Raw genomic sequence first — 246,554 nt, 5'->3', positions numbered from 1 at the left:
GATTTCTGAAGAGCTTTGTATTTGTGCTTTCACAGTTGTCTATAGCTGGATGTCTTGCAACTGGCAGTTTTCTTACAGCAAGATTTTCGAGTGAGTAGTTCAGTGGGATGCAAATTTAATCCTGTCACAAGGTACCAAACCTGCTGGACTTTGACAATTGTATTACTGGCACAATCTAGCAGATTCTCTAGCAAGTGTTTCTTCAACCAGCCTTACTCTAAAAGAGCTATCAGGCCGTGTGGAAAGAAACTGAAACAGTAAAAGAGGTTTAGATTAAAACAGTTTTGGATTTGGCCCAAAAGTAAGAGGACATACATTTTGAGTTGCAGAAATGTGTTAAATATAAACAGACATTACTATATTTTTTTCAAAAATGGACAAAGAAAAATGAAAACTATTACCTAAAGCCTCTATCAAAACAGCTGTGTGTGTGATCTTTCATTTATATACAGTTAAAGCATCTTGGGGACAAAAAGAGAATTGTGAAAGTAAATAAAACAGTATCAAAAAGTAAGAAATAACTTGGTTATTTTAATAGATCGTTGTTTTAAGGAAATACTGTAAACTAAGATTTGCAACAGCCCACAGGCCAAAATCTGATTTACATTACTTCTACATTAATCTCCAGTAACTGCTGACTTCAGTGGAATTAACTCATGTCTGTAATTGGATCTGTGTTGGGGAAAGTACTTGAGGTTTTGCTCCAGTTCTTTGTGCCCTCTCATGCCCTTTTAATGTGATCTTAATATGCTGAATGGTCTTTTCTTAACCGAAAACCACACGCTCTTCTTTGTCAACAGGCCCACTGCTGGAATCTCTTGCAATTTCTTGCAGTCACAGAGGAACAGTCTCCTTTCCTTTTCTCCCTAGGACTAATTTTTACCTCCTTGTGCATGTTAGAGGCACTTATGATGAAACCTCACAAGGTGGCACCACACCACCATAGCAAGTCATAACTTCATTTAACAGTTTAAATGTCCCTGAACTCTGTAGAATCTACGATGCCACAAACAAAACTATGAAACTGTGATTAATTACTGATTTTAAAACTGTACATAATTACAGAGAAAGTTTTGTGTTTCTCAACAGCATATCAATAAAAACATTTTTTAATAAAGTCCCTGAAAATGGAAATGTACGTTAAAAATGAAAAAGGGATTTTCTTGCTGAAACTGTAAAAAACACATATTCTAGACACTTGGATAGGTTAAGATTATATTCTAAAATAACAGAATATAAAGTAGAGTAGAGTTTTTGTTGTGGATGGGAAATATTATGCTTGTGAGCTCAGAATCTCCAGTAAATCAATTTGAGCTGAAAGAACAGCAAGCTTAAGAAGAGTTTATAATGTTATTGCCCAATACACCTTGTCTGGGACAGACAATGGAGTGAGATTTGATGAGAAAGACAGTAAAGATAATAAAATTATAATTGTTTATGTCCTTAGAAAGATGTGTGTCTGAGAACACATGTTCTCCTCTTTTGTCTGTATAATTTTGCAGTTTTGGGTGTCTTGTAGAGATGTTAGTGACACTGAGTGACTATCACATTCTCTTTCATGGGGAAAAAGAGGAGACTGTTCTTGGTAGAATTCAAAGAGCATCAGCATTTCAGATAACAGTGCCTTTATTTAACTCTAAATGCTGTCATCCTTGTCTGTAAGATATTTTCCAATCTGAACTTCAAGAGAAATTCCCCACTGCCCTTTCCCTTTGACTGTCTCGTGTTGGCAAGAGCAGTGAGGAGCCCAGGTGTGCCAGCCCTGGGTGCTGTGCAGTTGCAATGTAGATGAGTCCTTCCCTCTGCTCTTTCCCAGTCAGGAGCTGCTCAGAGCCGGATGTTTTCATGCACAAAGCCCTGACTGCGTTGTGCCATTCTGCAGGTACAGGCTCCGTGGCTGTTGGGTGCGTGCTCACGAGCCTTGCAGCACAAGGCACCGTCTGTACCCAGCTCTCCAGTTCTTGCACAGGCAGCTTGGGGCCAGATGTGCCTGCAAATGCAGGGCAGAGTGGTTTAACTCTGCTGAAGAGGGTTGTGGGCGCCAGGCCAGCCTCCTCCTTTTCTAACTGTAACTTTTCTCCACTGAAATCCGTGGATGTGGCAGCCTGCCAGGAGCAAGGCAACTCGTTGCTGTGGGCTTAATCACAGCTTGGGCAATTCAATAGTGATCAAGCTTGCCCTGTGCTCTGCACACTGACAAGCTCTGGGAATTGGTAGCTGCTGGTTGAAGGGGTGGTAATTGAAGACTTTGGTCTGGTCCCTCATGTGGAGCTCTGAGCAAGCAGGTACAAGGTGGCTCTGTTTACTTGATGGAAATTGTTTATAGTTTAGTCTGGGAAAGTATTCGTCTGTCCAGAAGCCAGATCCAGCTTTTTCATAGGCCTCTCATCCCCTTGGTTCTGGGTGTTATGGTTATGGGCTGTTTCTCACATCACCCTGGAGGCAGCACTTCACAGATAGCAAATTCATGTCGATCATTAGTAACCTTTTATTAGCAATCTAATATTCAGGGTTACTTCAATGGCACTTAGAAATAAATTGATGTTCACCAGATTTCCCCCCATCCAAGCTGAATACTTAGACATCTGTTTATAGACTCAGAGGATCACAGAAGATGCTGAGTTGACCTGTCAGGATAATTGAGTCCAGCTCCTGGCCCTGCACAGGACACCCCAAGAGTCACTCCAGGTGCCTGAGAGTGTGGTCCAAACTCTTCTTCAACTTTGTCTGGTTTGGTGCTGTGACCACTGTCACTGCGGACTAGTAGGCCCTGAGAGGAAAAAAGAATATTGGTATTTTAACCAAAATGGTATTTTAGGTTTTCTGAAAATGATTATGCTTTTTTTTTTTTTTCTTTATACAGATAAAAAGTTCTGCATACAAAAAGCTGTAGATTCAGAGAGAATTCCCTCTAGAAGAAGTTTGAAACTGAAAGACTGTTACTGTTCTGCCTAAACAAATAAGTTAATTGATGTATATGTTCACAGAAATAAATTCAATTCCAGGAAATTCAGTGAGGCCTTTCATATGTTTAAAATTTTTCATCTCTTGTATGGCTATTTTAATGACTATTGTTCTTCTAATGTTAGAACCAAATGTGATAAGGAAGTATATAAAAATTCCCTATTGTAATTTCACGCATCCTCATAATGACAGTAGCATTAGAATTTGCATTCACAAATCCCTCTTACTACACATCTTTAAAATTTGGCTTTCTACAGAATTTACTTGCAAATATTCCTAGTGAAATGACTTAATCCCATGTGACTAACTCTCAAGTATTTTTTTCATTTCCAGTTATCTCCTCTCACTGAAGAAGCAGAGGGAATAATTGATATCCAGAGACGTTAATGTGTTTTGAGGTATTTTCATTCCAAGAAACTCACCAAGTTAAACAGTGGGTTATTAATGCCATGTGCTCTGCCTGATTGGCTTAGAGGAGGTTTTTTTCCTCACTGTGATAATTCTGTAGTAGGCAGATACCCCTGGGGGCCAGATCTCCACAGGACTCCTACTCACTTCAGTAGGCAGGCTTCAGATCAGGTCCTTAAATAATATTTTGCTTTATTCAATCAAGGAATGCATAAACAAAAAATCAAAACCTGCAGATAATAAATTATTCTGTTTCTGAAGAAATACTAATACGCAGGCAGAGATGGAAAACAGATTTACTGCAAGTATTTTTACTGTCTCATTCTCTATGAGACAGTACGTAAAATGGAAGAAAACATTAAAACTTTGTATGACAGATAAACGAAGAGTAATTGTAATTATCTTTAGTATGTCTCTTTGATTTTGAAGAGCTTATTAAAACATTAATAGCTAATCTGAGAGTACTGAAAAATGCAAAAAAACTTGCTTAGCCATTCCATCTGTATCTGACACATTTTGTTTGAAAGTCTAGGCTTTACTACACTAAACAAAAAACATTGGAGTTCTCATAAAGAACACAGGCATTAGAGTTATCACTGTGTTTTTATTTCCTTTAAAACTGTACAGAACTCAGCTAACATTCCCTCTCATTTGCTTGCTTGAAATGAGGACATTGTGTACACAAAGAGGCTGAAGACTTCCTACTAATGCCACTGCCCTTGGCATTATGAGTAAGCATTTAACAGAATGAGTTCTGGTAAAGTCAGAGGAAATACTTTAAAGAGTATCTTCATATTTCTTCCCAAACTCCTTCTGGGAAGTAACCTGAGATTCGTTATATCCTTTTGAAAATATCAGTGTGTCCTTTGAAGACTCCCTCTTATTGGTATCTTCAGCAGAGATGGGGTTTGCAGTGTTTTGCAGTTCCTCTGTTGTAGTCTGGAGAATAACAATGCAGGGAAAATTGAGCCTATTATCTGAGAAGAGCCTAGCAAAAACCTTGATTTAGTAAAACAAAGCTGAGGGGGTCATGAATGCTGATGAAACACAGGAAGCTTGATTCAGTGACCTGAATTTGGAACCCTACAAAACCTTCTACCTTTCCTTATCCTATTTATCTAAGATATAAAGCAGGTGGAATTATTTAATTGATGTCTCATCCAATAATCTACAAATGTGGTTCTTTGTGGCCTTTAATTCTTTTTATATTTCACTAAAAAGGGGGGGGGGGGGGGGGAAATAAGGGTATGCCAAAGGAAAGAGAGTCAAGGGCACTTCCCTGGACATCTAATGATTTATTCTGCCCCCAAGCAGGATTTTCAATCACCTCCACAACTGCTGAGGTAGGCAGTTTCTAAACTTTTTTATCTTAGAAGGCCATTATAAGGGCAGGAGGAAAATAAAATCCTGGCAATAATTTTAAATCAAGATTCATAGGTGATTTCATTTTTGTGAATGGGATTTCCTTTCTATTCAAGACCATCCTTCTTTTATATTTTTCTAATAACAGTGACACTGGAGTAGTGTTGCTGGCTGCCTGTATTAGCTTTTTTTTCTTTTTTGAACTCATTAAACAAATTAAATCTTTTCTTTAATGATTTTTGCTAGCTTGCAATAGAAGTTTGGGGGATTGTTGTCAGCTGTGATTTATAATTGTCTGTGATGAATAGCAGGGATTTATTATTTGTTTGGTTTGCATCTTTTATCTATGAGCATAATGAGCTGCTAAAAATAACTTGTTTAAATAAAACCAAAAAGTATTCAAACACTAGTACCAATGAGAATGGAATTTTGACCTGATGCTTCTTTGAATGGTGAGTGAAAGCAAATTAAGAGAATGGAAATAGCTACATGTACGTCTGGAAGGCTCACACTACTTTGGGATCTGGAGGATAGAAATTCCTCTTCATTGCATTTCTGTCTTTAATCTAGTTGAAATGCAAAAGTGCAGAGTACTAGTAGATTTTTAAAATAGAGTTATTCTGAAGTTCACAAGAAGGTACAAGATATTTTTGTCAAAATTTTAGATTATGGAAGATGAGCCCAAACTGCTGTGTTAACAACTATTTTTTTTTCATGGGTGCATGGTTGCAGATGTTTTTATTCTGAAGGGTTGTATTTTGTCCATCACTGAACTGGGAACAAGATGTATAGTTTGTATCCAGAGTCTGTCAAAAAGCACCGGAGAATGTCTAGACACTATGAGAAAAAGTCTTTTCTTGGTTAAAAAGTTATTCCACTTTAAGTATGATTATTTTGTCCGCTTTAAGATTAGTGTAATAAAGTGTAATTAAGTTTGTCCCAAAAAATGGTTGTTTTGGGGTGTTATTTCTGTTCTTTTTTTTACTAAACCTTGTTTATTCAGCTGTAATCACAAGTGTCTAACAGTACCTTGAGGATGTCTGGACAGAGAAATAACTAATACAAACCATACCTTGGTACAAAATATTAGCAGAAAGCCTTGGTGCTGAGGGTATCCTCAGTCCCAGCAGTACAGCCACAGCTGTACAGCACAACCTGTACAGTACAGGTACAAATTGTGTACCTGTACAATTAGGTACACAAAATTGTACCAGAACTACCAGGCCAGAGCTGGTTCTGCTTCCGTGGCAGGCGGTATTGTTCAGTGGATCCCTTAGTTTTATTCTTAACAGATGTTTCGTGTCTCGTGATCCACTTGGTATTAGAGCTCTCCACAAGAACTGCCCATATCCTACCCTTTTTCCTGAGGTAAATTTATCACTCCTTTAGGAATTGTGTCTCATTTGGGACTGAAGAGTCTGGGTTGACACTCAGTACACTGACAGTAAATAAGCCATCTTAGTTGTCCTCATTACTCCTTACTTTCAGTTCTTCCAACACCCTTCTGTCAGCCCTCTCTGCTTCCTTGGCAGAATCCAGTACTTGAGATGCTCCTTTTCTCACCAAAGGCCCCCCTTCTGTGTGTAGATGTTGCATGCAGGAAATAACTGGGTTATACCAGTACACAGCAGTCTTGTGACTGGGAAGCTGTTCTGGTAAGTGCTTGAGGTTAACTCGGTGAAGGCCTCAGAAGATTCTAAACAAAAGTGATTGCTAGAGCTGTTAATTGCTTTGAATACAGTATCCATTCCCTCACCTTTGTGAAGCCTTCCCCAGTACCCCAAAAGGCCACAGAATACAGTGCTGGTGGTATAAACTGACACTCCTCAGACTGAGCACCCATGGACAGTGTTTTCTGACAAGTACAATTGCAAAATTTGGCATATATGATTCTGGTAATGTCGGGTACAGGAGAGAATTGCCTAGATATGAGGGCATAATTTTCTCCTCACCTTTTCTTAGAAAACACTGCTATTCAGTGTCTGCCTCAGTGGGGCAGGACTTGGGTGAGTTTGGCTCCAGATTTAAATGTTGTGACTTACTCTTGGATCTGTATTTCCTCAGTTGTCCATGTGCTTCCTGTCTTTCTACAAAGCCAAAACCATGAGTTCCAAAACAGAAAACCACAGGAAAAGCTGCTCTGGTAATGTTTGTCTTGAGCGGAAACAAATAGCAATAGAGATTTCCTGCAAAATAATTTTCATGTGACAAATGTAGCCTGGATTCTAGACCAAACAGTCTGGCTAAATCTCTCAATTTTAAGTTCAGATTATATCTGTTATAGCTTTTTCTTTTTTTAAAAATATGTGTCTTTCATTTAACCATCTGCAGGGTTTTTTGATCCCATTCATCTTCGACAAATACAATTACCCTTTACTAGAATATTTGATTTGTTTCATGAAAAGTGATGAATAGACTTGTCATACAGTTAAGAATTCAAGAATTAGAAGGTTTTGAAGAAAGCTTATTTGCAAAGAGCTGGTGTGACTGTTTGATGTAACTTTTAGCTAATACCTCTAAGTATGTTAAGCAGTTCCTGGTCTACACCAAAAGAAAAGTTCCTGTCCAAAGAATTTAGGCTGGAATTCATTCCGTTGAAGTTCAAACACTGCTCTCCATCATTATCTGCTGCTTTCCCAGTGACACTAGATGGAAAATGGAGGGAAGGGATTTCTCACTCACAACATACCTTCCATCCTTGGATTATACTGAACTTGCCACTGCAGTGTTAAGCCTCAGTTAAATATCTAAAGACTGGGGAGAGGAATTAGCTTTCAGTGAGATGGACATTCAAACTGAAGATAATGTGGTAAGAAATAAGAAGAGCATGTTTGGATAAGAATTACAACAGGGGGTGCTGGTGGCATTGGGGGTTGTGTGTAAACTGTAGCTGTAAGTACAGAACCATTCACTGAGGCACACACATTGTCTGGGCTTGTTCCTGCCTGCAATTCCTGGGAAAAACAACTGGAACAAGACAGTGAAAGTTTCTCAATATTCCCATGATTGCAATTATATGACATCAGCATTAAGCTTCAGCTATGAGCGGTTCTGTCTTTGAAGAGGTTTCTATTACAGTGTAAATGGAGGGAGGGAAGTGGTCCATGACTACTGCACATGGAAAGAAGTAAGTTTAGGAGCTACTGAAGAAATGCAGTTTCATGGTTGCAGTTAATACAATGGAAATGTGTAAGCCAGGCTACAGTGTCCCAAGAAATTAGTTAGAAAGTCAGGGAAAAGGCCACGGCGTGATTGATAGGTGAGAAAACTGGCTGGGCCTCTGAAATGTTGTGCTGATAGTAAACACAGCTTAAGATACTAAAGTGCTGTATAACTGCTATGAGCATCACCTAGTATCACCTAGTAAATCTAGGTGATCACAAAATCTTTACTGGACACTTCTATGTATATATTTGGTTCTCCAAAGGAATGAGGTATGACATGGAAGTATATCCATTTATGTGATAATATAAAGAAAACATCTATATAAATGGAAGTAAGTTACACTGTATGCACCTGAAATAACTGTGTTTTATTAATTGTGTCATTATCTTTGGTTATATCTCTTACCCATTAATCATTTAATCTCCACAACAGTACTCAAAATTCTGCTTTTCCTCTTCAGCATACCTGCCAAGCCCTGTAGCAGTTCTCCAGCCAGTGGGGATCCACATGGATGCTGACAGTCCAAGGATTGTGTGTATATGGATTGCTCAGCTTCCTGCCACAGTTAAGTTATTCCTGCTTTTCTATTCATAAAGGGGTCCAGTTCGACTCTCTCTCTTCTACACAACTACCAACTTGCCTGGATATCTTCACAAGTCAGATTACAGATTTCCAGCTAGAAGTCAATGCTGCCATTCACTGAATTGTATATTATTGCTTTTTCATAGTGAAGAGTTCTTGCTAAAATGCACTGCAATAACAGGAAAAAAAAAAGAAAGCTCATGTATTAATGTTGTCATATAGTCAATTGGTGTTAGATGAGACAGTTAACTGAAGTTAAATAAGATCTTTCCTACTGAATCAGAAACTGCAGCTAAGCTTCCCTGCTTATCCACAGCTTGTATCTTTTTCCATTTTGAGAGGGGAACACAAATGGTGAATGTGCAAGAGGAATGGAGCACCATGTAGTGCTTTAAGAATAATGCTGGAGAATGAGACATTGTTAGCAGTTAAAGCAGCCCATGTAATTGTTCACCTGACTTGCCTGCATAGAAGGAAAGAGTATATTCAGGAAATGTAATACTGTGATGTTCTTCATGGACCTTGTGGTGACTGAGAGGCAGGGGGATGTAGAATGACATGTCAGACTGCATCAGAAACAGCCATTTGAAAAAAATATTTTGCCTGTTTGTTGATTAAAGAAAAAGCTTAGGAAAGTTTTTTGCATTCTCCACCTCCAAATAATTTAAATAATAGTAGGCCAAAACCATTCAGCCTTTGAAATAATGTGTGATAGAATATGCAAGTACTGTACATAGGCTATAGCAGGGTGCCAGTACTTACCTTGGCAGTGATAGTCATAGATAACATTTTGCAGGAACCTGCAAAATGTTTGTTAAAATGGAGTAAAAGTCACAGCTTAGCCCACATCTCAGCATGCAGGTTTGGGCTGACACTGTGTGGGCGAGGAATGGAGAGGGAGAGTTGTCTGTGGATGTTTATAGAGCAGGTATTTGTTTATTGCAGTACTGGTGGTGAGGGGGATATCTCCACCTAACTCACCCACCCTTGCCAAATGCTGTGGTATATTTATACAGTAAGTATTTCTTAGTGTTACTGTGTCACTAAAGCATCATCACATACATGTGGGAACTAATTTATATAATATGATCTCATGGTTATTAGATTTTGCACTGTGCTTGCTCCTCCCCAATTTGGGGCTGTCAGGGGTCTTTGGTGAAGGCTTTCAAGGTCTTCTTCCCACCTGAACTTTTCAACTTTGTCTTCGGAGCATGCGTGGTTACAGTGTTCCTTGGTCTGTCTGGTCTTAACTGGCCTAAATTCTTTGTTTTGTGGCTAATTGGCATTACATTTGCCAATTCCTCATTAGTACTATACTTATCTATCTCTAAAGCTATCCACCTGGTAAGGTTTTTTCTACTATTTTTTTCTATTCAGCATTAAGCAAGTAGTTAACTTTATACTAGCCATTGCATTGTATGGAGAGTTATTTATATCAGGTTATACAGGTGTACAATTTATGACTGAGGTTATACAGGTAGAAGAAGCTTTGATTCAGGTTATATAGATATATAAAAAGTCACGATTTAGGTTATATTGGTATTAGGTTATATAAATATATCAGGTTATATTGATATATTATAACTCAAGCTCTATAAGCATCTTGTAACTTTGATCTAAGTTACACAGGCATCATCTGTTTTGTGGAAAGAAGCAGTGTATGCTCTCAGCTACTCTAATTTTGGAGCTATGATCTCACTTTAATCAAAAGCACAATACAGATATGATGCTTTATTTATCCATGTTTCCTGCACTTCTGTAAACATGACAGCATGAGCCTGGCACAGATACAAGCTGTATTCCCTCTGCCTCCATATTGATGATGGACTTCCTTTTTCTTGCATATTTACCTTTTTTCAAGAATAAATGTGGACTTATTGAGGAACCATGAATGCTCATATTCATTATAAGATAAAGTCACTACAATTATTACAAGTCAGACCAGTCTCAACTTTTTGAGAGTAAACACATTTTTATTTTTTATGTGGAGTTATCGGCCTTTTGTAAGCCAAAAGTGCTATAACTAAAATACTAGTTAACTTTTAGGAGAGAAAACCACAGCAGAATAAAAAGGAATTTCAAGTATTTTCATGTTTGACAAGCTTTGTGGTCCTTTTAGGAGTATAACGACTGTCTCACTGTGTGTAACATTGGCTTGTCTGTTGCATTATGCTTAGTAGCTATGTGCACACCAAAAGCTTCATTGGCCCTGGCCTCTGGGCAGGAGGGAAATCTTGTCTTGTGATACACTACTTTTATTTGTTTTCTAGACACTTGTTGGCAACAGAATGTCATCTATGCAACCTGGACATGAAAACATGAAAGGAAAAAGCAGGTAAAAGTATTGTTTTCATTTAATTCACCACAACAGCTTAGAGATAAGTTGCTGTTATTTGCCAGTCCACATCTGGATCTGTTTGCGAAAAAGTGCATACATGAAATAAGGAACTTATTTCCCAACAAGGGGAACTGTATGCTTACATGAATCAGCTGTGCAATTAGGGGGTTCTCTTGCTGTGAGAGTAGTAAGGAAGCTAAACAAAAATTTTTAAAAAGAGAAGCACTGACAGCAAAAGTTTTGAGGATTTGGGATCCTGTGATTCTTTGATTTGCTGCAGGATGTAATCACTGATAGCCAGCAGGAGTCGTGGGTGCTCAGCGCACCGAGAACAAGGCCACACTTCACAATCCTGATGAGATAATGTAACAGATCAGGGATAAGTGCTGGGGCACTTCTACTTGTCTAAATGACTGAGATAAGAAAGCAGCAGCCTCCAAAGGGAATCAGTGTTTCCCCTGTGTAACTCATGCTCTGGCAAATGACACTTGCCAACAAAGAGCATGATGAATACTTTGTATTTGGGGAAGAAGAGACTGAGCAGTACATACGGAAGAAACATTATTGACTTGTTATTAAAGCAGGATCAACCCTTCTTACTGTCCACATTTACTAATAGAATCCTAAAAGAAAAATGTCTAGCCTTAATTTGCAATGTGAAATCTTTCAGTAGATCCCGCTTATGTCATGTGAGTTGACTGGGAAGGGAACTTCCACACCTCATTTTCTGTAACAAATCACTCATGTTTTCCTGCTAGCAGAACACTGGCTACCTCCTCACTTGGCACATTTCTTGTCAGGAGGTGACAGCCACAGGGAAGGACTTGAGGAATGCTGCAGTTCCTTGTGCCAACATCCAAGTAGAACCTGTGGACAGCCATAAAAATACTCAGGTGCTTTATATCCTTTATATGCTTTACCATAGAATGAAAATATTTTCTAATGAGACAGTTACTTATTAATGAGAAATTCATCAAGGCATTTAGAAATGAGGACAGAGTGAGAAGCTCTGGAGAATTTAGGATTTCTGGGTAACTGGAACTTCCAAACCGTCAAAATTCAGCCAGATGCTATTTCATAAATAGCATTGTACTAATAAAAACACCATAGTACATATCAGCTTCAACAACTATTTTGACAGCAAACCTTCCTTGCTGTATTTAAGGATCAGAATGAAAGGCTGTATGTCATTAAACACGGAACAGTCTCCTCCCATTTTTGGATGACTGTGCCACATCAGACTGTTTTCTGTATTAGTACCACAGCATTAACCATGTTTAAAGGAAACATACATATACTGTGCTCCAGACACTCGGATAAATGAAGTTAGTACCTCCCTGTGGTAGCCTGTTGTCCTCGCAGTCAAGCTTCCTATTTATTAACAAGTTCCTTATTATTAACACCAGAAGTTCCCTAGAGCCCAAAAAGTTCTAGGCGTTTCAGTGACGAAAAAAAAAAAAAAAAAAGAGTTCGGTCTGTCGTCATTCACAAGCCTAATCGCTGTAAAACACAGCTTTTTACCCACTGATGTGCCTGTATTTTCCATGTATTTTCGCACTCCTTCGGCTGCTGCGATGCCGGGCAGGGATAGTGTTCAGAATAGGAGACTACACGAGACTACAAGAGAAGGGTTTTAATGTGATCATAGGCCAAGGTATGATCTGGAAAACTGCATTTGATCCGGTCAGAAAAGTGCCGGAGCCCGGCGAGCACGGGACGGTGCGTGCGGAGCCTCGCGGCGCCTGCCCACGTCAGCAGCGGCCGATTTCCTGGGGCAGGGCCGCGCCGGGCCCGAGGCGCGCCGGGCTCGCTGGCGGGCAGCGGCGGCGGGGCCGCGCTCGGGGGCCGCGCTGGGCCGGGGCGGGCGCGGGGCCGGCGCTGCCCGGGCCGGCGGGGCGGGCCCGCACTACAAGTCCCGAGAGGCGGCGGGCGCGGGTCGAGCCGGCCCCGCTCCCCGCGCGGCCGCGGCGGGCGAGGCGATGCCGGCGGCGGGCTCGGAGGCGGAGGAGGGTCTGGCCGGGGAGCAGCCCGGCCCCGGAGCCCAAAAACTCTGCGGGTACCTGCAGAAGCTGTCGGGCAAGGGGCCGCTGCGCGGCTTCCGCAGCCGCTGGTTCGTGTTCGACCCCCGCCGCTGCTACCTCTACTACTTCAAGGGGCCGCAGGAGCCGCTGCCCCTCGGGCACTTGGACATCGCCTCCGCCTGCTTCAGCTACCACCAGCCCGAGGCCGGCGCGGCCGCCGCGGGGGACGAGCCCGCCGCCTTCGAGGTGCACAGCCCCGGCGGGGCCGTCACCGTTCTCAAGGTAGGCCCGGGGCGGGCGGGACCCGTGGCCGCTCCTGCCCCGGCCCTGTGCCCATGCCCGGTGCCGTCCGTGCCCTCCGCCCGCGGTGCCGCCCCGGCCGTGCGGGCTTGTGTGGGAAGGAAGGTGCTGTTTCCAAGCGCCGGGGAGATCGGCGGTACCGGGCTGTCTGTCAGTTGCGTCTTTCTCCTTTACCATTTCGTGTTTACCGTGCTCCTCTGAGGGGGAGGAAATGCTTCTACTGAGCACGGGCTGAGTGGGTTCCCCGGAATCGTCTGGGCAGAAAACATTTCCGACGAAATCTGACGGGTTGGGGTTTTGGAAGTTTAGAGGGAGTGGTCGGGTTTCACTTCTGGAGTGTTTATTTTGAAAAGATGATGCGTGGCAGGAGTCTGCGTCTAGGCTGCTTTGGGAGGAAGGAAGAGGAGGGAGAATTGTTTCTTCATAGTGATAAGCAGAGGCTGCTTATCACATTGTCTGTTCAAGGACTCAGGTTTTCATAGGACGAGAGGTAAATGTTTGGATTATTTAAGATATCTTTCCTCTATTGTCGTGCCTAGGGAAAAAAAAAAAAAAAAAAAAAAAAGAGCCAAACAGGGAAACCATTTTGACTAAGTAAAGAAGAAATAAATTTTTCTGAGCATCCATTATTTTTGAATTCCGTTAAGGCAGATTTGTGTCCTTCAAGGAATGTTCTTGTGCATAGAATGTAACTTTTCATGTGAACTGTGTACTTTCCGAGAAACATTCTTACTATTAGAACATAATCCATTAAGTATTAAGCAGTAGAACTTCCTATTGAATACTGGAAAATACCTCTTACACATTTGAGCAGTCATAATACCTGCTGGGACTGTGGAGCATGATTGTATCAAGCTCTTCAGCATTCTGTCTTGATGAGTATAAATGTTAAAATACAGACTCATTAACATGTTTTACAAGAGAATAAGAAATTTATTTACCTAGGAAACTAATACAATAATAATTTTAACAATATTTACTTAGGTAAAAGCATCGTAGTCAGTTCCATGTAAAAACTACCTTTGTATAGTTGTAAAAGATTTTACTGCTTTCAATGAATCTGCCTTTATAGCCCAAGTGTTTGTGTTATGAACATTAAAACTGCAGACTTGGTTTAAGCTTTGCTTTCAGTAGTTTGAGGATGTCTTGTTTTAATTAGCATCTAGTGATTTGTGATTTCACATAGACAGCTTCAGAAAACAATTGCGTTGAGGGTGCTTTTTGAATAGGAGGGGTTTTATTGAGAAACACAGGATTTGTGATTAAAAAATTGCAGTGTGAAATGCTGTGTGCTGTGTTTGACAGTCAGGCTGTACTTTGGCAGCAGCCTTGGGTGTCTTCTGCAGTCATGAAGATACAAATCATCCTCAACACTGATACACAAATGTAAGGCATGGGGGATGTCTTTTTCATATTTTTTTGGTATCTTTTGGCCTGTGATATTGCTACTCTGCCCATATTTTACGTGTTAATTTTTTTCCGGTGCTCTCTAGGAAAGAACGTGCATAGATTGGAACTTTCTTTATTTTTCCCTTATGGGGATTGAGTAATGGTGCCAGTTAAGAAAGTCAAATTAATTTCTGCAATTAGCAGAAAAAGATCATTTGGTGTTGTGACGTCCTAAAGCGGCCAAGTGATTGTTCATAAAAATGATGTGATATTGTAGGTGTTTAAATAGTAAAGAAGGAGTTAATGAAAATCTTAAGGGATATTGCAGGACCAACGAGTGTTTTGTGGCCACGTCATTCACCAAGGAATAAGGTTTTTGCAGCTGAAATTAATTTTCTTCTGTCCAGCATGATAGTTCTTTAGGGCCTTTAAAAGCATCCTTCAGCTAACTTAGGTAGAATTGCAAATTAATTCAAGATGGTAAATTAAAAAAACTCAAACAACCCAACCCCTCTCCCTCCCCAATCCAGCCCCTGTTAAAAACAAATGTGATTTCCTATCAAGAAAACATTACACGCAAAGCACGAGGAATAAAGTCAAGTCAAATGTATTCTTCAGCCTGTAATTCACATGCTTTGTTTTCCTCAATTTGCTGCTTCTTCAAAATTTCCACATCTTGTGATGTGGCCTTTCCCATTCAGTGTTATAGACTGAGAAGAGCAATAAAAAATAAGCTACTGGAATTCCACATTGAAATGATGATGCTATTGAGGAATGCATTATTTCTTATCATGCCCGAGTTTCTTGTTAGTGTAATGATTCCATCATCTTGAGTGCTCAACCTTTTGCCAGGTAATGGGAGCTGAGAACTCTATGATGATAAGAATTTTGGAAAAAAAATATACTGCAGCTTTTACAGTAAATAAAGCAAAATGTTCATATTCTAGACCTATAGATAACGAGCCTGCCACTTGTGTGGTTGTGGTTTTTCTGTACATTTCCAATAGTTGCAATAGAGCAGAAGAAGCTAAGTGTGTGTAGAAGTCTTTTCCATTTAAATGTATATAACAGATACCATCCCTTTAGGTAAAGGAGCACAGAAAATTGTGTACTTTATGAGTTATGGATAAATTACATTTGAGAATATTTTCATGGAAAGGCATGCAAATACTGATCCTGCAAATATATGCTGTAACATTGAATGGTGCTAATACTATCAAATGAACGTTTGGCCGTGTTTGCATAGCAAGGCCTTGCATTAAGAATATATGTAAATGAACAAAAGGCAGCATTTCTCATTTATTTTTAAAGCAGTGTCTTGTAGTGATACATTTTGCTTGCTTTGGAAACAAAGGAACTCTGGCCAGTGGTGCTGGACTGTGTGTCTGGTCACTTATGTGTGGGTAACTTCTCTGTGAGTAGCAGTGAATAGGGAGGGGAACAGAAATTGCACAGAGTTGTGAAAGAAAAAGGAAAAAATTCTGGGGTATTGGCCAAGTGTAAGAATTCCAGACACTGCAGATTTCAGGGCCCTGATGCTTGAAAGTATTGGACACCAAACTTGCTGAACTGAGAGGGGCTGTAATTTGTGGGTGATCCCAAAGAATGCAGCAGTGATCAGTGATGTTGACCTTGAACAGTTTTGCTGCAGGGCCTGACACAGCAGAGGAGGGAGCTCAGCACTGAGGGTGGTTTGTTGTCTGAGCTGATGGGTTTTGCTCAGAACTTTGCTGGTTAGTGGTTACAGTGCTTTAATTAAAAGTTGGGCTGCTCTCCAAAAGAAGCCATCTGGCTCCAGATTTGCTGTTTGGGCATAGCAGAAATAGTAAATCTTAGGAAATGCAAACTTTCTGGTGGTGTTCCCTTTTTACAAAGTAGCTTGAGGGAGAGTTTGTGTTCAGAAATGCAGCAAGAATTTTCATGAGATTTCTCAAAATGTGAGGTCTGCTTGTTGCATTTCTTTGGACTCTTCCTTTAAAGTATTTAATGTTGGCATATGTGTTCCACCAGCGCGTCCAGATAGAGGATGGCAGTGCATGGACGTTTTCCTCAAATAATTCTTCTGTTTGTGTCATGTCTGCATCAGAAGGGGACAGTTCTACATCATTCTTAGTGGAAGAATTTAGGGGAATATTTTTAATTAAATTATAGAAATTTTCCATTGTTTAAGTTGAGAACTACATGGCACTGTATGGCTCTTCACTTAAGAGTGTCTTTTACTCCTACTCTTGTTGCCTGTAAGTTTGCAGCAGCACACTTACAGTAATTCCTTATTTCACACCAGTTCAGGTGACATTCATGGTAGTTTTTCTTCTCATAGAAATGCATCCGTTAAAATGTGACTGCCTGGCTCTGCAGTAAGAAAGCACCTTAGCAATACCTCAGTAGCTATAAGGATTTTTTGTGAAATTGATTGCTACTCTGCTTAATTAAATGTTTTGGCTTTCATGGTGGGCAGTAGCCAAATACTGGTAAAAGTCATGAGAAATGGACAAGCATGGAAGTGTTCCTTTCTTTGACAGATAAAGTGAATTTAAAAATATGTTTCCAAATTTGTGCTCTTTATGATTAGGGGAAGAGGAAGACTTAAATATTCTATGTGTGGTTCGTGGTTTTATTTTGTTTTGTTTTTTTTTTTTTTTTTTTTTGAAACAAAGTCTATTTCAAACAACAGCTTCAGCGATTACTTTCGTTTAAACAAAACTAATTTTAACAGAGATTTTTAGGATACTCTTTTAGTTGTAAATAACTGAGATGCCTGTAATAAACTCAGCCAAAACTGTTCAAAGGGAGAGGAAGACTCCAGAAGAAGAGGAGGACCATGTATGGGAGGAAAGGAAGGCAAGGTAAGAGGCTGGGAGCAGCAGGAGGGCATGGAGTAATTCTTGGGCAAGTTACTTGAAGCAGGGGCGTGAGAACCTTGTCCTGCTTTGCCCTGCCGCTTTCTGCTGAAGGGTGGGCACTGCTTCACTTGTTACACACTGTGTGTAATAACGTGTGTGTAACAACGTTGCCTGGGAGCTGAGGGTGCGTCCTCAGCTCAGTCGAGAACAAGTGGGGCTGGGAATTGAAAAGCAGCAAGGAGCAACTCCAATAACATTGATTCACTGTTCTCTGAAGGTGATTGGAAGATGGTAGTAGGACAAATTGTAAGAGAGCTTCATGAAGTTCAAGAAGTTGTGGGCAGAAGCTAATTGAAGGTATAGCTTAGATTGTCTGCAAGTGGATTGCCTCCTTAGCTGTGTTGTGGTAGCAAAGAGAGCCACGTAAGCACTGCATCTTGGGTTAGTGGAAGCTCTTTGAATTCTTGGTGGTTTTTTGCTAGAGCACAGTAAAACATTGCTTTACATGGCCTGTGAGCAAGTGTCTCTAAAGGAAGTATAATTTACCAGAAGTGAAGGCTTGCCACTGGCTAAAGCTCCAAAGGAAGTACTTCAGTGATGCAAATAGAAGGGGAGATGTTTACTGCTGGCAAGAAGTGACTGTAGTCTGTAGACTTAAAAACCTGCTCCTGTGGTGTTCCTTCCCAAATTGCCAGAGGTGGCTGTGGGGATTGGCATTTCCCAGAGTCCAATTCCTTGACTTTCTGAATTATTCTTTACCCTATGTAATTTTTTTTTTATGAGGGAAATAGTTTTCTCTGGTTTCCTGTGAGTAAGCAAGAAAGAATATATGAAGCTGATTTCCATTTCAGATTAGAAGTATCTTGGTTACATATCTTTCTTACCAACTGACTCTGCAGTGTCCTCATGTGTCACTTGTTTGTTTCACGTCTTGATTTATGAATGTTTGTTTGATTTATATATCTTGTATCCTGCCATGTGCATAATGTACTGAAAGGAGCTGGAGCAGCAGCTCCAGGAATAACTGAGGTTTTCTGCTTAATCTCCCTGAATGGTGCTTTGGAGCCATTCGCTGTAGGCTGTCATGGATGTTAAAGCTTGTAGGGGTACAAAGAGCCAAAAGGTAAAATAAAAATCCATCTCTCTCATGGTTAAACTGAGACTGCAAATTGCTGAACCACAGAGAGCACCCTGGGGAAGCATCAGTTTTTGTTTGCTGTGCTGTTTGTGCTTTGTCTTGTCATTAGCTGCCATTGGGGCCAAAATATAATGGCCAATGAATCTTCAATTTTACTAGACCAGAAGTGTTCTTATGTGAAAAATGTAGACAATTCTGTGCCATTGCTGTGCTTTGTGCAGCACTTACTGTATGCCTTTGTAAGGAAACGTGTGTTGTTTGTTGCTCTCCATTCTTTTGCAGCTGCACCTTTCACAGGTGCCCTCTTAAATTTTGAGGAAGAGAACAAAAAACTCTTTGAAATTAGGTTGTCTTTAAAGAATAAAACTAGTCATCTTTTCCACTGATAATGCCATCATGCACTCTGGGAGAAGGTAGGAGAAAGGCTGGCTAAAAGATAAGCACTCCGTGTCCTAACAAGCCAAAGGCGTTAGGGGAGTGTCTTCTCATCAGTGGTAATTTTTTTGTTCCTGAACAGTCCATGTTACCAGGTCAGGTATTTGTCCTAGTCTGGCAGCTGGGGATGTATGTTGAAATAACAGTAACTTTTCCATGAGAGCACCTGCAGTGTCGGATACCTTCACTTGTCTCTTCTTGGTATTTGTATATTGTCATTTGATGTGCTTTGAAATGACTCAGAGCTCTGATTCAAGGTATGTTAGAATTCTTCCTCACTCACTGCCCACATTTTTGACTGTAGTCTTGTAGGTTAGGCATTAATGTTGAATTTTGGGATTTTTTTTTGTTTTAAATATGATTTTTCTGTAGACGCTAGTTAGCTCATGGGATCATGAGGCAATACAGTATGTAGATTTAGTCATAAAAGTAAGAGGCAATGCAATGGATTATTCATTTGTTGGTTTCTGCTGGTAAGAAAACAAGTTAAAAGAAAATGGGAATCTTCCTGAATGTGTATGGGATTTTTTTCCAGTAATATAGATTTGTAGCTATATGTTCAAACAGTGCATTATGTGTAAAATATAAGATGCTGCTGCATTTTCTAAAGTTTGAGTGTAAAACTGAAGAAAAGGAATGCAATGAAAACTGCATTAAATGAAAAATGCAACTTCTAATGAAAAATTCTGGCATGAAAATCATGGATGTGCATGTGGCCACAAGGTGCATCTGGGTGCATTGTGGTTATTTCTTTAAAGTCATACTGATTTTGAGTGGTGGTTACCTTGGTGATCTGCCGATTATCTGTGCTGGATTTATTCTTGCACTTGGAATTACTGTGTTCGTGCACCAAGGGCCTGCAGAGATCTCACCAGCGCTCTGGTCCCGTGTCCTGCAGGCTGCGACTCGGCAGGACATGACCTACTGGCTTCAGGAGCTGCAGCAGAAGAGGTGGGAATACTGCAACAACCTCGACGCGGCGAAACGGGACAGCCGGACTTCCCCCACACCCAGTGACTTTTCCAAAGGTCTTGTTGCCAAAGACAACCCTGGTACGTTGGGAACTTGAGTGAGAACAGAAGGCACGGCTCTCTTCAGTGTCAGCTCTTCCATACAAGGTGTTGCACTGGGGTAGAGAACAGTCTTAAGAGAGCTTTTTCACATCTTTTTATCAAGTAACTCTATGCAAACTTTGCATATGCTACAATATTTAACATAAATGTGATTTTATATGTGATTTCGTATCCCTTACAAAATCTGTTGATTTCTTGAAAAACAGATTTTTCGAAAGGAAGTGAAATTGAGTAGTCTCACGACTAGGTTTCATTAAGCCCAGGTAAATTGTCTTTTAGTGGTTGCAAGATCTTAAAAAGTTAGTATGGTAAGTATCCTGAGATGTAAACTCCAGTTTTTACTGGGAACTGGTATATCTTGCAATCTGAATGACCATGCTTTGTTCCTGAAAAGGTGTGGTGTGGTGGATCTATCTGACTGTCATAAAAATGCGGTGCCTTCAAAACTGAAAGACAGTCTGCACTGATAATACATAAGTGAAATTCAGTCTCTGAAATACCTTTAGGCAAGGAAAATGTAACTCTACACTAGTGTCAGAGTTAGAAAAATGTCTGTGCATTATATAGAGTTATTCTGCATTTTTTACTACATTGTGCAGGCACTTGTGAATTGTTTTATTCCTCAGTCCCTACAGAAATGGATTCCTTGCTGATTTCTGTTATCCACAAATAAGACTGAGTAAAACCCAGTTCTGTGCCAGGTTAGGCATTAGTAAGACTCTCCTGGGTTTAAGCAGTCTTGAGGTCAGACATGTTTCACCAACAGATGTCACGTTTGGTTGATGTCACTTTGCTCCCGCTTTAACCCAGCAGTGTTGAGCTGTTGTTGTCACACCTTGTCCCGTCCGGAGGTTCAGGTTCTGTGTCGGTGTTGTCCTCTAACCCATTGTCTCCTTTGAGAGAATGTGCTGCTTGTGGCTGCGTGCTTAGCACAGCTGAGCTCACGTGTGCTTGCTGGGGGCTCAGCTGGGCCTGTCAGCCACTGCAGGCAGCTCCTGCTCAGAGCAGAGCCCAGCCCTTGAGCTGGGGCAGGGCTGGCCCTGCCAAGTGCTACTGCAGGGGCTGATCAGTTTTTTGGCCAGTGTAGTTTCCAGAAGTGGTTTACTGTAGGGACAGGGCAGGGTTAGCTCAAGAGAATTGCTGGGAATGCCAAGTGGGATGGTTTGAGACCCCTTTTTTTGGCAGCAGCCAGTCTGGGTAGCAGCTTGTCAAACCATGTGCTCCAGAGCACATGTATTGGTGGGCAAAAATCTAAGGGCTGCAAAAGGGAACAGGCTTTGGCTCTTTCAGCCCTTTGTCTTTCTGCCTTCAGCCTCTTGTTCTCTGCTGCACAGGCTCCCTTTTTTTGTTGTGTTTAACTGACCCTGTGCTGACTAGGTTGAGTTCATATGTTAGCCAGAAAGGAGCACTTTTTAAAAATTTCTGCTAGACTGATGAGTGGAATATGTTCAATGTGCAATCAGGTGATTGCACAGCTGGTGGACAGGAGGGAACAAGGCACAGTGACCAAATACTGGAAGGCAGCATAAAGCAGCAGACAGGCTTGTCCTCTTGGCAGCAGAGTGTTGGATCACATCAACTGTAATATGTAACTTGGCCACAGATTTTGTTCTTGTTTGTGCTACTTCTCTCAGAGCTTGGGTACAATGTGAAATGAGCCTCTGTCACTGCAGTGTGTGCAGGTGCTGTTCCCTTACACCTGTTTTGTATCACATCCAGTCATTTAATCACTGATCTGGTATTTTTCTGTAAGTCATTGGGGGCTTTCTGGATGAGCCAGCTGAACCTCTTCATGTGATTAAAAAAAAAAAAAAAAAAATTAGATTACTGTTGTTGTCATATCCAGGACAAGGAATGTCAACATAACATGCATGGGCTGAGTAGGCCCATCCCTTTCAGGGGTAGCCTGCAGTTATACTGCATTATGTATTATTTGGAGCTGCATGTAGAGTATCTCATTTTCTAGGACAAATCACAGTGATAACTCTTATCATCAACTGAATTATTTAAGTAGGGATTCCTTTTGGAGAAAAGCCTGAATGATTGATGCTTGATCCTTCTTTTTAATCAAGTACTCCAGGAGTTTCTTGTAGAGTTACGGGATTTTGTAAGGCTCTGGTTTCATGTTGATGACTAAGATATGTGTCTTGTGGCTTTTTTTTCTTTTTCTTGAAGAACTGAATGTGCTTGCAGTGTTGTGCTTTATACCGGAGTATAGAAATTGGTTTATTTTGCTAGTGCTCGAGTACAGATGCTGTCACTAATGTTTTAAATGGGGAAGTAGTCTGTAGTAGTCTGTCTTCAGGCCAAACCCAGAACTGCTTACTGCAACCTTGCCTGTCTGTCCTCCCCTGTCCTCTCCACTCCCAGTTCAGAAATCTGGACTAACTGGGGCATACATGGAGCTAGATGCTGCTTTGTGGATCAGCTGTGAAAGGTTTTTAAGAACATTCAATGTAGTGAAAAATACTTCAAAGTATTTTTCAGAGTGGGATGTGGGAAATTGAATATGAACAATAATTACACTGTAGGATTTGTTGTGGAGGTGCCTTACTACCATGGAAGTAAAATAAATTATTTATTCTTTATACTATGTGGGATTATTATTTTTTCTTGAAATTGATTGAATGTTAACGTAATTTCTATAATTTCAGTTCTTAATTTGCATTAATAAAACATGCAATGCCATGCATTTATAAAATTGTTGTGTTTTGAAATAAGTTCCAAAACAAAATTCTTTTTTTTCACTTGGAGGTTGCATGAGCAGCCACTATAATTAGTTGTGCTTTGTGTGCTGTGCAGTCCGTGCCTCTAAGAAAGCTTCTGGCTGGTGTGGGCAGGGGATGATGTCCAGTGAGCAGCCTCAGGGTGCCACACTCAGACAACTGGCAAATCTGGGAGGGGAAATGCATTTGTTGGGAATTAAGCTCTTCAGCAATGCCTTTACCTGTCCTCTAAAAGGACTTTGCAGAATCAAACAGGTAGAAGATAAAACAAGCTGTAAGTATAAAGGCAGAATGTTAGTCTTCCACCCTGGCTTTGAGTACCCATAAGTTTTTGGTCTGTGTGTTGTGGATTGGTTTTTTTTTTTCCCTTTGGGATGTTTGGGGTTTTTTTGGGGTTTTTTTTTGTTTTTTTTTTTTTTGGGGGGGGGGGTGGTTGCAGTTTGGTTTTGTGTTTAATTATTATTTTGTAGTTAAAACCTACTTATTATCTTTCCTCTTCATTAGAAAGTAAATATAATCCTATGTTTTGTTTTATCGAAGCTATTTTAGCTGAACTGTGCTCAGTTCAAGCAGCCACAGTGCAAAAGAACTTGGAATTCCTTTTGGCTGATAAGGCTCTGAAGTATCTGTTCATAAAAATCAAGGCAGTGTAACTTGTACCTCTATTTGAAACATGACATGATACATTTCTGTGTCAGATACCATTTTTCAAGGGTTTGAGAGATTCCTAGTGTCAGAGATCTTTAATATTTCATATTCTTTATCACAGAATGCTCTTCCTACTTCTAATCTTTGATACTTGATAAAAGTAACCCTCTGCTGAGTAATTGGAGGATATGGTTTGCTTAAAGATGGTTTCGCTGTGGGTGCCAAGCAACTGTCAGAACAAAGGCTGAAAGACTCAGCAGTGATAAAAGAGGGCATCATAATTTCCTAGGGTTTAAGTCAGGGCCCATCCAATATGTTACTTTCTAATATAAATGTTGAATCAAGTCTGAGAGTGTTGTCAAAAAATCTTTAATCCACTTCAGTATTTTATTAATTATATCAAGAAGAATCTGAAAATTACATTTGGGTTTGTTGAACTTGCCTTTTCAGAGGGTTTGTAGAAGGCTGTAAACTGCTTTATGCTTCTCTCTAATGCTTTTTGCTATTCACAGTATATTCTGTATTCTGGATTTTTTACTTCCTCTGCCTGCTGGAGGGAGAAAGCAGCTCTCCAGACTAATAGAAACACTGAGGTAGCACAGCCAGTGCAGGTTGTGCAGTCTTTGTTTGCCAGGGTGGTGTGTTAGAGCCCTGGTGTACCAGCTGGGTCAGCCTGGCTCCTCTGGCTGTTGTGAGCTGTGGCTCAGGGCTGGGCCAGTTCCTGGAGCTGTTGGGAGGCTGTGGGGTTTGCTGGGGTGTGCAGGACTGTGCTGCAGCTCTGCATGGCCTGACCATGGGGCCCCCATTGCTCCAGTGCACAGGAGACTTGGCTGGGGTGGCTTGAGGAGGAGCTGCATTCAGGAATCCCCACTGGTGCAGGAAGTGTCTGATGTCCTGCAGAGCTGTGCCAGCGTTCTTGGCTCTGGCAAGAACTGCCTCAGGTCTGTGAAGGTCCCTGACTTGCAGCAGCAGCGTCACTTTTAGGATTAATAACTTACAGGATGAAGCACACCCTGAAAGCTGGGTCAGTGTTTTTTGTGACACTGTTCTGGACTTAGTTCTGACTGGCTGTTTTGTTGATCACTCATGAAATAATGCTTTGAAAGCATCACACAGGTCCTGTCTGTTATCAGAAGTATGTGGCTGCAGTGAGATCTCACTGAGAACTTTGCTATTTATAAGGTTCATTTGAACTGAATGCTTTATAAAGTCATGTTGCAATTTAAAGTAAATCCTGAACAATGTCACTAGCAGACTTAGCAGTCTGTGACTTTACATAGCCAATATTCTTTTACTTATTGAAGGTTATGTTTATTTATTTTTTCTTTCTCCTCTTTTTTTTTTTTTTTTTTTTTTTTTAATATAGATTTGAGCATCCTAAGTCAAAATGCTTCAGCAGAGAAAGCTAGAAATATTCTAGCTGTGGAGACTTCTCCTACAGACCTGGTGGGGGAACAAGCAGCTTCCCAGCCTGCACCAGTCCAAGCAAGTGCCATCAATTTCTCACTTAAACAATGGAGTACTGAGATCAAGTAAGTTGTGAACCTGGGAGAAAGAGTTATGGTGAGATTGGTAGTTCCTGACCAAGACTATTTCCTACATCAGTCTGTGGTCAGTGGAGCTTCTTAGAATGATGGGAGGTGATGGGGTGGATTTGTTTGTTGTATTGTACCTCTCCAAGTAAACAGTTTCTTTACTCTCTCTACTGTTTGGTGGTTTAAGAGAACATTATTGTGTCGCATCACTGATATCTGACAGGGAGACTCAGTCTTGTACAAGTCTTGTACAGCACTTCCAGTGATGGCTTTGCTCTCTGAACCCCGGTGGTTGTTGAGGATGAGTTGTATTCTCAGCCACTGCTGCTTTTTCATGGAGCTGTTAATTCCCAGCATTGTAGTAGTCATAGTACTCAGTGCATAGGAACTATTTTTAGTGATGAAAATCAAACCAGTATAAATTCTTACTTTTTGTTTTATTCTTAAAAGAAATGAAAACACAGGGCACAGATTTGAAGTGGATGTAGTTCAAATTCCTGAGCAAAAATGTGGCAGACCCCTTCTGAACAACATCAAAACCCCTCACTCACAATGAATGTACTCTTTAGTATTAATTGCCTTAAGGAAAGCAGTCCCATTGGTTTTCTGCTCTCCTGTTGGGCTTCTTTCTGAAGAATTTTGTGGTTTGCTTTGCCAACATAGATGGATTTTCTACTTCTGCTTAGAGCATGTTACATCTGCTTTGCTAATGTAAAGCAGCTCACAAAGCAGAGCTGTAGCTTTGGTTAACCAGACCATGTCCTTCTTGAGCTGGGAGGAAAACGTTCATTTTCATCAGCAGTGCAAAGTTAAACAGATCCCTTTTAAAGCTTTCTGGTTTAGTGCAGAGATCTGAGAGGTTACCAGATGGTGTTGATTTTTACTCTTTTTCTGGCTGTGGGTTTGGGTTTTTTTTTCCTAGTGTTGTGGTTGGTTGTTTTCCTCCCTTCTCCAGCAGTTGTGTGCCATTTGGGACAGGGGGAAGATCTGACAGCCTTTGGAATATGTGTGCCCTATCCAGTGTCTTACTGGATTGTGATTAGTTACAGCCCCAGTGTTAGAGGATGGATCAAAATGTATCTGAAACTGCAGTTTCCTCTCGTGCTGGGAGCACATTGTTGTTTTATACCTATTAATTTGTATTAAGGTGTGTAGATGTCTCGGTAAAAGCCTTTGTCCTTCCTCCTGAACACATTTACACACATTTAGTGTGTCTGACAGAGAAGATATTGCTATAATAGCTGTATTTGCATCCTAGGTAGCAGTTGTGATGTAATAAAAGGAGAGGGAAAAAGAAAAACATGTCTTGGAGTTAAGCAGTGTATATATTTACAGAATTAAAGTTGAAATGCACTCCTCTACTTTTAAAAATACACTTTCAAATACTATTTGATATATACAGACTTTTTTTTTTTTTTTTTCATTTTCATGCTCTCACCTACTTATTTATGCAGAATATAGATTTGGAAACATACTGAATTACCATAACCTCCAGTTATATAACCATAAAAACAAGACTTAAAGCCCAAACATTAAAAATAGAGACTCATTAGATCATATGATCGGCTCTTGCATAGGTTGTCCGATTGTACTTAGAGAAATAAATGCTGTTTTCAAATGTATCTATTTAATCTTTCACCTTATTTTAATCTAATAGAAAGCAATGAAGGACTGCTGCTTCAGTGCCCTGAATGTACCTGTGCAAAAGCTTTACAAAACTCAGCATCAGCTATGATTTTTCATGGGCCTAACAGCAGTTCTTTAAAGAAGCTTTTCTGGAAGTCACTTGACTTGTTCTTTGTGGTTTTTTCAAGCTTTAGAGAGTGGTGTTCAGGCTTTTAAATGTTGAGGCTGGGTGAGTGCAGAACAGGCACAGAGAACAGAAGAGAGAACGTTGAGTTTGGAGTTGCCTGGTAAGAGATCAGCCACCATTTGGAGAAGAGGTGTAGAGATGCTGGGGGCACTTCCCGAGACACTCACTGATATTGGGTGTCCAATCCATCGTCACCCAATTTGATCTACTTAATTTGTGTGGAATGTCTGAACAAAGAAATTAGGCTTCTTGCCCCCAGCAGGAATTATGATTATTTCTGGAAAAAAATGAAATCTTTGCCAAGCTTGTAAATTTATTGCTGAAACAGTTTTATTAATAAACATTAGGATTATTTTTAAATTGTAAATATTTATCAGTTCATCAGATTATAAAAGTTGTGCACTGCTTAACGTTTGGCTTAGAGTTCGTGTTGATAAGATATTAAATCTCTTGCGAAGCTGAAAGACTGGCTTGGATCATCAAATGATCTTGAAAGTGTAATATGGGGTTTTTTCTGCTTAAGTTTTGAAGAGAGAATGTGGATGATTGAGCGAAAGCTTATCTTAGTTTATCTCATCGTAGTGAGCTTGCACAGATTGTGTGGAAAATGCTGAGACACTAAATATATTTCCAATTTTATGCCTGAAATATTAAACTGGTTCATATAGGTTGATTTAGAATGTCCTTATGTAGTTGAACAAAGGCTTTTCAGTACTGAGTTATGTTAATTCTCACAGATCTAAGAGTGGGCATTTCCTGAGTGCGTGATGGTTGTGAGGGAGCTGGGTCAGGTAATCTCATCCTGCTGGGAAATGTATTCTTCTCCTATAGAATTGTCTGGCTGGAATTCAGAGGCTGCCCCTGAAATATTCTTGCAGATAGTTGGCCATGTTCCACTGTAGAAAAGAAAGAGTGCAAAGGAGTCTTGTAATCAGCGTTTCAGCTGCAGCAGGTCTCTTGGATGCTCCCAAGTTTTCCGTTAATCCCCAGTATGGAGCTACAACGTACAGGTGTTTTGACTGCATGCTGTTCAGTTTAATGCTTGGCAGCTACCCTGAAATTCTAAACTACAGCTGATCAATAAAGAGATGCTGCTTGTAAATCCTAAGTTTGTTTTCTACTTGCCTGCTGCATAAACAAAGCTAAAACAGGGGGTGCAAAAGACCATGGCATTAAAGTAAAATAATTCTTCTGTTCTTGGAATTTGGCTGTTGATTCCAAGTGCTATTTGTTAGCGTATGTTTTATTTTCTTTGGGCTTTTATTTGTTACTGGTTTTGTCTGTGTTTTTAGCTTATTTTTAGTTTGAACTGTGAAAAGCCCCTTATAAAATTAATGCAGAATAGAGAAATATTTGTCACTTTTTCCTGCTGCCTTTTTCACAGAAATTCCATGTCCTCCTTAAGAAAAGGAAGTAACGAAAATCGCAGAAGTATATTTTATACCACTGAGGAGTGGGAACTGCTGGATCCAACCCCAAAAGACTTGGAGGACTCAATGGCTCTGGAAGAAAAAAGGAAACACCTGGCAGAAGGAAGTAAAGGTAGAAGTGGAGGAAGGAAGGGGATCATATGCCTTACCTTGTTTAGCATAGAGTATCCTGTTATGTCTGTCTCTAGGAGATAAGTGGAAGCTTATCTTTTTCTTCACAAACCACATCCAGAACTCTGTAAACTATGTCTTTAAAAAATCAATTTCTTAGGATGTGTTTGAGGTCCTCTGCCATTCAAATACAAGAGAATCAAGACAAAACCTTGTAATCCACTGGTTTTTGTTTCCTGAGCATGCTACTGGTTTGTTTTGTCACAGGAGTTGCAAAGTAACAAGGTGAAGGGAACTGCTGATGTCTGTAATTACTCACTTGAGTGTCACGGGGTCACCCACTGAAGCAGAATTGCCTTTAGTCTCTGTATGTACCTGTTACCTTGACTTGCTTCTGAAATGGGGCAGAAGCAGGGATGGGCATGAGGCAAGCAGCTCATCTGTGTATTGTAACTGGTTCTCAGATTTGACCAGTGTCAGGAATAACTGTGTCAAGATGTTTTTACATCTTTTTAAGAGCACCTTAGGTGACATCCAGGTGATTTAATCTGTTAGAAAATATCCTGTATGTGGAGGTGAAACCTTACATTGAATCCTCTTACAGGAGCAGTAGGCTGTGATATCAGAGATGGTTTTGCTCTGATTATTTGAAGCAAAGTTTACTTTGCCATAGTTACGCATACCTTTTATTTTCTGCGATGAATTGTAAAATTCTCTTCATGTCTTATATGAAAAGTGTTAATTTATGAGCCAAGTCTTTTATCTGGGAGGGGAGAAGATTTTTGAGCTTTTTTTTTTCCCACCAAAGGAAGCAACTTGGAAAATGAGGCATGTTTAACACTATTGTATTGAGTGGTTTGAAAGCTGCTCAAAGTCTAATGTTAATGAGTATATTTTTTAAGGAAATCTGAATGCTTTGAAATGCCTTTTTACTAAGTGAACTGAACTAGAAGAAATTGTTTTATGCAGGACTGACTAGTTCAGCTTTTCCATTTGATTTTGGCCGCATTCCATACAAAGCAAGGCGCCCGTTGAAAGACATGATTGGATCAAGCAAAAACCGCAACAGCAGCGACTCTTCCCCAACAGAGTGGTGTTCTGGCAGTGGGAACAGACTGGTCTCTGAGCTGCAGCTGAAGTATCAAAGCCAGCAGGAAGAGTTGGAGAAGCTAAAGAAAGATCTTTTGAGCCAAAAGGTAATTTTAAACCTTCAGGCAAAGTGCACGGAAGCAAATGGGTCTGGCTGGTGATTGTGAGTTTAACCTTTCTGGCCATCTCACTGCCTTAAGACCTGGTTGGTTGTTACAAAGTGATGGTTCTAAACAAACTTTTGTGTACAAAAAGTCTTAAAACAAGGACCATCTTTTACATCTGTTGAAGATAAGAGTCCTGAATAAAACTTCCATTTGCACACTGTTCATTGAATTGGTTTATCTGTCTTCCTTGTTCTCTGAAGTTAACTTGTTTGGTGTCTGCCAGAATCCTGGCTGATAGTCATAGCTTCTTTTTCCATATGTACATAAAATATCTTGGGAACTTCTCCTTTCAGATTCTCTTTGTTTGTCTTTTGGTACTTTCGGTGCTAATGCAGGGGGTGGGAAATCAACCTGGCTTATTTCTCTCCTCAGGAGAGGTTTTCTAAAATAGGCCTAATCATAATGTGTCTATGTAGTCTGCACTCACATGGTAGTCATGCTTGTGTGCCCTCATAACTCAAATTTATTCAATACCTTGGTTTTATCTAAAAGAACTTATATTCATTTAAAGAAGAAAAATGTTTTCAATCTTGCGTAGACCTGCTACTTCTGCTATTTGCATTTTCCTTTTTGTGAGGTGATCAAACGGAAACCAACAAAGGAGTCTGAGCCCTATATTTATACTCTTTTTAGGCATTATCTTTCCTACGAGCACATTTGAGCTTCTGAGCCTGCTGCTGTGGGAGATCTCATTGGTCTAGTGCAACACTACATTCACAGCTGCTTCTGTATTAATAAGAACAAAACGGTGTCTTAGGTGCTCATTTCTGTGGCAAGATTTTCTAAGCAGCCTTTCATAGACTTCCTTTTTGACAAAGCAGCGTTTGTTTTTTACCTCCTTTTATTTTCTCCACATCCGTTAGAGAAGAGAGCTCTTGGTTACCTTTACTTTTTTCCATTCTGTAACGATTTCCTGTTAACTTTTTGGGCTTAAGCCTCTTCCTGTTCACCCTACAACAGGATGCCTTGCTTGCAAGCAAGGCTTTTTTCGGCTTCCAAGTAACTGCTGGGCCTCAGCTGTCCACTCCTTTTCCTTAACCTGTTGTAGCCATTTCAGGCAGGATCCTTAGCTCAGTGAAGGACACTGAAGCCATCTATGTAGGCCAGTCATTGTAAGGTGTTAGCCTGCTAGAAATCATGTTGTAAAGCGTTTCCGTTTCTCTTTGAAACACCAGCATGAGGTCTTAACCCATTGCAGAAACTTTATTTTGCTTGACGTTACATTTCTAAGCTATAAAATTTAGAAACTTAAAATTTCATCAAGTTTTTTTGCTGTTATTTTTTTAATTTTCAGGAACTTGTTCGACTTCTGCAGCAAACAGTCCGATCTTCCCAATATGATAAATACTTTGCAAGCCACCTTTGTGAGGGGGTTCCCAAAGATACATTAGAGCTGTTGCACCAAAAAGATGACCAGATTTTAGGCCTCAACAATCAACTTGAAAAGTTAAATCTGGAAAAAGATAGTCTCCAGCAGGAAGTCAAGAATCTGAAGTGTAAAGTTGGAGAACTCAATGAACGGCTGGGAATGTTGATGGAAACTATCCAAGCTAAAGATGAAGTCATCATGAAACTCTCTCGCCAGCTCAGCGAATGTGAGGACAGCACATCCCCTCAAAGTGGAGCAATAAATTCCCCCACGCCCACCTGTACTAATAAGGAACTACAGGAACTGGACAGACTAAAAGTAAGAGCACTGTCTCTGTCTTGATGCATAGGGGAATCTCTTCTCTCTGTAAAAGTACTTTTTAGTCTGCTGTACTGTTTGACATCACTACAGCAGTTCCCCAGGACACCCATCAGCAGAGGCTTTCTCAGCTTGGAACCTCCACTTTGAGCTGTTATGTGACAATCTAACCAGAATTTTCTTCCTTTGGGCCATCTCTAGTGCAGGGCTATACTTTAAGGAAATTATTCATTGGTGTGGAGCAGAAGAGATGTAATAAATAATCAAAGGAGCAGGAAGGATTAAGGGTAAGAGGAAAATATAAGCATGGAGAAAATAAACAGAAAGCTTGCTTTGTTTTTTTTTTTTATTTTAAATATCAAAATTGAGGCAACAAAGAGCATGTGGAAAAGCAAAGGGAAGCTCTGAGGAGACAAAAAAAGAGGGAAGAGTATAAGAACCTGTTTTACTAAAACTGCTAACTCCTACTAATGCTTTACTTTTATTCTGTAACATACCTCTCTGAATGTGTCACAAGTTCTTAATGAAATTACTGAAGTTATCCACTTTGCTCTAAACAGGCTTTCTTGCCTTTGGGTAAATGTTGTATTTCAAATTGATTAACATTCCAAAGAATTTGGAATGTAAATAAGTTGCTTAAAATATGTTTAAACATGCACAATTTTCTTTCTTATATGTGAGCCTGGTAAGTTTTAATAAATGAAGTTGAAACTAGAAGTCAGTGGTCTTGGCAGAAAGCAGACAGATGCTGGGGAGTGTGAGAGTCCCGTGGCTGCTGGGAGAGTACCAGCCTCATCCCACAGGCTCAGCTTTCAGAGGCAGTGTTTGTGATCCGAGTGGATCAAGCATGGGAGGTCATTGTTGGCATTGTTAGATTTATCTTTCTGTATGGAGGCAGACATGAAACTTGTACTTTTAATGAGGGCTGGTGAAGGTGGTGAAAACCCAAGGGGCATTCATCCCCCCCTTTTTTGTGTTGCTGTGGCCTCTGGGATGGGCTCAGCCTGCATGTGCCTGTTATCCCTGCCTGTGCCCTGACAGCAGCCAGCTGCCTTCTGCAGGCAGTGGAGCACTGGGAGCGATGCAGGTGAGGCACAGCACCACCCTGCGCTCATATTTGGCATGTGTGCTTCATTTACATGAAGTCCAAAACTAATATTTGATTTGAGCCTGATATTTTTAAAATCCTGTTAGTAGCTGCTGTTCCTATGCTCTAAGGTGATCTTTATCTGACAGGCATAATACACTTCAGTTTTGTTTTTGTTTTTGTTTTTTATCAACAGGACAATCTTCAGGGTTATAAGACCCAGAATAAATTTTTAAATAAGGAGATTTTGGAACTTTCTGCTCTACGAAGAAATGCAGAAGCAAGAGAGAGAGAATGGCAGGCAAAGGTCAGCATGTTCTCACTTGGCAATGTCTAAAGCAGTTTTCCATACTTTAGCTGTAAATCTACCCAGGAAATGGAACCATTTTAAATGTATTAAATATGATAGCTTAAAAAAAAAATGCCCTCTCTCAGTCCTTACAGACCAATCTTTCAGAATGGATTCTTGAAAGAAGTAATTGCTTTTAAAATTGTGTGACCCAGTGGAACATTTTGATAACTTAAGAACAAAGGCATGTACATGTCTGAAAACATTGTTTCCTCAGAATTAAGACTGTAATGATTTTCTTTAAAGGTCAGTGACAGGATGTGTGAGGATTTGATAGGTCACTATCACGCTTTCTCCTGAGCACAAAGGATGACTATGGTATGGTGAATGTAATTTCTTTCAGGATGAATTTGAGTGTAGAGATGTTGCAGGTAAATCATAAAGGTTTCCAGTGCTTGGGGTTAGGGAAAATGCACTCATCTGTAGCTAAGGTTAGATACCTGTAGCTGGCTCTGTAGGCTTTGCTTTTAGTTGTTTGGAAGCCATGCACTCAGTGGCCAGGCTTAAATGCTGTATTTTTGGCACAGAGGCATGTGCTTACAATTCTTACATGCTATTAGCTAACTCATATGCCACTTAAGTTCTTTTTCACACATGCACAGACTAAAGCTGCTACAATGCAGCCATTTTGTTCTTTTAAGGTATTTCATAAAATGCGGTGATAATTAAGGCTTGCTCAGAATTTCCATATGCAAAAATACATGTGGTGGAAAACATCTGGTCTACTATGCTGCCTTATGTTTCCCAGTGTTACAAAAATGGGAAAGTTAAGCTGACTGTTCTTGACTTAGATGTTTCTAAGCAGCATAAACCAAGGGAAATAGGATTGAGCCAGGTTTTAAAAGTGTAGTACAAAGTGTCTGAAGATTTGTATCATGTATTGTTTTCTGCAGTATACCAGCTTAGAAGCCAAACTCTGCCAGATTGAAAGTAAATACCTGATCTTGCTTCAAGAAATGAAAACTCCTGTTTGTTCTGAGGATCAAAGTCCTGCTCGTGAGGTTATCACACAGTTACTGGAAGATGCCTTGAAAGCAGAACCTAGTGAACAACCAGAACAAGCATTTTTCAAACCCCACCTGGTCAGGTAGTTTGGTCCTATTAAATTAAATGTATGTATGTCTTGGCCAGTGGGCTCTATTATAATACTGGAAAACAGACAGTAAGAATGTATTTGCAGGTTTGGGTTATTTATTGTATTTCCCTTCATTAATGAGGCAATGGTCATGAAATCCTTTTAGCTGTATAAAAACCTTGTCTTGGGAAAGACATCTGGTGCAGGTGGAGATGCAGATCGAGCTCTGGGTGGTCTAATCTGGAAGATGAGGGGCCACGAGGCCTGGTGGCACCAGCCAGACGAGAAACACTGGGAGACACAGCGAGAAGTCAGGAGAGGGAGGGCTGTGAAGACTTGGATGGTGAGGGGCTAAAAGCCCCAGGATTCCTTTGTTGAGGGCACTTTGTGGCACAGCCTAGGCCGTGTCTGTGTGCCTTGAATAAAGAGCCTGAGACTCTGCTGAGGGAAGCCTGGGGTGGAAGCTGTGAGGAAACCTGGCCTGGCTGAGAGTGAGAGATGTGCAGGAGCTGAGCAGGGACTGTCGGGGGGCTTTGGCCCCAGCAGTGACAGTCTCTGTTGGCAGTGTGGCTACCAGGGAGTCTTGGAAATGGTCACACAGGGAAGTTTCACTGACACATTTATTCATTAATTGAGATACAATATCAAACTTAGACAAAGGTATTGCCTTGAGCTGCTGAGGAGATGGGTTCATTCCAACTCGACCATGTTGATGAATAAATTGCTTAATTTGAGTAGTAATATATACAGGAACGTGGGTACCAAGTCTTTTTTTATATGGAATTGTACAAGTAATTGTTAAATAAAAAATATACTTCAGAAAAATGTTTAACAAGAACTTGAGTGCTATGGAGAGTGGCTTTCAAGTAACTTTATGGTGGGAATTTGGGAGCTTCAGGGCTACTGAACATATTTTTAAAACCTTTTTTCTTCCTCTCCATTACAGTGAATATGATATATATGGTTTTCAGACTATCCCAGAGGATGATGATGAGGAGAAACTAGTAGCAAAATCACGAGCCTTGGACTTGAGATCACTTTCACTCAGTGAAAATCGAGAGATCTCCACAGGAGTGAAATGGGAAAACTATCTTGCAAGCACAATGAATAGAGAGATGATGCGCTGTGTGGAACTGAAGAACCTTATTCGGTCTGGAATTCCCCATGAACACCGTTCCAAGATGTGGAAATGGTGTGTCAATCTCCATGTTAAAAAGTTCAAGGACAGCGCAGTACCTGGCTACTTCCAAATCTTGCTTCAAAAAGCTCTGGAAAAACCAAATCCCGCATCTAAACAGATTGAGTTGGATCTCTTGAGGACGTTGCCAAACAACAAACATTACTCCTCCCCAACGTCTGAAGGGATCCAGAAGCTGCGAAATGTGCTGCTGGCATTTTCCTGGAGAAATCCTGATATAGGATATTGCCAGGGGCTCAACAGGTAAGATTTTGCTTATCTTGGTTAATAACTATGCAGTGAAACACCTAGTGAGCCTTTCAAATCCCATGTACAGCAACATGGTTTCGAACAACATTTTGCTCTATGGGTTGTATGCTCATAATTTATAATAAACAAATAACTATTACATTTTTTAAACCAATGAAAAAAGCAGTTGACCTGGGTAATAAATTTTGTAAAATCAAGTTGGCATCAAAACTGGAACCAGAATTAACTCTTAAGAAATGAGCTACTTAAATGTAGTTTTACATTGACTTCATGTCAGTTGTAGGGGATTGTGTTGCTTTTTTGTTCAGGAATTTGTTAGTTTTTTTCTTCTTTTAAAGCAAGCAGAAAAAAATGCTTGAAAGCTTTTTTCCTATTGTTAAGGCAACAAATTTCAACATTTTCCACTGATGCCTTCAATCAGAATTGCAGAATTTAAAGGGGATTCTTGTGTTACAATGCTATGAAAAATTCTGATTCGTTGCAGTTGGCTTTTGCCAGAATAGCTGTGCTACTTGGAGATCTGTAGTAAAAGAAGGTGCTACTTGAAGCAGGTGTGTTGGTCTAGCACCCTGTCTCATCCTCATGATGTAATACTATAGATCTCCACTTGTGCACTATTTTATGTACTAGCATAGGCTTTTGAACTTAGAGCAGCTTTGTCTTTTGAAAGAGCACTGAAGAAGTAGTAGAATAGAAGCAATGAATCATGAAGTAGGGGTGGTGGTAGCACTAGCAGTAATGTGAAACCTCCACCTAACACCCTTAGAATAAACATCTCCTTTCTAAACTAGACTCTGTGTTTAGAGAGCTCTTAAAATTGGCAACACCAACACTTCAAGAAATTCTTCGAGCAAATTTTTGCCTTTTTCTGTTTTCTTATTTAGCTGAATACAAATACTTGGTGTGGCTGAGAAGGCATGGCTTTGCCCTATCTTAAACTTCATCAAGTTTTGCTGTTCAGTGCTCTGCTGTTAATACATTTATCTCTGCTGAACAGAAAAAAATATTTTACTGTAATGGTTCTTACTATAGTTTGTATCTCTGATAATCTTCTCCTCTAAATAAACCCTATTTTCAGGTTGGTAGCAATTGCACTTCTGTACTTGGAACAGGAAGATGCTTTTTGGTGTCTAGTAACAATAGTGGAAGTTTTCATGCCTCGTGATTATTATACTAAGACACTGCTGGGATCCCAGGTATGTGCTCTGCTGGGATAAAGCCTGGTCCTGTAAACTGCAGCCGGTCAACTGCTTTCCTCTGCAACTGTCTGATAGGCCTCTTTGGAAAGGGACGGGAGTGGAGTTGACAGGGGTGGGTTACAAGCACCAGGACCCTTGTTTGGACAAGGACTCTGGCAGTGAGATAGTTGTTCAGTGTCCTTAACCCCCCTTCTCACTGATAGCTTCACAGCCCTGAGCTGTGTTGCTGTCCCTTTCCTCACATTCGGGGGAATGGTGGTGTGGGGTTCTGGGGGAGGGCGGGGTGACGATGCATTTGCAGTGCTGTGGGCAGTAGCCACTGTAGCATTCCTGCGTCCAGGTGATGCTCTGGTCCAGGCTGCCTTCTCCAGCCAAGTGTTTGCCCAGCATTCTCTCTGCTCCTGTGCTCCTGCACCGATGCAGCTCTGGTGACCAGTACTAGAAACACCCCACCTGTGTGTGAGGAGCCCTGTGAGACCGGGGCTGGGTTAAGAAGCAGACATGGGCAATCTGCAGTGGGGTAGCTGTGTGTGCTTTGGGTGGATCTAGCTTGGAAGTGTGAGCTAGACAATCCTGGGTTTCTTGCTTACCTCTGGAAAAACTTGCACTCACGGGTTGATAACAGCCTTGCTCTGAACGATGTGCTGGAAAATTGGAACAATAACACTCTATTTGTCATCTCTTTAGGTTGATCAGCGAGTGTTTAAGGATTTATTGAGCGAGAAGCTTCCACGATTACATGCTCATTTTGAACAATATAAAGTCGATTATACTCTCATCACTTTCAACTGGTTTCTTGTGGTTTTTGTGGACAGCGTGGTTAGTGACATCCTTTTCAAAATCTGGGACTCCTTCCTCTATGAGGGACCAAAGGTGAGCTGCATGGGCTGAGTTTGTTTATTTGTTACCTGATAACAAAGTACTGTGGTGTTACTGAGTGTGGGGCTCAAAGAAGGTTGCTTTGCAACACTCCTGTCAGTTAAAATGACTGGTAGGAAAAAAACAAGAGGAACTTTGCATAACCACTCAAAATATTTTCCAGCTTTTGGAAATAGGGGCTGGGGGAGGGAGATCAAGGGAGGTGTGACTAAAGGGCTTCAGTGCAGCCTGTGTTTGAGGAACTCTTGTTGGGGGTTTATAAAGATGGTCATGAGACTCAGTGTATTCTGTACTTACAAAGTACCAAATACTGCATGTATTTTTATCAGGTAATATTCCGATTTGCCCTGGCACTGTTTAAGTACAAAGAAGAGGAAATCTTAAAGCTGCAAGATTCAATGTCTATTTTCAAGTACCTTCGCTATTTCACACGCACCATCCTTGATGCCAGGTGGGTAACTCACACCGGGGTGGCACTGAGGGGCTTGTAGTGGGCCATGGGAGATGTCTGTTTTGTGGCTTTGGTTTTGTTTTCATCTAGATCCTAATTCACATAAAGCAACTAGAGATGCAACCAACTGGTAGGATTTGTCATGAGCACTTCTGTCGAGCAGAGACCAATCAGAAGTGATGTAGGCTTAAATAGTAATTTTTGTTTGTGAAGGAGATTTCCTTGTTTAAGTATCGTGGTAGCAGCATGTCAGAATTTCAACCACAGGTGAAGTTTCCCTCTGCATTGCAAATGTAACTTCTTACTAAGATGTTTTATGATAAATAAAAATACATCCTGGCTCAAGCATTAAAGATGTGAGCCATATCCCCCACAGCTTAAATCTCTTATGCGTGGTTAATGCACGGGCTTCTGCCACATAGTTCCAGCTGGTTTATGATATACTTGGAAGCAGAGATTAAATACAAATTAGATACTTTTCTGGTCTTCGGTCCTTGCATAGGACTTACAGTTTGTAAATTAGGGTCTAGTGTTTTTAGATTTGGTCGAGTGTTTTTTTTCCTGGTTTCAAGACTGTAGAGCAGTAGGTTAATCTTAAAAAGAAAAGTCATATTGGGATTGGTTTAATGTCTGAAAATTCTTTGCACCTCTTTTGAAGCTCACTAATTTTCAATTTAGAGAAAAACTGTATATTGAAATCTGAGATTTTTTTAATGTGATAAATTCCACATAAATTGAGGCTTATACTCTGCAGGACTGCAGGATGGTATGATGCAGTGTGACTCTGGAAGGGAGCTGGATCCTCTGTGGTGCTTCACATTGTGCCCTGACAAGTTTGGCTTGATGCTGGTCCAGAGATCTCTGTGCTCCAGCCAGCAGAACCCCCAGAGCATTCTCACTGTGCTGGAAACTTTGGCTTGTCCATGTTCTGTATTATCCTTGTCCACATCTGTGTTGTCCCTGTCTTTATCTGGTCTCTTGATTGTCAGGTTATCTTGGTTAACTGGAGAGCTGAGTGGTTTGGGATTGAAGGAGCTGCTGTGCGTTCCATGGAGGCAGCTATCCAATCTGTACGGGTAACTGGATGTACCAAGTCTTCAGTGTAGCCAGGAAGCTCTGATGACCCAAGCTTATGTCTTCTGCTCAGCATTTCAAGACTGTGATCTTTATAGCAGAGTTTACAGGTGGCTTGGGGAACTCTTGAGTGTTTGATTACACTTTATCACTTGGAATAACCTTAAGCCTGAATGCTTTATAGAAATTTCTTTAAATATTGATAACATCTGAGACCTATCATGTGTGAAAGAGACCAGAGATATGTGACATATGATAAAAGTCGATATGGATAAAGTTTAAAAGCCCACCAAATATGAATGATTGTCTTCTACCATTGTGTAATCTTGCAGGAAACTGACTGCTATTGCTTTTGGAGACCTGAACCCTTTTCCCTTACGCCAGATCAGGAACCGCAGGGCCTATCACCTGGAGAAAGTGCGCCTGGAGCTGACGGAGCTGGAAGCCATTCGCGAGGACTTCCTGCGTGAGCGAGAGACCTGCGTAGAAAAAAGAGACCTTATTAGTGATGATGAGGAGGATAGCTGAGACTGCTTAATATAAACTGTTCTTTGGGATCATGACCAAAGTGAGTTAACCTCCAAAACACTTTATTAATCCTGTCAAACAGAATGTAAACTTGTTGCTTTTGGAAATATGCAGGACAGATTTCCAAATCCCAGCACTTTCAGAAATACCACTTAGTATGGAGGCCAAACACTTCTGTTTACATTTATGTTCCTGGAATAATTTGTAGAGCACTTAATATCTGTCTCAGTTTAGTCTGTCAGCTGAATTGACAGTTGTTTTCCCACAGTGTACCATTAATGTCTGGACGTGAAACAATAAGAAAAGTCCATGCTCTGTTACATTCAGTGCCATTCTAAGTTTAGGGGTTTTTTTTTATGTAATCATGTTTTTCATAGTGCAGGCTCAATGTGAGAGGACATCCATATTTCTTGGATTCAGGTAGGCTCCATCCAGCCTTTCTTGAGGTCACTAACCAGAAAAGCATGGGATGAAGATTTCTTTATCTTTTCCTGAAGTGTCATGCAATGGGTCACCAAACAGAACACTTGAATATATATATATATATATACTCTAAAGTAAAGGTAAAATAAGTACCTATTTCTGTCACTGACTGTCGAATGTGTATGGAAACAGTGATAGCAAACATCATTTCTACTTTGCAGGGCAGCTGTGTTGATAAAGATTCTCATTCATGGAAAGGGGTTTATAGATCAAACTCTCTTTAATCAATTTTATTTGTATTCACTATTTTGATTGCAATGGTTCAAAAAGGCCACAACCAAACTCCAGATATTTTGAAAGAATGGAGCTTGTCACAGGAGTACCATGCTTTAGGAACTAATTTTTTGCATATCTGTTTGAGGGTTGTTTCGTTATGGTTTTTTGTTTCTGTGAGGGTTTTCTTTGTTGTTTTTTTTTTTTTTCCCTTTTCTTTTAATGCTTCTTCCTCTTTAGGACCTAAGGTGAAGTCTTGCTCTTTAAGAAGAAACAAAGCATTCTTTTGGCATGATTGTAGAACTGTTGTACAATAGTGGTAGTGACTGGGTTCATAAAACAAATATTTACCAATCAATCAAACAAAACCTAAAGGTCACAATGTGCACACGGGAGCTGAAGATCATTTTTCAACAGAAAAATGCAATATTCTCCTAATGACTCAGCTTTACTGTGAGTGTTGGATGCACTTCCTGCAAGACAGCTGTAAGGAGCAACATCTGGGCTGTTGAGCTGTAGTGTTTCTGCTGTGGAAGTGTTACTTTTGTCTCAGTTGGTGACTAGCAGTGCTCATAAATGGCTCTGGGGAGAAGGAGGGATTTCTTTCTTGCTGGCTGTTCTCTGGACTTTTGCAATATTTTTTCTTGAACTGTTGGATTTTCAGAATGTTGTATTGACTATAATGAGTCATGCTAAAACTAGGATTCAAATACTAGGCAGCAAATCACCAAGCTGTGGGGAAGTGGTTAATTGGCAAAAAAGAAAACTAATCATTGTGAAGAGTCAAGTGCATCAAGCTTGTATTTTATGTGTTTCGTTTTGGTTTTCTAGAAGTAGTAGTACTTTATTGGGTATAATCGTGTAACTGTTTTAGTCAACTTAAGTGTGGGCAGAGAGAAATCCTGCTTCTGTTTCACAGCACTTTTAAAAAAAAATTATTTTAGATAATGTAGTTGTAGCCTTCTCCAAGTAAGCATATTATAAGTTAGTTTATATGGAAGGGAACTATTTAATCAGAGGTGAAGTTGTAACTTAGAAGACTACTTTTGATATAATATTTATGCTTCCTGTATGACACATAATTTTTACCTAGCCAGCAAATCCTTGCCAATGAGGAACTGATGGTGTGATCATCATGATTTGTATGTTACTAGTCTTCTGAAATGTCCCCTACGTTGTGTGTGGTAGGCAGTAGCTAGGGATTTTTTTCTAATTCCCTAGTTACTTTTGGTTTTGTACTGGAGGGCAGGGTTTTGATATTATTGCATGTACTGTATTCTTTTTCTACTTACAATCAGTATTTGAATACAAAAATGGGACCAGGTTTTCTAATTTTCTAGTTACACTATCTTGATTTTGAAAGAGCTGGTCTCTAAATCAATATGTAATGCAGGCTTTTTGTTTGTATGTTTTAATGATGTTGTCAAATGTTAAATGAATTCTTTTTTAAGGTGAAGAGCTTCCTTTCAGTGACCACAAGTGAAATAGTAAGGTGAAGAATTTAGATACTCGTACTTACCCTATTCCTAAAATCCATTTTTCTTTGGCTTTGAGTCTTCGCTATGAACTAGTCCTATGACTGATTCCGTTGAAGTGTTTGGGTTGTGAAGATAAAACTAAGGCAACGGTTTGGGAAGTTCTTTAGCTGACAAAACACGACCTGCAATATTAGAGGACCATTTCTGTTAGAGTTGTGCTGATGGTTCAGTTTGTGCACGCATGTGTTGCTGTGTTTCATTCTATTAAGTTGTCTTCAGTTGTACAGTCAAGCTAAGTAGCTCTGTTTCTTCTGCCATGTTGTGACTGTTACCCGTGAATGTTAGGAATCCTGTGGAAGTTGTGTTGTCTCTGGGTATTCTGTCAGCTTGCAGATAAGAAATGAGTCGATGCTGTTATGCTCAAATTCCCAGAAAGCTGTTGGCTTCATTTTGTTAAGCCTTGTTGCTGATTTAGTGATGAGCTAATAGGTCAAAAAATTGCAGAGGCTTCTCACCTCTGGCCACTAGAAGTCTCTGTGGAACAAAAATAAGATGTGTATAGCAGGAAGTAACATCAGGGAAGCTTGCCTTGCCTGCTGTTGCAAATGTCATTATGTGACTTAGTTTTCTAGTGATGCTTAAATCTGGTTACCTTGGAGAGTAGTAACTCATCAGGGGCATGCAGGATACACAGGCAGTATTTAAACCTGATGAAACCAGGCCAAAATACAGTGTGCCTCAGTGGCCTGCCAAAGCTGAACTGCATGGTTCCCAAGGGTTTGTGCTTGTGTGTGAACTTCTGAGGTGGTGCATGAGGTTTTTCATTCATGCCAGCCAGATAGTGGGCAGTTGAACTGTCCGTGCACATAAGAACTGCCAAGATAATATTTTAACTTCAAGGCCTTGCACACAACGTGCAGAGTTCCTCATGGGTGGTTCCCAGAATATGTGATGTAACCCACACCACTAAGCTGCATTGTGCAGAATATTCCTCCATCTCCATTTGTGTGTGCATGGCTTCCTGGTGAAACTCTTAATTAGCTGTTTAAAAGGGTCTATTATCTTCTGTTAAATAGGCAAAAAATTGGTGCACTACACCTCTAGGTATTAGAACTGCACAGTATTTCAGCTTGACCTGTATATGTGTACAGGTACTGTTATCAGCCAGTGTTATCACATTGTTTGGTGGTCTTCTTTTTACCAGCTGTGTAATCAATAAAAAGGATTTTTCTGTTGCCCTTTTGGTGTCTTCTGTGAGAGATTCTCCCCTTCCCTTCAGTGTTCGTAAACATGGTAAGACATTTCAATAGAAAGGGAAAGATTTTTTAAATTCGGTATAAAACATCAGAAATGAGTGAATGGTCTTAAATTTGACAGAGTTGGATGTTCAGACACACAACTGAGAAATGGCAAATTGATTAATTTAATGACATTGTATAGCTGTTTAAGTGACTGTTCCCTTAAGTGCCATGTTAAACATCAGCAATACGCGGTACAAGAAATTTGAATCACTAACATAAGTGATGTTATCTTCATGATGATTGATGTAAAGAAGAAATAAATTGTTTATTACTTTATAAATTGCTCTGGTTCTTGTTCTTTTTTTTCCCCATAACAGGTGGAAATATCTACAGGTGTCATCAGAACAAACCAGTGGTAGAGCTTGCATTTTTGTCTGATAATGAGGTCTGAGAGAATCTCTATAAATTTACATACATGTAAATTTAGCTTTGAAGCGTGAAGATGTGAACCATAGACATGTTGCATGCATGTGATGCTGACTGGGTAGACTTGTCATTGGTGTCCTTCATTTCTTGGGAGAAGAGGGGGAGGAGACAAAATTTGCATGAGTGTTGACAGGAATTTTCTGAGTTCACACACTTTCTGGGAAACATATTTGTATAATATTTCCTGACACCCCAAAAGCTTCTTTAGGAGGCTTGGTACTGATGTTCTGACAGTCTTTTGTAGTCAAATAAATAATTTCAGCTGTTTTGAAAATTTAACCAAGTTCTCAATTAATTTGGAAATCAAGTCTCAATATCTGTCTTTCAGATATGAATTTTGTATTTTGGAATTGCTTGAGTCCCTTAAAGAGGGAATACCTCAGGTACTTCAGATATGTAACTTAATAGCTAAATGTAAGGGAGGAAGGAAGAAGAGTTAGGACATCACCGTAATTGCATATCCAAGCCTGTCTTTGATAGCAGAGGTGAATAGTGCACAGTTCTTGTCCTCTGGCTCTGCTACAGAATGGCAAGCTGTTATAGGAGTAGATATTGGCACAGCTGGAAATCTGTTCAAAGGGGGTGCAAAACAGGATAGAGATCAGCAGTTGAGGCAGAACACAACTATGGCCTAAGGACCTTGTGTCCTGTATACTGAAAATTTTAAGTCAGAGAAATAAACAGAAAATTCTGGGAAGAGAGTGCATGGGGAGCAATGTCCTCACTTGCATACTTGGCATGTTTAGCTTGAGTAGGTTGTATTGCCCTAAGCAGCTGCTGAGGCCTGTAAAGAACAGCTGAGACTCCCATTTGCTCCTTAGAACTAAGTTTGAAGCATCTGCTCTCAGTGGGATTGCAATAAGGATGTGAGTGTGGCTGATGTATGTTAAAAACCTGGTTCCCAAGAAATGCATAACTTAGTATAAACACAGCTGAACCGAGACCAAATACCTGCAGAGTGTCACTGTGCTCTGGCTGCCTCAGGGATGCAGAGAACACTCTGAATCTGCTGGTATTACAAGGTATCAAGTGTTCCTTCTTTGGGATTTTCAGAAGTGCTAAACATAGCTTCCTTATCTGCAGCTCCTTGACCTCAACAGAAAGCAGAATCCATGTAGTGCTGAAGCTTTAAGAATTCTCACACATGAAGTATGTTCCCTCAGATAATGCAAAGGAAGGGTGTGCTCTGCCTTGGAAACTTCCCCCCTGGAAAACAAGGTAAAAGGTTCAATTGGAAGTTAGCAGAGTGGCGTTTTCACTGTGATGATCAGCTGCAAAAGTCACATTTGTCTACAGTTCAAGGATGCCCACATGTAGTGCCAGCTTTTCAAACCTCGAGACTAGAAAGCAAAATGCAGGACTATATACTGAATGTGATTTTAACAAACACAGTTATTAAAAACATCTATCTCCAGTAATTATAACATTCAATATTAGAATATGCCTCGTAAATTAAGATGGCCAACTAAGATTACCCCAGTCTTGAGCAGCTGCGTCCTGCCTTTGTCTCTCAAATGCAACGTCCCTTTGGTGTGTAGAAACCAGCTAGGTTGTGCAGTGAGTTGCCCCTAAGGTGTCAGGTTTGAGCTGATGAATGGAATTAGTGATGTCTTCAGGCACTGTGGTGATTAAACTGTGGAATATTGCTATTTGCCTGTTTTAAAAAATGTAGGTGGTATTCTTCTGGTTTTTGATCCTGGAACTCCCCCTTTGGAACATGTCTGGAACCCATAAGGTATGGGTTTCCTACTTCGTCACTTCTACAGGAGGCTCGCAAATGCATGGCTGCAGTGTTTGCTGGTGCTCCCTACTTGAAACACTGCTCAGGTCTGAGTTTTCTGTTCTTGCTCTGTATGCACATAAAGGCTTTTACCAAAGATGTTACAAAGAAGTCTTGAGATAGTGTTTTAAAGGTGAATAACTACAGAAGCATGAAAGAGCACCACCCTACTTAGGCAGAACCTGTATTTGGGCTTGCAAACCCTATGGACATGGCAGCAGGGGTGGGATTCAATCTACCTTTGCTGCTCTTGGAAACCTTTATTCAAAGTGAGGTTATTCTTAGTCTACGGAGAGCTTGTCCCAGTTTGAAAAGCAGTTGTAGCCTCTCAGGGTGTTTTGTTCCCTTCCTTGCAGCTAGGAACAAACAAAAATGGTGGCCTTCCTCATGTGCCCTTTTGCTCTGAGAATTTTGTAATATGATTGCTGTGACTTCTGCATGATCATATCCCATTGTAGAACTAAAGATGAGAAATTAATTATCTTTATTTCCCTTTCAGAGAATTCTGAATGCTTCCACTGCCCTTTGAAACATTTACTGTTGCTCCTATTTCCTGTTCTCCACCCTGCATAGTATGGAGCTGGAAGAGCCGCATGGAACTCATGGGCTGTGAGCACCACTCCCAGGGCGGGCAATCAGGGGCACAGTTCAGTCCTCTTGACTTGGGACAAGCCAAGTTTATTTTTAACTGTGATAATAAAAACCACTGCCTTTAGGTACTTGCCTAGAATAAATCACTCTTAAATTTAACTATCTTCACACCATACGGCAAAGGAAAACATCCTGCTTATTTATGTATGATAATTTGCCATTGCCATTGTGTTACCTTAATCACATAGAGGATTGGAAGAGAAGGCAACCTGGTACTTGTAATTTATTTTGAAGGTGTGAACAATCCCACATTATTTCTCATTAGCAAATGATGGGTATTAAGTTGCCCAGAAGAAATGTAAGGAGACCTAAGAGTGCTTACTGCGATTACTGTGTGTCAAATAAAGCCGGAGAAAATCTAGTTTTACAGGTTTTGGGGCTGTCGTTATGATAGGAGTGTTAGCAGATGAAGGATGTCATTGTTGGAAGGCAACACTTGGGCTATGGCAGTCTGGGGAAGCAGGATGGCAGAGGTTTGTTACAGTGGTGCATGTGAATGCAGCTTGAGCTGCACGGGGGGGTCTGGGAACCTGCGCTGTTCTTTGTCACAGTGGTCTCTTGAAACAACGGGCCATTTCACCGGGTAATGGTGAGTTTCAGATTCAGCTTGTAGGGAATACGGAAACAAGGCTTATGCAACTTAAGTGCCTCTCCATTGGAATTGCCTCCTCAGCCTTATTTTCTTAGTACTGCTTTCACATATCCTTTATGTACTTAAGCAAGGAAATTGGATTCTACATCCGAGATGTTCCCCAGTCAGCCTGGGTGAGCTGTGTTGGACTGGAAGGCTTGGCTTTGGCCTGGTCCAGCTTGAGGTATCTGCATCCCATCAGGGGGAGTGGAAGCTGGCACCGTCGGGGTGGTGCCGGGTGCTCCGCAGGCTGCATGGGCCCCACAGTGCCATGCAGGCAGCATCGCCGCGGGTAGCATTGTCCCGCCGCCGCTGCAGCCAGCCCGGCCCCGCCCGCGCTCTCCTCCCGGGGCTGCCAGGGCGGAGCGCGGAGCCGGGCCCCTCCCTCCGGGCCCGCGGCTCCTCCGCCCGGCCCGGCCCGGCCCGGCCCGGCCCCGCCGCCCCCTCAGCCCGGCCCGGCCCGGCCCGGCCCCGCCGCCCCCTCAGCCCGGTCCGGCCCCGCCGCCCCCTCAGCCTCCGCCCCGCCCGGCCCGGCCCGGCCCTGCGCGCTCAGGGAGCCCGGCGGACGCGGTAAGTGGGCGCTGCTCCCTTAGTTGGCGGCACCTCCGCAGGTTCCCTTCTCCGTGTTCCTCTGGGTCCGTTCCTTAGGCTGAGCCGCCCTCACGGCCCTTCCACTCCGTGTCCCGCCTGTGAGGTGTCGCGGCCGTGCAGCCCCTCTGGCCGTGCAGCTCCGGGGCCAGCGGCGGGTCCCTCCCGCGGGGCCGGGCGGGGTGCAGACCCTCGGCCTCTTCACGGTGTCTGCGCTGGCTCTGTGTGTGCCCGCAGCCGCCAGCCGGGGGCAAAGGCAGCTCCCCGCAGCATCCCCGCCGCGAGCAGCTGTCCTTTATCCCCGAGCAGGTCCCACCGGGGCCGGGCAATGCAGCGGTCCCACAAGTGCCCCTGTTGGTGTTGCACGCCGCTCTGTGTGGCGCTGCTCCTGTCTGAGGCCATCGGGGGCACTCTGCGAATGCTGTGTAACTTCCATCGTTTATCCGCAAGTTTCTTCCTGCCTTTTCCCTCAAGCAGCTTCACCTGGGTTTCTTTACAGCTGTTCCTCTGGCCAGTGAGCTGGGGGTCCTGGAGCAACACAGCACGGTGGGGGGGACTGGTTTGGCTGGCCTGCACCCTTGTAGAGGACAGTCAAGAAGGAAGATGTGCCTTAGAGGGTGAAAGTGTGTGGCAATTGCTCCTGCTTTGACTGATCAGTCACCAGCTGCAAAAGGACTAAAATCGCAGTGCTCACCTGCTTAATGTGTGAGAGAAAAGCTCATCTCTGGCCCTTTTTTGAAACATCAGCTGTTTTCAGACTTTCCTGTGCCTTTCAATTGCTGGTGCAGGAAACACAGATCGCAGAGGCGAGGTCTCGCTTGACTTTGGGGTCGTGATGCGAGTTATGTTCAGCAGTAATCCTTGAAGGCGCCTCAGGGACGGGAAGCGGGCTCTGCCCGTGCCCTACCGGCGTGCCTGGCATTGCGGGCTTCCCCTGCCCTGAGCGTCCGGGCTCTGCTCCCACCCGCTCGTTACTCAGTCGCGCTGGGCTTTGGGATCCCTGACCTTGGCCGGGAGCTGGGGAGCTGGAATTAGCTGCAGAGCCAATGTGGTTTGTATGTGTGCCTGAAGCGGAGGCTTGCAAATAGTCTCGGGTCATTTGCCACACGTATAATTACTTCGGGGTAAATTTGGGAGGTCGGAAAGGCAGCCCTTGAGAGTTAGTGGCAGGAGCAGTGATTCTGTAATGGAGTTGAATTGCTCAGATGGTCGGTGTGTTTTATGTTTTTTACAGACACGCAGGTCGTAATAGTTGCCTCAATTTCCCGGCAGAAGAATTTTTAGGCTACTTTTTTTTTCTGACAGGAAGATGTTTCAGTGAAAATAAGGGTTTGCTGAAATTGATAGAATTTTTAACTGTGCTACGCTTATTTGAAAGCAGCAGGTAAAACCCACTTGGGTTGTTTGGGTTTTCTTATTGCTGTTTGAATTGCATAGTCTTTTGTGGGATAAAAGAAAAGAGAAAGAAAGAAAGGTGAAAAAGGGATTGAAAGTGAAAGAAAAAAATACTTTAATGCTTATAAAAATCTGTTTAGCATAAAACACCAAAACTAGAAGACAATATAACTTTAATTTGTTTAATGGGTTTGGGGTTTTTTTTTTTGTTGTTGTTGTTTCATTTTGGTGTTTTTTTTTTTCTTTTTTCTTCTTTCTTTTTTCTTTTTTTTTTTTTTTTCTTTTTGGTCATTTTTTCAGTATTATAAAACAGTTCATATGGGAAGTTTTACTTTGGTCTGTTCTAATGGGTTTGAGATTTTGGTTTAGTGTAACTAATGTTTTGTAATATAAAAGCATGCCAGGTTGGAATGCTTCTGAGTTTGGCAAAGGGTTTAATGATTCAGCTCATGTCAGGTGTACTTGAGAAATTCAGATTATTCAGCTGTTACCTCAGTCACTTGAAACTGGTTTACTTAGGACAGAAGAAACGCTAAAGAAAAAAACATGCAAGGCTGTTGGCAAGGGAAGTGCTCCAACAGTTTTCTTCTCACCTCTGATTTCTGTATTCTGCTCTTGTTTACTGGTGGATGGACATTTAAGGTGGATTTGAGGTGTATAAACCAGTCACTGATTGTCACATAATTTGGTAATGACAAGCTAAGAACTTAACCTGTGCAGGGAAAACTTCATTAGAGAAGAGAAATAGAACTTCAGCTCCTCTTGAGAGGGATTCTGTCACTCTCTACAGAAGAGTGGGTTTCTGTAGATTGATGTCCTTTACACACAGTACAAGCTGCACTAAAAAGGCCCTTTTGTCTGCAATAAGAATGTCTTTATCCAGGGATTGTACTGATGTAAAGCATGTGTGTGTAAATATATGCCTTAGATCACAGTGGGAAACTGTGATTTCTAGGGTAGATATCATTCTATTTTATGACAGGGCAGAGTTTAGGAAGAATGTGAAGAGATGAGCCAGGACATGCTCCTAGTGCTTGAAACTGCCATCTCAGAGCCTGTATCCTATTTCTGGGTTAGCTACAGCTTTGTTCCATGTCTATAGTGAAATCATTCACACAGCATAAGCAATATTTTGCTGCCTTGTGGTATTTGGCCTATGTTAAGGAGATTTGGATACAGCAATAAAGGTGAAATATTATGTTTTTATACTAAACATATACTATACTATACTATACTATGGAGTATCATTATGGAAACACAGCAATATAAATGCTGAGTAGAAGCTGCCCTTCATACGAGAATGCTCACTGTGAGGGATCCCAGAGGAAAGACACAAGGAGAGGAGAGGTGGGCCCAATGTGGGATGGTTGGGGAATAGACATGGCATGTGCTGTGAAAGGACACAGAAGCTCATCTCCTCTGCTGAGCTTGCATTGAGCAATTAAGCTCTGGTCTGATTCAAAACTCACTGAAGCAGATACCTTCATCATCCTGGGTTTAATGAATTCTGGTGCTGCTCCTAAGTGATGGGAATGGCCCTGACTCACCGGGTTGTGGTATTGTTTGGGCACATGCCCCTGAAGTGTTAGCATGAGGTGTGTATCAGGAAAAAAAGTTGGCTGTTGCTTTTTCCTCAAATCCTGAACAACTTTTTTTGTCTGAGTCCAAGATGAATGTCTGTCCATCTCTAATTCTGCCTGCCTTCACTGGCCACCATAAGAAAAATCACCACCTGACTAGAAAAAAAAAAAAAAAATAAGGCTCTCATTCCTGCATTGATGTACTTGTGCTCTGTATTTGTAAATGGTGTCCAACAAAAACCTTGTAGTATAAGAAATCTTTGAAAGTGAAATCACCTTGGTTTCCTGAGGTGAGAGAAGGGTAACATGCATGCTTGTGAATGGCACTTCTATTTCAGATGAATTTTAAGTATATGAAGGTTATCTTTCGTTGGCTTACCCACTTGAGCTGTGCCGGTGACAGTTGCTTTGGGTCATCAAGTGTATGATCTATTTTGGGTATTTGCTTAGTGTGACTGTTGGGTGAAAGCGAGGGAGAGATATCTGTGGAAGGCAGGATAGGATAACATGAAGTGATAGACATGGGGAACACCAGCACATCAGAGGTACCACTGGGGGTCTGAACGTTGTGCAACAGTTTTGTTGAATGTTGAACAGCCTTCAACATCACAGTGTTGAACAGCCTTCAAAAGCAAGACTCTGGGCTTGAATGGGTCCTGTGTTGGAGATTTAACTTAGTGCTTTGGCCTCTGTAGAAATGGGTGTAAGTTAAGAGATCAGCAGAAGGGATAAGAATTTCCTGGTTATTTTTGCATGGATTCTACTTACCTGCAGAATCAGCTGTGTTCTGTGGAGGCTACTGGGAAATGAGTGAACTTGTCAATCAAACATTAAGTGATTGTGTTCACAGAGGCACTTTGGGTAGGTTCCCACTAAAAAGCAATCTTTTTAATGTGCTCTTCTGAATGGCAATGAACTCTCTCTTAAAACAATGACTTCTTAGGTGTGTTTGCATTAACGTTGTTTATAACCATGTACCTTGGATTCCGATGAAGGGAGTAGTCAGCTTGAGGGATTTACAATCTTTGGGCAAGTCTTAGCAGCATCTCTTATTACCTGGGCATTTTCCTGTACTTGCATGTGCTCAGAATGTAATTTTGCAATTCAGGGTGAGCAAAAGGTTTGGTTTTTCAGCAAGGCTTGGCTTTGTCCTTTGCTTGCGTTTTTGAAGTCTGTAAAGGCTGAACACAGACAACACTTAAGAAGATTCTGCTTTGAACAATAGCAAACAATATTATATAAATTTAGTAAGGATCAAATAGCTCAGAGATGTCCTCATTCTTGTAAATATGACTGAAGCATTTATGACTGTAGTTTCAAGATATGAGCAATATTGCTCAGTGACCTTTCGGTGAGATTATGAAAGGTTACTTGAAGAATACTTCAAGTATTTTTCACTTTGCATAAATCACTCTGTAATTTGCTTACAAAGTGAAATTTGAGTTGCTCATTTTCATTGAAAAGTAAAATAGGCATTTTCATCCCAAGCATGAACATGGTTTTGGGAAGGAAATTATTGAGCAACAGATTTAACAGAACAGTTCACCTGGCTTCACCTTGAAAAACTATGAAAATATCAACAAAGCCAGGATAGAAAGTGGGAAAATAATAACACACATTGCAGTGCATCATGCTCACCAATGCAAGTGTTGGTTTCTACTATATATTTTATTAGTGTGGTGCTTACCCTGGGCTTCAGTGTCACAACCTGTGTGGTTTCTCTTGTTTGCCTTGGGTAGCCAGAGAGATCATTGCTGAAACACTGTTACACAGGAGGGCAAGGGAGGCACTTTTGTCTCCATTACAGAGCTTTGAAACTGTGGTTTGAGCAGGTGTTTTAATAGAAATGCAGCAGCAGCCTCAGAGCCCTTGAGCCATTCCACGTGCAGTGCAGACTTCCAGCAAGGCTGTTCTCAAGAGCACGTGAGGGATGCCTTGCATCTCCCTCTCCTCTGCCAAGGCACCTGCAAGTGTGTAATGAAATGATCAGTTCTGACATATGGCAGAAATGGGTGTGTTTGGGTCATGTGCCAGGTGCAGGTCAGTCACGTCACACCACAGCATGCCTGTCACCCCAGAGGTGTGCAGATACACACCTTCAGAGAGCACAGGTTGCAGTTCTGATGTATAACTGAAATACTCCTCATCATCTGTGGCTGTAATCATTGATGTAGTAGCCCTTCTGCTTGACATAAAGCAATCAAAGAATTTTTCTCCTAATGTGTAGGTTTTGCTAAGATTAACTAAAAAGTATGTTTATGTAGAAGCACTAGGAGATTTTCTGTTCCTTTGAAGTAATAGAAGGAGAGCATTTGGAAAGGAATTGATACTCAACATGCCACCTATGTATTAGAAGCCAGTGGTTTGTAAAAAGGGCTGGGGCAAACAAAGCAACCAATCTTTTTTCTGACGTGAGTGAATGACGACAGCTTGGGTGTGTATTGAGGAATTGTTAGATTTTTACAATGTATTTTCTCCTCACGATACCCACTTTTGTTGGGGAAAAATCTTCAATTTCTGTGCCTTTCAGTTTGACAGGAATGCTGCAATTGCTCTTTGATATTTAGTCCTGTTTTATAGGTCTGCTGAATCTTCTTGCAACACTGAATTGAACTTATTTCTAAAGGATCAAAATAGAGCTTTGTTTGCTTGTGAAATATACTTCACAATATGCACCAGTCAGATACCAATGACTGCAATTTAAAAATCTGCAGGAGCTGTATAGAGATAAGGAATTTGGAAGTCCCCAGTGCATCTGAAGGAAGCAGCACCTGAGATTCATAAAGCAAAGCACATTACATTGACAAGATATGCTGTGGAGTGTAGAGATGTGTGAGAATAACTATATGTCTCAACGTAGTTAGATTTTATTGTGCTGCTAGAAGCCTTAGAGCTATTTTACATGTTCTGATCTAAATAGTGGATATTTGGAGCATTGGGCATAATGCCAGTGTTCATCTCCACAGGAAACAGCAAATAGTTCATGACCTGACTGGCCAATTATTCTGTTCAAATCTATTCTGTTACCATAAAATACATTGCTGTGGAGGTGTATCCCAAGGAATAATGTGAGTTCTCATCTGCTCCTCATCGTGAAGCAGCCCAGCATAATGCACAGATGCTCCAATGCACCAGTGTGAAGCTTGTATTTTCAGAGCTCACAGAGGTTATCAGTTTAAAACATTGTGTTCAGGAAACAAACTGCATGGTTACACAGAGTAACACCTGTAGCAGATGCTGCTGGTGTTCTTCTCATTTGAAACGTCTCCTGTGCATGATGGAAGATGTGCTGAAAGCTCTGGAGAGGGAATCAGCACTTTTTTTCCAGCAGCAGTTCAAATGTCTGTGTGCTGTCCTGCCTGTGTGCTTCAGGAGCACTGCCTGACGTGAGAAAAAAAAAGCTCTGCCTCCTGGTCTCCCTGGGTGAGGATCTGTCTGAGGGAGTCTGTAACACTAGTTCTTGTGCTCCCTCTCTTTAGTGTAGGCTTTATTGTCCAGAACTTTATCAAATTATTAATTATTTTTCCTTTCATCACGTTTGTGTTTCTTGGTGTGTTCTGTGCTTCCAGTTAGTTGTGTTCTTGGGTAGTTCAGTGGTGGCCAAGAATCTCCTTCACTTAATGGTGCTCATCTCTTTCCAGATTTGAGCTCTCACTATTTGGCTGAGACTGCTGAATTAGTTATTTTGATGGATCAGTGGTGACTTTGGCCATGAATGAGCTGCCATGGATCCAAAGTGCCTGTACCACAAATGTATGTTACTGACACTTAGCCTCTTGCAAGATGTAATGAATGTCATTCTTCATTAATATTCTAGTTGCATCATCCTTGAGTATCAATGAAAGACCAAGTATGGCTTTCTTCAAGCAACAGAAGGTGGAGGACATTTACGAAATTGGGGAAGAGCTGGGAAGGTAAGGTCATAGTGGTGACACCACGTGATTCTAAAAGCTGAGGCATGAAGATATTTGCTACTTCCTTCTGCATGATAGCCTAGATCAGTTATAATATACTACAATAGCAATACACACCTTGACAAAGACTACACTTTGGATAGGATTTTTTTGTAGGTTTTTGGGTTTTTTCTTTAGATTAAATGTGCTAACTGTTTTTTCTATTTCTTTTCTTGCAACAAGGACAACAAAAGGTATGTTTGCGTTGTCTTTTGTAGATAGGTGTCACCTGTGTCCGTGCTTTAGACTTGAGTTCACATGCCCATTCTCGAGCCAGCTGGGAGCCAGGAGCCTGTGGTGCTGTCACCACAGACACGGCACTTTCACTTGTCCTGTTGTTTTGAGCAGCACTCCGCAGCGCTGTTGTTTTCAGCTGGCTCCAAGCACTGACATCACATGTTCATATGTGCCTGCAAAACAAAGGAACATGTATTCCTGAAAGGCTTTACCTCTCAAATTTTCAGCTGGGCTGGTTGATGCTTGTAGATAGCCTTTAATGTATAAAGGTTATCCACAGGTATTAATTACAGGTGTAATTACCAACTGTTACCATGCTTAACCATGAGCATGTGCTTAAACACTGCTGGGCTTGTGAACTGGACACCACAGGGCTCCCCCAGTCGTTCAGCAACATACAGTGCTCTGGGTGGGGATGGCTGGTTTCCATTCAGTGTCCAACCCTCTAATGTTTTTCGTTTTAATATGCAACTAGCTAAATTAGGGCTGTACACAGGCTGCCTTCTTTCCCAGTGTCTGGCAGTTGGTTTTGATACATGACTGTGTATGTGCCATCACCCTTTCTTAAGGGCCAGTAATGAGCTCCATTAAAACACCTCAGTTGATACTGTGTCCGTGCCAATTTTTTTTTTTTCACTCTCAGCTATTTAATCTTTAGAGTTACTGAGAAGACTTCTTCTAAGGGGAGAGGGGTTGAGGTTTGTTTGTTAATTTGTTTTCCATTCCCTTCCCTCTCAGAAAGGCCATAACTATTAAATGTTCTGCAACTGCTTACTTTTAAGTATTGCTTAGTACTGAGAGTATCAGTCTGACAGTGAAAACCTGACAACAGTGAGCAGTAAAAAAATTCAGTGTGTGCATGCAGGGTGTAAGAGGTGTGGTTTTTAACCAAGGAGGTTGTAGGTTAAACAGTCGAACTACTAAAATGAGAAACTGGAGACTGAGTAATTTATTTTCACTTTGGTTTCTGAATTGGTTTTGGGAATCTTTTGAGATGATGAACATCATTCTCCAAGCTGATGGACATTGGGGATTTTGAATGGAGAAGTGTAGCTGAAACAATCTGGCAAAGGCTGGTCATTGCTGCTTGGATCAGCCAGAGAGGCTGGTCAAGGTTTGTGTGGTCACAGCAGCCCTCCTCTTCAGGCTGCATGTATAATGTCACACTGTCTTTGTCAGTGTATTTTCACTTTCAGGTTTTGAGGGCTGGTGACAAATGGTGTCTTGCTTTGCTAGAAGGAAGTGAACATGCTGGACAGATTGCAGCGACTGATCTTTTCCAATGCTGACTGATGCCCTTAGAACCTGCAGATGCCTTTTATTAGTTCAGTTTGCAACAAGCTGTTAATTACTGACAGGTAGAGATAGGTTAAAGGATTCATTTATTATCATTCTGGCAGCAGAAGTCACAAAACAAATGTTTTCAAACAACATCTGTTAAGAGTCCTGTTCTTGTCCTCCTCACTGAGTTTGTCACTTCTTAAGAACAAAACTAGTTGTTAACATAGGCCTAGTGCTTGTTCTAGCTGGGATTCAGCCATGAGATAAAAATAGAGGATCTCACTGACAGAGCCAGCACCTGTTTATCTGAAAGTCTTTGCACAGCACTCAGGAAAGGATGCTTCCACCACAGACTGCAAAGCCTGAACTCTGGTCTGGTGATGAAAGGAGGCACTTCCTGTCACTGTGCAGCATTGAGGGTGACCACAGCTCCCTGCACACGGACAGTGTGGGCAGGCACTGCCCAGCCAGGTCATCCTCAGAGTCCCTGCGGAGCTGGAGGCAGCTCAGAAGGAGCTGTCAATGCAGTTGTCTTGTGTGCCAAGGCAGGGGTGTGAGAGAAGGCATTTTGCAGAGAAGGGAGCACGTTTTCCATGGCTGCAGCTGTGTGCTCTGACCAGCTGTTAGCTCCAACATTCCATCAGTCTTTCAAATATTAATCTTATACCAACCTCTGTTGCTCAAAGTCTTGAAAGGATACACACAGGGAGCAATCTGTCAGACATGTGGCCTTAGAGACAACTTGCTGATGGCCTTGTTCGTTATAGCAGCTCTGTTTGGGAAGCTATGCTGAATGTGTGCAATACTTCAAATATACATATATAATTGTGTTGCTTCCCTCACGAGAGTTTTAGTCATTTTCAAGTCTGTGGGGACTGAGGTTCCCTAGCTATGGCTGAAAGGAAGCTTAAAAAGAGGACTCTCTAAAGTGAATTTAGCAAATTTCAACATTATAAAGAAATAATATGGCTTTAACAATTTGGGCTATTTTGAGAAGGGTCCTGGCCTAACCCATTTGCAGGGACATTAATGGCATGGCAAATCAGTGGAAATACCCCTTGGAAAATGTGAAGAAGTGAAGACTAACTTGTGTTCTTGGGAAAGTGCAGCAGGTCATATAACTGCTGCTTCTTGTGGCAAGGGATGTGACAGCTGGAGACAACCAAGAACGGAAAGTCTTAAATCAAGGGCAGGGTAGGCACGGAGAAAGAAGAACTGTCCTGCTGAGCTAGGGATACAGTTTCCAAGAAAGCAGCATCAATAAAGGTCACTGGAAAGCCTTTAATATAACGTTTCAGTTTTTCTGTTTTGGATGGGTAGTTGTGGCTCACTGAACAAAAAGTGTTGTACAAACGTGCAGGAGCCCTTTCCAGCTGTACTAGCAAACACTGATGGTGCTGGTAGATACTGGAATTTGAGATGTGCAGTGTGATTTATAAAAGGATGTATCATAGAGTCATTAATCTATTGCCTAAATGTGGTGCCAGCCAGGCTGTGAGAGCTGTTGACATTTGTACCTTCTGGGCAGTGTCACTGTTACATGCCAGGTTGGGGCTGAGGGTAGGAAGTGTCATGGAGCTTTTCCCAAAGTATTTTACAACAGTGCCCATTGAGAAAGTGTGTTCCTTCAGGGTTGTGTGGGCCTGGCACTGCTGTCCTGGGCCAGTGTCCTGCTCCTGCAGCTCAGCTCTGCAGCGTGCAAGGACTCACACTTAACAAAGAAAGACAAACCTTGGAGTGATATTTCTGGGCATGGAAGTCTTCCCCTTTCCTTCACTGTTGTCCTTTCACTGTAGGGAAGGGGCTCTGCCTTCTTCCACAGTGTGGGCCAGCCTTACCACCTGCCACTCCAGTTTCTTGCCTGTCTCGGTAACTGGGAGCTATGTTCATTCCTCATCTCCTGGGCCAGTCAATGCCTTCATGTAGAAAATAATCACTGTGATTTCTGTTGATTAGTTTGGCCACAACTGAGCCTCCAGTTTCTCAGCCCCTACTGACCTGGGCTGTGGTTTCACGGTTAAAGCCAAGCTCCATCTTTCATCAGTGGCTTGTTATGCCTTCTGTAGTTCCCCGTCTCCAGCTCCAGCTGCTTCCTCTGTGCCTGTGTGTGGAGGATTAACTCTGCTCTCTGAGAGAGGAGATACCCCATTTTCTGGGTGAAGCTTTAAAGGACAGCAAATGCAGCATTTTACCAGTGATGATAGGACCTTGGAGCCTGGCACAAGTCGCTGTTCTGACAGTGTAACTGAGTATTTATTTATGTAGTGAAAACAAAAAGCAGAGATAACCCAGGTGTTCTTTGCAGGGCAGGAACCTGGAAATCTACAATAAAAAAGTAATGGCCCCCAGCTAGTTGGACTGTTCCTGCTAAACAGAGAGCTGTGGTTGCAGCTGGTAAAGTTACCGTTAACTCACACCACACAGTATCGTCATGCCAGGAATGTTTTTTCTAACTGTAGAAATCTCTCAGTACTCTGCTTTCTCAGATGTGAACTTTAACTTTGTTCTTTCATTAGTTTGCACTTTGAATTAGTTCTTTAAATTTTGAAGAATAGCTGTGGATTTGATTGTAATACTTCTCCGTTTTTACAATTCATGTGCTCCTGGGCCCATTATTCTCAGTCCATATCTGGGTGCATTTGGACCTTTACACACCCCGGTGCAATGTGCTAACCATCCTTATGTACATTACGTCTGTCCTGCTGTTGCTCCACATGGTGAGAGGAACAGCTTATCAGATCAGCTATTCCTGCTGAGTATGAGTCAACTGTGACCTTCCCTGGCTCTCTGCACTCTGCTCATTGCCACTCAGAGCACTGATACTCAATCCAAAAGCTAGGTCTGATAAGCAGGGAAGATTTTTCATCATATGCATTTTATTCTTGAGCTTCAGATTACACAAAAAGCTTGCCAGACTGTCGGAAACTTGTCAGAACTGCTGGGCTTGTGCTCTCTCACTGCTGACTCTGCACTTCCAGTCTCAAGAGGAGCTGATAAGGGCCACACTGATGGCCACTGCAGGATTGGGAAGTTTCCAAAAACATTGATCAGTTCCAGGAGATGCTACTGACGATTCAGTAGGTGACACAATTTGTTGTGACTCACAGCTAAGAACCCCACAAGGTGTTGAAGGTATTCATTGTGTTACTGTCCTGAAAGCTTGCAATAATTCATAGCACTGTGAAAAACACCAATCACTTGTTTTTTTAAATCTTAAAAGTTTATTAGTAATAAAATAGTTATTAAAAATAGTAATAAAATTAGAGTCATAAAAATTTGGACAATGAGGATTAGGACACTCTGAGACAATAAAAAGCAAAGAATTTCAGACGTCCGGATGTTTTTGGGCACTGAGCTGCCAAAACCATGCCTTGTGAACACACAGCACTGTTGGGCACTGGGGCATTCCAGACTGGCACCTGCACTGCTCTTGCTCTCAGGTGCCATTCTGCCCCAGAGCATTACCCTCCAGAACCAGTATTAGAAGGAAACTTTGACAAAGAGCAAGAAGTTGTCCTGTTATTCTGGATTGTCCAGCTTCACTCTTCCCACATCCTTTCCACATCCTCTCCTGAAGTGCACGATGATTAAATGAGCTGAACTTGTGCTCTTCTAAAGCGTGCTTCTGAAAATAGACTCCAAAACCACCCAGTAATATTGTCTCTGTGTTCTTATTCAGTGACAAACCTCCTACCTGATAGTAGCAATACAGATGATAGGTTGTCTTCATTGCTGGGATAAATTCCGTCATAACTAATGGACAGATTTGATGTTGTAACTAATTATATTATAACTGACAGGATGCAGCTGCTATTGTTCATACTCCTGAGCTGTTTCCACAATTGAGGATGCTTAGTGTGTGACAAGGCTGTTGCACAGCTGTCCCAGATTGAAAAAAGCAAGATGTTTTCTATTTGCCTCTATATGGCAGTTGTCTTGTGTTAAGTGGGCAGTTGTTCCTTATCTCTCCCACAATCAATCCTCCCTCCGGGGAGACATCTGCTGATAATGGGCCATTGAGTGTCACTGCATGACTGATAAGAACTGTAACATCCCACTGGGAGATGCTCTGCCCAGAGGGAGGAGCCAAGCATTCCTACCTGCATATATAGGCTTGAAATTTTGGCCATGAGCACAGCTTTTTCTGCCCTGGATTTTCCCAGAGGAACAGCTGCCTTTTCCACTGCCTCTTCAGAGGAAGAAGACTGCACCCTTTTCTACAAGATCACTACTCCAACAGAACCACACCTGACACTCGAGGAGGACTGCAGCCACAATTCCCATTGCACTGCTACCAACACCCTGTCCAAAAGGGTATCAGGTTGTATTCTGGTTCTGTCAGTGTTGTTTTGATTCACTGCATTGTTTATTTTATCTTTTTATTTTCTTCCCTAATAAAGATCTGTTATTCCTGCTCCCATATTTTTGCCTGAGAGCCCCCCGTAATTTCAAATTTATAACAATTCGGAGGGAAGAGGTCTACATTTTTCCATTTCAGGGGAGGCTCCTGCCTTCCTTAGCAGACACCTGTCTTTCCAAACCAAGACAACAGCTGTCCAAAATATTTCTGGAAGGGAACAAATGTAACTTATTGGAAAAAAAACATTTTAGGAATTAGGAATTGTAATGTCATTAAGTTTGGAAAAGATTTCAAAGACCAATGTCAAAGCCATGCACAGCCAGTTTCTCGAGGAGAGTGCTGTGGGGGACAGTGCCAAAGGCTTTACTGAGGTCCAGGTAGGCTCTGTCCGGTAGTGTCAGCCTCTGAACTTGTCCTGCATGTGTTGGAAATACTTCTGTTTGTTATGGGTAATAAATGATAAAGCCAAATAATAGGTTTTTATTTGGCGACCGAGATTCGGTCTCCGATAGCCACAATCAAAGGGACAGCACTGGGTGGACTCTGATCTGAATTCTGTCTCTTCGGATCCCCTCTGTTCATGCATGTTGTCTCTGTCTGGTTAGTTTTATACAGTTTTTTCTGCCTGGGGCAGAGTTTCTCCTATTCTTTTTGTTGCTTTACATATTCACGTGGTCTCCTTTTCTCTGTGCTGGGCTGGACAAAGCTGTTTCTGGGAACCGATGTACGCCCCTGCCTATCTTAATCTATCTTAATCGTAGATATTCCTCGAGTATTCATTGCTTGGATATCTCCTGGATTGTCCCAGGAAAGGGCCCATCTCTGCACGGAGCCACGTTTTTTCGTTTGTAAATTAGGTCTTCCTTTCTGCTGCCATCTGTGGTTTCGCCATCTTTCCCCAGTTGTGGCTTGTGGGTTTTTTTTCCTCTTTTTTTTTTTTAACTTTAAGAATCTTTCATACCAGCACAACTTATTTCATGTATATTTTACATAAGCACTAATTATTCTATAACATGTATTGAAACAGAGATTTTTGAAGTTAAGTTAACAAAATTAATTAAGCATTTATATTTTAGCTTGTAGAGTTATGTATTGAATTTTAACCTTTTACTTAAGAAACCACTGCCTGGTACAAAGGGCATAAGAAAATGCAAAATCCTGAAGCTTCTTGCATAAAGAACAATACCAGAGGAGGCAAAGAACCCAGATAAAGAAGCTCCTCTGTCTCCAAGCCCATCAAGACTGACAGATGTACCCAGACACACCCCAGGGTGTGGAGTCTATTTATTTATTCCACGTATCGCTTCAGTATTACGTGTTCATGATCCAAGTCATCTTTGTTTCAGCACTGTACTAAAACCCATGAATTCTGGCAAGGTCTTTTGGCTGAAATTTGGATATCTGTGCTGTGAAATTTAGTTTCAAGTCCAAGATCAGGTACAAATGCCCCATATGAAATTATCTAAATGGCTTAATTTCTCAGTGCTGTCAACTTAGGTGTCAGGGAGACATACTTTCCTTTCTTCTGCTTTCTTCCTAGCCTAGGTCAAAAGTTTTGGAAGCTGACAGAGTTTGATTCTTATGGTCTGAATGCACATGCATGAGAAGGCACGAAACCACTGTTGGTTTGCTCCTGACCTTACAATCTGTGTAGCTGACAAGAAACCCAAAGTGTCTGACTGTGATTGTAAAATGCCTGTGAGGCATCCTCTTGTTTCATAGCTGAATGGGCCTCCAGGAGCTATTAATTGGTAATTGCATTGTAACTGTCTTAAAAGTCAGAGGATAAGAAAACTGAGCATTTGTGTCCTTCCCTGTCACTTGTAACCTCTTCTCCCCAGTCCCAAACTGTCCTACTGAAGAGTTGTCTGCAAAAGCCTGTTTTTAAGGGAAATGGGAAATGGCATGAAGGCTGGGACAGGAGCAGCAACAGTGTATGTTGGTGACCACGCATACAGGGGAGCAATAGTAGATTACAAGGGAATTGGTACTGTAATAGTTATAGTCTGGGACAATTATTTATGTCAAAGGAGAAGACAGAAATTCCTATCCTGTGTAATTACTACTTTTGTAAACTTTTGCATCAGCAGAAATGTACAAAATCCACAGTATCACTGGAATTTCTAAATGCAAAAGTGACTGTGTTTGTTCCCATAATCAGCACTCATAAAAACATATTTTGTCCTGAACTTTGACAAAATTTGTCCCTAGAGAGGATTCAAGGAAACAAGCACAGCAACATTAATACCATGTTTCTTCAGAAAGTCTGAACCAAGCAAGATGCATGTCTTGCAAAATATGATCAAGCAAACAAGAAAAACATGAAAGTCATGATGTTTTACACAAGCAGTTCTCAGCACTACAAAACAAACTCTTTTAGTAGAATGTTTAAGGCAAGTTTGGGAATTTTGTAGTGGGAATTTCTCTAGGGTTTGCAGGTAATAATAAAAGCAGGAGAAATACGTATTAATTAAAGCATGTGACAAATGGCCACAGTCTCGATTCCATTTGTGAATGATTATTCCTAAAGGGATGAGTACACTTGTCCCATCTGTTCCTGCCTCTGTCCTGGGAAAGGTTTAGGGTATATATGAAAATGAAAGACTAAAAGAAGTATGTCAGGCTGCTTGGCATTTGTTTGAACTCTGAAATGAGAGGCTGCCTCTGCCATAGGGTGGGAGCCTTTGAGAGCAATTGAACACCAAGTGCCAACCTTAATTTTTAGTTTCTACGCCTTTGTATGTTTAAGACAGATTCCAGTCAGATGTCTTTGTTGATGAAGCACTAAGTACAGCATCTGATGAGGTGCTGAATATAATTGCTGTGTATGCTACATGATTTAAATACCAGCTGTACTTGCATTCCTCATTTACCAAGCCAGTGAATGATATAGTAATATTGAAAACAACAACAGCTCAGTGCTTATACAGTGTAGTTATGGGGGGATGCACTTAATGAGTTTGTGATTCTTATAAAGAGATCCTATCTGATAAAATCACAGTAGCTAAAGGTTATGGTTACCTGAAAGATGAGTCTTTTCCTTCCAAGTCTGGCTATAATGTCCTGAATAAGGAAGTATCTGATACTAAATGTGTATTCTGGGACTGGAGATCTGCCAATTCCTAGGAGATAAGGCAGGAATTTTGCAATTGGAGTACGTTAGGAGCCACAGTGAGGAAAGTTTTACTAGCAAATTGCAAGTACATGCCTTTTAACCTTAATGCAGCCACTGTGCTATTTGGTACAGTGGGAAATTCTTTGTCCTTGAGGTGCAGTGAGAAACCTGCACTTACACTAACACTAGTTATATTTACAGCCAAATTATCAAGTGAATGCATAAATATGAATAAATAGGTTTTTTTTAATTTGAAAATTGGTTGCTGGAGGCCAGTTTTGCATTTCCAAGGAGTTACAATTAATTTGAGTTCTTCTCTAGGGGCTATTCTTAAGACAAATATTTTACTCTGTGTGTGTTCTTTCAGAACACCCAGTGGCGTGTTGCAGGCTTGAATGTCTTAAGCATTACCGAGTGAAGTAGTGGTAATTCGAACCTTTTGAGGCAGATCTTACTCATTTAAACATGAACTGTTTTTAGAGGTTTAAACTCCTTTTGTCAATCATTGTTTGGTTTTGCTGAATTTCAGGCACAGTAGGCGGTTACCTTGTTATGCTCTAGTGCCTTTGACTGCAGAGTCCTGACAGTCCTCGCTCTTGTACCAAGAACAAGCTTAATAGTGCTCAGCAGTGCTGCTCAGGGCTTACAGGATCAGGCTTTGTATGGGACTGGCTTATTTGGGAAGCTGTCATGTAAAAGCCTTAAGAGTATTTTTGTTGTCTCCTTGTCCTCGCAGTGGCCAGTTTGCTATAGTGAAGAAGTGTCGAGAGAAAAGCACAGGGGTGGAATACGCAGCCAAGTTCATCAAGAAGCGCCAGAGCCGGGCCAGCCGGCGCGGCGTGAGCCGGGAGGAGATTGAGCGCGAGGTCACCATTCTGCAGCAGATCCTGCACGTCAACATCGTCAAGCTGCACGACATCTATGAGAACAAGACAGATGTGGTCCTCATTTTGGAGCTGTGAGTAAGGGTCCTTCCCTGCAGAGATGGCTGAGGTGAATAGAAACCAGAGAGCACTGCAGAGGCTGCCGGAGCACAGGGGCACTGATAAATGGAGCTGTTGCATTCTCAGGCTTCACAAATCTCGGCAGGAGCACTGAGTGAGGTTGGTGGTAAACAGCTTCCCCAGCTCATCCATGTGCCTGGGGATACAGGTGCACCTGAACATCAGCTGAGGTCATTTGATACTGAGCCAGGGAATCTTGTCAACTTGAAAACAGTTTACTAAGGGAGGGATTACCTCATGTCTGCCTAGGGCTGCCCTGACATGAACCTTGGAGGAAGTGCAAGTAGCCACTGAATGCTCGTTTTTTTTTTTTCTTCCTGATTTAATCTCTTTCAATACATTTGAGGCCATCAAACCTTTTCGAAAATTCGCAGCCATTCTCACTACTTCCATATTTTCTTCATTTAGATCAGCTAGAGGAGAAAAGGGGAGGAGAGGGCAAGGGGGGAAGGTTTTTTAAGCCCTTGGCATTAACTGTTGAGGATGAATAGCAGCAGGATGGGAATGAAGAAAAGCTATTTACTCTTGTGCCACCATATGAGGGGGGCAAACCACTGTCATTTAGGTCCTTCTGACAAATGGACTTCCTCACCCCTACATGCAGAATTATGCAATTTTTCAGTGTGTATGGGGTGGGAAATACAGTCACTGTGCTTGAAGTTAGGTAGACCATATATTCCCTAGGACACCCGCCTGGACCTTGTGTATGGAATTCAGGCAACGAAGCTTTTATCCCTGAGGGAGCTCTCTAGGGGAGCCAGCATTTAGGTCAGGGAGCATTCCTGGAGATTAGTGTGACTGCTGGAAGATGTCATATGAGTGACGATGAGCATCTGTTAACTTTGAAGTATATGTCTATGGCCAGATGTTGGTCTCTGTAGCCAAAGTCTGGAAGACAGGGAAAGAGCTTGCTCTTTCTCACTGGTGACTACCTTGAGCTAAAGCAACCTCCTGTTTCATTACCTTCTGCTTTTTCCTGTCCTCATGTGGCCTGACATATTTTGTGTGTTCTTTTGTAAGGCTGTAACATATTGCAGTTTGTAAAAATCTGCATGCAACAGAAATTTGACCTGATTAAGGCCTCTGCATTCAGCTGCTGTATACAAATTGGAGATGATGATAATTGCTAATAAAGATAATTAAATTATTTCTGTAAACAGATAATCTCTTCCCTCTGACACCCTGCTCTCAGAGTCTCATATTTCCTGTTGTGTATCAAATAAGTGTAACACCATCTGGCCAACCAACCGTATGGTAATCTACAGTGAACTTCAGCTTCAAAAGAATGGCCCCAGTATTGCTGGGTAATTGAAGAAGCTGCCCTGGTATTTAGAAGAGGATTTGCCTAAATGCCTGAAATGCTGGCCCTCTCCCATATTCACAGTGCTGGCAAAACCACCTCCTCTTTTCAGAGAGGTCAGTTCTGCAGGTGCTGGTTCTCCTGTTCAAGAGCAGTGCCAGGTCCATTGCTGTGAAGTGCAGTTTGGCAGGTACATGGCTTCTTTCCTTCTGCACATTGTCCAGGGACTTGCTCCCCACAGCTTTCTGTGGGGTTGTTGTTCCCTGTGTCCTGGGCCCTGCCTGGACCCTGCTTTGACCAAGCAGAAGCAGTCTGCAGGCAGGTTGGATTGATACACCAGTGTCTCCTCTATAGGTGTCAGGGCTGTGTACACAAAACAGCTCTGTCCAAGAAGTAAGGCAGGGTTGTAGTTTGTCTTTTATTGGACTTCAAAGGAAAAGTAAAGGTATCATTTGCTTGCTTCCTTGCCATGGTATTAGGTGACATGGTAAAAGGGAAAGAGATGGAAGGAATTCTGTAACAGTTGAGAAACGATCATTTGCCGCTGATTATTTAGAAAACAAACCTCCCTGGATGTTGAAATGTAACTCCATGCAGTTATGAGTGTTTTACTGCAAAGAAATTAGTGCTTGAAGTGTGGTTTTTTTCCCTGGGGTTCCATTGTGTCTGGATTTTGGGATTGCTAAATCTCTTTTGCTTGAGGGTTTCTTTGAATTCAAGTGTATAACTTGGATAAGAATGATCTTGCAAATAAACCGCTTACCACTCTCTAGGTATAGTTTACTGAAGCCTGGTTTTAAAGCCTGAGTCTTTGTTAATGGGAAATCATCACATCTCTTCTTCTGAATTTTCCTTTAGATTACTCTTTTAAGGTCTCTCCAGCTTAGGCTAATGTGTTAGGCTATATCTCAAGAGATTGGAGTTTAATATAGTGTTTCTCATGTATGCCCATCTCTGATCTTCAGAAAATGAAATGCTCACGTGGTTGTTGTAGAAGGGAATCTTTTGTTGATAAACAAAAGATTCAAAGAGACTTTGAGCTCTCTGAATCTTTTTTTTGTTGTTTCTTTTATTTTTATGTTGTATTTTATGTTGCAGCTTGGAAAGCTCCCTCCCTAGCCTCATTCAAGGTTAGTGTGAACTAAAGAGAAGTGGGAAAATACATCAAGGTGCTCTCAAGTAAAGATCATTGTTCTTGCAGGCTGCAGTTTCTTCAGTCATGCCTTGGGCATAGCTGGTCGCCCAAGATGTTGGTGAGGTTGCCATTGGGGCAAACTCCCTGGTGTGCCCTGAGCAGATGACACTGTTGGAGGCAGCAAGAGAGAATGAGAATTAAGTCGCTCCAGTCTGTGCAGCTGAACTATTTTCTGACGTTGCTTGTCTAGCAAAGGAGGTTGCTCTGAAGGGAGTTGCCAGTCTCCTCCAAGCAGGAAGGTATCCTCGAACACCCTGAGCAGAGCAGAACAGCTCTGCTGAAGTGGCTCAACCTGGGAGCTCTCCTGAAATGGAACCTGCTTCTGCAGGACTGGGGCTGGGCTGTCATCTGGCCTCAGGGAGATTAAAGAGTCCAGCTTAAGAAACAATCACCAAGGTGATTTTTCAGGGTAAAAGAGAAAGAGAGAACAGTGTGCATACATGGTTACATTCCAGAAAAGTACAAGAACATACCCCAGTCCAGCTGGCTTCCTGATGACTGGATGGAGTGTCTGCCAGAGGTGATTGCTTAAGTGCACTCTGAATAGAAATCATTAAATAAATGGGAGTCGCCTGCTTACTGTACACAGATTTCATCAAGAGACCACCACGTTTTTCTTACAGATTTCTGTACTTGTTTGTCACAGTAGTGATAGTTGCACTACTGAACAAAGGCCTCTAAACCTACTATAATATGGAAAGGAGACAGTGTTCTCTGTTGTACAGCGTACAACAAATCTTGTCCAGAAAGGCTGATGGTAGTGCCGATACCCTTGGTAGGTGTCACCTAGAAAAGAAAATCAAGAGATCAAGTAATAGTCTCACAGGTTGAATAACTGAGATTAATAGAAAGGAGAAGGTGGCATCTAAAGACAGCAGTTGCAACATATTTCCGGGTCATATAAGCTTATTTTTATTTGCCAGGCATTTACTTGTAACAATTAAAGCATCAAGTGACTTCTGCCCAGGTGAAGAGTCCTGTCTCGCATTGGTTAGAAAAGTTTCCGGCTATGTGAGAGGTGTGAAAAGATTATCTGGTAATCAATGGGCAAGTCACTATGCCCAGTGCAAGTCTCTGGAACAACAAGGTACCTTGTCACCCACAGGAACAGCGGAGGAAGCTAAGACACAAACCCAGAGTCTTTGTGGCTTTGGACATGCTGTTCTTGCTTGCAGTGGACTTGTCCTTGCAGGATGTGCAGCTGTTGACAGTAGCTTCCTCTGAAAGAGGCAGAGTAGAGGTTCACCATGTTGTCACCACCAGTGTTGTGTGGGAGCCTGGGGTCAGAGGGGTGATTCCCCAAAGACCTCTGGAGCACCCATTGTGATCTGTGACTCGCAGCACCTGAGGAACTTAAAGCATTTTGACCTGCCAGTGCTTTGACAGGCCAAGAGCTTGTTTTCCAAAATGGCTGTAGGGTCTCTCAGGCCCTTTGCTTGCACTCTGAGCACAAGTGGTGGTGCACCAGCACCCAAGAGTAACAACTGTTTTGTGGGTGCCCCCAAAACTGAATCTGAATGAGAATAAAACAATACTATTAATGACAATGTGAACTGGCAACAATAAATGTAAACATAATGATGAATAATAGCTGCAAACAATGCCTAATTCAATATTTAGGTGATCTTGTTTCAGATATACAGAAAAATAGCACTGGAACTGTCCGTAGAAGGCACAGAAATGAAAATAAGACTTATATACTAATAAGGGTGGAATGGATTTCAGTTTTGATGTGAAAACTCAGAGTAACTAAGAGCGCTTCCTTGATTTGGGAAAACTGGTTTTGGTACCTTCCAGCCTGCTGCAATCTGCTTTCTTCTTAAAAAATTCAGCACCAAAGAAATCCTTTCCTGCTAGTTATGTCAGACAAGAATCTGTAGTAGAAAAGGGTAATGGCTGCTCTGGAAAGAAAAGAGATTCTGTTGGCACATTTTACTACCTCAGGTTCTGATGGGAACTGCTAAGAGAAGTAACTCTTCAGCAGTTGTTGACTCTTACAACTTGTTCCTACAAAACGAAAACGTTGAAAAATAGCAGTTGAAGTGGTTAAGTTGACCTTTTGAAATAGATGCATATCTGGGGATTCAGCAAACAATGTAACTCCAGTCCTTTGTGATCCTTGCAGCATCAATGGAAAAGCCAGTCCTTAATTTACAGGGCAGAGAGCTGAAGCCAAAAGAAAGTTTGGGCACACCTGGGACCAGAACACAAAACTCATGGTTGTCTGCATGAGTAGACTTTTCCTAACTGTATTGAGGTTCTTTCCTGCTTTAGTTTTCTTTGCTTTCATGTACGTCATGGATTACAGTGCAGGAGATAACGGGATGTTTTTTGGTGTGTTTTGAAGGGTTTCTGGAGGAGAACTTTTTGACTTCCTGGCACAGAAGGAGTCTTTGAGTGAAGAGGAAGCCACCAGGTTCATCAAGCAGATTTTGGATGGTGTGAATTACCTTCACTCTAAGAAAATTGCTCACTTTGATCTAAAGGTAAAGATGTTGATTTGGGATTTGGCTGATCTGTAGCTGCTAATTTTGATATTTAATACTGGTAAGGTCAAGTGGTCAGTGAAGATGTTGCAAGAATTGCAAGATAGAAATCAGAAAGCATAAGTAAAGAATAATTTAACTGATGGTGACTATCAAATGACCTATTGTATGTTCACTTAATAACTCTCCTGGGTTTTAAAGGACTGGGTGTGGAGTTTAGCAAAGTGTTAAATTAGAGATGTATTTTTAAGCAGTGATCTGATCAGACAGAGGATGGTCCATCATTATCTCATCACTTGACAGGGCTCCATTGCCTGCAGTGGAGCTACAATGGTTTATACCACCTAAGGAATAAAACAGTCCTCCAAGAGGTAGTGACGCTGACTTTTCCTATTTCAGTCTGTTCTGTCTGTTCTAAATAAGCTTACATTATGTGTCTGTGGTGAACATATATGCCCTAGATCAATGGAAGAAAACCAGGCTTGTTACCCTGAGGCTAAAACATGGTTTGTCCAATGACTGTGAGAATAAATTATTCATATGCTCTGTTTCCCAGTGCAGCTCTGACTGAGAGAATGTGTTAGCAGGAGCAACTTCCATGTTAGATTCTGCTGCGGAAAAGCCAGGCAGCTGCCAGCAGGGAATCAGACTCTCTCACTGCTGCCCTTGAAGTTACGATTAAGTTATGACAGATGAATGCATTAAAGCTCATCATAGGAGATCAGTGGAACCCATAGTTTACTCTGAAATCTGTGAATTTGGGCCATGGTAGGGAGTAGCTAAGGCTGAGAAATTTAGTTAAAGAAAGGACTTTATGAAATATGTTGGATCTGGTAAAAAAGTAAAGTCTGTGGTTAAATGTATTAGTTTTGATTTCACCGTTCAAGCTTCAGCTTTTTCTTACAATGCTGTGAGAAAGCCACATGTTCTTTTAATAGTTTGGTATGATCTAGGACCTCTGATCCCAACTGTTTGCATTTTATGGACTGTTCAGCTGATAAATCCTGAATCTTTTCCTGGCTTTGTTGCAGTTGTGAATTTAGTCTCATAGAGAAGTTAGTTTTTCCTTCCCTGAATAGGTTCAGCATTTACCAAAACATCTTCCATTGGCTTACAATACTGTGAAGTGTAAATTCCAAGAACAGATCAGTAAAATTTCTGTCAGCAAAAATATTTTGCTGTGCAGCTGTCACTCAGGGCTGGGCAGTAGTGTTTTGTCTGCAAACACCTGAACTGCTTCAGCTGCCTGCTATCTCCATCAAAAGAACTGTAAATGGCTAAGCACAGGGATGTTTTTTCTTATTCTATGATGATGTATATGCAAAGGAAAATAAAGCACTTGAAAACTCTGTTCCTTTCCAAGATATTAATATTTTAATAACATAGATCTATCTTTTGTCATTTTTAGCCTGAAAACATTATGCTTCTAGACAAGAATATCCCTATTCCGCACATCAAACTCATTGACTTTGGCCTGGCTCACAAAATAGAAGATGGAGTTGAATTTAAAAATATATTTGGAACTCCGGAATTTGTAGGTGAGTGACATGTTCCTTTGTCTTACATTGCAAATTCCAGAGGAAGTCGAGACATCTTGTTGAAGTTAAAAACTGAAGGATAGAAGTAGTTGTAATCTTATTTCTGTCAAGGCCACTTAAATCTAGAGGTTTACATTATTTTTCTGGAATAGGCTAAGGTGCCTTCTGTAAATCAGATGTGCTACTCCTATGAGATTAGGCTGCTGCCAAATAAATATTTAGAGATGTAAATTCAGGATAGAGATTGTGAAGCTCTGCATATACAAATTATAATCTTTTTACTTGTTGCCTGGGGTAAGTAGATCTCTGCATTGTGGTACATGAGTACACAATTACATGGGTATCTGTCATTGCTTTGTAAATAAAACCACCTCACACTGTACACCTGCTAAGTACCCTCATCTCCCCTTACATTTTTCCGTGTGGTTCTCTTTTTGTTCCTCACTGGTCATAATTCTGATCTGTCTTGCTTGGATTTTAGGTTAATCCTGCTCCTTTCTACTAGTTTCTGTTTTGAGGTTTGTTTGGGGGCTGGGTAGAGAATTGTAATTGATATTCCAGTTAAACACAGCTGTCACAGATCATTTTTTTCAACTTATTTCACCCTTGTTCTTTTCTCTTGCATGCAGTCTTATATGGGGATGTTTTCCAATGAGGAAGTGTTTCTTATAAAGATAATAGAGTTAGACATGGATAGCAATATAGTCTGGCAAGTAATTTCAATCTCTTGCTCAAGGGCTCTTTCTGACTGGCATTTACAAACTTGCTATAATGGCACCAGTTAAAAAACAAAAGAAAAGCTCATGCTTAGGGGCAGCAGCATTCTTGGGAGGTGAAACAATTTATTATTTGTTGTAATTTGCAGTATACTTACTATATAATGTCTGTTTTACCCTTATTCTTGAGTTGCATTATGCTCCAAGTTACTTTACATAATCACTTCTGAACAGTTGTGAACTTGAACTCCTATTTGGGCTGTAAAATTATAAACAATGTATTCTGTAACTAACTTTTCCCTCTCCCCACTTTCTCCCTCTTGGTAATTCTTGGCCTGCTACTCCAGCCTGGTAAAAATTTGTTACCTCAGTTGCTGCTGTTTGATTAAATGTTTCTTACAGCTCCAGAAATTGTAAACTATGAACCACTTGGATTAGCTGCAGATATGTGGTAAGTTGTATAATGTGTTTGCGCTTTCTTTTCCTGGTTACTGTACAATTACTTTTTCCTGTTTTTCTCTTAATAGAACCCATTGCACCACAACAAATTAAAAAAAAAAAAAAAAACAACCAAAAAACCTTAAATATAGTCAATTGTTCTGTCATTCTATTTTTATACATTCTTTTAAATTAAAAGATAAACATTTAATTTCTGCAAAATTACATTGAAAAACTGGAGTGATGGCAGTTCCAGAGTTAACTGTTTGCCACTGTCCATGCAGAGGAGCACTCTGAGAAGGAAACATGTTCCTGCAGAGCTTGTGACAGTTTTATTTATAAGAGCCCTTCATGCATAGGAGACCTGCGTACTAATGTAATGGGAAGGCAGGCAAAAGAGGTCACCCCAAAATCAAACATCCTGCTTCTGCTCCTCTGTGTTTCATGTGTGCACTGTAGTAAGTACCCACTGAGTAGAAACACACAGAGACTTCCAATATCCAAATTACTTGATGTTATATGTAAAATTATTTTTTTCCTGGAAACCCCGTTCTGTAAGAGATGTTAGCAGTTATCTAAAGTCACAATGGCTCTCCCGCCTCTCTTGCAGCTACTATTGACTGTTGTGTATTCTGCACATTAGGAAGAATACTGGTCATGTAGAACCCCTGCAATTAATGTCCTTTGTTTTTTAGGAGCATAGGAGTCATCACCTACATACTGTGAGTACAACAGATTCACTCCTGTAGAAATGTTCCTAAAGGTCTGTTGCACTAGGACAGAACAGTTCTTCCCTTCAATTGTTTAGGGACCTGCACATGTGTGGTGGGCAGGGGTTTGTCTAAAGGACAGGGGTTATCCTGCGGCCTTTTCAATTTAAAATAAGTAAAAGATGAGGGGCATTCTGAGCAGAAGAAAAACAAATGTCCCCGGCATCATTGGGCATTTCTGCATTTTATGGAATCTCATCAGTTCCAAATGGTAGAGGATGGAAAAGCCAAGAGGATTAATAGCTCCTGGAATGACTGTGAGCTGCCAGTGTGAGAGCATAGAAACAGAAAGTGTAACAGTCCTGTTTACAAGTTGGGATATTTCAGGTGGAAACAGTGAAGTTTTTATTTGCTTGTAAAGGCAGCAGTCTAGATTATTATGCATAAGTAAGGTCACCCATTTCAAAAAGGTGAATTTAAGCTGAAAGAGGAGCAGAGGAGTGGACCCTGGGAACTGAGAATTCAATTTACAGGAGAAAAATAAGAATTTGTTAAAACTAGTAAAGGAAAGGTTGGTTGGGGAGATCATTATAGTCAGTAAAGCATAAAGGAAAAATAGATCACAGAATACTTTTTAGATACAGATTCTCTTTAGAAGAAAAGTGTGTCAACTGGTGGTGAATAAATAAAAGGAGGGAATTATGACATACTCAGGCTCTCAAAGAAATGAGTTTCTGTGGGCATCTGAGGACAAGCAATTGAGACTTTTAAGATGGGGCTTGACAATTTGGGAAACTGCTTGTGTGACAATGGATGCATGCAACAGAGGAACAGCACTCCTTGCTTTTCCTTTCATTTGACATGAGAATTGCAGGAGCGGTCAGTGATCTTGATCCTAACTACTTCCGTCGAAATCCTGTGGCTCCTGGGGAGCAGGAAGTGGACACTGCTTGCTGGGAATGTTGCACCCGTGGCTTTGGCTGTTCCTTGTGATACTCAGAGGAATAACTTGCTGCCAGACTTGAAGAAGGTGGACTCTTGTATTAGATGGATTTGTACTACACAGTTCAGGCATCAGGACAAATACAGAGGCTTGAAGGGGAAGGATTGTCTTTTCAGTGTGGAAAACAAATCTTGGCCTATGCACAAGGGTTAGACCCCAAAAGCTGTAAAAGAGAAGTGGGGGTCTGAGGAATCAGATTCAGTGCAACAAATTCCTTTCTTTCTGGAGTGCAAAGAAAAGTTTGAGATACTGGTTGAGCCCAAGCTCAGGTAAAGGAATTTGAAATACTTTCCAGACCCTTGTTTTTTATTAGCACTCTGATCTACACTGACACACCTGTACTTGTCAGGACATTAAACTTTGTGAATTTGTAAAATGGGTGTTCCTATTCGATGAGAAGAAAACTTAGGAGTTGAGGTCAAGCAGCAGGTGGGAATACTTAGCATGTGATTAGTGATGCACGGATCTGGCTGCTCCTCAGATCTTCCTGTTGTACTGAGGGGTCTGTGCTGGGGCAGAGTAAGGGAGCAGTTCCTGGACTGCATCTAGCACAGGAGATCTGTTTTATCTGCCTGGCTACTAATGATTGTTGTGGTCATTAAGGTAGGAAAATGTCTCCATACAAATGATCAGAAAAAAAGACGCTTTTTAGAGTGGAAGGGATCAGCTTGCATGATAGGCTATGGACTAGAAATTTGCATGCCTTCAACTTTTATTGTCTCCTAATTTTAAAGCCCTTTACTCAGTTCTGAATAAGTGGGGTGAAAACATTTAATTTATGAAACCACCTACTTTAGCAAATGTGGCAGCAATCAAATGGGTGTCATCATCAGGTGTTGAGTTCAAAATGCATCCAAGTCCTCAATTCAGTAGCTCTGCAGTGATTCAGTGGGTTATAAGGGCAAAACCTTTATTACTGAGGTCTGCTGGTACATGTTTACAGGCACTGAGTCAGGATATGACAAAAGCCATTTGCATTGGATATTAGGATTTGAGAATCCTACCATTTCACAGATTTCACGACTGAATCCCAAGGAGAAAAAAAGAAAAAATCAGAGAATAGAGCACTGTTAATTTTGGCTTCCAACAAAGGGTCAGAAGATGGAATTACAGCTGCTTCATGGCATAATTTGGGGAAAGGGAAAAGAAGCCAAGGCCCTAGGGCAGGTTTCCAAACTTCAGTTCTGGAGCAAAGCTCACGGTCTGTGGAGAGGTGCCTACTCGTAGCCAGCAGAAATGGAACCAAGGCTTAAGAGGAAGTATGTAAAACCCCTTAAGAATTGAGACTGACTGTGGTTTATGGGATTAAATTTACTGCATCAAAGACAACTGGAGGACTTCACTCATGCTCTCTTGCCTGTGTCAGATGCTTTGGTGGTGTTGTGTGATTGTAGAGGGGGGAGGAAACAGTTTATGTACTTGAGTGTTTATTCTGTGGATAAAAGCACATATGGTAGCTGGGGATTGTGCTGAAAGGCTTGGATGGTCCCATCTAACTTTCTGTTTATCCCCCAATATTCCCAGTCAATCTGGTGGTGGCAATACAGACAAGGTAAAAAGTCTGTTGAGAGTGGGATCATGTAAGATTTAGTATTCAAAATCTCAGTTTAGTTCCCTGGAGTTTGCTGCAGTCCTGTTTTGAGCCTGCTGCATCCTGAAACTGTTATCAAAGCTGGACATAATAGATAAGCACAAAAATAGCCCAGCAGGTTATTAAAAAAGGGGTGAGATCAATCTCCTTGGTATAAATAACATTTCCTGTAAACCAGACTTTTTCAAGTGAGCATCCCTTTGTGCTGGGGGAGAAGGAGCTGGAGGGAAGGCAGGGCAGGAGGGGTCTGGGATGACTCTGTTCTGACACAAATTTTATGGAGCAGAGGTGCAGAGCCATCAAAGATGAAGGTTGACAGTCACAGCTGAGAGATGGGCAGAGCAGAAGCAAACCTTTTTCTTAAGTCAAGATTGCTAAATGGCATTTTATTATGATGCTGTCTCCATTACATCCTTGCAGTTGGAGCAGGGTGCCAAGAAAAAGAAATTGTGTGTTGTTCAGAAACACTTGGATTTTATTACAGCCAAAGCCCTTCTGCTTGTGGATTCCTTTTACTGAGCAGCATGGCCCTGCCTCTCCAGTGGAGCTGGCTCCTAGGCAAGGCCATGTGCCTGGCTTCTGATCATATGTTGTATTTTGCTTCCAGCTGATAAAGGTCTCTTGGTTGAACCCACTGTGCAAGGAACTCATCAGCAGCTTTGCAGAGAGAAAAGAAGTAGGGGCAGAAGTTTTCCTTCCTGAAGAAAAACTATAGAAACACTACGTTATTGGCTTGAAGGTTATAGAAGCTGCAGCCTGGTAGTCTTTGTGGGTTCACAGGGATAGAGACTCTCCTGAGCTGAAACTTTTTCTAGTTTGATTAGCAATGACTTAAATGAGACACTCAGGTGAGGAGAATCTGTGCATTTCTCCCTGTGTGCATGCATTAGTGCTCCACTAGAGACTTTCAGTGCAAGTCTGGCTCAGCTAAGTAAGCCAGAGCTGTAGTGAGCCAAAGCTGGCCATGTTTTTTCCTACATGGCAGAAATGCTTCAACACAAGAGCCACAAATGTCCTAAGAGTATATTCCACAGTCACTGTAATTTCATTAGGGAACTTCTGCTGTTTATTTTACCAACTGATTCCTCTTTCTGGCTTATCTAGGCTTAGTGGTGCATCACCTTTCCTTGGAGAAACTAAACAAGAAACACTTGCCAACATCACAGCTGTGAATTATGATTTTGATGAAGAATTTTTCAGCAATACTAGTGACCTGGCAAAAGACTTTATTCAGAAACTACTGGTGAAAGATACACGGTAAGCAAATATTCAGAAAGACCCATTTATTTCTAAAATAAACCTAGTGAAATGTGGCTTGACAAGTGAAAAAGCTTTTCTTGCAGTGTGTATTGCCAGTCAAGAGCAAGACAGGAGGATGCTGCTGTGACCCTAGTTAATAACTGCATCCAGAAACCCTGAGGAGAGGAACCAAATCTCCTCAGCTAAATGCCATGTTCATGACTGAATTCTCACCTGAGTCAAGCTGGCACAATAGGGTGTAGCTGAGGGGCTGAAAATGATGTGTACAATCTTGAGTTCAGGGTAACAACCATTCCATTATTACAGTTTCTAATGAACTACTTCCAAGGAGGTGATACCATCCCAGAATATGCCCCCAGTGATGCAATGTCAGAAAAATCAGTACATGTGCTGATATGGAGTTGTTCCAAGTCTCTGTATCTGTGGCAGTCACTTAGGGTTTGTGTGACAGCTATGCAGATCTTTGTTCCCAAGTTACAGCCCAAGTTACAGGAACCACAGTTGTTTTTTTTTTTTTTTTAAAGTTTTTCTTGCTTTTAATAAAGTGCACAGAGAAGTAGCATATCCTTCCCTGTAACCTTCTTTGTCCTGGAGGAAAGTCAGACCATTGTGATTCTTTCTAATGGCTTCATTAGGGGAGAAAATAGCTACAAGAGAGAAGGAGCTGTTCAGTGAAGATTTCTGCAAATCATAAGGCCTCAGTGTGGGGTAGAGTAGGTGTTTGATGAGAGTTTTGCACAGGTCTAGCAGCTCCAAGGAGAAGTTAGTGCTGTTGGTATTTGTCCCTTGTGCAGACGTAGTGCCTGTGCAATGCTGTGTTTCTGTCTTTGATTCTCAGTGCTCTTAACATGCTGTTCACCAAACTGCTACAATGCGGAAGGAAGTTAGTTTGATCCACTTTGATTAGGTTTGCAGTATTCCTCTCAGAAATGTTGCTTTTAGGAAACAGCAGCTCCTGCAGTGCTGTAATGCCATGTTCCAAAGGACAGCTTTGGTATAATTACTGTTGATTACCTCTGGTATAATTACTGGTGATTCAGACAGAGATGTATCAAAGGTGTATAGCAAGAATGTATTTTCTAAGCATGTCAGATGAACAAAACAAAGGCATGTTGTATAATTTTTCATGGAAGGGTGCACAAAACTACAGGTAGATTTTGATGAAACAAGAATTAAAGTTGTGTGGAGTAAGGACAGTTACCTACTGAAGTTTAGAACAGTAACTAAACTGCACACAAGCAGTGTGCCTCAGGGAGAAACGTAACCCTGAAATTTGAGGGTTTGTCCTGGAATTATTCTGATAGATGCTTCATAGGAAGCCCAGAAAGAGTGTGGGTCAATGGACTTCTGTACCAAGTATTTATCATTCAAGTCTTTGGGGTTTTTTTGTGTTGTTGTTTTTTAGGAAGCGGCTTACAATTCAGGAAGCTCTGTCTCATCCATGGATAATGGTAAGACTGAATGAAGAAAAAGATCTTGGTTTTTCTCATGAGCAAAGCAGAGATCATATTCTCACTCTTACTGGTGTGTTAAATGGAAAACTGCCCCCTAAGTACTTTGATGCTGGATGACTCAAAGAGAATGTACAGGGAGGAAATTGCTTGGGTCTGACCAAATCCTTGGATTTCTGCAAATGACTTCCTTTATTATGGTAGCTTTCAAAAAGAGAGTAACAAAGCTCTGATGTTTATAGCATATTTCAGTATCCCATATTGGACTGGGCTTTGCATTTTTCCATTCCTCTGTGTTTGCATGGTCATCTACTGTGTGTTGGCTTTCATGCTTTCTTGAATTGAGAGTTGACTGCAATCAATATAGAAAACACAATTTCTCTGGAGAGAGAACTGCTGTGTACCCCGTGTTCTGGTTTGCTTACATTTGTGTGTCTGTATGTATATTTTCATCATAAATATTGCTTGCTTATGTGGATAAGTCTCTTACTGAAAATACATTTAGCTAGTCTCAGCATGACTAATGAGGATTTTTGAAATTCAGTTTTGCTTTGCATTGCACAAAACATTAGTTGGAGTGGTATTAGGGTTTGTTGGTTTTCCTCGTACAAATACTGATCGCTTTGATGCTGTTAATTGCTAAAAATTAGCATGAAAATAAGTTGCAGCCATGTTGTTTGCACTTATCACATTGGAATGAATGCACATCACTTGTCACATTCAGTTCTGGGCTTATGTGTTTGGTGTTTGTTTCTTTTAATCAAATGCATGAAGGAAAATCTTTGTGAGCAAAGCATCTCCCAGCATTGTGGAAGCCCAAGCTGCATCCTTTGTGTAGAGTTTTTGCATTGCTGCAGTCTTGTAAATGTTCAGTAATACTGGTTCCTCTGTCTGATGACTCACCAGCTGAAAGATGAAACCAAAGTCCAGGAAAACAAGAAGGTGGAGAACACACAGCTGAAGACAAAACGCCTGAGGGAGTACACCATAAAGTGCCACTCGAGCATGCCCCCCAACAACACCTACATCAACTTTGAGCGCTTTGCCCGCGTTGTAGAGGACATTTCCCGTGTGGAGCAGGGTTTCATCACGTTGGCTGCATTCCACGATTCCTTGCAGGAGGACATAGATGTTCTGCTTTCCATTTATAATGAGAAAGAAGCTTGGTATAAGGAAGAGAGTGAAAGTGTGAGGCACACACTGTCCCAGCTGAAGTATGAATACCGTAAAGTGGAGTCCCTGAAAAGGCATCTGTATGATGATAGTGAGGCTGTCAGTGCTAGTCTTGCAGGTGTGTGTGGGAAATATGCTGAACTGCAGAGCCAGTATGAATCCCTCAGACAGGAACTTTCTGAGGAAATCAAGTGGATACAGGATTTAATGAGCAGTTTCCAACTGGAAAATGAAGCCTGTGTGAATGGAAACTTTGACTCTGTTTTCAACAAAAATATTAATGAATCACTAATGGAGCTGTTAAATAGATCTTGCTGTGAAAAATTCCTTGCAGGGTTGAGTCTTGATGGGACAGAATCCCATCAGTAACACTGAGATCAGGCTAAGTGCAGAGTTTGTTGCTTGTTTCAATGTACATCAGTTTAAAAAGGTTCCAGTGCATAGATTCTACATAAAAACATGACCTAGAATTAAAGTAGAAGTTTTGTGTATTGCACAAGCTGCTGACCCAGGCCATAATCTCCCAGTGGTTTATAGTGTTGAAGTTGTTTTGTTTTTTTCCTGTGTTCAGTCTGAACTTGCAGGAACAAGATTATCACAGTGGTATGGACACATCTAACGCAAAAACCTTTGGTATTGCCTATATTTTACTCTTCATCATGTATTACAGTTCCTAAAGATTACTAGGTAATTAAAGTGGAATAAAGACTAAGTCAGTCTGTACTTACTAGAAACTGGGTGCCTGGAAACTAATAAAAATTCCCCTTACAGCATCTTTGGTTGGCTGAAGGAAACAGTTGGATAGCCCTGCTGCAGGCAGTTCTATACACCTTATGATACAAATATTTGCAAAGGTAAAATGTGCAAATTAAAGCAAATGGTGTAGTAATTTAGCTTGTACTGTGGAAATTCACTGTGAAATGGCTGCCAATGAAGAATGTTAGGATTAGTGTTTAGGCCAATTGTGCAGGGTGAACTCTTTTACCTGCAAAAGTAAGGTGAATTTTAAACTAAAGGATTAATCGACAGCTGAGTTTCCTTTCCTGTACCAAAGAAATCCTATTCAAAAGACACCATTGGAAACTTGTAATGATCAACTGACTCTGTAATTTCGCAGTGCAAATGTCAATTTTTGACTAAGTGATAATATAGTCCTCTGGTTTGTTTTCTACAGTGAAGAAGATTACAAAGATACAAGTAACTTAATCTGTGGTGTGGCATTTGAGACTAGTGTTCTTGCTATAAAGATTTTCTTTTCCTTAGGTTTTAAAAGTAAAAGAAAACCCAACCTTGAATCATGTCCTGCTGTCTTGTATTTCAAAGAAGTCGTTTGGTTATACTGTATTAATATGCACAGATGAACTAATCTCATTTTTGAACACAATAAATAGTCATTTATGCAGGATGCAGTCGTTCCCTGATGGTTAGTGACTGAAAAAGATGCCACATTTCTGTGGGCATTTGCTGCAAGGTGACTGTTGTGCAACTACAAGAATCAGTGAAATAATAACTCAAGTCCAGCTGGAGTGAATCTTTACATACATATATTAGAGAATATCTTTCACTGCCCCTCCTCCCTCCTCCTTTTGCAGAGAAGTTAATGACCTAAATAAACTGAATTGTTGTTCTTCCTAACATGATTAAGAATAATGTTTCCTACTTTGAGATAAAAAGGTAAAAGCATACTCTCATCTAATTTTGCAGAGTACAGTGGACCCATTTACCGCCATGTCCTCACAAAGATGTGCAGAGACTGATGCAAATTCAGAATTGTGAAAACAGTTATTCACTTGGGATATTGTTGTTTCCATCATTGTACTTGAAGGAGGATGGAAACTGGATGTGCTCTCTGTGGCATTGTTCTTGGCACAATATGTGAAATTTTCAAAAGTTTCTATAGTGTAGATAGCCAGGATGTGACCCTGGCAAGCTGGTGCTGATGGCTGGGGAGAATTGGGCTCTACTGTCACAAATAGTATTGAGCATTTTGCATGTGTCCATTTTTTATTGTTTCAGAATGCTTCTGCAGGTTCCTTTGAGCTGGAAGACCCATTAAAAACTGTCCAGGAGAACTGGAACACAGGATTTTATTGTCAGGGGGAGAGAGCCTTAATTCCTAAAACGGAACTTAAAAGCCTAGTGGGAGTTAGAATTTGCAGAAAACACTCTCAAGAAAGAGAGTCTGCCTCCCCTCAGCCATGATCTCATATTCTTTGTTCATACTGATTTTCTTTATGAACAAAATGCACTGTCACGATGAGAAGGAGCATTAAATGAGGCCACATTGTTCCTGAGCATGTTTTGGTGAGGGTAATGTTGTTGTGACTCTGTCCTTGAGGCTAATCACACACTGCTTTTGAGAAGAGATCCTGATGATTTGAGAGAATGACAAGGTCACTGGGTTGCAGGGTACTTAAAATGAAGAGGTGGTTATTAGCAGTCTACAGTAAAGTGAGTTATTTAGAGTCGGCGATGGTTCTGCTGCTGAAAGGGCACTGGGAAATTTTTCATGATTGTACAGCTGACATTTAGCCCATGACATTTTTTTCCATTTCAGATTGATTTCTGCTTGCCCGTTGCACCATGCTGGCTATTTGCAGCATGAGGAAATTATATTTAATGCTTAACTGTCCCAGTTCTGTTGAATGCAAATGGTGTATACATCTAAATGAGAAGGGGGTCCAGCTGTTAGCTTGGTTCCTTGAAGTGCTGCTGAGATACCTGCAAAAATGCTAAACCTAGAGAATTTGATGAGAAAAGTGAATTTGTTGTCTCAAACATTTTAAATTATTTTGCTGAAAAAGATGTTTAAATCCTCACTGATGTGTTTTCCATTCTCCTTTGGTACTCTTGCTGTTTCAGGTGCATGACTTGGCTGCATTCCAGTCCAGTTCAGTACAAATATTTCTGTGTTATCCACCTCCTACATATGCAGATCAGAACGGCTGGAATGGTTGTCACTCCATACTCTTTGAAGGGCTGACTACTGGCATTTCTCTTTTCACTCATGTTTGATCTGGTTTTGAACCATTTATTTCTCGCAATCTGTCAGATTTGGTTTTATGGTTTATGCAAATTTTGAGGTACTTTTGGAATTGAAATGTGCTTCATTTTCAGAAGGACTGTGTCAGGATTTGTGGAACAGATGTTCCTTAACACCAGGTTGACATTCAAAGCACTAGGCACATGTCTGAATTCTGATCTTTGTTCTTCTTTGTTCCCATTTTTCCATTGTCGGATATTGCAATTATTTTATTGCCTAGTTGTCAATGCATTGTGCTCTCATACTCTGGCTATGGTTAAAGGACAAAGCTGAAGTTTTTTCAGATAGCATGTATCCTTGTCACTAATACTACATGACAGCTACCTTTGTTCCATTTTATTACAGTGATGTCATTCAGAGAAAAGGGAGATGGAGCAGGTGTGCACGAGAAGCACCTTAGCAACTTTACAAAGTGAAAGTATAGCCTTAGCACCCAGTAGTTTTAGGATCTTATTTGCAGTCAAAAGGGTCCTGTCTAAGCCCAGAGTGGGCTAGGTTTAATTCTTTTTCTTCTGCTTTTATCTGTATGAATCTGTAGCTTCCCCAGCTCTCTTTCAGCCAGCTCCAGTGCACATGAGGTATCTTGCATGTTTTATGCACCAAAGGGAGCCGAAGAATAAAATTGCTCTTTTATCTTCCAGCCCATGGACAAGCAACAGGCTTTGGTTCGGAAAGCATCTGTTGTTAACATGGAAAACTTCAAAAGGCAATATGCTAGAAGGCGATGGAAGGTATGACAATGAGCCTTTAATCCTTCTCACATGTGGCTTCCCAAGCCTGATGGGATCAGAGGGCAAGATAGAGCTTGAATGTAGAATTATAACAGGCAGTAAATGAATGAAGTGTGTTTGGGTATGTCTGCACTGGGTATGTGTGATCAAATTGGTTTCCCTCCCTCTCTGCACAGCTTTCGTACCGCATTGTTTCACTGTGCAACCACTTATCGCGCTCGCTGGTGAAGAAGATCCTGACACAAGATGAGAGTTTGGTAGGTGCATTCCTCACACAGGAAGAAGAGAAGAACCGGTCTTACTTTGCAGTCATTTTTGCTGTCCCTACATGGATGCACAGCCCAACAGGACAGCAGTGGCTTGGAATGGGAAACCAGAGGGGACCATGGCATCGTTTGTGTCTTTAATGCTGCTGTATGTTCTGTTACTGTGACAGGAATCTTGTGCAGGGGGAGCCAGTGGCTTGATAGACCCTCTAAGGGCTAAGCACATTATTGTGTAAAGAGCAGCAAGGAGCCTTCGGATGATGTCTGGATTCCAGGCAGTGACCGTGTGGTGTGACTGAGATCTGAGCAGTTGCAGGGGAGCTCACTGCTCTTGTGCCCAGCTCTGTGATGGAGGGTGGGGGACCCCAGCACTGCCTGTGACCTTCCAAAGTGAAACTTTAAGGGCTTTATTAGCTCTGCTCTTCTCAATAGATGATACTGATAATATTTGAACAGCATGTTTAAGAGCATGGTATCTCATTTACATGAGAGACTTTGTGGCCTTTCTATTTCAGAGAAACTGTGAAAGTGACAGTGAGGAACTTCCACAAAGAAAAGCCCCTCTTCAGAGGAGAAGCAGCATATCATAATGGGATGAGAATTCCATGGGCAGGAGACAGGAAACTTTCATCCTTGCTGAAGCAAGCAGCCCTGGCAGCAGACTTGGACTTCTTGTCTGAGTCCTTGGTATGATGCTTCTCGCTTCTCAAACTACACCAACAACTGGATGATGGTCTTAGATGCCTACTAAGCATTTTAGAAAATTGGGAATCAGGATTCCCAGGGAAATGCTATAGCACAAGCACCAGTTGGAGTGCTTTTATATTTTGAGTGTTTCAGTGAGGCTTCAGTGATACTGATGTCAACTGCACTCAGGGTGTAGGGTTTCTACGGATAATCTTTCACTGCAGAGTAATTCACATTCCGCACAGTGGTTAAGACTGTGTGCATTATTATTTCAGTCAGGAAATTGCTAGCGAGTAATAAGGATTTTCTTTAAATTCAATTTTTATATTTGTTAATAGTATAAATATTTGATGGCAGGTATCTGACAGGTTTTATTAGCTGTGTGCAGTACTCTGTTATTGCTGCCACTGTTACATATCATAACCTTGATTTTGTGAACCTGGCAGTAAATAGTTCTGAAATGCAACAAGAACTGTGCTCTGGCCATGGTCTCTGCCTGAGGATTAGCACAACTCCCATTGTTAGTGTGAGTGCAACTGACTGTAGCACTGAGGTAGGCCGAGGCAAATTTTGGATGAAAAACAGAAAAAAAAATCTGTAGTGATTTACATGCACCCAAATACAACATTTTCACGGAATGATGAGAGGATGCCTTACCAAAAAAAAGGGCATTTAGAAACCTAAAGCATGTGAAGAAATAGTCTTTATTAGACTTTGTTATTGTTGTCAATATTATTTATTTTCAGCAATTTGTAGACTCTTTAACACCTATTTGTGTAGGTGCTGTTTACATGTAACCCACACTGCAGACATCTGTATTCTATTTAGGGAGTTGTATCCCAAAATGAGGAAATAAGCACTTTGATATTGATGTAATATCTTTGCACAGGGAAGTTGCACCATATAAAATATATTAGTTTCTAAGCCAGTATTGTTCAATTGGTACCAAAAAATGTGCATAGACTAGGGTATTTTTTCATTGAATGTATTTGCTGTTAGGAGTTCCTATTTATCTTGCCATTTGATGAATTAAAAATCATAAAGCAAGTCTGTTAGAAACAACTATAGATGGATGAGGAAACTGATTTTGTTTGGCTTTACACTTGTCACCTCTAGGCTGAGGTTTTAGAGCAGAAGGTGTTGAAAACTAGTATCAGGTTAATTTTGATGGCTTCCAGTTTCTAAGAAAGAAATAAAAATATGCTACTTATATTTGTAACTTTGTATCCTTGCTTAGCTGGAGACTAAAATGCAGTTGATAAGAAATTACTTCTCTGAAAGGAAGGAAATGTTTGAGAAGCTTTGGAGGAGAGAGACAGAATGTAGGATTTGATAGAAGAAACATAAAATGGAGGAGGGGGTAGGAGGAAAAAAAGCAGTGGAGAAGAGTGAGTATGAGAGGAGCTTATCCTGTGGAGCTTATCCTGGTCTGGGAAAGTTGGAGGAAAGGAAAGAGAATGTGGATATATGAATTGTGGAAACTGGAGAGTGAATGTTTCTGCAAATACGGCACTGCATTTTTATACTACTTATTTAATTTCTTTTTATTTTATATCTTGTGCTGCCATAGCCTGTGTGCTGGTCAAGGGATGAGGTCAAGGGATGAGGTGCAGGACATGGGCTTCTCTTCATATTCAATTAAAAGGTATATTTCTGACCTTTCTGTGTAATTCTTGAGACAGAATCCTCAAAACGTGTTGCAGTAATGTATGTATTAAGAGGGAGTAGTAACAGGGAAACCTGAGGTTTCAGTGTATCCTAATTTCAGCTGGAATAGAGTTAATCTTCTCCTTAGCAGCTGGTACAGTGCTGTGTTTTAGATTCAGTATGATAATAATGTTGATGATAATATGCTGATGTTTTAGTTGTTGCTAAGTAGTGGTTACCATAAGTCAGGACTTTTCAGTTTCCCATGCTTTGCTGGTGAGGAAGTGCACAAAAAGCTGGGAGGGACCATAGCCAGGGACAGCTGACCCAAAATGGTCAAATGGATATTCCAGCCCATGGAATGTCATGCTCTGTATGTAAACTGGGGTGAGTTGGCTGGGAGCCACAGGTCACTGCTCAGGGATGGGCTGGGCATTGGTCTGTGGGTGGTGAGCAGTTGTGTTGTGCATCACTTGTCTTTCCTGGGGTTTATTACTCTCTTTTCCTTTCCATTATTCATAATTATTATTATAATATTTTGATTTAGTTCAATTACAAAACTGTTCTTATCTCAAAGTAACCCTCGAGGTTTGCTTTCCAATTCTCCTCCCCACCAGGGCCAGGGAAAGGTGGGTGAGCAGCTCTGTGGGCTAGTTGCCAACTGGGGTTAAGCCATGACAGTGTCTGGAGGGAATCTTTCATAAACAGAACACTAATATATATATATTTGGATAAAAAGCTGCTGAACTTACCTATCAAATTTTGCTTCCTGCTTTCCCAAGGATGTGGAAAACCAAACAGACTCCAAGCCAGTGGTATTTTTTCTGAATTTCTGGACTTTAAAAATACTTTTGATTTCCAAATTTGAGATTGTGGGATGTGTAAGTAAATTACACTTCTGAAAATTAAGCCCTGGTTAAAACAGGTGTTAGGTTGTTGGATCAGGATTGTGCTGTCATGGAGATGGGGTTATTCTCATGTAAAATCCTAGCAACTATTGAGAAAGATGGGACACAGCAGAAAGGCCAACAGAGTGCAAGGTTGTGTGAAGCTCTGGCTTATTAATTCTACCTTTATAAAGGTAGTGTTTTAACAAAGACATTACAGACAGCTCACTGTTCAGTCTTCAGTCATCTTTGTGCCCAGGTGGGCTAAGGCCAGGCCTTTCTCTCTGGCACTCAGTCACTGCACATGGCTCCCAAGCAACTTCATGGCACAGAAACCACAGCATGCAGCACTTGTGTCCATACAAACTCTTCCCTGACTGTTCCAGGTAGGAGCACGCTGTGAGTGTAGAATCTCTTGTTCTCAGGACCAATGTTGGTGTTGCATTAGGGAGCTTTACAGTGTTTTCCCAGCTGTGGTGTTCTCCGTGTTCATTGCCCTATCTGTTCCGTGAGGTGAAGCTCAGCCTGCTCAGGGAGGCACAGTGTAATTGTGCTGCCTCCAGCACTGGCAGGACACCTGCTCCGAGCTGGGCTTCGTCTGATGTTCACCACCAGTGGGTTTTGAACAACAACCTACAGGTTCCTTTCAGTAAAGGGCCAAAACAAACAAACAAACAAACAAAAAAAAACCCAACCCCCCCCCCCAAAAAAAAAAACCAACAAAAAAAAGGGAAGGAAAAGGAAACATTAAAAGAATCTGCTTTGCTGGGAGAAAAAAAATCTAAAAATAATCTATTTTCTATGTATTATTCTGTTTTGCATTAGGGAACCTGGAGAGAAATTAAGTGATAGTCTGGGAAAAAAAAAAAGAAAAAGCACAGTAAAAAAACCCACAGAAGCCCACGAGTACTTTTATTAAAGTATGGCTATTTGGCTAGTTTTATTGTTATTTTAGTGGTGATGCTTTTTAATCTGCTTATATTTTTTATTAGGAGAAACACTTTTTTTTTTTTTTTTTTTGGTGTGTGTGCCTGGAAATAGTACAGACTGTTAAAAATAGCAGAGATATTTGTTATTTGCTAATAAAATGCTGGAAAGTTGGACGGGTGTGTGTCTGTGTTTCCCCCAGCCCGAGACCGCGGCCTGAGGCGAGGCCGCTCAGCCGCAGCTCTGGAGCCGCCGAGCGCGGGAAGCGGCGGCGGGGGGAGCGGGCCAGGCCCGGCGGCTCCGGGGCGGGTTTGTGCCGCCCCTGCCCCGCAGCGACGGCCCGCTGGGGGTGAGGGGGGCTCATCGGGCCGCAGGGGGCGGGAGGGCCGCTTTGGGGCTGCGGAGGAGCCGCCGCCGCGGCACCGGCTCGCCTTTTGGTCCGAGAGGGCTTGATGGGCCCCGACAGACCGTGCTTCCCCCTCAGGACCGAGGTCCCCACAGCTCAAACCGGTCTCCCCTACCCTCTGCAGCGAGGTAAGCCCAGGAACTGCCGACCCCAGCAGCTCTGCTGTTGCTGCCCTCACCTCTGGTCTGTGCTGTCTTACTCCACTTACTTTCGCTTGCTCATTTTTTCTTTTAGTAAGAGGTATTGCTCTTATCTATATTTGTATGTAAATCAAGGAATTTGTATGTGCAGGATATATATTTAACAACATTCCGTTGAGAATCAAAGAACTTGGAGGCATTTCTTTTCTCTGTCTCATTTCTCTATGATCACTGTAACTGGCTGACATTCTGTATTGCTCACATAAATGTCTACTCTGTCTTCACACGAACTTCAAACTTTAACAGCTTTAGTGCTCAGATGGTAGGTAATACATAATTTTCAGCATGTGTGTTTCAGTGAGAGGAGTTAAAGAGGGTCAGGTGCACCTTATTACTGGGCAGGGCTGCAGGGAACCATCCCCTGTAAGTGATCATGAGCCTGATGAAGTGATATTACAGCAAACTTCATCTAGCTGGGGCACAAAGGGTCGGAGGGGATGGCCGGACCTGTACCCCTGCTGGAGTGACCAGGTATGGTTGCTGAGGCTCAGGGGCAGAAGTTTGGTCCTGAGGCAGAGCTCCTGATGAGTTGAGAACGTGAAGGTTTCAAATGGACAAGAAGTCATGGTCCTTGTCGCGGTGAGTAACTCTGCCGAGGGAAGGGTGGATTGAGGAGAGGCCCTGGGGAGCCCTGATGGAGTGGGGAATGGGCTTTGGCTGCCTGAGAAGATGGGAAGGAATGGCTGGCCTGGCTGTGGGTCTGGGGCTGCTGTGTGCACAGGGATCTGTGACCATGCCCTGTACACAGTGTACCCCGTATCAGAAACATGGGTGATCCAGAAGCCTAAGCACGGACCTGGCTCCTACCTGCAACTCCTTGTGCCAGAGCCTGCTTAAGAGTCTCCTCACAGTGTCATTGCTGGTATAGTTTGCTGTTATTTTTGAGGGGTAGGTGCAGCGACTGTCACTGAGCATTATCTTTTTATAGCAGTTTGCTACAACTTGTGGCCATCCATCTCAGAGGTGTGACATTTTCCTGTTCTACTTGGAACTGTGCTCAGTCACAGCCTTTTTAGGGTGGGATGTATCCACTCAACAGAAAACCTAAGAAAAATGGTATCACATCAGAATTTCCTAAAACGTTTTTCCCAAGGATGAACCTTGTGAGCTACATACAATGCTTTGTTGAATATAATTTTTTGAAGTATCTTGTGTGCATGTGAATTGTCTAAATACAACAATTATTTGGTAAAAAAGAAGCTCTTAGGAAATTCTGTTATTTTTTAAATCTTTACTCTATATACATAAAATATGCTGTAATGTATTGCTATGAAATTTAAATTTAATTAGCTTTGCTGTTTTGAAGTGAGGAAAAGCCTTTCTAATTTTTAGCTTAGAGCCTCTCATTCAGTTAGCAAAGGACAGGAAATGCTAAATTTGGTTTAGTCCTGGTCATGCAATTCAAGAGAAAACAACATAAGGATGGAGTTTTGGACTTGGTGCTCAGCCTTTAGTCTTGTCTTACTTCATGCTGGGCCTTTAAAAGCTGCGGCATATAAAGTTAAGTCCTCAGAAATCTGCAACAAGCGAAGTCTGATTTTGAAATGTGAATAACTCAAAGCTCGTGATTGTGAGAAGTTGGGAGTATGTAATGCTACTCTGTCATCCGGAATGCTCTGTTTCCCTGCATTGCACTTGGATCAAAGCAGGAAGAGCGGCTTTTCTGAGTCTGGCACAGGAGCACTCTGCAAGCCAGTGGTAGTGCAAGTCAGTACTTAAATGTGCAGTGTCCCCTGCACAGTGTGTGTCTGTGCCTGGATTTGTACTCCTTTGAGCAAATCAACAAATTAAAGATTCCAGATCCTTTCCTGAAGTTCGGTTATTCTGCCAGGAAGAAATTCCACAGGAGTCTGTAGGACATCTGGAATGACATAAAGCAGGCAGCTGTGTAGTTGAAGTAGATCCAAAGCCAGTTGGTGGGGGCAGATCAATTACCAAACATGGTGTGTCGTGCTAGGGGTCAGAAGTTGACAGACCTGTGGTTAACTGGTTAACAGACTTGTGACTTGTGGCCCAAGGTTGTGCTGTTATGCAAGTACTGACCTACATTTAAAGTTTTTGGGTTTTTTTTGTAATCCTAAGGACCGAATTCATAGAGCTATTCCATTTGATATGCATAATGTTGGAAAAAGTGTAATGTACAGGAGGATATAGGATCTTGCAAAGTTACTAATGCAGAGTCTATACTGAGACTATAATGCCATTGTCAATGGAACCATGGTAAACGAAATGACTGATCAATTAGCAAAGCAAAGTGTATAAAATTATTTAGATCTCTAGTTGTGGGCTTTCTAGAGCATGTAAGACAACTTACGATTTTCTTGAGGAGTGTATCCTGGTGTTACTGATGGAAGGGTAAAAATAATCATGTATGTGGAGCTGCAAGGACCTCAGTTTTTGCTGTAGTTGCTAAATATAGAATTTTCAAGGAACAGTTAGAGGAACCTGCTGCTTTCAGGAGGGACAACTGTATTTTCTGCACACAGAGATGTCTCAGTTGCACACAGTGAAGATGAACCACTTCTGTCCTTCAGAAGCCTCTGCTCTCTGGAGCAAAAGCCGCTTGTTTCCTTCCTTGTAGTTTCTTTTCATAGTTTGCTGTAGCAGCTCCATTCCAGAAGTGATTTCTTGGGTCTCAATACTCAGAGCCAATGGGTGTCCCCTTGTTTTGCTTTAAAAGCTGAGGCCATTTATTCAGACACAGTGGTGTGTGCTTAAGGCATTTGAGCTAAAATACAGAAATAGTCTTTGTGTTCCTTGTGGCTACCAGAGGTCTCACCCCTTCTCAGCTGAGAGCCATCAACACCAGGGTAGTGACAAATGCTCGCTGCCTGTGCTCTGAGCAACCTCCAAGTGCAGGAGAGGGAGCGAGAGAGAAGCTGCAGCACCTCCAGTAGCTGTGTTGAAGGACTTTGCCGTCCTCACAGGAGGAGCTGGTTGCCTGGTTCCAGGTGACAGTTCAGGGCTGCCTCCAGAGGTAGACACTCTCCCACGATCCAGTACAGCGCTGAAGGAAAGAAGCCGTGAAAGAGGACTTAGGTTTCAGGTTTGCATTTTTTATTCTGTGAGTTTTCTGGGGACCATTAGTAATTATGGAAATGGTTTTCTATTATGTGTAGAACGATTTGCAGGCTCTGATGAGGTGCTGAAAAGCACTTGAAAAGCTTTTTAAATTTTTTTTTAATGGTGGGGAAAAGCAACTGCAGCTTGTTTAGTTTGACCTGGTGTAGTAGGTCCCTGCTGTTCAGTGTCTTTTTTGTAGGGATTGAGTGCGCTTCAGAGGGCAGGCAGTTTGTTGGTTATGCTAATTAATAATTGTAGAGTCACACCTAGGGTTTTGAACATTAGCTCATATCAAAGTTGCTGTTTTTAGTGGAAGAATTCTTAGAGGCTGCCAAATGTGGGTGCAGTGCACCTGAGGTGGCACAGACTGCATACCATAGCACAGACTAAGTGCTTGTGATAGCCTTATCAGTGAGACCCATATGTTCATAAGGAAAGTCTGCCAGCTTTCGCTTTTCATAAAATACTGTGGAAAAAAATGATGTTGTTTTCATGAAATTGAAAAGTTTGCTTTTTGCATCATAAGGACTGAGGAGGCAGAAAATGTAAGTTCAGTGCATATATTCTACCTAGGAAAGTATGGTTTGGGGCAGATGGAATGGGGGAGGTGGGGTTTCAATCACTTTAGAAACAGCAGTGATCTTCTGTAAGAATACCTGGAAAGGAAAGACCTCTGAACAAAATCTCTAGAGAGCAGAATGAAGATAAATGTGCTAGTACACCTCTCTAAATTGTCAAACAAAGGAGTATGTTTGCAAGAGTCTCTGAGTTCCTCTCTTACTGTCTTTTGATACAGATTTCTTGCCTTGTTCTCCTCACCCCAAACTGTACTTCCACTCAGATTTTTCATTTCAAGGAGCACTGACTTTATTTCTTGTAAAAGTCACTGGAAGAATTCCAGATGTTTGTTCTGTTTGTCTTGAAAATCAACAGGCTATGGACTGTTAGAAATGGGACTGAGAACTTTTTTTTCCCCATTGATGATGATGAACATTTATTCTGTTTAATGGCTTTGGCTCCACTGAGTAAAGTAAAACCTAATGGAGGTTTCAGATGGGGTTTCATTTTTGGTAAGTTCAGTTACATGATAAGTAACAGTTATATGGGCCAGAAAGCCCTGTGGGGAAATAGAGGCTTTTTCACCACCGGATGTCATACCAAGTCCATGTGTCTTTAGAGCTATCTGTACAAGTAATTTATGTCTTGTTTTAAAGGTAGACCAAGCAGAGTCTCACACCACTGAAGCTATCTGCTGCTAGAAAACTCTTATTAACAGAAGAGGGCAATAAAAATCTCTTCTGTCAACCTAAACTGAAACAAAAGCACAGCAATACCTGAATGTGACAAAAATGGCAATGCTGCCTGCAAGTCTGGGATGTGGCTTTCAATGCCTTTTGGGACAGGGTCTTCATGACAAAACCTGCACTAGCAGTCTGCATGCCTCAGCTTCAAGCAATTTCTGTAATTGAAATTAATTAAAGTACTTACTACCTGCTGAGATCTGAAGCGTCTGTCTCTCCCTTTGTTGCTGTTGTTACTGCTCATATAAAAGGGGATGGATGCCTGATCTTTAATATACTGCATGATCTGCAGGAACTTTGAAAGATTCTGGCATAACAGTGCTATTTTGGGAAACACAGATCAGCAGCCAAGGAGGTGAATTTTAGCAAGGAGGAGGACTGACCTGTCCCTATTAGTGGTTTTGTGAGCATTAGAGCTTCTTAGAAAACGTGCTGAAAAATCAGAGGGCCGAATTCTGGGGGTTGCTGCTAGCTGTTCAGGAGCTGCTCTGTGTATCTCCGATAAGTGATCCATTGCACGTAGCTGAAGCGGCCTGCTGCTTTTTGTTTGAGTGGTGATTATTAGGGAGAAACCTTTGCCCCCTTAACAGGTACCCAATATACAGTACGGTTAAGGGGAGGCTGCTGACAAGGTACTTCTTATCTGCAAGATGTTATTTATCTGCAAGCAGCAGATAAATACTCTTCTGAGGCTGTGGTGGCTGTAACATTTCCTTCTCCTTCTGTCATCACTTCCACAAAATGTAGCCTGGGAGCAGCACCCTGAGTGATAAAACTCTTATCACTCCAAATGGCACTGACGGAAATGTGGGATTCCCACATTCCCACATTAAGAATAGGGCTGATGGAGGGAATCCTTTGGGCTCCAGAAGGGTGACTAAAGGCCTAAAGGAGACTTTTTGAGCAGTCCCCACATGGTTTGGCCTATGTTCCTGACTCTGCACCTAGAGAACATTGTGAAAAGAATTAGATTCTTTTCCACTCCTTAGTGGAAGAATCAGTGACAATCCCTCTTCTGAGACTGCAGCAAACAAATTTTTCTCCAGAAAAAGTTGTGTTTTGTGGGACCAAAAGGCACCTTTCAAAACAGGTATTCTGTTATCTTTGTTCGTGTCTCCTACATGAGCATCAAATGAGCTCAGTGGGGCTTTCCTGGCAAGCCGATAGAACACATGCCCTTAAATGACTAAATCAGTCTGATTCCATTTCTCTCCACTGCTTGTGAGCAGCACAGATGGTTCTGATTCAAGTAAATGCACCTCACATGGCAATGCTTGCTGTGCTATGCATTACACCTGTGCCAGGACCTGAGAAGTGGGTTCTGAAAGGTGTTTTGAGTATTGGATCTCTGCACCTGAATTTAAGGCTGATAAAGCAGTTGACAAAGTAAAAAAAAAAAAAAAAAAAAAAAAAAAAAAAAAATAATTTGTTAGGGAGTTCAATTAAACCATTGTATAGTAAGTATTATTTAGAGGTAGCTGGAATGTTATTTCTCTTGGCTTTGGTTAGGACCAGTGTCTATCTCAGTCTGCTTTGAAACTAATTAAACCTTCAAGGTGATGTGTAGTAATTAATAAAAATAAGAATAAAATCAAGAAAAATCTGCTTAAAAATCTACAACTATCTCTCAGACTATATTTCTTCTGAGAAGAAATGGAAACTCTATGGAAATTGAGCAAAATGAGCTTCTAACATTGTCATGGGAGTCTAAGAATCAGTTGAAAAGCCAGTTTTCTGTATTGAATCAACACTAGTGTTCATTCGTTACCAAGTTAAGACATTTTATTTGGTAGCAAAGGAAAACTAAGAATGTTTCAATGCTCCTTCACATAGGTTTCCCCTTCTATAGGTTTCACCCCACCCAGCCTCTTACACTTTTTTGTACTTGTAGCAGCTTTGCTGAACAACTCCTAGAGAAACAGGGAACAAAAGATTACACAAGAAGTTTTGTTAAAAAAAAAAGGAAAAAATCTGAAACCACCAAATTAAAAAAAAAAATGGAAAGTTATAAAACCTTATGTACTTTTCAAATCAATTTTTATGCATCTGCTTTTAATCAAGCTTTCATAATGTTTATCTAGAGTAAACTTTTCCTGTACTTAATAGCTATGTACAGCAATAGCCAGCCAAAAGACAGGTCATATTAATGTCCTAGTATCATTCTAATTGCATGAAGTAAAGATTTTCTCTCCTTACCAATTTTTCTTTCTAATGACTACTGTACCTTTCTTATGCTCTGTTGAAAGTGCATGTTATGAAGCTGTTCTCAGGCAGTACATTCATGCCAGACTTGTGGTTTTCACCCAAGCACATGTTAAGTCTTAAGTAATTTGGAAGTGACACACTGTTTACTTTTGAATTTTGCTCAGTAAAAATGTAAATAGGACAGTGATTTTGAGGGCAGTGACTTCAGAAAAAGTTATGTGTAGAGCTATAAAATGTTAGCCAAGATTTCTTCTGATCCAAATGCTAAAGATCAGCAGACCTGAGACATAACGTAATAAAAATGTATGTGGTCTTCAAATGGCTTAGCTAATTAACACATAAGAGAAACTAGCCAGTTTGTTTCAGTATTCTATTTAAAATCTCTTACCACGTTTGTACATGGTGTCTGAGCACCATCTACTCGTGGGCAGCTTTCAGAATGGTGTGAAATATCCTCTAAGGCTTAGCAAGACACTGATTAACTTGACTTGTTTTGTCACGTGGGTTCTTGCTCACAAAAATCAAGCATGTTTATGAAAAGACTAGATTCATGCTTATTTTTAAATACAGGCTTAAAACCTTCTTAACTTCTTACTGAACTGCAACTTAAGGGGAGTTAAGCATCTCATCACTTCATAGTCAAGATACGGAAATCATGACTCACTACTGTGAGAAGTTGCTGGGCATTTGCTAGGTGGTGTGTTTTTGTTCTCTGATCCAGTATCCCAAAATATGAAGTGACATTTTGTGTTTGGAGGTGCCCCATGGCTGGCACCATGTCAAGCTGCAGTGCAGATGCCCTGTAGCTGTTGTGCAGGGATGGCTGCTGGCCGTGGCAGGCTGGCCTGTTTCCCATGGCACTAATTGCTTTTGGCATGCCTGAGCTGTGCCCTGCTGCTCCACTAGGATCCAATGGCTGTCCTTTGTTTCCTGTCCTATATTGGCCCGCAGCCCTTCTCCCATATCACGTTTCTTTGTTAAACTATTGTGCAGCGCAGCCTGATTTCTCATGCTGTAAAAACCATTATTTTCAGATAGAAGAGAACATCTAGATTTGAATTAAGTCTGACCCTGAGCTCTCTGAAGGAGAGGGTTACGCATGTCTGCCAGATGCTTTTCTGAAGGAGCTTTGACCTATGCTGCACTCTCTCTCAATTTAGAGCTAAGCATACCTGTCTTTGCAAAACCTGAAAATCCTCCTCAGTGGCCTGCTTCAAAGGAAGAGCCCATGTCTGTGCTCTTTTCCTTGCTGTAGGCTTTCTATCTGTTCTGCCTCAGTTTGGGCATGGCTGTGGATCCTGGGGCATGTTAGAGCAGCTAGGAATGGAATGAACTTTGGTTTCAAAATTCAAATGTCCCACATCAGTGTGTGGAAAGATGGACAGGCAGATACCTGCCCTCCCTGTTATTTCACTATTGTTTTGCCTAGTTGTCTTCCTGCTCCATGTGCTTGATGGCCTAATCTCTTCTCCAGTGCCCAGCTCTGGTACAGTTTCATCCCCATAATTCCCTGGTAGGGCATGGGATCATAAGATAAACCCTAAGGGCTGGGTGTGTGCAGGGGTCCTGGAAGAGAGGTGCTGGAGAGCATCACTACAGGTCCTCACATTGTTTCTGCCCAAGAGTTTCCAGTAATGGATAACCAGCAAGCAGAGTACTCTGGGTATGATGGGTATTGTGTCAGGGAGCTTCCTTTTTGCCCAGGCCACCAGGACTACACTTCTGCTTTTGGAAAGGCCTGGTGTAAGTGATCACTCTCTCTTTCACTAATCCTACCAGTGTATTTATAAAAGATTTCCACTTAATACTCTGTCCTTTGAATCTGGAGGCAAGACCCAGCAATATTTCTTCAGACTACCTTCTCTTTCAAATCCTGAGCAGGGGTTTCCTTTGAGCATTCTCAATCCATATGTCCCATTACTTTTCTGCAAACTACTGCTGCTGCAAACGGTACTTCTGCATTACCTTCCCATAGTGTTGATTCCTTGTTTTCACAGTAGCATTTCAGCTTTTAATTCAAGGAGGACACCCTTACATGAAGTGTGCAATGTAATAGAAAGTGTTGTCCATGTTGCTTCAACTGCCTTGATGCTTTTGGTTTAGCTGGGTCATGACTGTTGCATCGTTTCTGAACTATGGCCAAAGTAAATGACTGGGATTTTTTTGTTTTGTCTTCTCATGAACTTTAAAAATTGTTCTTCCAACAGCACATGAACAATAATATTAATTTGTATTGTTTTATTCAACTGCTGCATTGAAAGGATGACATCCGTTTTGGTTTTAATTCCTTTGGCGTATGTTTCTTAAGACACCTGTTACATGGAAGAAGAGCTAAGGACATTTCTTGGAATGGCATTTCCAGGTATTAAAATAGTTTGTTCTCTGTTGTGTATGGCTATATATCCAACAGAAAGCTTGTGAATGATGGTGGGTCAGTTAGAATCCCGGCATTGAAAATATTGCAGACAAAATAAAATACCAAACTGTCTCACTCCTGTGCCTCCCCCAGCTTCTCTGTTATACTCAGCCGATGCTGGAGCTTCTCATTTGTCCAAGGAGGTGAATGAGCACTGAAGTGGGACACGTTGCCTTTCCAACCACCAGATCACAGTGTTCCACTAGAGCTCCTCCATGCCAGCCCAAAGGAGACGCGTTCCCCCCGGCAGTGTGAGGCAGTGGCTGCTGCACTGGTCATGTTGTGTGTACTGAGCAGAGGCCAACTAGAATAAAGTGTGTTTGCAGCCTGGCTGGCCTTGCAGTGCAGTGGGCTGGGTCACATGTTCACATGTCAATGAGAGAGATGGAAAATGTTCTTAAAAAGGGGAGAAGGGTAGTGGATGAGGGCAGCAGGGGAATGACACTGAGGAGAAGCTGGGAGAGGTGGGAAAGGATCACTGTGTTGGACAGTGTGGGCAGCAAACATTAGGGGAGGTGTAGGAGATGGCAGTGGTGTGGGCCAATCCACTGTTCTTAGGCATTGTCCATGTACCATGTCCTGGTACCTTCCAGTACAATTGGAGGTTTTATTCTGTGACACCCCACAGCACCAGTAAAGAGATAACTATTTTTGTTCCCATGTCACCAGGCTGAAATTAGCCATTCTGGCACCTGTCTTATCAGTAGGTTTAATTCCATAGCTTAGACTTTGCACCAATATTCAGCACTGAAATACAGATGTGAGAGCAGCACCAAAAAGGATCCCAAAGCCTCTCCTCACTCAAAGGCTGGCACAGCAGGTATCTAATTGTACATTGATATGGCAAACTGTATGTGATAGCAGAGAATAGGAACTTGGTGAGTGCTTCACCTGGAAGCAGGAAACTGACATAAAGAATTTCTAAGATAATTCAAAAAATGATCTATAAAGTTCAGATAGTGATAACTTACATCCCATCCTAAATATGCAAATTACTCAGAGGATGTATTGATGGGCTGTTCCTTAGGACACCAGCTTGGTTAAACAGGATGCTCTTTGCAGTCCTTTTTGTGCAAAGGGCAGAGCTTTCTATTCATCTAGCCAAACATTTCTGTATAATGGAACTGCTTTCCATTTCAAAGCAAAACTCGGGGTTATTTTGTGTTTTTCTGTTAGGAGAATTCCAGACTTTTTTTAAACAAACAAAAAGAGAAAACTACTAAAGTGTGTTGGGTAGTAGTTTGGCTTCACTCTTGGGAAGAGGAGTGAAAGGTTTTAAATGTTATTTTCCATATGATTCTGTAATTAAATTGATTTAACACTATCTATGTAGAGCTTGATATAGTCCATTTGGAGAAAATTAAAAAGTAGGTGTAGGATGGGGTTTTAAATTGTGTAAATTTAAATGGTCTGTTGTGTATTTGACTTGCTCTTTTTAAACTTTTTTTTTTTTTAATTGGTTTTATCCGCTCCTACCTGTTTTCATAATTCTCATTGTGGAATTGACTGAAGTGTTCATTAGTGTTTCATGATATAAACGTTTCTTTTATGATCTCTTTTCTGGGTGATTTAAGGCTGAATTAGCTGTGTCAAAGAGGAAATGTCTGTTAGTTGCTCTGTGATTCTGTCTGTCAAGTCCAGGACTTCATGGCACATACAAAACCAGAATATGTGTGGAAAGAACTCTGGGCTTTTGGGTTAAACCCTGGTACTGGAAAAGTTGCTCCATCCCTCTAGGCTTAGTTTTGACCTCTCTGAAATGAAGATGATGATAGCAGTCCAAGTGAAAGATTTTTTTTCCAGTATTCATTTGGAAAGTGACCTTTACACTTCTGAGTCTCCCTTGTGAGTGGGTGAGTTCCTTGCCCAGCGGTAGCCAGGTGTTGTGGTGGAAGCAGCCCAAGGAGCTGTGTGGGATAGGAAAAAGCAGTTTGGAACTTTACCAGTCCCTTCTACACAGACCACTATGAGCAGGTGTTTCCTTGTAAAAGGAGAATATTAGGTAACATGCTGAACTGAAACACATGCTAGACATATTGGGATGAGAGAACTCTATCCTATTTGTACATTTTCACCCCCTATCTAAGGGAAAGGATTCTTTTTGAAAAATACTGTGAGATCTCAGAGTGAAAGGTGTGGGAGGGTATTATTTGTGTTGTGGTGTTTGCTAGAAGAAAAAATTGAATGCAAGAACAAATGAATGAGAGGAAATATGAAAATAGTGGGAAGAGAAAAACTGCTTTTAGCCTTACAGAGTAGTCATTGATTCATCAAAGCACAAGGATAATTCCTCATTGTACACCTTTCAGACAACAGCTGGAATATTCACTTTGAGTTAAAGACTAGAAAAATGTTAATGAATTGACAGAAGCCAAAGAAAAGTCAGTAAAAAACCCCAGCAGTTAGAGGACTAGACAAATAACTGTTAGGAAAAGGGAGGGAAAAGTAGTGAAATGGTGGAATGGCGCATGAGCAAGGAAGACACAGCTGTCAGAATTGAAAAGGAAGATAAACTCGGAGAAAAATCAATTGCTTTTTTAGCTCAAGTTCAGAAAGAGGAATTCTGGGGTAAAAATAGAGTTGGTAGTTTGGGTTTTTTTTTTCCCTAAAAAGATTTTTTTGAAAATCTGTCTTTTCAAATTTTATCTGGTTTATTCTGAGGAATGATCTATATAATGTGGAAAAAGAAATTCTTTCTAAAAATGCTAAACAATGCATTTGAATATACTGTACAGACAAAAGGTTTTTCAGTATCTTTCAGGCCTTCAGGTTTCATGTGGCGCAACCTGAGTACTGTGTGTAATCATGGTCTTGGAATGTTGCTAATTTTGAGGACAGTTATCTTTTATATGCATTTGTATTCTGCAAAGAAAAACTAAGTCACAGTTATAAAAAAATGCTTTTCCTAGGTGTAGTATTTGTTAATGCCTTTTAGAAGATTATTATATATTCTGACTTTGAAAATTAAATTATTGATGAAAGAAATGATACATAGCATCTTGCATGGAAAAAATGTGGTAAAGGATAATAATATTTTACATTTGTGCAAAAAGGTTAGAGTAATTTGAAATGGGTCTGTGCCAGTACTTAGATGTGTAACTTCAGAGAGGAATAACAAAGGTGACATAGTTAAGGTCAGATGGCCTCAATGAAAAAAACTGAAGCCTTTTGCTTAACTGAAACCCTCTAAATAAAGGCTTTTTTTCTGGTTATGGAAATGGGGACTGGATCAATGCTGTGCTTGTGAATTGCATAAACATTAGTCTTTATTTCCTAAACTTTTCACCTATCTTGGATTCCACTGAAGAAACTAGAACAGTGCTTTCTCAAAACAGCTCAAGCGTTCCTTTGCTACTGAGCCCAGTTTGATATTATGCAACTCTCTGTGAATATTAACAGGTGCAACCCTGCGGGTGCTCCCTTTTGGGAGGGCTCTGAGGCTGCTGGGGATGTACACAGCTCTTGTGCACTGTATTTGGCAGAGCTTGGGTCCATCCCCCTGTGTCCTGCCAAGAGCAACTGGTCTGTTTGCTCCTGTTGCTCCAGGGCCATGGAAGCTGGATAACCTCTCCACTCTAAATGCAAAAGGACGGGGAGTCTGTTGTAGATGTCGAGCTAAAAAAATGTACACTGGAGTCTGCAGTAGTAAGCACAGTGGGGTTGTTAGAGCCCTGTGCTGCCCTTTTTCCTTGTTTCCATTCAAAGGTCTTGCTCACTGAATAGGAAAGGCTACAAGGTGTGGGAGGGGAAAGCAATTGTGACAGGAACTTTTCCTGACTGTATTGCTAAAAGCATGGGAAGTGGAGACACACTACAGGGTTGTGCAACAGGGGTTTTTAGATCAGAGCACCAAAATTCACTCATGAGACCCCAAAGGAATTGTGAACAACCCATAAGAATGCAGCTGGGAATGGCAATCCTATGAATAGTACTTTGACCATTGGCCATTCTCTTGTTGATTAGTACTCTCCATTATCTTTATGCATATAAGTATTATTGTGACACAATATTTAAGCTGCACTGGATGCTACCATATTGAGGTAATGAGAATTACTAATCCTCTTGAAGTCCTAGTAACCTGCTTGCCACATATGCTCAAAATGTTTCATACCCATGCATGGATTAGTTTGGAATTAGTCTTGTGTATGAATTCAGTTGTTACTTAGTTGTTCACATATAATTTTTTTAAATTTCCCCAGTATATTATCATTCATTGTCTTCCAGTGCAAACCCCTCTTGATTCCTGTGCCTTTTCCCCAGTTGTTCACTGGAATGTTTCCTGTCTTGGCTTGGCCAAGGACATTTCTGAGGTGTGGAACCTTGATACAAAGCTAGGCTGAGCGAAACAGTTTGAAAAAGTTACCAGCTAGCTAAAGAAAGGGAGGGATGGCCATGGATTGAACTAGTTCTTAAATTTGAGGTTACTTCAGACTGGTTCCTACCCTGCATTTCACAGTTGAGTCCAACAGTAGAAGTAGTGACACGACTACCTACAATCTTGTGCTCTGAAACTGCTGATTATGTGGCACTGATGATTTGTACTGGGGTAAGAGCCAGCTGGCCGTGTGGCTGTGGCTTTAGATTGCTTTCTAATAACTAACACTTGGTATGGCTCAGCTTGATATGAACAGGAAGTGCCAGGCAGAGGAGCTATCACTCCAGAACATGAGTCAGAAGATGAAATTAAGGACTGACACAGATGCATATATTTCAGTGCCTTCACATTTGGCATCTCTGCCCAGGCAAATGATCTAGTAACAGCTCCCCTCACATACCTTGAATCCACAGGAAAAGAGCCAGTGTTGTCACGATTAACATATAGAAGACATAGGTGAATGGGAATTTTAGCCTAGCTAAAAATAATTTTTCCATGTACTTCATAGATTGGTGTAGGTTGTCTTTAGTCAAGTTTTTTAGTGCTTGCAACTGCTCTGTCCACACCTCCTCAGTGACTGCCACAAGCTCCTTTCCTCATCTTTTAATTGGCAAACTCAACTCCCTTTTGCCTCGTAAATTGTGAGCCATGAAAAGAGCCTTGCCGTTGAATGAGCCCTCACAAAGATGATGGCTTTGAGACTGTTTTTATTGGGATAAGTCCACAATACAAGACTTCCCATATTTCTAAACACTAAGAACTTAGCTTTTTTGGGCAAATCTGGGTTCTGTTATGGTTAAGTAACTGCCCAGGCAGATCACTGTGATTTTAATTACTCTTAGGGGGATAAAGGTATACACAGAGACCTAAATGCAAGAGAGGGTCACCAGTAATAATTTGGTGTCTTCTATCTGATCAAGTTTTGTTCAGTATCATTTGTTCAGATTTGGGATCTTTCTTTTTTTTTTCGTTGACCATTTATTAACTGGTGGCACAGAAACATTCAATGTCCTTTGTTGTAATTGTTGGCCCATTTCTGTATAAATTTTTTTCTGAGTCACATCCCAAACCATACAGACTCCTTTCATTGCCATGACAACAGCAAGGCATGCCAATGTTAGCAAAGTCTGCTGGAAAAAGAGAAGTCAGTAAAATCAAAACACAGTTAATTGAGGTATTTCATATATAAATTCCCATTTTCTGTAATGATCCAAAATTATCCTGCATTGTGGAAAAGTAGTTAAGAATAAGCCCTAGATAAATAGCACAGCCTCATGCTGGATGTTGGGTCTTGTCCTAGGCACTGCATTATAAAGAAAGATCTTACAAAAATAGTGAGGGTGGAATTGCTTATAGCCCTGGTGAAATGTTTGGATCAGAAGATAATGAAGAGTTAAATGTGGTTACTAAAAAAGTAAAGGATAATTACTAACAGTCAGGAAAATGTTTGATATTAAATTGTGCATCGTTCTGTCATTATACCTTTCTCTTCATTGCTTAATATTAAAAGTACATTTGATGGGATTATGTAACAGTACATTTTAAACTAATAAATAATGCAGTAACTCATGCAAAGTAATAGGGAATCATTGATGTAAAATAGGTCTCGTAGAGCTAAATGCTGGAAGAAATCTGCCTTAGTCCAAGTGAAGCTGGGAAGGAGGAAAACTGTAGGTGGGACTTGGGAGGTCTGCATCATGAAGGATTATTTCAGTTTTAAAGAAGAGGTGAGAGCACGGAGATAACAGAGGTACCATCTACAGCCTCCTTTCCCTTGAAACCTTCATAATCAATCACATGGGCTTGCTCTTGGCCTTCCTCTGTGCTTTGAAGGTAAGATGGAAACTATTTTGGAAATAGAAATGGAGGATGAATGTCCTGCAGTCAGGGACATTAGAGGCTGAACTCTTGAGATCTGTAGTTTTGAATACTTCTGGTTATGCTTGCTGTGAAGGAGGGGGAGAAAAAAGCTGTGATTCAAGTATTCCTGGCCTATGTCTAGGGGTGTCCCATAAAACTCTTCTCAATTTTTTTTGTTACGTTCAGCCTGTTAATATATAGCTGCAGGTGGCTGGAGGGCTCATCTTTCCTCTGGTATGTTCTCAGGGTACCCAAATGAGTTTCAGGAGCCTCTGCAATTTCCAAAGGATGCAAGTGCTATGTTTTCATTTAATGATAGTTGACTCTCAGATGAGGTGGCTGAATTGTGGTGACAGCCATTGGTAGTGTCAGAGCAAATGTAGACTTGTTCCCCTTATTTATGTCCTTATTTTCAGACGTACTGGAGCTACTGTAGGCTAGAATGCTGTTTGCTTTGTTTGGGTTCTCAGTAATTCTGACAATACTTGCCTGCTTAGTACAGAGTGATGGAATAGACCTCCTCATCCTGCATCACTTGCCACACTGGGTTTTATTGCAGTTTGGAAGCTCCTGAGTCCAGCTGGCTGTAGATGCAGACAGTAGCTCAGGCACTGGGGGTCTAGCTCTGAAGGAGAAATATAGGCTACCCTGGACCGAGTCCCACGGGCTGACCCTCAGACGGCCGGTCAATGTGTGCCTGGATAGAGTGATTAAAACCCCCACCAGGAAGATGGAAGGACTCTTGAGCTGCTGGAATCCAAGTGGGTTTACTGAGGACTGATCGGAGGAGTAGGGAGGCAGAAATAGGAGCAGGGAGACAACCACACTCAGGGGAGGCAGACTCCGAGAGCCCCGGGGAAGGAGGGGCCAGAGTATATAACTGGGGAGGGAAGGCGTGCCTAGGGTACAAATGATCCAATGGCAAGAGGGTGTAAGGGATGGGGTAACATAAACTGGGCCAGTGAGGGAAAAGGGAAGGAGTGGTTTACAGAGGGGAACCATTAGAAACAAGGAGAACGGGGAACTTTCCACAACTTGGGGAGATGACAGGCATAAACTGACAGGTGATGGGCATGTGCTCATTTGCACTGGGGGGCAGAGGACTCTGGGGAAATGCCTTATGTTAAATGACTGTAGTTTCCCATGGCATTCCCCATGGGCACATCCCACAGAGAAACTGTGGTTGTTTGACTTATCAAAGATTGTAGTTAATATTGTGAAAAATGCATATTTTATGATTGGCTTTACGCAATAGTTACAATGAATATTATATGTGTAATGTTGGAAAGTTATGCTGTATTAATTCTCTCAAGTAGTGTGTTGAATGTATTTTTAGGTTATAACACAATGTTAAAATAGAAACTATACTATGTAAGATACTTTTTAACTATCTCAAGAAAGAGATGAGATAATCAAGGAATTCTTCGCACAAGGATAACAATTACAGAAACCTCTAAATTTTCCAGAGGAGAGGAATTTATGGCTTTCCTTATCAACAGAAACGAACTTCTTCAAGCCTGACTGAGACTCAAAGGTGCCTGGGAATTAAGAGAAACTTTTTGACAAGTTCCAGACGAAGTTCTTGTTTTAAATAAAATATATGCATAATCATGAAGTGTTTTGTATATGCAACAGGCTATTGCTTTTAAGGTTATTCCTTTGTTCACAAGGCATGCTTGTCGTGGCTTAAGTGCCCGAGAGCATCCGGACATCCGTAATTCTTTGCTTTTTATTGTCTTGTAATTGTCCTAACTCTAAATTATTATTACTCTAATTGTATTACTATTTTTATAACCATTTTATTATTATTAAACTTTAAAAATTTTAAAAACCAAGTGATTGGTGTTTTTCACGATATCAAATATTAACAGTTGCTATCTAGTAAACAAGCTTCATGTGAGAATTCACAAAGATGCTATTCATAGCAATAGCTATTCATAGCATTGCAATAGCAGTGGTCCTCCAGTGTAACTTTAATTCTGAGATGAGTGAGCCTCTGGAAACAGCCCCTGCACCTGCATCCAGGCAAATGGCAAGGGGAGAGCCCTTGACTCTCAGTACTGCAGAGTGGTTGATGGGCTGGGTAAAGACTTGACAAACAAAACAGGAAACCTTGCGGTTTTGTGAACTTAATATTTAAGTGTAGGTAACTTAAAAGCAGGAGACATTTGCAAACCTAAGAAATTCCTTGAGAATTATACAATACTTGGCTGCAGGTGGAGCCTGCAAGTCATAAAAGCTGCAGTTAACGATAAGACTTTGTCTTCATGTTGTGACTAATGTGTGTGGGCGTGGGGCATGTGAACTTGAAGAAGAGCACATACTGCTGAGTGTGTCTGTTTATTCTTCTTTCTCTTCTGTGGAATGGCACATCTGCTGGACATGTCTGCACTGAATGTGTTTTCATGTATCTGTTGATTTTTTTTTTAAAGTTTATTTCTTATACAGCATCCTTTAGCTGACATATTTGAAATACTTAAGGAATGCTTTAAAATGTTTTTATTGTTTACTCCAATTTTGATGGTATTTGTTAGCATAGGTGGTCTCATCAACAAAGAAGCTGCTCATTCACAGTGGAGTTTGACTATGATTTTAGATAAAAGATTAGTTGGTGTAGTTAGAGGTACAAAACAACAAAGAATCTTAGAACTTATTGAACAAAAATGGGTTGTCTTGACCATCATCCTCTGGGTTGATATTACATGGGTAAATTGCTAACAGAGACTTTTTTCTTAATCTGTGACTTTTGGCTTGGTTGAGTCAGACTTTTCAAAGCAAGGCAAGTTTTATTCTGATGCAAAACGCTGTGCATCCCTGAGTTGCCTTTTAGGGGGCAGAATGAAAAGCCATCAATACCCAGGATGCGTCTCCAAAGTGGTAAGTGACATTTAGTCCAATTTTGGTTGGAACTTGTGTCATGAAATGCAACATTCCCTCCAGGGAGCTGAGCTCTACTGTTAGGGACCTCCCCTAACAATTCATAACTCAGAATAAAGCAGTAGGGCTAATGAGGAGAGATCCAGGGAACATAGGCAATGGGACAGGAACATAAGGATGGGATCTCTGGTCCACTGGCACCGTGTCTGAGCCAGGCATCAACCCATGCCTTGGGAAGGAGCAAGCACAGAGGAAAGTGTCCCCAGATATTGCAGGGCTTTCTGTGGGCCGGGGCATTTTTCAACCAGAGGAGATAGCTTTGGTAAACTGATGGATTTTTCTTTCCTGTATTTTCCCAGTCTCTTTTTGAGTCCAGGTAGACTTCTACTACATTTGTCCTGCATCAAGGTGTTCTACAGCTTAATTATATATGCATGAATAAATAGCAATTCTTTTCCTTGTTCTGAATGTTTCACTTACTAGTTCCTCTGTTATCTTCTAGCTCTTCCACTGGAAGAGCATAAACAATTATTCCCTGTTCACCTATTTCACATCACCAGTCTTTGTAAGCTTCCATTGTATTCCTGCTGTAGGGTGATGCACTGAAACATATGCAGTCCCTTCTTGCAGAGTTTTCCTCTTGATTCTTGTCAGTTTTCCCATTTACTTAATCGATGAATGTCTACTGATTCAGTCACGACATCCATAATATTGTATGGACTTCACCAATTCACGTGGGTATAACTGAGATTTCTCATTATGTTGTTTCTTGCCGCTGTGGCCTCGCTCGTCTTGGTGTGCTGTTGTTGCTGCCACCATCTAAGCCTGTGACAGTGTTCACTGTATCCTTTATCCTTCTTTAGACTTGGAATTTCATCCCTCAGCGACAGTTTTACTATTTGTTGTTACGTTGTTCATTTTGTTTAAGCAAACGCTTTAATACACTCCTGCTTGTCCACTAATGTGATTCGTTCTGCCTTTTCTGCACTGTTTGTCGCTGCACACGGCATCCATTTCTCTTCTTTTCACTGACTGTCCCGTACACCAATTCCATCAGGCTCCCGGCCTAAATTAGGTGCTTCGTTTCCCCGACTTGTTCCTTTGGTCGTTTTTGTGCAGAAGCCTTTGTGTGCCGTGCCTCACGGTCGCGGAAGGGCAGTGAGCCGCGCTGTCCGGGCGCTGTCCGCGCTCCCGCTCCCGCCTCGGCGGCGAGCCGCGCGTGCCCGCGCGCGGGAGGCCGGGAGCGGCCGGCGCTCTCGCGAGAGCCGCGCGGTAGCCCCGCGAGATCGGCGGCTCCCTGCCCGCGTCATGTTTTCCCTGTGACAATCTGGGTCGGGAGGACGCGGCTCCCGCCGGGATCTCCGCGCTCCGCTCTCCGCGCCTCGCCCGTCCCGCGGGGCTCCCGGGCCGAGCGCCGCCGCCTCCCGCCGCCGCTGCCTGGTGAGCGCGCGGCCGCGTGGCGCTGAGGAGCGCGGGCAGGGGCGGGAGGCCTGGGCGAGCCCAGGGCCGGGGTGGCTCTCCCCGCGCCCTCCCCGCCCGACAACACCGCAGGGCCGCGGCTGCAGCCGCGGGCGTCCCGGAGCGGGGGAAGGTGCGGGCGGCCGTGAGGAAAAAGGGGAGGCAGGTGGGGCCGGTCCGGTGTCACTGCCCTGTTGCTGAGGGTGGGAGAAGGAAGGGCGTCCTCCGGCAGCTCTTTCTTCCTTCGTGGGGGCTTTTTTGTACCTTTTCAAAGCGGTATAAACTGTACGAATTCTGCATTGTGCTTCGGCTGAGGTCCTCGGAGCCTGTGATTTTTCCCCATGAACGTCGTGAATGCGGTTGTAGTGTGGCCGCGCATTTTCCTCTAAATATTAAATGCATCTGTGGCTACGTGCATGTCAGGTGGACCCGGCAGGTGTCACACAATTCAGTCTGAAATTTGTCATGTTTGCCTTCATCAGCTGTGTGCATGACTGTAGGTAGGCGTTCCTTGTATCTCCAGACCTGTCATCTGAATTGCACCGTCTTCCCATGGCATATTTGTTGGCTCCTACTTGCAATACTGAAGCATTATATGTATAATTTTACTTAGAGATTATTTATTTTGTCTTTTAAAGTGAAGTCCTAGCAGGTGTTTTGTTGTTGTCTTTTGTTTTTGGGTTTTTTTTTTAATTGCATATGATTAATTTCATTGAGATGCTGCTGTACACAAGCTGCTTTTCATGTTTTTTAAAGGGCAGAATCCTATTGTTATGCCCTCTCCCTTTCACAGTATATAGGAGAGGTTTAGTGCAGTTGAAACATTTTAATTTCTGTTGCCACATATCTAAGCTGATTGTTTCCCCAGAAGTGGTGTAATTTCCTGTAGCTGGAACCGTGTGCTCTATATACAAGTTTACATGTCCTGTATGTATCTCTATATGTACACGTGTATATTGTCTTATGAGGTTGATCAGATTTGTAATTCAGCAGAGTGCTCTATGCTGGTATTTCATAATAAAACATCAGTTTACGTGTGCCGAATTTAATGCTCCTTGTTAGAGACCCCATATATACCACATCTGCTCCACTGGGATGTGGGACTGTGGAGGACTTTGATCTCAGGGTTAAGTCTCGCATAGTTTTGGAGAAAAACATAATAGGTATTTAATCTGGAAAGGTAGACTGTATACCTGGTCAGTCTACTACTGCTTCCCCGTTCTGAGAGGAATCTGTTTTTTTGCGTGAAAGGTTAAAAGCTGTACAATGTTGTGCTACAGGACAGAATAGCATTGCTAGTCTCCTGTGTCCTTGCACCTGTGAGGAGTTTGTTAGGTGGCTGTATCACAGTGGTTGTGTTTTAAAATGAAACATCTTAAAGCTTTTTGTCTCCGAGTGCAAACCTGTAGTGAGGTCTTCCTCTCTGATCCCGTGTTCTTATTTAAATATGTCATGTATGTTTTGTTCTTTGAACAGTAAGACTAAACTAGTTTTTGGGGTTGGAAGTATGTAAGTTGAAGGGGCAGTGGGAGTCTTGAAATTTTTTTAGGAAACTGTGTAAAGGAGGTGTTTATCTAGTTGCTAATTAAGCATAGGGATGTCAAGTCTTATTTTTGCTGAGAGATTGCTTGGCATAGTAAGAATATAACACAGTATTTTTTTTATTCACTTAATCTGTGCATTGAAAAATAGTTTAACAGTGAAAACTTGTTCTGCTGTTTCAGAACTGAATTAAATGCATAGTAGTTGATTAGGAAACAGCTTGTTTGACTTGACTAAAGATCTTTATTGGGTTTTGTCTTTAGTTTACCAATCTGAGGTAGCCATAAACTTTATTTTTTAAAGGAAACAGTACAGGGGTGCTCTGCGTATTTTAAATTATCAGTAATGACTGGAGTAGGACCATTTTAGAGATGGGGAAAGCTACATGTGAACTTAGCAATATTATTTGTGTTTTAGTAGTAAAATTATGTATGTTTAAGTGCTTTTGCTTAGGCCGTTAAGACACATGTAATATTCCAATTTTTCTTTCTGTTTTTAGTGTTTTATTCTTGTAATACTCATGGGGTAGAGATGCACTTATCCCCATTTTAAAAATAAGTAATGGAGACAGAAATTATGTGTTTTAGGTAGACTTGGTGGAGCAGGCATTTGATTTCTGGTCGTGGGTTGTTAGGAAGTCATTAGCCTTTCAAAGCAGTGGTCTTAGATCCTCTACAGATACTTAATCTTCCTCTGTTCATGTAACTCGAGAGATTTTTTTATCTTGTACTGGTGTGTTTTAGTTAAAAGTAGGATGCAATTCTCTATGGCTGCTTTGACTTCCTGCTGTCAAAGTCGTGGTAGTGAGTGGTGAGTACTGTGCTGGTTGTGTTTGCCGGGATTGGCTCTCAGAAGTACTCAAGCTCTGAAATTGCTGCCAGGGTTTCTTTTTGTCTGTCTCCCTTTTAGTGACTGAGAGTCAAGTGGAACATTCAAATCTAGTAGGTGTTAGTTCTTTAAAAACATCTGAAGTAGCCCTCAGAAATTGAAGCTCTGCTGTCACAGGGCTGTTTGAAATAACTGCCGGTGTGCTGCAGCTGCTTGCTGTGCATTAGAGTCATTCAGAGTAACCCTTGTAAATTCTTAATACGAAAAAAAGGAAACAAAGACAGTCTGGAGCCGAGTGGCTACAGGATTTGCCCATCAACAGCAAATGTAACTGTGACCTTGGAACTGGCCAGGTATATTCCCTGGCGTGTTGTGATTGACCTGATGGCACCGAGCTATTTGGGAGAATGTTCAGGTGGCTCAAGCAATCATCTTTTCTGCTGGAAGCTGGAATTAATTCGCTGCTTAAAGAAGAGCCAGCAGTTTGAGATCTCCTTACTAGTAATAATTTTTTTCATTTGCTTTCAGGATTAGATAATACTGAAATTTCATCCTCAAAACATTTCCTTACAAATGCATGAATTTACACAACAGAGGTTTCTTTTTCAATTAGTTATAATAGGAGTTCTCTGAGTCAAGAAATGCAGATGTTAACACAAAGGGGCATCCACAACTTAGCTGGGCAACCTGCTCCAGTGTCTCACCACCTTGATTGAGACGTTTCTTCTTTATATCCAATGTAAACCTACCCATATTCATATTAAAACCATTTCCTGTTGTCCTGTCCCCACAGGCCCTGATAACAGGTATCTCTTCATTGCTCTTATATGCCCCCTTTATATATATAGATCTATCTATATATCTCTAAAGGTTGCAGTCCACCTTTCTGCTTACATACAGCTAACTTGAAAGTTGAACGTGTTTGAGTTTTGGCTGTCTGTACATATTGCAGTCTCCTGTCCGTTGCTGAGTTTTTAATTTCAAGTCATGATTTCTAGTAAAGACATCTTTAAAACTTCCGTAGTTTTTACAAGAAAATGTCTGTTCCTATGTGTTGTGGTGGTTGAAAATACTGTAACTACACTACACAGTATAGAAGTACACGTGATTGTGTACCTTTTGGGGAGAGTGGTAGTACTAAAACCTCACCATAGTTTTCGTCCCTTTTCCAGTGCAAGATCAGGCACCTTTCTTTGCTCAAATTGTTGGGATGTTTTGATGCATGGGGAATTTCTGCTTCTCAGGTCCTCTTCACTAACTGCTTTTGATGATTGTGTGTATGTGGAGCGCCTTGCATTCTCGGCTTAACCTTTAAGTAACCTTAAAGCATCTGAAGAAGTAATGGATTAAATTGATTTTTCTAAGTTTATCTGCTGAACAATAATGATCATTTTTATTTCTTCTCTGCTTGGGTAGATTTTGTACAGCCCCCAGGGGTTTACATTGAGAAGCCGTGATTAGGGTTTTGTATCACTTTCTTTTTAAACCCTAAGGGCAAAAGGGCAAATAGCTTTAATTTCATATTAACTTAAAAATAACTTTGTCTTCCTTTAACCTGTCTCCAAAAAGATTTTTGGAGTAACCAGTTGTGACCAGCTGAAAGCATAGGGTTATATTGGTTTCAATACTGTACCTGATAATGAATAAATAAATAATCCCACAGGAACATAAAATCGTATAGGAAGACTAAAACTGGAAAAATATCAAGTAGAAACTTACCATGGCTTACTTAACAAATATAAGGTTAGGTGGAATTCAATATTTGGAAAGAAAAGTTGATAGTTGTTTGCATAATTGATCTTATTCTGAATGATGATGTCATTCATTTAGTTTTCATATGCTGAGCAGGAGGCTAATACAAGGAGGAAAGATATTGGCCCTTATGCTCAGTGGAGACAGATATTCACATGAATTAATGCTGGTGTGTATTTCACTGTAATGTTTCAGTAGTGAAGGACAATCTGCTGTAGCTGCTGTTCTTGCTTGCTTTTTCTGGGTTAGTTCCTTTTGTTCCTTGCTTCCTATTCCAGATTTGTAGGAGATAACTCATTTTTTCTGCGCTGTTTTACAGTCCATCTCCTGTTACTAGCACTGCTGTCTTTTTTTTTTTTTTTTTTTGCTGCTTCTAAGGATATTTTTTGCTTTCAATTCTTTGTGAATTTGTAGTAATTTCTCTGCAGTGCAAGCATTTTCTAATTTATCTTTTTCTCTTTTTCTTTCCTGTGACTGTTTTGGATGGATTCCATTCACCTTGTGTCTCTCATAACAGACTACATGGACAGGCCAAAAAGAACATTTGAAGATTCCTGCCTTGTATAGTGACCTACAGTGCTTTTTGGCACTAGTGAAATATTGAACAGATAACTCTTCTAGGCAACATTATGTCCTGTTGCTTTCAACTGTCATAGTGTCCCCTTGCCACAAGCCATATGAAACGTCTTGTGGGTTTTACGTTCCTGTACATTTCATATTTTTGGCATGTGACAAGGCAGGGTTTTAGTTACTTTTATGTATTCTTGGTTTCTAAATGACCTTTCAAGTAAAAGGCTGTAAATATTGTTTGGAGCTCTGATACCTGCTGCTAAGGCCTGTATATACAGTCCCTTATTTATGAAAAAAGGGAAGTAAATCAGTTCAGTTTAGTTGCACTTTCAGATTGTAAAATTCTAATAAGGATTGCAAAAATTGCTGCACTCCACCAGCTGGCAGCATGTGAAGCAAGATTCTTACTGGGACTTCGTGGCTTCTTTGTAAGAAGTATGGAAGACTGGAATGATAAAAACTTAAGGTAATCTGTCATTTTACGGAACGCCAGGAACTGTTAGGAGTGGAACTTGGCAAAACCAGAGAACAGGCCTTCTGTTTTACAAAATAAACGTGCAGCCATATCTTGAATTTCATTCAACTTTGGAGTCTTACAGGTTAGGAATTTGACAGAATATTGAGATAATAATTTAGTAGTCTTGGATACAGACTAAAGACTTTGGTTTACTGGTGAGAATGTTACATGTATTTGAATTAAAAAATAATTTAAAAGAGTTCTAAGAGCTTATGCTAAGAAACTGAAATGTTGCAACTTTGAAGAGATTCCACTTGTATAATGCAGCTGTAATACTGTCATCACAGTGAGGCAGTAAATAGAAACATATTATATTAGGTTTTCTGTCATATTTTAAGCAAATTAGCTTTTCCAGAGCTGTGATTGGCAATGAACTCAGAACTTCTGCTTTATCAAAAATTATCTAAAATAACATCCCAGAATAAGTTCTTCAGTAGTCAGTGTCACTTGCAGTGAATTAATTGAATTATATTCTTAATGAGCTCATAGAATTATCTGATTATTCTGATTGTGAAATCTTTCCTGAGTTTTGCGTGAGCCACAAAATGCTTGATTTTTCTGACCCATCACAGAAGTTAATTTCTCACTGCTGCAAACAAAGCTTTAACTACTTTTAGCAGCATAAAGAGCTGTAGTGTGATCTGGCTGCTGTCTGTTTGAATACTAAATTTTCTACTCCTTTTTAGAAACCACCCAGGTGACATCAGGCTGAAGGGACTTTGAGCACAGGAGGTGCTCTAAGAGTCCCTCAGGTTGAAAATAATAAATGGAACTGTTGCAGACTCCAGGAAGTTCATTGTCAGTGAACGTACAGTGAAGAGCTCTGTTTATGTGTGTGGTACATTGCAGGCAAGCAGTGGACAGAATTCAGTTTCACAACCAGATCATCATATTTAATTTTGGTGCTTCCTGCCTGTGATTTGACTGTACAGACTTCTTGTGTTACAAGATTTTGTAATTAGGTCCCCATAAAATAAATGTAGTCAGCCTCTGACAAATGTTGCTGAAATTGCTGAATGCAGAGAGGGAGGGAGTGAATGCTTGTGAGGTTTATTTTTCCTTTGAGAAAACTTCTGATTTTTACAACATAGAATATTTACAACTTTATAGTTGCAGTTTTTCAAGAGCTTTGCAGAAAACAAAGCTTTCAGCTGCTTTTGTAGAAGTTCTGAGAGCCTGAGCACTTGGCTTCTGTCAGAATAATTGTTTTTGTGTGTACTTGATTTCTGCTGTAGTCAGGCTAAGTTAAAGAAAGACGTGGTAGTATGTAGCTTTGTCAAATTCCGTCCTTGTTATGTCTTCAGTGTGTGTGCTAGTGGCACTGATTTAAGAAAATGGATTTTCTTCATACTAATTGAAGATACTGTATATAATTTTATGTAATTTATATGTTTGAAAATCTCCATGGACTGTGAGTAGTTCTGCCTACCTTAAACAATAGGTTAAAAAACATTCCCCTTGTTTGCTGTGTTCATTTGACAACACTTTATGTGAGATGAATTTTGCTTTTTATCCCTGTATTACAGTGTTTACTTCTTTGGACCTTGTACAGGGGGGAAAGTACAAAGCTGTAAAGTAACAATTAAGCAGGAAGATTCAGGTTTGTACAAGCAATGGGAAATCACTGTGCTTCGAGATTTACCTACATTTCTGAGCTGGCTGTTCATATTTTCCTTTTCACAGCCTGAGCAGCAGTTGCACCTTCTTCCTCCTTGTCAATGGACTTCTATTATTCTTGCTGGAATACCAGTGATTACCTGCATTTGGCAATGAGATAGAGCCAGTCTGTTAGAGATGATGATGTTTTGGGGAAAAAAGGAAAAATGGGCCCTAAAATCAGCTCCTCCCTTCCACATGTTTCGATGGTTTCTGTCTGTTGATAAGTTGTGTGTGTGCGCTAAGGACTGAAAAAGCAAAACATGTTTTGTGGCAAGACTGTGCTCTTACACTCTCTTAATTAAATCAGCAAGATAATAATTCTACTTTTAAAGGATCTTTTCTACAACTTTCTTTAAAACAAAACATAAACTTTTTAGGTTTTTGTCATGACTTTCATACTTACACTTTCATTCCTGCAGGAATTCAGTGTTACCTCTCTGGAATTGCCTTGAGCTGTTCCTCATCTTCCTGATCTCCTCAAAAGGAGCTGCGTTGTGATGTAGCTGCACTGTATAGCTTCTGCCCAGTCGCCACTTTTCTTTACATTGTCCCAGCAATCTTTCTCTCAGATCTACACACAGCAACTTCTGAGGACCTTTTTTAAAATCTAAGCATTTTTTAAAATGTGAACCCTAGAAGGGAGCTTCCTGTTTACTTACATTAGGATAAATTTGTTGGCTGCATGGAGGTGGTTCTTGGGTGACATTCAAGTATCTCCCATAATTTCTGAGCTGACACAGAAAAGGAAGACTATGGAAATTCCTTCGGGGAATTGCGTATGTTCTGTCCAAGACCTGTCTTTCCTGCTGGACTCAGAAACCGGAACTGTATAATTTACAGACTTTAACCTTCTACCCCATGCCGAAGTCCTTTGTAAATTATTCTCATTTCCCCCTGTTCCCTTGGAATATAGGAGTACTTGGGGCAGTTTCCAAAGTCCTCACTCCTTTCACTGTGTTGAAGTTGAGAATTTCCCGTACTAACTTCTTTAGTAATGTTTTTTTCCCCCCTCGTGAGTTCTTATTCTTGCATTTGAAGGTGATCAAAGCTGTCCCACTTACCTCAAAGTGACAAGACCTAAAAACATCTTGGTTTCCTGAAGCTGTAGTAAAAATCTGAAAAAATATTTGTTCTTAGAGGTTTGACAGTCTTCATGTCTGAGTCAACCAAGTAGATTTATGAGACATCTTTTCCCTTTCTAGAAAAATTGCTTTCCATAGCTAATTTAGGAGATGGTGGTAAGTGGCTGGAAAATTTGTTGTTACTTCTCAGTCCCATTTTACCTTATGTATGTCATTTTATATAAACACACACACAAAAAAAAGAATTTTCTAGTCATCAATTTCACAACATCAATTTCACTTTGATGTTAACTGAAATCCTTTGGAAGAATTATTCCCCTTTGAAAGGAAATAATTGTTGCAGAAAGATTACTTGTGTTTCAGACACATATACATGAAACACAGATATTTTTAGTATCTAATATAAATACCAAAATATATATTAAAAATATATATATGCATGTATGTGTATATATACAAAAATACTGAAATATTTGTAGTGGAATACCTATTTTGTTGTATCTCCTGGTCAGTTGTACCTTAAGGTGTTAGCCATCCATGCAGTCAGTGACGTGGTATTGTATATATGAAATAAGCAAGCTGAGATTAATGACAAGATCAAATTCCTCTTTCTGTTTCTGTGATTAAATTGCTGTGGTGGCAGAGGGAAAGAAGGAACAGCATTCATAGTTTATCTCCTCATAATTTATTTCTGTTTCATGGAAATGACTTGTAAATGTAGTTAGATGCATCTCCAGTAGCTTACTTTATTCTTGTTTGAGATAGGGGAATAGTTTTTTTTTCCTAAAAAAAGATGCCATTTTTTCTCAGTGAAAGAATTGGCTGTTTTATTATTGATACAAACTTAATTTTAATATGCCAAATTGTCTGTTGCATTTTATAATGACTTCCAGTAGGCCATTCACACTTTTAATACATGTAATTTATTAGTTATTGTAGGCAAGCTTCCACCACAAAAATTAATATTTTAAGTGGCGTGTAAAAATTAGCTGGTGGTTTCAGGCTGAATTGATTCCTATTTAAGAAAAAACAAACTCTTTAATAACACAACATATTTTAAATTCTTTAAAATTATTGGCTAGGCCACTGGAGACTCTATGCTTTCCCTAAAATATGACAACTTTCCTCTTTTTCCCTATTTTTACTCAAGAGGGAAGCTCTTAAGTGTATCAGTTATTATTGGTGTTTGCTCTGTCTTGCTGACAAACATTTGCCGGCTCTTGGTTTTGTGATTATTTTTTCCTTAAGTGCAGCAAACACATCTATTCCAAAACTTCTTAAAAATCATCATCTGACTAAATAGAGGAAGAGAAATAAATGGATAAAAGGGTAATGAAATTTGTCATCAGCTTGCTTTCTGAGTTCTTGGCTGTGTGGAAATGCATGCCAATCATTGAATTATTATGGTTTCACAATCATTAGGGCTGCTTGTAAGTTGATTTCTTTGCATTTGAAATGCATCCTGTTACCTCCTGTCTATGCTTACTGGTTATTGTAAGATGTGGACACTTGATTCTGAGCTTAGAATTCGAGTGGTAGTTTGGCTATGTGGTGTGGCTTTTTATATGATGGGGAAAACCATGAACAGACCAGAAGTACCACCTGATTTTGACTTTTGAGCTTGAAGAGACAGAATCAGGGGATACACATTCAGTCTGCTGTGGGATTCAGCTTTGGAAGTTACAGGTTCACCTTTGGGTGCATTTAAAGCAATAGACTGATAAAAGGAAAAAGAACCTTTGTCTCTGCTGCAGGTAATTTCCATGTTTCTTATAAAATTAAAAGACAGCTCTCTTAAGAATATTTTCTTCCATAATTTAAATGTTCTGCTCTCTTAGCTCAGGCAAAAGCCTTCCCTGATTATATTCCACATGTTTTCACAGGTTTCATTTTAAAATTCTTTTCCTCACATTCCCTTTCATCTGATGTAAGAGGAGCAAACAGCAATTGGTGTCCAGTGTGGCGATGGGTGACAGCAGCTCTCCCTGTGCTAGCGCACTTACTCCAGTAGAGGATTTGATGAACCTGAGCCTTTCCTTGAGTTCCATTGCAGCACTGCCTGTGGTTTTCAGGGCGAGCAAGTTCTGAAGGCAGGCTTAGTTACCTTCCTTCACATGTCTTCCCCTGCAGCTCAAGTTGCTGCTACTGCTGTTCTGAAAGAAAAATTCTTCATCCTGGATACATAGAACTTGGCTTTTAGGGTTTGATATATGCATTTTTTCCCCACTGTTCCCTGGAATAAGCTTTTGAAATAGGTGTTACATTTGGTAACACTGTTGAAATCCTTGTTCAGCTATGAGTTTCAAGTCCTATTTTTAGTTGATTTACCAATAGGCAGCAGTGAAATAGATGCAAAAATTTACTGCCCCAAAATGGTGACTTCCTCAACAGGAACTGTGGTTCTAAAAGATATGACAAATGAGTTGTGTTGCACATTCTCATGGTTCACTTTTTTTTTTTTCTCCCTTGAGGAGCAGGAGGAGAAAGGGAGGAATAAGGGCAGATGAGCTGGACTTTTTCTTTTGTTTGTTTGTTTAATATAAATCCCAGAAAGTTGTGGGTACTTTAGTTTGAAGTGTTTTAAGTGTTCCAGTGTTGAAATAGTTTTATAGAGCTGTTGCTATACGTTTAGATTGCTATAGGTTTAAGATGATGAAAGAAAAGTACTTTTCTCCACTTGTCACACGTTTCTGGCTTCTCCCTTTGTGCTTGGCCATGTGACCAGCATGCTCAGAAAGTGTGTGGGACTGCACCCTGTGGGACTGGCCCACCCTGCACACTTGGGACCTTCCATATGTTCGCCTGACCCTGCAGTGGTCAAATACAGTGAAACAGCAGTGAGCACTCACTTGAGTTTTCAAGGCAAATGTATTTGCTTTTCGTCTGCCCTAAAAAGAACGGAGATGTCCATGTCTAGGCTCTGGAGCAATTATAAACCTTGTATTTGTGGCAGTGAGCTGTAAGAAATAAACCCTACCTATACCCTATATAACTGTTACCTGGTTTCTGCTTAACTTCAGTGATCTGTAGTTGTTATGTGCAGAGACAGAGATCATTTACATTTGTATTCAGAGAGCATTTCCAGGATTATCAGCAGTGTCTGGTTAAAGCCTTCTGCCTGTCACACGAAGCTGAATGTTATTTTCAAGGTGGACCAATGATTTCTTCTGAAAGCTGCAGAAGGAGAGTAGGGCACTACTAAGAGCTCAGCTTCAAGCTTCAGTCTCTATTTTTAGAGATGCATGCAAGGGCCGGAGGGAAGAAATCTATCAGTTTCCAGGAAAAGCAGCCGTATTTGCGCCTTTGAGGTACATGAGCACATTTTGAAGTTTCTGAAAGAAGAGTAGCTGGTGAAAGCATAAAGCCCATGAATGAGTCTATTTGGGAACTTCTTAATGGAGCTATATCCCCGTGTTTTACCTCTTGATAAGGCACAAACTTCACATAAGACCAGAGTTAGAACATTTTCATTAATTTGCCTTACAGGTTCTCTTAGGATCCAGTGGTAGTTAGCAAATACTTTCTGACAAATGAGACAGTGTTTCCCTTTCTTAGTCAACAGGGTCCTGGGTGTAATAGTACCTGTGTGTGTCACTTCGAGGCTGAGCTGCTGGGAGGTTTTGTGGTGTGCGTAGACAGAAGGTGTGTCTTGCATGAAATGCAAGGAATGCTCCCTGCTCTGAATGGTACTTAACAGCTGTGGTTCCAGTTTCTGTGGGAGAGACCTGGGTAAGGGGCTGCTGTAGTGCAACAGCAGTTACTTGGGTAAGGCTCACTGGGGCTCATGTAAAGCTTTTTTGAAGGTATTAATCTGTTGTAGGGAAAATTTGACTGAAATAAACGCAGGTGCTTAATAGCACACAGTATGCTTTCTTGGCAGATGTATTGCCAGAATAACTGTAGTAGTTTATGGTTTTAATTTATGTTTTCTACGTGTGAAATGTCAAGATAAAATGAGGAACAAATTGCATTGCCTGTTACCTGTTGTCCTACAAGCACAACATGGCAGCAGCACTGACTTTCACTGCATGGCAGAGACTCCCTCCACCCCCAGGAGTTTAGTTTGAAATTAGATCAAATAGGGCTTACACTACCAAAGGACACTCTCCTTCAAGAAATTATAGTACTTTTTGGTGACATTGTAATGCATTAGGACTTACAGGGTCAAAGAACAGAAAGTAATCGTTCTGAACCTGTGTAACCCATGGTTAATGATTATAAAACAGGAGTTAAACACATTTGTTTTGTACAATAGGAGGTAAAGCATTACTTTAAAGAAAATTCTTTTAAAAGGAGCAGTTTGAAAACACTCACTTTGAGGAAGCCTCTTTGCATATTAAGCTATAAACTACCTTGGCAAAACTTAAGAGTTGACCTCAAGAATCCTCTTGAAGAACTGGAGTTCTATATGCTACCAGCATTAAAATTAGTAATTTGAGTGTCTCTTTAGGATTAGAAGGTTCTTTTAATTTATTAATTCTTAAAAAATTTGCTCAGACATAGCCTTAGAAGAACACTGGACTGAACTATTGATGATCAATCTGTGTTCTTGTGTGCGAGAAATTTTTCAAACTCATTATATGTTTTTGGAATTGTGATCCTTTATTCAGATAAAAGAGAAAAATATCGTACCATTACATGGATGATCCTGCAGACATAAATCATCATAGTGCTGAGATACACTTATGAGCCCTGCACCTTTGCTGTTCTTGACATCTAAATCTTAAATTGCCTTATGTGTTAAATGCTGTTCATGTCACTAAGCAGAATTAAATTTGTTTTATGTGCTTTTTTGTGCATTTGGATTTAGTAAATGCAGACTGACTTACACTAAAATTCTTACATCATGTTAAGTAAGTTGCACATGCATATGGGTCAAACAGTAAAACTGGTAATTCTTGGTGGTTAATCTTTTGTTGCTTACCTTCTGAAAGGATTATTTGGGTTTGTCCTGCTCTAAGTAATAAGATCTGTTGATAATTTTGCATACCTATTGACAGTATTTTTCATCTTCAGGACTAATGGCAAAGAAGTAAACCAGCATGGCAGCTATGGTCCCACCTGTGAAGCTGAAGTGGCTTGAACACCTAAACAGCTCATGGATCACAGAAGACAGTGAATCCATTGCGACAAGGGAGGGAGTTTCTGTCTTGTATGCTAAGTTAGTTAGCAATAAAGAAGTAGTGCCATTGCCCCAGCAGGTTCTGTGCCTCAAGGGACCTCAGTTACCAGATTTTGAGCGGGAATCTCTATCTAGTGATGAACAGGACCACTACTTGGATGCCCTTCTTAGCAGCCAGCTGGCACTGGCAAAGATGGTGTGCTCAGACTCTCCGTTTGCTGGAGCTCTTCGAAAGCGTCTCCTTGTGCTGCAGCGTGTCTTCTATGCACTTTCTAATAAATACCATGATAAGGGTAAGGTGAAACAGCAACAGCATTCACCAGAAAGCAGTTCTGGATCCACAGATGTGCACTCTGTCAGTGAACGCCCGAGGTCAAGCACAGACGCACTCATAGAAATGGGAGTTCGGACTGGATTGAGCTTGTTATTTGCACTGCTGAGACAAAGCTGGATGATGCCTGTGGCAGGACCTGGCCTCAGTCTCTGCAATGATGTTATCCATACTGCAATAGAAGTTGTGAGCTCTTTGCCTCCTTTATCTCTAGCAAATGAAAGCAAGATTCCACCCATGGGTTTGGACTGTTTGTCACAAGTAACAACTTTTCTTAAAGGAGTAACTATTCCAAACTCTGGGGCAGATACTCTAGGTCGTAGATTAGCTTCTGAGTTGCTTCTTGGTTTGGCTGCCCAACGAGGTGCTTTGAGATACCTTCTTGAATGGATAGAAATGGCTTTAAGTGCTTCAGCTGTAGTAAACACCATGGAGAAAACCAAGTTACTGCAAAGTCCAGAAGGGATGATCAGCTTTGATTGCTTTATGAATATATTGACCCAGATGCGACGATCTCTGGTAGGTATAACCAGCTTTGGTTTTTCTGCATTGCAATGTAGTTGCATTCTTAACTGAGTAGTTTCTCCACCCCAAATGCCAGTTTGCTGAATATGTTAGAAAGGGGGCTTTTTTTGTGATTTTTCCCCCCCGCTGTATTTTCTTTGTTACCCACCATCTCTTTCTCTCCCTGTCCACCTGTTTGCTCATAGGTAAAAGTGAAACAGCAAAACAGTCTCTGTGTTGTCATTTTGGTGTTATGCTCTAACTTCAGGGAAGGCATCGAGGACGTACTTGATCCACTTGGACTTGTACATTTAAGTTCATAGCAGAAAAAGTTAGAAAATTTAAAGTTCTGCAATACACCTTGTTTCCTGTTAGTTACTTTTATTGCACGTTTCTGCTCCCCCATTCACCTAGACCTCTGCTTATACATCTTCAGGATGTTCAGTAGTTTTGCTGATGCTCAGAAATTAATGTGATAGAAAATGAGCTAAATTGGAAGTGTGGCACACTGCTTTCTATATTGAGTGCTCACTGCTGGTGCTAGATGAATATTGCTTTTCAAGGTATGAAATTTTTGCACAGTACACAGTCGGAAGCTGTGGCAAGCTTCTGCCTCATGGTGCTCAGACTAAAACAGGGGATGACTTTTTCCCTTAAGTGGTCATACTTTTCTTTCAGGCTTGCACTGCTTTTTAATAAACATAAACTTTAAAATCTAAAAAAGATTCTAAAAAAGATCTAAAAAAATATTTTGAAGAATGGGGTCCATGAGAAGAGCATGGCCGTAGCAGAATCTGAATTGGAATAAATGTTGTGATGGGCAGCTTTATTTGCTGTTGGGTTTGGGCTACACATACAGTTAGAGACCAAAATATGAAAGATATGTACACATAAAATTAATTATGAGTAGTAATTTAAAAGTAATTATCACTTTAGACACAAATAATATGCATTTCATTACAAAATAGTATTGGGGGAAATTAACTCCAAACCCAGATACTTTCACAAAATGGAATCAGTAAGAATGTTGGACTAGTGCTTGTGACAGTTTTGTTTTCCTGAAACGTATGCAGGCGTCTCAGCTCAGGAGAGAAGGTAGTGTACTTATGCTTATATAGAAAGACCCATTAGTTTTTGCTTAGCGATAAGAACAAATCCCTAATGTATAAGAACAAGTCCCTGATTGTTCAGGTGGACTATTGCTGTATTGGTGGCATATTTCTCCTAATAACAAAATTTAAACATTGTAGGGATCATCTGCTGATCGAAGTCAATGGAGAGAGCCAACCAGAACATCTGATGGTTTATGTTCTCTGTATGAGGCAGCTCTGTGTTTATTTGAAGAGGTATGTCTTGGAAAAAACTTATAAGTTACTGTAGTTTACTTCCTCCTCACACATGTGATTTGTATGCACATGTGGGTGTAGTTATTCTGGGGTCGAAGAGGTGCAAAAAAGGTTGAAAAACTAAGATGTAGTGAGACAAAGTCATTTGGGCAAGCTGTTGATACGGTCGTGGTGATTTGTGTTTTAGACAGTTACCATGTTGAGAGGCAATTAAAGCTGCATTAAACACTGTGACTGTATAGAAAGAAATATAAAATGCTACTGTGTAATAAGTCTCTGGTTTGAACAGGTTTGTCGAATGGCCTCAGACTATTCAAGGACGTGTGCCAGCCCGGACAGCATTCAAACAGGCGATGCTCCCATCGTGTCAGAGACCTGTGAGGTGTATGTGTGGGGCAGTAACAGCAGTCACCAGCTGGTAGAGGGAACTCAAGAGAAAATACTTCAACCTAAGCTTGCTCCGAGCTTTTCTGATGCACAGACAGTGAGTGACATCTGTTAGTGGTACATTATGTAACATTCAGCAGCTTCATAGTCACAGTATGAAACTGAAAAATAGTACTTTATTTCTGAGTGTCAAGTTGTAATGAAGCAGATTGTAATAAATGATGCTCAGAACTGGTTGCACAGGTTGTATGACTGAGAATATCTCACTACTTTTATTGATACTTGGGAAAAACATTCTGTTTTCCTTTTAGTGAAAATGTGCAGATAAATATCCATGTAACAAGAATGAATTACCTGACTTGCTCTGTGGAGACAAGTGTAGCTGCCTGTAGTTTTTTTTGGTGGGTTTGTTTTGTTATGTTTGTTTTTTGGTCAGTTTTTTGGTTTTGTTTTTTTTTTTTTTTTTTGTTTTGTTTTGTTTTGTTTTGTTTTGTTTTTAATTGTCTGTTAAAAGGTGTCTTAACGACTCCATGTTCTTTTCCATTGGTGGTTTTCACACCCGAGATTGCTGAGTTTAAAGCTCCAAACTGGACTAGCTGCTGACACAGCAACCTTAATTAGCTTTCTGAAAATCAGTCTACATGCTCTTTCTGCTCACAGTCACAGATTCTGCAGTTGCAGCTGAGCATTTCTATTGATGCGTGACCCAGAATATAATAGTTTGCTTTTCTGGTACTGTATTGGCTTTGCAGTGTTGACTTAAGTAAAAGCACTTTCTGGTCACTGGACAATTTAGGTGAATTTTCTGGAATTGTATTCTATGGACGTCACTGATGATTTATTTCAATGGGTTGCAGGGCAGGACATCATAAAGCAAGTTTATGCATTCAGAAAACTTTCAAAACATTTGAAAGACTAATACACAAGAATGGAATGCATGATCTGAATGAAGGGATTACTCTTCTAATAGTACTGTATACAACTATACAACAAATTTATGTGATTTTTCCACCTAGCCTTCCATTTGATTATTGTTGTGGGATTATCTGTATGAAGACATTCATTCCTATTAAATAGGGCTGTGGCCACCTGTTTGGGGCTGGTTTATGATGTGCCTTGATGTGTCAGATGGAACCTGCTCTGCACTTCTGCTGTGTTAAGATTCCTATAGGGAATGACTTCTGTGTTAGTCCATTTGCTGTTGGGTCATTCCTCAGCTGAGCACTGACTTCCCAATAGGGGCAAGTTCTTATTTTCTTAAAAGCTTTTGATCTTATTTCTTTGATATCCACGTGATTAAAGTTTATAGTCTCCAGTGGATTTTTAGCATTTGGTATATTTTTGGGATGTTACTGCTTGGTACTGGTTAAAATTAAGCAAAACCTACAGTGTTATATCAAGCTGCTACTTTGCATTTTTTGCTTTTAAAACACTAAGATTTCCATCCATGAGTTTTGGAGATCTGAATGCAGCACAATTTCTGCAGTCTGTAGAAGAGGTACAAATAAATAAAATAATCACTGTTTATATACGTTAGTCTATTATGAAAATAGATTTAATCGTAACATATTTCCCAAGAATTTTAGTTTTACTGCTTGCTGAAATCCAAATTATTTTAACATTGTGTTATATTTAGTTTTTACATCATTTTATATGAAGAAACTTGAAATTCTATTTAAAAATACAGGCTTCTAGATGTATATATAAATTCTGGATTTATCTAATCTCTGTATTTCTCTATTACATCCTTTTTTCTCTTTGTAGATTGAAGCTGGACAGTATTGTACATTTGTCATTTCTACGGATGGTTCTGTTAGAGCCTGTGGAAAAGGCAGCTATGGGAGACTGGGACTGGGAGACTCCAACAATCAGTCCACATTGAAAAAATTGACTTTTGAGCCTCACAGGTCTATTAAAAAGGTGTCGTCTTCAAAAGGATCTGATGGTCACACTTTAGCATTTACAACAGAAGGGGAAGTCTTCAGCTGGGGTGATGGTGACTATGGAAAACTGGGACATGGAAATAGTTCAACTCAGAAATATCCCAAACTTATTCAGGGTCCCCTGCAAGGGAAGGTATGTTTTGTATAGTGGAGCACGTGTTTTTGTTCTCTTCAGCTGGGATGTTGCATAAAGTTTGAGATAGATAAAATCCTGAAAAAAAATTCTGTGTTCTTTCTAGACTTCTCTTTGAGGCCTGGTCTGCTTTAGACAAAACACTAGAGCTTATGGTTGCCTGTAGGCCTGTGATTTGGGCAGTGGCATTGTCAGGAAAGCCTCTCATAGTCTTGAGTCAAACTTGTTCAGGGGCTTTTGCTGAATTGCAGTTTCAGTTTTGCTAGTTGCAACATCAAGGCTTTCATATGTAGCTTGTTTAGTGTCTTAAACATTCGCTGATGCTGCTTTTTTCTCATCTAAGACTAGGATATCATGATGCTAAAGCTGCTTGATAAATCATTAGTAGTTTTACATATAAACTTTTTATGTACTTATTTCCCCATATCAAATAAACAGAAAAGATTGCAAAGATTGTGTCTACTTGATCCATGTGAATGAACAACTTAGTTTATGTAGACTCCTGAAACTTGACTCTCCTAAGCTTTCAGACTTCCCACTTGATTTGTGTAAAAATGTCATCTTTCTTTATGCATGTAATGTAGGTGGTTGTGTGTGTATCGGCGGGCTACAGACACAGTGCTGCTGTTACAGATGATGGAGAGCTGTATACATGGGGAGAAGGAGACTTCGGAAGATTAGGTAATTTGAAAATTTCATGAGATGCTTTTGGAAGAATTCCTGTGTCTAGTAATGATTTTATAGATCTATTTGCCTTGTTCTGGAATTGTCCACTTTACGTACACATACACATGTGCTCAGGTGTGTGTGTGTACAGCTGACAAGTGCAGAGGCTCTTAAAAGTTTTTAATTCAGTTAATTTTACAAAGATTATTTCTAAAAGATTTTCATTTCAAGGCAAGTTGCTTTTATTAATTCCTGAGGCTATATGGTTGCTAATGTCACTGGAATGTAAACAGTAGATGTTTCAAATAAACTGAAATTCTAGATAAGCCTCATGTAGTCTGATGGTAAAATGATTCTTTGAAGAGTCAGGAATAACTGGCTAATAATATCAAGAGTCTGATTCTAATAATGATACTTGATGTTAAATTTGCCAGAATGGCTTAGTGTTCTTTTACCTTAAGACATCTAAAAAGTTAAATTTAACTGAAACTAGAAACCCTGTGTTACTATTTCCTTCAAGTTTACTTGTCTGTTTCGTCATCTTTGCTGTAGAGCTGCTATGCCTGGTGTAAAACTACCCTTCTTGAGCAAGTTCAGTTGAACCAACAGGTTTTGCATAGAAATTTTTTCAAATTGAGCTTTAGTTCCCTTCTGTTTTCTTTAAATGTCACAATGATCAAGCATAGAGGGGTAAAAGCAAGCAACTAGCAGGGGTTGGAAGATGAGGAAAGTGTTCAACAGTCGCAGCTTTCAAGGGAATCAGTAGAAGTTCTGAGTGTATCCCTGTTGTTAAGAAAAGAACTCTGTGTTAGAGGTTTAACTGGAATTTTGGTGGGAATTGTGGAAACGTTCTCCTTGAGTTTTAGATTATTGTGGAGTTTTGACGTCCTTTGGGGGTCTTGAGTCTACAGTGTTGAGTTCCAGAATGTAGCTAAATGTAACATTTCATTGGGTTATAGCAATTTGTTAATATTTAATCAGTTATGGATACCAGTGATATTAATTTTCATTTGTTCTCAATTTTTCTTCCATACCCACAGACTTTCTGGAGTTTAGTAGAATATAAAACTTTTTATAAAGTAGGTGGTAGCTGTAATGTACTTGGTTTCTGCAGAAAGGACCTGTTGGAAATGTGGCTGCCTAAAGGCAGCTGAGGGGCCTGATCTCCTCAGTCAGTGCAGTATGGGCAGGAGTGACAGAGGGCCCTTACCACAGCTTCCTCATGCTGTGCAGGATATCTGATGCCCAGTATTGGGAAGCCTAGCTACCTAATCAGCTGGTATTGAAGGCAGTTGTACTAGCAATTATTTTTATTTCTTTTCTGCTAGGTAGAAAATAATCATAAGTTTTAGAGGCAGTGTGATATGAACAGGTGTTCTGGAGTATGTCATAAAGATTTAATGTTTAACTTCATGACAGAGATCTTCCAAACCTTACTGTGAGTCTTTCCAAAAAGTTGGCAGAAATCATTTGTGATGACTGCAGTACACGTGGAATTTGCAAAATCTTATGATTGCAAAACAGATATAGGACTTTAATCTTCACCAAAAAAAATACTTCTATCTTTTTTCCTTAGGTCATGGTGACAGCAACAGCCGCAACATTCCAACTTTAGTAAAAGATATTAGCAATGTAGGTGAGGTTTCCTGTGGCAGTTCACACACGATAGCTCTGTCCAAAGATGGGAGAACAGTGTGGTCGTTTGGAGGAGGAGACAATGGTGGGTAAAACAAATGCTTTGGTAGTAATTCTTGTCTTACTCCATCTGCCTCATAGTTTCAGTAGTCCTTGCAGTTTGGTTTTGGTTTTTATTTGTCATTTGGTAGTTGTTCAAAGAAGGGAATTCTTAAAAAATCTAAATACAATACCTGAAGTTCACCTGCAAGATTATAGGGTTAAAAAAAAAGATTTTCAGCAAGGGAGGAGATTGACAGCGCAGAAGGGTCAGTGAATAGATGAACAATTCTGGAAAAAGTGCTGTGCTGATGACTTCCAAATAAGCTCACTCATGATATGACAGTAGCTAATTATGTCCTACGAACTATTACATATAAACTGCCTGGGATTAGTGTTTCAATTTTAAAATAGACTATAATAAATATATATTTCTTCACGTCTGAAATTACTGTAATTGAAAGAGAATAGGTTTCTTAAATTGTAATATGTTCTAATTTTAAAAATACACTCTGATGTTTTTGGAAATCCAAAAAAAAATCTCTTTTGGGGTACTTTTAATTGTTGTGTATTCATTGAAAATACCTTCCAGTTGTGTTTCCTCCCTTTGCAGGCAAACTTGGTCATGGTGATACAAATAGAGTATATAAACCCAAAGTTATAGAAGCCTTGCAAGGAATGTTTATTCGAAAAGTTTGTGCTGGAAGTCAGTCTTCACTTGCCTTGACATCAACAGGGCAGGTAGGCAAAACAAGTTCCACTCAAATTACAGGAGTTGGTGAAGAGGGTCTGGGTTCACATTATTTCAGCATTTATTGTTTTAACTGTTGAGAAAATGTTCAACTAGTACTTAAGTAGAAGTGAAGTTCTTGATCAGATATTGAAGTACCTAATGCACAAGAGTATTTCAAAATGTGCTAAGAGTCATGTAAAGCACACTTTTCAAGATTCTTGCTTAGTCATAGAAAATGTAGTATTTTTAGGTTCATAAATGTAACCGGTGTAAAATCAAATTGGATTCAAGAAACAAACAGCAATGAAATGCTTTGTAATTTTTAGTACAGTAACCAACTCAGGTGATGAAGTGATTTAATAGCTTTTTAAAATGTATGTGTGTATCAGAATATAGGTGTTAACTGCAAGTTTTATTTCCAATCTGAAAAATCTCAGGAGAGCTTGGAGCTAAATGTTGAGGTGGTAAACAAGGGCATGATGGGTGCATGTCATCCAGTAAGCATTTCCGCACGTGTAACCCAGCTGGCCTCCCCACCTTCAACTCTGTGACTCAGAGGCAGTGGGTTTTCTAAGTGGGGGTTAGGAGTGTTGGCATTCACTACAGCAGTTTGTTTTCCTGCAGTAGCCTCCCTGGTGCTCTGTGGCACCTCAGTGGCTGGGGGAAGGAACGCACACTGCATGAGATGTGTGTTCAGTCAGAAAAATCCTGTGCACATTGTGCTGAAAGTACAGTTGCAGTCCTTGTGCAGGTGGTTTGCTGGGGCGTTGTTTGCTGTGCTCAGCAGTAGCACAGGTGTGACCTGCAGCTGTTCTGTGGTTGTTTTGCTCCAGGTTTACGCTTGGGGCTGCGGCGCCTGCCTTGGCTGTGGCTCTTCAGAGGCGACTGCTCTCAGACCCAAGCTCATTGAAGAGCTCGCGGCTACCAGAATAGTTGACATTTCCATTGGTGACAGTCACTGTTTGGCACTTTCTCATGGTAAAGAGAATAAGCTGTAAAAATACGTAATCCTCCTCTAGATCAAAAGCACTTGTATCTCAGCTTTTTTCTACTTTATTTATGTTTATAGATAATGAAGTTTATGCTTGGGGTAACAATTCAATGGGACAGTGTGGACAGGGAAACTCTACTGGCCCCATTACTAAACCAAAGAAAGTAAGTGGTTTAGATGGAGTTGCAATTCAACAGATTTCGGCAGGAACATCCCATAGCCTTGCCTGGACAGCTCTTCCAAGGGACAGGTAACAATGACATTTGGGACAGGTATAATTTTATTCTTTTATGCAAGTTCACTTTGGGGTACATTTAACTATTTCCTGAAAGTGTTCCCATATCATCTGTGCCAAGCATTCTGGTTGTAATGTTTTGGTCTGGAAAGTCTTCTTCCTTTCATCTTTCCTCCCTCCTCTCTGTTAATTGTTGCATGTTACAAGTGAAAATGTATCAGCACCAAAGATTTGGATATTTCTTCTTTATGTATGAATGTTTCTTACATGTAGTTAGACAAAACCTACCTCTGTTCACTAAATATTGACAGGGAGTCAGTGGGAGGTGAAACAATTCAGTACTTTTTATTTTTTGCTTCCAAGGGGATTTTTTTTATGGCTCGGGAAGTTTTGTTTAGTGTAATAGGTAGTACACTAATCAGGAGACTCTGGGAAAGGGGAAGTTCAGACAAATTACTGAGGTGCATTTAAAGATCTTTAAAAAATTCTGTATGGTTACATGTTAAACTGAAAATAGGTACCTAAATAAATTGTTTGGTTATTAATATACAATAACTCAAATAATACTTTCACACCAAAGACGTTAGCAAGTGATTGAAGTGAAACAGTAAACATTTATGTATGGACTAACACAAAGGAACAGAAAAACTTAATATTTGGGAGATAATTCAAGAAGAATTTCAAATGGCCTGTTCTCAAGGGAGCTGTCAAATAAGAAAATAGTGCTCTGTGCATTTTTTCAGTCTCTAACCTGACATTTATCCTAAAACCAGCTTTGTGAGTACTGGTCAACGTTTGCATTAATCAGATTAGATGCATATGGCTTTAGATTTATGGCATTGAGGTGTTTTTGTCCATAAATGTGGAATGTTTGATTGTAAAGAGTTTTACAGAAAAGAGAGAAGAAAATACCTTCATGGGTCAGGAAGTTGGTCTGCCATAGTTGTATTAGTTTGCTCTAAGAAAGAAACTGGTTTAGTTAAGTGTGTATTCAACTTGTTTAAACTATTAATTTATTAAAGCAGTTAAAGATTTCCAAAAGATAACTTTCCTTGATGTTTGATTCCAGGCAAGTTGTGGCATGGCACAGGCCCTATTGTGTTGACCTTGAAGAAAGTACCTTTTCACATCTTCGTTCTTTTCTTGAGCACTACTGTGACAAAATTAACAGTGAAATTCCTCCTCTTCCTTTTCCTTCATCAAGGTATATACAGCATATGCACGTTAACAGATTTTTATATTTATTTTTTCTTTACAGCAGTGGTTCATAGCTCAGTCCTGGTTAGTCTATTCTTTAACAAGCGTAAGGCTGGTTTATTTGCTCACTCAGGTGCCATTTGTGAAGAATTACTCTAGTGCATTTATATATATATTATATATATTATATAACAGAGGAGCTTTACAGTGTCTCAAATGTAGCAGGATCTTTAGTCTGAAATTTGTTTTCATTATGCCTTTAATTAAATGCTTTACTTCAGATTTTTCCTTTAAAGCACATTCTTCTGTGTAGTTGAAATGCATTTACTGTTTCTGTGTTGTCAGTTCTTACTCCTGTAACCAGTGTTTCAATTTTTTTTTAAAAGGACTAGAAATGAATATCCTGACTTCCTGTTTTTAACCTGATTGTTGTACTTCTAAATCTTCTGAGAGAAGTTTACATTTATTGCTTCTTAAAAGTTTTTTTCCCCCTCTGTGTATCATGTTATTGTTTATTTCTGTATTTTGGGGCTGTTTTGCCTCATAATTCATGGGACTACTAATCTAAAGTGAATGCCTCTTGCAACCATTGTCCACAAAAGCATTTCTCTATTCTAGTTTCAGTTTTTGTTCTTTTAAGGAAGTTGGCAGTAAGTTTCTCAGAGGAGTTTCCTTAAACTTGTAATTTACTTGCCTTTCTGGTATGAAAAATCAAAGGAGAGTTAAAAGCTTAGTGCACAAACAAGTGGAAGGGAGTAGGAGAGGTGAATTGATAACATATTTCTTTTACAGGGAACATCACAATTTTCTTAAATTGTGTTTGAAGCTGCTTTCTAATCACCTTGCACTTGCACTGGCTGGAGGTGTAGCCACCAGCATTCTTGGCCGGCAGGCTGGTCCTCTTCGAAATCTCTTGTTCAGACTGATGGACTCTTCTGTCCCTGATGAAATTCAAGAAGTAAGTCATGCCTTGCTCTTTACATGTGAAAATTATACTACTATCTTTTTTTTTTACTGTGTAGTTAGATATTTATCAGACTTTCTGAACGATTCTGACTTGCCAGTTTTACTCATTGAAGGTAAAAAATGTAGTCACCATCACTGTTTTATGATCTGAAGGCAGAGGAGAATGTTTGCATAAGAATTTCAAAAAGCTGCTCTATTTTTTAACTTTTAAATTACTCTTCCCTGTAATAATGAGCCTAAAATGTTATTGTTATGGATTGAGTAACTAACTTGGTTGAGTAATTCTGCTAAGATGCACTCTTACAGGAGATAGCACCTTTTGTTGGTCTTGTTTCACTCAAGTGTACTGCATGTGTTTGCATAAAAGATTAGTGTGCTGTTGTGTGGTAGAATTCTCATATGAAATGAAATTAAGCAAAAATTTGGGATATATCATGTGTGATGTACGGTACTTTTTAAGGCTACAGGTGGGTTGATTATTTCCCTTCTATTAAGAAGTATTTTTGGCTGCTCTAATTTTAGGTTGTAATTGAGACACTGTCAGTTGGAGCAACTATGCTACTTCCTCCGTTACGAGAGAGAATGGAATTGCTACATTCTCTTCTACCCCAAGGTCCTGATAGATGGGAAAGCTTATCAAAAGGACAGGTAAGGTCAAATAAAAATATGCCTGAGAGCAGTTGGGGTATGCTTTGGGTTTTTCTGTGGGAATATTTTGAGCTATGAGGCGAGCCTCATTTGCAGAGTGCGAGCGCACTTCTGGGGAGATGCAGTGCAAGGCCCAGCGTAACAAAATCTGTGGGGCAGCCTGGCTAAACCAGAAGGGGGTGAGGCAGGGAGTTTGTTTTCTCAAGTGAAGGTCAACTACAGAGAGCTGATGAATTGCTGTGGTAGTGTATCCAGACAAGTTTAGAGATGAGATAATTTTGAATACTCGATTGATTGAACAAGCCTTGGTAAGAGAAAATTAACTGTTTTCTGGGATGAATACTTGTGTAATGCTTTCCCTACATGGATTTCACCCTGCTTTGTAAAGATGACTGCAAGGGTCATTTTTGTACCCTTTTTCCTATATACAGTGTAGAGAAATTGTGTGTCTCCCACCCGTCTTCCCAAATAATCAGATAACCAGGAAATACTGGAGACAAGTGTTTGGTTCAGTGTCTTACACTCATTGCCCACCATGTGGACAATCTGGTTTCTGTCTCTCTTAATCTCAGGTTTTTACTAGGTATGGTCAGTGTAATTCATTATATTTATCCATTCTCTAATAGTACAAATCTTCAGGAAAACCTGGAGTATTTTGGTAAAGCCTTACAGCTTATTTCTGTGTCCCATTAGAAGATTTTTATTGGGCAACTATGCCTTTTTTTCTTCTTAGCTCATTATTTTATCTTTATTAATGAAAAGTGATTTTTGTGTCTAAACATTTTTCTTTAGAGAATGCAGTTGGACATCATTCTGACAAGCTTGCAGGATCACACCCATGTAGCTTCCCTGCTTGGCTATAGCTCCCCATCCGATACCACAGAAACTGCCTCAATGTGTATCAGCTATGGAAACCTCTCTGATCAAGCATATGCTGTCCAGAGCAGTCATCCAGATACTCATCTAGCTGAAATCTTAATGAAGACTCTTCTAAGAAACTTGGGATTTTATACAGTATGTACAGGCTTCATATGAATTTTTCTTTTTAAATTATAATGAATTTTTGATACTTTGAAGGGTTACTGTTTTCCCCCTCATCTTAAGGAAATTATGCTCATTTTATCTGAAGTAACACTGCCATATGTATTTGTCCTTAAGTGGACTAAAGTCAGTTAAATAATCTCTAACAATATGGTTCTAATGTTGCTCTAGTGGTATTTATTGTTTAAGGTGACTTATGTAAGCTGATTTCATGTCAGACTATTTTATTGCTCTTGCTCTGGTTTCAGATTTTTTTGGAAGAGAAAACATAACACAAGTAAATAGTTTGTATACAGTGTTTGTCAGTATAATCTCAGCCACCAGGGAACAACAAGCAGATGCCAGGAGCATTAATCTGTTTAATTAACTTCACTATGGTGGTAACTACCTTGTAATAGAGCAGCAAGTACAGTTCTTACTAAACACAGTGTGTCAGCCAGATTGTTGTTCTTAGAAAGTGTAGGGGAATGTGGGAGCAAATCACTGACTCAGCTTCTTATTCAACCAGCCAGTTGAATTCAACAGTGAGAAGAAATCAGAGATTTGGACTTCTCGGCATAGTGTGGAGCTCTTCAGCATGGGGTTGGCAGTGTTTTGTTCTCTCTAGACCTCCTTCAGTCAGCAAGGTGGACCTGTCTGCTTTGAATTGGATGCTGAAACTAACTCATTTTTTCCAATGGATTCCAAGGGAAGTCAAGCAGCCATCTATGTTCTCCTTCTGCTGCCATCCTGGATAGTGCAATCAGGGATTATAATGTGAAATACCTTATGCATCAGGCCCCAACACATCCTAAGGAATTATTCCATATTTTAACACATTGTGCTTTGGGGGCTAGATTAGAAACTGAGTTTTTGAATCTAGTTATCCTTGGTGAGGAATAAAAGCATTGCTGCACATGAAAGTAACATAAGAAATGCTTGCCTCATGGCTACCGCAGTTGCTCGTGTGGCATTATAAACAATTGGAATTTCAAGTTTGGTTATCCCATGATCCACTTGATATTATCCAATTTCTCCAGTAATTACAGGTGCACATAGTAAAGATGAAAATGCTTCTTTTTAGGTGATAATAAAGTACTGTAGTACTTGAAGCAGAGTTAATTGTTATCTTTTCCCTGCTTTTGTCTTAATAGGACCAAGCCTTTGGAGAACTGGAAAAAAACAGTGATAAATTTCTACTAGGTACATCATCTTCAGAAAACAGCCAACCTGCTCATTTGCATGAGCTTTTATGTTCCCTACAGAAACAATTGCTGGCTTATTGCCACATCAACAGTGTTACTGAGGTGTGTATCCTTATTTTTACCATTTAGGAGAGAAAAAAATAATTCAGCATTCATAAGTATCAGAATGTTGTAAGGTTCCTTTTGAAAATCTTCTGAGTATATGAAAGCTGAAGTGTTTTAAATAGTGAACCTCTTATATGTATATACAGCATTATTCTTACATTTGTTTCCTTCTAGAATTCCAGCAGTGTGGCACTGCTTCACAAGCACCTTCAGCTTTTATTGCCTCATGCTACGGATATCTATTCCCGTTCTGTAACGCTGCTTAAGGAAAGCTCTTGGAATGGTAGTGTTGGGGAAAAATTGAGAGGTAACTGTCCATGGAAAAATCATAATGGTGGCTCTGCAACCTTAGGGCACTTTTTTTTTGCTTAGGTTTAAGTTAAAAAATCCCTTATTTTTCCTATATCTGCATAAATTAGGCATCCCAAGTCTCCCCCAAAGGAGGAGATGAGGTGTCTACCCAGGAATGGCTGGTTCATGTTGTTGAGAGGACATTTTGTGTGCAGGAAAAGTACAGGTTGGAGAATGTGAGTTCTCCATTCTGTTCATCTTCACTCCAGAATGTGAATGTGAACAGAATACAGAATGTGCGTTATTGTTTCAGTTTCATTAGTTGTAGATTTCTCTTTTTTAGAAGTACAATTATTGTGATTACTGAGAAGCGTGTAACTAAAATAAGAGATTAATAATTAAACCTATCAATTCGACTTTTATTGTTTCTGAGATAGCTGAGATGCAATTCTTTGACTTTTAAAATTTTGCTTACATTATTCCATAACCGTAATTAATCCAGTTTGGTTTTTTCTCTGCAGATGTGATTTATGTATCAGCTGCTGGCAGCATGCTCTCCCAAATTGTCAACTCACTGTTGCTGCTGCCAGTGTCAGTAGCCCGGCCTTTACTGAGTTACCTGCTGGATCTGCTGCCACCTTTAGATCGTCTCAACAGACTCTTGCCTGCTGCAGCCCTTTTGGAAGATCAGGAATTACAGTGGCCTCTTCATGGTAAGTGTAATAACAAACCTGCTTTTAATCTGAAAAATAAACAATGGCATCTATTGTAGTGGAATTTAGCTCTCCCTTTTTAAGATGTCTATTTTTTAAAAACTATGTGTCCTGCTGCATCTCCTTCTCAATTTCCTTAATGTATTAATATCCCTTGCTGTGCAATACTTTTTTCTGCTCTGAGTGTTGTTTCCAGTTGTATCCGTAATCTATATGTGTTTATCAGAACACAGAGAAATGTGTATTGGACAAAGCAAGTTCTTGGGCAGAGTTTAAAAGAGCCTTTACTTCATGAACAGCTGTGCCATGAATGGTGGTGGCCTCTGCTGTGCTTGTAGTTCCAGTGTTCAGTGATCTGTTTGTCCTAGCTGCTGTTTCTTCAGATGAAAGGTTGCTGATTGAGGGGCAAGTCTACTGTTAACTGGGAAACATGAACAGGATCTGCCATTAGCACTGGGATTTTGGAATTGTTTGTGACACCTGGGCATGAGTGACTAACCTGGCACTGAATACTTGCAGGTGGCCCTGAGTTGATCGACCCTGCGGGTGTGCCCTTGCCACAGCCTGCCCAGTCGTGGGTGTGGCTGGTGGACCTGGAGAGGACAGTGGCCCTGCTCATCGGGCGCTGCCTGGGGGGGATGCTGCAGGGCCCTCCAGTGTCCCCTGAGGAGCAGGACACGGCCTACTGGCTCAAAACCCCGCTGTTCAGTGATGGAGTGGAGATGGATATTCCTCATTTAGGTGAGCTGTTCAGTGCCAGTGCCTAATGGTCAGTGCAAATATGTGTTCAGGTGTGAAATTTCTGATGATGTTTGAATAAGTCTCTGTACTTAAGGTTTGTCTTTCAGCGTTTTTTTCTATTTGTGTAGTAATACAAAAAGTTCCAAAATGGTATTTAATGTTATGATGTAGTTTATGGAGTCTTGGAAATGCATTCAGAAGAAAAAAAAAATCGCAGTTTCTCAGTGGAAGACTACAGACTTCACACAGTTAATTGGCAATGGTTTAGATGCTCAGCATTTAACAGACACTCCAGGAACTCAATTTTTCATAATAATTATTGGAAAAATCTCTTCTATTTTATTCTACTTGCAAAATGATTTTTGATCTACCAGAATTATCAACAACTCAGCAGTGGTGTTCCAGTCATCCCTTCCTATCTGAGTGGGCCACTTGTTTCTTTGTGCCCTGTTCCTCTTAGCTCACATCTCCTCCTCCCTCTGATTCTGAGTAAGCTACTTCAAGACTTACAAGACAGAGTGTTTTGAAATGGGCAATAGTTGCAAGTGCATAGCTGTGCAGTTCAGGTAGAATTAATGATACAGATTTATGCTCTTGAAAAAGAGTTGGATAATGCTTTTAAATCTCCATAGGTTTTATGTAGATTGCCTTTTAAGTCACTTTCCTATGTAAGGTGAATTTGCGGAAGGACAATGACACGTCTTGTTTGTTTTTTTTTTAACTAAGAGGAAGTTGAAAGGTGATTTAAATGCTGTTAGATACATGTGTGTAATCCCCAACATTTGCAGAGTTTAATTTCTTTGGTATTTCCCTTCTGTTAGACAAATGCATGAGCTCCTTGTTAGAAGTGGCCCTGTCTGGAAATGAGGAGCAGAAACCCTTTGATTATAAGCTGAGACCAGAGATCACAGTCTATGTTGATTTGGCCTTGGGTTGTACAAAAGAGCCAGCAAGGAGCCTGTGGATCAGTATGCAGGACTATGCTGTCAGTAAAGGTAAGGTGTTGAAAATACCTGTGTATGTTGAAAGCAAGTTAAATGCTCCAACTACGCTCCCAGCATAATCCTGTATTTTCTTTGGCAATGATTTTTAATTCTACAACATGATAAACTTTATTTATTATTATGTTCCATTATATTTCTTTTGCTTTTTCTGTTACTTACTTTTGACACTGATTTCAGTGCTTGGCGAACATGTAGCTCAATGTTCTTTTCCCTCTGAACTGTTAAGAAGAAACTCTTGTTTGCTTACTCAGTTGTTATTTTTTTCTGTTTTCTGAGTAGAGCAGGGTGAAACTTGCAATTAAAAAGAAAAATTAAAGGGGAGGAGATGGGGGAAGGCAAAATAACTGGCAAAATATGTTAGGAATGGAATGAAGGGGTAAGTCAGCTTTTGTTTTTCAAGTCCTACAGTAGTAATAGTCTTTCATGCTTATTGCCTAAAATCTGGGTTTCCTGCTCAATCTTTCCAGCTTCCTTTTAATGAGATCCACTGAGCATTGTAGTTATACTGTAAGTGCTGTATCCAGAGATAATTTTCTGTAGCTTTGGCCAAGCTGAACCAGATGAAGAAAAGAGAAAATGGTATTGTGTGCCTGTTGAGAACAACACAGGAAATTCTGTTACAGGATTCCACAGAAGTGGGAATTCCAGTAAAAACAGTGTTGGTTATCTGCTTGCAAAATCTGAGTCGAATGGGCTGATCTGTATAACTTAGGTTGTGGAACTGGGTTCCTTAGAAGTTGATATGGATCTGCTCTGTTCAGCTGACTGAAAGTTGTATGCTCACGTTAGCAGACTGTCACAGGCAGTGTCATGGAACTTGCTGAGGAGCAGGTGTTTTAGACTAGACTTAAGTATGACCAGGTACATTCTGTCCTTTTTACAGCCGTTCACAAGGATTTATAGATAACATTTAACACAAAAATATATTATGAACTTACTTGTAAAGAAAGAGGACAGTAATTTTTTATTTCCCTATGGAGAATTATGGTGCTTTGTGAAGGTTTGCCTGGCAGTTCAGTTATTTCATAGTGGAGCAATATTATTTTCATAATGGTTCTTTTTAAAGTGGGGGAAAGTTTTTTGAAATTAAAAAGCCAGTCCTTAAAAAAAAAAATTAAATGGCTGACGATATTGAATGCAATATTGAAAAAAGTATTTTTGTTTTTTGGGAACGGTAGCCATTTTTGATGAATCATTTCTATTTTCAGACTGGGATACCGCAACTTTAAGTAATGAATCCCTCCTAGACACTGTGTCCAGATTCGTCCTTGCAGCTCTTCTGAAACATACGAGTTTACTTAGTCAAGCTTGTGGTGAGAGCAGGCAAGTAACTTAAAGCTGCTTTTGAAAGTTCAACTTGACTTTTTGAAAGGAAGTTCGTGTGATTTTTTTTTTTTTTCCCCTGGCTTGGATGTGGTTTTCTGTAGGTACCAGCCTGGTAAGGCCTTGGCAGAAGTTTACCGCTGTGTATATAAAGTTCGGAGTCGCTTGCTTGCGTGCAAGAACATGGAGCTTATTCAGACCAGGTCATCCTCCAGAGACAGATGGGTAAGGCTGTGCATTTCTTTGCAGTTCTTCTGGCTTTACTGGCTATTTAGAAAATATTACATAATTGCCAGTATTTTTTTCTATCCTGTTGTAAAACCTTTATGAGTTTCCAGATAAAAATGAGCAGGGTATAATTAGGAGTCCTTTAGTCTGGAGTACGTGATATTAAGTCAATTAAAGCAAATGACTGGTTGGCATTGCTCGACCGAAGCCCAGCCTCGAGCCTGGTTTTCCCTCTTCCCATCTCTAGAATGCTGGTCCACAGAAGCTCTACAGTTTAGCTGGAGATAGCTCAGCTGTGTTGGGCAGGCCACAGCTTTGTCTGGCTGCCATTTCTGAATCCAGCTGCATTATCTGGGCCTCTGATCTCTGAACCTCTCTCTTCCCTTTCCTTGCCTACCTGTTCTTCCTTCTACCATGGCCACATTATCTTCTTAGTCCTAGCATTGCTTTAGCACAACTTGTCCTTGTCAGTCCTATGTGAATGTCTGATATGAGAGCACTAGGCCTGAAACTGTCAACTTCTGAAAAACTTTATTAAGCCAGATCAGTATTAATGATGAAAGTGTTCAGTGAATTACAGGATTAGGGCCTGTTTGGCAATACAAAGTGACTACTTAAAGCAAGTTTCTTTGATAGGATTTTTAATTGTGGTTTACAATATACAAGCAAAATATTTTTAATGAACAAAATTCTCATGTAACATCAGGATTAAGAGGCTTTTTAGCTGTATTGTAAAGCAGTAGTGTATCTGCTCTTAAAAATAGTGTAGGCATGTCTCCTACTTTTGGTTAATATTATGGGGATGTGTGTATCTTGCCCACTTCCTTTCTCAGGGTAGGGGTTTAACAGCTGCAAGAGGCCCAGCACTTCTGAAAGCATTGGGTGTGCATGCAGTAAGTTCTGTTACTCCCAGAAATCCTCAAACTTAGAGATGCAGTACAGCAAATCTGATATATGCGGTAGATTTGTTGCTTCAGATTTAATGATGCCATTGGGAAAAAGTACCTGGTTTGCTTTTGCACAGTATACCAGGCTTATGGTTTCTAAAGGCTTTGGTGCTGAAGTGTCAGAAGTTTGACTGTAGAGTGTCAGTAAGCATTACAAGGAGACGTTTTTCTCTAGATAATCTGAGTCACGGTTACAAAAGGAAAATGAAATTTTCCGACTTAACTATTAAAAACCTTGAATGTAAACAACTGTCTTTGTTGTATATTTCACACAATATCAAAAGTACTTTTTGGTGGGAAGAAACCTCTTATTCAATGCCTGTGTCCTTGTACATTCATCTTTCATTTTGGTGAGAATTTCACTTCATGTGTGTAATTTTTTTAAATCAAGATGCTAGATAATCAAGAATCTGCTGATGTTGATACTCAAGAACATTCTTTTACTCGTACAATTGATGAAGAAGCAGAAATGGAGGAGCAGGCAGAACGTGACAGGGAGGAAGGACACCCAGAACAAGAAGATGAAGAGGAGGAAAGAGAACATGAAGTTATGACAGCTGGTAGTAAGTACTGGTTATGTGTGTAAATAATGCCATGTCCTTTGGAAAGACAGTGTCCTCTTAACTCTGAGGTAAAGCTGAACAATTATTTAAAAGATTTTGAAAGATCTGTCTGCATAAACATTTTGAAAGGTTTCTTTTTATACAATGATGTAGTGTTTTTTATGGTTCAGAAAAGTTTTTAGATACAAAGGAATGTGAATACTAAGTGAGCTCACTGCAATTCAGGGCATATGACATATACCAGCACTTCTGTATGCACTGTCTGCAAGACTACTTGGTTTCATCTTCTTTTCTCTGAAGTTCTCGTCATTAGATCTCTGAGTTTTCATTGGTATTTAGATACAGAATTTTGGCTGTGTGTGTATGTGGTGTTGTTTTATGTAGTAAGCTTTGAAGGGTGATGTTATTCTGAAGTTTGGAAACAAAACTGTTGATAATAGTGGGCTGTGTTGGAATTCACTTCTGCCTTTGAATACCTCTGCTCTTTAAAATCTGGAGGTTTCAGTTAGAGTTTGTTATTTTTAACAGTATTTGCCATATTTTCTCCTGGACTTTGTGAACATCTTGTTTAATTCTTCAGAAGGTATCTTGAAAAAGGTGAATTTCACAAACTGTTGTTACACTGATTGGGGCTTGTAATGCAGCTTGATGGGGTAGTTAATCCTTAATTTTTGCAGTTTCAGTAAATCAACAGACAGTCACACAAGGTTGGTTTTTTCTTTGTTGTGAACTGAGTGTTCTTCAAGACAGCATTTGTGTTAGCCTTGGAACATTTCTGTAGAATGCATGTAGCTTAAAAAATGAAGTTGGCTGACTTGAACTATTTTCCATAGTTGCACAATTTTATTTTCCAAATATTGTTCCTCTGGATACTGTTAGAATGTTCATCTTTTTCCTATCTCTGCTGTCATCTCTTATTTTGCTGAGTTTCCCATTAGGACTCCCACTCCCATTTCTCTTTGGGACCTTATTGACCAAAATGTATGTTACACCTTTAGTTTTATAGGATGTGTCAGTCCATGGAGTGCAGTGGAGCTGAAGTGCACATTCATGAGCTGATTTGTGGTTCTAGAAGATTTACATGTCACCCACTCAGTACATGCAGTATGTTTGGCTGCTTGATTTGCAGTTATTCTGGGCAAATGCTCAGAGCTCTCAAATTCCACCTGGACAGAGCTTCTGGGTACAATAAAGGAAATGTATCTAGAAACATTCAGACAGACAAAACATGCACAGATAAGTAGGAAGATGATGACTCTCTCACTTGTGTTCCTAAGGGATGCTGAACCTGACATGTGGAATTCTGTTCATGTCAGTGAAGAAAGTATTTGGTTTTACCTTTGCCTTTCCAAAGGGGACCTGAATCTTTAAAATTAAAGTGATTAAATCAAGAGAACTTTAGTTCTTTGGACATAGATGAGGAGGGCTCTCAGACATACTCTTCAGAAGACTCTGACCCTTTAGACTATAGCAGAATTAAGTAAAGTGTAGGCTAAGAATTTTGATAAGATCTTCATTGTACTGCCCAAAGCTAATAAAAGCCTGAAACAGTGTCAAATTGGAGATATTCTGGTGTCCACAATACAGATTTACAGAAGCATTATTTTATATACATCTGCTAAAAGTCGAACATGAAATAACCTCTTTCTCTTTGATGCTATTCAAACATGAGTTGGGTTGCAGTAAGACACTGAAAGAGTTTTGGTGTTCTGTCAAAGTGCATTGTCCTTCATTTTAAAATTAACATTGTATAAGTGCTTCATTTAACTTGTTTGTATGACTTCTTTTATGGCACTGTATTAGTATTGTATTCTTTTACTGTTAGAAAAATATTAGTTGTTCTTTATAGTGGGGCAGTTTTTGGCCCAAGATGTAGATGAATATTTTATTCTCTGTGGCTTTGTCTAGAAGCTAAGACTTTCTTTTTGTGTTGCACATTACAGAAATATTTCAATGTTTTCTATCAGCCCGTGAAGTAGCTCGCAGTCGGGATCGAGATAGGATGGGGACGGGGACTAGAGTTGATGATCCACCTGCTCAATCCCAGCAAGAACGAAGGATCAGCACTGATCTGACAGAAGGGCAGGATGTGTACACTGCTGCCTGCAACTCTGTGATCCACAGATGTGCCTTGCTGATCTTGGGCGTGAGCCCTGCCATTGAGGAGCTGCAGAAGCGAAGGGAGGATGGGCAGCTCCAGCAGCCTCCCTCTGCTGCTCCGGAGGGCATCGGGCTCATGACCAGGTGGGCTTTGCTGACTCTTACACCATGGTTAACTCTTCTCTGCTCCCTTTAGAATTGATTAAACAGCCCCAGTTTTACTCTGAGGATTAATGCAGTTTTATTGAGAAGAAAATTACTGTTGACAGCAGTGTTATGCTTCTGTTGAAAAGAGTGATTTTTCTCAATTTGTCTTGGCCATGCTAACTAAACCTGAAGAGTTTTATTCTGTGTGGACCCTATTTAAATTTCAAAGTTGGGCTTAGTGGTAAGTAGTTCAGATCACCAGATGTACAGATAGGATGAGGTACTTGGAAAAACTATTTATTTTTCATGCGATTTTTTTTTTTTTTTGTGTTTGGATTTTTCTTTTTTACCACATTTGTGGTTTTTTGAACCATACCAATGTCCTGTTTGGTAGTGTTAAAAAAACCAAATGTGTATGTTTAAAACAAAAGATTCAAAGCCTATTATGACAAAAGTGTTGTTCATGATTGACTTTTGCAGGTATTCCTATCATAGGCATGGGTAAGACTTGTTGTTAGGTGTCCTGTTTTGATATTTTAAATTAAGATATTGATGGGAAAGATATTAAGATATTGAGGAGGGAAATTATGCTTTATAATACTGAATATATACATATATTCAGTACCCTTTTATTCTTTTTGCCTCTTTTTGGAAATCTAGTCCCTAAAACATGGGTGGCTGCCTCTTGTCATTGTGAAAGTGGCTTTCATCTCCAGCATATCAACTTTAGGATGCACTTTTTGGGTGGGTTTTTAATAAGTTCAGTGCTTTTTCACCCACTTACTCTGTCTCTGTTTCTTGTCCTCTCAGCTCAGAGTGTTTCTGTTTACTCTGTGTAATACTTATGAAGTCTCTACAGCAATCACTCATTTGAGGTTGACATTTGTTTAGTTGACCAGTAAGGCTGTTAAGAAGTAACAAAGTTTTTACTAATACCCTTTTTAAATATAATTGAAACCATCAGACCACTCTTTTCCTCTTTAATGTGGTCTTGTGATGTTCTGTGATAGTCTCCTCACAAATAAAACTGGCACCTGCTAGATTTGGCTATCTTACCTTTGTGTTATATCAGCATTTTTTTTTTCCTCTGTGTGTGCGCGCGCACAAATGCGTGTGCATTTGAAGCAGGAGTGAAAGTCTTACAGCAGAAAGTCGCTCAATCCATGCAAACTCAAGCTACAGACTGATGAAGTCAAGAAGTGAATCTGATTTGTCTCAGCCAGAATCAGATGAGGAAGGTTATTCACTGGTAAGTAAACCAGCATGATGTATTTAGGGATTATCAATAGAATGTTTGGATGGGAAGTACATCTGAAACATTTGTTTAACCCTGTGTTTCGGTACCTTAATTCATCATTGTTAAGAGAACGCACTAATGGTAAAAAAAAAATTTGAAATAATTACAGCTCTGTTAACTGTCTCACTTTTATGGTGAGGGATGAAATGTACATACTCTAATATTATGCACCACATATGATCACCTGAGGAAATGAGGCTTTTATTATCTTTTAATTTAGAGCGGAAGACGAAATGTTGATTTGGATTTGGCAGCATCACACAGGAAGAGGGGTAAGTTCTCTTGTTTACCTAGTGAATACTAACCTGATAAATATTAGGAGTTTCTTAAATTAAACTATATTTGCAGTTGCGTACAGTTTACAGTTACATAGCAGGTGTTAAAACTGAGCATTTAAAATAATGGTTACCCACTCCATGTTGTGTGAACTTCTGTTGTTTTGTGGCTTGGTTATAGTATTTCCTTGGTTATAACTCTTCATTCTGGTTTCTACAATTGCAATGCTCTTTTGAAACAAGTGAGGTTTTCTGTTGAGTGAGTCAGAAACATGCATTCTATTTTTGCTCATGTGACTTCAGGAATAAAAAATTGTGAGAGAAGTTTATGTGGAATGTTCCATTCTTGTGCTAACAGCAAGCTTTTACCATAAAATGTGCTTGAACCTGGAGAGTTTGTATTCAGAAGACACTGCTTTACTTTGCATCCTTTGAACACCAGCACATCTACAGAACCAAGCAGCCATGTTTTCTGTTGTTCTTTGTTACTGCTTCATACTGGGGAATCCCAGTGAGCTCCCTGATAGAAGGTAGTGGAGAGACTAAAAAGTCCCACTTCCATCTGGATGATGCAGAATCTGTCTGAGAATCACAACTCAGGTCTGCTGTATCTGTAAAAAGCATGGGACTGTGCAAACAGGAATTAGGTTGAGTTATGATATTCCTCAGTAACAGAAGCCTCGATACTGTTGGGTAAGGTAAGAGTTCCGGTTTAAAAAGCATAGTCATTGACCAGAATACTCAGAGGTTTCATGCCTTTGAAAGTCTTTTGGAATTGCAAAGGGTGCTATCAGTGGCAGCACCCATTAGATTTCAATATTTAAGTAATGTGGAAAGTGATGCCTTGTCCATGTGTAATCAGTTGAGCAAATAAAGACATGCACTAGAGCTGCTTTTACAGTGACAGCAGATATATCATGGCATTCTGAGGGTTAGAAGATCTATCAGAAGGCCTCTGTCAACCCTTGATCTGCAGGACATTCTTTGAAGTTGGCATTTTTAGCTTTGCCATTACTCTCACACAGAACTCTGTACTTGATATCCTCTGTGTCCTAAGAGTAACCTAGGAAATAAACTTGGATTAGGTCCCAGGTACAATATGTCTCATGAATTATGGTTCCTGGACTGTTGCTTAGGCCAATGTTGGTTTGGTCACGAACCTCAGGAATTGAATAATAGTGCAAGAGTAGACTTCATCAAAACTTTGTTTACAGCAAGAAGATTCTCTTCCAGGTCTGAACACTGAGGAGAAACTGGTAAATACAGTGAATCTGTCCAGAACCTAAAAAGATGCTCAAATAGCTCATTTGCAAACTGAATGCTGTCACAGCATGTACAGATGCCACTGTTTTGGTACTGGAAGACTTCCCTGGAAGTTAGCACACAGTAATGCAAACTTGTCTGCTTGTGCTGGGTGATACATATGCCAGTTTTGGTTGATAACCAATGCCAGAGTCAGAGAATGCAGGGTGCACCTATAGGAAAACATTCATCATACATCTGTCAAGGTCAGGAAAAGATCTACAAATATTTGTGTGATAAATGGATGGGCTGTTCAGCTCAGTGCTTTTTATGGTCTTTTGTCTCTTGTGGCATGTCTCTTTTGTGAATCCTAGTTATCTCCTAAAACTGAAGCATGTCCCAGTGTTTGGTGAGGGTGTAACTTGCAGCTTTTTTGGAGTGTCCACCCCTTGTCACGTGGCCAGCACAGTGCAGTGGCAGCTATGGATGTTTTGTGAATCCCCTTCAGTTTTATCCTTATTCTTGTGGTGTGCTGTGACTAATAAAGGAGATAATACTACAAGTTCCTATGGTCTTTTCAATGCGTATGGAAGGAGAAGCATTCTCTTTTAACTTCATTAACATCTTAGCCACTCAGTCCAATCTTTATTCTAATTGCCTTCTTAATTTATTCTGTCTATTCAGAAAGAGAACTGGGCTATTCCTACTTCAGCCTGAGGATCCTTTGAGTATCTTGTTCCCTGCTATTATTCAGTTATTTCTTTAGTAGTAAACTTTTCCTTCCATCCCTACAGAAAAAGTCTTTTTGAGTAATTTTGCAGTAAGGGGTGATGAGCAATACATTGCTGTTTTCCCCTTGTATCTAAGCCCTTTGTTTTTTCTGTTGCTTAGATTAATTTTTTCAGTTTTGCAGATCCAGAGAGTGTGCCTGCAGATGTTGTTACATGTTGTGTACAGTGCCTGTGGGGTGCTGTGTGCCACGTTAGGTACACAGCAGTAAGGAAAGCACAGCCAGCAGGGCAGTCACAAACAGCTACACATCAGTGAGAGTCCTCCACTCTTGGCTTTTCATCATCTACAGCCTAACTCAGTGAATTTCAGTGTACTTGTGTGTACTGCTGTGCCTTACTAACACAGCTGGGCTACTCCAAAAAAAGCAGCAACTTAACTGAAATCCAAATGGAATTGAAATATTTTAGTCTATCTGTAATAATGAATTCTGCCTTTGAAAATTGACAGATTGTGCTTAAGGAAGGGACTTGAACATACAAGCCAACATACATACACATGAATGCATGCAGCTGCGCTACAGGGGATTATTTATTTTTTCCTTAAAGGTGGAGAATTTAGAAAGACTGTTATCTAGGCTGTATTCATGCCAAACAAGAGTAAATATTTTTTCCACATGCCTTGCTGCTTGGTATATTGTATTGATTGAGATGAGAGTGATTATTTAAGTCAGAATAATATGAGGCAGAGATTTTATGAGTATGTTTCCTTCTGTTTCAAATGTCTGCTTTTGTCTTCTGCTTCTTATGTGGTGTAGTGTATTTACTCCTTTTTGGCCAGTTGAGCCCCAGAAAAAAGAAGAGCTTCAAGCAAGTAACTGATGGCATGTTTATTTTTTTGTCTCTATAGCTTCCTTACATAGCTTCCTTTGTTCTATGAAGTGCGCATTGCAGCTGTGCCACATGCATTTAGAAAACTCATTATTACAAGCTGGCTCATAAGGACAAGTAAAGTTCTTGTTTTACTGTAAGCTTCAGGTTTATTCATCTGTGCAGCTCTGTTCATGTGATAGTAGAGGCTTCTGGAAGCGCTGTACTGCAATCAGTTCTATGTGATTGATGTTACACAGAATCAAGCTGAGCTCCAATGGAGTCATATATTTGATTTTTCTGCTGATATGTAGTATGTTCAAGAGGGAAAAAATTACTTTAAGATCTCTGTGCCCTAATGGTTAAACATTTTTAGTTCTGAAGTATTCTCCTTTGATTTCTGACATATTTGTGTTTAAACTCTCTCCTTTCAATTATAACTTCTATTGTTCTACATTTAATCTGTAACTCATAATCATTGCACTTTTCTCCAAATTAGAAATATTTTTACATCGATCTTATATTAAAGCATTCTTGAATTTTGTACTAAAACAATTAGCTAAGATATCATACTTTCTTCAAATATGAAATAATTTTGGGTTTTATTAATACGTGGCTGGGTTTCTTATAAGGTTTGTTGCATATCAAAACTAAATTTTCTTCTGATATTCTGTAAACCCATTAAAGATTTCCTTTAGCTCATGATTTAAGTCACTGGAATTTGGCTTTTGTGTCTTTACAGATGCTTTGATTCTGTGCTGTGGCATAGTGCAGTGTGGGGCAGGTGGAGGGGAGGCAGCTGAAGACACTGTGGGGTGCTTTGAGCTCTCCTGCGGTACAAAGGCTGGAGGGCTTATGGGGCTTTGGAAAGGGCTGTTGCTGTGTAGGCAGTGTTTTTTGGACTAGGAAATGGTTTAGCTGTGCTTCCTGTGGGTAATCTGAGGCTTCATTTATCCTCTCCCCTGGGCTCTGTTCTCCATAAGTTTGCCAGGAAAACACTTCCTACATGAAACTGAGTATTTTAGCACCTATTTGTTCTGTTCTGTCTTATTTATCTTAAGTTTCTCACCAGCCACTTCCCCACGTAACTTAGATTTTAAAGGAAAGCTTTAAAGCAACTATTCTAACAATTGATGTTAAAATTAGAGTAAGGTGATCTGGCTTTTTAAAAAATATTATTGCCGGGTATAAATTGTAAAGTTGAGTAACAAAATTTCCTTAAATTTTTTAATAGTAAATGCGATAAAATAGGTTGTTCTCTGTAAACCATGTAGTGTTACTGTGTTATGTAAAGCAGCAGAGATTAGGAAATTAGGTTGCACTTTGAAAAGAAGTGTTTGAACATGATCTTTGCATTATCCAAAATAAACTTGAGTCTGTATGACCTAAGTACTGTGGTGGTTCTTCCTGAAGCCATAGCAGTCTGCTTAGTAACAAGTGTAAGGAATACTATGGAAATGCACATTAACACTATTTACTGAAAACAGAATGAGATATGAAGAGGTTTTCATAATTCATAGCCCTGACAATTAAATTTTTGGCAACTAAGTGAAGGTAGCCTGGTTGACAAAAGAAGCAAAATTTCACAGCATTTTGAATTTGTAAATTGCATGAAGGTGCAAATTGTGAGCTGCAGGTGCTTGCTCATTGACAGAGCAACAGCATTTTGCCCTTACTTCAGGAGAAACGTTATGTAGGTTGCTAGGAAAGTTAGCCCAAGTTCAAGGCCTCTGTGTCTGTCTTTGCTTGTTCCTATGAGCAGCTGCTGTAGGGAGGCAGCATTTAAAGGAGGCCCTGTAATTTGGATCTGGCTGTTACCATTGGAGCTCAGACTTACTGTTGAAAGCAAGCTTTGGACAGATGAATTCCTATGACTTTGTGTGACCTTTCCCTGAAAATGGCTATGTTTAATAATGTTTGAAGCTGATACCCTGCAGAAAGATGTTTAAAACTGAAGTAATAGAGATTTGTACAAGTACTATGAGCAGGTTGTAATTCTCCAAATTATAACTTACTGTACACAAGGTAGATAAATGTAAAACATTTTTTAAATTTCAAAGTGAGTTTAAACACAGTTTAGGTTTCCACAGAAGTTTCCAGACACTGTCTCTCTGTACAGATGGGAAGTTCTTCTGAGCAGGGTGTGCCCTCTTGTAATACTTCACATGGCTCCAAGTGGGCAAACAGCACTTAGAAAAGGAGGAAGATACTGGCTGATGCCTATCAATTGACTGCTAATGAAGTTATGACTTGAGTGGCATGGCACTCACTTGTGCCAGGGAGAGTTTTCTAGCAAGACTCTCTTGGAAATTACATCAAACCTATGGTGATAAATTCCAGTGCTGTAGAATGATGACTGATGCTCATTTGAAGAAGACCATTTATTAGTGGTAGTAAAGTTTCAGGTAATGACATGCTGATGATAGAAAATACTTGAAAATAGACTTGTGAAACTGCCAGATGGCAGAGATCTAACACTTACTCTAGATAATGTTTTAATACACGTGTATCTATCTTGAGTCAGAGTTCTCTGTTAATCTAAAAAAAAATCTCTTCTCTTCTGCAGTCATGAATTCTGTAAATATTTCATTCAAAATAACATTGTGCTTTTTCAAACTTGTGAAATACAGTGGCTTGATTAAAATCCACTCTTGCTTTATGTTTAAATCTCAAGGTAAATACCCATGTGCATAAGTTAGGTTGGTAGAAAATATTTTCTTTACTGTTATGTCATTTAGCTGCAAAGCATTTTTTTATTCAGTGTTCCAGCTGAACAGTTTAAACAAACTTTAAGCTGAGCAGTTTGAGTGGCTTCTTTTTGTTTTTTTCATGTGGCGGCTTGTTACAGTAGTGCTGAACATTTAAAAAAAATACAGCCTTTTCTTTAGGGAAATTGCTGTAAATTTAAATCAGGTGTTTTGCTCTAAGTTGCTTAATGCATGGTATAAATAACATGAATATTCATTTTCCACCTGTGTCAGTAGCAGCAGCTTAGTCTTTACCTCCTGCCAAAATGTGTTACCTGAATTGGAGTTGATGACACTTCTTGTGTGTATCTTTAGGAGCAATACACAGTCAAATGGAATCTCTGAGTGACTCGTGGGTTCGACTGAAACACAGCAGAGATTGGTTATACACATCCTCCTCCTCATTTGTTGAGTCCGATTTTGATCTCTCAAGATCCCTTGGAATTCATACTTTGATTGAAAACGCTGTCAGTTTTGTAAGTGGAGATGTGGGAAACTCCCCAGGATTTAAGGAACCAGAGGAAAGTATGTCCACCAGTCCACAAGCATCAATAATTGCAATGGAGCAGCAGCAGTTGAGGGCTGAGGTAAATTTCAGTTTAACACCTCTTCTTATTCTTCATACATTATGTTCATTATAGGAATTTTTTTTTTGAAACAGTGTCCAAATTCTATCTGTTAAAGTAGTTTTTCCTTCTTTTCTGTTAAATATCTTAATTGGAACTGGGAACATTATGTAAACAAACTAAAACAAAACTGAAAGTGTTCCCTTTTCAAAAAAAAAAAATATGTGAAGAGGAAACAGTGACCTCATTCATCTTTGCTTACAGTTCAGTATGATCCAATTTCCATTTCTAGGGATACTGGCTACTTAATTAAATATTGTCTTTTGCCTGCCTTTTCTTTTAGCTTCGTCTGGAAGCCCTTCATCAGATTTTGGTGCTACTATCAGGAATGGAGGAAAAAGGCTGTGTGCCATTAATGGGAAGCCGCCAAGTACCAGGATTTCAGTCTTCTTTGCTGCTTACTTCTGTTAGACTCCAGTTTCTTGCTGGCTGCTTTGGTCTGGGCACTGTAGGACATGCAGGGGCCAAAGGAGAGAGTGTAAGATTGCATCACTACCAGGTGTGTACTTCAGCAGTTTCTGCTGTTTCAATAACCCAGTGATAAAAATGTCTCTGTTTTTATAATATTTATTTGTTTGTTTGGCCTAGGATGGTATCAGAGCAGCCAAGAGGAGTATTCAAATTGAAATCCAGGTGGCTGTGCACAAAATTTACCAGCAATTATCTGCTACTCTAGAAAGAGCTCTGCAAGCTAATAAGCATCACATAGGTAAGTGAAAAGCAGATTTGGAAACCAGATGTTCTCTAATGTACAGTAGAACAGCTTTCCGAGGCAGACACTGATATTAGTGACCAGAATTCACTGAATTACCTATCTGGCTTCTTTTCCTAAAAGAGAAATCTGCGTTGGTTGATAGAACCCAGTGGCTATTCTTACCTGTGTTTTTTTTTGGTGTTTCACTTTGAGAAACAATGTGGAAAAAAAATACAAAATTAAGTATTTCACCCAGTTATCCTTGCCTTAGAGAGAAAATTCTGGTTTGAGATTTAGCCTCAGAACATTAAATCACAAACTAGATCTGCATGCTACTCTTTTCTCGGGCAATTTTGACACAGAGTTACATTGAGTTAAAGAAGAATCAGAAAGATTACCTCAAAGTCTGACTGACAAAACTCACTTTTTCTTTGAAAATTTAATTAATTAAATTATATTTTAAAAATAATCTGCTGATCTTCTGTCTTAGTATTCTTAGCCTGAACATCTTATTAATTAAAAACAACTTTATTTTAATCTTAGAAGCACAACAGCGTCTTCTGTTGGTGACAGTGTTTGCTCTCAGCGTGCACTATCAGCCTGTTGATGTCTCCTTGGCCATTTCCACGGGGCTGTTAAATGTGCTGTCCCAGCTGTGTGGCACAGACACCATGTTAGGACAGCCCCTGCAGCTGCTGCCCAAAACTGGGATTTCTCAGCTCAGCACAGCTTTGAAAGTAGCCAGCACGAGACTGCTGCAGATCCTGGCTATCACCACAGGGTGAGTGTCCCTTGTTTTTGGGAAACTTCATCACTGATCTGTCAGCACCCTTGAAAAATGTTGTGTGAGCTTTCATTAGAACAGTAAATGTTGCTCGGAAATACATAAGTGAAGGGGGCAGGATGGAAGAGTAGTTATGTTATTCATAGGAAAGATGCATGTAAGACTAACAAGTATTTTCCAGTTGAGAGTGTTTGAGCTTGAATAATCACACCTTTGTGGTCTGTAAGCACTGTGTTCTAGTAACACTTACTTTGCTACTTCAGCTTTATGTGGAGGTGTGTTCAGTTGATGTGATAAGACTTTCTGTTGCTGTATAAAAGTCATTTGTGTGAGAGCAGTACTGACAATGTGAGAGTTCCTTGGAGCAGGACATTATGCTTCTTTCCAGAATATGAAATAATTTTCTGAGGAATAGTGATCTCTGCTAGACCATGGGACAGCATGCAAAGTCCTAGCAATACTTAAATATTTATTCTTACTCAATAAAGAAAACACAAGTGGAGAAAGTATTTTCTAGTTGAAGTGAGAGTATTGCTTGATATGCAGTACATGCATCTTCCTTTCAGTCTTTGTACAACATGTTGCATTGCCAAATCTGTTATGTAAAACAGCCCAATAATCCTACACCAAAAAAATCCCCCAAACCCATAGAAACAACATCCCGTGTATAGAAATTGCAGTGGAATTATGTTTAATTAATAGAGTTGTTCCTTTTTACCCTAGAAAGTACTGAAAACTTATCCTTTGACTCCAAAGATTAGACTCTTTTCGTTTGTATTAAAAATAGGGTTAAAATAATAAAAAGAATTTAAGCCTGTAATGGAGGATGGGGAAAAGTAACCTTCTGCAATTACTGTTCCTTGGATCAGGTCTCAAGTCCTCTTTCTTTTTGTGTGTACAGAACCTATGCAGATAAACTGAGCCCAAAGGTGGTGCAGTCCTTGCTGGATTTATTATGTAGCCAGCTGAAGAACTTGCTCTCACAAGCTGGTGTGATGCTGATGGCTTCCTTTGGAGAAGGGGAAGGTGAGGAAGGTGAAGTGGAATCAAAAAAGGCAGATTCGAATGGGGATAATGAGAAGAGAGACTTCAGAGGTAATTATCTTACATAATTTCTGTATCAATTCTAAAATAACAGGAAATATAATAGAAGAAAGCACTGAATGCTGAGGTTCTCATCTACTCTATTGTGTATTGGTTTCAGTTGGGTCATTTTTAATTCTATAAATTAGATTAAAGTCATTAAATGATTTTGTGCTCAGTTCAAATTTATACAGAATTGATGCACAAAACTGCAAGGATAGGAGCAGGATGAGAATAAGAATTACTTCATTGGGTTTGGAATTAGGAAGAGAATATCGTTTTTCTTGAAAAATGAGTTGGTGGTCGTAGTGTTTTTCATAAATGTGGTCATAGGAATTCAAGTATCTAAATTTCAAGCTACAAATAAATACAGCTTTATTCAGGAAATTATTTACTTTGTACTATGCAGTTTTGTGGTCTGAGTGGATGGCAAGAAGGTGACACTACTGTGTTATATGGAAAAAGCTGCAACAAAAGCTTTTCTGAAATACTGGTATCTTCACATAGCTTGCAATCCCTTAATGAGCATTTTGAATTTTGGTGGAAATTGTTTTTGAAGAATTTTTAATTGTAGCTTGGTTTTAAGTGTATATATGTTTTTGTTTGTGCTTTTAACTGTCTTCACTTCAAAATAATGCAACGTCCGATGAATTAGTAAGATAATTAATCAGGAATTAGAATATGAGGTCTTCCCATAGAGGTCTCCCTCCGTTACTGTGACCCACAGAAGTTTAATGTTGTTTTCTCTCCATGTCCTGCTGAGGAGCAGGAGTGAGAGCACAGCTTGGTGGGCACCTGCCAGCCAGCTAAGGTTAACAGCCAGCCACCATGTAATAACTGAGCATTGTGCTTTTAGCTGCAGAACAGGTTGTTCCCGGTAACCAGGATTGCCAGTCATGTTGTATTATTAAGGCTGTAAATGAAAACTTTTGCTTTAACTTCCTAGCTGCCCTCCGAAAGCAACATGCAGCAGAATTGCACCTGGGAGACTTTCTTGTTTTCCTGCGTAGAGTTGTGTCTTCAAAAGCAATTCAGTCCAAGATGGCATCTCCAAAGTGGACAGAAGTCCTTCTTAACATTGCTTCCCAGAAGTGTTGCTCAGGTATGATCATGTCAAAATGTGCTCCATGGTTACTTTGCATTTCTGTAGTGCAGTTCCAAAAACTAAGCCCTGTTAGAACATGTATTACATAGTGAGTTCCTAGTGAACCAACTGCAGTATAGGCATACAGGGGTTACACTCTGGGACACTGGGGGCATGGAGGCAGGGGCCTGAAGCTGAAATAATTTTAACATTATTGACACATTGTTCCATCTTCAGGAATTCCCTTGGTTGGCAATCTGAGGACTAGACTGCTTGCACTTCATGTACTAGAGGCTGTGTTACCTGCATGTGAATCTGGCGTTGAAGATGATCAGATGGCTCAGGTCTATATTTTGTTATAAACTTTCACATTTCCTCAAAAATCTCTTAAACTTCTAAATGTTTCATAGGTTTCAAAATCCAAATCAAGCAAGGCTCAGTGTAGTTATTTGCTAATCTAAGTACACTAAATATTTTGATGTTTATACCTACAAAGCAAAGCAATATGATGTTGCTCTTGTACCCATATTGGAGTTTAAATGATCTGAATTCTATCCCAATGTCCCAGGTTGTTGAACGATTGTTCTCACTTCTGTCTGACTCTATGTGGGAGAGTCCGATAGCCCAGGCCAAACATGCAATTCAAATAAAGGAGAAAGAACAAGAAATGAAGCTCCAGGTAACAGTGCTTGTACTTTGTCTTGTGACTGAATGCAGCTGAATTACATTTACCACAAAGACTTTGTCCTATTTCTCATAGAAGCAAGGAGAGTCTGAGGATGAAGATGAGAATCTTCCTATCCAGGAAGTGTCCTTTGATCCTGAGAAAGCTCAGTGCTGCATAGTGGAGAACGGGCAGATTCTAACTCATGGAAGTGGAGGCAAAGGATATGGCTTAGCTTCCACTGGAGTTACTTCTGGGTGTTACCAGTGGAAGGTACATTGCATAAATGTGTACTTCTTACCTTCTCTCTCATTGTTTGGAAACGTGCTATGTTTTATTAGCAGTAACTGCCTGTGTTTTTCGCTTATGACATGATTCTTGAGTAAATGGCAGTGTTACATTTATGATTGGCTCAATAATCATAAGGATATTCTCCAACCTAAGTCATTCAGGTGATTTTTCAGTGCCAAGGGAAGAGTTTGTGTCTGCTTTTGAGTGGTGGGATTTGAGTATTTCAGCACGCAGATTGGAGACTGTGAATATGTATTATGTGTTATTAGAGGTAATGGTAGTTGCCCCTAAGGTCCATAGTCAGCATGCATGTGCAGTTTTGCAAAACTTACCTACTGAATTATGTAGATTTAGGATTTTTTTTTTTGGTAGAAAAACATTTCACAAAGCATGTTGTTCTCCTGCAAAAAGATACATCAGCCTGACGGACAAGAACAGTGTTAAATACATCATTTGGACAGATTTTTTTAATGGTTTTACCATATAAACTTAGTATTTTCCTCATTAAGAGCTTTTGTGAAAAACAATTAAAAGTACACATACATATGTGTACGGAAGATTTTCACTGCTTTGTTGTGTTAAAGTATATATTCCTGGTGTTTTTCCCTGTGTGTTTACTAGTTCTACATTGTGAAGGAGAACAGAGGCAATGAAGGCACCTGTGTGGGAGTGTCTCGCTGGCCCGTGCATGACTTCAACCATCGCACTACCTCAGATATGTGGCTCTATAGAGCCTACAGTGGCAACCTCTATCACAATGGAGAGCAGACTTTGACTCTGTCAAGTTTTACCCAAGGAGATTTCATTACATGTGTGTTAGATATGGAAGCAAGAACTATTTCCTTTGGTAAAAATGGAGAGGTATTTAACATAATTCATTTTTTTGGTGGGTTTTCTTGCAATGGTAATAGGGCATGGATAAGCGTGAGAGTTAAAACATTTGACAGTTTCAGTACTTAGAAGATTTATAATACATAACTCTCTCATATTTCATATTTTTGCTTGTTAGGGTGTTCTCAGATTGAGGGGTTTTTGTTTTGCTTCTTCCCTAGGAGCCAAAACTAGCTTTTGAAGATGTGGATGCAGCTGAGTTGTACCCTTGTGTTATGTTCTATAGCAGTAACCCAGGAGAGAAGGTAACTTAGATGTTCATCTGTGGAGGTGTACTGGTTTAGGCTGGTATAAAGTCAGTATTCATCAGAGCAGCCTGTATGGTGCTGCTTTGAATTACCAAAACAGTGTTGCTAATACAGAGTATTTTAATTATTGTAATCTGTTGTAAATTTAAAATGCATTTTACTATTTAGAATAGATTTAAAGACTTCATGTTTTCCACAAAAAAATTCTATTCCCCAGAAACCGAGGAGAGCGTAGTATTAGGATTTCTAGATATTCTTGTATGAGAAACCGTAAAATACGTAGTTTCAGCATCCTTGAGTCTGAAGGATGGCGGTTTTGTTCAGTGTTAAAGTAGATTTCCTAGGGATTCTGAGGGGAAAAAAAAGACAGTGCTAGTAATTATTTCTGTTTATCAGGCAACTCCAGTATTTATAAGAGTTTATTGAGGTATATTGAGAAGATAATTTGTAAACTGTTTTCTTCAAACAGGTGAAGATCTGTGATATGCAGATGCGTGGGACACCAAGAGATTTGCTGCCTGGTGATCCCATCTGCAGTCCTGTTGCTGCAGTGCTGGCAGAAGCCACAATCCAGCTCATTCGAATCCTGCATCGCACAGACCGCTGGACACACTGCATCAATAAAAAAATGATGGAAAGACTGAATAAAATCAAAACATGTCTTAAGGAAGCAGGTCAAAAACTGAAGAAAAGTCGCTCTGTTCAAAGCCGAGAAGAGAACGAGGTGAGAGAGGAGAAAGAAAACAAAGAGGAGGAGAAAAGCAAACACGGCCGCCATGGCCTGGCAGAGCTCTCAGAGCTGCAGCTGAAGATGCTCTGTGTGGAGGTGTGGCCTGTCCTGGCAGTGATTGGTGGAGTGGATGCTGGGCTCAGAGTTGGAGGTCGATGTGTCCACAAGCAAACGGGCCGTCATGCCACCCTGCTGGGAGTGGTGAAGGAGGGCAGTACCTCTGCCAAGGTCCAGTGGGATGAAGCTGAGATTACAATCAGGTATGCCCATTTCCTATACTTTTCGCTATCTAGTGAAACCACTAGTGGTAGTGGTTTGTGGGTTGGAAGTCCTCAGAAGAAACTATCCTTTATATTAGTCATGCTGATCAATTATTTCAAGTGTCGACTTCAGTGGTATTGAAATTAATGCTGCCTTGAGGTAGTGTTCATTCATTCTCCCACCTGCCTTCGAGTGTTCAAGGCTGGAAGGAGATGCTCCTTTTCCCATCCGTCTTGCAGACTGGCCTTCAAAGGGAAAGCACCTGGCAGGAATCTGAAATGAAGCTTCTCTGAGCTTCTTGGTGCTTTCACAAGAATTGCCTGTGGTTTTGTGTGGAAAATATTTGATTAACTTAGTTTCTTGAACTCTTCCTGCCTATAGCTGAAGAAGTCTTTTGAAGAAATTGAGCAGTGATTTTTTTAATTTTTCTTTTCCCTGCCAGTTACAATTACATTCTGAAATAGCTGAGGTTACTTCGCTTCTCCAGCTGTTGCAGCATTATGTCTGTTTTGTCTTTGCAAAGGCTGTTGTCACTTTGACTAAATATACTGAAGTGCAGTTGATTTAGTTCCAGATATAAATTCTTTCAAGTATGCCCGTGTGACAGTGTAGCCTCAAAGTAAGAGTGCCCTTAAAGTAGTTCAAAGCTTTATTTGAGTGATGTGGAACAGCACTTGAACACAAGCAAGCTCTTGGTAAAGCATTTAATTAGGTTCATTTTACACCTTTTTAATTAAAACCAGGCTAAAGCTTGCTTTGATTTTTAGGTAGAAGTTTACATTGTAAGATAGGAATACTTTTTGGGATAATAAAAGGAAGATTTAAAAGCCATTTATCTGCTGGATATATGGAAAATACAAGGCGTATGGAAATACAGGCTGGTGAATTTTTGTCCTACTTCAAGTGAAAATTAGTCAAGTGTAACAGTCCTAAGTAGTACCAGAAAATATCACTGAATATAGATGGGCAGGTAGATAAATGTCTGTTAGATTTTCTGAACTGTGTTTTTCAAAGGTCACTGTCTTCACCAGGTGGTCTGTCCTGACACACCAGAGACAGAATTGTCCTGAGCTCCCAGTAGTGTGCTCGTGGTGATGAATAGCTGAGGTCAAGCAAAGCTTTTCCTTTATGTTTAAAAGTTTTCTTTATAAGCTTTTATACCTTTTACGATTCAGGTATGATGACAGTATTTACCTTCAGATAGTTTTTCTTAATAAAAGTCTGTTACGTATTTCTGTGTTAGCACAGAATGGATAGCTTCTGTGGGGCTTCTGGGTTTCAGTGCTTGTTGTTCAAAACCTGTGTATGCTTTGTTGCATTTGCTTTGAAACCATATCTCCCTGTTTTCTGATCATAACCTCATTTTCCCATTTGCATTTAATTTTTAGAATTGGTTTGTTTTATTAAATATATTCTACATCTTATTTGTCTACATTATTTCCTGAACTTTCCTCCTGTCTCTCCCTCACTTGCTTTTTCCTGTGTCATTCCAATTTTTATTAAAGCTTCCCAACTTTTTGGTCGCCTAGTGATACTCCATTGTATAATCTGGAGCCCTGTGAACCACTGCCTTTTGATGTTGCAAGATTTCGTGGGCTGACAGCTACTGTGTTGCTGGACCTTACCTATCTGACTGGCATTCATGAAGATACAGGAAAGCAAAGCACCAAGAGACATGAGAAAAAACACAGACATGAATCTGAAGATAAAGGGGAAATGGACCAGAAAATGGAGGGTGACATTGGATCAGATACACGATTAGGCCAAAGTGCTGATGATAACAAAGGACATGGTGCTACAACCTCTAAGTCAGAAAATGAAATTGCTTCCTTTTCTCTAGAACCATCAACACTAGGTATGGATTCCCAACACCAACCTGCCGAAGGAAGAAAAAAGAATCATGAACACACCCCACGAAGTCACGATCTAGTGCAGTCAGAAATCCGAGCTGTACAGCTGTCTTACCTTTATCTTGGTGCTATGAAATCGCTTAGTGTTCTTCTTAGTTGTAGTAAGTATGCTGAGCTGCTGTTAATCCCCAAAGTGCTAGCAGAGAACGGCCACAACTCTGACTGCGCGGGGTCCCCGGTGGTGCACGAGGACGTGGAGCTGCGCGCGGCGCTGCAGTTCCTGATGCGGCACATGGTGAAACGCGCCGTCATGCGCTCGCCCATCAAGAGGGCGCTGGGGCTGGCAGACCTGGAGCGGGCACAGGCAATGATCTACAAATTAGTGGTTCATGGGCTGCTGGAGGACCAGTTCGGTGGCAGACTTAAACAAGGTACATTTTCAAAATGAGATTAAAATGAATAGTAACAACGATAATGCAATTACTGTAGTCTTGTCAATTTGTAGTGGTTTTACTTTGGGGGAATCTTAATCAGACAGAGGAATTTTACAGAACTCCGTTGACTGTTTTATAGATATAACACTGATTTTTTGCCTTTTTCCTAATTCCTTATCTTAATAAAAAGTGAATGCATATCAATCAGAAATAAGGGTTTTTAATGTCTTTAATACTTAGAAAAATGATCGCTGCCTTATATACTTGTCAGAAGGATTTGCACTTCTTCTAAACCAACAATAAAAACCCCTTAAAAATGCTACTTGCTGAGTTAAAAATGGGTTTATAGTTAATCAGCTGTACTTTTATCTAAGACCTCTTCCCCTTTTGTCTGTTTTGAGAATATTCCAAGCTGTTACAACCATAAATCTGAATACCATAAACTTTGGCATAAGTAAATGGTTTGTTTGCTATTTACCTTGTATCACTGTGAGAACAGCAAGAGCTCCTGAACTGATTTCTTTACTCAAGTCCATGAGTAAGTGGCAGAAACTGCACTCCCCTTTCTTTGTCTGGGATGAATTCTAAATAATGATACTTATTTTTGAAAGTTGAAAGTTTAGCCATGGGTACTGTTTTGATCTGCACAATTATATTAATGTTGCTGTAACATCCTTATTTTTCTGTTGCAGAAGTGGAGCAACAAGTAGAAGAAGGTGATCAGTCTCAGCAAGCCCAGACACCAGTTACGACCAGCCCTTCTGCTTCTAGCACAACTTCTTTCATGAGCAGCTCTCTGGAGGATACCACCACTGCTACTACTCCAGTAACTGATACAGAAACAGTTCCAGCGTCAGAATCACCTGGTGTTATGCCTCTCAGTCTGCTGAGGTAAAATACCCTTTTAGCATGTATGATTCTCTGGGTGTAGGGAACCAGTTGCATGGTTTATGTAGAATATATGTCTTTAGCTGCCTAAGCCCTTAAATATGCTGCCAAGAACTGCCCCTGCAGAGGGACACAGTTTAAACGTTACTTTGCCTTGCAGGGTTTGCTTTTTTATTAGAAAGCTGTTAAGCTTTTGCTGTACATTGTTTATAAATATAATATCTGAATTCTTTAAGAAGGAGAAAATGTTCTCCTTAAATTGTTCTTCAGGTCTGATGTTTATTTGTTATAGTTTAAATTGCAAATCTCTAAATGTTAAATGTTAAATGTTTTTAATGAACATTTGATTCTCACACTAGAATAGATCTTGGTAAGTAACATCCTGTAAAGCAAAGATATTGTTTCAGCTTACCCTGACGTACTGAAATGGAAGATAAACTACTGAATTTGCAGAGGCAATTTGTGCTGTGGAAGAAAATCTGCTTTACCTTGCATAGAATAGTTTTCTAAGTTTATTAATTCATAGAAGTTTTGCAGACATCTTTTGATAAAAGCCAGAACAATGACTTCATACTACAACAGTGAACATCAAATACTAAGTCAGCCTTAATTTATTAGTCAGCCTGAGTTCTGAACAAACCATGGAAATGGGAAAAGTGTTTATTTATATTTTATCTCCTAGGAGACCTCCTGGTCTCCGAGGGGTTTTTTTATGTCATGCTTAGAACTTAACTGTACAGATAAAGTGGGTAGGAATGAACTGTTGCCTCAAAGTATGTGTTGTGTCTTACCCTTACTAAATTCAGTTGCATCAAGTAGGATTTGCCAAGTGCACTCCAATTGGATGTACTTCTTGTGTCAGACCTTTTCCAGCATGGTTCTGTTCAGCATAAATGTATATTGTTCTTTTTTTCAAGGCAAATGTTCTCCAGTTATCCTACTACAACTGTACTTCCAGCACGACGTGCTCAGACTCCTCCAATATCTTCTTTACCAACATCTCCTTCAGATGAAGTTGGAAGGAGACAAAGTTTGACCTCTCCAGATTCCCAGTCTGCAAGGCCTGCCAATCGCACAGGTAAACTTGTCAGTGGAGTAGGAATGGGGACAAGTTAGGAAAGTCACAGGAGCTCAGGGGCTGTGTTTTAAGAGATGGAAACCCAGCAGAGGTTCTTCTTAAGGCAAACTAACATGCAAATCATTGTTGAAAACCTTTCAGTCACTTTCTTGGGAAAAAAAGATAGAGGTTATATAGCTGTAGGCTTTATCAAGCAAACAAAACGAGTTTTTAAAAGCTGTGGATTGGTTTCAGAAACAATAATGAAGTATAATTGGTAAATGCGTCAAAATGTTCATCTGATTTGGGCTTGTTTACTTGGTTGTGTGCTGCTGGTAAGTGCAGTAATTTTCTAGCTTTTGTTAGATCACATACCACACAGAAAACAAGAATTGATGTGTTTTATGGTACATTCACCAGTACTTTTTATTCTTGCCCTTATATCTGTGCTGTTAATTGGGGCGTTTAATGGTTCATATGTTGCATAGCAACTGATCGCCTCAGTTTCATGTCTCCTTTTTTTTTCCTTTTGATTTAATGATAGGACTTGTTTCTAGTCATGATAGTGTCCTTACAACAGTGTTTGTTTGTTAGTGCATTTTTGCCTTCACTGATTAGACATCACTTTTATGGCAAGTCAGAAAGAAACTGTGGGTTTGGGGCAGTAACTGACCTCTTTAGAGTCCCTTGAATGACTGCACAGAAACACAGCCATCATCCACAAAGAGGTTTTTCAGATACATTCAGAGTTCAGCTGAGGTATTTTGTCTGTACCTTAAGAGGAGTGTGAAATGATCTCACCATTTGGGAATCTCAATGATTTGGACAAGGATAACTTTATCTAGGCTACCTAAATATAGATCAAATAGATAATTTGATACAGTTCAAAATGAAAACAATAGAAATTGCTTAAATAGTTCTTTGCATATCATCACTACCCTACTTGATCAAACAGAGTCAGTTGACATAATCTCTGTTGCAAAGAAGAATGAACTCCATCTGGTTTTGTTACAGAAAGTGTCTTACTTTGTGGAGAGTAATTGAGAGGAAAATTTAGTAATTATTTCCTTAGTTCAAGATGATATATCAAAGTAAGGTGTAATAAAGTAACACTAGAGAAATATTTATGTGCTTTACAGTTATCATTTTCTGTCTTTTAAGCTTTGTCTGACCCAAGCAGCCGACTTTCAACATCCCCTCCTCCTCCTGCCATTGCTGTTCCCTTGCTAGAAATGGGGTTCTCCCTCAGGCAAATTGCAAAAGCTATGGAAGCTACAGGTAATCTATAGCTGTAATATCAGTTTAACTGAAATACTGGATACACATGAAACACTTGCTTTCCAGTAAAATACCTAATTTTTAAGTTCTGTAACCATTTCTGTGGAAAAACAGATTGCTTTTTTTGTAACCTTCAGTGGTAAAATACAGTTCCAAAGTGTGGTTTTCTTGCTTTCAGGTGCCAGAGGAGAAGCAGATGCACAGAACATCACAGTGCTGGCCATGTGGATGATCGAGCACCCTGGAAACGAAGATGATGAAGAGCCTCAGTCAGAGGGGACTGCAGCATCACAGCATGGAACAATCATCTCTGGCACTGGTGGGAAATCTGGAGATCATTACTATTTGCAGTCTCCAGGTGATATCCCTTCTGCTGATGCTCCTGAAATGGAGGAAGGCTTTAGTGAGAGGTAGAAGAAATTTCTTGTAATTGCTTGTAATCTGTTCCTGAAATTGGAAATCTCACAAATTCATTGTTGCTGATGGAGAGTTACTTTGTAATGCAGCTTTTGAATTTTGTTACAGCGTGAGCAGAAACAAACATGCAGTTAAATTAAGTGTACATGGTGCATTTATTTTCCTGTACTGTTTGCGTGCAGAACTGGGAAGAATGTAACTGAACATCTTTTTTCTTCACAACAGAAAAAGAAAAGAATGAAAAAAATGAGGGCTGATAGTTGTATTTTAACTAAAAGACCAAGTAATAAAGCAAAATTCCATTAAATTCATGTTTTACCAAATTCACGTGTTAGGCCAAAGGCGAATTGACTCAGCCAGCAACAACAGAGGAGAAAAAACTAATTCAAACTGATTAATTAACTATTCAAGCTACTAATTAACCTAGTATGAAATGAGTGCTCTCTCAAAATTTCTGCTGTGCTTAGACACTCTGGAAGATCAAATAGGTGTTGACTTTGCTGCATCTGATTTGTTTGAGGTAACTCTTACAGTCAAAACAGTATATGCTCCTTGAAACGGAAGATTCTTGAATTCCTTTTTTTCTTCCATTAAAGAAAAGAAAAAAATGCTAATAAATATGACTTAGTTACTGTATGTGGTTGTTTAAAACTTGGTTTAATTGACCTGTGAATTCCAAATTCCTGTAGCCCTGATAATCTGGACCATGTGGATAATGCAGCTGCAGCGAGTGGCCCTCCCTCTCGAAGTCGGTCAGCTGTCACACGGAGACACAAATTTGATTTAGCTGCCCGAACATTGCTGGCACGTGCTGGTAAGGAACTGAAAGAATTCCAAGAGCTTTGCTTATCTAGGAAAGGAATAGGAAGGGGACTGGGACTTTGCATGACATTTAGAAAACTCCTCATATGTGTGCCAATGTATGTTTTAGAGTTTTATGTGGTGATAAGTAGATTGTTTAGCAGAAGAGTTAAAACAAAAAGGAAATTGGAAGTACAGCCAGCTCTCTGCCATGGAAAATAAAAGTCCTGCTTTCCTGTTTCTCTCTTTTCCCACCTTGAGCGGGATTGTACCGCTCAGTGCAGGCCCACAGGAACCAGAGCCGCAGGGAAGGGATCTCCTTGCAGCAAGATCCAGGGGCACTGTATGACTTCAACTTGGATGAGGAGTTGGAGATTGACATTGATGATGAAGCAATGGAAGCTATGTTTGGGCAAGACCTGGCTAGTGATAATGATATTCTGGGAATGTGGATCCCAGAGGTACTGGATTGGCCTACCTGGGTGTGTGTGACTGCAGCAGGGGCTGCTTTAACTTACTGCTTTTTGCATGCTTATATTTTCAAGTTTAAAGTAACATGTATGTTTAGAGCCTGTTTGAAAGTATCTTTCTAAGTGCCAGCAGTGCTTAAAATCGTCTTGTATTCTGTAGCATCACTTCTAGATTAAGAACAGTGATTTCTTGTGTTTCTTGCTCTCCACTTCCACGTGTAGTTTTCTTCTTCCTCCCCTGAAAGATGAGAACAGAACTCATATAGTTGTTCTGATAATACTAATTAGAAATCAAGTAGGTGTTCCCAGATGGCTTAGCTGTGTGAGATAACAGGCACAGTTATAAATGTTTCTTCTCCTGCTACTGCTAATAGTATCGAATCTCTATCGACATAATTTGCACTTCAGTCAGTTTTTCTTGTATCATGTAGTCCATTCTCTGGGAAGGATGAGGTGACAGTCCTCACTGAATTTTCTGTTAGAGCACTAAATAAATTATTGAGGTGGAAAACAAAGATAATAACAGCACTTTGTTAATTTTCGGATTATCCATGTCAGATTAGACAATCAACCCATAAGACTCAGCTTTTCATCTCCTAGTTATGATACTACCTAGCTTTGGTATGGAAGCAAGTTGCAGGATGCATACTGTATTTTTCAGAGCACTTGTGTCACTGAAACATCTCAATGAAATTTCTGACTTAGGACAGAAGTGTAATTATGAAAAATGGACTTCATAGTGAGATAAAACCTTGATATTTGCTGACACAAATGGTAATTTCTGTTGCCCAGTAAATGTAAAATCTGATTGTCTGAAAGCAAAATAGGAAAATAGGATTCTTTTTCTTGTTAGCTCTAGTTTCAGACAAGTTCTGAGGAGAACCAGATACAGTGTTGAATGTGACAGTGTTACAAACGAAAAGTTACACTGTCAAGAGTTCTTGAGTCAATCTAACATGAAATAGGAAATTGGCTCCTCCGAAACTTTACTTCCAAATGTTTTTCCTTTTCTGAGATGGTCTTCATTATGTCATAGATTGTATGTTTCTGCTTTGCTTTTGTACAAGTCAACCATATAAATACCACTCAGTGGCAGAAATGTGCAGGGACACCCACCTAAGGATATTGGCATGTTTTATATCTAAGGTGCAGACACTTATTCTATACAAATAGCATGTGAAAATCTTGCTGTGCAGCACGTCTGTGAATCTGAAGACAGAGAAGAAGTGGTGGTTTGTGAGCTGTGTGAATCCAGCGTGGTCAGCTTCAACCAGCACATGAAGAGGAACCACCCTGGCTGCGGGCGCAGCGCCAACCGCCAGGGCTACCGCAGCAACGGCTCCTATGTGGACGGCTGGTTCGGGGGGGAGTGTGGCAGTGGGAACCCCTACTACCTCCTGTGTGGCATCTGCAGAGAGAAATACCTGGCCCTCAAGAGCAAATCTAAAATATCAGCCTCGGAAAGGTACAGAAATAGGAGATAGTGGATAAAGAAAGGAAACTAACCATGGTTTCGAGCCATCAGCATTTTAAGGATTTGATTTAAGAGAGAAGAATTCCTAGCAGGATTTTCTCATACTTAAAATAATTCTCTGTATTTGACAAATGCATATTTAGGAAAAAAAGGTTGCTTTGATATTTCTGGTTTCTAAATTAAGAACAAGGAATTCTTAGTGACTTTTGAAAACTCTTGAACAATTTTGTTTGACAATTCCAGTATTTTTTCTATGGACTTTTTATACATACATTTCTATGGACCTTTTTTTTTTTTTTTTCCTATGGACTTTCATACATTAGTACTGCCAAGTGCTTCCCCCCTCCACCCACACTTTCAGAAGCCATTTTATCAGTTTCTCTGTTACTAGGCTTTTCTGGAATCATTCATAAATACATGTAGACCTAACAGTAAAGTTAGACTAAAAAGGGAACCAAATTTAAAATTGTTATGCATATTTATAAAATATTAGAGCCACTCAGTAACTTTCTTTGTTATTTTTTCATACAGGTACAAAGGCCAGGCTCCTGATCTAATAGGTAAACAAGACAGTGTCTATGAAGGTATGTTTTTAAGTTGCATGGGGTTTTGTTTTTTCTAAGAGGTACTTTCATGCAAATAAGCCTGAAGGTGTATTTTAAAAATCTGTTCCAGTTAGATACAGTATTTTAGTTTTGGAGATTTATTTTTTCTTTAAATCAGAAAAAAAATCAGTGAATTCTTTCCCCTGTCGTTCCACTTTAAGCAGCTGAAAGGGCAAACACCTGACTTGGGGTTGATAAGGCCCTGTGAGGAGATGTTACATCCAGAACTGCATATACAGAATCTTAGGTTCAAATTATTTCTTCAGCTGCCTTTGTGGGAGAAATTAATTAGTGTAAGTTAGTGTCCCAAAAGTCTGCCATTAGTCTTGTTCTTAATTTTTCTCCCTTTGTTCAAGCTGAGAGCATCCTGAGGGTGGCTTTCACTTTAAACAGATTATTTCTGATGTGTGTAGAAAACCTTTCCCAGGTGGTTCTGTGATTCTGGTCCATTCTGCAGCTCCTGTGATCACAACTGTGTGATATATCACATTTATCTATTTGAAACTAAATGAGTGCTGCAGTACTTAGGGCAAGTCTTTCTGCTGGAGATCAAAGGTGTTCTGATTCTATTGTGTGTGGAGTGAGACAGACCAGAGAGATCAGTAAATAGAAGCTGACTTGTGTGTAAGTGGTTGGCAAGTGAAGGAAGTGCCTCACTGAATTGCAGTTAAAGTGGTTTTTCTTTGTTGTTGGGTTTTTTTTTTTTAATTCCCTGGGAATGAAAAGCAAAAGCCTGGGTGTTCAGTTATAACCCATGAGCTAATGCATGCCTTTTTGATAAACATGAAGACCAGAAATTTCTGACATCTGTCTTTACCATTCAGTCCTTTGAAATACGCACTTGTTAACCATGATTTAAAGCATAACTGAATACCTGCACTTTTCTTGGAGCTGTCTTGTGCTGTATGTGATGACCCCTAATGTCTGTCTTTTTAAAGAGCAGCTAGTTTGATACTTCAGAGAATCTTCCAGAAAAGTTCTGTGCAGTATAAAGATCAAGTTGCATAGAGAGGGCCAAGAACAGGATTTTGGTTTTCTGATTTACTTTGTTGTGTCTATGTCAACATCAGAAGCTGAGTTTTCAATTGTGCTGTGCTGTAGATTGCAATGCACATTTCATACCTTCTACTGTTTGGTTTTTTTAATTAATTGAAATTATTTAATATTTGAGCTTTTGTAACCAAGTCTAATTATATTTCTCCAATTCTAGAAGACTGGGACATGTTAGATGTGGACGAAGATGAAAAGCTGACAGGAGAAGAGGAGTTTGAACTATTGGCTGGGCCTCTTGGGTTAAATGATCGACGCATTGTACCTGAACCTGTTCAGTTCCCTGACAGTGACCCTCTAGGTGCTTCAGTTGCAATGGTGACAGCCACCAACAGTATGGAAGAAACACTGATGCAAATAGGTACGTTTGAAATCCATTTCATTTAAAGAAAGAATGATAATAATAGCAGCAGCAACAATAATGATAACAACTATCACCACCTCCTCCCCTTTTTAGTGCGGTTTTTCTAGAGGCAAGGCAGGAACATCCTGACAGTATTTCCTGCCTGCCCCCACGAGGAAGTGGAGACTGGCTCTGAATTGTCCTTTTATTATAGGGAAATTAGAGAGAGGAGTGTGAGGCTTTATGAATTGACTGAAGGATTGAATTTTGCCAATGAAACTTGTGACCATAGTCAAACAGTAGATGCCAATAACATGTTTTGCAGAACCCAATGAATGGATTTAAGTTGGGACATAAGAATAGTCTTCACTGATGGAAAAGGGAATCAGAAGAATTAAGATTGAGTATGTCAGATTGTGTTTATGTCTCTTTGAAAATAAGGAATACTTAAATTATGGAGTGTATTTCAGGAGTGTATTTTTTTTTCGGTAATTATTATTGTAGTTCTGTATGTATGAAATACTGAAAAATGAGTAACTTAGGCTGGCTTTGCTTCTGCGCTTATGATAATATTTTGTTTTTCTTTAAACACTAATGCAAATCATTATTATTTCCAAGGCTGCCACGGCTCAATAGAAAAAAGTTCTTCTGGCAGGATAACCTTAGGAGAACAAGCAGCTGCCCTGGTAAATCCACATGACCGTGTCATGGCTCTCAGAAGAGTGACAGCTGCTGCCCAAGTGCTCCTGGCAAGAACAATGGTTATGAGAGCACTCTCACTTCTGTCTGTCAGGTTCGTGGCATCTTTGGCAACACTTCCACCTTTCCTTTTGTAACCAGTTACCCAGTTCTGTTTGATAACGATGCAATTTCAAACTAACTGGAGAAACACTTCTTGTGTCTGTACTTACAATAATACTGCTAAGAGAAAAAGTTCTGTTGAACCAAGGGGTTTTCTATCCATTTCCACAGTGGTTCCAGTTGTAGCCTGGCAGCTGGCCTTGAATCCCTGGGATTAACAGACATCCGCACTTTGGTTCGATTGATGTGCCTGGCGGCAGCGGGAAGGGCAGGCCTGTCCACAAGCCCATCCACGGTGTCCAGCTCCACGGAGAGATCCAGGGGCATCCACAGCAAAACCAGCAAGCCCATCTCTTGCCTTGCCTACCTGAGCACTGCAGTTGGCTGCTTGGCATCAAACACTCCCAGCGCTGCAAAGCTGCTGGTGCAGTTATGTACACAGGTAGGACTTCAGTACTTACTTGAGACTACTACAATTACTTGTGCTTTTACCTTCTCAACTGAGGTGAGACTGCTCTCAGTTTGAGGATGTCCTTAGAGTCCTTTTTCATGGCTTTGCACAGGGGTATGTTTGATTGTTGGTAAAATATGAAGTAACTGTATGTGTCTTCGCTGAGTACTCTTATCAAGTGGGGAAAATGGATGTGCATTTTCTGTTCATAGGGTTTTTCTGTTAAGGTTTTTTTTTCAATTGAGTCAATTCTATGCAGAGAACAGAAAAATCAAAGGAAAATCTGTAAAGCTAAGCGCAATTTATGCAACTTAAACCGTTTCTAAATTTGGTAGTTCTGTTTGTTCTGATTATTTATCATCAGTAATTTCTTTTCAGAATTTGATTTCTGCAGCAACTGGTGTGAACTTGACAACAGTCGATGATCCAATTCAGAGAAAATTTTTACCAAGTTTTTTAAGAGGAATTGCAGAAGAAAACAAACTTGTCACATCTCCGAATTTTGTGGTTACTCAAGCACTAGTAGCATTATTGGCTGACAAAGGGGCCAAACTGAGGCCAAACTATGATAAAGCTGAAATTGAAAAGAAAGGTATGATACAGCTTTGTTTTTAAATATTAATCATTAGATCTTCAGTTCTTAATTCGTATGTAAGGGAGAGACTTGCTAGAATAATGTATAAATAGATACCCTTTTAAAAATGGACAAAACTTGCTTTGATCAAAGGAATGTTATGGTTTATGATACACATTTTACTTAGAAATATGGTCTTATTCTGTAATTGCATCTTTCACCACTTCAAAGTATAGTCTGAACTTGTGTGTATTCAAAGCCATAGAGCTGAGACATTGAGCCTGGTTGTGCCTCCTGATGAAATTAAGGAAGGCAACAGCTGATTACCACTACCCAAGTGCTGTCCTGTGTCTGAGGCAGAAATTTGTGCTGCCTGTCCTCTGAGAGGTCAGGGAGCCACAGAGCAACTGCTGTGCCTCCCCCCAGGCTGGTGCTGGGATAGAGAGGGAACGACAGGGCAGCGACAGTGGCAGGTCTCTGTCAGAGGAGGCTTTTCCTGTTTAGAAAGCACTCATTCTTTGACCAACCATTTTCATATCATGGGAATTAGGCTATTTGGAATTCTGTTCTTCTTTTTACTGTAGTTCACATGATTGCAATGTTGTGTTAAGATGCTTGATAATCTGTTTCTGGAAATGCTGGCTGTTGCTGCGTTCACTCATGTAGGCATCATCTCACTGTTTTGTCTAAGCAGGTTTAATTGCCCATTTGTATGCCCATCCTTGCTATGATCCCTCTGCTGTAGGCCCTCTGGAGCTGGCGAACGCGCTGGCCGCGTGCTGCCTGTCGTCGCGCCTGTCGTCGCAGCACCGGCAGTGGGCGGCGCAGCAGCTGGTGCGCACGCTGGCCGCGCACGACCGCGACAACCAGAGCGTGCCGCAGACCCTCGCCGACATGGGCGGAGACCTGCGCAAGTGCTCCTTCATCAAGCTCGAGGCTCACCAGAACAGGGTAAGCGTGGCTCCCTGGCTGCCCCCGCTGCCCTTCTCTCTTTGGCAGAGCACAGAAAAAGGAAGATAGCATCATTTTGCAATTACACTGGCTGAAATGATTTCCCACAGGAAGTAATTTTTTGGAGGTAAAGTTGTTGCACCTCTGATGCACAAAAACGTTCAGCTTCTTTGAGGCTTCAATTACGAGGGTCATGAAAATGTTGTCATGATACATAAAGTCAGCAGAATCACTCTGAATATTTCCTTAGATCTTAATTTGCATTAATTTTTCTATCATAATAGTTAACGTATTTGTGCAGTATTCTGTGCAATAGTGGCCAGTGGAGTGTAGGGCTGTATGAAGTGTAGTGTCCCTATCAAGCCTGCTTAATTGCAGTAAATAATGCTGTAAAAGTAGAAAAATAAGTCTAGTTTGGTTGTTACAGGGTATTTAAATCACTGTCTCGCTGGTTAGTGTTTGCTTAATATTAGTGAGCAAACGTACCCAAGTTGTAAATTCCAGTTGTGCCATGGTTATTTTGGTATTTGTAGGTCATGACATGTGTTTGGTGCAATAAAAAGGGACTTTTGGCTACAAGTGGGAATGATGGCACCATCAGAGTGTGGAATGTGACAAAGAAGCAGTATTCATTGCAACAGACCTGTGTGCTCAACAAGCTGTAAGTTGATTCTTTACAACAGATACTATTTTAAGCTGTAATTGTGTAAAATACTGCAGGGTTGGCTGTTATCATTATCTTTTGCACTTAAAATCTCTCCTTTGTTTTCTGTTGCTGTGTTTATGGCATGAAAAATAAATAGGTTAAAATTGAAAACAGAACTTAAATGTCAATCTGGTAAGTGTCTCTATAAAGAGATCATGTCAATGCTGTTTAAAAGCATCCTTAATTAATTGACATAAGGAGACATGGGTAAAATAAAAATGGTATGGAACTGGAACTGTCATGTAGCAGAAAAGTGAGTATTCCTTCACTGGTTTCCAGTGGACAGCTCCAGCATATAACATGATTATTACAAGTCATGGATTTACGTGTGAAAAAAGAATTCTGACTTCTGAGTTACAGGAACTAAATGTAATTCTACATGAGTGTCTGGGAAGTACTTTTTTTTGTCATTTGGGTATGTCCAGAAAAGAAGAAAGGAAAAGAAAGGATTAAAATCTAATTCTTTAGTGAAGCATAGTTGAACTTAGAAGAATGAAGAAGCAATAGTAAACTACTAGGTTGTTTTGATGACAATTTGTTAGTGGTTGGCTTAGTTCTTGTTTGCTTGCTGGTGTTAGATGTGGCCTTAAAAGAAACAACCAAAATTATATAACAGTATTATATCCTTAATTGTTCTGGTACTAAAAGCAGTAAAAAATGTAGCTGTTGTGTATGATCTTAAGGGCAATTAAAGGTATCTGTACCCCTGTTACAGTTAGGCAAAGCAGACTTTTAAATGGAGTTTTAGAATAGTGTAACAAGATTGTAACAGGAGGAAGAGTTTAAAATAGAATTGATAGTAAGATGTGCCTCTTTTATTTCTTGTCCATGCTATTGTTTCATTTCATGACACCCCAGAAAATTTTGCTTTTTTGAAGATGTTAAATTTGAGATTAAATAGGTAAAGAGTTTCCGTTTGAAAATTATTTTGAAATTTCTGGGAAATAAGTAGTATCTCATTCTGTAATTTGAAGTGGTTTTAGAGGGAATGTACTATTGTAAGCAGAAAAAAGTTTTATGTAAATCTGCTGTAATGGCAGGACTCGAGGTTCTAGCTCTGATATTTTATGAGTTCTAGGTTTTCCTGTCTACTTAAAGGAAATGCTCTCTTAATTTAATTCTTTTATTCTATTACAGAGAGGGTGACTCTGAAGAAGGTCTGGGGTCACCCAGTGACCTTAGTTTATCTCTTATCTGTTGGAGCATCAGTGGCAAGTACCTGGCTGGAGCTACAGAAAAGATGGTGAACATCTGGCAAGTCAATGGTACGTCCTGGGCTGCCTGTGGGCGCTTCGTGGTCCAGCATATAGAAGTATGGGGAGCTACCAAGTCACTGCATGTTTGTTTACCCCAGCATTTAACTGTCCAGTTTAAATGCCTACCATCTCCCACAGTCTCTTGTGAACATGTTTAGTTTGGGAAAGGCACTAACCCCAAGTGGATGTGTGATACACATCTTTGAGAGGAAGACTTTTAATCCCTGTAATTTATAAACTTCATTCTGTTGCTTTGCACTTACAAAAGTCACCAGTTACTGTGCCTCTGGTAATAGATAGTCCCCAAGAAAAGTATAATTTTAGTGGGTACTGAAGAATTCAGCTTCCTTCCTTAACAAAACTACCTAAATTGAATGATAATTGAGATTTGTTGTCGAGATTTTGTGTCTGCATAGATTAGTGAACCATTGCTTTGTATTCTGGTAACTTAGCTGAATTTGTAGTATGTCCTAGCTCTCAGTAAGATATCTTGATTTTTTTTTTTTTCCCCCCCCATGGGAAAAAAATACTTCCCGTGGAAAGTATTATTGTTTTCTTTCCTTTCTGAAGATGAAGTAGTTTTAACAGAATTTTTGATCTCCTAGGAGGAAAAGGCTTATTAGATCTTCAGTCGCACTGGGTATCTGCTCTAGCCTGGCCAGAAGAAGGGCCAGCTGCAGCATGGACAGGAGATGCTCCAGAATTGTTGTTAATTGGGCGCATGGATGGATCTCTGGCTCTTATTGAAGTTGTGGATATTTCAGCCATGCACCGGCTGGAACTGGAACACTGCTACAGAAAGGATGGTAAGAGACTGCATCAGTATTTGAAGTGAAAATTGTGAACACTCCCACTTTTTATTAAGGAAGTTGTATTAAAATACAAGTCCTCCGGGCTTCACCCGGGTGCCCAGCCTGTCCGGGGGAAAACCCTCAGAGGACTGGTCCGCGGGGAGGAGGTGGCGGGACCCGGATAGCTCCACCGTAAGGACGAGAGGGCTCCGAAGTGGCTTTATTCCTAGAGGCTTTATTTCAGGAGCGTCGCAGGAACAGGAGGGAAAAACGGGGGGCACGAACTCTCCAGAAGGGAGCCAGCTCCGGAAGCCCCGAGGAAAGGCGGGATTGGGTATTAAGGGCAAAGGAGTAGGAGTGGTTAGGGTACAGGACAGCCAACGGGCAACGGGTAAAGGGGGGAGACAGAGTGGGGTGACATACAGAGAACTAATCAGGGTACAGAGGAGGAGTGGTATTCTAACAGGAGCCAATGGGGGTAACAGAATAACTGAACTTTCTGGAACTGGGGAGTATGCTAAACATTGATGGACAGCTCTTCTGGGGTGGAGAGCAGCAGCTGATTTCTAAACTGTTGCTGCCTCCCAAGGGAGAGCAGGAACCCCTCCCACAGGAAGTATATAACAATTTTTGGTTATTGTTCATGGGATATAATTTCTGGTTCATGGGAGGAGAAAAGTCTGTGGGATCTCTATCTGCACCCTGATTCCCCCACAGCAGAGGCAAACAGTGTGTAGTAATCTGGTAAAATCCTGCCATTCCTTGCCATTGTGGACAAACAGTAGAGATCCCCTGCAGTGTCTGCTCTGTCTGCAGATAGCCTGCACAGTGTCATTTGAATTCCTCAAGGATTGCCATTTTTCCTTTATAGCTTCAGTCCCAAAGGACATCAAGTAGCAGATTTTTGATGGTATAGTGTGGTTTTGCATCTGGCTTCTTCAGGAAGCCTACAGATAATTTTTGCCAGAATCAAGTGAAGCAGTATCTAATTGCTAGGGGAGGCAAGTTGTTTTCAGAGCATTTTTTAGAAGTCTATCTCAGATACATATATAAGATTCAGTCTACCCTTTTTCTTTTACCTGGTATAGTTCTTTTTACTATGCCAGGAATATAAATGCAATTATTTTCATAAAAAGAAGAATGAGAAAATTAGTACAAAATAATCCCAACAAAACTGTCATTAGTGATACTCAGTTTTATCTTTATCATATGAATTCAGGAAAATTTTCAGACCAGAAAATGGTAAGTGACCCTGGTGATGGTGGACATTATTATGCACTTCATAGTTAGACAACTGCACTGCATTCTTTGGTAGGAGTGAAGTTCAGTTTAGTTTAATGAATGTTTATGTTGTCTGTTCATGCAGTGTCTGTCACATGCCTGGCCTGGTTCAGTGAAGACAGACCATTTGCTGTTGGCTATTCAGATGGAAAATTGCTTCTAGGAACAAAGGAACCAACTGAAAAAGGAGGAGTCGTTCTCATTGATGCACATAAGGTGGAGCTGATCTTTCTTAAACTAACGTAGACTTTTTGTGGGTAAAAATTTTACTTGTAGGTAAAATCTGTTTAAGCTGTTCTCTCTATTTGAAAGCTATTTATAAAGACAAATGCATGTTATTTTAAAAATTCACACCTATTTCTGATACACATATTAACATAATGTACTCTAAAGGAACAGTCAACCAAATGTAAAAAAAGAAAAGGAAATATAAACTTGATACCCTCTTTGCTATCAAACACTGTAAAGTATATGTACATGACAGTGACAGAAGTGAATTAAGCACACAGCTGTGCATTGACTGGATTTAAAAGACTAATTGTTTCACTTGGTAAGAATACTCATAAATTTTAATTTTGATTATGTCACGTTTTTGTTTAGCTTCCTCTGCAAAGCAAAAGGTGTTTTTCTAAATATGCAGTTGCAAAGGTTTAGAACCTTTGCTTGGCCAGAATGTAATAATGAGTCATTAATAGTCCATTAATTATTTGTTAGGCTAAGAGCAGAATTCTTCAAATGTAGGTGTAGTATGAGCATCTTGATTGCTTCCAAGAGCTGCTCTGGTTGTGTGAAGCAGGGCAGTCCTACACTGTGGCAATAAATCTGTACTTGCCTTCTTCCTATGGGCTGTCTTTCTTTCCTACCTCAGACTCAAAGCTACTTCTGGGGAAAAATAATCAAGAAAGGTTTGCGGTAAAAAGAAAGCATCTTTTTCTATGTTTCCCATTTAATTTCTTTCAGGAAACTTTTTGAAGTCTTTTTAATTTGATAGTTCTGAAATGTAGCATTATGACTTCATAATTGCAACTTGCTATCTGTGATTTATGTGAGAATAAAATACTTTTGTTACTAGTAATTAAAAGTTACATTAGCTCTGAGAGTTAAATTTCCTTCTCATTACTGTGTTACTTCGTACCAGCTTTTCATTTTTTTAAATCCAACAGGACACTGTTGTTAGTATGAAGTGGGACCCAACTGGTAAGATTCTACTGACCTGTGCCAAAGAGGAAACAGTGAAGCTCTGGGGGTGTCTGGGAGGGTGCTGGAGGCGCCTGCACTCCCTGTCCCACCCAGCCCTGGTGAATGGCATTGCCTGGTGTGCTCTGCCAGGGAAAGGACCCAAGGCCCAGCTTCTGTTAGCTACGTAAGTCACTGGTTTTTTGTTGTTTCTGTAGTTCTTTTGCAGGTGTTTTCTACCAATCTGTAGTGTCTGTAGCAAAGAAAAGGACTTGTTTTTTTAAAAATAATATTCCTTCAGCAAGTCAGTTGTCATGAGATTAGTGAAGTTCCAGAATTCAAATAAAAGGAATGACCCTGGTTGTGTTACCAGCTGTTTTCTCCATGACCTGTGGGTGCTGGTCCTGCTTGGAATTTTTTTTGCTTCATCCAAATTTTTTTTCTGAGAATATGTTGTTAGTAGAAAAGGAAAAGCTACTGCGTGTGAGGAATAGGAATAAATGCATTTACCCATTTGGAGCAGGCATTTCTATTTTAGATTGGTTGATACAATGTGGTTTTATAGGAAGGTCATGAAGACTACTAGTATATAAGTTAATACCAGACCCCTGATATTTTGTTAGTTAATATCTTCATTTTGTTTTTCTAATGTCACTCGACATGCTTTAGGGGATGCCACAATGGTTTGGTGAGTGTCTGGACTGTTCCCCAGGACATCATAATCACATTGCAGTCCAGCTCAGCTTGCTCAGAAGGATGGTGGGAGCAGGAAACAAGTGCCAAGGTAAAAGGACAAAACTTGGTGTGTAAGAAATTCTCTTTGCTCATTGTGAAGTTGAAAGAGGAGAAGAATATGAGTGAGTTACTTGAATCTCAAAGTTTCCTGAGAGAAGAAATTTGCTAAGAAATGTTTATATTGCATTTATGTATGTGTAGGCATTTTCAGAACAGGAAATTGAAAAATTCATTTAAGATTAAGGCTGAAGATGATATTTTGGTCTGTTTTCTTTCCTTTAAAAGTTGATCAGTATATCCTAAAATTTAATGAGAGTTCAAAGTTTTTTGTAGATAAAGAGTGAAGATTATTTTCACCTACATAAATTGTAGTGTGGTCTTTGTTGATAGTATTTTGTAAGGAGAGGAAAGCTGATAATGTGATCAAGTTATCTATAAAATATTGTCATGGGCCTGGGTGTTCTTAAATTATTTAGTGGAACTTGGCCATCTGTATGGATGATCAGTATTTATTGCAGAATACAGACATGTCATGCTACTCAATTTACTGGAAGTAGTGCAGTGTTCCATAAGTGTGTGATTGCTTGCAGGATGGATACAGGAAGGCAGTGGAAGTGAAGTGTGTGTTCCAGCTGAGAGGACACATCACTCCTGTCCGCACTGTTGCTTTCAGTCCTGATGGGCTGGCATTGGTGTCTGGGGGCCTTGGTGGCCTCATGAATATCTGGTCTTTACGGGTAAGATCATCTTTGATATGGCTTGATTCTCATTCTTAGTAAGAGTATCTGAAGTGGTCAAGGTATCAGACCAGCTTCCACCCCCCCACATGTTAGATACATTAGAGAAAGTGTGGTGTAAAATAATGCTATAACATCATAAATAATAAAATATAAGTTGAAACTGTACTTAGCATTGAAGAACTTTATGGTTCAGTATTGATTGATTCTGTAGGATTGGTCATGGTAGTTAGGCTTTGCAGAACCAGCCACTTTTGTTATAGTTAAGAACAGTATTCTCTTATGTTGAGGACTCTTAATTTAAAGAGCTAGATATTGTGGATTATTAAACACTTTTGAATCCTTACTTATATTATCTCCTTAATATGATAAAAATGAGGGGTTTCTGCTTTTAGGTTAAGCAGTTCAGTTTTTAAGTAGTTATTGAAAGCTTGTACAAGTATCATCCCTTAGGAATGTGTATGCACTTGAACAGAACTGCAGCTCTGTTTGCACCTGGCTCCAACCCCTTTTCTTCCTAGGACGGTTCAGTACTGCAGAGTGTTGTGATAGGGTCTGGAGCTATCCAGACTGCAGTGTGGATCCCTGAGGTTGGAGTTGCTGCCTGCTCTAACAGATCAAAGGTGAGACAGAAATGTTTGAACCTCTGTGTTTTCTGGGCCCTATGGAAACCAAGATGGTTGGTGATAAATCAGTGGAGCTGAGTGATCCTGCTTTGTGACTTTTTAATTTCTAATGTGACTAATGTGACTGCTGTTGAACAGGACGTGTTGGTGGTGAACTGCACCTCAGAGTGGATCTCTTCCAATCACGTGCTGGCAACGTGCAGGACTGCGCTGAAGCAGCAGGGAGTTCTGGGCTTGAACATGGCTCCGTGCATGCGTGCATTCCTAGAGCGCCTGCCCATGATGCTGCAGGAGCAGTATGCCTATGAAAAGGTATGAGAAATGCAAATGTTTATTAGCATTCATGGCTGACATGAGTTCACTGCTTAGATCTCAGACGGTTTCAGTCTTTCACCAGAGAACCCAGAAGACTTTCCTGCATTCTACTTGAAATATCTTTCACTATTCTCAAAGCTATTAGTCTCCTAATTTGAAAATATTTAAAATATTAGAAAAACTTTGATTAAGCATGGAGGAAGGTCCTGTTCTACAGGACTAGCTTTTAAGGGCTTGTATATTGAAGTGATTGGTGTATGTTTCTAACTGGGTGTTCCCTTTTCCTCCCTGCTGCCCTGCAGCCCCATGTGGTGTGTGGGGACCAGCTGGTTCACAGCCCCTACATGCAGTGCTTGGCATCGCTGGCCGTGGGGCTGCACCTGGACCAGCTGCTCTGCAACCCCCCTGTGCCACCTCACCACCAGAGCTGCCTACCTGACCCCTCTGCCTGGAACCCCACGGAATGGGCCTGGCTTGAGTGCTTCTCCACTACCATAAAAGCTGCTGAAGCCCTGGCCAAGGGAGCTCAGTTCCCAGAGTCCTTCACTGTCCCAGACCTGGAGCCTGTTCCAGAGGATGAGCTTACTTTCCTGATGGTAAAAGTTGATATATTGTTTTAACAGTCAAGTGTGCTATTACTCAGCACACAGTATGATGCAGTGAAATCACTGAACTGTAAACATTTATATTTAGTAACATAAGCACCAGCAATAAGTTTATTTTTTAATTAACTTATGAGAATATACTGTTAAGATTGCACTCTTGTGTGTGTGTGTGTGTAATGAGTGCAAGTCAGTTGCACATTAAAATAGAAAAAAACCCAAAACTATGGCAGTAATTTTCATGTGTGATAGGAAGAAATGTAGAGCTTTGTAGTGCAATTTTAAGAGTAACATTTTGTAACATTTCCACACCAAATTATTTACTAGCGTCAATTTTCTTCATGACTTGTTATGTAAACCAAACCAGAAATTTTTAATTAAGATTTTTTTATAAGCAAGGTTATAACATTTCAAGCCAGTGTTTGCAATTGAAACTTCAAAAAGCCCCCTATGCATCAGTAAGTAGAAAAAGATCATCATGAATTTAGTTTTTCTTTCATTGATTTGGATCGCAAGTCATGGGTAGCAGTGTCATTGCTAGTCTGCACACATTTTTGTTTAGAATAATTTAAATATTGTTCTTAGGAAAATATATATTGTATAACAGAAAAATAACGTGCATCTCTTGAGCTGAATGTGGTAAATGTGGCTTTTGCTGTGTAGGATAACAGTAAGTGGATCAATGGCATGGATGAACAGATCATGTCTTGGGCAACATCAAGGCCAGAGGTCAGTTAAATTGATGGTTTGGAGGCTTTGGGGTGCTTTGGAGGGGTTTTTATTCTTTTGAAATGTGGCAAGCTATTGAAAGTGCTCTTGTTCTAAAGCCTTCTTTCATGCTCTTCCCTAGGATTGGCACTTAGGAGGCAAATGTGATGTGTACCTGTGGGGAGCAGGACGGCACGGGCAGCTGGCAGAGGCTGGCAGAAATGTCATGATCCCAGTGGCAGCACCTTCGTTCTCCCCAGCCCAGCAGGTGATCGCTTAGAACCAGTCATGATTTCATCATTTGCCATCTGCTGTTTGTACAGCTTGTCAAAATCCCTCACTAAATATCTTTTCAATTTGTTGTTTGAATTAACTCTAAGCATCTCAAAACATGGCTTTCACCAGAAAGGAAATCTTAAATTATTTAACAAATTCAAACCAAGAAGCCACTGAAATCTGACAACACAGAATTATTTTATATGAGCATGATCTTAAAATACCTGCACAACTTTCACATAATACGTGGCAGTTACGCTTTCTGAAATAGCATGGACTTGATGGAATATTGTGTTGATATAATTGCAAAGAAAAAGGAAATGGTGCACTGTAATGCAAGTATTACAGCATTGCTGCATTTAGCATATAATTTATTAACATTCCTTCATGTCTTTCTAAACTAGGTGGTTTGTGGTCAGAATTGTACTTTTGTCATCCAAGCCAATGGCACAGTTTTGGCTTGTGGTGAAGGGAGCTATGGGCGACTGGGACAAGGAAATTCTGATGATCTTCATGTCTTAACTGTCATTTCAGCACTGCAAGGTAAAACTGTTGTATTTGCTCCATCCAGTGATGGAGCATAAATAAGCATTTTGGTAGTTAGTATAATTGTTTCTGCTGATGCTCTTCTGCAGATTTACTCATTAAAATATTGTAGTTTCTAATTAAAAATTTGAACAAATAAGCAAAATCTTGACATTTCCTTAAGATTTAAATACAGTATGTTAAAATTCCTTAATTTTAAGAAGGCTTCAGGGAAAAATGTTTGCTCAAATAAGGAGCACTTAATTTCAAAGCTAAGGGCAGGACAGAAGCACAAGTTCTCCATAAGAAAACAAAGGTTTTGTTCAAATTAAAAGTAAATTAATTGCTATAAAAAGAAGACTTACTGCCGTTTGTTCCTTTCCCCAGACCTAATTGGCTGCCACGAAGCACCCATGGATAAATGTTATATGTGATGCTAAGCTTTGTTTTCTTGCTTGTCTTTGCCAGGCTTTGTTGTGACACAGCTGGTGACCTCCTGTGGGTCTGATGGACATTCCATGGCTTTGACAGAAAGTGGGGAAGTCTTCAGCTGGGGAGATGGGGACTATGGCAAGCTGGGCCACGGGAACAGCGACAGGCAGCGCAGGCCCAGGCAGATCGAGGCTCTGCAGGGAGAAGAAGTCGTGCAGGTTTCAAAATATTTCTCTCTCCGTCCAGCTGCAGGGCTGGGAACCCAGTGCTGTAGAACTGCATGAAAATAGGCAACTTCTTGATTCTCTAGGCTTTATGAACCAGGGTGGTCGTTTCCAGTTAAAGCTTGTCAATACCACGGATATATTAATTGACAATTGGTACTGGAGAGGACTAAAAATAGAAAGAGTATGGAAGAAAGGGGTAATTTAAAGATGATCAAAATGCTGACATGATTTAGAAGTTTCCCTTCATCCTTGTCAGGTGACTTTGACCTACACAACTGGTCACCAAGACCACCTCCTAAGTACTAACAATGCACAAAACTATATTTGCTTTTGAGTGGAGGTTTCTTTATAAAAAAATTAGATAATCACACAGCAAATTCTTCACACAAATACCCTCCAGTCCCCCTCCATAACATTGCCACAGAAGAGAGTTAAGAGATGAGTTGCTGGAGAAATAGTTAATACTAAAATGTTTGTATTTTAGCTCTTTCTTTAAAAATAAGCTCTTTCTTTAAAAAGAAATATGGTTTAGGGTTAAGAAAGGTATTACATATGTACATGTAATAGTCAATATAAACTTCCAAGTCTAAAATGTGTGTAAAAGTAATGCTTATTTTACTTCCAGATGTCATGTGGCTTCAAGCACTCAGCTGTGGTGACAGCAGATGGCAAACTTTTTACATTTGGAAATGGTGATTATGGTAGATTGGGGCTTGGAAATACTTCCAATAAGAAACTTCCAGAAAGAGTGACGGCGCTGGAAGGTTACCAGATTGGCCAGGCATGGTTTATTTAAAATTAGCAATGTATCTTAGTTTAAAGCTTGTGTTACTTAAGTGTTCAATTGTGGTTTTTAACCTTGGTTTTTATTTTGATTATGATGGCAGAATTCGACTATGCATGATTTTTTAAATACTTACTTTACTGAGTCTTTTGATCATCTTTGTGCACAACTGCCTGTGTTTTTAACATTTCAAGATTTACACATTTTTTAAGCGCGAATTCATGAGATTCCTTGTATTTTTAAGCAGGGAACGTGTGTGCCATAATACTATCCTTTGGTTCTGTGAGCTGAGGGAAAGCAAGTGTTGATAAAATACTGCTGTATTTTTTCAGTCCTAAGGGTCTTTAAGATATTCTAATAAGCAGTGGAGGTTTTGGTGGTTTTACAGGGATAGTTCATTTTCAAAACACAGTTTTTCTTCTTAAAGGTAGTTGGTATGTTTGAGTTAGTAAGTCAGCAAAAGCAGTGATAATAACATTATATCTCTCACCCAGGTTGCCTGTGGCCTCAATCACACAGTGGCCGTGTCAACAGATGGCTCAATGGTTTGGGCTTTTGGAGATGGAGATTATGGTAAACTTGGTTTGGGCAATTCCACTGCAAAGTCCTCACCACAGGTTAGATTCCCAAGGAAATTATTCTTTGCATAAACGTTCAGTGTTCTTAAAGATGTTGCACAGTGTTGAGAGTGTGATTTCCAGATGTTATTAATTCCATGCTGTTAATACACAATCTGGCACAAATAATTCTGATGATACATTATGCTGAGCCTGGTACTCTCAAGAATTTTGTGTACATCATAGTGACTGTGTCCCAGTAGCAGTACAAGTAGTCAAAATCTGAGGCTTATCTTAGAGAAGAGAGATTTCTTCTTTTGGAAACTGGGGAGAAGGTTGTTTGCACACCCACCTACTTCTTCCCATGCCACTCCCCCTCGCTTCCAGTAAAAAAGAAGGTATTTTGAATGATTTTGCATAGAATAGGGCATTCATTCCATTGAAAAAAAAAAGTTTCGGTTTCTTGTACTAATTTCCAAGTGTTAATTAAAATAATCCTACAATGTGTGTGCTGCACAGTGGGAATAAAAAAAATTCTTTTTTGGAAGCAGGAGTTACAGATTGAATTTGTGTTTGCTTTCTGTTTATATCCTTGTAATACTATAGCTTGTTTTCCTTTCACTTTACCCCAAAGAAAGTGGATATTCTTTGTGGAATTGGAATAAAAAAAGTTGCCTGTGGAACTCAGTTCTCGGTTGCGCTGACAAAAGATGGTCATGTGTATACTTTTGGCCAAGGTAAGACAAACTGCTCTTTTGACATTTCAATGTATAGGCTTGTGTAAATTGCAGGTGAAAAGGAAGAATATTAAGATGTGTTTCTAAGACTGACCTAATGCTACTCTGTAGAAACACATTGCCCTAATCTAAATTTTGGAACTTGGCCAATGCAATTTTAACGTACACCTGAAATCTGGATTTGTAGCTCTGTCTAGTTTGATCTCAGAACACCTTTCATTATACGAATTTACTTTTTGAAGAGCATTTTCCTAAAAGTTCATTGAGTTTCACACACATCTGTAAACACCGGGTCACTTCAAAGTTTACATTTTCTAATTAAGCGCACATACTTGCCCATGTTTTAACAATCTGGGCAGGAGGATTTCCACATGCACTGAATGAAACATGCAGAAACTTCTGAAGTCAGTTAATTCATGTTTGTTATAAACCCACGCATTTAGATCTAGAGGCCTTGGTTTAGTCGAATTTGGTCTTGTTCCTGACTGACCATGGATACAAACAGCTTTAGCAGTGTAAACAAGCGCTGTAGGCAGCACTAGTTTGCAGGGAACAGCCACGCCCTTTGTCGCTAAAGGGTTCCCCTTGTGTCCCAGCCCCAGGACTGTACAGATCTGCTGTCTGTCCCTTCCCTGCCTGTGCCTGTAATGAAATCCCCCTGAGTGCTGCTTGCTTCTGGAGCCTGGTGCTTGCCCTTGCAGATCGCCTGATTGGGCTGCCCGAGGGCCGTGCCCGCAACCACAACCGGCCACAGCAGGTGCCGCTGCTGGCTGGGGTCTTCATTGAGGACATCGCCGTTGGCGCCGAGCACACGCTGGCCCTGTCCTCCACGGGGGACGTCTACGCCTGGGGAAGCAACTCCGAGGGCCAGGTACATCCTGTTCTCTGCTCCTGAACTCAGGGAGCCTCTTGCTGCCCTTCACAGCTGTGCTGGGCATGGCTTCCCTTAGTTGGAAAAGAAAGCTTTGATTTTCCTTCCCTCCTTCACGCCTCAGCACAATCGTGTTTTAGGCGATTTCCGTTATTTTCTTGTTTACTCTCTGTGCTCTGCCATGGTACCAGTTTGGGAAAGCACTCCAAACATGCTACCCAAATTACTCAAATTCAAGCTTTTTAAAAGAATTGCAGCTTTTCTCCTAATTCTTAAGCTGTCATCTTTTCAACATAATAAAATTTACGGTTGATGTCAGATTTTTGAACTCTTTAGATACTTTTCATAATGAAAATATAAATGAACCTCTTTAAAGGAGTGATTTTTTTTAAGTCAGAAAAAACATAGTAAATGAGAAATTCTCCTCCTTCACCGCATGCATTACTCAAATTTTTCTACTGCAGGCTACAAATTTAAGAAAGAGTCTCTTGATGTGTTAGCTACTGATGTTTCAGGAAGTTTGGCCACACTTCATCCTGTGGTTATCTAGGACTGAGTTTTTGAGAAGGTTTGTTGAGCAAGGTGTTTGGAAAAATTTTTGAGACATTTTTTGAGGTGTTTTTTTAAAATTACTTTTATTAGTGTTTTTTTTAATATGGTACTTTGTATTTTTGGAAGAGGAAAATAGTGTAAAAATGTAGAGAAATTAATTCTGAAAGCTGTTCATATGCTTTTCCTTGTGGTTCAAAATACTGGTTCTATATGAAGTGGGGAAAAAATACACTTTTGTGATAGGAAATTTTTAACTCGCAGAATATGAAATTAGGATATTATATGAAACTCAGTGAAAAGTCGTGACAGCTTCAGTAAATGTTCTGTTTTTGTAAACCAGGATTTACATTCTACAACAAAAATGCTGTTTAAATAGCACACAGGAGAGGTAGGAGCTTTGCCGTCTATATATGAGAGACTGAAATACAGGACTTAGCAGCATGGATCAGATCCTCAGTCTGGGAGAGATTTTTTGAGAAGTCTCCAGCTGTTTTTAGGTATCTTTGACACCTGGATCTGTTACTCTTGTTGGGCGCAGCTGCAGTATTTTGTCAAAGATATAAAGTGAAAATACATATATGGCAGACATTTTTTTATCACAATATATGCTGTAAATAAATAAGATTTTTTTTTTTTATCATCTTCTCTGAATTCTTGCTTGGAGAGTTGTAGAAATACTACCAGTTGTTGATTGTTGCCTTTTGGCAGCTGGGGCTGGGCCACACCAACCATGTGCGGGAGCCCACGCTGGTGACGGTGCTGCAGGGGAAGAACGTGCGGCAGATCTCGGCCGGCCGCTGCCACAGTGCAGCCTGGACAGCTCCACCCGTCCCCCCTCGAGCTCCAGGTGAGCAACTCAGCTTTTGTCTGGCCTTTTCTTTAGTCCTGGTGTCTCCTGGGCTGTGAGTGCAACAAGAATTTCTGAATATTCAGGACAAAAGTGGGGTTTCTTATATCCATACCTTGTTTTGTTTAATATACAAATTATCTTACTCTCAGTTTGGCTTCTGTTGTGGTTTAACCCCAGTAGGCAGCTGAGCACTGTGGAAGCTACTGTGAGGAAAATCAGCTTCATCCAAGCCAAAGCAATGCAGCTCCTCTTTCTCAAACAAGTGCTTGGTTTCTCTTTCTGTGGCAGGTGTTTCAGTGCCTTTGCAGCTTGGTTTACCTGATGCCATCCCACCCCAGTATGGGGCACTGAAGGAAGTGAGCATTCATACAGTGAGAGCAAGGCTGAGACTGCTCTACCATTTCTCTGACCTCATGTACTCTTCATGGAGATTACTTAACCTCAGTCCCAATAACCAGGTAAAATTCCATTTGAAAAAACTGGCTTGGCTGTGTTGTTCTGCTAGAGAGTTTCTGACTAGATCTAGATGGACCTTATTAATAGGCTCTGTAATTTTTTGGTAAAAAAATTTTAAAATAAATAATTCCATAATAAAGCAAACTTTTTGAAGATATTGCTTTACTTTTTCACTTATGCTATCACTGGCAAGTCAGTGTTCTGGTTTATCTGGTCAATGTTTGTGCTTTATTGCAGAACAGTACATCTCATTACAATGCTGGAACATGGGGCATAGTGCAGGGACAGCTGAGGCCCTTGCTGGCTCCACGGGTGTACACCCTGCCCATGGTGCGCTCCATAGGCAAAACCATGGTGCAGGGCAAGAACTACGGGCCCCAGATCACTGTGAAAAGGATCTCCACCAGGTCAGTGCTGCTCTCACAGGCCTTGGGTTACACCTCGTGTGCATGCTGAGATTCATACACTGCCTTCTATTCTGGCATTCTGAGCTCGCTCTGGAAAGCTTTGTTGATCGAATGACTCAGAGCCTTTACATGATTGTGAGTTATATTTTTGTGACTGTGTGTCTTTCCCCCAAAGGGGTCGGAAGTGCAAGCCCATTTTTGTCCAGATAGCAAGGCAAGTGGTAAAGCTGAATGCATCAGACCTTCGCTTACCCTCCCGTGCCTGGAAAGTGAAGCTGGTTGGAGAAGGAGCTGATGATGCAGGTGGAGTGTTTGATGACACCATTACAGAAATGTGTCAGGTATTTCTGTGAATATTTTGGAAATGTGTAACAGGAGTGTATCACAGTGCAGTCCCAGGAAAAAAAACATTGTAGCCTGACATAAAGACAGGTCTTGAAATAAACATGTCTTTACTACTTCAAATCATCCTACCATGTTTACCTTCTCTCAGTGTTTCATATGAATTTGTAAGGAGTAATCATCACCATAGTGAAATATTCTGTCTTGTAGTGCTAAAATGCCTTAATAGTTCTGTCAGAAGTTTGCTTTCCCTCTTTCTAAGAAGGCTTTTTTTTTTTCATTGATTTTTAAGGAACTGGAAACTGGAATAGTAGACCTGCTTATTCCTTCCCCAAATGCTACAGCTGAAGTAGGCTACAACAGGGATAGGTAAGTTGTACAGAACGTGCTTTTATTGCAGGTGGTAGTGGGTGAAAATCCAAATCTTTGTTGACTTTTTTATACCAAATTACGAGACTTCATTATTGTCTCTAATGTACTTTTTCCTTCAGGGTATGTTGTCACTTCATTGTGGAGCCAGGGCATGGCTTTAATGTGGGCTTGCTGGATTGCTGATGGCAGAATTCAGAGTAGCATCAAGATGCCAGGCTTTGTGCTCAGGAGCTCTGCCTCCCTCCAGCTCCAATGTTTTAACAGCTAAAGATAACAATAATCTTACTTGAATAAGTTTATTTGGACACTTGCTGATAAGTGTGCTGGCAGTTACTGTGCTGTGCTTACAAGTGTTTTCCCTTTTACTTCTAATGGAGTAGCATAGAAATAATACTCTTTTCACTGCTTCTTTGTCCTTTCAGATTTCTCTTTAATCCTTCAGCGTGTTTAGATGAACATCTGATGCAGTTTAAGTTCTTGGGCATTCTCATGGGTGTAGCTATTCGTACAAAAAAGCCATTAGATCTTCATTTGGCTCCAATGGTCTGGAAGCAACTTTGTTGTATCCCACTCATCTTGGAGGATTTGGAGGAGGTAGATCTGCTCTGTGTGCAGACCCTCAACAGCATTCTTCACATTGAAGACAGTGGGATTACTGAAGAAAATTTCCATGAGGTAAGATAATAAAATCAGCGCTTCTAGATTTATTCTGAAAGCAGTTACTATATGAGATTGACCTTCACATCAGTATTTCTATAATTTCAATCTCCATTCTTGGGATAACAAGCACTTGTGCATTTAGAATAGTCTGTGATCTTAGTATATGTAGTTCTAGATGACTTGTAGTAAAACGCTATACTTGAATCACCGGAGTGACTTTATGCTTTCCTATTTTGCGTAACAGATGATTCCTTTAGATTCTTTTGTTGGCCAAAGTGCTGATGGTAAAATGGTTCCCATAATCCCTGGAGGGAACAGTATCCCGCTTACCTTTTCAAACAGGAAAGAGTATGTGGAGAGGGCAATTGAGTACAGACTCCATGAAATGGACCGACAGGTAAGAACCTCGTTGTGACCTGCCCCTGTTGTTAGTAGGAACAGGGGGTAATTCGTGCCTATTTCCATTACAGTTTATTCAGTGCTAAGAAAAGCTTGGCTTTCTGCATCTTTCTGCATCTCTGTATTTTTTCTTCTCCACAAACTGTTTTGGCCTTTTTTTTTAAATTTAGTCTTGTTTTTTTCTCAGTAATTGCTCAGTTGGCAAGAGAGTGCTAGAAATCAGAGCTGGTCTTCCATTTGAGTAGCCCCACTTGAGGAAAAAACCCTACAGTTTTGCATGCTGGGTACTCTAACTGGACATGTGAACAACACAGAAACTGGCTAAAGTAAATATTATTGACAAACATTTGTTTAGTTTGAAACTGTTTCTCTTTTGTTATAACACAAATCCTGCAAAAACTTCACAGTATGTTTTGGGAAGTGCTCATTACCTATTGCATAGTTCTGTGTATTTTGTCATTTGTATAGGGACCCTTGTGAAAGCAGTATTCTAATTATAAGGTAAAGATGCCTGTGTGATACTGTCTTTCTTAGAAAACAACTTCCTTATCAGAGATACCAAATCCCAGGTCTTGCAGAGCAAGTGCAGCATTCTCACCATACCTCAGAATTAGAACAAAGTCTTTTTTCTGTTAACACAGTTGCTTGGTTTAGCCATCGTTATTTGTGATGCAAACTTCTAATTTTTTAAATAGTTCTGTGTTGGATCAGAACATGTTCTTTAATGTGCAATTACAATTAAAAATATCTGTAATATTCTCCAAGATCTTGAGAAACAATACAGTCCTTGCAGGGGCTGCGTGTGTGGGAGGCTGTATTTGGAAGACATTGGTAATTCTGTCTCTCGATGCCATTTCTCAGCTGAGAAGTTACTTTTGTGTTTGGGTAGTGCAGGAAGTGGTAGAGATCAGACAGTTGCACTTCAAACGTCTCTCCTGTTTTTGGCCATTAGGTGGCTGCTGTCAGGGAAGGAATGTCTTGGATTGTTCCTGTTCCTTTGCTGTCCCTTCTGACTGCCAAGCAGTTGGAGCAGATGGTCTGTGGAATGCCAGAAATATCAGTTGAGGTTCTGAAGAAGGTTGTGCGATACAGAGAAGTTGATGAGCAGCATCAGCTGGTGCAGTGGTTCTGGCACACCCTGGAAGAATTTTCAAATGAGGAGAGAGTCCTTTTCATGAGGTTTGTGTCAGGAAGATCTCGACTGCCAGCCAACACAGCTGATATCTCTCAGCGATTCCAAATAATGAAGGTTGATAGGGTAAGACACTGGTATTACTATTATTATTATCATCATTATTATTTCCTCTCAAGTATAGTCTGTGCTTTGGCACTAGGAGACAATTACCATAATTGTAAATTTACAGAAAAAGTATGGGATGGGATATGCTCTAAGTTAATAAACTCAGACATTTTGGTTGTGTAGAAGGACATAGGCTGCATGAATTGCATCTTAATTTAATTGTTGCAACTGGTGATTGGAGATCAAGACAAGAAACAAACCTTTGTCAACTGTAATTGTTCCGATCTCTTTTCATTTAGTAATTTTCTTTCTGTTTTTAATTTCGTGCAAGTGGCAACATATGATCACTAGTGAACTCTTCACTGCAATGAGTTTATAGTGTATTGTTTTACATACAGGGTGCATTCATTTGGGGTTTTGTGCAGTGAAAGCACATTCTCTGTGAACAACATGAACAAAAAACTGGACAAAATCTCAGCTAACAGGGGTTTGTTTGTCCTGATTGGTTAGGTGTCTCTCAGATTGCCTTATGCACACTATGGTATGTAATTTGAACAGTGTTTGGTATCTAGCAGCGGGCTTCTAAACACAGTGTGATCAACTTTTCAAAAGGCTGAATTCATTAGTGGGTTGTGTTACTTGCAGAGTAGGTTACAGAGGTTTTGGACATACTTAAGGGTGGAACAAATGCTGTAAACAAGGGAGGTCAATCTCCTCCTTTAAAGGAATTTGAGATAGAATGTGAAAATGATAGAGGCAAGGAGCAATGAAATGTGGATATTGTTGCACTGTTAACTTCATTCACAACTTACCAATGTCCCACCTTTTATCCGTTTCCACAGCCTTACGACAGCTTGCCTACCTCACAGACTTGTTTCTTTCAACTGAGGCTCCCACCTTACTCCAGTCAAGTAATCATGGCAGAGCGTTTGCGCTATGCAATCAATAATTGCAGGTCTATAGACATGGACAATTACATGCTCTCCCGGAATGTGGACAATGCAGAGGGCTCAGACACAGATTATTAATATTCTGTGAACAAAATCATCTTCCTTTTACTACAAATAGTGCCCTAAGTCCAATTCATCATTGATATAATTTTACAGTAACCATAGATGTTTTAGGAGCATAAAACCAGATCTTAATAGATGGTGGCCACATTTTAGTTACTCTAAATGTAACAAAAAATTAGATGTTTTTATTTTTTTGTGATTGTAAAAAAGAAAAAAGGAAAAAAACAAAAAAGTATGATCGGTAAGTTTTTTCTCCTTTTTTGGTCACTTTTGATAAGTTTGCATGGAGACATTTTGGTGCATTTTTGTTGGGAATAGTACATTTGTAAACCTTCCCAGTGAACATGAAGAGTTGTACATTGTGTATAATTGTTCATTAGCCAGGACAGTTTCACATGAATATTCACATATTTATTTTGTTTTAATTTGAATTGCCTGTGCAGGGTTCCTTCTGCAGAGAAAAATAAAGCAAATTCAAGACTTGACTGCTTGTATGCATTTGTGAACTGTGGTTGGTTTACTCAGGCTTCATACTTTTATATTTTGTCTCAGGAAATAATAGTCTTACAGTGTTGAGACAGGGTGTGACATTTGAAGCATCTTAAAATATTTACCCTGCTGGACTGTGCTGTGTAGCCCCATGTTCTGCCTTCTCCTGGCCCGAGGCCCTGGCTGTTTGGGTATACTGTTGTTCATTCCTTGTGCTACAATACAAGCTCATGCTGTGCTTGGTTCCTTCTTGCTTTTTTCTTTAAACATTTTGCTCCTCCATAATAGTTGTTGACAGTAACAGCATGCTGCCACCTTGATTCAGAAGCTTTAAATATTTTGAGCAAAATAATAATATTTTTTAATGGACACATTGATATAGTTTATTCCTGCTCAGAGTACACAAAAATTAACATGGAAAGGACAGTGTAACTGCACGCTGCAGTCACAGGGTAGATGTTCTGCAGCCAGCTCGCTCCCCCAGACCCATGTGCAGTCACGAGAGCGGCCGCCCCCGGATCCTGGCTGAGCTCCCCGGCTGGCGGCGCGCGCAGGGCTCGCAGCTCCTGCCGCACGCGGCTGCGGCGTGCGCGACACAGCAGCAGCACAGCGCGAGAAACCGAGGCAAAGGAACAGAGGGATCGCTTGGTTGAGTTCCAAGGAAGGTTTATTCCCCAGAGGATTCAGGGACAAATGACTATAACTGGGGGCAAAAAGCTGCTTTTAAGGAGAGGTGGGAATAAGGGGAGGACACAACCTTTTACCAATAGGAAGGCATTAGGGGAGCAGTGCAGGGTAAGGGCTTTCCAATAGAAGCCACCAAGGGGAAGGAGCAAACTTTGCACCCCAATCTTGCTTTGAGGAGGGGATGAAGGACAGGAAAAATTCCAGAAGGGAACAAAGGAGATTGACAGGTGGATTGACAGACACTTGGCAGGAGAATTTTGGGGTCAACATCTCAGGACTGAACCATTGGGGAAGCCAAATGGGGTACATGGGATGAACCATTACAAACCTATAACAAGGAATATTTAAAACCTACTACAGAAGAACGAACTGCAAAACAACAGACTACCACAGGACAGGGTAGTAGTCAATGCTGTGGATTTTATTCACATTTTTAGTTCTGCCTTTGGTCTCATTTTGGTCTCAGCTGTAACTATTGTGATCAGCATGGTTTGACTTACACAGTGATGTTCCGTTTGGTTAGGACAGCAGTGTACTGCACAAGGAGATCTCTGCTCTGTGCCTTAGGAAAGTGCTAGACAACAGGTAATAGCCCGTTGTCTCTATGAAAGTCATCACTGATGTCAAACACTGGTGTTCAGAGCAGGATGTACCTGGGGAAGGAAAAGGGGAGAGGCTGTCCCCTGGTGAGTCAGAGCTGCTCTGCTCCATCATTTCCTTTCCCCTCTGCTCCATTTTTTCCTCCCTCAACTCCTTGGGATGATGCTGTTGGGACTGAGGGCTGGTGAAAATGTTTATTAGTGTCATTGCACCTGGGGCAAGGCTGGTCCATCTGAGTGTGGAGTGTAGGGTAGAAATTCCTGTTACTGTCTCTCATGTATCTATTATACATTAACAGGGATTGATTGGGAAATTTCCTTGTGTCCAAGACCAAGCTGCTGTATTGCTGCCAGCTGACAGTGCTCAGAGGGAGGGCTTAGGAAGCTGTAAAAATTTGCATATGTGTGGTTTATCTGGTGAAGTTCTCTCAGGACTATATATTGGCTCTTGAAAAAGGCAAAAGCCTAGCTACCATCAAAGACCACAATGCAGAGCAAAACATTGGAGGGGGATCAGGAGTTGGGGGAAGGGAGGGTCTCATGGCTCTGAAATCATGCAGGCTTCGTTTCCTGCCTTATTGTGTATTAGGTTTCAAATTGGACTGAGATGTTGGTGTCCCATCACTGTGTTGTGAGGATGTATAGTCACATCTTGGCCTAAATGTATAGGTTTAATAGGTAAAAAATACAGTATTTAAATAAATGGGGAAACTGCTGTATTAAGTCCTGTATTATTGCCTTCTGCACCTCATGGATGTATCTGATTTTGTGGCACTGATTTGTCAGCCTGTTTCATTCAGCACAGGAAATAATAGAACGGTGCCAAAAAATGGCAGTTTTATGTGGACTGTGCAGTTAGCTTTCTTGATAGTGAAGATCTTTTTGGAGGCAGTTTACAGTAAAATCACAGGAAATGTTAATTAAAGGTTTGTGCTTGATGGAACTTTAATGGCCTGGAACTCCTTCCCCCGCCCCCCCCCCCCCCCCCCCCCCCCCCCCCCCCCCCCAGTCCTGGTAGAAGACTGGTAAAAAGGCTTAAGTAATATGTAGACAGATGCAAATGTGCTTTCATATCATGTAGCTATTTGAAAATCTGTTCCTGTTCCAACTAGAGAGACATGTCTTTCACCACAGAGTGCTGCTGGGAGAGCTGGTGGCATGAGCAAGTCTTTGCTTGTTGCGGTGACTGTGTAAGTTCATGCTTTGTTTTGGCTTGTCGGCAGCATGTGGAGCTGTTGTTGTGTATCCAAGGTACAAGTTGTGTCAGCTGCCCAATTTACACGTGACAATAAATTTGTTCAGCTCAGCAATGTCCTTTCATAGCTGTCAGTGCTGGGTTGAGGATTGCTGTGTCTGCACTTCTTGTTGTGGCACCAACAAGATCTTCCTTGTTCTTCCAACAAGGAAGAAGTTTTCTTCCTTACCTTGTGGTGCATAAGGGCCCTACTTGAACTTTAGGAAGGAGTTAATGAAATACCACTTTTACAGTGTCATACTGTTAAATATGGCTAAGTAACGAAGATGGAATAATTTATTTTCCTCATTGGTTTTCTGGGTGAGTGTTTCTTACAGATGCTCATACTGATCAAGTATTTCTCTAGAATTGCAGTATTGTTTGACTAAGTTGCTGTAATGCTGTGATTTATTTCTTACCTCAGCCAAAGTACCAAGTATATCTGTGGATCAATTAACCAGGATCAGAAGGAGAAGTATATTCAGTTATGTTAAGAGCTGTAAAGTCCTTTTTGGTGTCAAATTTTGTAGATGGTGGCATAGCATCAAAAGTATGTAAAAAAAAAAAAAAGTTTCACTTCCAGATAGCAGAGCAGTGTGCAGGAAGGAGACAGCCTTGTGCTATGGGATGAAAATAGCTACTGGTTTTGTACTTTGCAGTGAGAAATGGGTATTTATATACAGCTGGTCTGTACTGTGTTCCTAATTTAGCATTTAAAGCTACAGGCTGTTAGTCACTGTCTTTTCTTGTGGATTAATTTTCTGAATTAGCACTTGTTCAGACTGCACTTCCTTTAATGTCAGCTTTAAAAAAATAACTTGGTGCTTCTTTTATTATGTAAGTACATCATGCAGAGGGTCTAACTGTGTTTTTTGTGCCTTGAATCCATGCTTCCCTCATTAAATAAAAAAGCCTGGTAAATTAGCTGCCACTGTTAATCACTGAGGAAGTGCAGGTGGTCAGTACTCTGCTTTTGCTAGAAAGGTGTTTCAGGGAGTGGTTAACCTCCTTAACGGATGGAACGACTTTCTGGTAATACCCTTTAACAGAAATTTGTAAATCACTCTTGTCCTGAAATTTGTGAAAATACTACAGTGATTCATGCTCTCTCTGTTGTGGCTTCATGCCCTTGCCCATTACATAAGGAGTTTTGAAAGTGCAGGGTCCAGTCTGAACCTCGTCACCCAGTGGGAGGCTCTTCCTTAATGTTTGTGTTCTCAGGTCCCTGTGTGACTCATTCTGCCTCAGTTCACTCTGTGTTTCTTCCATGCAGTCAGTGAACCTTGCCATCAAACTTACTGTAACATGTCAAATTACTGTTAAACTTTCTTAAAAGTTCATAAAATTTATTGAACTCTATCAAATTATTTGGCTTCAATAAACACACTGCTGCTTCCCTCTTCTGAGTGAGGTGCATCTGCAGCAGGAGGGTACCAGAACTGCAGTTTTCAGCAGATCTGGCATTTTGTGATAGCAATGCAGGGTTTCCCAGTTTCAGGAACAACAGAGAGCAAACAGTTTTTTCCTGAAGCCCATCCAGGAGGAGATGAATGTCTTTTCCCTTTACAAAACAACCATTTGTTTGGACTTGACCAAAACCCATGGAAGTAGCAACAGTTCATTGCTACCTCAGTGAGGAAAAATACCCACACTTTAAAGCTGAACCAATTTTCTTGATGCTTTTTCAAGCATCAGCTTTCTTTCTGGCTTACTGTCTGGGATCATGTTAGCACTTCTCTCCGCTCTCAGCATTACTGAAGGACACTTTTCCCTGACTCTCTCTAGCCCAGCTTGTGTTACATTGCGACAGAAATCCACATGGAGTGTTCGCAGTGATGCCCCGTGGCGGGTCACTGCCTCCAGGGTGTGGTCAGTGATCCGCACACAGTTCTCCAGTTTGAGGCTCTTCAGGTTTGGGCAGTTCTTGAGAAGCTGCAAAATGCAGTCATCTGTAACATGGCCACATCCAGAGAGGGTCAGAGACAGCAGATTTGGACATCTGAAAGCAGGATGGTGACAGGTGAGATGGGAGAAATAAATCACGGAGCTTGTAGAAGCAAATAGCATCAAGAATAAATATGAAGGTTGGAAAAATGCCTCCTCTTCATCAGGAGGGGCAAGGAGACGCAAGTAGGTGAGTGCACATGTAGAGCTTAATGTTCAGCTTAACTAAAGGCAAAGCTTACCTCCTTTGCTTTTTCTGTTAGTAGCAACATCTCTAGCTCAGCTGGCACAGTGGCATGTGGAGGCCTATTTAACCTGTGGCTGCATCATTTTTTCTTAAGGAGTTGGATGGTGCTGTGCTTCTCCAGGCACAGACAGTGGAGACCCAGCAGAGAGATTAATTTCAGGATGAAGTGGAGGACAACTGAGAAGAGACTGCTATGCAGACATGCTGAGCACGAGCAAATAAGGCACTCCCACTCTTAATTTTCAGGAATTACAGATATAATTTATCTCCTTGGATTTACTGAATAGGTGCCAGTTACTTCCTAAAGAGTGTTTGATGTTCAAACCCCACTCAGGTCTTAAACTTTCCTTTGAGTCACTGAAACTGGTAACTGTTGTTATAAACAATGATGCAGCAAATGAAAAAAGCTTTTTCTTGCTGCTTGAGTAGGCCTGGGGAAGTACAGGAAAGGCCTGTCCCCAGTGGGGTGTGGATGCTGTGCAGCTGTCCTAGAGCAGCTGCTGTGCTGAGCAGGGCCCTGTGCAAACATGTACCATGTCTGGCTCCTCACTCAGCCCCCTCTCCAGGCCAGTAGCATTTCAGCATCCACCTGGCTAAACTGAGCATCACACATAGGTCTGTGTTAATGTTGCTCTTGTGAGACCTCTAGACAGATTTTTTTTTTTAACTCTTTTCTGTTTGGAGCAGTTGGAGGAGAAAGCTGGCAACAGTCAAGAAAGGCTCTAACAGAATAAAACTACTTTAAACTCAGGAAGAAGAGCTAGATATTTGATTTGCATTTTTCTTTGTACACAGTGCTAGGACTGGGAATGCTTTCAATGGGTTGCAGCAAAAAGAGGTAGGATATTGTTTTATCCTTTCTAGGCACAAGTATGCTAATTCCTCCTTAATTAATCCAGATATTTATCAATTGTTCTAGAACATTTACTTCAGAAATCTGGCATTTGCAATTTAATCCATTTTGAAGCTGCTTTTCAATCCTTGTTTTGAGATTGCACTGCTGCTGGCTCTCTCCTGTCACTATCCCATAATTTTTCAGTTGTTGCTCAAAAGCTGAGGGTTGTGGCACAGGTGCACCATGTCAGGGAGCTACTGCCGTGGCCCCCTGGCTCTGCTTTGGGACCAAACCAGCCCGGTGTTACCCACACACAGTGGGACTGGCTCTACCCTGTGAGACTCCTCCTGCCGCTGCTCTGCTCCTTCCTCAGAGCTGCCTTGCAGCAGGAGAGCTGTGAGGGAAAAGCTGTGCACCCAGAGCTGCTTTTCCATGGTGGCATTTCTCTTCCCTCACTGCAGTTTAGAAGCAGCTAGGAGTTTAAACTTCAGTGTAATAGCAATATTTACTTTTTAGACTGAACTAAAGTTGACACTTAGTAACATGTTAATTGAACTTGGTTGTAATGAAGTGTGTTCACTGTTTGAAATCAGAGCTCCGCTGCAGGCACCCCCCCAGACACTGCCAGAATGGTGTCGTTTAGCTGAGCAGCAGTATGGGAAGCAGGAGTGCACTTTCCCATATTAATAACTAATTCTTAGGAAAAAAAGGAGGGAAATGTAGAGGAAGTATACACTGTTGCCACTGTAAAATGAACTTACACTACAGTTGTAAAGGCAAAGCACTCATGTACTTCATGCTCTTACTTCAGGCAAGGGTTATGGAGTATTTGAAATAACTCTGACTTCACTCACCTCAAGGCAGTTACTACACGCTGACACCCACAGAACGTACCTGTTGCAAACGTCTAGTAAAAAATCACTGACAGTGTTCTCATGCCTCTTACAGAAGTCTTTCTGGAAACTGTTTTTCATCCAATCTTCAATATTACACACCTTGACTCTCTCTGAATACCAGCAGATGGATAAGTGTTTTAAAGCAGGCCCCAGGAGAAAATTGTCCTTCTTTAGTTCCACTGGAGAATGAAAGTTCAACAAAGACCACAGTAAAGGATCCTGAAATACTTCTAGTAACTTGTGACATGTTTTTGCTAGATTTTTCCTACTGTTTTTGTCCAGAAAAGAGAAGAGATGTAAAAGGCATTCCCGGTTGAGCTGGGTTATGTGCATTTTCCAGCAGCAGTGGCAGAGTGTCTTCGCCTGGTGGAGTAACAGCAGTGCTGGAGGGGGTTCACACTCACCAGGAGGCTGTTGCACATATATGGTTGTGGAATGGGATTTATTTTTGGCTAACTGGTGCAGAAGCTCAGAACACGGACAGGAAAAGAACCATGTATGTAGCTTCTGCTTCCTTTGTCCAAGGGAATGGAACGGGCATGTACAACCTGATTGTCATGAAATGCTTCCTTAAAAGGGATTTTTTTTCCCCCCTTGTAGACTCTTCTGAAATTTAGCAAAGTTCTTGTGCTGAGTTACTGGAGTGGGGTGGGGCTGTAGCTACAGCTGCCAGGCATATCTTTGTCAGTGTTTCCCATTCAGGAGATTTGGCTGAGCAGCACTTTGGTTTGGCAGAGTACACTTCTACTCTCTATTTGATCATTTATTTTTCTGAGGTTGCACGTTTGGTTCATGTTCAGAGACTGTTACATGGATAATGGAACTTTCATAAACATTTTTTTAGGAGATGAAACATTCTCTGGGTGCCTTGAAGCACACACACAGTCTGCTGTTCAGTTCACAAGCCCCAGAGGTAGGGACAGTTTCCTGCCCACAGTTACTTGAGGCTGAGCTGTGATTCTATAAACAAAGCTGGCTGTGTCCCCACCTTCCTGCAGGAGGGAGCAATGACACAGAGGCAGCCATGCATGGGAACAGCAAGGCTATGTTTAGTTCCTTGTGGGCTTGTGCTTTTAATAGATGTCTTCTATTGCCTTGAGTTTTACAAGTTTGGCTGTTCTGGTTCTGTAGGTTTATAGTTCCATTACCACAGAAATCTTTTTTCCACCCTTTGGTAGAATAAGGAGATATGAAAGTGGTTTTCAAGCTAAAAGCATCTGTTGTACAAAAATTGGAGAAAGTGTAGCAGAAAGTTGTTCCTAGAAGAAAAATAAAGCTACAGCAAGGACAGGTTGGAATTAAAGGCAATAAGCATCCCTTTAACTTTCCAGCTTGTGAATCAAAAATGCTTGAGATTAAGGTATTTTATAGTCACTTTCTGCCTGGTGTTAATACAAGAGAATAAATACATTCAACAAATCCATAAGAAGTTACAGCAAACAGCACTGGGGGAGTTTTTCAAGTAGCCTGCACACAAATAGTAGCTGGGAGACTTTATGGCATTTTAATTAGGAGTGTTTTAATACAGGACAAGGTTGAGTGGGACCCAATTTCACCTCTTCCTTCTTACCCCAAGAATGCAGCTTAAAATTCAACTCTGAAAAACAAGATCTGAAATTTGTTTGGAGTCTGCAACAATTCATAGCTTGAAGGAAGTGTATGAGTAATGTGTGTCTGAACACAGCTGGCATACATAAAGAAATGGCAATTCTTTCTGCTTCATTCTTTAGTTAGTAACTTTCTACTATACACAGTAAGCTGTGTTTAACAATTGTCCCGTCTTCTTGGTTTTATATCCTTTGTCATTTCATCTTTTTTTTTGAAATGATAAGGAGATTGCTGTTCCTCCCCCCTGTCAGATGTGCCTGCAGGTGTTCTTAATTCTTATATTAGCATTTTCAACTCTCAAGAACTTACCTTTGTTTTTGAGCAGGTTTAAACAGTTGAGATGTCTCAGAGTTATACATACAGGAATACCATTTTAAAAAATACTAATTAACACCCCCCCCATTTAACAACAAATCAACAATCTAGCAAAGTTGAATGACAAGGATGTCCTAAGATGGACTCTTGCCAGACAGAGGGGACACACCACAATGTGACATAAAAATTAACAGCAGTTGGGTGACAAGGCATTTCAAATGGAATGGCAGATCCACTTCGGGGTTGGGTGCTAAGTTTGGTAGAGGTGTTATAGAGTTAGGAACACTGCAATTGCTTTATTTTTTTTTTCCCAGAGCAAGATACAGTATTCTGCAATTTGTGTTCAGAGGACATACATTAATGTTCTGCAAGCCTGTAGAAGGACAAGAGAAGTTTCGTTTTCTAAGGAAAGGAGACACTTTAATGGCACATTTTCCATGAACACACTATGTGATGAGATATAATTCACATTCATCCTGGAAATGCTCCAGAAACACACAAGATGAGCACAGTCAGTAATCCTCACTGAAAATTACACACAAGATTTTAATGGTAAACAATTACAACTATGGCACTACAGTACTTGAGAATATCCTAAAGCACGCTGGAATCAGCTTCAAGGTGCCCATTACCTCATCAGTAAGACACAGACACATCAGTAATGAAACATTGCTGGGAGAACTTCTTAACACCACGTGTTACACTTCCCACTGATTTAGTAAAATCTTCATAAATGGCCTCCTGTTTTTGATACAAGTCCACTATCCCTTCCTGTCTCAAACTTTCAAAGTCTCCTCTCTTGCTGACATTTAGGAGCTGGACATTTTGCAGTTTTGACTGACATAACAACGGCTCCAGTTGTATACGTGGCTAAACAATCAATAACAAAAGGACAACCTTTGATTGGACACATTTTGGTGAAAAAGATGCAAGTCTTTGAACTGTAGCTAGGAGTTGCTGCTTGCAGAGCAGTCTCAAGCAAGAAAAAAATTCTTGCCAGCTAGTGTGTACTATGATGAGCAGTAAGTAGAAAAAAACATTTGGCTTAAATGAAAGAGAGATTCCCCGCCACAAGCGAGTAGATAAATATAGGATATACAAGCTAGGTTAAAAAGGTAATAGTAGGCCAGGTGCAGTATATGTTACTGGTTCAGTGCTCAGTTACTTTTTTCTTTCGACACCACACTGAATAGAATACAGTGGATAAGCAAAGTTCTCCACCAGGAAGAGAAATACTTGTGTTGCCACAACAAACTGTTCATACTGTCCATCTGAGTTTGCAGTGGGAGAAAGTTAAATTAGGAAAGGATTTACAATGTACTTGTTCCAGCAAAGCATATGGCTGAGTCCTGAGCAGCACCTGCTGCAAGGACAGCCTGCTGTGATTGCATCGTGTTCCCAGACCGGCTCCACATGGCCCTGCTGGAGACACCACTGCCCAGGAGCTGTGTGGGACACAGTAAATGGGACTGAAAGAAAATGCTCAAGTGAGAACATAACTCTGACCCAAACAATTACTGACAAGTTGATTAAAAGAAGTGAATGCTGCTGAAGATTACAAATTAAAATTTCTAAAAATACAGAAAGGCACATTTACATCACTGTTTTGCAAGAGCACTGCATACACCTGATTACTGTAAATTAAACTGCTGCTGGCCCAGAGATAGTTGGTATTTTAAACTTGGCATTGTCAAAAGTAAATTCTAAAGAAACCCAGTCCAAGCAGCATGCAGAGAAAACACAGCTAGTGGTGGTATCTGCGCAGCTCCCTGTGAGCAGCAGGAATGTGGTACAATGCTTTACCTTTCCGTTTTCTGCTTGTGTAAGTATCAGCAACCTATTCTCGTTGATTAGAAGACTGCCTGCCTGTACGGAAGGGAAGGTTACAAACTATCTACAGCTTAAAGCAAGGACAAGTTCTAATTACTGTTCAACTTAGTTTAATGTTCAAGTAAAAGACAACATCCTTATAAATATGTCACTATATCAAATAACTCTATAGTCTTAACCTGTGTACATACTCGAAACCCATTAGCTATGCTGAACGATTTCTGCAGTTTTAGATTAAGCCAATTTCTCCCTTTCTTGGTTTAAGATGCTGTGACAAAGCTCCCAAGAATGGCTCTGTACCAAATGCTCTGATTCTTATTTGTCCTTACCCTGGCCTGTGAACAGGCAGCAGGACCCCAGGGCAAGGCACTGCTGTGCACTCCCCGTGCCCCAGGCTGCTCTGGGCTCCACTCCAGCCCCCTCTCCGTGTCTTTCAGGGGCATTAACTAAAATAGGACTCCCAGTTGTTTTCAGACAACTGCATTTTCTAGTTAACACAACTAAGAGCTGCTGTTTGGTGATGGGACTCTCCATGAACTGTATTCTCCTCTTACTGAGCTTTCAGGAGTGTCCACCTCCTTGCTTGGTACAAGAGGGCCAGCCAGAAAGAAGAGACTGAGGGAACAAATCTGAACTGCAACAGTTCTCAAATTTCATGTTTTCTGTCAGATTCCTGGCTTTGGCAGTAGTGGTTTTCCTGTCTGCCTTTCCCATCATAATAGCTGACTTCCACTCATCAGCAGTAGAGCTAAAACTGGTTTGGGTTTTTTTTAGCGTAGTCTTTCTCTATTACATAGCCAGGTTTTAGAAACTGCACCATGACTCCAGTGTTCACCTAGAGACCAAACCAAAATGCCACCCTGGGCCATTGTGTAAATGCCACAGGAGCTCTCTGAGTCTGCTCCAGTCACAAGCGTGCTTTGCTTGGCACTTTCCCTCTGAAGGCTCTGCTGTGAGAGAAGCATCCTCGAGTTTGCATTTGAACTGACAGAACGATTTCATGCAAAGCACCTGCAACACCATCTGTCTCCTCCTGCTTCCAAGTCAACTGTAGCCATGAAACAGAGCTGAATTTAGACCTACGCCTGTTCTCACAAACCCCAGCCCTTGGGGTACATCCAATTCCCGCTAGGATTTAAGGGGTTCCACTTGGGATTCTACTGCCAGGAAGTCTCCCCAATTTTCAAGCACATAAGTGTTCATGATCCAATTTCAGGATGACAGTCTAAACCAAGAAATGTCTAATGCAATTCAGGTTCCGTTATAAAACCATAAAGGGCAACATAATTTAGACAGGTAAAGATAATTGTTTTAAATTTGCAGGTAGTAGGGGGCAGCATATCTGAGCAGTACTGTAATTAAATTGCAGTATTGATATAATTGAACCAACTGTTTATTTACAATGATTCCTGAAAGTCACCAGCCTGAATACACACCAATATAGCAGCAATTACTTGGTCTAGTTAATATTATGATGTTATATTGCCTCTCTTGTGCAGACAAAGGATGATTGGTCACTGCTTAAGTTTCTTGCACGAGGGAAAATAATACGTGCAAACAATTCCTTGCTTTAAAGAGATTAATTAATATCTACGTAATAGGACTGAGAACAGCATGAAGTTGTATTGCTTTTCATGATCAAAAGCACATTCATCTTGCTTGTAAGGAGGACGAAGTTTTTTTTGATGTAAATGTGCCTCTAGAAAGTGAGAACTGAAAACATTACTATAAAAAAGTCAAATAACTATTTCATGAAACTATATATATAAAAAGTGAGTTATCACAACTAAAGCAGCAAATCCAAATCTGCTGAGGTTTTCTGGTATAACTAAAAAAAAGTTAGTTTGTGTCCAAGTTCAGTAAGTCAAATGCTACCATTGACACAACAAAACAAAAACCCACAAGAGGAAATTGCAAAGTGCACAATGAAATTAATAAGTCTTGGATCAAGTATTTATGGAAAAATGGAAATGTTTGTCCGGTGGACTTGATAAGTAAGAATGCAAAGGAGGTATTAAAGTTTCTCTGCTCCAGGCTTGGCTTGGCGCTCCACATAGAAGAGGATGTAGGCCTTGGCCTTACCCACGGTCTCCTCGTCGGTCAGGGTTACAGTACTGTCATTGAAGTGGAACCAGCGGCCCTCGTGCGCCGCATACGCTGTGTAGTGGCCAGAACCAACACTGTGGAGCAGGCAGAGGGACAACAGTCAGGGACACTCCTCAGTGAAGCGCCTTCTCCTGGGGCTAAGAGACTGCCAGCAGCCTGAGGAAGGAAGGTACCCACAGCCCTGCACAGCAGATGCTTCTTTTTTTGAGCTGTGGGGGCTTCAAGTTCTTCAAATTGAAGTTCTACAAGAACACATTGTCTTGTCCCTTCTACTGTTACTCTCAACAGATCTGTCCAGAGCTGGGAAAAGTTAAAAGACTCCCAGTAACTTTATTTCAAAATATGCCCAGCTCCATCCCTGGGCATGCCTGTGAGCCTTCACTGCTCTGGCAGGAAAGGTAATGGTGATGATATTTTTCACCATATGCATCTTTGGACAGCAGTTGTTCCAAGCATGCTCATACACTTCCTTAGCATAAATGCAAATGCACCTTCCAACATGAATAAAAAGAGGAAAAAAAATAATCCTGTTTTGTAGTAAGAATTTCAAAATAAGACATTAATTCCTGGAAGGCCCCTTGCCTCCTGCTCTTGGTTTAGGTTTTTTTTATTTGTAGAGGCACTAGATTATTTTAATTTCATCTCAAATATGTAGTCATTAACCCCAAAGGCTGCCAGGGGGCATTCACAGGCCTGACTCTATTGGACCTATTGAAATTAACTCAGCTTAGCTCCCTGCCACCTTATAAACTACGGCTTATTTCCCCCAGTTAAAATGCATGTCCTAGGGACAGAAACCCCTTCATTACCACTGCATGCACCTGAGTGGGAGAAGGTCTGTGCCAGGAGGACAGGCTGGCTCCATGTACTCACCCTGAGCCATGATGCACAACCACAGCCACGAGGTCATACAGGCAGCTCTCTGGGCCACTGTTTTCAGGCTGTGGTAGGAAAAAACCAGAAAACTCCTCAAATCTCAGTAGCATTCTGTAATTTGTAATAGAGACGTATGCCATGGAACAAAGACCTGCAGGAGGCATCAGTAGGTCTTCTTACCTCTAACAAGTAGCATTTCATGTCTAGGCCTCGCAAGGGAAACTCAACATATGTATCAACCTTGTTTCTCAGATATGCTGTCCAGTGAAAGCGTTTCAAGTGTAAGCATAGCACCTACAGGGGGACAGGTATAAAAGGTGTGTTAGAGGAGGGGGCTGAACTCAATGCTGGACACTGCAATAGCCATGGGGAGGAAGAGGTCTCGGTTGAACCATTATTTCCTTTGACATTTTGTGACACTGATATTTCTCATGTTTATACAAACCTTTGGTAGTTTCTGAATCCAGAATTTTTTGGTGGACTTCTGTTTCTTTTTGCACTTGTGACACATGTACAACTCTGTCTCATCAAGTTCTTCCAGGTCTGTAAAACTGCGAAGACAATCTAGAAAAAGCAGATACATCAAGTGGTTTTTGTAACATGAAATACAACAAATACAGCAATATAGATGTGCTCATCTGCTGCAACCATTCTAGTTATATCTATCTGAGCAGCAAAAAAGCTGTGTAATGTTTTAATACAATAATGTGTTGTAACATGCAACCTTCCCTGTTCCTGAAAGCAGCTAGAAGTAGTTTGAAAGAAACAAACAGGCATTCCCAAAATCTCCATCTTCCAAACAAGATTCCATCCAACATTCAGCAAAACTGCTTTCAAACGAAGATAAATTATTTTATGTTGAATATTCAACTTTCAAAGCTTGTTTGGCTTTAGATACAAAGTGAACAGACGCGACAACAGGGTTTTGTTGAATATTTTCATGATTTTCAGCAAGTCTGTTCACAAATCTGTAAAAAAATAACATCCTGTAAAAACTAAGGTCACTAACAGTACTGCTGCCCAACCTGCTGGACTGCATTGATTTAGTTTAAATGCAGAACCCCCAAGAGCCACCCTCACTGTGGGCACAGGCACATGCATCCGAGGACAGAGCCCTAGTGAACGCCCATAGGAAACACTACAGATCAGTGTCTGGAAGAGTGGACTACGTTAGAAATGCTCTGATTAGAAAGAAAATCCTCTTAGACCTGGTATGATTTCATTAGCCAGGCACTCTTACCTCGTAGCGTGCACATTGGTCCACTCTCTTGGTTTTTAGTACGTTTATTTCTGAACTGACTTGGAATATCTAGCGAAAGGTCTAGAAAAGCAGTGATTTAAAAAACAAAATTAGGGCTGAATAGAACAATGCCTAGTCTTTTCAGGCTGACACTCTGGGTCTGTCACGTGACATCTAAATATATCAAACTTCAGATTTAATTTTCTGCTCTAAGTCACACAGTATTTGCAACACAAGAGGCAGCATCTTACCTAGGAATGGGTCAAACTTTCTAGATTCAGTCCCACATATTAGGCAGTTGACTTCATTTTGAAGAATGCCTCCGAAAATGGCAGTGACAACAGTAGACGCTCCATTTCTAGACAAACCACATCAGAGAAGTATAGTCAGCCAGAAAGCCTGAGCTGAATTCCCAACACCTGTCCAATGTTTGGTGCTCACACCTCCTGCTGTCAGGCCGAGCCAATGAAACAGGGACTGGGTGCTCCAGGCAGAACAGGCACTGCAGCTGCCCAGGGACACACACCTACACTGCTTTATCTTGGACCTAAAGAAAGAGTGAACTAGGGGGCTCTAAGCAGATGCTCACAACACTGAAGGTGTTGTGCAGCTGGGTGCATTTCTATACTAGAGCTGTACTGGATGCTCACACAGGTCCAGGATTTTAACCCTGTAATTAAGACTTTATCTGAAACAAAAATTCTTTCTTCTTCGGTAGGTCAAGCATATTTTTGTTTTAACTCTACACCCTTTCTTATGTGTGCTTTTGTCTTCTTTGAGCACATTTCTGCACTTCACTGCCAATGGCAACTTAAGTTGCATTAAGACACAATAAACAATGTGCAAGATCAGCATTGTTCTCTAAGCTTTCAATACTCTCCTACTGAATTTTTTTAGCAGATTGTGTAATGGGCCTGCTTCTCACAATCCAATTTAAAAAACATACAAAACAAATTTTAAGTTACATTATTATACAATACTAATGCTTGCAGAAACCTGTGTTTCCTTGCCTGCACTCCACCTACCTCTTTACATCTCATCTCAACGCTTCCTGAACAAGAGGAATAGCTGCTCAAATTGACTGGTGCACAAGAAGAGAGCTTTCACAGCCTATTTATTACTTTACTGGAAGCATTAAAGTGCCCTCACAAGAAGGGCAGCTTCTTGTCATCTTACCCCATGTCACTAAGCAATTGAACAGCCCTTCTCAAGACAAATTTACAATAGATAGGTGAACAAATGTTAAATTCTCCTGGGATTTTGACATCCAAAATACTGACAAAACAAAATCAGTTTAGATTTCAAATATATGTCAAGTCTACAAACATTTTAAGATTCTTCTTTTTAAGCATCAGCAACGCAATATAAATGCAGTAAAGAGCACAGTCTGAACTTAGTTCCCTAGCTTTCCCTAACAAAGCATCTATAAAACCCTGCATCTCAGGCCTGCTTGCTCTGTCTTGATCAGTATGGAAGGAAAAACTCAAACTCTAGTTTTATGTAGGGAATTAAGGACTTAGGGATCAAATGTGCAGGCTGATCTGACAACTTTCCCTCCTGAAACAAATAAAAGGTTTTCTCACTTGTGAGACTTTCAATCTAAGAGAAAACACAGCTAGGACAGAGCTCAGAAAAAACAGTATTTTGAGAAGTACAGAAAGAAGAGTGAAACACCCAAATTACACCTGTTTTAAGGTACACAGTAGCATGAAAATCAAAATTATGCACAAAAAAAAAGCACCAACTGTAACTGTCAAGTGATACACGAGATCACCTGCTGGAAAACTGACTTCAAGCGCTAACTGCACTACTCATTTATCCAGGAGGTCTGCTCACAGTTTAAACATCAAAATCACTGGCCATCATTTTCACTCCTGCAGCATTCAGGCTATCACTCTAAGACAATTATATTGTCTGGGGAGAAGAAAGAATTCTATAGGGTATAGAAAATACAGTTTTTTATTTCTGAAAGACTAGTGAATTAAAATGTCTTCACAACTTAGCCTGTATGCTCACTCACACCTATGAAAACTGCTAATCTAAGACACTTCCTTTTGAAGGGACACCGATCGTGCAGAATGCTCATCTTCATAACCTACAGTTCTGCACTGCCTAAAGTTAGAAGCACTGAAGAAAACTTAAAACAAGGAACCCTGAATCTGGAATTCCAGAGCCACCACATGCAAAGGCATGAAGGCTTTGAAGAAATTAAGAATTATTTCTTACATGCAACATTTGTTGCTTGCAGACAGGTTAGAATTTTCTTGCAAGATTACTGAACGTGAAACACCGTTGAAGCCACCCTGGAGTTCCAGGTGTAGATGGTCCAAAAGGTAACGCATGAACTCGTGGGCATCCTGTTGCTGGTATCCCCTTAAGAGAAAAAGAAACAACAGCAAAATTGCTTTACAGGCAACACATAGCAAGCACCAGGATCACAGGAAAGAAACCCCTTTGCCTGTTTAATCCTACTGAGCAGACTTTCCATATGTGCTTGGTACCAAGAAAGTTTTCCAAGTAGCCTCTGGAAAGACATGGCAATGCCCTGACAAATTAAGTGATTTTGGTCCTTTGCAGCTTGTGCTGCATGCCTCTTGTGAGAATGGAAAAACCTTTAAGAATATACAATTCAGATAGGAAGAGAAAGCAGCAGGGAGCAGCAGAAACCTGCCATGTGCTCACACAACACACTGGGCCTAATGGAGCTGCCACATTGTTATCTGGCCTCACCAGCCCTGCCGGTGCCAGGGGCATCCCAGGACTGCGTCCCTCTTAACTGAAATACACAATGGATCACAGCAGTGGCTTCTCCTCTGTCTCCTTTGGTACTGACTATGTTTGATTTGTGCCTCAGCAGAACTGCTTTGAATCTCATTCAGGCAGGGCACTATTTGTCCCTGCTTTGAATCAGCCACAGATTAACGTCAATATATTGTAATCTCAAACCTGGTAAGATTCTAAAGAAAGACACCACAAAATATATTGTTCATGTGGGATGCAGTCAGTATTTCCAAGTGGTTCTCATTCAGTCACTGATCCCACTCACTTTGCAAGTATAAGTGTTTGTTTGTCTGTTTAGTCCCCTCCTCACCAAAGGCAGGAATTTAGTCTCTAGGTTTGTTTTCCACATGCATCTTTCAGCAGCAATATGAAGTCTGAAATAATTAGGATGAGAGTACCATTTCTTCTAGGATGAGATCTACAGCCATGCTCAGAGTTGCACACTTCCCCTGCATAACTCATTCTCTGGGAGAGGGAGGAAATAGTGGGGGTATTCAGAGCATCTCTTGAGTATTTAGATTTGGTAGGACAGGACTCCAGTCTCACATGTGCTGTTCCATCAGCAGCAATGCTGCTCAATCACTGTTATTATTTCACCACTAAGAAACCTTACCGAAAAGAACAGAGAAGCCAACAGGGTAAAACATGCCTTTTAAGTTATTTAAGCTAAATCATGCATCAAATTCAACAAACAACTGCTGTTCACTTGCCATTAAGCTGCACACTGAGACAAAGCATGATAGGCTACATAGTGAAACACTGAAAGCTTTGTGCAACACTGACACAAGTATGTGCAGGTCATTGTAGGCCTAAGCTACAGAAATCCCTACACAGCAAGAGCTGGCTTCCCCTCCACCTCCTGTCTGTTCTCATGAACTGTTTTATCAGGCCTCCCCTTTTCCACCTCACTACCCTGCCTAAGTGCTGGCAATAACTGTCAGGTAGGAATGTCTGGGAGAAAAATACAAATGGGTATATAAATGTGAGTACTCAGGGGAGGGAAAATCCTATAAGATTCATGGCAGAGTACCCAGAGGTGGAGAGAAATGCTAACAGACTGCAACAGAAATATGCAATGTGAGGCTGATGTGCTTAGTGAGGAGCACAGATGTGTCCAATAAGAGTATTGCTAAGAGATAACAGAATAAAAATAAAAACTTTCACCTTGTAGGATTACAGTAATGCTTTCTTCCAAAGCAGCAGCTTTAAAATGAAATCAAGGAATCTGTATATGGACACATGGGCAGCACTGCCTACCCTTTACAACAGAAAACCCAGCACCCAGAAACACTGCTGTGCTTCAACAGGCCACCATCTCTTGGCCTGTACAGCCAAGATAGGACTGACTGTCCCAAAGTTGCAAAGTAATTATACATTTGGTAAAACAAAGTAGTAAAACCAAACTCTGCTTCAAAGCTGCATGTTAATTATGCAAGGCTTTGAAGTTGCTATGGTACCATAGGATTTGCTTAGTTTACTGAATACAGGTTTCTTCATTAACTACATAAGCAACCACATTAAACAGCCGAAGATTAAATGTATGGAAAGTCTTTGCTTCAGACACCTTTTCGACATGAAATTCCTCTAAAAGAGCTTGGCACACTTGGCCTGCAACAAATGAGTCTCAGGAATTGTTCCACATTGTTGGCTGTGCTCCTGGTGCATGTATTTATACTTGCATGGAAGTATGCTAATTATAGATGGAAAATTCTTTGGATTTGTTAAGATGCATAATTATAGATACAGATCTTTAAAAGGACACGATGATATGGACAATGCACTGTTTAAAATAAATTATGTTAAAGCCCTTCAGCAAAAAGCAGAGTTACTCTGATAGTCTGCTTGTGTAACAAAACTGATGTCCATCCACCTGAAGCAACTCAATTCAAGCCCACTCCCAACACCTTTTCCCAGTGACAAGAGGATAGGATATAAAGAGGATCAGTTACCAGGAAAATAGAGAACACAAGTTATACAGCAGTAAATCAGCAAAACACACATCCTGCAACTTGGCATGAGGCTGCAGAACTGCAGCACAACTGCAGTCAGGGAGCAGGAGAGCCCAGAGGCCCTGAAGCTGTGCCTGTAGTTATTACAAATGGCATTCTCTACTCCCTGCTGCAGAGTGAGGCAAAGGGACACAGAGGGCAGCAGAAGCAGCAGCTTCTTCTATAGCCCTCCTCAGGAAGAGCATTCACAGTCCTTCACTTTAACAACTAAAATCTCATTGGACTAAAACAACTGAACCTATTTCCAGCTGCTCCTCCCTTGCCCCACCACTTCAGGCTACATAAGCACACTCCAAAGTGGCTGGTGTGCTGCTAGTAGACTGCTGGCTCCATCTTTCTTCGACACATCTGGCCACCTGCCTTCTCCTCCCCATCTCCCAGGGACCACACAAGACACAACTGGAATTTCAGCATCATTAGCTTTTAGAAGGTTCAACCAAGCACTGAACAAATTCAAATTTTCTCCCTGCATCATGTGGGAGTAGGGACCTGCTAACAGTGGCTGACTCTATTCTCCATTTGATTTTATGAGTTCCCTTATCCATTAATTGTGGACATGCTCCCAGAAAACTGGGAATAAAAAGGGAAGAGGGAGAACCCCCAAAAAGAGCACTTTTTCTTTTAAAAGCTGTGATAGAATCCACAGTGCTGAAAATGTGCTTGAGGAACTTCAAGGAACAGGTTCGTCACTTGGTCTAACAAAAATTATAGAGAAGCCTGTAATAGGGAAACTGGCCACAGACATAAGGGATGGTATTTCTTTGCCTATAATGTTTTGGTCACTTCTGGCAACTACTGGTATTAAACTTCCTTGATTCTCATAAGCCAAATGAAACATAACTAGCAGCGTGAAGAACAGAATAAACAGATTTATGTTTTTTGGGTTATTCATTAAGCAGATGTGTTACCAGCATCTTTTCAGCACTGCTAGAGATATAACAGGTAAGAGAACATCTTTATTATGTGAGAACATGGAGCAACTGTAGTGGTTTTGGTTTGCCAATCTGAGTTTTTTGGTTAACACACCAATTAATGCAGTGGGTTTAGCACTGGCCAAACACCAGTGTACTCACTAGAATTATTTATTCATTTTTTGCTGCAAGATAAGGATTAGGAGGAGAGCAAAGCAGGGTCAAAACTTTAAAGGGTATAAAGAAAACTGTATTGACCAAACTAAAAGAAAAATAATAAGCAATCAGAATAAACCTTCAGAACACTTCTCCTCCTTCCAACTCTTCTTTCTTTTCTCTCTGACAACGTAAAGAGACAAAATTTGGTATTTTCAGTCAGTTCATTACTTTTAAAATACTCTTTCTTCAGTTTACTTAGGGAGAGGAGTCTTTCTTGCCACATCATGGAGATTTTTTCACAAGAAACAGTTCTTTCATGGTTTTAATTTTCACTAATAGCAGCCACCTGGAAATTTACAATTGTGAAGTCTCTCCTACCTTTGGTAGTTTTTTCACAACTACTATCATGAGTCATTTCAGTTTATTGGGGTGCAGTTTTAAGGATGAGCTGTTCTAGTATAGAGACAAAAGTTTTCTTCATCTATTTTTGGGAAACAGAGGTCTCTTCTTCTATCCCTGGGGCAAGGTTTTCATCTCTTTCATTTCACTTTCTCTAAGCTTTTCATCATATTACAGCTACTTCGACATCTGCTTGCTTTAGTATTGGTGCTTCTGCTCATGGCTGTGGTTAGAACACTACATCTCTCCAAGGCATTTTATGAGTTATAGGGAAAAAGAGTCTAATGTATTAATTATATTTTCATCATAGCTTTATAAGAGAATTTTAGCCTAAGACTAAGGCTTTTTTTTTTTAATCTATTTGGGCTTTGGCTCTTTTTTCTTATAGATGTTGGTGTCGTTATATTGTCCTTTTTATGTGCTTTTAATTTTCTTTTTTTTGAAGTGGGAGAAGTGGCGCTGGCAGGTTTGTTTTTAAATGGAATTTTATAGCACTGAAAGAGTTAATTTTATTTGGGCTTTGCATTAGGAAACAGCTTTTTCTTGTTGGTCACATGATTTCTGCCAGGCAGTGGCTGTGGAGGCTCGCAGTGTTGATTTCTGCTGTTTCTGCTCTTCTGAATGGGATTTCATTGTTAGTGGTGATTTCACAGAGGCGTATTTCGCTTTTTTAAGTGGTTTAACAGGGTGTCGGTATTTACAATTAGCTAGCTGATTGGTTTTGTCGGGTCCAAAGGAAGCTGTTAAGGTTTTTATAGAGAATTACTTCCATAGTTGGTTGCTCTTTCCTTAACTAAAAACCAAACGATGTTAAACTACACCAGCAACTTACCTTCATCACAATATATCCTAACAGGTTTTAGTGCTCCTTTGAAAGAGGTTCAGGGGTCAGGACAGGGAGACCTTGGAGAGGAATGATACTTGGGTTTACGTGGGTAATCTTCTTTTCCACTTTCTCTTTATCGTCTGTTTTGTAAGTATGGGCCCAAAATGCTTATTATGCACAGGATTTTTCTCTTATAGCCCTTATACCATGTCCAGCTGGTGACTACTGTATTTTGAGAGAATCAAGGAAGTTTCAGCCAGTATGTTTGCATTTAGACCTGTAGGTGCTGTATCTTTTTTAATCTACCTACATAATTTTCTTATTGCAGCCAAGCCTGAGTTCTGTCAACACCCTGCACTTGGCACTTACCAACCAGTCAATAGCTTGATTGTTTCAGAGCACTAGCTCAAAGGTACAACTACCAGTGTTTCTCATGTGAGAGCTTATCCTCTCTGAAACTGCTACATGTCAGCAGTTCAGGGCAGAAGGAAAAAGCAAGCACTACTGATGAACAGAAAACTGTTGATCAAAGCAAAGATCCTTTTCAAAGCACATCTGTAGGCTTATGGAAAGCTGCACAAAGTGCATCCTGTGGATGCAGCCCATTTTAGAGTAGGACCAGCAATATGTGGTTGCAATCAAGAATAATGTTATTTTTTTAAAAAACTTACCTAAAATTTGGCATTATTTTCCAAACAACGTAAAATAAGGACTCTGGACTAAATGCAGTTTGGCTTCCTTGCCATAAAGCACAGAGTGTCTTTCTGAATTCTTCCACAAGTGAACTGTAAAGAAAGTAAGAGCTGGTGTTTAATGTACGTTTGTTTAGAACCCTTAGAGGTTTACTTGTTCAATGGTACAAGTATGAGACATTAGCTGGGTTAAGACTGTAACAACTGGGTAAATATCCTTTCCAGTAGCTTCAAAGATTTTATGTCCAAAATCCTACTCAAAATTGTTGAAGACACACAGATTCAGAAAATTATATTTCAGATGTTCAGGACACACTCATGTGAATACCTATGCACTGTTTGTCATTTTAGTGCTGACTCTTCTAACATCATCCTTTTAACACTTGCTCAAACAACCTATAGATCATCAATCACCTAATCCTGGACTTTCTGTAGTAGCAGTCACAGTAGGTTGACTTGCAGTCACATCCTCATGACTCTATTTTAGCTGGAAGTCAGTAGCCTAATGTCTGCAGCACATATCAAGAGGACTTCTTAACATGATTTAACATGTCACACTCCAGCACTACCTGATGTATCTGATTGCAGCATCAGACCTGTAACAGCAAGCTGCAAGTGATACAAGTTTCTTTCTTTGTAGACAACGATTCTCCTGTGTCTCTGTCCCCTGTGAATTGTGTAATACCAAAAGTGTCTAATGGCCCCAGCAGCCCAAACTTGCTGTTCCTGCACAGTAAAGAACTCACAAGTCATACACAGCTTACACATTATTATCCCCCTGGCTCCTGGTGTGGTAAGTTCGCCGCCCTGCCGTCTTCCCATTCCTCAGCTCCACTGCAGGCAACTCTTTGAAGTAACAGCAAAACTGCTGAATGTTACTAGGAAAAACGAAATAAGAATGAAATCCTTAAAGGGCAGAGAAAAAGGATAATATGTATTCTGGAGCTTGTTCTTTGAAATCACTTCATGCAGTGATATAGGAATGCAATCTCAAACAAGAGACAAGAAACACTGTAGCAAATACCTTCTGTCAGTAACTACGCAGATCTGCAAATATCACTATCATTGCAGCTTCCTAAAATAATTACATTTTGGCTCTGTTTTGACTAAGACATACCCTACCAGATTGAGCTATCATTCCTAACAACCCAGACTTGCATTTGCTGAGGAAGTTAACGTATTTTACTGGCCTCAGCAGTGAAGGGGCACTTTCCTGTTCTGCCAAGGACATGGCACATTTCCTGTGGAATGCTGTACCACAGGATGTGCCTCACACCATGAAACACAACTTTATCAACCCACGCACTCCTGCAAATTCAGGTACATTTCTGTCCAGTGGGAACATGCCAAATTCACCTGCCCAATGCTGCAGCACACAAGCCCCCTGAGACTGGTGGGAGATCTGTGGAAGGTACCTGAGTGACTGAAGGATTGCGTTCATGAAACAAGTGTTCCCCAGGTTCCGAAGGCCTGTGGCACAAAGGGCAGTGGTGCTTCCCTAGAATGAGAACAGTTAGGTTATAGAAAGATTTACCACTGCTCCACCACCTTCCCTCCCTCCAGAGCCATCACTGTTGGATCAAGCACAGATCTGAACAATAACCAACTACACTGAATGCAGCTGCAAAGCCAAAGCAACTACCTCAGCAGCTCAAACTGCCCTGAAGCTCCATCTTGACATGAAAACTCTTTCTTACTCATTCCATGTCAAGAGAAAACTATACTACATCTTTTCCTGTGCAAATAAATCTAGAATAGGACAACACAGTTAATCACAGGCTCTTGTTGCCAAGGATTTGTGAGTGTGTATATTAAATATTCACACTCCAAGTTCAGTGAGAACTGGACAACAATTTCCCTACAGTGCCTTTGAAAAATGAAAGTACCAATCCTCATCCATCTCTTCCCATGTCTAATATGCACAGTGTGGCCACCTCCAGGTTGTTTTTAGGTCACCAGCACTAGTCTGAGTCTCAGTGGGATTCTGTGGTGGCCAGAAGGGCTTTTGAAAGACAAGACAACAGCATTTATTTGGGAAATAAACAGTCAAGTTAGACTGTGCAAAGAAGAGGCAAAGAGTTGAGAAAAGAGAAGCAAAAGACACACCATTTACAGCCTAGAACAATGAACTCACTGATGAGCTTGCTTTTTGTCAAATTAACTCCAGGGTGGGTGGGGAGGAAAGGGAAGAAAAATGTGGACAACACTGCATTTATGATTCTAGAATCTGCAACATTTGGACACATTCCACTATCCACAAAATACCACACTGGAAGTTCATCAAATTTCTGGGCATTCCTCATTGTTCTAACGGAATTGAAAAGCTGGGCTATCTCAAAGTGCAACCACCACAGTGTCCTGAGCACATTCTTTGCTCGCTCTTACCCCAAGCACCACAGCACAGCACTAATGCACACAGCATTACCCCTGCAGTTCAAGATAAGATTCAATATGCCAACAATAAAAAAGAATCTGTTGTTAGAGGCAATAAAGAAGTAGTCAAAAAACTGACAAAACAGCACAAAGTAGGAAGAATAAAATAAGCATGTAGTTCAAGCTTCCTGTCTTGTCCTTATCTAAATGTTGCCTGGAAATTTTCTTTTGGTTTTTACCGGCTTTCAGTTTTTCAGACAATGATGCTGTGGACAATGATAGCAAGAAAGCCCCAGACTATTTCTCCCAGGCTTCCTCAATCTCTGCAAGATTGGGACAGTACAGGAAGTGCAGACAGCACATTCAGACAACCCCAAACTGACTATAATAGTGCATTTTTTAACGTAACTAAACTCCTCCAGACTTTGCCAAACAGCAAAGTGCTGCTTTTCTCCACCTCAGGCTCTTATTCCCATTCACATCCTCTCGGGCAGTTGTTCCTATGGCTAAAGGAGCTGCTGCTCCAGCTGTCTTTGGTGACACTGCTGTCCCACAGCCTAAAAGCTCGGCTCCATCTCTCCCCCATTTTTCCAAGGGCGAAAATGAACCAGTTGAATACAGCTGGGTCAGTATCTCCCCTCTCCATTCTCAAATTCTGGCAGAAATTATGAAAATAAGAAACTCCTTTAATCCAATCTGTGCAAGAGAGACATCTGACTTGTGATTATTCTTTGTTTGGAAGAAATGATGCAGCCCTTCAGCCATCTAGCCAGGGCTGGATCTTCCTCTCCTGGGTGCTATCCTGCAGATCTGAAGTTAAAATAGCAAGAAGATGAAATGAGGAGAAGAAAAGCTTAAAAATAGTCCATTGTTTCCTCTTGAAAGCAAGTTTTACTGAGCTCTTTTAAAAAACTGGTAACATTTTTTACTTTTTCCTAACAATTACTCTTAGCCTCCCTCAAGAATGTACCTCCTCCTTTGCCTTCTGTACCTGGGAAAATAAAAACCCAAAAAAACAAAAAATGACAAAAGCTCCTTGCCTGCTAAGAAAAGCAAAGCTCCATCTTGACATGAAACCCTTCTGAAGCCCAGGAAAGCTCAAGTCTACATCAACAGAAATGCAGCAGGGTATCAGTCATGTTTGTGCGTGAAGGGGCTTTTTCAGGTGTGTGGCCAGAAGATGCTAAAGTGCACCAAGCACAATTTCGGCCTAGGCCAACTATAAACCTCAGCAGGTTTACAAAAACCCTTTAAACTCACTGTACCAGATCTGTTGTACTTACATTTACTTTCAATAACTTGCTGTTCAGAGATGGGTTTTCCAATAGTTTTCTTTTCCTATGTCTGTCTGATGTAAAGGCTGAACTGTTGGAAAGCAATTAAAAGCAGTTATTTACCAGAAAAAACTAGGTATTGTGTGGAATGGACCAGAGAAAATCAACTCATGGTTAACAAAGTGATTCCATCTGTCACCAGTTGTCACTGACAGCAAAAAGGCTCCCCATTGATGCAGTCTGAAATTGGCTTCATCTCCCTCATGGCACAGCCCCACAGCCCACCAGTAAGTTAATGCAGGATGTTCTGCTCAGGGATGTGTGCCCTCAAGAGTGGCCTTAGTAGCAGCTACTTGTCATCTAAAATATTAATCCTTCTCCTAGGTCAAAGAAATTTAGTTCTTCTGTCAGGAAAATCATCTAAGCCTTTAAAGATACACCTTCAAAAATCAGGATAAAATTAAGTTACCAAAAATCAAGAATATGTGAATGTTAGTACTTGCATATTATAGCTGACTTCTCTTACTTAAATAAAAATACATGAAGTTCTAACATTTGTGTAATACCAAGTTACAAAAATAACTGCTTAGTCTTTTGCACACCAATGGAAATTAATGGCCCCTCAATCAAACCAGTTGATGATTTCTCTCTAATTTGATCCTGAAATCATAGCTTGCTTCAGGGTTTGGTTGTGTCCTAGGGTGACGTTATGGTGCTTGCATCCCAAATCGTGTGTTCTGTTTATGCCTGATATTATGTTCTGTGCCTTCAGGACTGACTCTGAAAGTGAAGGATTGTTTTGTCTTGTTATCAGCCGGCTCACCTCCCCCCATGGTCTGTGTCTAGGAGAGGCTTGGCTGGCTTGGCTTGCTTGCTTGCTTTCACTTTGCTTTTGCTTATTAGTTTAGCTAGGCAGTCCAATTTTTACCCTGGACTGTTTTTTTCCCTTCCCTTTCCCGTTCCTGAATATCATCTAAACCTGCTCTGGACCTGGGAAACATCAAGAAACACCAAGAGTCTGCATTTTTGTGACCTGCAGCAGCCATCCCCAGTGCCAGAGACTGATAGCTGGGCGACCACTCCCAGGAGAGACTTTCTGAATTTGTCATCTCTTCAGAACAGTGAAATAGTTTTGTCATTTGGTGTTGTTTTTTGTATTGGAGAGCGTTTTACTTGTTAAATAAATAGGGTTTTTTCCACTTCTCTCTGAGGAAATCCTTCCCGAACCAGGTGGGGGAGGGGCTGTGGGGGGTTTGCTTTCTGGGGGCTCCTTCCAGAGGTCTTCTCCCAAATTTGCCCTAATCTAGGACAGGTTGATAGTTTTTTTTCCTTTTTCTTTTTTTTTTTAAATTAAAACGCCCTCCAAGCATTCAAAAATCACCATTACACAGAATGGAAGCCTGCACTGTATCTTTTACCTCCCAAGAAGTTAGATCACTTGGATGTTTCCAATTCACTTCTTGTTATACTTAACATCTCATAATGCACCTGACACGACCATCAAAACAGGATGGAAAATAATGCAAATATTAATATAACCTACCAAGTAACTGATACACTTAGCTCAGGGAGGATCCAGAGATTTCCCCAGATCACAGGAATTTCATAGCAGGAGTCCTGTGTGAACTCAGGGGCATTCCGATGTACATGGAAGTACTGAATGCACCCGTATTTCTGCTTGGCATTAGGTAAGATTTTCAGGGCAATTGTGCAAGCACTCTTTGCTCTCTAGGACTGGCCACAGTACATACATCATCCAGGATCAGACTATCTGCTTTCCAGTGGATCAGCACCAGACAGAGGCAAAGGAAAAAATGTCTCTTCTGTGCAGTTCCAAGTTCGTAAGTCTTCTTAATCTTTTTGCTAGCAAATCAAACTGTACAATTAATATGAAGACTACTTCCACTTGCGCTTCTTGAATTTCTCTGATACAAAAAGCTTATTCTTGTTTTTTTGACAAAGCTCTGACAACAGAACAAGACATATGATCATGATCAATCAAATCCATTTGTTCTGCACCTCTGCTTCTCAGTGATGAAAAGGTTTGTAAACAGTGTCAGACACATAGAAGGATTAAGACACATGTAATTAGATATATATACATATATGAAACAAATGCCACTTCAATGAGGTACTATTACAAGTCTGCCCAAGGCAGTCTGGGTGCAAACAAACTACTTACTTTTCCAAGTTCTGTAGGTGCTCTCTGACCTTCTGTACCAGGCCGAGCTTGGTATCATTGACTACAAAATCATCACAGCGATAACTGCAAGAAAAACATTTTTCAGAATATGCAAAGTGCCTCAGTGAAGCAGATCAAACCACACAAGCCTATGTGTGGAAAGCACCAAAGGGATCCAGTGAAAGATTATGAGAACTGGGGAGCACACCACCTCACATTGAGCTTGGTTCCCTCCAAGAAATACCCTCCAGCAGAAGAGGGTACTGGAGGGTACTTATTACATGGGTTTTCTGCTAGTTTAGTTCTTTATTAGAAATCAAAAGCATGATGTACTGCCTGGCCCAAGGCAGAATTCCAGTTCAACAAAAACTGAAACAGTGTAACGAAAAGCAGACTCAGTAGTCTATCCACAGATTCATCAGAAAAGACCAACTGACCCCTTCTAGATAGAATACAAAGCTTTTATTAATTTTTAAACTAGTTTAACATTGTAAAGTTATCACTGAAACCTGAAGTGCTGAACATATATTCAAAACATAAAAGTCTGTGCTACTGAAAAAACACCAGGGAAGATAGACTAAGAGATCACTTGACTTTTCCAAACTCAGGCCAGAAGTCTGTGGCAACTTGCACCCTGTGCTTAACCACAAATATCATTCCATCACTCTTAAGTTTCTGTACATACTGTGAAGTGTCAAATTACAGCTTCAAATTTTGGCAGGCAAATGAACAAATGAGGAAAACTAGCTTTGGATATGTTTAATATCAGAACTGTAGCTATGTCTCTCCTTTCCTTTTGGCATAAGAGTGACTCAAATGCAAAATACATCATCATCATCACCTCAGGCTGTTCCTCTGCTGGAGCAGATCCACATTTGCTTCCTAATTTAATGAAGCTACTGACTTCAGGCACAACTGGAATTCACAACACTCTTTGTTGCATAAATCTGCAGGTATTGCCAGTGTTACTTCGAACTCTACATTCTTGAAAAGGCTACAGAGTTGAGAAAGTAAAGGTCCTTGCCACTGAATGGAGTCCCTAAGATCAGTGTGTTCAGTACCTTTGATTTTTCCCTCTGAGAAATTAACATGATGACTCTCAAGACACCCAAACATTGCACACAGCAGTTATGGTGTGGCAGCAGCTCTCCGGCCACAGAGAGCAATGCACAACTTTCCCAAGCATTGTCCTGGGGGAAGGCTATGAGAAGATCAGAGAAAAGAATGATAAACAATTCTTCTCTTCACTTGCTGCACCTGTTGTTGTGAACATGTGGAATGGGCGATTTCTTAATTGGCCAATGGTGATGGTGTTTAGATTGAAGGATCAATTGGGTCCACCTGTATCATGACTGTCTGTAAGGGCAATGGGTTTCTTAATAAGTATAGTATAATAAAGTGACTGATCAGCCTTCTGAGAATCATGGAGTCACTGCTAATTATTACCCAGCTGGGGGCCTGTGAAGACATTATGGGTACTTACACAAGATCTAGAAATTAGTAAGATTACCAGCTTTTTTTTTTTTTTTTTTTTTTTACATTTTTAAAGATGGCCACAGACCAAGTTAGTTTGGGAGGGGGAAGAAGTCTGTTAATGTGCTTATTTTTCAGCCACATCTTAAGCAGTCCTTCTCAGCTTTTTCAGACACCTACAAAAACCTAATGAGGTGCTCCTGTATTTGGCACTCCCACAGGACCCAGCTCTCAGGCCCATGCTTGGAGCACATGAGCCCAGTCAGCTAATACACAGCGTGGGACTCCTGAGCAGGGGCACCCCGGCTGCACCAGCACAGTCACACTGCTACTAATGCTGGAGTAACTACTGTTGAGAAAGCAGGGGATGGAAGCAGATACAGGCTCACTGAAACCCTCAATGAGAACTTATTGCTGAAAGATGATTTCATTGCTTCCATGCCCTGAAGATCACATTAACCTTATTTTTACACACCAGTTTAGCACTTGCCCCATGATGGAAGAATAAAACCAAATACATCAGTAAATGTCAGGGTCCTTCCAACACTGGAGAAGTAATTGTAAGTTTCACTTAGAATCAAGACAATTTTCTATTTCTCATTTTTTTAATAGGTAGGTTTTTTTTAAAAACCTCTCTTGCAACACCAAGGGTATAGCACTGCTATTAGAAAAAACAGTATTACCTCCAAACTATTTTGGATAAACCAACTAAACAGATTTAGAAGTAGTTTCTGTTTTAGTAACTTAAATTTGCTTACACCTTAAGGGTAAACTGCTGAGAAATTACATCCTATATCTGAAGTTGCCATTCAACACAGCTGCTTAATTTGTGATCCTCAGGATTATCGCAAATTAACAAACACCTTTTTTGGATGCAGTAGCTCTAAAACATGCTTTAACAGCAATGACATAGAACAAATTCTATACCTTGCAGAGGGTCCCTTATATGGCTTAGCACAGTATTTTCCCCTATACACTCTATTTTTAGTACTTCCGCTACCTCCAAGACCTGGCCTCATTTGCTTCTAAAATGGCAATAAGCCAGTGAATGTATGCAGTGCTCTGGGAACATAAGCGCTTACTGCTGTTACAGTGCTTAGGAGGGACAGAACTTCATGCTGTGTTTAAAAACCCTGACTAGCTTTGAAGAATTTGAAGGATAAGAAAAATTAAGAAAACTCAGGTTTCCTTAGTTATGCCAACATCTTATATGAATAAACAAAGAACTAAAGTTTTACAGTCTGGATAAAAGGCTTTTACTCTTCTTATTTTCACTGATTGTAGAATATAAAACAATAGTACTAAGCAATCTCATTTTCCAATGCTCATGACACTAGCACAGTAAGTCTGGTTTGTTTTTTAAAGAGGACCCTCTTCACAGAGACTAAAAAAAGAATTTTTCTAAGTCCTTGACAGTTGATTATTTTTACCCCAGCCAGGAACACACACACACACCTAACACAACTGTGCCCCTTTACGGGATAACAAGGAGGGTAATGGGTGAGAAATCTGACCTGCAAACTGTGTCTGGGATTAAATGAACACAGGAAACATATTATGGAAATATATAAACAGAGGAGCCTTTCTTCTTCTGTGACAACTGTCTGTTCACCAGCACTGAGAAAACCAATTTACAAGAGTCCTCTTTCAGGAAAGCAGGGCTCTTACACGTATCATTTTACTTCTCGTGCACAAAAAAAAACCCTAACACAGAATGAGAAAGCACCCTATGACAGTTTGAAGGCAAAAAGGATCTGTACTTCTTGCAAACTCTTTGTGTGCAGTACTTTAGAACTAACTGAAAGGCTGGTTACTTCCAAAAAGTGGGATTCAGGACTCTTTTTCTCAGCAGTTAAGGTCTCAAGCATAATTTAGTCTGAGCATTTAGTATTGCATCTATTGTCTCAAAATGACCAAAGCATCAAGAAGAGAGTTGTACTCTCATAACAAAATATTAACAAATTCTCTGAACTTTTCCACTGGTAAAACTAAGCAGTTGAATAGGAGGACTGAGTAAGCAAAGAACATAACCCTCTGGAAAGACTGCATTACAGGTTATGGCAGAGCAAAGGAAGGCAAAGGATCAAATGCTGCCTTCTTAGAAAGCCCTGAGAAAGGCCTGTTCACTGATACTATCACGCAAGCCAAGGAACACAGTAAATTGGTATCCATAGGATAAAAATGGAGTAAGAGCATCCTACTCAACTTTGTGCAGTAAACAGAATTGCAGATAAAAATATAAAAGCCGGCAGTGCATCAAAATATCAGCATTATTTTTACAGTAGAAATAAAATTCAATTAAGTCTTAGGATGGTATTTTATTGACTTTAAAATTATTGAAGCAGCCCACACTGGTAGCATGAAATATTCATCTTTACATAAAAGTTTGCTTAAAAGAACCACCATGGCATAAACTTCGGACTGTCTACTGGATTCATGTCTACACTGCAGTCCACAAATAGGCTTTTCAAAGCTATTGGAAGCCCATTCATTCTCCATAATAACTAATTACGTCTCAAATTTACTGAACTATTAGCTTTAACTGGCAGCAGCCTCCACAGTACTGTCCAAAACAAAGGGGGGAAAGTTGATCTGGATGCCTTCTGTTTCATCTTTAAACTTCTGTGCTCATTTCAGCTAGGTGCAGTAACAAATTCAAGTATCTTTCCCTGATTATCATGTGGGAAAAACCTGAAATATCCTAAATGAAAGCAAAGACAAACTGCTTTTGAAACTTGTTCACCTTCACATTAGCACAGGAGTTATAATTTGCTGGTGAATTACCCACACAACAGGAACTCCCCAAGGCAAAGCTGGCTACAATTAGTTCCAGTTCATCCATAGATGACTCAGCTCTCGACTGTAGCAGAAAACACATCACATGCTGAACTGCTTCCCTTCTGTGCTCCCACAAACACACCTCCCCAGGTGCAGGTCTGCCTGTCCTACCCAGCACAGCTGGGGTAACAGATCCCACAGCCCCCAGTCTGGCTGCTGGTATTTTGCAATGCCCACACAGGGTTTGGGATAAGGTCAGCAGGGTGCTCAGACTTGCTGCTGTAACTCATCAAGCCTCAGCAAGTTCGGAACACAGTTTGTCATAATGGAGATACAATCAAAGACTTCAAATACCCTGCTAAAATTCCTCCACAGATTATTACCTTTGGAATGACTGGAAGACAGGGCATAATTCAAACAAAACAAAAAGCCACAACGTAGAACTCAGCTGCTACCAATATTGATTGGGAAAGTGAAACTAGCTTCTCCCAGCTATCGCAATGCTGGTAACCTGTGCACATTTACTCCTTGGAAAACTTGACTATTTTCTCATGCATTCACACAGGTGCAAATAAAAATGTTGGTCATTAAAATAAAATGCAAATAAAAGCAAAATTCCCCTACTCTTTAGTCTATGCTTAAATACCTACAGCTGCTTCCACCATCTGAGCAGTTTTTGAGTTCTCCGAACAACATTTCTTCAGGTGAAATCACATAACTGGGGTTTTACTTGCAGGGGATAAAAATATTTGTTACAGAAGCATTCCTCATAAAACTGGATACCCAAACTTCATCCAACAGATTTCTTTCCCTAATGAAGTACCCAAAAGACACCCAACTATTTGAACAAAATACCTATTAGAGCAGCCACATATCCAGTAATTTTACAAGACCATAACAGGGATTTCCCTGAGATTTACACTGCTCAAATCCTGCACTGCCACACTGCACACATGGGAAACCATGGAGTAGCTGCAAATGGGGAAGCACCTGTCAGCAGGTTTGCTTAAGGGGGAGGAGGATGGAGGATGCTGAGGCAAAAAGCAGTGCTTTCCATTTACTCCCAGTCTTTGCTCTCTGGGGAACAAGGACCATGGAGAATCCAACATTTGCAGCATCGGTATTAAGTTTCCCTAAACAGTGCATATCACACTGCAAGAACCCCACAGATGGAATCAGCGCAGGCCACTGTGCTATTCAAAGAAATATTTCTGATTGTTTTCCTTACTCTTGCCAGAGACTTGAGTGCTGCTTCCCAACAGGATCAGCCACTTTCCCTGACTCTCCATTACTCATGTACTCAGAAGGTACATGTACAAACTCAACTCGAGTTCAGATCTCTTGGGCAGGAACTACAGTGTAATAGTTTACCTTCTGAATCCTGACAAATTAAGGGTACGTGAAAGGCTCACCAGCTTGATGGAAGGAGCAACACCAACCAAACAGCTTTCGCAATTAAGAAGTTTGGGTCTCCGCATACCCCAAAGCAAATAGAAACAACTCCAAACCCCACAGCACTTATTTCAAAAGGTTTCTTCTCTGTTTAAGACATTTGACATGTGAGAGTTTAGTTATAGCCAGCAACTGTACAGTGCTACAATACACATGGAAAAGCAGAGTGTTCCAGAAAAGTCTGGAAATCAAAAGATGAAATGCTCAAAAATGCATGTAATATAATGCTGCAGAAAAGTCTGATGTTTTCACCTTCTAGTATATAAAAAGTTGTCAAATTACAGTATTTAAACCCTTACCAGTATGTACTGTAACTACTGCAATCCATACACACAGTATGCTGAACTTTCTCCTGTTTTTCTGTTTTCTTATGATTGGTCATAGGAATCTGTGCATCTTCATAATGCTTTTTTGCATGGCCATTCACATATCTAAAATAAATGTAAAAGAAAGAAGTTTATACTTCTAAACAGCTAATCAACATTCATTAAAAAAATAGGAATAAAAAAGGCATCCAATATTTACACCAGCATTAAAGAACAATTCACTTCTGTGAAAACACTGGCCAAATTTTCTGATGTTTTCCCCCTTTACTCTCTCCTGTGGTCCAAACTGGCCCCTCCCTCTCCTTGACGAAATCCCAGGATCTGTGCTCCTAATAGACTAATGCAGTTCCACAACTGAGAAAATCCTGAACTCCCTTCTCCCATACCTGTAATGCAGTTAGTTCTCTGTCATGCCTTCACATATACTCTTCTTACAGCTCTACCTTTTCTCCCCCAGCACTTGTGTCTGGGATCCCTTTAACAGAGTGCTGACTCCCATTTTCAGATTTCCCATTCTGCAGCATGGTTTGATGTTACAGTCATCGAGTTCATGAACTTGGGCTCTGGAGCTTGTGGTTACATAAGGGAATAAGAAATCTAAAATTCTGCAGCTCTTTTGCTGACACAATGAGCATTTTCATGCTCAAAGTTTGAGATATAGGAAATTAAGCACCTTTAATTAAAAAAAAAAAGAGCCCTAAGGTGTATTTTATCTTCTCATTCAATTATTTTCCATTCTAAGGATGGGAGCCATTTGGAAAGACAAAAAAGCCCTGCATAAGTAACTGACTCAATATCTACCAATTGCACATAAGAAAGGCTATCTGGAGACAGCAGTAATTTTTTTAAAGATTAGTAACAATTAAAATATTCCAATTATTTATTGCACACCGTTGCATACCATGAAGTACCTCCCCCTCTCTTAGCTCCCACCAAGAATAATTTTTTTAAATAAATAAACAGAGGGGAAAAAAGGGCCAGTGTCAAAAGTTTTTCATAGGACACATTATTAAAACTGTAGCACATAGTGATACCCCGATCAAACAAACAAAACCTGGAGTTCATTCAATCCACTTTAAAAGACAAAATCATTAAGTTTAATGATGCTTTCCCAGAATAACAGCACACCAGCACAGATGTTACCCAACAGAAGAAAACATGTTCACATCTCAGATACTAAATGTCAACATTAACTGCATTCCATTAATATGTGCATCTCAAACATTTATGTAGCAGCACATTTTCTACAATTACCCTGACATAAATAACAGCTGACTGTATAACTCCTCCACAATTTATTTGGTGTACTTCAACTAATACAGACATCAAGGTGAAGCCAGAAGGAATTCTGATGGCAGTTACTTCTTACATGCTATGGCAATAACTTTAGGTCCAAAACTACACTGCAGTACATTTAAGCTATTTTCAGTCTCAGCTGAATAGTTGCTGTTTCTCTCAAAATAAGCAACTTGTGGCTTTGCAACAATTCTTATTCTGTTTATCTTATCACAAAAGAGACATCTTCCACAGAATGGAACTTTACAATAACCTACTAAATTATCAGTTCTCCACACACTTTTTGAATTGAGCAATCAAATTTACTGTCCACTTTACTTTAAAAACCCAATGAGATAAAGCCCCCATATCTTGAATATAATCTCTGGACTCTCATAAAGAGTCCAGAGCAAAGAACCATGTTAAGCATAAACATACAATGTTAAATGAGATAATAAAAGGTTTATTTCAGGGAAATTTTGAACGAACTGCTTCAGAGTCAAGCAACAAAGGAGAAAGATAAAGGCCTGATTAAAAGATTTGCACACTAACACTGTACCCACCTTCCACAATGGACACTCGAACACGTCAGACAGACCCAGGGACTTTTATTTGACCGGCACACTATAAAAGATTTTTTAAAAAAAGTGTCAAATGAATGAAGTCTACTTGATTTTAAAATACAATACAAAAATATCAGAATGACAAAAAAATTGGCAAACCTTCCAATTTTTTCTTTTGGCTTATAATAACAGTCCAGTGAACAAAGGTTAAAAAGCTATGGCACTTCTGTTTCATAAAACTTGTTCTACAAGACACCATTTTAAAGAAGATATTGCAAGAAAGCCTGGCAATCTGATAAGAAGCAAACAGAATAAATTACTGTGCAATGCATGCTAATACACACCACTTATACAATGTGCATTCCTACAGTACAGTGCTGATATAGAATTTATCCATAATGACTTCACCCTCAGTCCCGCACAAGCAGCTGAAAGGTTAACACCAGTGCTGTGCTTCACAATCTGCTCAAGACATCAGAAGATGTTATCTGAGTTTTTGGCTGTCATATTTTAAGTCTAGAAAATTTAAAATATGGATGTTTTAAACTAAAGGGCTTAAACAAAACAAAAACAAACAAACAAACAAAAAAAACCTAAAAAAAAAAACTAAAAAAAAAAAAAAAAAAAAAAAAAAAAAAAAAAAAAAGGCAAACACTAAAAGGAGATGAAACACCATCCCAGGGTAGGGCCATAGAAATGGGATATTCCAACTCTAGTTTCCAACCCAGCAGGTCACTAAAAGAGGGATGTTATGAAATACGACACTTAGATTTGAATGAAATAAAATTGTTAACAACTATCCATTACCACAGAATTTACAAAAATATTACACTTCCAAACACCCAACTAATATGATGAGAAAATTAAAATAAAATGCTAAGTGCACTGCTACAAGGGCAGAGAACAAATATAAAAAATAACTTCGATTATCCACAAAATACAAAACTGTATGATACCAGTCCCATAAATTTTACACACCATAAATTTCTGCTGCTTGGAGCAGCCAGTGAAGAGAGTCAGAGATGAAAGAAAAGGCATTGGGAACTTGAGGGTCTGTGAGGCCAGGGAGTAGAAAGATAAAGAGGACTGCCCCTGGTTGTACATGTAAATTACTTATATTGTTCATTGAGGGAAAGCTTGAGAACAGCCCTCCTTTTCTGGAGTCACACCTTAAAATAAGAACTGAAGCAGTACAAAAGCTGCTCCAGGGTAGGATCATATGAGCAGGCTAATTCAGGACTTAAAGCAAAACTCAAAATACAGTTCACCAAGTGATGAACCATGGTACATAGTAAACTGTTAAGATCCAAGACTATCAGAGAAATCTAAGCTACTAAAAGTAGTTTCTTTATCAAATTAAATGTTCATTAGAAAGGAAGGGGTCAATTTTGATTCAACAGAGAACTGACAAGCTTAGCTATTTAGAAGAGCTAATACATTTTTTCCACTACCAGATTTCACCTTTTTTATTTAAATCGGGTGGGAAAAAAAGAGTACACTGCTTTTTAAACAATTGCTTTTGCATTTTAATTTATTATTACAAATAGATGCTGCATTTCAATTCAAAAGCTAAAAAACCAAGGCACGTTTAAAATGAGAATGTTACGGTGTTACATGGGGGGAAAAATGCACATTCTCCAGAAATATTTTATGAAGTAACTTCTTCAAACTCTTTAGTCAAGACACCAGAACTACTTCCTTCAGCTACTTCACTTGAGAAACAGATTTTCTCACATGTCTCAGTTACCTGGCACTGGTTCTGCAAAACCCAATTTTTCTATTTCTAAAGCCGCTTATTCCCATAGTTGTGGATGGTCATCTTGCAATAGATAGAGGGCAGCCAGGTAGAGCTGTTTTGGTTTACATTTCAAGTCAGGAACATGGAAGAAGTTTGTCTAATTTGAAGAAAACATTACCAAGAAACCCAAAATTTAACACTGGCAAACAGAAGAGAAAAGGAAGATCTTAAAACAGCTATTATCAATTAAAAATGGGCTAAAGGAACCACTGGAGTACACTGATACAGCATTATTTGCTTGAATTTACAAACAGCAGTGTAAAATATTAACCAGAAGGAAAGAAAAAGAAGCCAAAACCATTCATGTGCTTAATCTGTGTTTAAGTGCTGTGTGAAGAAAGCACTACCCCCTACACTTTCCATGCCAGGAACATAAAAAGGTCTTCCTAGGATTAAAATCCTAGCAGAAATTTCCCACTGTGAAATAACATGTTTGCTTTCACTATGTTATCATCTATGCATGGAACTTGTTCTCAACCAGTAGGTCAAAGCATTATGATTGAAACTATTACTCCTACTTTCCACTCATACCAGACAATTACAATTTCACATTCAGGTATTTTAAATACTTGTACTGCTTGTTTGTCAAGTGTTAAATTATACTGAAGGAGTGCTCATTCTGCAGGTTTAAGAGTTCTGCACAAAGCCAGCAAACAAGTCCAACCTCTGCACAATACCCAGAAAAAAAAATCACATACACTAAAATTTTCCATCTTTCCTATCAGGGAATAGGAAAAAATGGCTCATTTGTTTACTTTAACTTTTAGGAAGAACTTTGCCCCAATTGCATCACATCAGAAATGTGCAGTTTATCTTCTGCACAAACATTTCCACCCACAATGAACTCACACCACATGGACGTGACTCCCACTAAGATTAAACACAGAATCCAGTGTCAAATCTGTGACTGACAGTTGCTCTGTTCTCAGAGAATTACACAACTGATTTTTTTAAGACATTGCTGGAGAGTGCATTCTGTATTTCTCTGAGGCTGGCTCAGCAGATAGCTTCATTAAAGCCTGGCTCTCCAGGCATTCTTCAGTTCAGATCCTGAAGCAGTCATCATCTTGCTACTTTATAAATTAAATTATACTGGAAGTTTCAGGCATTACTTAGGACTCTATCAAGACAGGCACCATGGAATGCACAGCAAAATCACTGTCACTGTCCAGAACTACTTATAATCTAAACTAGAGGTAGACAGTTTGGCTTCATGTATAAAGACAATGCACATTATTCCTTTCAGATGGGGTACTGACATGAATACATTAAACTTCAAAGTAGGCCAGAAGTGAGAGAGAGCGATCCATAGCAAATCCCTTTTCAATTTGAAGAACATTACACAGCCCTGGAAGTTGACCCCTAAAACAGATTTGGGTGTTCTGGACTTTCAGGTCACACAAACTAAATCATGATGAATGATTTTCAAAATCCATTTGTACAGGTACCAATATATTCACTCCATAATCAGTTTTCCAATTGGTATTTGGAGGTTTGGTTTGTTTTTCCTTTAGCACTACTGAAAAAAGAGAGGGGAGCATTACATTAGCATCCCTTACTTCGGATTAAATTTATGTTCACACACTGTAACCAACCCCATTAAAAAAATTATCTGTCTTATTTAGTGGTATAAAGACCAAGGAACATTGGCTGCTTTCTCAGCTTGGACAAAAGTTTGGCTACTGAAACAGTTACCAACTGCCTCAATTTGCTGTATTTTTAGAATAGATTCAAGTGGTTGGGCAAAGACAACACTAACGTGTCAAAAGGGAAAGCAAAGCTGCAATGCCACAGTATTATCTGAGGCCATTTGCCACCTTACATCAAAATCATCTTAATTCAGAAACTGAGAAACACAATTTTCTATCATGTAATAGGAAGAACTCTTTTATAGAATGATTTCTCTAAGTAAAACCTGAATACTGATGTGTTACACAGTCTGCAAAGCCCTCTCTAAATGAAGAGGAATTATCAATACATCCCCAGGAGAACAAAGACTCATAAATAACTTTGGGAACACTCAGAGACTTCCACGCAGCTTCCACTTTTTGCAAATCACCCAGATAAGGTTCACAGTTATGCCAAATAGAATGAGCAAGATAGGGCTAATCAATTTGGTGTTCTCGCCACAGGGTCCCCACCCCATCCCACCCCCATGATCATGCAAATATGTACTTTTCATGCTTGATTTTTTTTTTTCTTATTGAAAACTGACTCCAACTGTGCTCTTGTGAAGCATGACTGCTCCTGGCAAACACTACATTTCTTACACAGCAAAGATGCAGACTGTCACTGAAGCAAGGTTACAGCTATGTAAAAGCACAACAGGACCTGTGGAATTAATGGGTTTGTTTAAACAGCACACTGCATAGCTGAGAAACTGGCAATAGAAAAAAGCAGCAGGAAAAGGAAGAGACACACAGGAAGCAGTTTTTGTAAAGCAGCCAAGCTCAGAAACCTGCAAGATGCAGTGTCCACCAGAGATCTGGCAGCAGCACAGCCATGTGATCGACACAGCGAGACCCTAGGCCAGAGCTGCCACAGAACGGTGCTTACAGCCACGATTTAAAATAGCCCTTCATTGGTACACTAAATAAAAGGTCACCAAATATCAGCATATTAAGAGCAATACTTTAGTCCTTCTGTTAAAAGCACTTTGACTAGAAACAAGATTAGGGTCACTAAACTATTTCCAATAGTCTCCATAGCCTTTACCAGACAGCCTGGGCTTAGCTCTCAAAAAGAGCTATAGCAGCACTCCTATGTTACTGGCCCAATTATAGACCTCAATAACACAGTGACCTGCACAGAAACATCTCCGGACTAATTGATCTCGGGTCAGTTCACTTTATGCTCACACAATGGGTCAGCTATACCAAAACAAGCTAAACTGAATTTAAAAACCCCACTGTTGCTCCATTCAGGAAGAAGGAACAACATTTACAAACTTGTGGTATCAGTGGTACACTGACATTGTGCTGAGGAAGTAATCCCACAAACACGAGCACTTGATGACACATACCTATGCTACGTAAGTACAGCGTGCTCTATCATGTGACATGTGCCTATCCAAAAAGCCCACAATAATACTGTTACAAGAAATGGACTACTTTTCCTTTCCCATACCTCTACCTTAATTTTGTCTTAAAAATCTCTCAGTGTCCTGTTTAATTATGTTTTAGTAATGGGACTCCCATTTTGCTCCTTAAAGAACCTGTCAATTGCAGTAGAAGAGAGCTGGGCAGTCTCCACTAGCAACATGTGAAGGAAAAAAAGCAGCAACAATCCACACAACAAAATGAGAAACTCCTTCCTGGTAAAACATGAACCTTCTGCTGTGACACATCAGGCCTAAGGAATCAGACTGAAAGCTACCTTTTCCAAGAATCTGGAAGTAAAGGTGGGAGAAATTTGCAAGCAAAAATCCTGGTGACAACAAAAAATTCTGTACTAGTAGTTAACCAAATTTACAAAAACTCCTTTAGTAATAGCATTTCAAATGCAAAGATTTTCAGTCAAAGGATTCAAAGCATTTTTCAGAAAACCCATTTCCATTTTACAGATGAGAACAAGAGATTGAATCATTTACCAAAATAATTTTACCAGCATAGATCAGAAGTGAGCCTACTACCCATACACCTTAGTCCTTTAAATTATTTTAACTGCAGCCAAGGGGAAGACATCCCAAAAGCCATCACTCTACGCAAAATTTGTAAGGTGATTTGCCAAAACAGCTCTGAATTGAACACATAAAACTTCCCATATGCAATATACAACAGGCATCAGGTATTTGAGAGTCATCCACCTAAGCTGGTGTTCTAAGTAGGGAATCATGCAAGTTATTAACCTATGAGAAACATCAACACAAAAAGAGTGGGAAGGAGGATCCTAGGAACCATAGACCGGTCAGCCTGACCTCAGTATCTGGCAAGATAATGGAGCAATTTATACTGAGTGTCATCATGCAGCATCTACAGGATGGCCAGGTTATCAGACCCAGTCAGCATGGGTTTAGGAGAGTTAGGTTGTGTCTGACCAACCTGGTCTCCTTTTATGACCAAGTGACCCTCCTGGTGGATGCGGGACAGGCTGTGGATGTATCTATTTGGACTTCAGCAAGGCCTTTGACACTGTCTCCCACAGCACACTCTGAAAAAGCTGCAGCCCACGGCTGGGACAGGAGCACTCTGTGCTGGGTTCAGAACTGGCTGGATGGCCGGCCCAGAGAGTGCTGGTGAGCGGTGCTGCATCCAGCTGGGGACAGTCACCAGTGGTGTCCCTCAGGGCTCTGTGCTGGGGCCAGTTCTGTTCAATATTTTTATTGATGACATGGATGAGGGTGTTGAGTCCTTCATTAGTAAATTTGCAGACAACACTAAGCTGGGAGTGTGTGTTGATCTGTTGCAAGGTAGGAGGTCTCTGCAGAGAGACCTGGAACGGCTGGGTAGATGGGCAGAATCTAACAAGATGAAGTTTAATAAGTCCAAGTGCCCAGTCCTGCATTTTGGCCACAATAATCCCCTGCAGCATTATGGGCTGGGGACGGTGTGGCTGGACAGTGCCCAGGCAGAAAGGGACCTGGGAGTACTGGTCGACGGCCGGCTGAACATGAGCCAGCAGTGTGCCCTGGTGGCCAAGGCCAATGGCATCCCGGCCTGTATCAGGAATGGTGTGGCCAGCAGGAGCAGGGAGGTCATTCTCTCCCTGTACTCGGCACTGGTGAGGGCACACCTTGAGCGCTGTGTCCAGTTCTGGACGCCCCAGTTTAGGAAGGACCTTGGGACGCCTGAGCGCATCCAGAGGAGGCAACGAGGTTGGTGAGGGGCTGGGAACACAAGCCCTATGAGGAACGGCTGAGGGAGCTGGGGTTGTTTAGCCTGGAGAAAAGGAAACTCAGGGGTGACTTTATCACTTCCTGAAGGGTGGTTGTAGTCAGGTGGGGATTGGTCTCTTTCACCAGGCAGCAACTGACAGAACGACAGGTCACAGTCTCAAGCTGTGTCAAGGGAAATTTAGGTTAGATATTAGGAAAAAGTTTTTCACGTAAAAGGTGATAAAGTACTGGAATGGTCTGCCCAGGGAGGTGGTGGAGTCACCATCCCTGGATGTGTTTAAAAAAAGACTGGATGTGGCACTCGGTACCATGGTTTAGTTGAGGTGTTGGGGCTGGGTTGGACTCAATGATCTTTAAGGTCTCTTCCAACCTTGTGATTCTGTGATCAAGGAGACAAATGCACTGGATGTGGTCCCTCCTCTGCGCTTACATGGTAGAACTGCAAAAAGGTTCTGCCCACTGCTGGAATCCACAGCTCTGGAACTCCCTCTGGATGCAGGCAAAATTTTCTTCAACGATTGAATAAATCAGCAGAGGCATTTTCTCCACAAAATCCCCTTTCATTCAAGATGTGAACATCCCAAGTTTAATGCACGTACCTCCTACCCTTGAAAGACCTTCTTTACAGACAATTTCTAAATTCTGAGGTAGGACTGCCAATTCCTTCCCATGAGTAAGTATTTCTTTTGGGGAACAGTGAAACAAAGCAAGGGACCGAGTGAAACTTTCACCGAGCCTAGCAGTTACAGTTTTCACCCAGGCTGCAGGCTCTACAGCAAGGAATATCTGTGCACTCTACATTCAAAATCCACCAAACTAAACACTCAGTTGTTAAAATTGAGACTGGAACCAAGGATTTTCCACCAAGATGAATGGATCAAATCATAACATTCAAGAGCCATGTGCAGTCTTTCCTCCTGGCCCACAAACTCACTTATAAACCAGCATATACAATAAACAGAATCTCAAGGCAAAAATTACAAGTCTCCCTCATCACAGAACATCAGCCAAGACTGCAGGGTAGGTGGATATGTGCAGAATCAGACACTGGCATTGAAAAAACACCTTATTACCAGTAACAAAGAAGCCTTAAAGAATGCAGGTATCCTCCAAGGTACATTAGTACTTTTACCAGCAGCATGTAAAAATGCCTAATAGGCAATGTAAGTTCCTTACTACTAAGTACACCTACACCAACACAACTGATCAGGTTCCCAGATTCTGACAATCATTTGTGTATTTAAAAAGGCAGTTCCTTCAAGTGTACACAAAAGCTTTATTATTATCTAACCTTACTGTATGTTCACATTCAGGAGGAATCAAAAGTACTGAAAAGACAGGGTAGGCCTTAACATACCCAGAAGTGCAGTAAGAATACTAACCCTATCTTATAATCTAGGAATATGTCCTTCAAAGTTAAATACAGAGTTAAATATTCATGCTTGTTCACTGTGGGTTGTTTTTTTTTTTTTTTTTTTTTTTTTTTTTTTTTTTTTTGCATGGGGAATATTTAAAGCATGTATGCATGTGGGAAAAGCATCTGCTCCACATTTAAGGCCAGCAATTCCAGGTGAATAACTGTAATGGAAGTCAGGTGACTGAAAAAGGAAGTAAATGTTGCAAGAGTATTTTTTTAACCCCTGAGCAGATGAAACCCCCATTCTAAACAAAGAATGCAGGAAAAAGGAACATTACAGACTTTGAAAACTAGTGACATGTTCTACACTTAGAAGCCAGCTGGTCTTACTGTTCAGGTTTTAAAGAATACTCCCATTTGTTTTCAAACTTAATTTCAAAAAGTTTTTCTTTCCCTCCTTCCCTCTGCCCCATTAAAAGAAGTTTATATGTGCACTAAATTTGCTCTAAACTCTTAACTGTTACAAAAAAAAAAATCTATTTAACAATATGTTGCACAACTTTCATGTGTAAGACATCTTTACTGCATATTTTAGAAAACAGCATTCTAGCCAAAACTAAACCAGACAGAAGGGGAAAAGGTTTTCAATTAATACTATTTAAAATGCATTGTTTTAAAATGAGCTAACACACACATAACTAAACTAAAAGTTAAGAAAATACTAAGGAAATTTCAATTACATTTATATCAAAGCAAGAGAACTCACAAGGAAGCAAGTCTCCTAGTAAGCATTGCTAAACATATAAAAATGTTAAAACCTTTCACAATGAAGAAAAGTCTCAACAATATCAAATCATAGCCTGACTCAAATCACATTCAAATATAAGAAAATTCAAATAAAACTCCAAAGAACATTTAAAGAAAGAAACAAACAATCCTCACTTGCAGCTATGAAAAAAACCCCAAGTTACTTCCCTGTCTTTATCTTTCAGACAAAATGCAAAAGATCGGGTTTCTAGTACGAAGACAAGCCATTTAGTGATAGTTTGTGAACTACTATTTGTGCTCATGCATACCTGTACATGTAGTTTCCTCCCCCTTGTGCTAAATAAAAGCATTGCTCAGTCTCATAGAAGAAATTTCACGTGGTTACAGTGAACTATTCCCATTTACAGTGGAAAACCATAAATAATTTAGATATACTAAACAACATTTGCGTGAGAACATAAAGCATGGTTAGGTGCACAACTTCTCACAGAATAGGTAGGTCACTGAAGTGCCCAACACATTCCAAACGCTGAAGAACGTCAGAGAACAAGGCGGTCAGCTTCATCGGCCTGAAATTCTCTTCCCCACACTCAATCACACTGGCTTCAGTTCGGCATTCAGATTATGCAATCAGAATTCCACACTGAGAAACAGGGATGTTACAAAAATGCAGGCTTTTTTGCTTGCCTGTATTCTCAGTTCAGTGATGGAAAAGCAGACAAGGAGGTCAGGAAAACTACTTCTAAGCAGTATAAACAGGTCCCCAGGAAGTGGCTGAACTGGGGGAAGGAGGTGCCAAACCAAAGTCAGGTCACTCCCACCAGCACTACAGAGACACCCCGAGCTCACTGCACCGCTGCTCTGGGTAAGGGAGGGAGAGACAGGATCAGCGTTGCCAGTCACACACAGACATCCGGCTCCCAGGCTACACCAACGCCATTTCTTCTGAGAATTTCATCTTTCTATATGTCCAGCCAAACTTCAGGACAAGGCAGATGTGTCAGCAGTTGATCTTCCCACATATACCACAAAAATCACATCCTACCTGAAAGCACAGTGAAAAGTATGGAAAGACAGACTGACAGAAAGAAAACAATAGGAGGCAGTCTGATCTTAATGAACAGGCATAGACAAAAGCATTTTTTTTAAATTACTGCCTCTATTTCTCCTTTACACTCTAAAACCACTACTTTGGCTACTTTGATAACGAATTAGCATACAACTTTAAATACATATATTTTAAAATTGAATGTTTTTGGCCTTCACAGAAAAACAGATATCATTCCTCAGTGTAGCAGTAGCATCCACAAAAAAAAAAAAAGAAGATAGTAAATCTTTATATTAGAGCAAGACACATAAATACTCATTTTCAGACAGCAGCCAGAAAAAACGCACCAAAGCCAAAGGTGTAATGTAATTTTGAGTAACTCAGCAAATAATAGCAGGTCAAAATATGCAAGCTGGGAATAAGAGGGAAAACAGAGAAAAAAAACAGAAAGAAGTCTTCTTGTTTTCTTTATATAATCTAGTAATAACCTGTTTGTTTGTAGTTGCCACTATTACATTCCTACTTCCCCAATACCAGCAAAATATACATTAAACCATCCCTGTGACAAAAAAAAAAAAAAAAAAAAAAAAAAAGAGAAAGAAATGCATGGTGGATGAAAACATTACCAAATCAAAACATGAACTGAAGGGTAAAACCTCCAAAAAATTAAAAAAGTCAAGGTTATGGTGAGAAAACATTATAAGTAAGTATGTAGTTATTATATTTCACTATTATTAGCATTTGTAAATTATTTTAATATAGTACAGTTTGTAATCGCTTTTGATATAGTGTAATTTGTCAGCCTTTTATGGTTAATACCCTAATCTCTATGTAAACTGTATATCTTAGTGTAATAAATATATACATTATAGTTTAGGCTTACGCAAAATATTAAAATAGAGGCTATGTACTGTGTATTATAACATTAACTTTTGCAGAAGTAATTGTAGTTGTGAAATAATAACTAATCCCTTTATTTTTGTAGCTGACTGACAATAGTGAAATAGCTAATGTTGATTGAAAGTACTTGTAAAACTAGCTATAAAGTCTGTATGATAACATTGGAAAAAACCAAACAAATAACACCAAAAGCACAAGGAAGCATATAGCATAGACCCTTCGGCTAACAATAAAACCACAAACCACAGACCAGGGGGCCCCATGAAGAAATAAAATACAAGACTCTCAGAATCCCATCTGCATTGTGGCATGTACTCCAAGAAGATGTGGTCAAGGGTCAAACTACGATAAAGAATTTTCGGACCGTGTAAACTCAAAGGAATGTTTGTATATATATATATATATATATATAATATTCATTAATATGTATTTGACCAATGCAATGAGAAAGTGTATAGGAAGAGTTGTTATAGTTAACGGTGTGCTTCTAGCAGTTCATCGTGCACCCCAGCGCTGGGTACTATCCCTTTTATCTCTTATTAAACTTTTAAAAATTTTAAAGAGTGAGCTTTGTTTCTCAAAATACACCTATTTTGACACAGACAAGCAGATGCTCACATTCCCACCTATGAATTACCTTGAAAAATCAGTGTTTCCCTGTTTGATATTGATAAGGACCTTCAACCCCCATCCCCAAACCTGAGGGTATCACCTTGCTTCACAGGCAAAAAGCTGTCTGCTTGCACCACGGGGGGGCAGGCCAACTTCCAAAACCACCACCTTTTTCTGCCAGGCTGCCTGGGGGTATTGGGATTTGATTCACCTGGGTAATTAAATCTGGCACACAAATCCCAAACTATGTTTACAAATCTAAAATTATGCAAGATATTCCAAAGGGGATATCTCCAGAGGATTGCTTTGACATACCAGATAAGACTGCTAAATGCCAAGTGTAGTCATTATGTTAAGTACCATTTAACATATCCTCTAATAATCGAGGAAAATAATTTTTAAGGACAAAATCTTACACTACTCCCATAACAAGGGCACCATAAAGCAATTCCAATTCACTCTACAATAAAATCTGTTTCCTCCAACAGTACTGAAATATAAATCAGAACAGCCTTAACTAGTTTTCAGATCCAAATTTTTGAGTAAATTGCACTTTCTAACCTTCATGGAATATAAATTTTAATTAATGGCTTTTAATCACTTTTTACCTAGGTAAGGAATGTTAGTTAAAACAAAAAGCAAAGCATGAACGGGGTACTAAATGAAGTGAGTGCTACTGATCAAATGAGAAATGGCTCAAAGCTTAATTTCATTCCAAACACTAGGTCTGAAACTTTCACTCTGTCAACCTCATACACACACGTGACTAAAAAAAGCCAAAACTTAACGACTTTAAGTGTGCCAGCCTCAGCACCTTGACACGATCAAAGCATAAGGCACTGATACTGTTTAACACCTGCATACCCTGAAGAGCTTGGGAAAGGCAGGTGCAAATCATCCTGCTTACATTGAAACCAGCTGTAATGAGATTTACCCTAATCTGAGGAAAATCAAGAGTCTGCCATGCACACGTAAGTGCCTCATCCTGCTTCCACAATGTCAGACGATCCTGTCTCCTTACCTGCCACACTTTGAAGAGTCATTTCAAAGCACTGGATACTTACAACAGACAGTAATAAAATTTGCCCTTCAAAGTTGATCTTCAAAATCATCATGAACATTAGATCTAGTTTCTCAAAGGCAACATATTAAATGTCTATTTCTTTCCTCTGAAGCACCTCTTCCCCAATCTAATGTTCAAATTTTGTGACAGATTATGATTGTTGTGTAGAGTATAAACAAAATTTTCAAAAGAAAATCCAGGAAATATTAATCCCCACCAATTTAAGTTTACTAACTTGTAAAAGATACTAAGCATCTGAAAGACTCACTTCTTTTTTGCAATTAAAAGAAAATTTCCATCTAACTCATGAAACCAAAATTAAGACTTTTATCCTATCTCAATAAACGTCTATCTTCTAACAGAACTGGTTCCAAAGCAGTGTGCTCTACCTCACAGGCCATGGTAGCTGCTGACCCCATGGTCAGTTCACACATCAGTAACCAATTCAAACGAGGAAAAAAAACAAAACAACAAATTTAAGGAAAGCAAGACTGAGTCTGCAAAAGCATAAATCTAACAAGCTAACTTAAAACAACAGCCAGGGAATTAATCTAAGGAGATATTACAACCTATAAAATAGAGTTACTAACAAGCATTCCTGCATAGCAGTGACCCAGAGAAATGAAAAGGTGAAAGAGTACCCAACTCTGAAATTAAAGTTACTAAATAAAAAGGGGTAATTTTAAAATGGCATTTACCTTGTCATTTAAATTTCAGAATAAATCTGGCAATTTCAAGGCCAAATTAATTTTCCAGGTATGGGGTGACAAATAATCCTCACACACACAATACAGACCATTAGATCCACACACTGTCCATGATCTCACCCTGAGTTTACATGCAGAGAACTCAAGTTTTCTTAGGAATAAGGTCCTACCTACCACTCTCCAGTTTCAGCAATTTTTCCCTCCTCCTACATTACAGTAATCATGAAAAGACAGAAGAAATCAGGACCTCTACTAATAAAACTGGAAAAGCAGACAGAGACAGAAGTACTTATGGAAATGGAGAAGCAACACTAAGAAGCAGCTGGGATGAAAAGGAAAGACAAGAGGGTAAAGTCTGTACCTGTGCTTTTACACTCGACTTGTTTTGGGACTGACTGCAATGGTCCAAAGCCAGAAATCACAGTGTGGCAGAATGGCATTACCGACCCCAGTGAAAGCAGAACAGTGAGACTAATTTAATTGAGAAAACCAAATCTGATGGGAGGTAGGCTGGGAAGCAGCAAACAAACAAACAAAAAAAAAACCAACCAAACAAACAAACAAAAAAAAAAAAACCAAAAAACATCAAAAGCAGCCTGACCCAGTGCAGTCACATTCTTGAAAGCTCTACGCAGCCCAAAACATTTGATCTCAAATCTAAATAAGCACTCAGGGATATCTGGGGTTATTCTGAACAAACTGAATTTACCAAATATTTTAGTAACTTAAAACACACACAAAGAGAGTCGTTAACTCAGCATGTAGATTTCCACCATAATCACTGTTTATGAGGCCTCACAAAGCATGCTCATGCTGGTTCTCCTGACTTTCATATTCCCAGTGTCATTTCCAAATCCCACAATGTATGTTTCTGACCACTGGTGCAATTACAACTCTTATGCAACAGAAATCAGAAAGCAAAAAATTGATGCCAGGCACATGTATTCAGCTTTTGCAGGAAACACCAGTCTACAGCCAGAACTGCTCTTCAATACTTAACAAAATTTTGTTCTTTAAGGGGGAAAAAAAAGTATTCAACTGACAGTCATCTGAAAAAACAAGTTTTAAGCATCTTTCACAAGTGCAATTCCCCTTTAAAAAAAACAAAAATCACAGAATCTCTACTTCAGCAGATGCAATCCTATCAGTCCACAGTTGTTCTTCTAAAGAAAGAACTTCCAATTCTACACTGAACAACCAATGAGCCCAGTGAGAACAATTAATGAATCCTCAACCACACAGAAAAAAGTTGGAAAACTGCTCCAGCCTTGCACAGGTGTGCTTAGAAGATTGCAATCTCACTTAGGTGGGGCAGGGCTCCCTGTGGTTTGATGACTCTATGAAAAGCTGTTGAGAAATACCACATCTGAGCTGTTCCAGAGTACTTTTAATAATTACATGATTTGCACAACAGTGCTGAAGGTGTGGCACATCATACAAATGCAACAGCTTCAGTCTGTGACACAGTACTGCCAGTGCCTCCAGCTACTCTGCTTCCAACTTCACACAAGTTTCAGAAATTAAAGTGTGTGGAAAGACTGCAGTCCAATTGGAATTAGCAGATATCTGCCCACATTATTTCACATGACAGCACTGATTAAAAGCCATTTTCAGTTTCTATACTATTTCTACTTTACATATATATCTTCTCCTAAATGCCCAATTACAACAACCTGCCTATAGATCTGGGGAAAAAAAAAAAAAACCAAACCACAAAAAAAACCCCACAACACAAACAAACCAAAACATTCTGCACTTTCTTTTGATAATTTTGAAGCTTCTCAAAGCAAATACACGCTGCTTTCTGCACTGCTTACTGTACACAGCAGGCCTGACTGGATCAAATACCCAGGGGAAAGCATACCACTTTATGAACCGGGGGGGGGGGGTGTGTGTGTCTTAAATTCTCTGACTTCCAAACTACCTAACAGGAACATAACAGAAGACGTAGAGACACTTAAAAATGAACATAATTATTACTTATTAACTGAGAGCAAACCCGTTGATATTTGGATCACACCCCTGCTGGCAGTGCTTCCTCCCAGTGCTTTTTTAAGAATCTTCCTCCATCACAAGACCTCCAAAGCAACTCTGGCAGGAAGCTTTCAAGGAAAACTTATTTCAGCCAACTGAGAGCAGCTCAGGCTGATGCACACACTCCTCTAACCGACTCGCTACCTTCAGTAAGGCTGGCTTCCAAATACCAGCAACAAATGCAACACTCCTCCACTACACAGTGACACAATATTCAAGATCAAGTAACAATATTCAAAAGTGCCTCCATATTACCTTATTACCTCTTGCAATCAAGCGTTTTTGTGGAGAGACAAGGAAAAGATACTCCACCAGTGTACATCACTCAGCATGGCAACTACAGCTCCACAAACCTCTAGAACCCCCGATAATGACAAAAATAGCCACTGACAGTCTGAACTAAAACTCACTCTCCAACCTATTCTGCAACATTTTGCTATCACTAGCACATCAGGTGGCTGCCAGAAAGTTTCTTGGATCACTATCCTTTACTGGAAAGGTCAGCAACAACTACAAACAGGACTGACAAGTTCTGATTTTAAGACAACACAGTTGATGAGAGATGCCTTGTAATTACAGACTGTAGAAAACTGCCTTCCAAATAGTTTTCTACAACTGGGACACCACCACCACCAAACAGAACTAAAACCACACAATTTTAGAAAACAGCATCAAAAGTAATAGAAAATGCATTAAATTTTGACAAGGTATTCATTTACATGCAGCATTGTCTGTTTAATTTTATATTACAAAATTACATCAAACTCAGCAAATACAACGTAGTATCTAGCGTGACCTGACATAAACCAGTATTATGTATCTTTAAAAAAAAATAGAAGTCACCAAAATGAGTACAAACAATAAGAAGACAGTACTCTACATACTATTAGGCAGTTAATACAGCAATAATCACATACTATTAGCTGGAAATGAGAACTGAGGCACTACAGCTTTACTATACTAGTAGAAATGCAATAGGTATTTTTAAAAAACACGCAATTTCATTTGCTTTAAATTAACAGGAGCCTGCTGTTTGTTCACTGGACTGCTTTAAATACTATGTAACTAGCTTTTTTCTCTGGCCACTTGTTAAGACTTCAACAGTTATCTATGCGAGTACTGTGTGACTTATCTTTATTTTCTTAAAAAACATTACAAACAAAAAGCTCCCTTAGATATGGTGCCATTATTATTCAGTTCCCAAAAAGCCCTCATACCTTCCCCCCTGCCTCAGTGCTGTAAAATAACTCGGGTGATTGCCCAGCAGTTGGCTCTCCTCGTAGGTGCTGGTTTGTGAGAAACTCCTCTGAACAACAAAGAAAAATTTGTTCTAAGTGCTGAACTTCTTTGTTGAGAAGCAGAATACATAGGAAGGTAGCCATAAACTGGCTATTATTTTAAGCTAGGAAGTTATATTAATACCTCAGAATATCTTTTTACTTTTGGTACTTTTATCTAAGTTCTCTGAAGGGTGGTTCCCATATGCTTCTTGTTGACAACTTTGCTTACCCTTGACATTCTGAAGATAACAGATGGACTTACAGAATTAAACTTCTGGTCAATAATTTGTTTGTTTTTGTAAAAAAAAACATTAGGGACAACAATTTTTCCTGTACTTTTCCTTCTAATAATTTCTCCACATGACTCCACTGTAAAGTGTACACCCTCTAAATCAAAAGCATTACAGAAAAAAATAACTGGTTTTGCAAAAGGAAGCAGAAACACTACCACACCTTGGCTCCCGGAAACTGCAATCAGGGAACAAGTTAAGTAAGCAACAGCCTTCCCACACCGAGGCACTGACACTACGAGACAAAGAAGAACCATCTTTCCTTTAAAAAAAAGGAACACCTTAAAATACATCCAGCCCTTCAGTGCTCCCTAGTCGGTCATTCCCAAAGGAGGCTCTCTCTCTTTCTCTCCAGTATCCACAGGCACAAGTCCCGCTACGACTCTACGCAGGGCCTACTTCCCATGTGAAATCGATGTGGTTGGGTCCGCTTTCATACGGAGCACAACTGAACACAACTACAGCAAACAAACAACAACAGCAAACATCGGGGGTTAATCTGTGTAGAAAGCTAAATTTAAAACACCTGGCGCACGGCACGTTTAAAGGGAACGCCCCTGAACAAACAAGATCATGTGAGGGACAGTAGTGTCGACGGGATATTTGCATTATTAAATCAAAGAGCAAAATACTAGAAAAAAGACGACCTCTACACTCCTACCGATTCACAGGCAGGTGAGCGTGACTCCCAAACCCCCACAGACCACCTTCACTGAGATGTTCCTTGGTCTGAAGGGGGGTCCCAAGCGACGCCTTAAGCCGTAACAGTCTTATTAAAACTACACACTCTAAACTCCTTCCAAAAGCGTGTATTATATTAAAAAAAAAAAAAAAAAAAAAAAAAAAAAAGGGAAGTAATCTCCGGCCAATTTGAAGAACACACTGACCCTGCAGCTGCCAGCGGCTCCTCTCCCGTCAGCCGCGGTCCCGGGACAGAACCGAGCACGCAGCTCCTCCGGCAGACAAAAGGAGCGCAGAGCGCGGCCCCTCAGAGCTCCGCGGCGCCGAGCGTCGGCCCCGCCGGGACAAAGTCCGCTGCCCACCTCGGGCCGGACAGCGCTGCGCCGGTAGCCCGGGGCAGGGCCGGGGCTGGGAGAGCAGCCCCCGCTCCTGCCTCGACACGCGGCTCCCCCGCGGGCGCAGCGGCGGCTAGAAGGCGCAGCCCCCCTGAGAGGGTCCTGCGGGACGGCCCCGGCGGGTGGAGGCCGGTGCAGCCGCCCTCCCCCGCGCCCCCGAGCCCTCCCCCGCCCGCAGAGCGCCCTCCCGCCGCTGGGCAGCGAGGACAAAGGAACGGCCGGGCTACCTCGGGCCGGGAGGGCCGCGCAGCGCAGGCCGCACTCACCGCTGCAGCACCAGGAGGAGGGCGAGCCCTGCGGGAACTTGGCCGAGTCGGGCGCGATGCAGACGCTGGAGCCGAGGTGCGGGCACTCCATGGCGGGCGCGGCGAAGCGGGGCGAGCGGGCGGCTCCTCGCGGCGCTACAGCGGCGGCGCCCCGCGCACAACAGCCATCTTAAGGACGGCCTCCCGCTCCGCGCCGCGCGCGGCCGGGCCGGGCTTTGCGGGCAGCCGCCCTCTCTCCCGTCCGCTCCGCGCGCCGCTCCCCACCCGCCGGGCTTTGCGGGCAGCCGGCCGCCCCAGGGCAGCTGCGAGCGGCCCGGCCCGGCCCGGCCCGACCTGCGGAGCTCCGGGAGTGCTGTGGGGTGAACGGACCTTGAAGAGCATCCACTTCCAACCCCTTCCACTAGAACAGGCTGCTCCAGGCCCCATCGAACCTGGCCTTGAACACTTCCAGGGATGGGGCATCCACAGCTTCTCCGGGCAACCTGTGACAGTGCTTCACCAGCCGCACAGTAAAGAATATTCTAATAACTATTCTAAACCTGCTCTCTTTCAATCTGAACCCGTTCCCATTTGTCCTCTATCACTTCATGCTCTGCCATATAGTCATGCCCGATCTTTCCTTTAGGTTCCCTTGAGAATTAGGTCATTCTGAAGCTTGTCTTCTGGCTGAACAATCCCCAAAATTCTCTCAGCCTATCCTCACAGCAGAGCTGCTCCACCCCTCTGGTCAACTTGGTGGCCTCCTCTGGACTCACTCCAGCAGCTCCACGTCCTTCCTGTGCTGGGGGTGCAGGTGGGGTCTCACCTGAGTGGGGCAGAATCCCCCCCTTTTCCCTGCAGCCCAGGACACGTCTGGCTTCCTGGGCTGCATGCACTGATTGCCAGCTCATGTCCAGCCTCTCATCCAATGTTCTGTTCTGTAAGATGCACAGCCTGAGGCTTGTGCCAACATTTTTTTAAGAGCTACATGGCCTCACATTTAGCTTGTTACTGAATTTCCTACTCTATGACTGTAACATTTAAGTGGTAATAAAAGTATAGATGTTGTGTAACAGCTTTACAAGATAATGTAGAATAACAGTTCTCACACTCAGCAATTTGCAATACCAATATGCAGTTCCTTTTTAAATAGAGCAAATAAAGTCCACCAGCATAAAAGTGAGGATTTTTTAGTCTAAGGAACTGTGACAACCATTGTATATTACGAGTTTTAGACCCTTTCTCTTACCTTAATGTGAGAAACACAATTTTGCCACTGGTTTTGCCCATTGTGTGACCTTTGTGTAGACACGGAAAGCATCTATCTCAATGTATTATATGTGGTACTGCACTATTTCATGGAGGAATACTTTAGAAACTGACAGTTCTGTATGGATTTTCAGATGAGCTACTTTAAATATTCACATCAAAGATGTCTTGGTGGTCACTAATCTCATTGGCAAAATGCCATTCTTTACTCTTTGTTCTTTTTCACCCTGTTTAAACAAGGGGGAGAAATTCAGATCATGAAAGACCCAATTCTTCACAGCATCAGAAACTACTTGGATTACACTCTATGGAATTAGTTTGCATTTCTAGCTGTATAGCTAGAAGCAACATTACCTCATTGATACCAAACTGTGAATAAAATGGCTGCAAATGTTACCTTGACACAAAACAATAGGTCTTCCTCTCACGCTCCCCCATCCTTCAAACTTGTAATATTTGATCTATTAAGTAAGTAACATTCCCATCATATACTTTACTGGTTATATTATATATAACCTGTATAAAAATTTATATAATATTTTATAAAATTTATATTTATATAAATGTATATTTAGAAATTTAAATAAATTTATTATTTATAAATTTTTATTTATATAATATTTTATGTAAAAATTATGTATTAAAATGTATATAATTTTTGAACAAGCAAATACAAATAGAGAAAAAAATCAACTGGGCAAACAATATTTAAATTTGCTTCATACAACATACAAACCTTGATATACATCTAAGAATTACTAGTTTAAGGAGCTTTTAAAAAGGTGGTCATGTTAGCATGCTTTACATTAGCCAAAGGGTCCTTTTGTTTACTCTGCAACCTCTGCCACAATATATAATGAAGACAATACATTAAAGCAGCAGTTTGACTGCAGTTGCTGTGTTTTCTAAGCAATGCATACATTTAATCCTCGTGTTGTGCCCCACCCATCCTTACACACAAACAACGTATAAGAAACCTCAATTTCTTTCTTAGATCTGCTCTTCTCACTTTCCCCTTGTACCTGCATCAATTGGCCTTCTTCAAGCACTATAAACCAGAGTTTAACAAAAACAGTCAGTTCTTACCTCT

At 40.4% G+C, this 246,554-nt stretch overlaps 5 protein-coding genes across 22 annotated transcripts; 3 read left to right on the top strand and 2 right to left on the bottom strand.

The window, feature by feature from the left end:
- Positions 1-12,798: 12,798 nt before the first annotated feature.
- On the top strand, positions 12,799-43,068 carry TBC1D2B (TBC1 domain family member 2B). 5 transcript variants are annotated; one of them, XM_053954594.1, is made up of 14 exons: positions 12,799-13,122; positions 19,844-19,997; positions 24,759-24,924; positions 28,125-28,282; positions 29,251-29,477; positions 30,832-31,224; positions 32,508-32,618; positions 33,554-33,747; positions 34,682-35,176; positions 36,261-36,378; positions 37,069-37,254; positions 37,590-37,711; positions 39,118-39,353; positions 40,250-43,068. In XM_053954594.1, the coding sequence occupies exons 1-13, from the start codon at positions 12,799-12,801 to the stop codon at positions 39,311-39,313; spliced, it is 2,844 nt and encodes a 947-aa protein (XP_053810569.1). In that variant the 3' UTR covers positions 39,314-39,353; positions 40,250-43,068. The 5 variants fall into 5 exon arrangements, with proteins under 5 accessions (XP_053810569.1, XP_053810568.1, XP_053810572.1 ...); XM_053954593.1 differs by having other exon boundaries at positions 39,118-43,068; XM_053954597.1 differs by lacking the exon at positions 12,799-13,122 and adding an exon at positions 13,576-13,630 and having other exon boundaries at positions 39,118-43,068.
- Positions 43,069-46,775: 3,707 nt separating this feature from the next.
- On the top strand, positions 46,776-83,357 carry DAPK2 (death associated protein kinase 2). 2 transcript variants are annotated; one of them, XM_053954770.1, is made up of 12 exons: positions 46,776-46,846; positions 53,657-53,753; positions 63,522-63,743; positions 68,632-68,770; positions 70,179-70,308; positions 71,427-71,475; positions 72,158-72,184; positions 75,871-76,023; positions 77,432-77,477; positions 82,335-82,424; positions 82,601-82,681; positions 83,206-83,357. In XM_053954770.1, the coding sequence occupies exons 2-12, from the start codon at positions 53,692-53,694 to the stop codon at positions 83,278-83,280; spliced, it is 1,074 nt and encodes a 357-aa protein (XP_053810745.1). In that variant the 5' UTR covers positions 46,776-46,846; positions 53,657-53,691; the 3' UTR covers positions 83,281-83,357. The 2 variants fall into 2 exon arrangements, with proteins under 2 accessions (XP_053810745.1, XP_053810744.1); XM_053954769.1 differs by lacking the exons at positions 82,335-82,424; positions 82,601-82,681; positions 83,206-83,357 and adding an exon at positions 78,384-80,052.
- Positions 83,358-87,233: 3,876 nt separating this feature from the next.
- Positions 87,234-190,289, top strand: HERC1 (HECT and RLD domain containing E3 ubiquitin protein ligase family member 1). Of its 11 annotated transcripts, none has more exons than XM_053954251.1 (78): positions 87,236-87,372; positions 119,966-120,921; positions 122,157-122,252; positions 122,542-122,736; positions 124,404-124,715; positions 125,300-125,396; positions 126,958-127,101; positions 127,669-127,796; positions 128,622-128,766; positions 128,858-129,029; positions 130,084-130,218; positions 131,004-131,169; positions 131,700-131,825; positions 132,618-132,839; positions 134,000-134,152; positions 134,330-134,462; positions 134,968-135,159; positions 135,679-135,900; positions 136,722-136,895; positions 138,113-138,227; positions 138,332-138,452; positions 139,794-139,965; positions 141,909-142,209; positions 143,341-143,461; positions 143,730-143,781; positions 149,687-149,958; positions 150,281-150,496; positions 150,586-150,706; positions 151,235-151,472; positions 152,377-152,570; positions 153,505-153,660; positions 153,880-153,986; positions 154,211-154,321; positions 154,406-154,579; positions 155,219-155,458; positions 155,650-155,733; positions 156,206-156,726; positions 158,233-159,008; positions 159,704-159,902; positions 160,817-160,977; positions 162,118-162,234; positions 162,413-162,644; positions 163,341-163,465; positions 163,714-163,934; positions 165,119-165,387; positions 165,928-165,980; positions 167,212-167,412; positions 168,013-168,187; positions 168,367-168,637; positions 169,025-169,238; positions 169,915-170,171; positions 170,705-170,832; positions 172,015-172,142; positions 172,739-172,939; positions 174,291-174,421; positions 175,369-175,568; positions 176,051-176,165; positions 176,707-176,853; positions 177,375-177,476; positions 177,618-177,791; positions 178,097-178,390; positions 179,060-179,125; positions 179,247-179,372; positions 179,785-179,923; positions 180,374-180,555; positions 181,190-181,345; positions 181,843-181,965; positions 182,540-182,642; positions 183,344-183,513; positions 184,774-184,912; positions 185,204-185,373; positions 185,609-185,778; positions 185,954-186,119; positions 186,413-186,489; positions 186,915-187,167; positions 187,397-187,549; positions 188,504-188,809; positions 189,634-190,289. In XM_053954251.1, the coding sequence occupies exons 2-78, from the start codon at positions 119,992-119,994 to the stop codon at positions 189,817-189,819; spliced, it is 14,634 nt and encodes a 4,877-aa protein (XP_053810226.1). In that variant the 5' UTR covers positions 87,236-87,372; positions 119,966-119,991; the 3' UTR covers positions 189,820-190,289. The 11 variants fall into 11 exon arrangements, with proteins under 11 accessions (XP_053810231.1, XP_053810226.1, XP_053810229.1 ...); XM_053954254.1 differs by having other exon boundaries at positions 154,403-154,579; positions 158,257-159,008; XM_053954253.1 differs by having other exon boundaries at positions 154,403-154,579; positions 163,714-163,913.
- A 3,886-nt stretch (positions 190,290-194,175) lies between these two features.
- FBXL22 (F-box and leucine rich repeat protein 22) lies at positions 194,176-197,127 on the bottom strand. Its single transcript, XM_053954260.1, has 2 exons — positions 196,734-197,127; positions 194,176-194,812 (listed from the first exon to the last, which is right to left on the bottom strand). The coding sequence occupies exons 1-2, from the start codon at positions 197,066-197,068 to the stop codon at positions 194,467-194,469; spliced, it is 681 nt and encodes a 226-aa protein (XP_053810235.1). The 5' UTR covers positions 197,069-197,127; the 3' UTR covers positions 194,176-194,466.
- Positions 197,128-202,419: 5,292 nt separating this feature from the next.
- On the bottom strand, positions 202,420-244,601 carry USP3 (ubiquitin specific peptidase 3). Of its 3 annotated transcripts, none has more exons than XM_053954257.1 (15): positions 244,178-244,600; positions 226,184-226,244; positions 224,319-224,450; positions 218,317-218,400; positions 216,144-216,225; positions 213,903-213,985; positions 213,252-213,365; positions 212,467-212,580; positions 206,937-207,083; positions 204,962-205,068; positions 204,711-204,791; positions 203,916-204,034; positions 203,651-203,764; positions 203,468-203,535; positions 202,420-202,668 (listed from the first exon to the last, which is right to left on the bottom strand). In XM_053954257.1, exons 1-15 carry the CDS (start codon positions 244,305-244,307, stop codon positions 202,503-202,505), a joined length of 1,602 nt encoding a protein of 533 aa, XP_053810232.1. In that variant the 5' UTR covers positions 244,308-244,600; the 3' UTR covers positions 202,420-202,502. The 3 variants fall into 3 exon arrangements, with proteins under 3 accessions (XP_053810232.1, XP_053810233.1, XP_053810234.1); XM_053954258.1 differs by having other exon boundaries at positions 244,217-244,599; XM_053954259.1 differs by lacking the exon at positions 206,937-207,083 and having other exon boundaries at positions 244,178-244,601.
- Positions 244,602-246,554: the final 1,953 nt, after the last annotated feature.

This window comes from Vidua chalybeata, chromosome 13 (assembly GCF_026979565.1).
Source record: "Vidua chalybeata isolate OUT-0048 chromosome 13, bVidCha1 merged haplotype, whole genome shotgun sequence".
Lineage (NCBI taxonomy): Eukaryota > Metazoa > Chordata > Aves > Passeriformes > Viduidae > Vidua > Vidua chalybeata.
Note: the sequence above shows the minus strand (reverse complement) of the source record. Positions and strands in the feature narration are given on the sequence as shown.

What these genes read in the sequence shown, in the direction of transcription:
- TBC1D2B (XM_053954594.1), top strand. Translation starts at nt 12,799, where the DNA reads ATGCCGGCGGCGGGCTCGGAGGCGGAGGAGGGTCTGGCCGGGGAGCAG. An exon ending in CCTGGCAGAAGGAAGTAAAG is followed by an intron (nt 28,283 to 29,250) that starts GTAGAAGTGGAG and finishes TGTTTTATGCAG; the next exon opens with GACTGACTAGTTCAGCTTTT. An exon ending in AAGATCTTTTGAGCCAAAAG is followed by an intron (nt 29,478 to 30,831) that starts GTAATTTTAAAC and finishes TTTAATTTTCAG; the next exon opens with GAACTTGTTCGACTTCTGCA.
- DAPK2 (XM_053954769.1), top strand. Translation starts at nt 53,692, where the DNA reads ATGGCTTTCTTCAAGCAACAGAAGGTGGAGGACATTTACGAAATTGGG. An exon ending in GGATTAGCTGCAGATATGTG is followed by an intron (nt 71,476 to 72,157) that starts GTAAGTTGTATA and finishes TTTGTTTTTTAG; the next exon opens with GAGCATAGGAGTCATCACCT. An exon ending in CTACTGGTGAAAGATACACG is followed by an intron (nt 76,024 to 77,431) that starts GTAAGCAAATAT and finishes GTTGTTTTTTAG; the next exon opens with GAAGCGGCTTACAATTCAGG.
- HERC1 (XM_053954245.1), top strand. Translation starts at nt 119,992, where the DNA reads ATGGCAGCTATGGTCCCACCTGTGAAGCTGAAGTGGCTTGAACACCTA. An exon ending in CCTTGACATCAACAGGGCAG is followed by an intron (nt 127,797 to 128,621) that starts GTAGGCAAAACA and finishes GTTTTGCTCCAG; the next exon opens with GTTTACGCTTGGGGCTGCGG. An exon ending in TTCTCATTGATGCACATAAG is followed by an intron (nt 174,422 to 175,368) that starts GTGGAGCTGATC and finishes TAAATCCAACAG; the next exon opens with GACACTGTTGTTAGTATGAA.
- FBXL22 (XM_053954260.1), bottom strand. Translation starts at nt 197,068, where the DNA reads ATGCACATAACCCAGCTCAACCGGGAATGCCTTTTACATCTCTTCTCT. An exon ending in TTACTAGACGTTTGCAACAG is followed by an intron (nt 194,813 to 196,733) that starts GTACGTTCTGTG and finishes TCCTGCTTTCAG; the next exon opens with ATGTCCAAATCTGCTGTCTC.
- USP3 (XM_053954257.1), bottom strand. Translation starts at nt 244,307, where the DNA reads ATGGAGTGCCCGCACCTCGGCTCCAGCGTCTGCATCGCGCCCGACTCG. An exon ending in CGCGGCCCTCCCGGCCCGAG is followed by an intron (nt 226,245 to 244,177) that starts GTAGCCCGGCCG and finishes AATCTTTTATAG; the next exon opens with TGTGCCGGTCAAATAAAAGT. An exon ending in GTTGTGCATCATGGCTCAGG is followed by an intron (nt 202,669 to 203,467) that starts GTGAGTACATGG and finishes CCTGCTCCACAG; the next exon opens with TGTTGGTTCTGGCCACTACA.